At 42.8% G+C, this 266,303-nt stretch overlaps 2 protein-coding genes, 1 long non-coding RNA gene and 1 pseudogene across 4 annotated transcripts; 2 read left to right on the top strand and 2 right to left on the bottom strand.

Moving 5' to 3' along the window:
* Window positions 1-11,427: 11,427 nt before the first annotated feature.
* Window positions 11,428-15,889, top strand: LOC146072403 (uncharacterized). Its single transcript, XM_083179656.1, has 3 exons — window positions 11,428-11,718; window positions 13,219-13,394; window positions 14,127-15,889. The coding sequence occupies exons 1-3, from the start codon at window positions 11,557-11,559 to the stop codon at window positions 15,730-15,732; spliced, it is 1,944 nt and encodes a 647-aa protein (XP_083035782.1). The 5' UTR covers window positions 11,428-11,556; the 3' UTR covers window positions 15,733-15,889.
* A 33,956-nt stretch (window positions 15,890-49,845) lies between these two features.
* Window positions 49,846-220,390, bottom strand: CHST11 (carbohydrate sulfotransferase 11). Of its 2 annotated transcripts, none has more exons than XM_083182285.1 (3): window positions 219,809-220,390; window positions 128,640-128,725; window positions 49,846-52,985 (listed from the first exon to the last, which is right to left on the bottom strand). In XM_083182285.1, the coding sequence occupies exons 1-3, from the start codon at window positions 219,909-219,911 to the stop codon at window positions 52,137-52,139; spliced, it is 1,038 nt and encodes a 345-aa protein (XP_083038411.1). In that variant the 5' UTR covers window positions 219,912-220,390; the 3' UTR covers window positions 49,846-52,136. The 2 variants fall into 2 exon arrangements, with proteins under 2 accessions (XP_083038411.1, XP_083038410.1); XM_083182284.1 differs by having other exon boundaries at window positions 219,794-220,389.
* LOC146074332 (uncharacterized) lies at window positions 114,704-115,883 on the bottom strand. Its single transcript, XR_014473410.1, has 4 exons — window positions 115,785-115,883; window positions 115,533-115,671; window positions 115,370-115,440; window positions 114,704-114,906 (listed from the first exon to the last, which is right to left on the bottom strand). It is a non-coding gene; the product is annotated as an uncharacterized LOC146074332 (long non-coding RNA).
* A 38,729-nt stretch (window positions 220,391-259,119) lies between the features above and the next one.
* On the top strand, window positions 259,120-259,239 carry LOC146076192 (5S ribosomal RNA; annotated as a pseudogene).
* Window positions 259,240-266,303: the final 7,064 nt, after the last annotated feature.

The raw sequence follows: 266,303 nt of genomic DNA, 5'->3' as shown, positions 1-266,303 counted from the left end.
TATTAGAATAAATATATTTTCAAAAATTACTTTACATATGCACACAACAATATGATTCAAATATATAATGACATTATTTCAATGTTTATAATAAGCTCATCAATGTAGCTGGATAAATTTTTGGATAAATTGTTTGTGCTATATTAAAAAAAGTCTTATGGTGTGTACACACGGGAGCAATATTAGTTAAAATCGCTGGGAATATGGTCGCTGAGCGACCATATTGCCAGTGATTTGGAGCGCAGCTGGCGATATATCGCTAGCTGCGCGCTCCCGTGTGCACTCCCTGCTGGTCGCTGGTCGCTGGAGCATGCTCCTGCGACCAGCGGCTTTCCCCGGCAATCGCTGTGCCGGGAGGTCAGCGCCGGGGAGATCAGCATTGATCTCCCCAGCCCCGTGCCGCTGCTCCCTCCCTCCTCCCTTCACGGAGGTCAGCGCCGGGGAGATCAGCATTGATCTCCCCAGCGCCGTGCCGCTGCTCCCTCCCTCCTTCACGGAGGTCAGCGCCGGGGAGATCAGCATTGATCTCCCCAGCCCCGTGCCGCTGCTCCCTCCCTCCTTCACGGAGGTCAGCGCCGGGGAGATCAGCATTGATCTCCCCAGCCCCGTGCCGCTGCTCCCTCCCTTCAAAGTGACAGCAGCAGCGTCTGCTGCTGCTGCTGCTGCACTCCCCCTCCGCCCCGTAGCAGTGTCTCCTTTTCATCGCTGATGAAAAGGAGACACTGAGCAATATGATTGCTGGCAATATATTGCTAGCAATATATCGCTAGCAATCATATTGCACCATGTGTACACAGCATTACAGATATATTACTTATTAATCACATTTTTATGTCATTTTTATTTTAATAATAAACAGACATTCCAATAAATTCTACATCTCGAATTCACTGGGCAAGTCATGATGTGAAGCGTGGAAGACTAATTCCATTTTCCGGCATTCCTTTTGTGGTTGTTGGGAGAAAAACACTTCAGTGCCATATGGGAAAAGACTACAATATTTTGAAGAAAAAAAAATATGCTGAGAAAAGAGAAAAAACACAGGTATTTTTGTGGTTGATTTATTCTAATTGAGTGGATTAAAAATGTTTCCTTCAAGACATCGTTAATGCAGAAGATATTTTATGTTTTTTTTTTTTGCAAATAGTTTTTATTAGGATTTTCAAACCGGAACAAAGCACATCAGAAACAGAGTAAGCAAGTGTTAAGCGATGCAGAACGTTTCATACTCTCTGTTACAGGATAAAACAAAGAACAAGTATATCTTAAATAGTCTAAATGTTGTTAGCTATTGAGAAAGCGAAAATCTCCTTGTTCCTCATTACCGGGAGAAGAAGAAGGAAAGTTGTAGAGTTATATAAGGGAAGAAAGAAGAAGTGGGGGGAGTAAGGTTTGGGTGTCGGTGCGACTCTCATGTTTTGTATTGTGTAGTTTGGGAGATATTTTTGTTACTAAGATTTTTATTTTTTATTTATTTTTTTTAATTTAAAAAGGCCACAGCGCATCTCATTTTAATGTTTTGTAATGATCTGATTCCTTGTATGTTAACCATGGGAGCCAAATCGCATTGAATGTTTGGTCATTGGAGTTTATAGAGTATACCAGGTCGTCCATTGCCATATATTGATCTATTCGGTTGCACCAGTCTGCCATTGAGGGGATAGTAGTGGACTTCCAATGTACTGGGATCACCGCTTTTGATGCGCTAAGAATATGTCGTACTAGGGATTTTTTATAATTGGATTGGGGTCTGTGTATAAGGTTGAGTAGCCAGAAGCTAGGGGTGGCGGGGAAATCATCTTGCAGGACAGTGTTTGCAGTTTCAATTACCTTTTTCCAATATGTCTGAATGAGTGGACAGTCCCACCAAATGTGCAGCATTGTACCTGGGTGTGCCTTACACCTCCAGCATAGATTGGAGACTCCAGGGTAAATTTTTGCCAGGAAGGTCGGGCAGCGATACCATCTAGTGAGGACTTTATAGTGGGTTTCCGTTGTTAGGACATTTAGTGACGAGGAGAAAGTGTTTCTAAAAATTTCTGGCCAATCATCATCTCCTTTCAAGTCGTGAAGATCTCTTTCCCAATCCGCCATAAATTTCGACTTGGATGGAAAGAGTTCCTCAATGATTAGTTTGTAAATGTATGAAAGGAGGTGTCTGGGGTATGCTTCAGCACTACATAATTTTTCAAATGGGGTATTGGACCTCAGCTTTTTTGTTGAGGGGCTTAGGCTTAGGAGAAAATGTTTGATCTGTAGGTATCTCCAAATCTCCACACCTGGCAAGTCCCATTTCTCTTGAATTTCCGGGAATGGCAGGACCCCCGTCACGGTTATTAGTTGATCTATTCGGGATATCCCTCTAGATCTCCATGCGGTAAATGAGTTTTCAACCATACCCGGAGGGAATTCCGGATTCCCAAACAGAGGCATTAGAGGGGACCCGGGGGGGGAGATCATGGGAGAAGAGCGAAGTCGAGCCCAACAGTCAAACATGGGGGATGCTAGGGGATGTGTGATTTTCGGGGGCTTTTTGCACCAGGGGAGGTCGGGGTGTGCTTTTGGAATGGTAGCTAGTTCTAGGTCTACCCACTGTTTTTTACCTGATTGAGAGGACCACTCCATTATTCTTGTCAGTAAGACTGCGTTGTAGTATGAAGAGAAATGGGGGAGTTGGAGACCCCCCGCATGTTTCCTCTTAAACAGGATCTCATGTTTGAATCTCGGTTTCCGACCCGCCCAAATATAATCCCGTAATTTACGTTGTAACGATAAAAACCATGAATTAGGAATACTGACTGGCAGTGTCTGTAAGAAATACAGGATCCTGGGTAGGATATTCATCTTGATTACGTTAATTCGCCCTAGCCACGAGATCTTTTTCGCTTCCCATGAAGAGAGGTCGGCCTGTATCCTATTTAATAGTGGTGGGAAATTGATGGCATATATATCGGAGATGTTTCTAGTGAGGTTTACCCCTAGGTATTTAAGTTGTGTAGGGTGCCACGCGAATGGGGATACCTGTTTTAGGGCTTGTAAACTTGTCTGATCTAGTGTTAAGTTCAGTGCAACTGACTTGGATAGGTTCACTTTGAAATTGGAGAGCTCGCCGTAACGACGAAATTCATCCAATAAATTGGGGATCGAGGTTAAAGGGTTTGAGATTATCGCCAGTAAATCATCTGCGAATAAGGCCAGCTTGTATTCTCTACTCGCTATCTTGAGTCCTTGTATATTGGTGTTTTTCCTAATTGCCCTTGCTAGTGCCTCCATACAGAGAACAAAAATCACTGGGGACAGGGGGCACCCTTGCCGAGTGCCGTTAGCTATCTGGAACGTTTCGGAAAGGTCTCCGTTAACTCTGACTTGTGCAGCAGGGGTGGAGTATAAGGCTTTAATTCTTTGGTATCCCCTAGGGCCTACCCCTATATGGGTCAATATCCCAAGAAGAAAGTCCCAGTCTACCCTATCGAATGCTTTCTCAGCATCTGTTGAAAGCATGATAGCTGGAGTGGAGCCACCTGTAGCGGCGTGAATTAAATCCAAAACTTTTGCTGTGTTGTCTCTGGCCTCACGGCCAGGTACAAAGCCAACCTGGTCTGAGTGAATCAAACCTGGAAGAAGCAACTTGAAGCGGTTAGCTATCAGCTTAGCGTACAGTTTCAGGTCCACATTCAACAGGGAGATCGGTCTGTAGCTGGCACATTGTGTTGGGTCCTTCCCCTCTTTGGGGATAACGGAGATATGGGCAAGCAAAGACTGGTTTGGGAATGGGGTATCGTCAGCGATCTGATTAAAAGAGGCAAGCATCAGGGGGGATAGGACATCTCCAAATGTCTTGTAATACTCTATGGGAAAGCCATCTGGGCCAGGGCTTTTACCATTCGGGGTGGTTTTTATAGCAACTTCTAATTCCTCAGGGGAAAAGGGCAGGTCAAGGGCTTCAATTTCTTTAGTTGACAATTTCGGAAACTCAATTTCTGTTAAATAGTTCTCTGTAGCTGCTCTCTTGAGTGTCTCTGAGTCTAGTCCTTGCTTCTCAGTAAGGTTATATAGCTGAGAGTAGAAGGCATTGAAAGCTGCGGCAATGTCGAAGATATTTTATGTTAATCCATGGTTTCACATGTGCTGTTATATAATATTTTCTTATTCGGGTTGCACATTTGATGCACATGATTTGCATTGGTTTGTAGATTGAAGCAGAGGATTGCGCACCAAACTGTTAATGATTTACAGCTCCCAGGATAGCTCTGATCTAGACTCTCTATAAACCCACCTACTGGCACAGGGAAGTAATTATTTTTTTGGGTGCAGCAGGATCTGCATCAGATATTTTTTTGCTGTTTTACATTCACAAGCCTTTTATTTATTTTTACATAGGATTATTAAATTGACTTTTTTTTCTTTGAGACATTTTTCATTCAATGTCTTATACGCATTGCAACAGAACCACTGCTACGAATTTGTGACAATGGTGCAACAACAGTTCAACTCCTGGAGTTCTACAATCTGTAATAGACCAATGGTGCTCCGTCTTACCACTGTGAAAGGCCATTTTTCAGCCTTGTACATTTTGTTTAATTTTGTACCTCCAACATTTACATGGGACTTTGGACTGGTACTAAACGCTCTACAAGTTCGTCCATTTCAACCATGAAACAGGGTGGATTGCAAGTGGATATTATCAAAAGTTATTTTTCTACTAGTGTTTCAGCTATAATATTTTAAGATTGTGGAGCACTTATAATAGTCCATTTTCTATAACTTAATGTTGATCATTTTTTTGAGATCCACAAATAGCGCACCCTGACGTATCAAGTTTTACAAGCAATACACTAATCTCTTCCTCCATTCGAGTATGGAAGTATGTGTGTTTTTATCTCCTATCCTATGAAAGGTTCTTCCTTCTCGCTTAGGGCCAGATGCACTAAGCTTCAAGTGATTGGCTGGCTGTTTATTACTCTCTAACCTATCAGCTCCTAACTGTCAATCTCACAGACTGTTTGAAAAAAATCATGCAGGAGCTGATTGTTTGATTTTTTTATCGCTCTCCATTTTATCACTTTTGAAACTTAGTTCATCTGGCCCTAAATCCATCCCCTTCCTTTGGATTTATAACAAAACTAACTTCATTGTGCCTGGAGGCGGGGTTATAAGTGAGGCTGGACCCAAGGCATTGTGTTAGCTGTAGAAGCTTTAAAGTTTGGTGCACGATATTCTGGCTCAATCTACAACCACATGTGGATACTGTGGACTAGGGAGGCCAATCCCGGGCCATTTTTTCAATCCCCGGATTCGGGATTGAAAAACGGTCAATCCCGGGATTCCCAGGATCCCGGGATTGGCCTCCTGATATGCCCAATAATTTATAAATTACCTGTAAGCATAAGAAATGTGGTGGAGGATGCGAGCTGACTCACTCGGCGGGCCGGGGATGAGGCGTGTAACTACTGCAGCGTCCATCCTGACGTGGTGGAGGAGGCGAGGTGACACACTAGGCGGGCCGGGGGAAGGCATGTAACTACTGTAGGTGTCCGGTGTCCGGCCAGACGTGGTGGAGGAGACAAGGTAACTCCTGTTACTCGGCGGGCCGGGGAGGAGGCGGGTAACGCGGTGTCCGGCCAATCAGTGTGTGGCTGTGCAGCGTGTTGTGATCTCTCACATCACGCTGAGCAGCCACACAACCTTGTTGCCAGGCAGCGCAGCGTGATGTTAGAGGTCACGCTGCGCAACCACAGTGTTAAAACACCGCCGCGTCTGCCCGGACTTCAAGTTAACTGCCTCCTCCCTGGCCCGCTCAGCGGTACACAAATGCGCATTTGAATCCCGTAATCCCGGGATTGGAGCTTCCAATCCCGGGATTCAAATCCCGGCCAAAAAAGCCCTAAATCCCGGGATCCCGCCGATCCCGATCCCGGGATTGGCATCCCTACTGTTTACCTTGAATCAAGAAAGTTATAAATAGTTAATTCTTAACATAATTTTCTGTTTAAGTTTAGATGAAAAAAGTTTACTCTAAAATTACCAAAGTTTGAATAACATACAATATGTGTTAATAATAACAGTTTACTTTATTTGAAGGTAGAAGATCATACATTCATAAAAAGGAGACTACTTAAGCAACCTACCAAAAAAATGGGCTGTCCAGCAGAAATATACATATTGCACGTTATAAAATACCCAGAATTAAAGGTAAATTTAAAAAACTTCTAAATATTTGGCAAATGTATTTATGATACTACATTCTTTTTTTTAAGATAAAATATAAAATTGTGTGTTATACTTTAAAAAATAAAAGAAATATTGAACATTTGAATATTCTAAGACTTTTTATTGAATGTTGAAAAATGTGTATGTTACAAGAATTTGCAGGGTGTGTGTTTTTGTACAGAAGAGAGTAAGACGCATACTAAAATCTGTGTATGGTTTATGTAGATAAAATCTGATACACAAAAACAAAGAAGGAATACATCGAAGACCATCAAAGAGGCCCTTCAACAGGATATAAAAACGATAGAAGGGATTCATACCTATGTTGCCAGTTTTCCGAAAATGTCTGAACACAAGTTTCATCTATCTAAAGGCCAAGTAAGAATATTATTTATATGTATCTTAATATACCTACCTTAGGCTACAATTACTATTCAGTGTATATTTATTCACACAAGAAGTACATGTACTCTGCTACACACTTTTTCTGAGTGGTCAGATCTTAAATGATTGTTAACTGTGAGGTTAAATAAATGTATATAACCTTTGATCCACCACATTACATAACTACACACCTGTTCATGACCTTAGTCAACAAAATTTTTCGTATTTACCAACTGAAAATAGTATATGCAACAAAACATTTATTACACTATAACACATGTACTTTGCCAATCAACAAGCAAGTTCACCTCACAGATAATATTAATAGACCCTCTCCACAAAACCTAGGAAAATGAATAAGATAACAGAATTTAACGCTGCTTTCATGGGGATTTTTTTCTACTTCAAGGTAGAGGGATGGGGCTCTAAAACAGTCAGGAACAATAGAAACAAATGGAAGACAATTTAAAAAAAAAAATTAAGTATGAGGAACAACATTTTATTTGCACAGCCCATGTTATTTCACCACATGCCACACTCAAATATACATTAAATACACAGTTAAATTGTGTGCTGTTCTGCAAAACCTACACTTTTGAGGTGCTGTAATGATTAAAAAATATGAATTTTTTTTTATAAGAAGCAGAGTGATGCGGTTAAAATTCCGCTTGCCACAATACTGGAAAACGCTATACCAACACCGGTATACCGTCAGAATAAACAAATGCCACCTCACCACATTCACAATAGGTTGGTGGTCCACGCCACCAACCAATTGGGATTCGTTATCTGTCAAGCAAAGTGGAGGGGATCAATACATTTGTTGAAGCATGGCAAAGGGCCAGGGGGTCAGTATTTTCATTGTCGTGACTCGGCCATCTGTGTAATGAACCATTCTGCTGGCTGTCCATACTGATCACTAAACAGTAAATGGACATCAGTTGTGCACAAATCATATGGTCAGGAAATACATTTTCTAACCATTGTATTACAGCACATTTGATGATCATTTGATTGAAACCAATTAAAAATAATGACAATATGTTGTTTTAGAGGAACATGTATATATTCATCAACATTTTTAGATTAACCTTATATTATTAAATTATATGGTCAGAAATTGAGCTAGAACATACCGGGTGGTAATTATTAATATATAAAAATTCTGTTTTTAATTACCAGGCTATATAGTATATTATTATTTAGCTATTTCATATTTTAAATGTAATGTAATTTTATTGTGTGAATTAATAATTGATCTGATGTGAATGCATACATTGGGGCAGATGTATTAAGCCTGGCAAAGAGATACACTGGAGATAAAGTTGAGATAAAGTGGAAGTAGATAATGCACCAGCCAATCAGCTGTGTTTGAAATCTGACAGTTAGGAGTTGATTGGCTGTTACATTATCTCCTTACACTTCATCTACAGTTTATCTCTTCACCAGGCTTAATGCATCTGCACCATTATATTTTGACAAATCTCTAAACAAATTTATAATTACAACATTTTTAGTTCAATTTATTTTGTTATTAAAATTAAGATACATTTTTATAATTCTTAACAGTTACCGAAATACCGTGAAAAAGTGGACATAAGAGTTCAACAAAAAATAATCAGTTTGCAGAGATCTGGTGTTCGAAAAATTAATGAGATGATGCGTCACATAGAAGCTTTTGTTGATCAGGAACTCTTTCCAGCTGCAGATCCTATAAAGTTCCGAAGGAAATTTAATCCAACAAGAAAAGACATATTGAATCTCATGAATAAAGCTAGATCTGAATATCGAAATTCCAAATTAGACCAGGAAAATCTTTTGCACCTGCTAAAGCAGTGGCAGTTAGAGAAAACAGAGCTTAAGATTTTTTGTCGACTAAATACAACTGCACAACAAGATACGCCCAAACAAAATTTTCTCTTCTGTTACCAAACAGAATGGCAAAAAAGATTGCTCATCAAGTATGGAAATCACATTACCTTACTAGATGCTACATACAGAACAACGAGATATGCTCTTCCACTTTTTTTCATTTGTGTGAGGACAAATGTATGTTATGTCATTGTCGGAGCGTTTGTTGTTCAACAAGAAACAACTGCTTGCATAGAGGAGGCCTTACATATTTTCCAAAATTGGAACAGTAACTGGAAACCACAATGTTTTTTGGTTGACTTTTGCCAAGAGGAGATAAATGCAATATCGAACTTATTCAAAGGTAATTTAATCTACTATTTGTTCTAATGGTGATAAATTTAAATTATTTTTATAACTATAATTATTTAATAAAACAGGTAATGTCACTTCAATAATATTGCACAAATTTGTGCAGCTAAACAATCACATCTGTTCAATCCCTCCATTGACTCACCATGAACACTGCTAGGAAACATTTTGCTACAGTTAGCACACATATCTTAAATCAAAAATGTAATTATCTCTGGAGTGTGTTTCCAAGCTTAAATATACTGATCTACACCCAGTCATGTCATTTAACGAGCACCTTGGAGTAAGTTAGGAATGTTTGTCTTGAATTTAAAATTCTTGGTGACTCATGTAAAGATATCAGAAGTCATGCGATACATGTAAATGGTTGGGTAGGACCCCCTATACACCAGGTAAGCGCAGCAAGTATACTTGACACAAATTCCACAAGTTCATGAAAGACCTTTTGAGATATGTTGACCCATGACATATGTATATTTTATCACATTAAATTGGGTGCATTATCCTCATGGAATATTCAGTAATTTAGTCAGTACTTGAAGGCCAAGGGGGATATTTAATTGCCGTCGAGCATCTCCCATAGGGGAGATGCCCGACGGGCCCTATTCAATGCTGTCTTCCCCGACAGCATTGAACAGGGTTTCTCGGCAGAACGAGCCTGACAGCTCTAGCTGTTGGGCTCGTTCTGCCGGGAAGTAACGAGCTGCCGGCTGCAGCTCGTCTCTTACCGGCCGCAAGTCGCGGCCACGCCCCCTTCTCGTCCCGCTGCAGGCGGGACTTTGAATCCCGCCTGCATGTTCTCGGTCGAGCTGACCGAGAACGGGACTGGTTCACGGCGGGCAAGCAAGCTCGCCTGCCGTGACCTTAAGATTGAATAACCCCCTAAATGTGTCTACAATGTCAACGATTTCTTATTAGACCTTTTTTAACTAAACCTTTAAACCCAGTAGCGCACGCAGGGGGGGGGGGTTTCTGAGTACCCAGAAACCCCCCCAGGAGTCTAAGGGCCCTAGGCTGAAAGCTTAAGGTCCCTTCTTTCCACAGGTACATGAATTTTAAAAATTGGCCCTTGGGAACCGGAGATATCTGACTTCAAAGCAGTGGTCCCCATCCAAGCCTGTAAATTGCTCTTCCCAGTCAGATATTTCAGGTTCTTTCTGACTTAGAGTTTTTCTGAGGGTATATTCCAAAAGCTGGGACTCTTTCCCTTTGAGGGACACTATGAGCTTGTCTCTACTGTGCCCAGAACCAGAGATATCAGACTTCCAGCAGCTGGTTACTGCTCCAGCTCTACACACCTGGTATGTAGTTTTATATACTCGTTGGCAGATTGCTCTGCCTCCTGAACTCTGATCCCCTAGTCCCCATTACCATTTGGTAGGTGGGATTCTCCAGTTTTTAATTCCATTAAAATCTAAGAAATCTAGTTCCGGGAACTGGAGATATCTGCAGTCAAGCAAGCTGTCCTCCCACCAGAAAATTATGAATAATAAGCCCACTCCACTATACACCCCTCCTCTGCGTATTAAACATCCTCTACCACCCTGGAAGTTATGTATCGGGGCCCCTTCATTCAGCCCAATGCCCCCTTCTCCCACCCCATCACACACCATCTGTGCAGTGAAGGGGTAATTAGTGGAAATTACTGATCCAGGCCCTACATGCTGAGTGGTTGATATAATACCCCCTACCCCCCACGGGACATCAATGCTTACCCCACCCCTACCGCTGGAGGATCTGTAGGGGCCTCAATACATTGCTATGCCCAGGGGTCTACACTGCTGTTGATGCCCCTGTATGTGTATGTATATATATATATATATATATATATATGTATACAGTATGTTACTATGTTCATCCTTGCTGGCGGGTCGCCAGAACGTATGCGCTGGCGACCCGCCAGCAGCCTCGCCAGCGAGGAGACTGAGACGCACGTGCGTCTCACGCGCACGCGCGTCTCAGTCTCCGTCGCTAGCGCGACGGAAACCCTGTCCGTCTCCGCCTCAGGGAGACGGACAGGGTTAGGGGGGGTTAGGGGGGGTGCGGGCAGGCGGCGGGGACCCCGGGTTACCGCCGGCAAGCCGGCGGGGACCCGGGGGAACGGGTGGAAGCGCCGTCGGAAGGGGACGCGTGCGCCGCTCGTGCGCGCGCGTCCCCTTCTCACCATCGCCATGGCGCTGGCGGGGGATGGCAGCTGGCGACGCCAGCGCCATCCCCTGCAAAGATGGGACCTGACCCATCTGTATTTTATTATTATTATTATTTATATACATTTATTCTATCTATAATACTTTAACTGACCCGGCATATACTGGGTCACCTAAGTGTCCATCTCCGTGCTTTGCTCCGTCCCTCTGGGAACCCCCTTCTGAAAATCCTGCGTTTGCCCCTGAAACCATGTAGACTATCTGGCATCAACCTATTGACTGTTGATGTAATGACTGTCTATCTTAAATCTGGATAAATATATTTTATTTATAAATTAGTTATAACACTTGTAGTTCACTATTAAATTAAATCTAAAATTTTAGTTTATATTTTAGAGTAGTTTTACATTTCCTTTCAAGGTTCAACTTCACATTATCCATTTGTTTAGGCTGTTTATATACTTCTCAAACATTCTTTAAATATTTTTCCATTAAATCTTCTAATATTTCAGACAGCAAGATATTACTTTGCGATTTTCATCGTGAAAAAGCTTGGAAGGAGTGGCTGACAAAAAAGGATCATGGTGTACATATGTATCGCAAAATTGTGTTAACTATGCTACGCAATATTGCTCTCGCTACTACAATGGAGGACTATCAATCTGCTCTTAATAAACTCCAAAATTGCACAATTTGGAAGACTTGTGATGCACTTAAGCAGTGGTTCTCAAACAAGTGGATGCCTGAAATTGAGGTAATAATTATATTTGTCTGTATTTATGTATCTCTCTAGCATTCCTGATGACTGTTTTAAATCAAACAGAAACGCTGAAGCACTAAAATGTGACTCTGCCGTTAATGAAAATGTTTCCAAAGGTTCGGCACTCCAAATAACAAGATTCAACTGAGCATGAAGATGCGGCACTCGGAACATTATAGAATAAATTTAAGGCAATTACCACCTTTGTTTAACAAGTTTGTAGTTGCCTGAAATTTATGCCTGGCCTGCTGATTGCATTTTGGTTTATTCCTGGAGTGACAGTGTGTGTGTGTGTGTCTGTCTCTATCACTCTCTAGATAACAGGTCTTCAACCTGTGGCCCTCCAGATGTTGTGGAACCAGCATTCCCTGACAGTTATGTCATGCTCTTATAGGAAAAAATGTAGCAATGCATGTTGGAAAATGTAGTTTCAGCACATCTGGAGGGCCAAAGGTTGAACACACATGCTCTAGATAGATAGTGAAACAGGAACTCAGTCCCTTTAAGATTTACTCCGTTAATTAGATAAATCAGTAAAAAAATGTGTAAGTTAAACAAGTAACAAAATTAATAGACCATAAAATAATGTACTACTCTTAAGTATTTAAGTTCATGACTTTTAGGAGTACAAACAACATAGAAAGCTAGGGTTATTGCATTGCTTATTTGTAAATGTAGAAAGGACCATACTGTACACACTGGTCGATTATTAAAACAATATAGCATATATCTTTCAACTTTTTTGTTGAAGTATATAGTGGTACACATTGAACGATATTGTTCAGTCACGTCTCACCTGTTGTGCCTGTACAAACATTGATAGATGGATTGAGCTGCCTGTTAGGAAGACAGCAGACATGGATAAATGACCCACATCTTTCAGCGTTCATTGCTTAAATCAGTGGTTCTCAATCTTTTTTGAATCACGGCACCCTAAGAATATCACCATTTTTTCATGGCATCCCTAGACCACACAAAAATGTATTTGATTTGGTTTATATGCCATTCCCAGGGCCAGTTATGTGTTAAAGAGAGGATTTGCTTCTGTTTGTACTTATTTTATGATTGCCAGCCACCAGCACTGGTTTTGCACATAAATAATTAACCATAATTAATTTGAATTGGTCCTGGACCACCAACCAAGGGCACCTCTGCAAGTATCCCAAGGCACCCCAGGGAGCCACGGCACACATTTTGGGAACCACTGGATTAAATAGTTAAGATTTGAACAATATATTGTTGTAAAACTTGAATATTGTGCATAGCGTTAACTAATATCCCGTAATGTCTACAAACCCAAATCTTTGAAATTGTTTATTTATAGATAGAAAAAGACATGCAAAAAGGATATTTTCAACAGGTTTTAGACAAATAAAATCAAATTGTAACATTTTTTCTTATGTGCTTAATAAATGTGTTATTAATTGTGTTATTTAACCTATTTACAAGTTATTTACATTGTACATTAATATTTTTTATGTTGCCTGTATACAGAAATGGGCACATGTGCACCGAACTGGATTGTTGCACATTGCAATTAACACAAATAATGGTATTGAACGTCAGAACAAGATTCTAAAATATACCTATTTGGATGGATACAAGAACTGCACAATCAGCGAAATGATCAGTGTTCTCCATCAAAGTTTTTTTCCACACACTTACAAGAAGTAAGTATTTTTGCTATGTAAATTATATTTATATAGTTTAATGGTACTAAAACAATTATTATTTCTATAGCATTCATTTTACAGTTTGATTAGAAATAACTATTTTTTTTTTAAACGTAATCTTAATAAAGGATCCTTTACTTAATGCAGGCAGGTCTGTTAGCCAACAGCCTCTATTAAAAAATATGAAGGTTTCCACAATTTATTTCCTCTTTCATAGACAGATTGCTATAATGCCTGACGTACGTTCCGTCCTTTAAAGTGTTCTCCATGAATGGCGTTTGATCCTCGGATCATAGGACATTGTCTTATGAAATTTACGACTTCAGTCATTGTCACTGGAGCCTTTGTACTCAACACATTGGTTTGCTTGCGTAGAAGACATTCTTGATGCTGGCTATGGCCCCGTAAGGTTCAAACTGGGGCACATTGTCCTGTCACTCCCATTTACTGTTTTTGACTTGAAAGGGGGAATGTTAAAATAGAAATTGACACAAAATGAACTGTGTAAAATGAATGTATTAGGTATGTGTCTGTATAGGGCAGAACATTGCTAGAATTATAAATATTCTTAGAAATGTATTACTGATTATTGTTTAATGTAAATCATTAACTATATGGAAAGTAAAAAGAGCAATATAAATTTATTTCAATGAGGTTAGATTGATATTGCAATGTTTAAATGTTTTTAAAGCTTAGAAAAATGAATCCTCTTTTATTTTATTAATATAGATATCTACAGTTGAATCTACAATGTTCGGAATTCTATCGGAAATACGATGACAAAATACCCAATTTTTTGAAGAATAGACCGGGGTATTTTGTAAGCCACATCTTGAAAAGATTAGAAAGCACCCTTGAAGAAGACAATGTCACATGTCTAAATGAAGAGAGAGGAATTTTCAATGTGACCAGTGAGACTGATAGAGAACAGTTTTATACTGTTAATCTAGGTGGTGAATATCCCGAATGTAATTGTTTGGATTGGAAAAAATTACTGTTGCCATGTAAGCACATGTGTTGCATTTTCAAATTTGTAAAGGGATGGGGATGGGAAAAATTGAAATCTTCGTATTCCCGAAATGATTTGTTTATGCTAGACACAGAGTGTTTTTGGGATGAAGGTGAGAGAGATAGTGTTGCAGGTGAAGACCTCTCAGAATGTTGCATGAATAAAATGATGCTTACATTGAAAGAATGTGAAAAAGACGAATTTCCACCGAGAAGAATTTCTAAGAGGAAAGCATTGATTAAAAATTGTGTACAGACCTTAAAACGTGGGATAGATACAGTCTATCTCATAAGAGATGAGAAATATCTTTCTGTTTTGGAAAATACACTTCAAGAATTGGTTGAAGAAATGCAGACACACGTACACATAGAAGAAGGCCTACCAATGATTGAAGAAAATAAAATAGAAAATAAATGCGAAAGCCTAGAAGATCTTCCAAAACGAAAATATGGAAAACCCAAACATGCAGCCTCTCAAAGGGTGGGTACAAATGCAGATTTGTTGAGGGAAGATGTCTGGCAATCTTTGGAAGAAGTACATGTAGAACACAATTTCAGTGATTATGACACAACTTGGACCATTATAAATGGAATCAAACTAACAAATGGGGATAGACTAGCAGTGGGTGGAGAGGAGTGGCTAGATGACAAAATAATAAACATCTGTCAATATCTCATTTCTAAAAAATTCCCTTGTGGTGGTCTGCTTGATACACTTTTGTTGGCCAATAACAGGCTTCCTATCATAGAATTGGCGACTAATAACATTCAAATCCATCATCTCAGCAACCACTGGGTGGTTTCTCACGCCAAAAAATCATCCGTTACAATTTATGATTCTTTAGAAACATCAGTTATTTCTGACAGTCTAAAAAAACAAATTTTAGTGTTGTATGCCAAAAAGTTTAGGGGAGAATATAGTGTGCTTCCCATTCATCTGATCTGTTGCCAGAAACAAATTGGGACCAACGATTGTGGTGCTTTTGCAATTGCAAATGCTGTGGCACTAGCAAATGGTTTAAAATTAAACGGCATATGTTTTGAGCAAAGGCAAATGAGAGCACACTTAATACGATGTATTGAGGAGAAAGATCTGTCAATGTTTCCTCATGTTAACTTGAAAAAGAAAAAAAAAATGGAAGGAAAAATAATTGAAATGACAACACATTGCCACTGTCATATACATTGTCCAAATGAAGACATGGTTGAATGTGACAAATGTAAAATGTGGTATCATTTCACATGTGTGGGGCTAAAAAAGAGTGACAAATGCTTAAAAACAAACAAAAGTTTCTACTGCCCTACATGTGCTAATGTAAATAAATGACGTGGATTGCCTTTTTTGTTCATAGCAACATGAACTATGTTGCAGCTCCCATGGTTAAACAAAAGATAAGCTTCATTGTTAAATGTCATGTGATAACAGTTAAAGTTTGTATTTAAGTTTTTGATAAACGGTCACATTGTCACCATAAAGATTGTAAAGTAGCTTTGTATTTTTTTCAGAATTTATATGTTCTACAGTTTTCTTAATTTAACATTATTTATTAAAAATAAAAACATTTTTTTGACAACTATTGTCCTTGTATTTTAATTCTAAATATCTAAACAAATGATTATGAACTTCTGTGATATTACTAAAAAGAAAAGATGAATATAGTAAACCTGTGGTTTGGATGTGAGGGGGGGAGGGGTTTACAGAGGAATTTTAGACTTTGTGGAAATTAAATAACCTGTGTAGATATAATGAAGAGATTCACTGCACATAATGATTTCACTTCAAAGAAATGATCAGGTCCACATTTAAGTATCTTTATCCTATTGATGGATTTATTTAAAAAAAAAATATTCCGTAATTTTAAAAATGTGATTAATAATTGGACATCCTCATATGGATGTTTGCAAATGAGATCTCTGATTGGGCACATTACTTTTACTTACTTTTATTGATAACACTGCTTTTATCTTTTACTAAACATCTTATACATCTTAACTGTTTAATTTAGGAATAAGGTTTACGATGAAAGTTTGGAAATTAGGAAAGGTATTAATGGGCAATGAAGTAAGTACATATGCGCGATAGGTGATCCGCAACTATTTATAAAATGTATTATTTATTTATTAAATGTTTCTTATATAGTGTACACTAGTGCATAGACTCTGTGGGCACACTATTGTCCTGAATATTGGCCACACTGATAGCTTGCAGGATGCATAGAACAGCAGGCTGCAGACAGTAACGCTGCAGTAGTGCCCCCTACTGTCTAAAGCGGCCCTGACAGTGTTTAAGGGCCAGATGTATCAAGCTTCAAAAGTGATAGAATGGAGAGTGATAAACAGCCAGCCAATCAGCTCCTACCTGCCATGTCACAGGCTAGGTTTGAAAAATAACAGGTAGGAGCTGATTGGCTGGCTGTTTATCACTCTCCAATGTATTACTTTTTGAAGCTTGATACATCTGGCCCTAAGAATGTACTGTCAATGCTATAGTTTGAATGTGCAACAATGCTGCAATGTATAGTATATGGACCAAGGTGGGCACAGAGCAATGGGAACGAATCTTAATGTGCTCTTCATGGGGCTAACTTTACTAAACCGTTCTTTATCTATAGCGGTTTCTTAAGAACTGATTTATTATAGCAATAATTTATGATTCAAAACAAAGTATATTTGAAAGTAAATTATATGTCTGCTTTAAAGTGCACATTTTTATTAATATCAGAATGTGGCTAATGATGCTTAACATGATGATTTTCAGGATGATGATGACTCACCAGATCTCTTAACTAGTGATATGTGGAGTCTGTAGTAAATTCAACGGTTAAGGCCGCCATACACTATGTGATTTGGTCCCCATTTGATCCGATTTGGAGGAACCGGGCCGTGAAATCGGGCCAAATCACATGTGCAGACATCCCATCCGACTCGATGCGCGGTCCCGTGCGCATCAGGTCGGATTCGGGAGGTCGGACGAGCTGCACATAAGATTTGTTAAATCTTATGTGCATCCCAAGGCGGGCAGGGGACGCAGCTTATAGTACCTGTGGTGGAGGGAGCCAAGCGGGGGACTGCAAGCAGGGAGCCGGGCTAGAGAGGCAGTGGGCGCACTATCCTGGGCGGGGGGGAATGCCGCAAATAGATACTTCCAGGCGGTGAACGCCGCAAGGGGAAATGAGACAGAGACCGGGTAGCTTAGGGGAAGCCGGGCACATAGAAATGAATGGACAGCCAGTAATTGGCTGAGAGCTCTCTGACTAAGAGAACTCTCAGCCAATCACTGACTGTTAATTAATTTCTATGTCAAACCCCACTGTTTTTAAAACTACATTTTTATTGAGAATTTTTTGTCATAATTGTGTTATTGTGCTTTTATGGTTAATAATACCAAAATTATGCTCGTCAAAGCATTATTATTAAATATATAATCTTTAATACAAAACCATTAAGTGTGAGCGCTGCTTCATTCTGTGTTTTTTTTTTTTTATTTCTATGTCCGCCCGCTGCTGCCCTGCTTCCCCTAGGCTACCCGGTCTCTGCTCTCTGGTCCCCTCGCGGAGTACACCGCCTGGACCAGTTCGCCCACTGCCTCCCCTGCCTGGCTCCCTGCTTGCAGTCCCCCTTTTAGCATCTGTCTCCCTCCACCGCAGGTACTACACGCTGCATCCGCTGCCTGCTTGCAGCCCCCATGCCCCGCTCAGCTTCCGGCTCCCTCTGACAGCAGCTCCCCGGGGGGACTGCATGTGATAAATTGCATGCGATTTATCACATGCAAAACCTGGCAAATCAAGTGCCAAATCATATGTGACCCCGCCAGGAGAGTTGTCAGTAGATTAGGTCCGACTTGTCCTTCGGACAAGTCGGCCTAATGTATGGGGGCCTTTTCTCAAGACTCTGTTCATTATTTGAGAGACCTAATGCAGCCCCACGCAAAACCAAGCATTCTGTATAATCTCCAGTCCTGCCAAACATTGCAGCCAACCGCAGCTGCAGAAGATGCTTCAAGAACAAAAAGGAATACACAAGCAGCTGACCATGGTCCGACTCAGAAAAGCCAACTCTCAGTGAGCAGGAGTCTGAGAAGAAACTGAAAGTAATTGCAGCCAGTGTATGGGGAGGGAGCCCTGAGGCCAGACTTTATAGGATGTGATTGTGGATGGGGGAACAGGGGAGCACAATGTGGGATGTTGAGGGAAACACTTCAATTTGACACACTGACTATCATTAGTAAGACACTGCCTCACCAAGGGCCTTATTTTGGTTCATTCTTTCTGACAAAATCCTTCTTAGATGGACAAAACCATGTGCACTGCAGGGGGGCAGATGTAACATGTGCAGAGAGAATTAGATTTGGGTGAGTAATTTTGTTTCTGTGCAGGGAAAATACTGACTGCTTTATTTTACACTGCAATATAGATCTCACTTTGAAGCAAAACCCCACCCAAATCTAATTCTCTCTGCACAAGTAACATCTGCCCCACCTGCAGTGCACATGGTTTTGCCCATCTAAGAAGGATTTTGTCAGAAAGAATGAACCAAAATAAGGCCCCAAGTCTACTCAGTGTAAACTTGGGTACACACTTTGGAGCCATTCAGCTGACTTTAAAAATGCCTATTGCCTCATTGAGATAGCTAAATTTAAATTTTTCTTGTACATGTGCAATTGCCGATTTTTCAAGCAACATCGACACAATTTTTCTTGGCTGCAACATGTGAAAACTGAGCAGTCACTGCATACATACAGTCCTCTATGGAGTACACAGGCTCTCCAATAAAACTGATGACATGCCTTGATTTTTTAAAGCCAGCCCCAAGAAACACCAGGTATCGCCCTACCAAACACTACATTCCTGTCAATCATTTTCCATCATTTTTCATTTAGATAGCTTAGAAAGTAAACACAGATCTAACCTGCTAATTAAGTCAGTGCATGCAGTCAAATTATCATCTGCAAAGACAGGAAATCTCTCTGTGTGTACAGAATGAGAGATAATGATCACCCTATCCCATTACAAACTACTACCCGGCCTTTTTTTTTATTAAGCTAAATTGCTTAGCACAAATCTCTGCATGTGTATGATCTGGATCTGGACACCAGGAAATTGCCTACCCTTAATAGCTTAGCAAAATTACTTAGCAAACATCTCTACGTGTGTATGCCCTTTTACCTAGTTAAGCCTGTACACTTCCATACCCACAGAAGGTAAATCTTGTATACTGTATATATGCATTAATAAAACATGTAGGTCAGGAGGTACAAAAGGAGGTTGTGTAAATAAGCAATCTCTCTTAATTTATGTTTTGTGTCTAGGCAGTGCTACTGTGCATGATGGTTATGCTTAATATTCTGAATGAATATCCCTTTAACACAGAAAAACACTTTTTCAAGTGAAAAATTTCTACCATGCAATTTAAAGCTTATTTGCCATACATGATATCAGCTGTTTGGTTTCCTTTTGGGAAGCACATGAAGGGGCTTCTCTGGCACAGCTGTGTGCCAAGCTGCTACCAGGTCTTTGATGCATATAGTACTTTTGTCAACTTTTACCATTTATACACTTTTGCCTCCAATTAACCTAATTTTGGGTGTTGTGTACTCCATGCACACTGAGAGTACTCACATGATTGTCCTTGTACTTGAAAAATGTATTTATGAATGCAAGGTAAAAAATGGTACATGTGAGTTATCCGGACGCCCGATTTCAAAATCGGGTCGGATCGGGCACATCGCATCGCATCGCATGCGACCATCGGATGCGATGCGATGCGATGCGATGCGATGCGATGACCCGATTTTGCCATAGGAATCAATGTTAAAATGGACTGAGTCCATTTTAACATGGAATTCAATGGGAAAAAGGGGTCCTTTTCATACCCCTACTATCCAAGTGGGCATGGAGTTGGATATAAACCTGTGGCGAGCGTAGCGAGCCACCGAGCCCGAAGCGTGGCGAGCGTAGCGAGCCCCGCGAGGGGACACGGAATACCGTCCCCTCGCGGGGCTCGCTTCGCTCGCCACGCTTCGGGCTCGGTGGCTCGCTACGCTCGCCACAGGTTTATATCCAACTCCATGCCCACTTGGATAGTAGGGGTATGAAAAGGACCCCTTTTTCCATAGGAATCATTTTAACATTGATTCCTATGGAAAAATCGGGTCATCGCATCCGATGGTCGCATGCGATGCGATGCGATGCGATGCGATATCGCATCGCATCGCATCTGATTGTATGCCTTAACTTAAGGCATACAATCAAAAAATCGGGCGTCCAGATAACTCACAAGTACCTAAAAAATGGATGCCTTTAGTGCAGTTTTCAAAATCTATAAATGTTCATGGTACATTATTTGAAGAGGAATTATTGTTTTTTTCTTTAGATGAGCTAAATCCACTTCAAATTTTGTTCACGACCTATAGGGGGCATATGCTTCACATGCAGGTAATGTTCTTAGTACTAGATTTGAAGAGGAACTAGCGTTGTTTTATAAAATGAGCTAAATCCACTTCAAATTTTGTTCACGACCTATAGGGGGCATATGCTTCACATGCAGGTAATGTTCTTAGTACTAGATTTGAAGAGGAACTAGCGTTGTTTTATAAAATGAGCTAAATCCACTTCAAATTTTGTTCACGACCTATAGGGGGCATATGCTTCACATGCAGGTAATGTACTTAGTACTAGATTTGAAGAGGAACTAGCGTTGTTTAAAAAATGAGCTAAATCCACTTCAAATTTTGTTCACGACCTATAGGGGGCATATGCTTCACATGCAGGTAATGTTCTTAGTACTAGATTTGAAGAGGAACTAGCGTTGTTTTATAAAATGAGCTAAATCCACTTCAAATTTTGTTCACGACCTATAGGGGGCATATGCTTCACATGCAGGTAATGTTCTTAGTACTAGATTTGAAGAGGAACTAGCGTTGTTTAAAAAATGAGCTAAATCCACTTCAAATTTTGTTCACGACCTATAGGGGGCATATGCTTCACATGCAGGTAATGTTCTTAGTACTAGATTTGAAGAGGAACTAGCGTTGTTTAAAAAATGAGCTAAATCCACTTCAAATTTTGTTCACGACCTATAGGGGGCATATGCTTCACATGCAGGTAATGTTCTTAGTACTAGATTTGAAGAGGAACTAGCGTTGTTTTATAAAATGAGCTAAATCCACTTCAAATTTTGTTCACGACCTATAGGGGGCATATGCTTCACATGCAGGTAATGTTCTTAGTACTAGATTTGAAGAGGAACTAGCGTTGTTTAAAAAATGAGCTAAATCCACTTCAAATTTTGTTCACGACCTATAGGGGGCATATGCTTCACATGCAGGTAATGTTCTTAGTACTAGATTTGAAGAGGAACTAGCGTTGTTTTATAAAATGAGCTAAATCCACTTCTAATTTTGTTCACGACCTATAGGGGGCATATGCTTCACATGCAGGTAATGTTTCATAGGGGCGCACATAAAATGCTGGGCATTCTCATGCCAAAGACCGGTGTCCACCCCCGCCACCCTCCACTACTCGTACGAATACATTGGCAACTGTGCTAGTCACCGAAGGCATTCAAACTGAGAAACTACACATGCACATATATGCACAGAGCCACACCATCGGTCCCCAGCACGAATACACTGGTAATGCTAGTGAATCACCCTCTTTATACAAATTCAGAAGTGGTTCTAGACACATTATAATAAATTGGCTAAATCCACATCAGTTTTAGTATCTGACAGCAAGGGGGTCATAATAAAGTACATAAACAGAAGTGGGTGAAGACACAACATAATAAATGGGCTACATCCACTTCAATTCATGTACTAGGTACAATAACAGAAGTGGATGTAGACACAAATAATAAAGTAGGCTAAATACACTTCTGATTCCGTTCATGACCTCCAGGGGGAAAAATATTTACATTAGCAGAAGAGGAACTAGCTGGCATAATAAAAAATTGCTAATTCCCATGCAGTAAATGTAACTGATTTACTGAAGAGGAACTAGCTGAGATAATAAAAAAGTGCTAGTTCCTAAGGCAGTTACTGTAACTGAAGGGGATCTAGTCTCTACCTAAATTCAATGACAGGAGTGGAGCAGTGAGGAGGAAGGGCCCTAAGCACCGCTACCCAGGGGTGCAACTATGGCGGTACGGGGTGGTACGGCGTACCATTAAAACAAATGGTGCCGGTACCCCGTACCGCCATAACAAATAGGCCGAAATATTTACTGCGCATGTGCGCATATGTAAGTGGCGGGGGGCGTGGCCACTTACATATGCGCGCTAGCGCCGCTCCCCCCCGCCGGGTCTTCCCTGCTCTCGTCTCCCCCGCTGTGTACGCGGGGGAGACGTGCTGCTGCTGCTCTCATGATTTCGTTACAGCTCCTGCTGCTGGACCGCGCGCGGCTATTGGTTAGCGCGCGGTCCAGCAGCAGGAGCTGTAACTATCAGGAGGAGCAGCAGCAGCAGCACGTCTCCCCCGCGTACACAGCGGGGGAGACGAGAGCGTGCGGGCGGGCAGGCACAGGGGGCTGTGTATGTGCCTGCCTGCCGGGGGGGGGGGGGTTTCTATCCCCCTGGGCAACGAGCAAAGTGGCACAGATATATCCCCCTGGGCAACGAGCAAAGTGGCACAGATCTATCCCCCTGGGCAACGAGCAAAGTGGCACAGATCTATCCCCCTGGGCAACGAGCAAAGTGGCACAGATCTATCCCCCTGGGCAACGAGCAAAGTGGCACAGATCTATCCCCCTGGGCAACGAGCAAAGTGGCACAGATCTATCCCCTGGGCAACGAGCAAAGTGGCACAGATCTATCACCTGGGCAACGAGCAAAGTGGCACAGATCTATCCCCCTGGGCAACGAGCAAAGTGGCACAGATATATCCCCCTTGGCAACGAGCAAAGTGGCACAGATATATCCCCCTTGGCAACGAGCAAAGTGGCACAGATATATCCCCCTGGGCAACGAGCAAAGTGGCACAGATCTATCCCCCTGGGCAACGAGAAAAGTGGCACAGATATATCCCCCTGGGCAATGAGCACAGTGGCACAGATCTATCCCCCTGAGCAACGAGCAAATTCAGTCCACCTTGGCATCGGCATGAAGCCCCTGGCATTGAGCATGTAGGTAAGTGGCACTTATGTGTCAAATGTGTATGGTGTGTTATACAGTATGTGTTGGGCATTGCGTAGTGTTATATAGTATGACATGGGCATTGCGTAGTGTTATATAGCATGTGATGGGCATTACACTGTGTTATATAGTATGACATGGGCATTGCGTAGTGTTATATAGTATGACATGGGTATTACAGTGTGTTATATAGTATGTAATGTGCATTATGGTGTGTTATATAGTATGTAATGGGTATTACGCTGTGTTATATAGTATGTAATGGGCATTACGGTGTGTTATATAGTATGTGATGGGCATTACAGTGTGTTATATAGTATGACATGGACATCGCGGAGTGTTATTTAGTATGTAATGGGCATTACGGTGTTATATAGTATGTAATGGGCATTACAGTGTTATATAGTATGTAATGGGCATTATAGTGTGTTATATAGTATGTAACGGGCATTATAGTGTGTTATATAGTATGTAATGGGCATTGCAGTGTTATATAGTATGTCATGGGCATTGCGGTGTTATATAGTATGTCATGGGTATTGCGGTGTTATATAGTATGTCATGGGTATTGCGGTGTTATATAGTATGACATGGGCATTGCAGTGTTATATAGTATGTCATGGGCATTGCGGTGTTATATAGTATGTCATGGGCATTGCGGTGTTATATAGTATGTAATGGACATTATGGTGTGTTATACAGTATGTCATGGACATAGCAGAGTGTTATATAGTATGTCATGGGCATCGCGGAGTGTTATATAGTATGTCATGGGCATTGTGGTGTTATATAGTATGTCAGCGGGCGTACAGACTCTGTGGGGGGGGGGGGGTGGCATGTAACCACCCCCCCTTGTGTCATATGACCACGCCCATGGCCACTCCCCTGACCACGCCCATTTTTCGCTGCGAAGGCGCGCAGCACAGTACCACTAAGTCGTTTTTTCTACTCGCACCACTGCCGCTACCAGTCACACAGTGTGACAGGCGCAGGGTGTGGCAGCCGGCAGTCACTGCATATCAGCGGAGATGCAGAGCCTATCCCTGCAGCAGCTCACCACAGATTCAGCCAGCACTGGCCTGCCTCTAGCCACCTGCGTGTCTTTGTCTGCGCCGCGGGACAATAGTTACACCACTACCAGCGGGTGTCACCTGCTCATCATTGCCCAGCTAGGGTTGCGCACTTCCGAGTGCCCTGTGCTCCCCTGTCAGACGCTAGAGGTGCAGGAGCACCTCTAGCATCTGTCCCCACTGGGTCAGGTGGTGGCCATCTTTGAGGGGCGCAGGGCCTCTGTCTGTATGCGGACAGAGACTTTAAGCCCCTGAGGCACTGCTCCCGGCCGCAATGGCTCCTGTGCTATTAAATAAAGTGAGGTTAATTTAAATGCAAGGACAGGCTGGAGATCCAGTGGCCTCCCGGTTGGGCAGCCTCCCGGGATTCCTCCCGGTAATTTTAGTGGCCAATCCGCCACTGCTCTGAACGATAATCTCCTCCCTCCTACAATTTTGCTGTAATTAAAATGTTAAGGCTTTTTCTTTCTTTTTTTACAATTTCTATTATTATTTTTGGTACTTGTTTAGTTTTACGGTGCGATTTGCATAAGATTTGATGTGATTTATTACCTGTTCATAACCCCACTATCCACTACGGCATGGAGTTGAATTTATATAGTGTGGCGAGCGCAGCGAGGGGATGCGGATTACTTTACATGTATTCCGCGTGCGCTCCCCACGGAATACATGTAAAGTAATCCGCGTCCCACCGCTGCGCTCGCCACACTATATGAAATCAACTCCATGCCATAGTGGGGTTATCAACAGGTAATAAATCGCATCGCACATCAAATCTTATGCAAATTGCATGCAAATCGTGAAACTAAACAAGTACCTTCTTTTTTTTTATTATTATTTTATATTTTTTTTCCTATTATAATTATAAAATATTAATAGTTGATTTTTTTGTACGACTTTCATTTACATAGTCTGATAGTTTGAGCTGCTATGTACACTATCAGCCTTATTCTGGTTCACTTGCAGAGGCAAATTCCTTCTCAAATGAACAAAACAATGTGCACTGCAGGTGGGGCAGATGTAACTTGTGCAGAGAGAATTCGATCTGGGTGGGGTTTTACTTCAAAGTGAGATCTATATTGCAGTGTAAAAATAAAGCAGTCAGTATTTTCCCTGCACAGAAACAAACTAATTCAACCAAATTTAATTTTCTCTGTATTTGTTACATCTGCCCCACCTGCAGTGCACATGGTTTTGTCCATCTAAGAAGGAATTTGACAGAAAGAGTGAACCAGAATAAGGCCCAAAGTGTCCAAGTGCATCCAAAGTGCTTCTTCAAGTGTTCTGCAGCCTGAGGAAGTCGATTTACTTTCCAAAACGCGTAGCTAAAGCAGATTTGCACATTTGAAGAAGCACTTTGGACAGTTGGGTGAGGTGTTCATTGCAAATGAAATGGAAAGTGTTCTGTCATCCGCACCTTTTTGTGATTATGTATGTTTTGATTTTGTATGTATATTTTAAATACATTGTGCACACCTTTTGAAAGTATTGGAAATGAACATCTCTTTTATAAACACTTGCGCCAAACTACTCATTTTTGTACCTGGTGTATTATTTGCCCATATCAGTCTATGCTTTTGACCTCTGCATACACTGAGGTGTATTCAATGCTTTCTGCGAGCTGTGGCAGCGAGCAGTGCTGCCTGCTTGCTATCACAGCTTGCAGGGTCAGTATACAAATGACCCCATGCGCACGCCGTTTTCCCCTCACTAAGTTTTTGTAGTGAGGGGGAAACGGTATATGTGGCCCCTAAAACAGTGAGGCTTGTGCATTAGCCTTGAGCCTCACCGTCCTCGGACAGCGAGGATTTCCCCGGCACGTTGAATAGGGTGATCGGCTGGTGCGTGGGTTAAGCGGCGAGGTTCGCGTGTTTTTGTTGATCCTTGCCGTTTAACCCTCTGGCCGGCCACATTGAATACAGCCCAATGTATGTTTTTATGTACCGTACAATCTATATTATCCCTTCCTGGCACAGGGCACTAAAATGTCTAGTTTCGGCGCTGGTAATGTGTACAATCAAAGTAGTTCACTCCATAAAGTTTTAAGGCCCCAAACCACTACTTTGAGGTATTGCATGCGAACCCTGGAGGTAACACATATGATGCGACACTTTTAACACGTTTTCTCTGGCCGACCTGTCCAAATGGTATGAAAAAGGCCATATCGTATAAGTGTATGGGCACCTTTAGATAGAACCTCTGCAATTCAGCCATACCATAACATTTTATAAAATGCATCTTGCCTATCTGAAACCCTCTACGAGGAATAAAATGCTCTGTTCCTGGACTTCCCTGGTAATGTATAATTGCCATCACCTGTGGGGAGCTAGGTAATTGATAAGAAAGGTGTTTCACCACAGGTGATGGCAATCATACATTACCAGGGAGGTCCAGGAATAGAGCATAAGCCAAAATAACCACCAAACTGTCCCTTTTTTTTTTTAAAGTAGTTGGATCAAAAGAATGAGATTAGTATTTAGATCAGGAAAAAATACTTATAAGATGGTTCGGAGGGTTACAACAACTACCACTCCAAACACTGTCAAACATCACCGTCTGTGACTTACTGGTAGTATTTGAAGTGGCAGATGGTGTAACTTCTCTATCGGAAATTTGGACTGTGCAACAGCAACCACTCTGGAGCCACCACTGATGAGGAGTGGAGAGATAGATGGAGAACACAGAGAGAGAAAGAAAATTGGAGAATGGAGGGCGAAAGAGATGGATAGCAGAAAGAGGAAGATGGAGAACAGAGAGAAAAAAATAGAGAACAGAGGGAGATCAGACATAGGGGGTTATTTTGGTTCACTCTTTCTGACAAATTCCTTCTTAGATGGACAAAACCATGTGCACTGCAGGTGGAGCAGATGTTACTTGTGAGAGAGAATTAGATTTGGGTGGGGTTTTACTTCAAAGTGAGATCTATATTGAAGTGTAAAAATAAAGCAGCCAGTATTTACCCTGCACAGAAACAAAATAAGTCACCGAAATCTAATTCTCTCTGCACATTTTACATCTGCCCCCCCTGCGGTGCACATGGTTTTGTCCATCTAAGAAGGAATTTGTCAGAAAGAGTGAAGTAGAATAAGGCCCATAGTGAGAGGGGAGGGAGAGAGATGGAGAACATAGAGAGACACAGAGACAGACATCACTGTGTGTGTATATCGCATCTTTACCCCCCCCCCGTACAGGTATAACTGGGTTCCTTTGAATCCCCCCCACCCCACCCCACCCCACTCCACTTCCCTCTACCATCCTCCTCCTTCCCTGAGGCAATAGTAGCAGGTACCTAACGCAGCTGAGGACCTGTCCCCTTGTCAGCAGCACACCCGGCCTTCACCCGTCCCTGTGAGTAGCTGGTGCCATGAGGCTTCTCCTGGAATCAGCAGGTTGTTTTCCTCAGCCAGCGTAGCACCCCCTGCAGCCGCTTAAGATATACACGCTGGGGCATCACTAATTTGTCACATCAAGTCCGGCAGCTGGACAGCTGCTTGCTGACGGCCGCTTCATTTTTAAGCTTGTCAGGGGGTGCCCCTGACAGGTTACACTGATTATTATATGTATATTTCTCATTCAGTGTGCAATTGGGATACAAACTGTTTTTTTCCCTAACCAGATTTACCCCTCCCTGTTGGCACCTGAATGATTTTACCTCTGATTGAGCAGCTTGCCAATAAAAGTGTTGTGCAGTTGAGAGAGGCATAGATGGGTCAGCATTAGGAGGGATTGCTGACACCTGAGTGCCATTGGAGAAGCCAGGGGTATCTCCAGGTAAGCTGGCTCTCAGATGTTGTAAGCCATTATCATGTGGCCTTACACTGGGCTATTAGGCCCAAAAATTTGTTATTGTGCATGGGATGGGTTTGGGAGTGTGGTTCCCTCTTTGTTGGTATGGCTGGTCTGCTCCAGGTTAGCACACCCTAACACTTTATTAACATTTATGTTTTTCCCTATCACATTGTATGTATTATTTTAACCACACCTTCACCTCCTTACATAGCACTTATGTGCTTCTTATTAACCCCTACTAATTTTCATTTGTGTTCTGCCCTGGAGTAGTCAGCCTGTGCCGGCATATTGGGGGCCCACACCCCCAGACCCATACCCAGTGTTAGGGACCCCCAGTGACAGAGATGCCTTGACGTACGGCCTGGGGGCTTAGCCCTATATCTGCAGATATATGCAACCAAGATCTCTGTATTATCTGATTATTATATGTATATTTCTCATTCAGTGTGCAATTGGGATACAAACTGTTTTTTTTCCTAACCAGATTTACCCCTTCCTGTTGGCACCTGAATGACATTACCTCTGATTGAGCAGCTTGCCAATAAAAGAGGTTACACCCCTTCCCTGACTCAGAAAGTTGTCCTTGGCATATTACCCCGTGACTCTGACGCTAGCTGATTTTGTACTCCTGCCCACATCCCCGGCGCCGGCTATCTCCAGTCACTGCCCGGCTATCTCACATCGCTGGGGAAAAACATATGCAGATGTCAGGGTGTGATAGGGCCACCAGCCGCGGCACCCCTGTGACAGAGCTGCGGCACCCCAGGGAGCCACGGCGCACCGTTTGGGAACCACTGCATTACACAAACACAATCCAAGTCCCTATCCTACATTATTTCCACTTACACTCACCTCTTACCTCCCTGCACAGTGTGACTGGGGGGGGGGGGGGGGGGTGTGACTGGGGGGGGGGGGGTGGGATGGGGGGTGGGCTGCCTCTAAGTCCAACCGCCCTTGGCTCGACTAGGCAGTTTCGGCAGGGAGTATGACTGTGCACTGCTTGGCTGAGTGACAGACAATCGGAGGTCTTCAGAAGCTGCTGAAAAGGGAACTCCCCAGCAATACAGGGCAGCAGGCCCCTCCCCTGCCTTCTGCTATGATATTGTTGGCCCGGGGTTTACAAAGTGTGTGAAGAGAGAGCAGTGTTCTCCTGCTAATGTACATGTTATTGTTAGCTTTTAAGGAGCAAACTAAATACTGGCATGGCACCCAGAATATTTCTATTTAGCAATTGGATAGTAAAGCAGTAAAAATATTGTTCATGAAGGATATAGGTTTCCACTTTATCAATGCTATGTATGTTTACATACATGATTGCCATCACCTGTGGTGAAGCAGCTTTCTGATCTATAATTCACCTGTTGAACACAGGTGATGGCAATCATACATTAAGAGGGAAGTATAGGAACAGAGCATTGTGTCCCTCCTGGAGAGGGTCACGTTGGGAGGGGTATGATAGATTGACCACTATTGGTCGACAGTCAAAAGGTCAACAGGGTTAAAAGGTCAACATGAAAAAGAGTCGACATGCATTTTTTGGACAAAAATTTTGAGCCGTCATGTGCCGACAGGCAGTATTTCATACTCTACCATCCACTACAGCAGGGCTGGGCAACACCGGCCCTCCAGATGTTAATGAACTACACATCCCAGGATGCTTTGTATGAGTTTTGCTATGTGGCCATGCTGAAACTGATGATAGGCATGCTGGGATGTGTAGTTCATCAACATCTGGAGGGACGGTGTTGCCCAGCCCTGCACTACAGCGTGGAGGGAGAATATAATAGTATACCTTCCAATACTCTGTTCCTGGACTTTCCTGCCATTGGCAGCTACAGAGGTGAGGCTCCAGCACATTCCAAAATTCAAAGAGAGGGAGTCACATCAAATGCCAGTGAGTCCAGGACAGTGATGTTTGGGGTGGCTCCCCCTTTTGAATATTGGACTGTGCTGCAGCCCCACCTCTGCAACTGCCATTGGCAAGGAAGTCCAGGAACAGAGCATTTTGTACCTAATGGAATGGGTCATGTTGGAGGGTGTGTAATAGTGTGCCGAGCCCGAAGCATGACACATCCCATTAAATAATCGGTTTTGGAGGAAAAAAAATTGATTTGAAAAAGTGCGATAAGGTGCAATTTTGAAATGTTACTAAAACTTGCATCCTATTAAATGTCACCCATGGTCTTGGTCAGAATAAATGAGAAGTGACAGTCTCTGCAGTGATTGTCGGCTCATTGGGGTTGGTGTCACTGAGATCACTAATCTCAGAGTCATCTTGAGCTAGAGGGAGTACCTCTATGCACTGAAGCTTATTATCCAGAAATATTTGAATACGATCAAGAGACATTAGAACACAAATGAGTTTGTTCTCTAAGTGAGGTGAAAGCAGTAGTGGTGCTGCCATGGGTGGTTTGTTGGTAATAGTGGTGATTGCAGATTGTAAAAATATGACAGGTACCAATAGCAAAAAAAAAAAAAAATACAATAAGTAAGGATTATACACTAAAACAATATCAGGGCATTTGTGACAGGAGCCCCTGAAACTGTGGACAGAACGATGACGTACCTGGGTCGGGTGACGGCAATGGACTCAGGATTTCTTCACGGCCCTTGTTAGTTGACAGATACTGGAGGCAGGAGAGGGGAGCCCCAGGAAGGACCCACAAAGAAAAGAAGGCAACCACGGCTAGCAGCAATGAATATTTATTAATGAGAGGCGTAGTGCAATTGCTGCAATGCTTTTCAAGTATTTGTGCAATATCAAACAAGAAAAAGACACATAAATATTCCTGTCCGAATCCAATAGTGAATGACCACATCAGTGTTAGTCAGCTGCAGTGGTCATTCACCATTTCTTACTAAAAGACAGTAACACACACCTGTGATATCCTCTATATAAGCATGTTAGTACTGGTCCCCGATCAGGATGTATATATTTATGCATATGGTGGCTGGAGAGGGGAGCTTTTGTGAACAGTATTTGTGCAGACTGGGTATTGCCAGCCACAGCATGTGTCCCCTGCAATCATATTTTGGCGTCACACGAACAGGATCGACAGGGAAAGATGTCGGCTAGTGAACAAGAAGAAGGGACAAGAGTATCATCAAGCGCACAGACGGAGCCCATGGGGCCAGGAGCGAATCCCATCACCCTCCCATATTATTTCGGTGCTCCATGGCTCCCTATGTACTCTGGAGAGGAGGACGACAGAGATGGAAGTCTATTCCGAGATTTTAGAAAAAGGATAAAATCTACGTTCCAATTATACCGCCCAGGAGATCAACAACAGGTGGAAATCTTACTGGGGCAGTTGAAGGGGGCGGCGGAAAGAGAAGTTTCCGCTTGGCCGACCAAACAGAAACAAACCGCTGATCAAATCTTCGAGAAGTTGGCTGTAACTTTTGACACAAGTACCCCGCATGAACGCAAAAGCCGGTTCTATAACCGGAAACAAAAAAAAGGAGAAACCCTAAGGGATTTTGCTCTCGCCTTACAGGAAGCATTGCGGGATGTCAAAGGAAAGAATTATGTAGAGGAGGATGAGGAAGATAATACAGCGCTAATAACTCAGTTCATTGAAGGAGTAAACAATGAGGGGATCAAAATCCAGCTGAAGATGCTGAGAATGCAGAACAATGAAAAGTCCTTTGAGGCCTTCAAGGGCATAGCCATCAAAGTATTGGGAAAAGTGCGACCGAAGGAAGTGGAGTTCCCCGAATTACCAGGTTTCCAGGAAGTGGCGGGAGAAGAGGCTAGTCCTTTAGGGATGGAAACGGGGAAACGAAGACCCGCAGTGCCCCAAAGCGCTCAGGCCCCGTCTACTGATCCTACGCATATATTAAAGGGATAAGTCGAGGATCTTGCTAAGTGTGAATGAGATTAAGCGAGAGCTGCAGAAACTAAACCTGAGGAACAGTGGTCAGCTGTTTGAACAAGAATGGCGTCCCAGTAATAGATCAGGACGAAATGATTGGAGAATGGCTCCATCGGGACGAGGGCGCCGTCCCACCGATCGATTCGACCCCCAAGGTCGTCCGATTTGCAGACGTTGTGGGCAGAGTGTCCATATCGAAAGATTGTGTCGAAGTGAAGAAGGGTTAAACCCACAACCCCCGAGGATGGAGACCGATCCCCGGGGGCAGCAGTAACTCAAGGTCCTTCATCAGAAGAGTGGAGTGGCCACTACATTGGACATTGCCCGGTGGTACCCATCACTATCGGGGGAAAAGAAGTAGTGGCCTTATTAGATACAGGATCTCCCGTAACCACCATACAACGTGGGTTCTTCACACAACATTGGGGACCTACCGAAACTCTACCCACTCCTCCTACCTGGTAGCGACTTCTGGCCAGCAACGGACAAGATATTGACTGCATAGGTTATTGCGAAATGACTTTCCAAGTGGGCGGGGCTGCCATGCCCGCACAGGGGTGTCTAATAACATCAGTTGAAGACCCACTGGTCCCAGCAATCATTGTGGGCATGAACATTCTGCAGAATTGCCCAGAGGAGGTCATTACAGCTCTGAAATACGAAATTCCTCCCACTTCACCTTTAGTGCAGAGGGCCCTATATAAGACTATTAAGGTAATTCAAGGACAGCAGCGATTCGTAAATCCCAGTGGCCAAGCATCAAAGGTTAAGATTGCAGACCGGAAACCCATTGAATTACTCCCTAATTCGGAAATTATCATCTGGGGAAGAACAAAATGTGGAGTGCAAGGAAAACCCTATGATGCTTTAATAGAACCATGGGTGAAGACGTCAAGGCCGGATGTTGTCGTGGCCAGAGCATTGGTGACTGTGAGAGATGGCCGCGTACCAGTTCGGGTGATGAATCCCCATAATCACTCCATCACACTATATCGGAACCAAGCAATAGCGGTGCTGGTATGGACGCCGGGCACACATATACTGGATCCTTGTAGAGAAGAGTACCAAGGTTGCGCCATGGTGTCCGACGGGCGGGTAACTCCAACCGAACGAGAATGGTGGCAAGACATCAAGATCGGGGACGATGCGACGCCCGAAGAGCTGAAGCTGGGGGTCCTTCGAGTAGTACGCCAGCATGAGAAGACTTTTAGTCATAGTTCCTTAGATATCGGGAAAGTGGAAGACATTCAGCATAAGATCTTCACAGGGGATGCATTGCCCGTGAAACAAAGGTATAGACCACTGGCTCCTAGTCTGTATCAACCCGTGAGAGGGATGTTAGAAGAAATGGAAAACTCCGGGGTGATTCGCAAAAGTTACAGCCCCTGGGCCTCGCCGATTGTACTAGTCAAGAAAAAGGATGGAACCCTCAGATTCTGCGTAGATTATAGGAAATTAAATCAACTCACCCACCGGGATGCTTACCCCTTACCGAGGATAGAGGAGTCCCTCACGGCATTGAAACAAGCCACTTATTTCTCCACTTTAGACTTGACTAGTGGCTATTGGCAAGTGCAGGTCGACCCAGCCGATCAGGAAAAAAACGCATTCACCACACCCATGGGCCTCTACGAGTGGGAACGGATGCCGTTCGGACTCACTAACGCGCCTGCCACTTTTCAGCGAGTGATGGAGCACTGTCTGGGAGACAAAAATTTCCATATTGTTCTATTGTACCTTGATGACATCATAATCTACTCCCAGACATATCATGAACATTTAGAGCACCTGAGTGAGGTCTTTGAAAGATTAGCGACATATGGTCTAAAAGTGAAACCATCCAAATGCCATCTCTTAAAAACACAGGTGAAATATCTGGGACATATTGTCGGGTCGGAAGGCGTGCTACCGGACACCGAGAAGACGTCGGTGGTACAGGACTGGCCAATCCCTAAAAGCTTAACCGAAGTACAGCGGTTTTTAGGATTTGTCGGCTATTACCTCCGTTTTATCAAAGGATTCGCACAAATTGCTGCTCCACTCCACGAGACATTGAGAGGCGTCACTCGCCTAAACATGAGACAGAATACGCCGGTTACGTGGACCGAATGCCAACAAAAGTCCTTTGAAACGCTAAAGAAACTGTTAATTGAAGCCCCGATCTTGTCATACCCGGATTATAGTCAACATTCCTGTTATACACCGATGCCAGTAATCAAGGGTTGGGTGCTGTCCTCGCTCAAAAGCAGCATGGAACCGAGAGGGTAATAGCCTATGCGAGCCGCAGCCTCAAAAGGAGTGAGCGTAACGACACCAACTACAGTGCGTTTAAATTAGAGTTTCTCTCGTTGGTCTGGGCCGTGACTGAAAGGTTTAAACATTATTTGCTAGGACAGTCATTTATTGCATTTACGGACAACAACCCGTTAGCACATTTATCAAACGCCCAACTGGGAGCTGTAGAACAAAGGTGGGCCTCCCGGTTAGCTAACTTTGACTTTAAAATCAAGTATCGCAGTGGGCAGAGTAATCTGAACGCGGATGCCCTGTCTCGAATTCCATCCTCGACAATGGAGGAGGGGGTCAGCGACGAATGGGAAGAGGTGGAAATGCCCGCCTTTCAAGCCGCGTTTGCTAGGACGGAAAATGAACGACCTATGACGCTAACTGGTAACCCAGCTCCACAATGCCTTATCTCGTCTGATACGGAAGGGAACTGGCGCAAGATACAGACAAGTAACATGTTAATGTCCACCTTGAAACAGATACTACTTACCAACAAGGTGTTGAACAAAGAGGAAAGACAGGCTTCCGATCCAGAACTGATTAAGCTACTTCGCCAACGGGAAAAATTGAGGATCCGGAAGGGACTCTTAATTAGGTGTGGCATACATCCGCGGACTCATTGTCCAGTCTCGCAAATTGTGGTACCTCGGGTGGAGACAGCAAGATTATTACAAGCGTATCACAACAACTCTGGCCATTTCGGAGTACAAAGAACCGAGAGCTTCGTGAGGAGATATTTCTATTGGGTTGGAATGAAAGCGGACATTGAGGCTTGGTGCGCCACATGTCCAAACTGTGCACAGAAGAATCCACCAACATCTCAGCAGAAGGCTCCACTGCACTCGATAGTCACCACCAGACCACTGGAGCTGGTGGCAATCGACCATGTGAAACTAGAACCCAGTAGATCAGGCTACCAGTATGCTATCACTATAATAGATCATTTTTCCAAGTTTGTGGTTGCGCTGCCTGTCAAGAATCTCACTGCTCAAGTAACTGCGGAAATCCTGTGGAGAGCATTCATCCGGCCTTACGGATTCCCAGACCAAATCTTAACTGACCAAGGGTCCGCCTTCGAGTCCGGAATATTCTATGAACTTTGTAAATTGTATGGCTGCAAGAAACTACGCACGACGGCTTATCACCCCCAATGTAACGGACTCTGTGAACGAGCCAATCAGACCCTTATCCGAATGCTACGCGCAATCCCAACCCCTGAAAGGAAAGACTGGCCCACTCTATTACCCGAACTTACGTTTTTATATAATAACTCAGTGCATAGTTCCACGGGTTACACCCCCTTTTATTTACTCTTTGGAAGGGATGGGAGAGTACCCGCTGATTTGCAAATGGGCCTACCCACGGATGTGCTAACGGAAGAGGTCTTTCATAACTCATGGGTAGAGGAACATCGTCAAAGACTAGAACATGCTTATCAGATGGTGCAGCAAAACATGGATCACGCTCGTCGGCGACAACAGGAGCATTATAATGAGTCGGCTAACGCTGACATATTGCATGTCGGAGATTCAATCTGGAAGAGGAAGAATCAACGAGCATCCAAACTGGAACCCTTTTGGGAAGCCGAAGTATACCGAATTGTGTCCATTCCATACCCGGACGTGGACACGTATGAAATTACCAAAGTGAATGGAGAAGGCTCCTGGCTAGTACACCGAAATCAATTAAAAAAATGTACGCCACCCCAAGTACCTGCAGACTTGTCGAAAGGAGAACAAAGGGTCACGTGCCATACACCGGATCCTACATACGACCCTGCGAGTCAAGCCTGGAAATCTTTTGAGCAGATGCTGACTCTGTTTTGGCCTATGAATGGGACCCCGTCTCCCTATCAGGACTCCTCAGCCGGGGCTCAGGCCGGTTTGATTGAGGACGCTGTCTTTACTGGGCAGGATGCTAAGACGTCATACGTACTCGAAGAATGTGAAGAACCGCTCACGTCTGAGAACGCTATTTCGGAACTTAGGAGGTCCGTACGAAGCAACCGAGGAGTTCCACCCCCTCGATACCGAGATTAAATTATAAGACTTCACTCCTGTTAGAGTGGTCGTTCAGTAATGTATATAAGCTGTAATGTTGTTTGTTTTTAAGTGCATGAGGACATGCCAATTGTTAGAGGGGGAGAATGTGATATCCTCTATATAAGCATGTTAGTACTGGTCCCCGATCAGGATGTATATATTTATGCATATGGTGGCTGGAGAGGGGAGCTTTTGTGAACAGTATAGAGAACGAGGGGTTTTTACCTGCGCACTGAATCTATCTTTTTGATAATCTTTAACTAGCAGCTGCACCTAAACGGGTGACTAATCCCGTTTAAGAAATGGGCAAGATATGAGAATAATTTTGTGGTGCTGCGCTCCGTTAATGAAAATTCTACAGTCTGTTTTAAAATGAATAAATTGTTGTTCTTTATTTGTAATTAATAGAAAATGTGTATGCGGCAATAGACCTTTTCAATACAAACGCCTGACTTGAAAGACAGAAATATTGTATTCCTTCAAGGTTCTTACAATTGCTCGTGGTGAATAAATACAAGAAAAGAAAAAATGAAAAAAATCAATAAAAAAAAATGAAAATGAAAAAAAATTCAGAAAAAATCAACACAAGTGTGTCGTCAGTTATCTGTCCAATAAATTGGACGGTGTGTGTACACAGTTGTCACAATATTTTGCAATAATTGCAGTAAATTCAGGGTTCCTTGGTAAGAAAAAAAGGTGTGTTTGTACTTAGTCTGTGCTTTAGAACAATGTCAAGCGGCGTCCCGCTATTTGTATTCCTCCTGTCACTGAGTTACCGGTTAATGCTGGTACCTGTAGATTGGCGTTCGTGTTCGGTCGCGGTTTTTCTCGTTTGGGAGGTGGCTTGGGATTGCAGGGTCCTGGACTTGCAGCACCCAAGTCCAGGACAACTGTGTACACACACCGTCCAATTTATTGGACAGATAACTGACGACACACTTGTGTTGATTTTTTCTGAATTTTTTTTCATTTTCATTTTTTTTTATTGATTTTTTTCATTTTTTCTTTTCTTGTATTTATTCACCACGAGCAATTGTAAGAACCTTGAAGGAATACAATATTTCTGTCTTTCAAGTCAGGCGTTTGTATTGAAAAGGTCTATTGCCGCATACACATTTTCTATTAATTACAAATAAAGAACAATTTATTCATTTTAAAACAGACTGTAGAATTTTCATTAACGGAGCGCAGCACCACAAAATTATTCTCATATTTTGTGAACAGTATTTGTGCAGACTGGGTATTGCCAGCCACAGCATGTGTCCCCCTGCAATCACACACCTGCTGCGTATGAGATGACATAGCATAATGACTTCAGAAAGATATTGCAATAGAACAAATTTAAAGAATATGATCTGAGAAAGGATGATCTCAATATAGATAAGGCTGTCACTTAAACACTCTATTGTAACTCAAATACTTTACCACAAAATGTCCGCCAGGTGGCGCTACACCGTATGCATATGCTTACTTTACTGTAGTTCAAAATTCAACACAGTCCCTGAGGATGGATATAGGTCCCACGAAGGCAAATCCTCAGAGGACGGAATAGGCCCTACCTTAGTGTGCACACTACTTTAAATAGGCCAGAAAAGATTAATGGTCCCCGTTACCTAGGGTGACACCCTGCTGAAAGTACAGCAATCTCTAAAGGGGGTCTAAACAGAACAATAACCTCAGGAGAGGGACAGGCGAGCTCCCGTTACCTAGGGCAACTCCCTGTTGGAAATTAGTCAAAAGGCTGTAAGGGGGTAGTTTTGTTACCACAGCAGCCTCTGCGATGAGGTCCATGGCCCTGCAAGGGGCTGGCAATAGCGATGGCGTCCTTTAAATGCCTCTCTTCGGCCGGGTGTGCGGGGCCCCGAAACTCAAGGGGTCTGTGGGGCTGTGACTGAGGGCGAAGGCCCGCTTCAAAGTGACCAGGGTGAAGGTAAGGAGTGACAGCCCAGGTGATGGCGATAGGGGCAGGGTGGCTGGACGTTAGGGTATTGGGCGCCCCAGTACCTTATGCTCTGCTGTTGATGCCAGCTCCCACCAGTCACGACTCTGCTCCCTGGATGCTGGGACTTCCTCTGCTTATAGCTGCACCGACAGTCTCCACCTAACAGGGTGGCTGGTTGGGACACGCAGCCTCCTCTGATGCTCCTGCTCCCGGCTCTCTGCCTGGCTCTCTCCCACGGCTCACCGCTGCTTCCCTGGCCACTGTCAATCACCGCCGGCTACTGCGTGGCCTGTTCCTCCTCTCCCGGCGGCGGCTCCTTTGATCTCCGTCTCCCAGTCTGAGTCGCACACAGCCGTCCTTTCTCTCTCTCCTGGCAGGGGCTCTCCTGAGCATGCTTAAAGCTGCATTCGGGTCCCGACTCCGGCACTTCACGCTGCTCCTCTTCTCACACATGAGTCCTCCACTTCCTGACTCTGCTCACACGCCATCCTCTAGGGCTGACCCCTGAACTCCCCTCTTCGCGCCGCTGTGGCAGCCAATCAGGGCCATGACAGGCTCCTTTCACATGAAAGGGACCTGGGGCACCGGCTGGGTCTTTTGCTTAAACCCCTTCCTGCCCCAGTCAAACAGCGCTGACTATACTTTTAGTAGGGGGGCACCACTGCAGTGTGGTGCCACACATTCATTTAATAGAGTGTGCCCCAGCGCGCTCCCGTTTTCAGCCCCGTTCTAATCGCTGGTCACAGGAGCTTGCTCCTGCGACCAGCTGATTACCTCTGCGGTTCCCCCGGCAGAGGTTCCCTTTCATCTCTGGTCGCTGATGAAAAGGAGAAACTGAGCAATATATTGCTCAGCCATATATTGCTAGCAATATATCTCCCCCGTGTGTATGTGGCATAACTGTCATAATAATAATAATAATAATAACAACGATATTTATATAGCGCTTTTCTCCCAATAGGACTCAAAGTGCTTGGGCAATTCAAATCCAAATATAAGCATGAGAAAAAGAAGATGGTCAAGAAAACCAATAGAAGAAAGAGGGAGGCATAAAGAGAAAAGGAGATGCTAAATCAAGTGTCTGGGAAATGGTTGTGGTAAGCAAGGGCGTAACTACTATAGGTGCAAGGGGTGCAGCTGCTATGGGGCCCGGTGCCGAAAGGGGCCCATCTTTGCTGTGTAAGTAATATGTTTTACATACATTTATCACCATCAGTTCCTAAATAGGGGGCCCTTACAAACTTTTGCTATGGGGCCCAGAAACATCTAGGTACGCCTCTGGTGGTAAGGATAGGCTCATCAAAAATGGGACCATGAAGAGACCAGGTTGATGGGTACAATTAATGCATCTAAAAGGAGATGAGATGTCTACGGCTCAGAAGTAGATTGTCTAATTGGGAATAAACCTTATGTGTAGTTATGACCAGAAGGGTGCAGGATCCGTCCAAGAGTTAGCCAGCTGGTTATAACAACAGAGTAATGTTCGAGCTTGACTTTATGTAAAACTAGAACAAGTGGGGGAAGGGGGCGGTACTTGTGTATTTTGGCGGCGCCCATCGCATCGCATACCATAAGGCATACGATGGTATGCGATGTGACGCGATATTGTACAATGCCATACAATTTTAAAATTGTATGACATAGTATATGGCATACAATGCCATACAATGCGATGCGTTGAAACATTGTATAAGCACCCTAATGGGTGCTTACAATGTTAAATGCACCCCCCCCGCCACCCCTTCACTATAAACGTGAACCCGAAGCGTGGCGAGCGCAGCGAGCCCGCAAGGGGCGGCGGTACGCGTCCTCCGACCTTTTCATACCCCCACTATCCACGTCGGCGTGGAGTTGAGAACAGAAAGTGTGGCGAGCGCAGCGAGCCACCGAGCCCGAAGCGTGGCGAGCGGACGCGGATACCTGTGAAGGCCGCGAGGGGACTCCGATACCTGTGAAGGTATCCGCGTCCCCTCGCCACACTTTCTATTCTCAACTCCACGCCGACGTGGATAGTGGGGGTATGAAAAGGTCGGAGGACGCGTACCGCCGCCGCTCGCCACGCTTCGGGTTCACGTTTATAGTGGGGGGGTGGCGTGGGGGTGCATTTAACATTGTAAGCACCCATTACGGTGCTTAAAAGCACCCTTTAGGGTGCTTATACAATCTTTCATCGTATAGGGGGCAAAAATTGCGTTGCATCGCATCGCATGCCATCGGGTGCATGGCATGCGATGCGATTAAAACATGGAAATCGGGGGCGCCGCTATAATACACAAGTACCAAGGGGGCTATTAGAAGTATCAAGGCTTGAGTGAAAGATTTGGAAGTTTGTAAGGGTGAGTCTGTCAAAGACTAGTCTATAGATTGACATGTCGGTAATCTAATCTCTTCTATAGAACAGTATTGCCACATATTCAGATTTATCTTCCGAACGATTACTAAAAAAGCCAGTGGGGAAGTGTTGATTACTGAGAGAGGGAGTCTGTGGGACATTTTTTAAATTGGGGTTGATGTAGCCATGATTCAAGTAATTTGGACCATTTTTTTTTGTATTTATTTTTTTTGTATCCCAAAATAAAAATAAAACAACTTAGTGAAGGTGATTGCAAGAAAAAAGAATATATTGGAGAACAGCGCCTCTCTCCTACAATGAATGACACACAATCAATTAAATATAATAATATTTATGTAAAAAAGAAACACAATTAATACAATACTACATCAATATAATAAAAAGCTGATTGGATTGCTCACTCCTGGAATAAGTTGGTATGGCCTAGGCTCCATACGTAGGTAGGAGGTAGGTGCACATTACAAAAGGTCTGGACGATGGCTCAATGTCCATGTATAGGGAGAATGGGGAATATTCACAGGTCCTCTCTATTCCTACGGTCTCCAAGGGCCTTATTTTGGTTCATTCTTTCTGACAAAATTCTTCTTAGATGGGCAAAACCATGTGCACTGCAGGGGGGGCAGATGTAACATGTGCAGAGAGAATTAGATTTGGGTGAGTAATTTTGTTTCTGTGCAGGGAAAATACTGACTGCTTTATTTTTACACTGCAATATAGATCTCACTTTGAAGTACAACCCCACCCAAATCTAATTCTCTCTGCACATGTTACATCTGCCCCACCTGCAGTGCACATGGTTTTGCCCATCTAAGAAGGATTTTGTCAGAAAGAATGAACCAAAATAAGGCCCCAAGTGTGATGCCGCTGGAGGTGTCTGTGAGCTGATTCGGATGTTGGATATGAATGGCCCAAAAAGCTCCTCCCAGGTAGTACAATGTCCCTGAAGTCACCTGGGGGGCACACAATTATGTTGGTTTTTCAGGGTGGCCTAAAGGTCCTCTCTGGTGGTACGGCGCCCCTGAAGGCTTCAAACCAATGTTGAAATGTAATAGGAAGAGAGATTCAGAGAGTGAGAGATTTGGTAAGAAATCACCAGTTTTTTTAAAGTGGCAATCGTTTCGACTTCAAAATCAAACTGGTTTTGCAGTGTAAATGATTGCCGCTTTAAAAAACCCTGGAGATTTCTTACCAAATCTCTCACTTTCTGATTCTCTCACCCTATTACATTTCCCCCCAGGTCTGTGTTTTTGAAGTAACCAATTTAATGAAATCAATGATTACAATATTTTGGTTGAAATTGGTTGAAGTGTTTGAACGAAGCTAGCAGAGACTTGGAGGGAATGGGAGGCAAAGTGATCTGGGATAAACTGGAAAGATAGTACAGGCTGTGTTTGAAAAAAATAAAATAAAGAGATATGAGCTGATTGGTTGGTAGTTCATCATTCTCCACTATCCCTTTTTAAAGATTAGTACCTCTGCCCCATAATTTTAGGTTGAAAACCCCTTCCACTGTGTGTTAAGGTGCGTACACACAGATAGATTTGGCAAAAGATCTGGGCATTCCTGACCGACTGAAACGATCAAATCGTTCAGTGTGTATGAACGATACATCTGACGATGCGCGTACCCGCCGTACGTTGGTAGAGGTCGATGAACTTTCCTGTATGCAGAAAGATCATAGACCATTCGTTTCATGTGTATTTAAGATGAACAATTTGGTAAGACATATTGAATGGCTCCCACTCCCCTCCACCATCGTTAAAGATCAATCGTTCATGTGTAGTTATTTGCTCAATCGTTCATCGTTTGACACTAAATCGTTTGTGCAATTCAAAGGAAATCGTTAACAAAATGGAATAGTTTGCCAAATCTATCTGTGTGTACGCACCTTTAGAGTGGGTACACACCTGAACAACTGGCAATTGGGCAGATGTTAAGGACAATTACCTTTTGGCCTGCACGGTGAATGTCTTTTCACACCAATAGATTTAATGAAAGGTGGAGAGATCACTGTTCCATCTTTCATAAAAATGTACAGTCATATGTGATATCTAAAGATTGGGCATTCAGCACAGCCAAAAGATTTTGCATGTGACTTGCAGGAGAGAGCATTCATGGGTATCTACTATATCCATATTTTGCATAGCCCAATATGTCTTTTCAACTTGACCCGAAATTCTATATCATGCCTACATCATTCAGAGGTACCCACACTTGCAAAAATTCTAAAACGTGAGTGTGAAATTATTTAATGAATGCATTTAAAAGTTTTCAATTTCCTATTGGGAGTTTGGAATTATGTTAATTTCTTCTTCCGGCATTGACATTGGGGTTGTAGGCACCAATCAGCAAAGCTTTCAGGTTTCCCAGGATGAACGACTCCTCTCCCATATAACCCCGCCTCCATGCCTAGCTCATCAGTTTTTTGTTGGAGCCAGCAGGAAGCTGGAGCACCTTTAGTCCTTTATTTTCATACAGATAGTGGTAGATGCTCAAATTAGTTCAGTAAAACTTTTCAGGTGCATGCAAGGGAGGGGTTAATACTTAGTAAGTAACAAGACATTGGTTCCCCCGGCACACTGAATAGTTTTAGCAACCAATCTTGAACACTACATGATAATAGAATTCAGAGATATTGGTTACATATACCTGCGCAGCAGGGATTGCCTCAGGCACTCCCAAAGGGGGGGGGGAGGGTTTACACTGTGCAGCATTACTGCTGCTGGGCTGCCTGCACCGTAAGTCACATAGACGACAGCATGGCAGCTCCATCCCCCTGCCAGCACCGAAACTCCCCCACAACCTTGGTCGAGGGGTATGCGGCGAGCACCGTCGAACACCGGTAACCTCCAACAGCGTGGCTGGAGCACAGGGACAGGTAAAGCTCTCTGTGAGAGCACTAAATTGCTGTCCTGCTGCGCACCAGGGAGATGGGCCGCAGCAGCTGGCGTGGACACTGCTGCTTGCAGCAGGGACTCCACTAGACCACCAGGGCATTGAGCACAGGCTGGGTGTAATCACTCATTTTAAATGCTGCAGGTAGCATCTCAGAAACGACCATTGTAGTGGGTGGGGGTCGTGATCGAATCGCAATCACATTAGGGGCATTTTTGCGGCGGGTCGGCGGCGCCGTCAGCTCAAAAGCGGATCGCACGTTCCTGTGATGACCCGCTCACGAGCACCATCGTCCTGGTGTGTACCGGGTATTAGTCTCCCCTGTAAAACCGGCCACAAGCTGTGAATGCTTTTACAGACACCCATATCCCACTGGTTCTTTGGGGCTTAGTGGTTGATTGGGGTGCAGTGGCATAGCTTTGCCCCAGCTATTATATGTGACTTGTGCTAGTCTGTTTTTTTTTTCGCTCTGTACATGCTTATTACTGTCCCTTGTTGTTTCATATCTTCTGAGTCAGAAGAGTTAGAGGTTTATCCTCTATAGTCACATACTGCTGTGTTATCACTCTAGGTTTTCCTATCAAGGCTATACCTATTGTGTATGTTACCTCCTTGTTTGTCTGCTTTCAACATACATGACTGCTAAACAGGGGGCATACTCAGACAGTCTCCCTTGCTCTTATCATGTAAGGCTTGTGCTGCAGTTCTGTCTAACTATATATCTGGACCACACTGCTTCCAGCAGGAAATCAGACACCCTCTTTGTACTATATGGTTTTCACAAAAAGGGCTGGCCAGGGAGCAAACTGTTGCTCGCTGGATTAGTATGGTCATTCAGCAAGCTAATATCCCTCTACCATTGTCAATAAATGCACATTCTACCAGATCGGTAGGTCCATCATAGGCGGCACACCCCGGGGCGTCCGCTGTGCAAGCCTGCAACGTGGTTATCTGTTCATACCTTTACAAAAGCTCTATGCATTTTGACACGTTAGTCTCCCAGGATGCTTCCTTTGGTCATCGGGTTCTTCTGACACCTCAGGTGGGTACCCTCCCTTGAGTACTGCTTTGGACATCTCCAATGTCACCCTGTGGGACCATGGAACTCGAAGAAGAAAACAAGAGTTATGGTAGACCTACCTTAGGTTAGCTCGCTCTCTTCGAGGTTCATGGTACCCACAGGGCACCCAATCTTAATTAAGCCTGAGTTATTCTTTTGTGATACACAAATTGTGACTTCCATGACCTTAGTCAGGTCCTCCTTCACTCTATGTATGTGTGAGTAAGTGCACTGGCATGCTCTTGTCTATCTTCTTCCTTCTCCGCTTCCTGCTATTGGCTGGCTAACAAACTGATGAGCTAGGCATGGAGGCAGGGTTATATGGGAGAGGAGCCGTGCATCCTGGGAAACCTGAAAGCTTCACTGATTGTTGCCACGGTCTTCTGAACCACCTACAATACCATGAACCTCGAAGAAAGACCTAAGGTAGGTCTACCATAATTCTCTTTTTTAGCAGCTTAGTCCTGTATAGCGACAAGTTTTTAAGAGTGCCAAGTCAGGTCAAACTGTAACTTAGAAAAGCATGGGGGAAAAGGTTTCTGGTATAGCTGGTTATACAGTAGATGTTAGCAGGAGCTCTTTAAGAGAGTAGGCGGCTCATGTGCAGCCTCATCCATTCATGCTGCCTTCTCTCTGCAGACTACAGTGCAGAGCTGCCTAGCGAGTCTGAGTACTAACGCAAATAGGGGCACATTTATCAAAGAAACACTTGTTTCGGGGGTAAGCCGCAAATTTTAAGTAGACCCTGAATGTATCGAAGGGGGACCGCAGCAGGAATCTCCGATCCCTGCTGCAATCCCCCCTTCACCCATAGGTTTCTATGGGGGATGTGAAGGTGCCCAATGTATCAACAATGGGTAGCTGGCTTTACATCCCTGGACTATCGCCATTCTGAGATGGCGATAGCCCATTGTAGCCTATGGCTACGGGTATACACTGCCCTGGTGGCATTGCGGTTGGCATGGGGGTCAGCGCTAACCGTGCATGCACAGATTCCCTGGCTCCGGCCATCGCAGGAATGGGCTCTTTTCGGAGCCCTGTCCCTGGGCCATGAGGTATGATACATAGAGTACCTCCAACGGAACCGCATTTTACAATGGGATAGTGGGCAGCAACATTCCACCCAGATCGTATTGTAAATGCGAACCTTGATAAATGGGCCCCTTAGACTCCTTTTTCCAACAGCATTGTTGCCTTAACATGGGACTCCAGAGATTATAATAAATGGGTGTGTGGTGGGCCCCCCAGGACTCAGAAGCCCGTGTGCACACATTATAAATACACCACTGGATGTTAGAACAAAAATCCTGTATGTAGGCGTATTTCTTTTTCTGCTATTATTTTCATTGAAAGTTAGAGGCAACACACTTACTCCTAAGCAAGACACATTGGAGTGTGTACTTGGATTTAGAATAGTACATTTGGTACTTACTGTATATGTTAGTGGGGAGCTAAACTTAGTTTTCCGCCTACGCTCGCCACGCTTCGGGCTTGGTGGCTCGCCACACTATAGAAAATCAACTCCATGCCGACATGGATAGTGAGGGTATGAGCGTACTAAGTATACTGGGCGCCCAACTAACATAAGTACTGTACATTTTGATGCAGAAATCTCAATATACTGTACCACATAAGGATGTTTAAAATGGGAGTCTAGGTTGAATCAGATTTACCAGTGTATTGACAAATATTGGAATTTTGTGATCATCATCTCCTGCTAACAACTGATTCTCTTGGGAGGATATAACAGACCTAGTTTGTGAATTTCAATAAAATTAGTATTGAAGGAATTTATGTAGTAAGTCGATGTTATGTTGTGCATTGTTTAGCACCAGTCAGCCCTGGATGAATCCCACTTAGTGATTAATTACAGCTGGTAAAACCTATTGAAGGCATTTATGCAGAATGTTGGCAAGTATTATGTAATCATTGTTCAGAAAGGAGTTCCGTAGCTAGCACAGTTCAGGTTATTGTGGCCTATTGCATGTAAAGCTCACATGCACACCTCAAGCATCTCTGGGAGGGATATGGGTCACATTGTTAACAGATTTTAGGTCGACACATAGGTCAACCAGGAAGAGGTTGACCTGAATCTTTCATGTATTTTGGTGTGAACACCATATAAGTACCACGTCCCCTCGCATGGCTCGCTTCGCTTGCCATTCTTTGAGCACTTTTCTTCGCTATGCTCGGCACAATATATTCTCAATGTATGCCCGCTTGGATAGTAAAATAAGAAAAAAACACCTTTTTTGTAAAAATAAAAAAAACAAATTCAATGGAATGCTGTAGTGTTGCATTAAACCAGGGGTGGGGAACCTTTTGGGGTCCGAGGGCCGTTTACATTGAGGCATAATGTTTCGAGGGCCACAAAAAAACCCCGTACAAATCGTCCGGCGGCTGCCGCAGGTTACAAGTCGCTGGTCTGTGTGGTCCGGCGGCTGTGCAGGGAGTCTCATACAGGGGAAATCTCGCGAGAGGTCAGTAGCTCTCGCGAGATTTCCCCTGTATGAGACTCGCTGTACAGCCGTCAGGCTGGTGGGTGGCCCAAAAAAACGTCTTCGGGGGCCGTATATGGCCCACAGGCCGGAGGTTCCCCACCACTGCATTAAACAATGAGTGAAGATTGTAATGTAATCTACCATCTTTGTCAGGGATACGCCTGCTCTCTGCTGATATTATTTCTGTGATCTCCTCACTGGGGTGCTCAACAGTTTGGTGACTAAGTTTAGGGCTGATTCAATCATTTTTTCTGGTGCCAGAAAGAGCAAATCCATCCAAAAGCACTGGGTTTAGCTGCTCAAAGTGGATATACCAACTACAGGCCTGGCTGTGCAAAATGCTGTTTAGGCGCCCAAATGGGAATTTTCACACATTATTGCTCACCAGCTTGGGAGGACCCAAGCAGAAATTCCGGTAGCATGCGTGGCCATAAGGCTGTACAATTTAACTGCTGCCCGCTGGTACCCTCTATTGGTGAGCACCCAAACAACAATCACCCCCTTAAACTAACACAGCTTCTTTCACTTTACCAGAAAGAGGTGGGTGCCTGAAATACAGAGGAATCGCTCTGACTGTAGAGGGATTGTGTAGTAGATTACCAACAAAGATTTTTAATGTCCAAAATGTTATTTGGGATTTTGTTGCTCCTGAGATTATTTTTAAGATTTCGGAGCAGCATTATAGTCCATGTTGTGACCAAGCATAAAACATGCTGCCATATTTGAAATTAATTTAGAACGGTCAAAAACTGCTATAGCTGTACAAACGTTCAAAAATTAAAATAGTTCATACAAAATTGAAGAGGAAAAGGTAAAATAATGTTTTGTAAAGTGACAGAGGCATTACATTCATTTCCATTCTGCAGTGCATTTTGTATCTTTTCTGGGAGATTATTCTGAATATTCAAGGCAAATTAGGGAAAGTCCACTGGGTATTGCTGGGGAGGGTGGGCAAAGGAGCACAGGGCTTCTGGGCTGTAGGAAGTCTCTCTAAAGGGGCATGCATGGGGGTAGAGTGATAAAGTGTCAGCAAAGAAATATTATGGATAGACCTCACTGCTCTGTATTGCCACAGTCACAATTCCAGCATCACACTGATAAAAATTGGAGCAGTGGGTAAGGGATGAAAAGCAGATGACAAGGATCAGTAAGGATGAGAGAAGCAAAGGAGTAAAGGCAAAGGAAACATTAGGGATTCATACAGGGACGTAACTAGAACTCTGTGGGCCCCATAGCAAAGTCTTTATTAGGGCCCCCCATGTGGTTGTCAATACAATTAGGGGATGGGAGAGAGAGGAAACAGGGGGGTCAGGGGGAGAGAGAGAGAGAAGGAATCACTGAGACACCAGGTCGTTCATTTTTGCGGTGACATGATATTTTTAATGATATCATTGGTGCTGCATATCGTTCAGTGTGTACGGACCCATATATGTGTGAGGAGAACATAGGAGAGAGATGGAAATGTAAAGTGATAGGGACTGGGAGGAAGAGTGCAAAATGTCACACAACGGGAGGGTCAAATGCACATGCAGCAGAATGCAGGGGTGGCAGGCTCACTTGTGGTGGGGGTGTCGCAGGCAAACAAAGAAGAGAGAGGGTGGCAGGTGGTCACTTGTGGGGGGAGGGGGTTGCAGGCACATGCAGTCTGTGAGGAAGCAGGCTCTCACTTGCGGGGGGGGGGGGGGGGGGGGGTGTTATGAAGTAGATAGGAGCACCTCCACCCCACCTAATTACCTGTTCCTGAGTGAGCTCTGCAGTGGCCAGGGTCTGTGCACGGATGACTGCCAGCGGCTATCAGACTGCACTGGAGACTGGGGAGGAGCCAGAGGTGTAACTAGATATTCATAGGCCCCATAGCAAATGTTTGTAAGGGCCCCCTATTTAGCAACTGATGGTGATAAATGTATGTGAAACATATTACTTAAAACAGCAAAGATGGCCCCCCTGCAACTCTGGGCTCCATAGCAACTGCACTCCTAGCACCTATGGTACAGTAGTTACGCCCTTGCCCAGCATGCTGGATACATCTACTTAATAGTCAGGTCCAGCGTTCTCACAGAGAACACTGGCCCTGACAGATCGCTCAGCGGCACATCCCTGTGCTCTAAGCATTTTAGCATCTAGCAATATATAGGCCCCATAACTCCCATCCTATATATTTTGAGCTTGGATGTATCTGGTGATCAGTGTGACTCCTAATAAAATCTTGTCATATAATTCCACATAAGCCCTAATTTGTGCATATACTTTGTGCTATAAAGACCCATTAGTATGTACGGATTTGGCTTCAACCGTCCATCATTCAGTTATAGTATGAAATCCAATTTCTAATTCAGGTAGGGTTATTTTGGTTTTGTCCCAACATTGTGAATAGATCCTTATACCTTTTATACCCCCGGCAGACCGTACCTACATTTTCTCCATATTATTATTGCCCACATCTGTGTGATTTTACAGAGTAACCTCCTACACACATCAATTACCACAATTATTGCTCACTGCATAAGTAATGAATTTATTTTGGATCAATGTTTTGTACAATTTAAAACATTATTAATAAATTATCTTTTGGCCATTCCAGTAGAATACAGATTCTTTTAGCCATTTAAAGCTTGAGGTGCATGCAAAACATTGCTCTGCAAAGTAATGCACAAACCTGAAGCGGAGGGAAGAGTTTAAAGAACATTATATACAAAATGAAGACAGTACACCTCACTTGAGAGGGAACACACAACAGTTTCAATGTATCATTACTATCTATATCACAACAATATTTCTGTTGATGACCTATAAACGTGGAACACATTAAGGTCAAAATATAGCAATAAAACTAAGCATTTACTGACCAGCAGGAAAATAAAATACAATACCTGACAGGACAGGTGAAGGCAGTTTCTTATTTTATGGATTGTAATAGGTTGCTATATCTCTGGCAAATACTACATGGTCATATGCAAGAAATGTGCTCCGCAAATCTTACAGCTCATTCAAGCCCAGCGGTGGAGAGTGTGACCTTCTACTTTCAGATGAATTATAGAACTAGGTCATTTATTATTCATTGCAGGTAAATAATGGGAACACATTGCATTGTTAAGAGGCAAAATGGAACTTAAATACATGTTTCAGCAAAATCATTAAATTGTTTTCAACTTCCAATAAATATATCATTGGTTGGAATATTTCTCAGGTTAAGAGATACATCAGCAAGGGAAACAAAACCTAAAACCTAGTGTATAGAATGTTGAGCATTTGTATGTACTTTATATACATTTTACTTTTTTTTTTACTAGCAACCTCCTAGATCATTTTTGCTCTATTGTGTTATCTGATTAGTTTTTAATGGTACTTGAGAAGAGCAGAGTTTTTCAGCAGTGCGGAGTATGACTGAATTCTATTAGGTCAATGGCCAGCCACCAAATTCCTCCGCTGCTCATTAGGTAAATATATGGGGACATTTTACCAGAAGATGAGGAGATACAGGCCAGAAGCTCAGTGCAGCTTTTATCATTTACCTAATACTATAGTAAGTGACATAATCATAGTACTAGGAGTTTCAAAGTTAAGCTATTCCAGTTAAATGCATGTATACTATGTCCATATACTAGGTGGGAAGATACATGGAGCTGTACCAGAAGAGAACTCCTATATTCTTATGTAGTGTTAATTCTAGCACCGCCATCTTTGAAAACCCATGCAGTTCCTGTTCCCTGCCTGGGGTGTCGCTGTCTACGGTGGTGTTTCTAGCACAGGTCTGGTTTGCATATCAGTGCTGATATACAGAAGCACTACAGCAGACTGCGACGCCCCAGGCAGGGAAGAGGAACTGCATGGGTTTTCAAAGACGGCAGGTGCTAGAATGAACACATATCTATCCTAAAAAAACAACTTTGACTTTAACAATTCAAATTTGCATATTGTTTTACATAATGTATTTATTGTACATTAGAAATTATTGTAATGTAATTATTGTACATATTTTATACAATGTACAATTCCAAAGGAACGGATATAGCAAGTTTTGCTGAATGATCTTCTATAACCCTGAGAAAAACAGGCTGGACATAGTGAAAAGCACAAGGCAGGCCTGTGGTGTCTGTAATGGAATCTAGTCTGTGTGTAAATTGCTAATAAAAAGGGTATCAGTAGATATTAGGCGATTACATTATATAGTGTGAAGAGTTTCTCTTCCTCTAATGCACTTACATCAATTAAGCTGATGAACATGTATTCTGGATTTAACACTTAAGCCAAGGCATAAAGGTCAGATTATTGTTTACTCAGGTAATTTCATTGTCTACTAAACTGGACAGGAAGGATAATCAACAATGAGAATGAATTGCTTAATATTTGGCTCTCAAAATATGTACATATATACATTTTTATATGTATATACACACACATACAAATAGAAGAAATCTGTATATATAGATATAATGCAAATATAAAGCTATATCTATATATATAGACATACAGTAGACCAACAGACCAAGAAACATTCTTTAAATAACTATAAATAATTTATAGACAATTTACATACAGAATAAAGGTGCCGTTGAAATTCAGAAGAGCACAGTAGTAGTCTGTCTGTCTTCAGCTTAGCTTAAATTCATTTTTAGAGAGCGGTCTCTTATTTTGAAGAAAGTTAAATTAAATTTTGTTTGTACTGCTCGCAGTACAAATGGAACATCCCCACCCCAATCCCCATTTCAGCCTTCTGTTAATGTACAAAATGTCCCTATATTCACACTGCAACAAATGTCTTCATCGACATAGAGATGGGCGCTCATTCCTATTTCAGGTAAGCTGGAACTGAGTAGTTAAACATTAAGTAATCAAGTTTGTATAATTCGTACAGTTGTGTTTGGTGCTCTAAACTGATGTTTTGGAAAAACTCTGCAGTCATTTCATCAGTAGTTCTTGTAGACTTGGCAAACGTGGGAAATTTTAGGTAGTCACGCACTCCTGCCAACTGCAAGACATAATTAGAGTCCTCTTCTAAGGTTTCATATTTTCCTATGAAATCATAATGAATTTGACATGGGTGGCAAAGTGAGAACACAGTTTGCCAATGCTCATTAAATGGTTCTTCTTTTTGGGTGTGTGGGTCGATAAGATAAGCAACAAACTCCTCAAACTTGACATCGTTGCCATTATGCAGCGCTGCTTGGGTGGCATTTTTCCGTTGCCGCCGTACTATTTTGGTGCCATAGCGTTTGTGGAAAGAGGTGTTGTATTTCTGGGTGAATTTATTTCTGTAGGCTGAAACCAACCTCTCAAAAGGTTCCCGGACAAAGAGGAACTTCATGAAGTTTTTCAATCGATGGTTGATCTCTGCAATACTGTACTGATTGAGGGTTTTTAGATTGGAAGGGACATGGGCTACATTGGCTGGTATTTCCATGGGATCAGTGTATTTCCCTCTTCCCGTAAGGACCATCATTACCCTCTTCCAGTTTGTGCAGGCCACTTTTGGCACATAGCAGTAAATCATCTCGTGGTACTCATCCACCACCAAGTGCTTCAAGTCATTGGGAGTCAGCATACGACGCTTCCTGCCTAACACATTATTCGCCCGACACATGTCTGTAACCTGCTCACGCCTCATTTGGTATAAAAGAGCATTGCCGGAAAGGTCCACCTGTGTAAGAAGAACAAATATAGATTTAGGTATACTTTAAACTAAGCATCTTATCCAATTTTCAGTAATTTTACAAGAACCAGCATACAAAATTGTGTAAAATGTATTATTACATTGTGAACAAAACTGTACAAATGTCAGATTCTAGCAATGCGATTAATACTTACGGACACGCCTGCCATAAATGTATCTTAATGAATTGCAATATTTCCAAATAGGCAACGTATAGATAGACATATTGGGATTTACAATACCGGAGTTTGTGTGATATAACTCTGCTCTCAGGATGCCAATAAGTAAATGTGCAGATTGCTAGAATATAGATGGCTGAGCTACAATTTAGAAGTTATTAGGTCTCATTTTGTTACCTCACTGTAGTGCAGGCATTCCCAAACACGGTCCTCAAGGCGCACTAACAGTGCAGGTTTTAGTGATATCCAGGCTTGAGCACAGGTGACTTCATTAGTACCTTAGTGATTCTGATTAAACCATCTGTGCTAAAGCCTGGATATCACTAAAACCTGCACTGTTGGTGTGCCTTGAGGACCGTGGTTGGGAATGCCTGCTGTAGTGTATATAATCTATATCAGCGGTTCTCAAACTGTGGGTCCTGACCCCAAAGTGGGTCCAGACCTTGTCCGCATGGGGTCACGACTCCATGTTGCTGACCATCAGGCTGATGACTTTTCTAATCTCAGTCAGTGATACAAGGAGTCTGAACAATCTGTTGAATTGTCTGTTATTTTAGACTCCTCCCATCATTTTGTGCCTCCACAATGCTGCTGCCATGTATGTGCTGCCTGCTGACTATACATGTGATATGATGACATTCTGCAGTAACTTGCTGGGGTCCTGTAATTATTTATATTGTCTGATGGGGGCCCCAGAGCAAAATAGTTTAAGGACCCCTGGTCTATATACATGGTGATATCAGCTTCCCATATTCATTGTATGGAATATTGCACCACCTACTGTATAATATAGTGGCTATAAGGCTTTTTTGGGACTTGTATAACAGCCCACAACTGCACTGAGTTTTTATATGGTCATATCTTCTTGGTGACTTAACACCAAATCATTTGAGGTAGAAAGTGCAGGACATCAAATGATGATTTCATTCTTACTGGATAATAGCTTTTCTGGTTAAGAGTGGTACAGTAACTATAGAATAATAATAATAATACATCATAAAGCTGAAATAGATTTCCCGTGTAATATCCATAATAGAGAACTGCCCGTTACCACAACACCGTAATGCAAATCATTTTTCAGGTTACAGACTGTAAAGTCCGTTACTAATCTATATGAAGTAAAACTATACTTCCTATGAATAACATTCATTCAACTACTGGGTGAAAAGCTTCTTTACAAAGAGTGCCTGTTCCATATTTCATTTACAATCTCTCCGTATATTTCCATTCCCAAAAGCTAAATGAAAAATAGAGTAAACAAAAATCTAATTCCCTATTCATATGGCTAAAGAATTGTAAAAAGGAAACACTATTTTCAGGTACTCGCACTATTAACTACAAACTATTATAAAACACAAAATTTAATAGACATCGTTAAAAACAACACAGAACCCAGCCTATATAGAAGAAAATGTACTCCTTACTGGGACATGTGAGTCACATATTTGTTACCATATATAAAAGCACTCAATGGGTTAAGACGACTATATGCATAAAGTGGATATGAAAAACAGAAATCCATTTGGTGTTTAGAATTGGTTCCAAACCCCAATAATGTATATGTCATTATGGTAAGCAAATATTACAAAATATGGAAAAATCTGATATTATATATGAGAGACTCAACTTGTGTTATTTAGCACAAAACATAATTACGATTCTACAGTTTATTTTTTTTTAGTATACTTACAGTACTTTTTTTGTAGTTTTACTAAATAGGCAGAAAACTGGTAATTGTAGCACTCTTTAGGGACTAGGGACTCTTTGACCATAGTTAAGCTTACCATATACTCAGTAAAATTGATGGCTAGTTCCTGTGGAGTAAATGTACGGAGGGGAGAAGTGGTATCAGCATATGCTATGTGCACTGATACCGCTTCTCCCTAAGGGGAAAATGTAGGAAGCAGTGATAAGCGAGAAGTGATAAAGTGCCTGGTATTTTATCACCGGCCAATCAGATCCTGACTGTCCCTTTTTAAACCCAGCCTGTAACTTAACAGTTGAATGCTGACTAGCCGGTGATACAAGTACCAGGCACTATCACTTCTCCTTCCGTATCACTGCTTCATACATCTACCCCTCAGTGCCGGATTTCCCATTAGGCACATGTCTAGGGATGGCACGTCAGCTGGAGCAGGTCAATGCATGGGATCTAAAGGCATTATTGGGTTACAATTCTCACTATAGACAGTCTAGAGGCTCATTATTCTATAAGTAGGAAAATTCTATTCTATGAGGTGGAACAAATACATTTGGGGGGGGGGGGGGGACTGGAGAGATAGAGGAGGGAAATAGTAAATAATGTGCCATGGGGTGGCCAGACTGCTAAATCCGCCTGTGTTCTCCCCCATGTATGACTGCGACAGTGTGAGTAAGGTGAAAGAAACGCTATGCACTTGTGTCGTTAACCGTGCTGCTATCTGTAAAATAGTGTGGCAATGTAAGAATGGTCAGTGGCACTGACCATTCAGACACTTGCAGCTATCCATTTTGACAGATGCAGTTGTCATTGTCCAAACTAGAGAGTTGTGGGCCCAGGTACAAAAATATACTGAAAACAGGAACAGTGTGCGCCGAAGGTGGGTTTCAAGAATTTAGGGTATAGCTTTGTGGGAAAGTGGCTTAGACACATAATAGTGTCACAGTAGTGTCAGTTATTCACAATACACCACATACAGATGGGGCCTTCTGCAACTAGCCTTCTCTGGGGAGCCATGGCTCACCAAGGCTTATTATTATCTATTATTCTCAACTGCAATACAATAGAACAATGCAGCAGGGGATTAAGTCTCACTTAATCCTATTAAATAGATAGATGAACATGGCTCTATTTGTAGTAGTACCACTTGTGCACACTGTGCCAGGTAGAGCCCTTCATACCCCTTTCAGATCGCATGTATAACCCAGGTCAAGGTGAAATGTGAAAGCACCAAACTGAATAACCAGGGTCGACCAACCCGTCATTTCAACCCAGGTCACCCTGTGTATAATGGGCGGTACAGGTTTTGGAGTGAAAGGGTCAGACCACGGATCAAAATAGTGATCTGAAAGAGCCCCGACACACTGTGCCAGGATTACGCATATCATAATGCCGATTAAACATGGTCATACACCGCAGTACCCATTACACATTATGTCACACAATGTAGTGCCCATTACATATTGTTGCACACCATAATGGCCATTACACATTGCCACGCACCGCAGGAGCCATATGTCCGTCGGCACTGGTTTGAGCCCCTCAACAGCCAGGGAGCTGAATGCACACCACACAGAACCATGGTGGTGAGTGCCCATGAGCTACTCCTCCCCAGGACCCAGCTCTCTAGGCTGCAGCTTGATCAGCCTATTGGTTTATCAGGCCCTGAATTTCTCCGTATATTCGCTGGTTAGTGAGCACCTTTATGCCACCAAGCCAAAAGAACACGTATAATACATTTACCCCTTTAGATCAATACTGCAGAGATAAACGTGTTTAGGCCTAAAAGAACCACACATCCAGGTCAGCACCTTCTGGTGAGACAGATATTTGTCTGGGTAGCTGTTCAATACATTTGGGTGAACACATCTTGGGTGATCTTGGTAGAATGCTCACATACATTTGTAAAACGTAAATATACTGTAGCTTGCGTGAAGACTTATTGGTCTGATGTCTATGTATGGTTTGAAATAGTCCACGTTGATGGTAAAGTGTGAAGCACGCAGCAGAGCAAGGCTCATGGCAGGCATGGCAGGCCGATCCACATGCTCAAATCTACAAACGGACACTAAAAACGGGAAAAGCTCATGTCGACTTTTGGGATCAGTCTAGACGGGATGGCACTGTTGACCCTATGATCCACCCCTTTCCTGTGCAAGCAATAAATGGGGGGGGGTCTACATTCTATCCTGCTTTGTTCACTGCTCACATTTGAAATGACCACACTAATCCCAACTAAATGTAACTGATTGTTGGGGATGTTTATCAAAGCATACTGATAGAGAAAATGGACAGAAATAAAGCAGCAACCAATCAGCTGCTTATGGTCATATGCCAACCACATTATGTAAAATAAGCATTAGAAGCGGACTGGTTAATGATTTATTGGGTTGTCCAGTTCATTTAGTAGCACAATGCAGTCTGTAAATGTATCCAAGCAATGCATATAATACTTTGGAAAGACACTGGGTAATAAGCTCACCATCTACAACTCCTCAATTATGGAAGGCTCGACATATTTCCAAACTGCTATGTCCCTATTTCTTTCCAAATGTTCCCTAGTTTACACTGGCTCTCAGATTTATAATAGCTGTCTCCATAAATATTTGCTATCTACATACATATAATTGAATTATGTGTGTGTGTGTGTGTGTGTGTATGGAAAGTCCACAATAACTCTCAAACAAATTAATCGTCTTTAAACTTTGCACACTACCTTAACATTTTAAGGGACAATCTAAGTTGAAAGATGGGTTTAAATCGGATGATACCTTTTAGAGTGCTGCCATAAGAGTCCATTCTGTTTCATGCATTGTGATATGTTGTTGGAAAGCTTATGATTTACGAATGTAACCAGGGCCGCCGAGAGCGCTGCCGGGCCCCAATAAATAGCCACACCCCTGTAAAAAAAAAAAAGAAAAAATGTGTAGGCTGTGTGCTGGTGCACAGGCTGCTGCTGCCTCTCTTCCGTGCTCAGCATATGGCACTGAGCAGCGTGTGCTGAGCGGGGGAGAGAGGCTGTGCTCTCTAATCCCCCGTCTCTGCAGTGCTCTCTTGATGGCCTGAATTCGATACAATAAACAGGCTCCCTTAAATAGACCCTTAACCCCTTGAGTGGTGGGTTTTGCTATGGCAGATTTGTCCTGCCCCAGAAATACTCATCACAGAACGGGCAGCTGCTGCCTTCTGCAGCAGCCCCTGCTCCCCTGGGAGCACACAAATGGCCTAGCGTGGCCGAACCTCCCCGACGATGATGGAGAGGGTCGGCAACATGTGGGGGGTAAGAGGATCAGCGACAGGGGGATGGTGGTCCGCCAAAATACTAAATATCATTCAAAAAGGCATCTAATGAGCTGGTAGAGCAAGGTGGCTTTCCTTAGCTTCCAGAATAACCCCGCCCCCCCAGTGATATTCATTGTATATTTTTTTGATACATTTTCTTTATAGATTTGCAACATTTACAAGAATCTAAAAACTTTCTTTTTTTAATTCTACACTATAAATGTAAATTGCTTCAATGTACAGACACCATTTCTACATTTTTAGAAATCAGTATTGGATATTGCAGACATGTTTGTGGCACCTAAGCTTGCTTTGTGAATATATTATTGTTGCAAAATATTGAAACATTTTATGCGGGAAAGCGATATACTTGGTAGACTGACTGACAAGAGCCCATCAGATGCCCAAGTGCTGCAATTAGATTATGAAAGTGTGTTAAAAAGTAGAACAAGATTAGGGCAATAGGGAGAGGGGTAAGGGTTGTTCCTATGTTCTTAGCCTTAGGCAGTACATAGCTGCTACGTATGGGCAGTGTGTTATGAGCCGTGGCACAACAGGTGGCAGAGATTTTTGGAGCCTCTATACCAACCTAATTGACATTCATCAACTTCCAGACTCAATACTATTAGGAAACAAATTTGCTACCCACAGGTAAATCTCTATTAAAAAGCCTCAGGGCCTTTTCTTCTAGCCGCCTGGACACAGCAGGACCAGGTAATCTCAGTACACTTGTCTACTTTTATGACAGGCAAAATAGGCACATGCAAATAAAAACACCTCCCAATTAGTCATTTATTTTCTGCACCAACAGGCTCATTTCACACTGCATGAAAGAGAGAAGAAAGGGGGGTGATCAGAGGATAATGTTTAACGCTTTTGGTGCTGGCAGTGGGCTTTTTGGAATCTGCAACTATTGAAATAACTGTAGAATATCCGGTATATATGCATATTCAGGTTTACAAGTGTGTCCCTCTAAATTGCATTTGGAACTCCTGGCAGATTTCGCTTTTCAAGTGGCTTCTTTTTTTTCCTCCCGAACAAAATCAAGAGACTGGCACAAGTAAAGGGAAGCCTCGTCTGGCACATGCTCAGAAGAGTAGATCAGGGTCTTTGGGAGTGTGACCCAGCAGTGGCAGTTTTCCAGCTGAGCTGTAGTAAGGCAGCCTAGTGACTACCTAGCTTTCTAGACCACTGATTCCATACCTTGGTCCACAAGTACCCCGCACAGTTCACTTTGTCCAGGTCACCCTGTAAGTGCACAGGTACATTCATTCATGGACACATGATAAAAGATCCACAGGTGGAGCTAATTATTTTACCTCTGATTCTGTTTGGAGACTTGGAAAATGTGAACTATTGGGGGTACTCGAGGACCAAGGTTGGGAACCACTGTTCTAGATGACCGTCAGATCTACATAAAAAAAAGCTGCATTGTGGTCCCTTTCTGGCTGGTGTTGGCTAACGAGCAAAATGCTAGTCAGCTAACAGCAAGTCAGTACTGACATCTTGTAGCATTTCTATCTATCTATACAGTTATAAAACAGGACTGGAAACACAGTTTAGCACCACTGCTGAAATGATGTACGAAACATGCTTTAATAAATGGAATCTTTGCATTAGCCCTTGCAGATTCAGTTAACACTGTCTAGATAGACTGTCATTAAGTCGACCCCATATGTTCGAAATGCATTAGGTTGACAGGATCAACAGGTAAAAGGTAAATATTGGGTAAGGTCAAAATGACAACACAAAAAAAAGCATGTTTAACCATATCTAATCACAATAAGTGGACTGATAGAACTATCGAATCATAGAGCAAGGGTACAAAGTATGCCCCAAGATGGCTGTCTCTTGCACTCCACAGAACAGCTAGCAGGCTTGCTTTGCTCTTACTACTCTATTTAAGCACTGTCTACGTTTTAACCCTGTGGACCGAATGCATGTTGACCATACTAGATCAACCTAATGACTGTCCGCCTATACATCGGAAACCTAGGAAAATCCTCTGAATTAACAACAATTTTCCTCAATGTCCACTGAAATTCTCTAGAGAGGGTAGATAATAACTCTTGACTCTGACGCTCGCCTTTTCTTCTCTCATCACTCTACCTCTGCTTCCCATCTCACAGCATTGGCTTTCTATATCCCTAAAGGTTATGCTTCTCCTACTGACAATACTCCCAACCAGATCGCTCATAACTACAGGGGGAATTAACGGAGTGCCAACATTGCAGTGATAGATCCGCAAAATATCCATTAAATGCTAGTGTAGCTCACAGTGACTTATTTTAGTATAAATAAATACAAATACAGCCAAGTCAATTAAAAGAAGTTTAGTTAAATATTGCACCCAAGAACAGTCACTGTGAGCGATGCTGCCATTTTTAGTCAGAGATGTCTGCTGAAAAGTGCGGCTATTGCTGCACTGATACAAACAAGTGAAAATATCCGCTCATAACTGAATTCCCCCCCCTACATCTTCAACCTTGTTTCTTAACATAATCCCTCCCACCCTCTTTGTTAAGCAAAGATTGCTGCATCAGTATCTCACGGACCAGCACTTCCTATAGGCACATTCAGGATTTTACTCAGACCACTCCGAACTTCTCCAGTTCCTTTCCTCATCCTATTAGGATTCAATCAGCCTTCAGGCATGCCCTTATAGTCATCATGAGTTCATTCTAACTTACCAACCCTTTCCTTCAGTCTCCAATTTAGTTCTGTAATGTGTTAATGTAGCAGAAGGCAGAGTATGTTTACGAAAAACACGGAATACAGAACTTGACTGGCGGAATAAGGAATATGGGATGGTAGATTAAAAAAACGGTTGGCAAATATTGTTACAGCCCAAATACAGAGAAGATACCGGAGAAGCAAATTGTTATATAGAAAATATACCAAAACATTTACATTCTGAGTCCTTTAAATGCCACCAATGAGCAAGTCAGATTAATGTGAGCTGTTACGGAGTCTCTAATGAGATTAAATGGCAGTAATCCAGCCACAATGGTTTTATATTCATAAGCACTTCAATAGGTCTGCAATGCAGTGTATTCTAGCAGTAAAAGCCGTACAGAACACTGGTATCTCAGATTCTGTGTTACAATCTTCCTTTATGTGGCACTTTTGTAAATTATAATAAAGAAATTCTGACAAGGTCAGAGCTGATCTGACACTTGGAGTGGATGCAGTTTTTCGTAAGGGGGAAACATTTTTATTCATGTTGAAGAACACAAAATACAAAAAAAGAAAGGAATACGTTGTGTAACTGTACCTGTTAATAGTATGGGGGCAAAAAAACCCCCTGATGCCTTAATTATGTTTAAGAAGGATTTTGTCCGAGTTTTTGGAGGACCAACTGATCAGCGCAGAGAATAATTTGGATGATTGAAATTGCCACCAAAGAGTCTTCCTTATCTGTCATTTTAATCAAGACAGACAAGACTTTAGTAATTCTGGCATTTGGCTATAATTTGGATTTTATGTTTTTTAGACAGTCACATTGTAATGATCTCCTCAAAGCAAAGAGATTAGACAAAAATCAATTACAAGTATTATAAGATAGTGAGAGGAAGAATAATAAGCAAAATATGACTCAACATATCCACTAAGCAGTGCATTGTAACAACACCTGACACCAAAAGAGCAATTTACACATATTAGTCTGAGATGTCTCTTTGGATTCATTATGCTTCAGCCGCTCCTACTACAATTACCTACTGTGAATACCCATAAAAGAATAATAACGTTTGTTGATGTCACTTACTGGTATTCTTAGGATTGTGTGCAGAGGAACATGAACAAATTGCAAATGCCTGGGGTGATTCGTCTGTCAGTTGCAGTCTATGAACCTACAGTGGTGCCACCTTCTATTGACTCTGTTCTGGGTTAGCATCTCTTGGCCATACTAATTGATTGGTCATATATTCTGATTCGCTTGTGCTAAGCTGCGCTCCTACTCACTGAAGCCTGTGTTCATCCTGCAGCTGACCAGGTTAATTTCACTTGCACCTACTATATAATGAGTAAACCTATTCTTATACTTTCCCATTACACTCAAAATTTAAATTTTCTTTTGTGTACCAGGGAATAAAATACTTCATTTGTACAAGACCTAAAATCACCAAATATGGGTGTCCATACCTAAAATCACCTAAAGGCCCATACACACTATCTCAAATGGAAAGCAGCTCAGTTTTGACTTTTGAGCTGCTTTCAACTCAAAAGCCGCCAAGTGTGTACTTTTAACTGTGTATTGTTTTATATGTCAGCAATTGGCAAGTATCAGCACTTGAATGAATGAAAATTTGACAGGGTAACCAATTAAACAACAAGTCTGCTGCAATGAGGTGTTTAAACTGCACTAGCGAGGTTAGTCAACACCCCCTGATGAAGTCTTACCGGATGAAATGCGTTGGGAGAAGCCAACACACATTTCCAGTCTGATCCGTTCAGAGACATCGCTGTATGTGAGCCATGGGCGCCAAGTTGTACTTCCATCTTGCTGAGGCTGGGACCCAGTGATTTGGCATCTATAAACGCATCTCTGTTTACTGCGTATGTTTGTGACCTTAGTAAAACATGTTTTATACTTTACTTATGGTGCGCTTTTCCGTTTGTTTGTTTTTTTGTTTGCAACACACACACACACACACACACACACATTTGTAATATAAACCCTTAGGAATTACCTGGATTTCTGCATAAATTGGTCATAAAATGTGTTCTGATCTTCATATAAATCACTACAATAGACAAAACACAGTCAGCTTAAACTAATACCACACAAATGATTGTTCTCATGTTTTTATTGAACACGCCATGTAAGCATTCACAGTGCAGGGTGGACAAAGTATGTGAACCCTTGGATTTAAAAACTGGTTGACCCTCCTTTGGCAGCAATACCCTCAACCAAATGTTTCCTATATCAGACATGCACAATTGGACCATTCCTCTTTACAAAACACTCTCTTGAGGTCATGCCACAGCATCTCAATCCAGAACTCTGACTGGGCATATTTTCTTTGCTTTGGGTCATTGTCCTGTTGAGCTTTAATTGGTGGACAGATGGCCTTAAGTTCTCCGGGAAAAGTCTTGATAAACTTGGGAATTTATTTTCCGTCAATAATAGCAATCTGTCCAGGCCCTGAGGCAGCAAAGCAGCCCCAAACCATGATGCCCCCTCTACCACACTTCACAATTGGGATGAGGTTTTGATGTTGGTGTGCTGTGCCTTTTTTTTTTACATAGTGTTGTGTTCCTTCTAAACAACTCAACTGGTTTCATCTGTCCACAGAATATTTTGCCAGTAGTGCTGTGGAACATGCAAGTGCTCTTTTGCAAACTTCAAACTTCAGCAATAGCTTTCTCTGTGGTGTCCTTCCATGGACTCCATTCTGGTTTAGAGTTTAACTTATTGTTTAACTTATTGTAAATTCATCAACAGAGATGTTAGCATCTGTCAGAGATTTCTGTAAGTCTTTAGCTGACACTCTAGGATTCTTCTTCACTGAGCATTCTGCGCTGTGCTCTTGCAATCATCTTTACAGGACGACCACTCCAAGGGAGAGTAGCAACAGTGCTGAACTTGCTCTTGCTCTAATCACAGACAATTTGTCTTAATGTGGAATGAAGAACATCAAGACTTTTAGGGACACTTTTGTAACCCTTTCCAGCTTAATGCAAGTCAACAATTCTTAAATGTAGGTCTTCGGAGAGCTCTTTTGTGCGAGGCATTGTTCACATCAGGCAATGCTTCTTGAGAATAGTAAACTCAAAACTGGTGTGTTTTTTATAGGGCAGGGCAGCTTTAACCAACACCTCCAATCTCGTCTCCTTAATTGGACTGTGAATGTTTACATGGTGTGTACAAAAAAAAAACAACACATGAGAACATATCATTTTTTGTGTGGTATTAGTTTAAGCAGACTGTGTATGTCTATTGTTGCGACTTACATGAAGATCAGAACACATTTTATGACCAATTTATGCAGAAATCCAAGTAATTCCAAAGCGTTCACATACTTTTTCTTGCAATTGTGTGCATAGATATCGATCTATCTCTATGTCTATCTAGAGGTCCGGCACTCTGATAATAATGGAAAGATTAGACTTATCTGCCAAAAATGTTTCAGTTCTTTAAAAATGCTTTGCAAATCATATATATTTCTCGATTGAAACAAAGTTGAATATTGTGTTTTTACCTCTCTCTATGGTCATACCACTGGCATATTTATAATGGGTGCAGCATGTGGGGCACCTGGGCCCTTGAGTCCAGGGGGGGACCCACTTTGCACATTTATTTTTAATGCTTACTGTAGTGCTCAGGCTCTATAGCACTGTGCTGCTGCGGGCAGAGGGAAGGCTGCACAAGGGCCTACTCTATTATACTATTTTTAAGCAATCACATCATACTCTATTTAGCGCCCAATCTTTCTCCTATTACATAACATAATAACCCCCCTCCTCATCATAATCTTACATTAAGTAAAATGGACTTCAATACTTCATTTCTAGTTAGAATGATTGTAAATATGCAGAATTGCTCTCTTCCTTATAGATAAAAAAAGAGTGCCAAACCAGAAAGATAAGTTATTAAGAATGCATGGATTTCATCTCATTTTTACACAGCAGAGGCAGAACACACCGCCATAGATAAGAGATGTTTACTTCTAAAGCCACAGGTTTATCATCACCGCCAGATAGGTTTATCCAACCAAAACCCCCTTAATCCTACTAATCTCCCTGTCTGCAGGAAGTATGGGGCTCCTAAACATAATGTAAATGCTGCTCTCTAGAATCTAATCCAGAAAAGGCATTATCAGCCTTTGTTAAACAAAGGAATTACCTCTGCACAAATGGACATAATATAGAGAAGAAGAAGCATAAAGTTTCATCCTTCCCTATTACAGACTGCAGATACGTCATGTCATTTACATGTGTGTGAAATGCTGGGATTATCTGATAACAAGTGAGCGGGAAAGACACAGTTATTCTTTTTATATAATTAACATTCACATAAAACATTTCTATTTAACTGGATCTACAACAGAGCTAAACATAAACTTATGTATATGAAGTACATATTGCTCCAAAATGAAAGAAGCTGTGTAACAATATATTAAAGCCAAATGTGTCAGTAAGTGTGTTCAGGTTTAGTTGAATGGTAATAGAAATGTAAGGGGCATTCCTAGTGACTGGGAGGTAACAGGGATTGTTGAAAAGATGCACGGTGATGAGGTGCTGAATGACTCACCGACAGTCGGGATCCCGACGGTGGTTTCTCAGACAGCTGAATCCAGACTGCCAGGAACCTGACAGTCGGAGTCCCGATTTACACAGGCTATTTTCCCTTGTGGGGGTCCACAACCCCCACAGAGGTAGAATAGGTGGTGAGTGCAGCCAGTCACAGAGCCCGCAAGGGGCTTGAATGCACTTGCTCCCCTGATGGGCTCCTGTCAGTTGGGATTCTGATGCCGGAGAAATGACTGTCGGAGTCCTGTCTGTTAGAGAGTTATACGGGCAACGAAGATAGTCCAGGACTAACTAAATCCTGGCCATGGCTTGTTTAACCTGCTGCCATCAGGCAGACGCTACAGGGCTATTCCCACCAGAAGCCTAAAAAGTTTCTTTCCTCAAGCGGTTCACCTGTTGACACGGGAACTCATGAACACCTCACTGTCTAGTCGTGCCATAACCCTTTGCACATAACCTAACACAGTGTCCCCTCCAAAATGCACCAAGCAGTATTTTGTCTCCTGCCATTTGCACAATCAGACTCATGTATATACCAGTGAGGAAGGGTTTTGTAGAGTTATATTAGCATATACACATCTGAACTAGAATAAACCCCAGTGTTTCTGCATTTTTAGCAAGAGAAAGTTTGAGGAGTAAAAAATACCCATTTATAAGTTGCACATACAAGAAACAAATTCCTTAAAATAATGTGAGCGAAGAAGGGTTAGCAGCAAAATATTTTCGGGAAGTATTTTGTTTAGATTTTTCCCAATTATTTTTTTTTAAAACAATCCTTTTAGAATGCCCCAAACACACATTTTCACGATTAAGACCGTTTCAGCGAAACATGTTTTTGGGGTGACAGCACAGTTTTTGCATTAAAATGTGGCTGCTTTTAGGGATTTTGTTTTGCCTGTCTGAGGCAAGTGAAAAAGATCTCCAATAAGTGGTGACTCATGACTGCTTTTCAGGGCCAAATGGATAGTCTGGGTGAATCCATTAGCCACTAGAAAATATTGTGATTAATTGGATACCACCATATGTCAATATATTACCGCATATACTCGAGTATAAGTCGACCGGAATATAAGCCGAGGCACCTAATTTTACTATAAAAAAACTGGGAAAACTTATTGACTGGAGTATAAGCCTAGGGTGGGAAATGCAGCAGCTACTTGTAAACCGCATACGCAGCATTACCGCATATGTATGGGAAATGCTAACGCAACACTTGCAGTAACAGTGCGTACACGCAGCATGTATATTAAGAGCCCTAAAACAGGCTGCTCTATGCATCCCCTGCATGTTACATGATTTATTTAATTAATGTGCTCATAACCAGACAAACCTTTTTTTATGTGAAAAAATATCTGATGTACTCTGCTGCTGTATGTTAGCAGGCACGTGTCTCTTCCCCCCTTACACTGAGTTGCTGCGGTGGTGTGCCACCTACTAGAAGCTAATATTGTCCCCCCTCCTCCCAGCTAATATTGTCCTCCCCCCCTGGTGAGCTGGCTTCCCCAGCGCTTTGCCTGCCCCCTCCTCGGACATGCTGGCTGCCTGTCACTCTCGGGGCAGGCTAGATGTTACAGACAGCCACAAGAGATCCAATGGGAGCCTAGTGAACTGAGCCGCACAAGATCCAATGGGAGCCAGGGGAGGGGAGATGCCAGTCTATGGGAGGCTCAGCACCTCCCTCCCCTCTCGCTGGGTCCCGCGGCTGTCTGTTAGCTAGTGCGGCTCAGTAACATGGAGACAGCCAGCCGACCAACTGCAGGGGAAGGAGCTGATCTCCCTGCAGCCAGAGAAGCGACGGTCATCACACGCTGGGCAGTGTCAGGTCTTAGATTTCATATGAGCTGAGCCTCCCGCTGGGCACAGAGGATGCTACTGTGCAGCACTAAGGTGCTAACAGGTAACACACTACTGCCCCAGACCCACACTCGAGTATAAGCCGAGTAGGGCTTTTTCAGCTAAAAAAAAAGGGCTGAAAAACTCGGCTTATACTCGAGTATATACGGTAACCGCATAACTAATAGCCTAAAAAAAAAAAAAAAAAAAATTACTTTAATAAAAAAGGAAACCAAATCTGGTCAACCCTTCCCCCCAAAAAGAGTGTTCACAGTAATTTTATATTTTTTATGTATCTATTGTTATCTTTTGAAGCACGCAATTACAATTACACAGGAAGACTACAAGTCAGACTCTGCTCATGAAATTGCTTTGCTTTCAGAGACATGTCAGGCATATGTATTTTAAACCTCCTGTTGCTTGTAACAACCATAAAGACTATAATAGACAAGTGCTGCACATACACCGTATAAGCGGAAACAGCAAGCATAAATCCATTTCCACCAATTATAATAAACAAAACTATTACAGCAGAAAAAAGGAGACATGTTGTTATCTTACCCCATCACAATGTGAGATAAAGCACTTTAAGCTGCCCGTTTTTCAGGTAACAATATAAAAGCATATAATGAATTTGCACAGACTGTGTCTTTCTATCAGCATTATGTTGTGGTTACTCTTAAATCAGTAAGTTACCCAGCTGTGGATTTAGATGAGGTTTTAAACCTATCGGATTAGAAGGACTCCCTAACTAAAAATGTCCCATGCGTTGTGCGGCTTATTTACAGCCCAATATAATCTCTATCATATTATTTATGAACAGCTATAAAAGTAAAATCATGACTTGATATAGTCTCAAAATGCCTGTTTAGTGTTTCTTAATAACAGCATCATGCACCTGTATAGCTCACAAGAGGAACCAGTTTCAAACCTTTAATTCTTTATTTATTGTGTTACAACATGGCTTCCCAACCATGGATGTTTACCAAAAGATGTAGGAGTGCTGGCTGAAATAGAAGTTCAAAACAAGGGTGTAATTACAAATACAATATAGGCCCTACTCTGAAGTCATTTTCATATAAATTTGCCAAGATTTGTGTTCTCAAACACCTCTGAAATGGGCATAAGCACCTCAAAAAAGAAGTACAGTACGAAATACACAACCACACCAGCAGTATGTTTCCAAAATCAATAATTTCATTACTTGTGAAATGTCTCATATAGGGCGGGATGTATTAATATTCATCGCCGCCCTTCGTCGCCTGTCCGCCGCGATGCCAGCGCATATGTACTAACATATGTGGCTGGCTTCGCGATGCGGTGATGGAGGCTCATCGCGATACCTGTAATGTGGTGGTCTCAGTCACCTCCCTGCTGCATCCTGCACCCCTCACGCTGGGGACAGCTAAGCAGGCTGTCCCCGGCGCCACCTCCTCCCCCCTGCAGCCGGAAGGACATCCGGCTGCGTCACTAGGACTTAAAATAAGCCATTTACGGGAGCGTTTGATGATCCTCATATAAACTATGCATTTACAATACAATTCCATATGCCATCAGAAACCATGATCCCCAAAACAAGGAAGCATAGTAAATTACTGTACATATTTTAAAAAAATGCTCTCATATTCGTATCTAATCTCAGACACGGGTGAGATGTTAAATTTACCCCTTAGTGTGCCTTGACGACAGATTGGGAAGCGTTGTACTACAAGGTCAAGTGCATCTTATCAGCATTGGGCAAGTGAGGTATACTGGTGTTTTAAGGTCTTGACTGCAGCCTGTGAGGAGGGACATCCACTATAAGACAGATGTAGTAGCAGGCAACCAATGGTGTGTCCATCTTTGTATAATCAGGTTTATAAACACTGCTGTTTTCTCCTTGCTTCCCAGTGACACAATGTACTTAGTATTCTGCGGTGGTCATCTACTGATGCATTAAACTGTAAGGAACCATTTGTTGTGGGGAGGAGGGACAGATATATAAAACAGAAATGAACTTGCACACTTCTTAGTAATGAGCCAGGGACATCAAGTACATTTCTGAGATGAAAAAGGAACACAATTCATAGGATACAACATAAGGTGTCTGCTTACAAGATGGGAGGTGGAGAGTCTGCTAGAACACAGACAGAAGGGGGTGAAAGTATGAAGAGCTGTACAGTAAAACCAAAGAAACATTAATGTGGCAATTTTTCTGTCCCTCTGAATTGGCCATAAAGGCAAATGGCAGACGTTTATATTTACAAATGTTTCCTCAAACCGCATATATGTGCTTAGCATAATAATCCCTGGGCTCTCCTCACTCCCCCCATGCCAGGAAGCAGAAACAGGCTGTCCCCGATGCCTCCTCCTCCCCCCTGCAGTCGGAAAGACCTCCAACTACATTGCTAGGGTAAGGCAGAAGCCCATAGGCTATTGCCATCCAAAGGGGTGGCGAAAACGCGGTGGCCAGGTCTTAACACATTTGAAAATGCAGTAAAACCCCTGAAAACTGGGGATATACTGCACTTTTCCCTCAGTACATCCCACCCCTAGAGAGGTGTAGGGAAAATACAGTTTCCTTAAGTTTTAAAGGTCTTGTCAGATAAATGATTTTTTTTTAAATCCATTGCTAGCATTAATCTATTCCTGTAAATGCAGACATTCACAGGGTGATTAAAACAGTATCCAGTCATTAAATCTACAGTGTTTGGGTTGACATGAAAAGGAGTCAACATGAGTTTTTCATGTTTTTTTGGTAAAAATACAGACTTGTAATCTAACTCTCTGCATGGATGGGTAAAGTATGAACAAGTGTGTCTAGTGCAGAGATGAACCATGCCCAAAGCGTGGTGCGAGCAGTAAACCATGCAAGGGGACACAGCACAATTATAAGGTGTCCTTGTTGACCGACAAAAAAAAAAACATGAAAACCACATGTCGACCTTTTCACCAGTTCGACCAATAGTTATCGACCTTTCAACTGTAGACCTAGCTACTGCAGATCTAAAGCAACGCATCCACGGTTTTAGTGGCTATCGTATAAGTCTTTCTACACAGAGATTAAGTTCTATATCAAAGCTCTTCTGGCCACAGTGTACGAGAGGACGTGTTAGTATGGGATGTAGTGTGTGTGGAACACTTAGGGATAATGTCATTTATAGTCAGTCTCATGGCTAAATATCCAAACTGACATTTAAAATGATTCCAATGATTACACAATTCCTTTGTAATTCTCCTCATTAATTATTTAGATGTGGTCTTAAGGGTCTATAGGAGTCACATGACCATTTCTACACTGTATGTATGAAAGTCTCACTGAACAGAAATTATTATATTATCCACACACCAAAAAAATAATAATTCTGGATAATGGGTCTCCTGACTTGCATTTTACACCTGTTTTATACTGCGAGATTTATAACATGGTACCATTTTAATAGTAATTACCAGTTTTATTGTTAGCCTAGAAAAGACAGAACTGAATAATTACATGTATTATTTATTGCCATGAAAGATTAAGTATCTGTAATAAGTTGATTGAAAAGTTACTATTTTTTTTATATTGCATTTCAATATTGGCCTTTCAGCAGTATGCAACGTTACAGTACAATAAATCACACAGACAAGACTGCACAGGGGGAGGGCTGCATAGTGTCTAAGACCTTGAATACGGCTGTGGTGACCTTGCTGCTTGATTGAACCACAATAGTTGTCAATGAAAATTAAAGATTCTGACGCCATTGAGCATAGCCTTCAGCGTGTACAATGGAAATGGATTTTTTTTGTTTTGTTTTGGGCTCTTATCTGTTATTCCAGATAGTATTTTCACTACAAATCAGATCTTTATACTGGTCACTGGCCCACAAGGTGGTTTCACTGTTGAAGTGATAAAGATAGTGGTATATAGGGAACAATTCAGGTCACAACTTTCCTTAAAAAAATTTAACTGCACCTAATTTCAGCGCATCGATGTTACGCAGCTGCCCCGAAAAAGGTCTGGTCCTGCCTGTGTTATCCGGACTGCAACCACCATGGCGTTGCCACCCAACCATGTCGTCAATAAGACTGCGGTTACATTTTTGAGGATGCAACTGCAGTCCCACGCTTCCTCCCTCTCTTTTTCCTCCATCTCCTAGTTCTCTTTTTCTCTCTCTCTCTCTCCTGGTGCAAGGACCCCCCGGTCATTGTAGTGCCATTAGGGGGGCCCCGTACAAGATTTTGCTATGGGGCCCACATCATTCTAGTTACGCCTCTGATACTAGTGTTGGCAGTTTTATAATGAATAGAGTTCATCAACGTAAAAAGGTAATTTTCTGGTCATAAAGCAGCGGTTCTCAAACTGGGGGTCTTGACTCCATGTTGCTGACCATCAAGCTGATGACTTCTCTAATCTCTCAGTCAGTGATCATAGGAGTCTGAAAATTCAGCTGAATGGTCTGTTATTTGAGACTCCTTGCATCATTTTGCGCATCCACAATGCTGCTGTGCATGTGTTGTCTGCTGATCACACATGTGGTGGCCATTGTGCGTTAACTAGCATCTTGTGATCATTTTTATGGTCATACAGGATCCCAGAGCAAAATAGTTTAGGAAGCCAGCCAAAAAGCAACAATGGTTTTATAGAGTATAACCAACGTGAAAGTGGAATCAATAAATAATTCCAGTTACTGCACGCCGAACTTTATAACCGTTGCTTAGTTACCCAAAATACAAATATGTACCAGATCATTTAGAAATGATACGCAAGTTACATACAGTACTAGCTTTTTGTTCAACAAGGCAGCAGGTGGCACCACACTACTTCTCTATACAATGGCTTCTGTTACTGAAGTAGAATTACTGGTTGTGCATAGGTGTGTCCCGCACTGCTAGAAGGTGTGAGATTAATTTTCTTGCGGTGTTAAAAATTCTGAATAAGCAACATTTCCTATAATAATGCCTCTCAGATTTATTATAGTGATTGGGTGAAGCATTGGCAGAGTTTACACAGTGCCATCATCATGCTTCGTGACAGGCAATCTCAGAGGAAAAACAAAAATCTAATTATTTACTGAAATAATTAATTAGTAAACACTAAAATTTAGTGAAAAACTAATTTCCAATCCTCAACTAAGGAAATATAACAGCTGTGTGTATGTCGAAATTTTTTTCTCGTTTAATCGCCAACATTATTTGAACATTGCTCTTTACAAAATACACAACATGATATCTGATTAAAGGGTAAAAAGGAGATTTTTCAACGTAAAACCTCCAAACTGATTGCAAGTTTATAAAACAATGTAAATATTTTGCACATCTGTGCATCAGCTGCATAGGATGGACTTGCATGTGAATCAGCATAAACATAGCTGGAAAATCAAACATAAAAGCCATGAATCTACACTATACACATATGTTTTGTTACTATAACTCCCATCCTGAAATATAAGCAGTGCAAGCATTGAAGACACTGCAAACTAATGGCAAAGGTTACTGAATAGAAAATTGTAACCTATACTTAGGGCCACCTTACATTAGAATGATTTTGCCTGATTTTGGTCTATTTCGATGTTTCGGGCTAATACATCGTCTGAAAAGTGCCATATCGTTTTCCATCCGATCCGCAGTCCCGTGAGTCGGATGGGAGCCTCTAGGTTGGTCGGACCGCACCTGTGATTTGTTGGAATCGGATGGAAAATGGAGTGCTTTTGGTGCATGCAATATATTGCAGACACATGCAATTTGACCAAATTGCATGCACAAAATGACACCAAAGTACCAAATTGGATGCAATCACTCCCGGAAAGGTCCAGGGGGAGTGCAAGGGAAATTGCATCCAATTTCAGCATCAGATATATCACTCTAATGTAAGGGGCCCTTTACATTTACTGGGTGACTTTTATATAATAGGACGAGGAGGGGCAAGCAGAACCAGGGGGTGCACCAAATTAAGAGGTCCACCAAGGTAGAACATGCATTGTTTAATCTTTCTAATACACCGTTAACCACACTTGAGAATGCATTTTATCCATGGACTCTCCTTTATACCAACAGTCAGGCATAACTCATTTCAATGAAAATTGCTCCCTGAAATTAAGTGACCATTCCCTCTCTCTAACTCATAAAAACGTGTCATTAATTGAGGCTAAACGGTTTTACGTGAAAAAACTGTTTATGTCATTAAAGGCCGACTCTGAAGAGGAATGTGGTTAGACTTTAATGTGACACGTTTTTCTGCTTCTCTACACTTTCAGGAATACTTTAACTTTCAGTGGAGACCCCCAAAAACAGAGTGTGGGGAGTACACTAGGCAGACCAACAACCAACAGTTTCCATGCCACGTGATTGTCTTCTTACATGACCTCCACAAAAATCTTTATTTAGTAGAATAGGCTATTTTGTTATTAACAATTCATACAATTACATATTTTATGTAAAGGTCATTCATGCAGCACTGAAATAGCGTATAAAACCACATCATTTCCCAAAGAACAAAGAGGCCAATGTAGATGTTCTGTGTTCTCAGCCTTACATGCACTCAGCAATGCCTTCCTTTGAAACATTTGTCTGTTAAAAATGAAAACCCAGCATGCTATCCCAACATTAGCTGGTAAATGAACTGGGAATCTCAGTGTGGAAAAACATCTCTTACGGACATGCTACGATGGTGAATAAGAGCATTATCAGCCTGCTGCGATGCTAGACGTCTGGTGACTATTCAACATTCTCATGCTGTAGATGTCTTTGGGGTTAAGCCCTTGTTAGTGTTATCATTGCCATACAAATGCCAAAATATATCAATGCAGCTCTTCAGTAAATAGAACAAAATAACATTAAAGCGCAAAACTCAATACCGCCATAAATGTAGCAAAATGACAACTTAAGATAATTGCAGATGTATACCGCAAACTAGCAATCATCAACGCTTTTTAAACACATTTTGGAGTAATTCTATAATACATAGGTAATGTCTCTATTAAATAAATATATGTATTTGCATACGTTTTCTGGTAATACACTGAAGAGAATTTTTTTAAATGTTTTTCTTACAGAATATGTTCATTTTGACAACAGCTTTATCACCCTATAGAGCTCATCTCAGTAAATTAAGAAAACCATGTTCCAGCGTATTTTTTCTTTCTAATTAATTGAATCATTTTGGGGCAAATTAAAAAATTGCTAGTGTATGCGGGGTAATACTTGTGGGAATGTAATCAGTATCCTATAGAGCAGTGTTTTTCAACCACTGTGCCATGGCACACCAGTGTGCCTTGAGCTGTTCTCAAGTGTGCCCCCAGATCTAGAGATGCCCAAACCAGTTTACAGCAATCACCAGTTTAACTGTTATTTACTGGTCTCTACTTTTCATGTGAAGGGCCAATGTATTTTATTTTGTTACCTGTGTGTTTGTTTTTATATGGGGGCCAATAGGTTGTTTTTTTCATGTGGGGGCCAATGTTTTTTACCTGTGGGGATCTCATGGTGTGCCTTGGCAATTTTAAAATCTTATTTAGTGTGCCGCAAGGTAAAATGGTTGAAAATCACTGCTATAGAGTAACTATCTCTCACATGCAATGCACCATGCCCTCATACAAAGGACAGGATTACGCCTTGGGGTGTTAGATTATATTGTAAAATCTCCCTTCATGACGCATGCCAGGAGGAACAAATGCTTTCTACCTGGTCTTCCCTATTAATATATGACTGGCATCACCTGTGTGGAACTAGTTAACTGATAAGTAAGGTGTTTCGACACAGGTGATCATAACTCAAGGGAGGCCAGGTAGAGAGCATTTTGTCCCTCCTGGACTACAGTAAGTCACGTTGGTTTGTATGGATTGTCTATATAAACTTTCATATACTCCTATACTCGCGGCTCTTCCACGAGGCCATGCCCCCATTTTGCCGCTATGGGGAAAAAGATTTGCTCTACTAGAGAGCAAGGAATGGGCGCTTGATGTATGAGGTGCCTTACCAAGCAGCTGCTGGGGTACAGGGGTAGTCAGTCCCTGTCAATGGTGAGGACAAAGCAAAATATACAGAGAAGCAGCGCTGGGGTTACAATGAACACAATTTAGGGTTGAATATAAAAAAAATCCATTACTGGGGGTATATATACTGCTACCCTCCACACCATAAGACACCTTTGAAAAAGCCACAAGCTAGTGGCGAAACGCGTCAGGTGCAGCCCCCCACCTCTGTGTTTTTGGATCGTTTTATGACCTCCACCATCTGCCGTTTGGGATCACCATTCCTATTTGCCTCTGGAACCCTTCATAGATACAGAACTCCAGGTGAGCCCTGCCATACCAGCCACCTGTGGAGACTGTGTCCCATCCCAAGCAGGACCGACCATTGGGTCCCACCACCTTCTCCATCCTCCAGAGTGACCGGGGTGAACAGCCATCCACACCTCCAGGTGAGCCACCAACATCATAGCCACCTGTTTTGAGGTCCAGGATCCCCACATTAGAGTCACACTTGGAGAACCTACACCTCTCCTTTCTATTTGAGTGTGCTAAAACAGCAGTGACTCTTATCCATCCAAGTCACACAAAGGAGTTTTCTACTGTATGGGTACAGAGTGCCCCACCTTTCACAAAAATACTCCTGAAGGGCCCAGGACATAGGGACATATCCGGAACCCCCCTCACTGACCCCTCCAGCGGTATCAAGCAGCTCTCCGCGATATAGTGAGGACCAGTGAACCGGCATCCCATCAACCCTCGCCCACTCCCACTTGGCAGACCACCTACTAAAAAGTGCACTTACCAATCGGACAGACACTATCTGGGCAGTGTCCCAGGTGCTTTTCTCGATCCAACCACAGAGTGAGATCTATTTTAATATTTCATCAATGTTTTTATTTTAATGTATGTATTGTATGTATAAATGTGTTATTTAAATTGGTATATAAAGACATTTTTTATATTCAACCCTAAATTGTGTTCATTGTAACCCCAGCGCTGCTTCTCTGTATATTTTGCCGCTATGGGGGCATGACCCAGAGGCTCTGTGAGCCTCTAGCCATGCCCCCAGTCCCCTGGCTGCGGGAATAGACGCTGTGCGCATGCGCACAGCGTTTATTCCCCGCTGCTTAGCAGCTGACAGGGGGGACTCCCAACAGCCCCCCCACACCGCGGGACACTGCCGCCCGTGGGTGGGACATCGGGACAGGCCCTGACAATCGGGACTGTCCCGATAAAATCGGGACTGTTGGGAGGTATGGGTTAGTCCAGATGAGGTCTGAGAGGGGCAAGTCCATACATGATTGTTCTGTGTCAACCCACGGTTTAACATGTGATGATGATAGCTAATCCTTCAAATGATCTAGTAAGGAAGCAGACTGGTACAATTTAAGGCATGGAAAGGCAAGACCACCTTTGTTTTTGGATCTATGTAACCTAGCCCTGGCTATTCGTGGTTTTTTTCCTTTCCAGATAAAACAAGAAATAATAGAATAGAACATGTTAAGCACATTAAGGGGGACTAGGTATGGGATTTCCAGGAATAAGTAAAGAATCTTGAGAAGAAGCATCATTTTAATAGAAGCTAAGCGGCCCATCCAAGATATAGTATATGTCATCCATTGTTTAGTGAGGGTAGAGAATTGGGCTAGTAGGAGGAGGTAATTAAGCGTGATCGCATCTGAAAGATTTCATGGTATTTTAACACCCAAATATTGGAGAGATGAGGTTTGCCAGGCATATTTATATTGTGACTTTACGGACAGAAGCAAGATAATCCTCTATATCATAAGGAAGTGCCTCTGTTTTCATAGTGTTCAATTTATAGAATGAAACATTAGAATATTCTTGGAGGATAGAGTGGACAGCCGTAAGTGCAGATTCAGGATTTGATACAAATAGAAGAACATCGTCAGCGAAGAGGCAGATTTTATGCTGTAAGGCACCAATATGAATGCCCTCAATAGATGGGTATAATCTGATCTTTTCTGCTAGTGGTTCAATCGCCAACGCAAAAAAAGGGGGGGATAGTGGACATGCCTGGCGGGTACCGTTAGTTCTAAGGATTGGACAAAAATCCATTACTGAAAACATGGGCTGTAGGATTGGAGTATAGTCGAAGGATGTTTTGTAAGAAGATGCCTGAAAATCCGAATTTAACAAGGACCTCATGCATATAGTGCCAGTGGATCCTGTCGAAGGCCTTTTCTGCGTCTAAGGACAACATCAATAAAGGCTTTCAAGTACAACATTTGTATTTTAAAAATAACTAAATCTAATGAAGTAACAACCTAGACTGTCTATAGATTTGGGATAAGTCTTGAACTATTCTGTTATAACTAGATAAAAAAAAACCTGCAGAAAACATACTGATAACCAAAATATGTAATACAATAAATGGCCTTGACATGTAGACTACTATAATATTATGGTCAGAAAAGGGATATGCAGACAGCCGGAGGCCTGTACTGCTCTGATGTTTTTAGTAACCTAATTACAGTATATATAAATAATGGTTTTATAAGTCTGGTAATTGCAACAGTCTGTGAAAACAAAGTAAAATCAAGAACTGTGTTGTAGTACTAACACATTGGGCAAAGGGAACTTTAAATATGCCATGTCACCTGACAGCACAACTGGGGCTACACAGAAGTCTATGCTCAGGATTCACCAGCTACTGGTATAGTTTTACGCTTTACGCATGAAACATCTGGTGCAAATCACTTCATAAAAAAAAAACAAAAAAAAAAAACACTCTCAACAGCTATGGCATATTTCGCTTCATAGTAGTTACTAAATAAAAGTATAAATTATGCAACATACTTTAAAATATACCAGTCAATTAACCATCAGGGTGGTTATGCAATTAAATATGGGTCTGGGGGGCATTTAACATTGGACCCAATGTAAAATCGGGTCTCAGGGACCATTTAACATTGGATCCAATGTAAAAATCTGGTCGATCGCATCGCGTCGCATGCGATGGACCAGATTTTTCTGACCCGATGAAAAAAATTGGGCGCCCAGATATTACACCAGTACCAAAAATTATAATAATTTGAGTCACTTAGGCCAGGCAATATGGTAGCCAATTCCCCATTCAAGCAATTGATTGGTAAGATGTATTCACAAATGAGTCCGCTTAATATGCCCCTCCAACTTATTAACACAGGTGTACTGAAACCTGGATATCAATAAATCCTGCACTGTTAAGCTGGGAACACAATAGAAGATAATTTCTAATGAAATGCACCATAATGCTATTGTTAACGATATTACGGTGCATACTGTATAGTGCAGTGGTTCCCAAACTGTGTGCCGTGGCACCCTGGGACACTTGCAGGGGTGCCTTGGGTTGGTTGCCCAGGACCAATTCAAACTATTTATAGTCAATGTAATAGACAAAACCGATGCTTGTTGCTTCCAATCAAACATTTTCGGTAGAGATGTGCAGGCTCTGATTTACTGATTTCAAAGCAGGATCTTATTGGCTATCAACAGCCTGCACATCTCTAATTTTCAGACAAACAGAAGTGAATCCTGTCCCTCACCACATAACTGGCCTAAGAATCACATAAAAACACAATAAGGGATTAGGACATAGAGGGCAATCACTAGCCTTCCTCAAACACATCCCTGACCTGAAAAGGCCCTTGCACTACCTCACACCCATGGCAGAAGCACAAGCTCACCACTGGAATGGAACAAACATATCAGCATTCCTAGCACATGACAAAAGTCCCTCAGAATGAGCTTTACAGTTGTGACCTGTGTTGCACATAGGGGTCTATTTACGAAGCATGAGAGAGAGAGAGAGAGAGAGAGAGAGAGAGAGAGAGAGAACAAAGATAAAGCACCAGACAATCAGCTCCTAACTGCCATGTTACAGGCTGGGTTTGAAATATTGTATTTAAGAGCTCGTTGGCTGGTACTTTCTCTCGTCCACTTTATCACTCTCCAAGGCTAAGTAAATAGACCCTAATATTTCTCCCAGTAACATCCTAAATGTTGTTGATTCAAATTACATTTGGCCTGGCATAAACAATATTGTTATACAATTGTAACCAGTCTCAACCAATACCGCCTTCTCTAACATATATTCAGGTGTGGTGAGAGAATAGGGGGCCTGTGTGCAGTCTCCGATTGGGCCCACTCCTCTCTAGCTGGAACCATAGTATGTGCATACCTCCCAACTTCTTGGGAGCCAAAGGAGGGACAGGGGACTGTGTGCCGTAGACGCGCCAAAAAATTTTGGGGCCGTGGCCTATACTCGCGGTTCACCCGCGAGGCCACGCCCCCGTTTTGGCACTATGAGGGCATGACCCAGAGGCTCTGTGAGCCTCTAGCCATGCCCCCAGCCCCCGACTGCAGGAATAGACGTTTATTCACCGCTGCTCACCAGCCGACAGGGGGGACTCCCAACAGCCCCCCCTCACCGCGGGACACTGCCGGCCGCGGGAGGGACGCGGTAATGTCCCCGCAAACCGGGACATTCCCGCGGTTTTCGGGACTGTTGGGAGGCATGTATGTGTGCAATGTGACAACTAGTACAGTGCTAGAGTCTACTTTGCATGCACAGGTCATCAAGGAAAGCTGTGAAATTAACAATTGTGCTGTTTTCCTGGTGATTTTACAGCACTACCACAGTGAGCGCAGGGTTCCGAAGAGGTAAGTAGAGAACAAAAGGTTCCATCAGGTGGGGTCTGGGCCTGAGGTGCACACACTGCACCCATTATAGATACACCACTGGTGGTGAGGTTAGATTACACATTTCAGCCTCATTGGAATTCCGCCACACGTTTTAAATATAAACTATAGTTTTAGCAAAAATGTTATAAAGATTGAAAGCCATGCCGTCAATCAGATATCTTATACGCCTAAGTTCACATATTTATTTTTAATTCACAATGAGCTGTGTATGTGTGTGTGTGTGTGTGTGAGGTGAAAGGAATAGAGCTATTTTGTTGTGTGGTTACAGGCTACATTCACATGTGAAATCTGAGCCCTAAAGTCTACTCTCCTGCTAAACTAAACAGTATCCTGGCTTAAACGCGCAGTTATTAGTCTAGAACTACTAGTATAACAGATTTGTCACAGTTCACTTAAAGTTTTCTCACCCATAAATTCAAATTGATCGTACGTCTGTAAGCTATTAAATAATAATAAAAAAAGTTTTGTTTGTCTACTGAAGGTACCTCACACCAAACAGAAGTTCTATTGTGAATAGCATAAACCTATTTATATATGCTTCTGTGGTATTCTCTAACAGGGGGTTGATTAAGGTGTACCAGATTCTCATGAAGTGCTTAAAAGCATAGGATCCATAAGTAATAGCTTCATTTATCTAATATTTGATACAGTAACCTCAATCAGGACATAAAGTATTTCAAATGGGAAAAAAAAGGAAACACTATATACACTATAAGTCAGTGATGGCTAACCTTGACACTCCATCTGTTTTTAAACTACACATCCCAGCATGCCCTGCATCAGTTTTAGCATGGCCAAATAGTAAAACTGTAGCAGAGCAAGCTGGAATGTGTAGTTCAACAACAGCTGGAGTGTCAAGGTTAGCCATCATAGCTATAAGTAATGGAGAGAAAACAGACTGTACAACATTTGTGTTCATATAAAAACAGCATATATTCACAATAACCAACATTTTCTGACTAAGGGGCAAATAATAATTGCACAATATCCCTTTAAAACAGCCATGTTAGGGGAAACCTGCAAATATTTGTGATCCCCAAATTAATGAAAGTAGTCCCTCCATTTTCACCAGCAGGCACACCCCCCATAGATTTCTACAGGGGCTATGTAGCAAAGCACTCTTTAGCTAGCCCCATCTTCAGCGGGCAGTTATGTCGGTATACTGATCTTGGGATCCCGACTATCAGCAGGTCATACCAAACCCGCTCTTGACAGGAATGTGCACTTCTTGGAGCCCATCTCCTGGGAAGACATTGTTAGGAAATTTGTGCTAAAATATAAAATTTTTACTTTGCGTATTTACGTGAAAAATATGAATATTAAGTCAATCATTAAACATACACCAAAATTATCACTCAACTTAATATGCGCTTGTTGTCCAATAACCTTCCCTCTTTCCTTATAGGTTATTGTATGGCAAGCGCATGTTAAGTGGAGTATCTTTGGTACAGTATCTTGGTGAGGGACAAGGAGATTCTTCTATGCATTTAACTGTACAAGCAGCTAGTGCGCACTTTTTAGGACACAAACTATCGTTGGAAATGCATTAAAAATAGATTGTGATAAATATGCCCCCTAAACATATATTTAAGACCCATTAAAGCAGTGGTTCCCAAATTTCTTTGAATCATGGCACCCTAGAGCAGGGGTCCTCAAACTATTTAGCTGTGGGACCCCATCAGACAATAAAAATATTTAAGGGACCCCAGCAAGTGACTGCAGAAGGCCATCACATCACATGTGTGGTCAGCAGACAGCACATACATGGCAGCATTGTGGGGGCACAAAATGATGGGAGGAGTCTAAAATAACAGACAATTCAACAGATTGTTCAGACTCCTTGAATCACTGACAGATTAAAAAATTCATCAGTCTGATGGTCACCAACATGGAGTCGCGACCCCAAGCTAAGCAGGTGGGGACCCACTTTGGGGTCAGGACCCACAGTTTGAGAACCGCTGCCCTAGAGCATCAAAATATTTTCATGGCACCCCTAGGCCAAATGCTTCTCATCAAGAAATTCAGAAAAATATTAAATTAAGTGCATTGTGTTTATATGTCACAGTTATCTGGTGAGGGACAGGATTTGCTTCTGTTTGTCCACATATATTATGATTGGCAGCCACAAGCACTGGTTTTGCCTGGTACATTGACCATAAATAATATGAATTGATCCTGGTCCACCAACCCAAGGCACCCCTGCAAGTGTCCTGAGGCACTGCAGGGTGCCGATGCACACAGTTTGGGAACCACTGCATTAAAAACTGAACACCAGATCCAAAATACTGACATTTAGGGAAAAGAGGCACATAATGTAGACATACAGTGACCTACTGTAAAGAAACTAATCAGTTTTGATTGGTAGTACAATGCGGTCTACAGAAATCAATAACTCTGTGCTGCCATTTTTCCTGTGGCTGTATGATGCCTTGAATGGGTTCATGCCAGCAGAAGAAACAATGTATGTTTTTTTTCCTGGAAAAGCATAATGTATCATTTTTCATGCAGGTACAGCCGCAGTCACGCAGTAAATAGATATGTCATATCTGTTTAATCAGAGAAGCTGCTTGTGCATTATAAGTGCTGCTCTAATCAGAGAAGCTGCTTGTGCATTATAAGTGCTGCTCTAATCAGAGAAGCTGCTTGTGCATTATAAGCGCTACGTTTGCAAATAAAACACTAACAGAAAAAGTCATTAATAAAAAAAAAAGACAGGCAGCACTACCGACATACCCCATGGGACAGTGCAACTAAAAGGGCTGTTTAATTCAAAAGGAGGCTACAATTGATTTGGTCACATCCACTAATAAAAAGTGTGCTCAATAAAGCCTCCAAAAAAGGCGAGGAGGGTCTCCTGAAAATGGCACACTTTTTATGCATTATGGCCTATTTAATTTTGTTTATTTATTATGAATGTTGCCAGGGTTAGTGTAAAACACAGGCTTGCCTTATTATGAAAACACCGGCAAATGTATGGGTAGCATTAAAAAGCAATAACTGTCACTCCCGAGAAAATAACTTATGTCAACTAATAATTTCTTATTATAAAATGGCTTCATTCCAACATAATTCTTGCTTAAAAGTAATTGTCCAGGATTATGTGCAATTAACATTTTACTAGAGGTGTTTTATTGGTTTGGGTTTGTATTAAGTGTTACGCTTTTTTTACTTCTAGACATAAATTACAGCTTCTGTTTAACAAAACAGGCGTACTGTATCATATGGAAATGCCAAATTGCTATATGCCATTTCAAATACAGCCCCTTCCTAGAAACACTGAATCAATGTCAAAAAGATAAAAGGAATTACATACTTAAGTCTGCATCTGGAATTTAGAACCAGTCATTCATAGACCTATATATATATATGTTTGCAGAGCTACAGCCACAAGTAAATATATACCCTCTAACTTTAGGTTTACAGGCTCAAAAGTTATATCAAACAAGAGGAAAAGATATGTTTCCAGGAAATCTCTAAATAATCCCTGGCAAGCATGACTGTACAACATAATTCCAAAATGAAGCATTACGCATAAGCATAAGTTGTTACTATAAATGATGGTGGCTATATATTGGCCTTTAGGTATGTAGACATTGGTGTTGGCAATGCATTTTTTTTTTATCTCCTGTTAAAACGTACATAAAAATGCTTAAAAACCATCTGGAATTTGTGTACGTACCTACAGCCTCAGTCTATGAAAGTGGTACTGATTATACAGATAGATGTGATTCAGAGGTGTAACTCTGAGAGGAAATGGAGTCATCTGCCGCTGGGCTGCAGCCCCCAAAGGGGCACCTCTCCCCCCATGAGGTTAAATCGGTTAATTAAAAACGGTCAATATTAGGACCATATTACTAGCTTTATTCTAAACATAATTTTTGCAAGTGTCACACTACTAGAAGCAGATACCTTACTATACTAACAATTATACCTAGCCAGAATCTGCATATTTACTGTGCATACATACACACATGCATACATTTATTTAAGATGTGTGTGTTGGGGGGGGGGGGGGGGGAGGTACTTGTTTCCTAGCATGGCGCCCAATATTTTCATCTTATGCCATATAGCCGCATACAATGCATGCGATGCGATGGTATACGATTTTTTATTGTACAACCACCCTTACAATGTTAAATGGCCCCCCATACTCAACGCCACCCCCACGATCAACGCCAACCCGAAGCATGGTGAGCGCAGCGATACACGTCCTCCGGCCTTTTCATACCCCCACTATCCACATTAGCGTGGAGTTGAGTTTAGATAGTGTGGCGAGCGCAGCGAGCCACTGAGCCTGAAGCGTGGCGAGCGCAGCGAGGGGACACTGATTACTTTACATGTATTGCGCGTCCCCTCGCCACGCTTCAGGCTCGTATTCCACGACCGCTCGCCACGCTTTGGGCTCGGTGGCTCGTTGTGCTCGCCACACTATCTAAAATCAACTCCACGCCAACGTGGATGGTGGGGGTATGAAAAGGTAGGAGGACGCGTACCGCTGCCCCTTGTGGGTTCGCTGCGCTCACCACGCTTCGGGTTGGCGTTGATTGTGGGGGTGGCGTTGAGTATGGGGGGCCATTTAACATTGTAAGGACTCATCAGGGTGGTTGTACAATCAAAAATCGTATACGATCACATCCTATGCCATTGTATGGCATAGGATGTGATGCGATATTTTATTGTACAACCTCACGTCACATCGCATACGATATTCAGTGTTATGGTATGCGATGGGCGCCGTGCTAGGAAACAAGTACCGGGGGGGGGGGGGGGGAGGCACCAATATTTATCTTGCCTCTGGTGATCTTATTCTGTAACCTCCATCTCAGCCTATATAATAAAATGCTAAACACTGCTCCTCACCTCTAAAGGAGGAATTCAAGTGTTGTCCATGTCAGGGCCACAAATTGGTGCCCAATGAAGCAATTCAAGTGTTGCTCCGTTTAGGCAAAAAAAGCTGTCCGGGCTGACAATCCTGTTATGTTGTTCTGTGATTTTGATGGGCTGGTATCTACAGCAGTTGAATTTATAATGTGATCTCTTCTAACTGTGTTGGTGCACTGAAAGGACAGAAATATTACATTTTTTTGTGAAAGCAAAGTTTTTAACACCAGTGTGTTCTGACTGTGCTGCTTGCTATTACTTAATCATAGAGTAAACTCATCTGTAATTTTACATACTCGTTGCCTCTGTAATTAATAGGATATGTATTTCAAATGAGCAAATGCATCCTCTATGAATTCAGTCAATTATGCCATTAGATATTATCATGGTTATGAAACATACTTGTACCCCAAAATTGACTGAATAAAGATATAAACTATTCCCTAATAGAAATTGTAACCAGTGCATTAGTTTTATTTGTCACTAATACATAATCTGGTACGGTGGCGCAAGCGAGAACGACAAACAAAAACTGCAGAGGGTAGTGAAGACTGCAGAAAGGATCATAGGGACCGACCTCCCCCCCAATAAGGGATCTGTTCTCATCCAGGGTAAGGAATCACGCTGAGAAGATCGCGAAGGACAAGCTGCATCCTGGTCACAACCTGTTCGACATCCTACCATCTGGAAGACTGTTCAGGTCCATCCCCGTCAAAACGGCCAGATCCGCAAGAAGATTCTTTCTGTTAGCCGTCCATCACCTGAACAATCCAATCAAAGAGATTGCAACCCCAATATCAACAGCCAAACAACGTGTCCCTACTTGGCGACCTGATCACCGAAGTCGTAGCTAGAAATAGAATGCATGTCATGTCTTTATGTAATATATGTAATGTCCCCCCCCCCCCCCTTTTCATCCCTGCTTGATGCTGCACTGTAATCCACAAAAAATTCCTAGTGTGCGCAGGCATACATGGCCAATAAAGTTTTCTTCTATTCTATGTAGCCGTAGTTTCCATACTTACTTGCAATAGCGCAATTAACAAGTGTTTTTAACACATGCAACATTATTTCTGCCACATTGTCATCTTTAAACATAGCTATCTACAAAAGATGCACAATGCCATTGCAGATAATGCTTAGATGAAATGGGGAGAGAAAGAGGGGGGTGGTTCAGCTCAAAGAACAAAAAAACTTTGTCGATTTCAGTGGATCAGCTGCAGTCTATTAGGTAACAAATACACCGTACAGAAGAGTACATTCAGGGATGTGTGGGTTGCAGCTATATCAATAGAAAGCCAGTCACTGTGAAAGTAACAAGTCCTTATGTCAAAACTTCATCTAGAAGCTGCTGAATAGCTGGCACAGAGATGACACATTAGAATAAAACTTTAAAAATTACGTTTGCAAATAAACTTTTGAGTTTATGCAGTTACCCCTTTTGGAGTGCTGTCGATTTTGCAGCAACTCTTTCAAACCAAAATAAATTAGTGGTTAATTTACGAGTGACATTAACCCTTTGAGTGTCAACATCTTTTTAAGAGATGTGCAAAATATCCACTAAAAATGCCAGCGTTGCTCACATTTGTTATATAAATTAAAATAAAAAAAATGTGTAAAAAAAATAAAAAATAATAATAATTATATTTCCTATATAAGGTAAACATTACAGGTAATTCTAATGAATACAATGTCTGCTTGACAATTTTCACACCAATTTGAACAAATTCCCTTGGCACTCAAGGGGTTAAGCAATTCGGTTTTAAATTTGGTCAAGTTCAAATGTTGAACTTGTTATCGGAATGATTAGAAATTGAAGCAGTGACTTCTTAATGGCTGAAATGGATACTGTACATTTTATATTATCCAAATGTAGCTGAAAGCTTTGACTAAAAGATTTACCTGCAATTTAACTGACCTTTAATTCGACACAATAGTTCAAAAATGTTGAGAATATTTCACACTTTATACATTTGCTTCGTTTTAGAACTGTTAACAGCAACATTTCAAATAAAAACAGAATTCCGCCCATAGCATATATGTGAGATAGTGCTTCTTCCACAACGATCAGAACTGTGGGAGTCCCAGGCCATCTGGGAGATAGTGTTTTAAACAGTGTTTCTCTGTTATTTTCAATAAAGCAGTAAAGGCAGAGCAGATCAACGGGGCTCTGTCCAACCAAGAAGTGTAAAAGTTTGACAAAGGCCAATCTGAGTTCATATTAGTAACCTTTATTTACTTAGCACTAACTGTTCACGAAGCTCGTTAGAGACATTTTTTCAATCATTCAAATCAGTTTTAAAATGTTCCCAAACTAGAAGCTGCTGCATTGCTAGCGGAGCTGAACTTTTAGATCCCTACATTGCCTACTATAGTCCTAGTAGTTGTAGTATATAAAAAGAAATATATAGACCTGGAGTGCAAGCCGGACCTAGGTACAGTATGTACAATTGGTGCATTACCCAAAGCATAATTGAACTGTGGACGTACAATCTGGCAGCACCACGGCAGCTCCCTATCGCCTGCAGCTGCCACTCCCAGCAGTTCATTTCCGGCTGACACACATTTCAAGTGTAGGCCGCAGCTTGTGGACAGACAGCCGCAGTTAGTGATTGGCTCAAAAGCCAACGCCATATTGGAAATGAGTGTTGGAGTCAGTAAGGGGATGGAGAAAAGTGATCTATGCTCTTCTCCCCACAGAGTAGGGGGTAGCCAGCACACAGAAGCATTGAGTATTACTCATTATGCATTATGTAGAAGGCACTGGGGGGGGATCAATTGCGATCAATTGCGTCGGCTGTACACCGCAGCCCATGCCCAATATAATCAGTGGATCATGCTGTGTGTTTGGGCGATCCGCCGCCTGACAGGACCAGGATCTAAGACGTATCAGGTAGCGTGTATGGCGAACACGTTGCCCAATCTGCATGTAGTGTAGATTGATCTGCAGATCTATCTATAATTGTGCACCCAGCTTAAGTGTCTGCAGTTTTAGACCACGTTATGCTAATGCAAGTATCCATTCAACTAACGTAGTGTAGCTTGCATGTACAAGCAGAAGTTTGTTAATACACTGAATCTACACTAACCGTCATAACAGTCATCACTAATATCTGAACTTCGGAGAGGGTGACACCAAAATGCTGACGCCTCTGCAGCTTCAGGAGCCTGGTGCTGCAGTGTGACTTCACAAGGAAGGTGTGTGGCTAAACAAAAGTACTCCCAATTTAAATTATGCCACACAGTAGCAATCTAGATCACATTATACCGCACATAGGGGCAGATGTATTAAGCTTTAACAAGAGATAAATCCAAGGGTGATAAGGAGAGATAAATGTCCAGCCAATCACATTCCAACTGCCATGTTACAGGCTGTGTTTGAAAAAAGTCAGTAAGGAGTTGATTGGCTGGACGTTTATCTCTCTATCACATTTGCATTTATCTCTTGTTAAGGCTTAATACATCAGCCCCATAGTGCCCGGGATTTATATTATACCACAGTCATGTCCCTTATTCACATTATGACACAAAGTAGTGCCCTTCATACACGTTACTCTGCTATTTTCTGCACATTTCAAGTAAACAATCAGTCCAGTGATCAAAATTCTTCAAATATAAAAAGTTTTTCAAACATGCTGCCACCCTGCACCCCCTAGCACACCCACACCATTAGCCTGCACTCCCTAGTACAGGAACACCACCCGCCTGTACCCCTAACACATCCACACTACCAGCTTGTCAATACCACTAGCCTGCCCAACTTCTACCCAAGTACAGAAGTTATTAACTGGACTCACCATTATTCACAAGACACCAATTCAGTCACTCTCTGTGTCAGGCAGAATGTTCCACAGGACAGATTAACACTTCCCTGTGGTCTTATTGCTGTCAGCAGGAACATTCACCCCTAGCCCAGTGGGGACATATGTCCAGCACTCGGGTTGCGGGGTTAGGTAGGCTTAGGGAAATTTTGGCAGCACTTCTGTACAGGCTGGCAGGAGGGATTCTGCACAAGGCAGCCACCGATATTACTGCATCATACCCCCATTGCTCGGCAACATCCTCCACAATGTGGTGCTCTATGTACCTGGAGTAATGATCAGGCCGGCCCTCAGTGTAACATTCCCCCTGCAGCACTCAGAGGAGAAGTCGGCAGTGCAGACAGCATGGTCTCCAGGGGCATCCTACTGGGTGCTGAACACAACCAAGAGTGATGTAATCAGGGGCTTTCCATGAAGCCTTGAGCCTTTCAATCTAGGATTGAATTGAGGCAACCTGTTTGAGTTTTCAAGGAGGTCACACTCTGTGATAGGCTACCCCCTCCTTTTTGAAGGCGGACACACTTGGTAGTTAGTGGTGGGTAGGGGTTATCTGGGTTGCACCTGGTGCCAGCAGTATCACTGATGCCTGTAGCACTAGGCACCAGCCTGATGCTATATAAAGTGATCCCTAAGAAACCGGCTTCCCTTTCCCATCCGAACACCTCAGAATCACACAGAGCTTTTTATTCATACTCATGGCACTCCCACAAGTCAAGGTGGTAAATAGTTATTGCTTTGCCACTGCCCCATTCCTTTCCCAAAATGCTCTATTTTGTGTGTCTGACTAAAAAAGGATGGAAATGGGAAACCGTTTAACATAAATACAAAAAAGTTACTGTTTACAAATGCTAGATCTCTCTCAAGGTTCCCATACACAGTACAATTGCCGTGTGAGATGAGATGCATGCTTCCACGCACATCCCATCACACAGCTCAAAAAGTACAGCTTACATACTTTTTGAACTAGATCCCATCATATGGCATGCAGAGCGATCTAGTCCATAACGCACACAATAACTGTAGCGTGTATGAGCACCTTTATAGAAGTTCTTGGAATCACTGAAAACATAAATATTGTTCTAACAATAAAACATTGAACTACACCAGTTACAAAGATCAGAATAGATTGTGCATATAGGGGCTAATTAAGCCGTACCTTTATACACCGAGATATCGCACAGGCAGTGCCCTTATAGATTAATAAACTCATTTGAATTTCTTCTTTCACAATTACATTTGTAATATTTCAAGGAGATGTTATTTAGGTTTTAATATATATTAATAAAAGTGATATTTTATGATTTATTTTATCCTCAGTAGTGTACACACCAGAATACTTTTGTTGTGTGTTTTAGGTCTTTACACAAGCAGTGGGTAGCACCTCCCATTAAGAATATTTGAGGAGGAATTTTTCCCTCTGAGTATATAAATTAGAGAGAAGAAGATGTGAAGTGGTATTCCTTTGCTGGTGCTGGATCTTTCTCTGTGTGCTTATCTGTGTGCTTAGATGTGTCAATCCGCTTCCATGTTGTATGAAAAAAAAACAGGTATTTGTATCGGTGTAGCCCCGAGACTCTCGGCCAGCTCATAGCATTTAATTTAATCCAATTATGAAAGACAGATACATGGTCTATCAATTATTGTGGAACCTGGCATTTTCTCACACACACACACACACACACACACACACACACACACACACACACACACACACGTACACACGTACAAATGAAAAATCTAAACATATAATTACAGCCAGGGCCGGTGCCACCACTAGGCAGCTCTAGGCATTTGCCACTGGAGGGTGGAAGAAAAGAGCAGGAGGTCCCCCCACCCGATGGAGCTGAGCTGCAACTCCCCCCCTCAAATATTTTAAAAGGAGGGTTTTTTTTTTGTGTGTGTTTTTTTTTTTTTTAAAGATTGACAATATTTTTTTCTACAGAGTAGCAGTGTAAATACCACACACCGTATCTGTGGGTGCCGGACGGGGTCCCATGACCCAACGTTGGGATCCCGACAGTCAAAACCCCGGCACACGGGTCCACGACCCCCCATCGAGGAAGAATAGAATAGGTGGCGAGCCTTGCGAGCCACCGCGCCCGCAAGGGGCTTTGTTGCGCTCACCATGATGTCTGGGTCCGGCCAGTCAGGATCCCGACGTCGGGATAATGACTGTCGGGATCCAGACTTTCGGAACCCTATATCACACCCATATTTGTTGCATTCAGCAGCTTACAGGCATGGGACAAATGTGATCCCTGTCTTTGAAGTCTTATTTCCTCGGTCCTAGCACACCAGATCACTATTTCATATAAGACTATTCTAGCCGCATAGTTAATACATATCTGTTGTGCGTACTCAGACTGTGTCACTATGGAAATGTGTCTGAGGAAACAAGTTAACAAATTACCTCTGTTTCTCCAGTGCTTTCCCAATCCCTGCTCCTCAGGCTGAAGGCAGGAGGGGATAAAGAGTGTCTTTATATTGCTACAGGCTCCCATTAAGCCAAGGCAGACACACTTTGCCTATTAATTTAAAGTTTCCCCATATGGAATGTGTAAAAGTAAGTATACATGTAAGATCTCAAGTGAGCCGCTGAAATATAATGGACTATTGAGAGCTTTAACACACTCAATTACATGCCATTATAATAACTTATATTATTCACATCACATTTTATGTACCAGTTCCAAATGCTCAAGTTATTTTTATAACAACGATGTAAACCTAGTCATATACTGAAGTCTAGTGCACATTTATGTGTGTTGGTTAAAAAGGCAGCATTGTATAATTTATCCACTAGTTATACAATATGTACCTTAATGTATACAAATGTATATTTCCTCATTATATTCTAGTTGCATTGCATATGGCGTGCTAGCGTAATCATAAAATATACCACAAAAGAGTAATTTTGCAAGCTACAAGTCCTCCCTTTTTTTCTGTCATATTTCAAATTAAGGTAAAGTCATTCCTCAGTCTGTTCGTTAAAGGGGGAAAATCAATGAGGACCACTGGCAGAAAGTGTTGGGTGTAACAATGTTGGAAGCTACAAATCCTTTTAGAAAAAAAAAAAGGCATTAAGACAGAAATATAAGGTTAAGGTTCACCTCAATCACCATACTGTTCTTACAAGTGGCTGCAATGGTTTCAGATATAGGATTAAGGTAGTGCAATTTTTCAGCAGGAACCAGCAGGAACTTAGTTCCTGAACCTCTAATTACATATGACATCATCAGGAACTGGGTTCCTGAACCAGCTCTGGGGCAAAATGCACTTTCCATAAGAATTTTTTTATTTTAAACTCCCCTTAATTTTTTTATTTAATCGATTTACTGCCAGACCCAGAGTTCCTGGATCTATTTTTCCAGAAAAATAGTACTGGATTTCGGAATTAATATCATTGCCTGAGAACTCCTGGTTTCAGCAGAAAGTAAATGGTCTTTGATCGACCTTGACTGAAGACAGAGTGCTATGAAGCTTGAGCTGAGCTACATGCCTCAAAACATTATATAACATTAATATGGGAATTGTAGGAGTCAGACGGAACAAACAGTGATGCAGCCATGCAGACCGCTTTCTGCCAGAGAAGCCTAGTGAAATCAGAGGGAGTTTCCCCTCACACTGATGCTTTCCAGGACTGAGGGACTGGGTGAGGCTTGGCCTACATCTCCTGGAGACTTACGCATTAACCAGATTACAAATGCAATTAACAGAAATGACAAAGGGAAACTTAAAAGTGATTGCCAGTTCACAAAGTCCATTACAAGAGTAAAACAAAAAGCACAGTGCACTGGAAATATTGGACTTCTATTCATATAGTATATGAGAAGCATAGACAGATTCTGGACTACATCTGTGACATAAGTGAAAGATGTATTCACAACTAGCACACTCCTCCATCCCATACTTGACAGCTATTGGGACCTGGCCATCTACAGAACCTGGAGCAGATGTCCAGGTGTTAAGTGCAGAAAGCGCGGTAGTGCAATCTGCGTAATCATGACTCCGCCCCTAATGGCACAGAGGGTAGTATCATACCATAGACACAGCAAAATCATGCCAAGGCCACACCCACTTCACTAGGGAAGAGGCTAGGATACAAGCGCTCCATGGTTTTGTGGGTGTATGGAACAACTCCCCCAAAAATGAAGTCTCTCCTGTATTTTATGGGAAGGTTAGGCCTAACCCCAGTCCCTGCAGCATGTACATGCACCTCAAAACGCAGCACTCTGGCGACATTATTTTTTGTTATTGAAAAAAAGAAAAAGAAGTCATAATTAAATGAAAAATCGTAAACCAAGAAAATAGTTTAATACAACGGTAGCAAAAATATTTAAAAAGGATTGATTTCATTTGACACAAGCTATTACACTTATACTATACAAGACAGATGTACACATACTGTGGAGGCATAGGGATAATAGACATCATTGATGAATTTACTCAAACATGCTCTGATTGCCGCTGTGCTTGTACATGGGCATGGAGCAACTTGGTGACTTGTAATATCCGTAAAATTTCACAGTATGGGTGCGTCATGCCATCTACCTATATGAATAAATAAATAATAAGGCATGGACTTTGCCTGATGCCAATAATCCAAACAAGATGGCACTCAAAAAGAACCACATAAGGAAAAATAGTTAAAGGATCCTATGTTTCAGAACAATACTTATCTCATCTGAAACATTATGTGCCCCTATGTGGGCATCTGAGTGCCACCTACTTTGGCTTGTTTTATAAATATATAAAATTATGGGGGAATACAGCTGTAGGCGAATGCATTTGCATTGCTCAATCAGTGTATCTCGTAGCCAGGCTTTATGGCAATGGACTTTTGCACAAGAAAGTGTTCCCTACCTCATAGGGTAACCAGCAATTTTGGGCAAATTGGGTATTCGGCAAGGGGGAAATTCAACTGTGAGTAAATGCATCCTACCAAATTAGCATAATGCGAGTGAATCTGGCATTTGGTCAGCTGGGCGAAGGATGCAAGATGGGTTGTGTTACCAGTATTTAAACGCAGCAACAATGGTAATTCGCACCCTTCACACAAAAAAGCGCACACTGATCAGTCAAAATGAAAGCACTGACAGTTGAAGTGAATACCATTGATTCATTACAGTGTCACATATGTGTGCGCGCATGTGTATAACACAGAGAGATCCTTGCTAAATAGTAAGCTTCTATTGAAGAAAGACTGTGAGATAGTTAAATCATAAAGAGGACCCATAGTACAAATCCCTTTTAAGAAAGATAAATACACAGGATATTTTTCAATCTTAAAACCACTGATTACTTTCCCCCTGTAAATGTTTCCATTGTGTGTTCTTGCAGGATTACAAATGACTACTAAACTCTATTCTCCTTACATCATATGCACAGTATATAAATGTGAGTCACAGGGATCAACAAATGATGCATTATCTTAAACATCCTGCAAACAGTGGCTTTCTGGTGACTAATCCAGTGGACACCTCTTCAGTCTGCTTTGGAAGGCTGGAAATAATACATAATGCTGTATTCGGTCTGCTTGCTTAGCGTCCCTTCTGGGAGTCCAAAGTTTTCTAATTATACCCCGTTCTCACTGCAGCCAAATTCCAGGGTCTAGCATGTAGACCTGGGAATTTTCCTTTTAACGCAGGATTTTTGGCAGTGTGAACGGGTCGCATACCCGGATCTCAGACACGGGTAAAACCCTTCTTTTTACCCGTGTCTGAGATCCGGGTTGACCCGTTCACACTGCCGAAAAACCCGTGTTAAAAAGCAAATTCCCGGGTAGAACTTCTTCACCCGGGAATTTGCCTTGCAGTGAGAACGGGGGTACAGCGCGGCAGTCCCCGGCATTTCAATGCCGGGGAAAAGCCGTGTATTTCTCACTCGCAGTGAGAACACGGCATACCTTGAATAAAGGATTCCATCTGAACAAGAAGCGTATTACTCAAAAGGATAACACTACTACAATTTACCGAATAACACCACAAAGGGCTACTGAAAACGTGTCTGTTGTGTTGTTCCACCTTATATTCTCTATGCTAATTTGACATTTCTGAAGAATTACAGTAATGAATACAGTACATCAGTCACTCATGACGGCTACAGTGTCATGTAAAGGCCAGGGCCGGCAACAGAAATCTTGGGGCCCGGTACACTGATATATCTGGGGGGCCCAATACTTTGCCCCCTTGAGAACATGGTCATGGTCAAGGCTGGTACAAATAGTGGAAGCTATTGGTACATGTGTGTTATTTTTTTATATATTTATAATAAAATGTCCAAACCATTAGAATGATGTTTTAGGCCCAAATCTGGTTTATATAACATAGTTTCCATTGTCTTTCATTATTTAGCATCTCTATTTAGTCTAAGCGATTTATTATTTGTGAAACAGAAAGCCACAACCTTGCTGCTTAGGATGAACCATAGCATACCTTTAAAGCATTTGCCAGGTTGAAGGGATGCGGTCCAGTTGGGACATCTGAACGCAGACATCAGAATTCCAACTGCTGGCATCCCAAAATATGTGGGCTGGGTTAGCATTAGGCTGTGTGCGTGCGTGTGTGCGTGCGTGTGTGTGGGGGGGGGCGGGGGTGTTAGGTTTAAGCGCTAGCGGCGGACTTAGAAACAACATGGATCAACCCAAGGTGGTAGGTGAAGCTCCATCAATGCTGCTTGCATGTGTCCATCTCTGAATCAGGCCCTGTGACACACTCATTTTATTAGCCTCTCTAACATTTAAAAGCCTCTGGATCAGGGTTGGCCAAACTGGTGCTTAAGATCTACCAACGGTTCAGGTTTTCCAGATCACCTAGCTGGTGCACAGCTGTTGTCATCATAGGCGAATCTAAGGGGTGGTCCGGGGGTGCACCGGACCACCCATTAGACTGCCAGCCGCATCAAATTTAAAGAAATGACAGCTGGGCAGAGAGAGCTGTGCGCTGCCCGGCTGTTTAGTCTAAGGGGATTTGCTTGTTGCCAAGGGGGATGTCTAATGCCTATAGGCATGCACACGGGGGGTGCCGGGGTGCACAGGCACCCCCTTATGACACCTCACACGATTGCAGCACCTAGTGATCGCTGGACGCTGGTCTGGGAGGAAGACGTCCCGACTCCCCATTAAGCACAAGGCTGCAGCCGCTCAGAGGGGGGAGAGTTCCCGCAATACGGTATTAAGGGGGCAGGGCCTAATGCCGTGAAATGCCCGCCCTCATCAGATACCTTGGCTGGATCAGGAGTCAGGACATGTAGTATGCTCGCCCCCCTGCCCCCTCTTCCGAGTCCCTAACACTCTGTTCCATGCCTGACACTCTGCTCTCCCTGACTCTGCCCCGACCCCCCTCTCCACGGCACTCTGCCCCGACCCCCCTCTCCACGGCACTCTGCCCCGACCCCCCTCTCCACGGCACTCTGTCCCAATCCGCTATGTGTCCAGCGCATGCGCAGAAGCTACTGAAGCCAGGAAATTTGAATGAATGAAATCCCTGGCATCAAGCATAAAACCCCTAGCAATTAACATGTAGGTAAGCAACACTTATGTGGCATCATATGTAATAGCCATTACAGTGTGTGGTACAATATGTAATGTGGCATAATGTGTAAAGGGCATCACATGTGTCAAATAATGTAAAATGGGCATCATGGTGTGTGGCATAATGTGTAATGGGCATCATGGTGTGTGGCATAATGTGTAATGGGCATCATGGTGTGTGGCATAAGGGGCATCACGGTCTGAGGCATAATGGGCATCACGGTCTGAGGCATAATGGGCATCACAGTGTGAGGCGCAACATATAATGGACATTATGGTGTGTGACATAATGTGTAATGGGCATTACAATGTGTGGTGTAATGGGCATCACAGTGTGAGGCACAACATATAATGGGCATTATAGCGTGTGACGTAATGGGCATTACGGTGTGGCAACGAGCTATTCCCTCCCCCCCTTGGCAATGAGCAATTTCACTTCCCTTTGCAATGGGAATTAAACTCCCTCTTGGCAACAAGCATGTATTCCCCCTTGGCATCGAGCATGAAGCCCCCTTGGCATCGAGCATGAAGCCCCCTTGGCAACGAGCATGAAGCCCCCTTGGCAACGAGCATGAAGCCCCCTTGGCAACGAGCATGAAGCCCCCTTGGCAACAAGCATGAAGCCCCTGGCATCAAGCAAGAAGCCCCTAGCAATGAGTACGTAGGTAAGCAGCACTTATGTGTCAAATATGTAATGGCCATTATGGTTTGTTATATAGTATGTAATGGGCATTATGGTGTGTGGCCTTACAGTATGTGTAATTGTCATTATGGCGTGACGCTTTATGTGTAATGGGTATTACAGAGTTTGATAAAATGTGTAATGGGCATTATGGTGTGTGGTCTAGAGTGTAATACCATGCCCTGTTTTGTGATGCCACACCTCCTTCCCATGAGGCCACATCCCCTTTTTGGCACGGGGCTTCTCTGCACAAAGGTTTACCCTGCTTGTTTATTTGGATTTAGGACCAACCATTACCATAATTCTAGATTTGCCTATGGTTGTCATTACTAACTGTCACTTATTCAAGCATGCTGCATTCATTCCTACTATAGATCCACAGGTTGATTGACCAACATGAACTGTTGGTAGATCTTGAGGACAGGTTTGGCCACATGCTCTGGCACTAAGTGTATTTCCATTTGGTAATTGGGCTTGCAACACCCATGCTCTATTTCATGGCCCATTATTTACGAACACCTTACTGAAAAGTACTGTCCATGCCTCTGCCCAGTTGCACTTCTGTAGCAGCCAGAATGTGTCTCGCTATATGCAGGCAGCTGCTCCTGGCAGCATAGCTCCATGCTATACCTTTAGTACTAACATTCTGAAAAGGCTCAGACTGTTAATTTTACATCCACTTTTATTACAGAGCTTGATGTAACAAAACAAGTCTCCAGTTATTACGTGCCTCCGCTACAGACAGCTAAATGTTTCTGGGCGATGGAGCGAGGGGGGAGTACATGGAATATATTGTGCTCTATTTCCTATTAGGAATAACAGTGTTTCTGCAGGGTAAGACTGTGTTGGCTATCCCACTGAAGTAATAGTTTTGTTCCCATCATGTTTATCTGACATTTCTACTTGTACTTTTCAATGCCTAAAGCTATTTGCCTAATTGACTCTTAAATACAACAGATTGATTGAGTTCATGAAGTTGCAGGGAAGTGTAGTAAATGAAACAGCAGTTAAACAGATACAAAATATTCGTTTCCAACCTGTCAAAATGACATAACAGGAATGTAGTGCCGTTGGCTGCACGCTGCAGAAAGAAGCAAAATTGAACTTATCTGTCAGAAGCCATCTAGTGGCGGCTGGTGTGCATAACACATGAATTCTCTGAGGAGCATCGTTAACCTATTATTACATAGCATTTCATCTTTTCAGCTATTCAGGGTTTCTAAGCCTACTGGCAATAAGAAGTCAAATTGCATGTCAAATAATCATTTGGCAACCAGCATTTCAACTTCAATGGAGGTTGGCTCAATTAAGCCACTTGTATGCAGGCCCAACGAAAGAGGGGGGGGTTTACACAGGGACAGCTGTGAAGGACCCTGCCATCTGAGGGGCCCTAGAGCTACTCGACCATCTATAGTGAGCCCTTGGCCACTGGGCATCTAGTTCACAGCATGAGTCAGCGCAAGACAGTAATACAGGGTTGCCGACTTTCTTATTCTCCTCTCCGGGAGAAGCCCGGAGAGGAGAGATACAGTAGCCGCTCAGGGGGCGGGGCTTAAGCGTGACATCACTAAGCCACGCCCCCGTGCTGTTAAACCAGATAATTCAGTGATCTCTGTGGAGGGGACGGGGCTAAAATGATGCGATTTTGACATTTTAGCTCCGCCCCCTCCTCTGAGACCCGAGGATTACGGCATTTTAATGCCGCAATCCGGGGGACAGCGGGGGCCCCCCCTGAATCCGGGAGGGTTGCCCACCCTTCCGGGGGGCCGGGAGGGAGCCCCGATTTTCGGGAGACTCCCGGAAATTTCGGAAGGGTCGGCAACCCTGCAGTAATAGCATCTGCCCTTAGCCCCCTGCAGCCCAACCAGTGAGCCATGGATCCTGTCACCATTTTGACGGTGTTTGCTTGTCAGGTACCCTCTGTAGTCATCCGAACAACACAGGACTATTATCACCTTAATCCAGTGGCACTCTGGTCCAAAAAAGAAGCCTAACAGCTCTACCAACAGGCTGCTGATTTTTCCTGTTTACTTGGACCAGAGTGCCATTGTGTAGGTGTATTAAGTACATGTGTAGATAGAGATAGATATATCTATCAATCATCAAAACGCTGTAGACCCTGTATTGCGCTATTGATTAATATGCAACACCTCCAATAAATCCCTGTTTGTGAAGGACAACACAACAAAACACAAAAATAATATTGGAGGGTGCTAGATGTGTATGTGTGTATGTATGTATGTGTGTATGTATGTATGTATGTATGGTACCACCCTACACTAACAATTAAAATCTATATTCACTCTACATGTGTCCATCGTAGCACTTATTCACAATGAGATGCACAATCCATTGTACAGAATAGCCTTTTATTGAGAGAAGTACCCATATCTACGCATGCATTTTTCCTTCATATTTGGTGGACTGCCCCCCAGCCCAGGACACTGGCAGCCCCGGGTGGGATGCGGGAACATCCCCAAAAACCGGAAAGTGGGACAGTTGGGAGGTATGTGATCCCATCAGCAAGCAGAATCCTGCAAACACAATACAAACAAAAACCCTAAACAATCAATTTGTAGTATTCTGTATGTTCGGGAACTATGTATAAACAATCACGGCATTGCAATAACTGCTCTTGGCTTATCCTTGGCATTTTGGGGGAGTTTTTCAAGTTTGTCAATGACTCCCCTGGGGAATATGACACGCATGATCAAGGTGTCCAGTTCCAGAAAAGAAGAGGGAACCATAGGCTACTGCCTCCATAGGCTTAAATGAGTTTACACCATATTTTAAACTAATGTGGCCAAACTCTGAAAAGCTTCATCTTTCAGGTAAGGGGGTGTTTGTTTAAGCTTTAGAGAGAGATAAAAGTCAACAGCACTAAAGTAACAGCCAACCAGCTCCTAACTGCCATGTTACAGGCTGTGTTTGAAAAATGACGGGCTGGTTGGATGATACTTTACATTGATAGGATATAGCCTTCTGCAGGAGATTCTGCTGTTAGTGAATAGAGATGTGTCTAGCCTCCATGTATGTTAAAACGCCCTTCATGGCATGGCGTGACTTGGTAGCACTGAAAGTCCATTTGTGGGTCTCTTTCCATTTAAAAGCATTTTATAAGCAACATGATGGGAATAGGAAGCTTATGCCTATTAAAATGATATGAAGCATGCCTCCATCGTATGTGGCTGTATCTGCACAGGAAATGCTAGTCATTTGTATGAAGATAGAGGCAATAGTGCACACAGAATATAGGCATGCTGAATATCATTTTAATCAGCAGACCCAGCTTGTGTGTCCTATTTGCATAGTGATACAAAAAAGACACACTATGGCAACAACACACAACCACCAATGACAGATTGCACAGACCCTGTCAGCTCACTCCAGGTGTCTCCCACTGTGCGGTGTACTGTATGAGGACAAATCTGTAGCAATAGAACATAAAACTATGCAGAAACTTCAGTTTTTACATATATTATAAATATGTTCTTTAATATTAAACAAAGGATTAATAACTTGAACATAATATATTTCAATTGTGCTGATCATATAATAAGACAGGACCTGGAGAGGATAACATTCTTTCACTGCTGCAGTGTTTTCTGAGGTAATGGCCACATGGCAGCAGGGATTCAGTATGAAATCACGGCGGTCGGGATCCCGGCGTTCAAAATCCCAACGCCGGAATCCCGACCGCCAAAATCCCGACAAAGGGGGGGACGTGGATCGCCCCCCCTTGCGGGCTCGCTACGCAGCGGGCCCGGTGGCTCGCTACGCTCGGCCCGCTAATTTATTCTCCCTCCAGGGGTGTCGTGGACACCCACGGAGGGAGAAAGTGTCGGGATTTCAGCGGTCGGGATTCTGAACGCCGGGATTTAAACTGCATCCCGGCAGCAGAAACCACCATGTTTTGTAGAACATCAACTTCATAAGGGATAGGTTTTTCTCCCTCCTTTTGGTGCTCTAATATGGCTCACAATTAAATTCTTAATTAGTATGCAAATTGGCAAGGAAAGAAACCATGCTTACTTGGTGATTTGACTACTAAGTGAGTAGTTGGCTGTGAAAAAGAATTTAAATTCAAACCACAACAAGAAGCCGTCAGGACCTTCTGACCCAGAGATAGTCTATGCCTTTTTTCCATTCAATTGGAGGGAGCCTATATTGTGGAAGCTTGTTCCCAAGATGTGTCTTTACGCTTCATACTTATTATTGTCGCTTTCTACGTGGCAGGCGCTCTGAGTTAAAGGTAGAAGCCTAATGTGATTTCATGATGTTTTAGGAGAGTGTGCATTTGTGTTTGTACAGTCTAGAGTCAAATAATATTGATGATGTTGTCTTCTTTATAAGGGGTATATGAAGGAGAAAACACTTTATCAGATGTGAACTACCAATCTGAATAACGAGCATGGTTATTGTATGGTATAGGTGAACACTGAATAGTGCTTACCTTCCAAAAATTCTAGTAAGCATCGGTCCATAAGGGGAGTGTTGGTGATAATCTAGAGTAAACTAACTCAAAGGGACCCACTCACTCATTCTCTTGAATATTTACTTGTATATTTATTGTCTGTATGTATGTTGTATATTTTGTCCCCATACAGTTCATATATTTTCATTTAAATAGGGTTTAGTTGGCTTGTTTTTGTGGGGATATAGTCAGCTTTCTGGCCATCACTATGCTGCCCGTCAGAATACCTGTTGTGTAGGAAAGTTATTTCATATAATGCTGGATTCCAGACATCATTGCTCATCCTACCAAGCCAACAATACTTCCCTACTCACAGTGTTGCAAAACAAATGAATTGCTTTTCCTGATGCTTTAGGACATGGATGTGCAACCTATGGCCATCCAGCTGTTGTTGAACTACACATCCCAGCATGTTCTTCACAGTTTTGCTATTTGGCCATGCTAAAACTGTTGCAGGATATGCTGGGATTAGTAGTTCAACAGCAGCTGGAGGGCTGAAGTTTCCCCATCTCTGCTTTAGGACAATAGTGGATAAAACTCTAAGTATACCTATTTGGCAAGTGTAGGAACATGATCTATTGTATGCTGCACGATCTACGTTCAAAAGAAAAAAAAAATGAATACAACCAAAAAATAGCCATTAAGAATTAAAAACAAACTTTAGTTTTTAGCTTAATGAGATATAAAAAAACAAACAAAAACGCAAAAAAACAGTGAATGCTCGGGTACACAGGTAAGCAGCTGATTACTGGCAAGCTCAGTGTATTTTCAGAATGTTCTGAAGAATATACGGGAACTATATATAGGATGTAGGGGATGGCTAAGCTGCAGCATAAATAATTAATCTTCCTGGGTGTCCAGCAATAATAATATACAGGAGCATTCTGTAAAGTGGTGAAATTGCATGCCTTAAGGCACTGCACACTCCATTCATTACTGCGGCTTGTAGTAAGCACTGCTTATTAATAATGGTCTATAATGAATAATTTCCCAGAGGAAATAAAAATGTGGCATCCCATTGTCATTTTACCTCGGATGTTCCTTTCCATGCAGAATATTTATCATTCACAGCCCCCATCCACCCATAGCTCCTAATATCAATACATTTTATAAGCACAGCCTCACTGAAGTGCCACCAGAGCTTCTTATTGTGTCTTTATAAAGCAATCATTATTGTGGACAATGCCCAGAAGACACTACTGATCTTCCACAGCCACATGAAAGTCACCATACATTTTTTGGGGAGGGGTTTGTGTCTGTGTAGGCACTTGGACCCCCAATTAAATGTACCGTTTTGCTCATCAAACTACCGGAGAGCTTGGCACACTACCATACCCACGTGGATAGTAAAGTACCGTATATACTCGAGTATAAGTCGACCCGATTATAAGCCGAGGCACCTAATTTTACAACAAAAAATTGGGAAAACTTATTGACTCAAGTGGGACCCTCACTCGAGTATAAGCCAAGGGGGGCCTTTTCAGCATAAAAAATGTTCTGAAAAGGTAGCTTACAGTATACTCGAGAATATATGGTATATATATATATATATATATATATATATATATATATAAAAAAAAAACACAACACGTCAATATTTTGCTTGTGTTGACTTTGTCAATGTCGACCTAGAAATCGTCTGTGCAGCCATCCGGATACTCACAACAAAGGGCTCTACATTTGCTATACCACTGTACAGATACCCTCATTTTCCAACTGTTCTCATCCTCGCCTGCCAGTACCCATGTGCATGAGACTTAAGATAGTTTAATTGGAAGCTTTGCATAGCAGTCTGCAATAGACGGCACGGTTTCAGGTCTCAAAGCATTCTGTAAATGTATACTAAAGCAAATGCCACATCAATCACTCAAATTATACTCTTACATCTACTGTTACTTCAAAAGAACGAAATTCAGAGACCAAATAAGTTCACTTAAACTAAAAGAAAGGAAAAGAAAAAAGTGAGACTAAAAATACACCAACAATAGATGTGATTCCAGACTCATTTAGACTTAGAAAAGTCTAATATGTGCATGGGATAAATGATCTCTTCTTTTATTCTCGTTCAAAAAAAATCTAACTTTGAACAAAGCCTTTATATCAGCGATACTGCAGATAAAATAAAATCTATATCTACAATATTTAAATCTATTTACTAAACCATACCTCCCAACTTTCGAAGTTGGGAGGTCGGGACGTCCGCGCGGCGAAGCCGCGCGCGCTCCCGAAAAGGGGGCGTGGCCTCGTGGGGTGACGCGAAATGCGGCCACGCCCCCGTTTTCGCCGCTCGTCGGCGCTGAATAGACGCTGTGCGCATGCGCACAGCGTCTATTCTCGGGAAGCTGGGGGGGCTCCCAACTGTCCCCCCCCACCGCGGGACAATGGCGGCCCCGGGCGGGACGCGGGAACGTCCCCGAATATCGGGACGTTCCCGCGGGAATCGGGACAGTTGGGAGGTATGACTAAACTAATGTTAACTTTTCCTGCAGCAATTGAAAATCATTTACTGCCTACTACTTGCAGGGGTAACTTGTTATCGCTTTGCCCGTTAGTCTTCAGAGCCTTTCCACATATGATATGAGCAATGGAGTAGGAGCCTGATTTAAGGGGGCTAAAAAATTATAAATACCGTATTTGCCGGCGTATAAGACGACTGGGCGTATAAGACGACCCCCCCAACATTTCCACTCAAAATATAGAGTTTGTTATATAAGTGCACCCGGCGTATAAGACGACCCTCCCACTTGGAGGCATGTTTTTCAGGGGAAATAAGAAGTTTTATACGCCAGCAAATACAGTAATAATTGCTTTGAAAGAAATAGCAAAACCTTATTAAATGGTCTGAACCTCACAAATAATGCTGCTGCCTCCTGATGCTGTAGCCAGTGAGACTGGTTTTGTGAAGCAATGCAGAACCAATCAATCAATTTTGCAGAGAGATTACTGCGTTGCGTTAAAGCAGGGGTGGTCGAATCGTTCCTCAAGATCAACCAACAATTCATGTTTTTAAGGCAACCAGTGGATCTATAGTAGGAATGTGTCAGTTAGTAATGACTACAGCTGTGCACCAGCTAGGTGATTTGGAAAACGTGAACCGTTGGTAGATCTCGAGGATCGGTTTGGCCTCCCCTGTGTTAAAGGAATGAAGATAGTACATGGATAAGGGCATTGCCTCTCACCAAATGGACTTTAATTCAGTTTAAAGATGGTAGACTTATAATTTTAATGTCCTAATGCACTATGTAAAAAAAATATATATATAAATGGTCAACCTGGTGCCAGGCTCCACTAGAACAGACCAATTTAATTAGACCCGTTAATTTAACAAACGTGAAAAGGGGGGGGGGGGGGGGGAAGAGAGGAGTATTGGACCCGTTAATTTAACAATCTGAAAAAAGGGGGGAGGGGGGTAGCCAGGCCTTCAACATATGGGTCTACTCAATAAAAGCCCCCAGAATAGGATGTCCTGGAGATCATGGATTCTTTTCACCCAGAGGTCTTTCCATGTAAAAATATGTCCTGTAGAATGTTTTTGGATCCCCAGTTAGGACCTTCTTCAGCTTATACTGTGTCACTATGCTGCTCCACTGTAAATAAGCTTTCCAAAGTTTTAAGAAGCATAAGCGATACAGACTAAGAAAGGTCACAGTCCAATTACACCCCAATCACCTAATCGTAACCACATTCTCAAAGTCCTGCCCACTTCCCATTAGTTTTATTTCCCCAAAAGTTTTTTTATTGGAAAACCCTGAAGAATTAGTACAGGGTACATAGGTACAGATACCTGTATCAGGACACAGGAGTCAAACAATGTGGTATACAGTCATATGAACAACACAAAGTTGTTAAGGACAAGTCTCTCCAATAATGTGTCAAATAAAGTGGTGGGTCAATAGCTATCAGTCTTGTTAAGTACCAAGATGTTGCGGAGAAGCATTTAGTCATTAATAGTTTAGTCAGGTCAGGATGGGCTGAAATAGAACTTTCCCAGAGTAAAAAAAAAAGGCAACCCTAGACTCTTTACAAAGAGAAGCTTCCATCTAGTCCTCCAGAATAGAGGGAATAACGTCTCCATGAACAGTGAAAACGGGAAGTTTCAGGACGAGTCCATATTTTTTTTGCAGCTCAGCTGAGGATTAGTAAAAGTATGCGACCACCTCATGAAATTCTCTGACCCTGAGGTATCATCCCGAAATTAGCCCAGTCGTCGTGATGGGTAAATTGTTTATTGAATTATCCATAGCGAATTTATACACCTTACACAAAAAATATCACATTTTTGGCACAACCATAAGCAATTAAATAAGTCAGCGTTGTCCACATGACATTTAGGACAACTGTGACTTCGGGAGGAACCCATCATGAAGCTGCAGTGTGGACTAATAGGAATTCTATGATGGATGTTTTTCCCATTAGTTTATGACTATTTCTACATCTTGTAATCAAGACTGTCTCACCAAAATCAGAACAAATGGTCAGCGATATGTATATTATTACTAAATGCTACTAATGGATTAGAAATATTAATATAATATTACATAACCGTAACATTTTAATTAATCTCTGCAATAAAAAAATTAAAATCTTTCACAGTAAATTTGGCATTACTATGTTTACTTTAAAGCAAAACGGTACTTGTGTAGTTTCACGGCGCCAGTATGGCGCCGTGCGTCTTAGTCCCATTGCGGGGCTCGCTGGCGCCGTGATACTACACAAGTACCAGCAAAACTCCACCAGTCATTACTATAAAGCAATGTGCTCTGCTTACCCGGTGTAGTGAGCGCTCACGTAAGTGCTGCATCTCAGGTATATACTAATGCATTATAAAGTGTTAGCATGTTAAGTGAATCTCATTTATCCATGAAGTACCGTATATACTAGAGTAGAAGTCGACCCGAATATAAGCCGAGGGGGGCCTAATTTTACAACAAAAAAATTGGAAAACTTATTGACTCAAGAGGAACCCTAACTCGAGTATAAGTCGAGGGGGGCTTTTTCAGCATAAAAAAATGTTCTGAAAAAGTAGACTTCTACTCGAGTATATATGGTAAATTCCTGCGGCAGGTAGAACATTTGTTATGCTAAAAAACCAACGAAATTGAAATAGAATAAATGTCTATGATGCAAATGCCTGCATTCTGTCTGTTATGAAATTATTAAAGTGTAAATACAATGTAATAATGATATTTATATAGCACTTTTCTCGCAATAGGACTCAAAGTGCTTCACCATTGTCTTTACAGCTCAAAATACAAAACAAGCTAGATGTCAGTGAAATGCTTGAGTAAATAAGTACGTCTTTAGTCTATTTTATCTGCAAAGAATTTAGCAAACTCATTGCATTTGGACTGGGAGAGGGTTACATCAGCCTGCATGTTTGCAAAGCATCTCCACTGTACGGAAAAGCTGAGCGGGCCTATTTTTTGCTGCCATGATCTCATTTGAAAGGAACTCTGTTTTCTTGCGGGTGATAGACGATTGGTATATTCCAATGTGTTTGATTAGATTTAATTTTATCCTCTGCCAGGGTTGTCTTCCTCCATCGTCTTTCAAGTATACGACCCATTTTCTTGAGATCACGAATACTGTTGTCAAACCAGGGTGTAATGTCATGTAAGCCAACACAACTACCCAAAGAGGGTACATGCTCTTACCATATACTGTATATACGTACACACACACACTCCTGCACCTTATTGTTCACGTGATTGTTATTGGAACGCTAATATTATTATGTAAAAGTTGCCAAAAGATAGGACCGACCACTTATGTGGTTGCATGCAAATGTATGATTCTATACAATTAACAAATAAAAAGGATTGGGTCATGATAGATATATATATATATATATATATATATATATATATATATATATATATATATATATACATACATACATACATACACACACACACACACACACACACACACACAGGTTGCTAAAACTTGTATGTGTATCTTATGTATTACAGTAGACATTGAGTACTGGTATGTGGAACATTTTTTCCAAAGTTACCGAACAGGACGGAATGGTGGCCTTACCTGGCATACATAACATCCAGGATCATTTTCAGAGACCTGCACCTGCAAACAAAACTACCCGGTACTTATGTAATATCTGGGCTCCCGTTTTTCTTATGAGACCGCGTCCGCTTGCCACGCTTCGGGCACGGTGGCTCGCTGCGCTCGCCACACTATATAAAATCAACTCCATGCGTAGTTGGATAGTAGGGGTATGAAAAAATGGGGTTCATTTAACATGGGAGCCCAGATGATACATAAGTACCAACTACCCTTTTTTTCTGTGGAAGCTTTCTGGCAAAAAGGGTCCGAGGCTAATCATAATGAAGCACATTTCAGCAGACCCTGTAGAACTACGTACAATAACAATATCGTGTGTGTGACGGACAAGGTTTTACTTCACTTTTGAAACACCCAGTATGAACACACTGATTGTAAGCTCTAATAGGCAAGGTACTCTTTACCCTCTGTCGCATATATGATCTTTCTTTGTTCACATGTCCTTTTGTTTTATTTCTTTGTACCTTTTCTTGTCTCTGATTTTTATACTACCCTCAAGACATTGCAGAGATCTGTTGCGCTTTATAGATAAACATTACATATATAGAACATGCAATAACAGGAAAAGTCGGAGCAGCTGTTGCACTGTACAAGAATTATGCTACCCATGTCCATATATATACTTCCAGCTGAAATATTTATTCAGGTGCTGGTGGCATGCTGAAGTGTTCCTTCCATGCCAATGCCAAATGGATCAAAGCAGGACTTGCAGGACACGTCCTTGCCCTTTCCAGGACCTCGTCGGCACTTTTCCAGAAGTGAAAGATAGCACCCTCTGATGCCAAGCTGGTCAGTCTTACCAGCCTCTGTAAAAGAAGTCTAGAGAACATGCAGCCCTTTGAACATATTTATAGCAACCCTTTACTTACACAGTGTATGCTTGTTTATAACCACACCCAGGAGCTGGGGATCTGCACATTTCAGTTGGGATATGTTATTTTAGAATAAACTTTCCTAAACTCATAAAAAAAAAAATTCTGCGTTAAAATTTGCATTATTATTATTAAATGAATGTATTGTGTATTTTTTACTTTACAATGTATAAGGAGAAACCTGTTTTGTAGTTAAGAAATCACCTCCTTTGTAGTCCATAAGTGACACTTCCACGCTGCACTGAATTTAGCTGCACTGAATTTAGCTGCGCTGCCAGCATTCAGCTGAACATACTGCATAGGGAGATGTACGAAACCCTTTGGCAGGTACGCGAAGGGCTACCAAGTTAATACTGAGCATATAAAAACACCACATTTAAAAAAACATTTATCTAAAAGATGGTAAAATTGAGAAAAGTCTAATCATTCAGTGGCAGATTTCCAGTCGTCTTAATCTTTTAATGTTCTCCTGTGCTCTTGGAAGGAACCGTAATTGCCAGTTGTCTTGAAGCAATCATCTCATCAAACAGAGAGAAAGATGGTAACACGACAGCACCTGGCATAGCCAACACAATATCAATGTAATGCCATGCATTCAACACGTAATAATTACACGCAGCATCCATGCGTTTTACCAGAAACACGTAACACACATCTGCTTCTTTTGTTTAATGATTATTATGGTGTCATTCTCCTATATATTATCAGGAGCACAAGAATTACATTGCGTCATTTAAAACAGACAGCAGTACAACAAAATACAGATTACAACTAAACACATTTGGGGGCACCTCTGAAAGAATTTTGTGAATGATTTAACTAGCAATAAAGAAACACTAACAGGGAACACTAACAGGTATAGCTCGACTAAATTCAGGAAGACTTTGCCAGGTACCCATCAGCAATCAATATATGGCACGCCAGTTGTTTTTATCAGCAGAAAATGGACCCACGGTTTACAAAATCGCAGGTCCCCGATTCCATGTATTAATGCGTGAGCGGTGGCTCATTATCAGGGAATTTTGCGTTGTGTGCCAACATTCAACAACTGAGGGTATCAAAGTAAAGGACACTAGCATCGGGGTTAATAGGATAGCCCCCAGCAAACGTATCAGTGGTGAAGCAACGGTGCCAATAGGATACCCCTACACTATTATATAAGTCACATGATACACATACAGAGGGGGAGATGTATCAATCCTTAGATAGATAAAGGGACAACCAAACCGCTTCCGTATGTCATTTTGAAGGCTGTGTATGAAAACAGATGCTGCATAGTAGATATTTTATTTTTCTCCAAGCTTTGATACATTTTCCCCAGAGTCCATATGCTTGCGCCATCCATTACATGTAATGAGAGGGGAACTACATTTGACTGCCAGTCTGCCACGGGCACAGTCCGTATCCTTCTCATCTCATTTACTAGCAGATTAATTCTCAGGGCTGTCAGACCGATATATTGAGTCTGCTCTAGTAATATTTCTACAGCAGCACAGAGAGCCAGAAGCAATTCTGGTAAATTGTGCAGTTATTGAGGATCATTTCAATCTATGTAATGGATAAACAAAGTGCAAACTGGAGTGGCCACATCTACCCAGAAACGTATAAACTAACTTCCTATCAGTGGCAGGACATCTTACTTTTACAGCTTTTAATCTAATTTATGAATCCTTATGGAAATATCCTTACATAAAATTGTAACTTCTACATTTTACATTAACCACAACTATAATGTACAACAATAAAGACTAATATTTGTTGCTTATCTCATCAACTGGGCTTTACCTTCAGCTGCCTTAAGGGGCCTACACATGTGGCGACTGTGCTGAGAGATGATAGATCGCTCACCAAGATCGCTCAGCTGTGTGCTAGCAATCTCCGGTGAGAACACTGGCCCTGCCCAGCCTGCCCTATCGCCGGACGATAGCTGTCGCTGTGGCACCTACAGATGTAGTGATGTAGGGGCATTATGTAAGCGATCTAATTAGATGCCCCGAAATCACCCCATGTGTAGGCACCATTAGTGTATGCACATCTGCCAACCAGCATGTTTTGGATCAAGAAGATACAGTAGATTGATCATCCCAATGACCAGGTAACCATAGCTGTACGATCAGCAGAAACCCAGGCAAAGGGAGTCAATATGTAGACCGCTTATGATTTTACAATCCTACATGGTATTACATGTGATGGACATGGTATTATGTAACATGGCACATACAGAAGTGTCCTCAGCAAGCCTTTATACTTAGTGTCACAGGCAATGTTCGCAGCTTAGAATTGGTACGGTTGCGTTGCAATCACGGCACTGTAAATGTGCACAATGCAGCATATTGGGATGCACGCTCTGGCTCATATTGACCACATATATCTCGTCTTCTCTCACAGACTTCACTTTTTTGCACTGCTTTTAGTACACAAGTCTACCAGACATATACTGGGTATGCATGCCCTTTTATTAGCAATGCGAACAAATAAATATCGGTGCATGGGGCTATTTAGCGTGAGCTGACCATATAGACAATACTTCTACATCTATTATGGAACACCACTGCTACCGAGCTGCTGCGTGTGGCCAGCTGAAATGAGGTTGTAACTACAAACATAGAAGTGTTATAATTCATGCATATACCCATTGTGTGATTTCTAGACTAGTCCTCAATATTAATGTCTACTTATTCTGGTCTATGCATAAATAAAATGTTAAGAAATGCGCATAGCATAAGAAGTCAAAGGGTACACTAATCACTTCGGTCAACACGAATGTTAAGTTCTGGGTTCTGCATACCTTTTATTTCCTGCCAATAATTAAAGAAAAAAGAGTTTTACCAGAAAAAGCTTGCTTTGTAGCTTTCAGAATAAAATTATGGATTTTAAGAAGATTTTCCTATTTGCATACCTTTATTGTATGTAAAAATAAAACAGACTTTTGTTATGAATTTGAATTACCTTTATTAACAAAATCTAATTTAGAAACAACTACTGTAAAAGAATATATCAAATAAATTGTTAGAAATTAATATTTTCATATTTTTTCTGTGATTGTATAGATTTATCAAATATAACACATGTATGATTGTAATGATCATTGTAAATGGGACAAAAGCTACATTTAAAAAAAAATTAAACAAAGGTTTTAGTTATTTTTTAGATCTAGAGAATCCGAAAATAGTAATTATTATAAAGACTCAAAAATAAATGATTTTGTTGACTGGTGCAATGTGTGTTCTGCTCAGGGCTGATTGTCAGCCACACAGGCAAGCTTAACTTGTAACATGCAAGGTAGGTATTTTACAAAGAAAATGTATTTTCCTACATCTCTAACTGTAGGTGAAAGCTATATTTTGAGGGAGAAGGGGTTAATATTGATATCATCTTATATTTCATTCTCATATAGGGAGTTCTATAATATCTGAATTTTAAAAGCATACTTGATATACTGCCAATCTTTGTATGACCTGAGGCCATAGTGGAGAGATATCACCTACACAAGCCCCAAATGGAAATCTATTAGACCCGCTTAGCTCTCAAACCAGCACTGATGGAAAGCTAATTACACGGATAACAGAATGGTTACCTAGATGTTATCAGACAGGTGCAGGAATCCGGTCTTTTTGTCTGATATACTGCAGAATTTGAGTTGAATCTATGTTCCACCTGCTGAGTCTCCTGTACCGGTTTGGCAACTCCAAGCTGTGTATCATTTTGTTTATGTAGAACAAAAGAAAGTATTTTTTTTTTACTGCCTAGCAGTGCTTATAATGTGGAGAGAATTTAGAATGCATAACCGATGGGCATTACAAAATATCTTGGACTTGTACATCTGGCTGATCCAGTCAATTTACATTAAAGAGTATTAGGACATTCATCGTTACTTGTGTATTATTAGGGCGCCCGATTTAAACTAAATCGCATACGATTTAGCGGCCGATTCGATCCGCAATGTGATTTAGTGGCCAATTTGCGGCTGTTTTTCCGCTATTTCCTGCCGATTTGCATGCTATTCTATACTTGCACACCCCCACTAGCCAAGTCAGTCCGAAGCACGGCGAACGGACACGGTACGCGTCCTCCCGACCGGTTCATATCCCCACTATCCACTTCGGCATGGAGTTGATTTCATAAAGCGTGGCGAGCGCAGTGAGCCACCGAACCGAAGCATGGCGAGCCCCGCGAAAAACTATCCTGAAGCGTGGCGAGTGGATGCAGAATACACGTCAAGTAATCCGTGTCCGCTCGCCACGCTTCGGGATCGTTTTCACGTCCGCTCGCCACGCTTCGGGCTCGGTGGCTCGCTACGCTGTATAAAATCAACTCCACGCCGACGTGGATAGTGGGGATATGAACAAGTCGGGAGGACACGTACTGCGTCCACTCGCCACGCTTCGGGCTAACTTGGATAGTGTGGGTGTGCAAGGATGGAATAGCATGCAAATCGGCAGAAAATCGCCGCTAAATTGCATCCGATTTTTGCATGCGATTTAGCGGCCAATTTCGCGGGCACCATGATAATACACAAGTACCCATTCAACTTTTCGGAGAGGACTCCTCAACTAAGCATCACATCAAAACAAAAGCAGCCTCTTCCTATTTTTTTTTTAATGCCCCTTTCAATAAAAAACTACCTTATTTATCTTCGAATACTCTTCAGTTTCTGGCATTGGTGTGAATATGTTGAACTTTATCACTTTGCTCAGAGTGCACAAGAAAATGCAATATGGAGACACAAAATTGTTCCTACTAAAAAGTACAGGATGCTAACCAAAGGCTGCCACTTCTGTGTTGGGGCAAAGCTGAGAGCATTTGCAGAGTGGTCATGGTTGTGTACTACTACTCATAGCCAGGAGGCGCACCTTATCCATTTATCTTATTACATTACGCACCACAATATAAAATGTATAGAATCTGCATTTTTGTAAAACAAAAAGATGAATCTATCCTTGTATATTGGTCATGAAAAGAATTGCAAATTGCACTTCTAGGTTCACACTATCTTAAATCAAACATAATCCCCTTCCTACTGTGAATCGCTCATGTCTACCAAAGCTCATGGCGCATTTAGGGGTTTATTCAATTAACCAAAAATTTTGTCCGAGAAGAAAAAAATATTTCTTCAAGAGTCACGCACTTCTGTTGTAAAAGCACCATGGCAATGTCACGCTGTATTTCTACAGATCAGAACCAGGAGGACTTGCATGAAAAATATCACCCTAAGCCCCCAAAAAGTTGGAAATGAGTGAATAACAGTTTAGGAGGCTATTGGTGGCCATAGGCATTGTATATAAATTCTTAGCAGGCGTCACTTGGACTACCTTTTGTATTAACAGTGATTTATTGGAAGTGTTGTACTAGAGGTTCTGCACCGAATTTCTAATTGAATAGGAAAAAAAAATCACAGCCACAGGTTTTTGACCTGTGATCACACAATTTAGTGAACTCTGCAGCAAATTAAATTTGTGATTTCATGTAAGTCTAAATATCAACAGGATTATACACAATGCTTTACGGTAGTGATATTCATCTGATGTGCCATGTCTAGTACAAAGTGTGCCTTTAAACAATTAGCCCTGGACATCAGCTGGACAACCACCAGGTGCTGCATACATATACTAGACATGCCAGGCACCGCATGTATACACTGGATGTCATAGCTGGCCGTGTGTAGGCACGCCTGTGCAGTTGGTACACACAGTTGGGTAGAAAAGCACCACACAAGTGGGGAGAAGCATTGCAAGCTGTGTACAAAGTTGTGGGGATATGGGGAGCCCATGTGCAATGTGTCATTATTTCAGCTACTTAACATAGAATACATCACATAACTACATTTTTTTGAAGTGCACTCTAACACCAATATCCGCAGCCTTATCTTTCCCAGCCTGAATATGAAACCTACTCTATATTTAAAAAAAAAAAAAAATGTGATCAGTGCTCTATAATGCTATATCACATCCACAATTGGCAATATTTCATTTCCAAAATGGCGAGGTTGCTTGTACTTAACCCCTGAACATAATTGGGTACAAAACACACTCTGGCTTTTACCTCACAAGCTGTACCAAGGTCAAACACAGGTACTGTATATTGTGTCTGTTTTGTGGCTTTTTTGGTATACATTGATATGTTAATACTGTACTTTTCACCAAGAGTATCGTAATTGGTTTTAAGACCAGTGTCATTAGTGGTAAATGTGGTCGTGTTGCCTGGATAACACAGGAATATGTATGTGCACATAAAAATAAAGTTACAGAGCAAATAAATTGAAAAAAGTAATTTTATGGCCGTCTTTATACTATTCCACACACACACACACACACACACACACACACACACACACATATATATATGACAAAGAAAACCCAAACCGCACACAACAGTGAGGTTGCAGCAACTCTGAGGATCCCGTGTTAGACAGGACCCAGGTAGGTTTAGAGATAAAGAATATAGAGGTCCAGAGTGCGCTACCAGAAATTAATACACAATTTGTAAAAACACAATACAATTTAATATAAAGGTGCCTCTTGGGCAGCATATAAAACACAAACGTTTTTTTACAACATGTATTTGTTAATTCTCCAGATTTCTTTGTTGTTATTCCATTGGTGAAGCATGCCCAACACGTATCGTCAGAAAGGTGACTTCATCAGGGGCTTACAAGCAACGTTTTTTTGACAACCAAATGGCACTGTAAATTCAATACAAACATTTATAAATGGAAATGAAAGGGAGAGTTTATCTGTACATAATTAAAAACAACATATGAACCGATGAAGAATAAGATGAGGAGAGGAGGATGAGAGAGAGAAATGATAATGGGGTAACATGACATGATTGAAATTTGAGATAACTTCATGAAGATAGTGTACCAATTTTAATCTAAAGCCCACTATGACTTATAAACTAATCCATGAAATTGAGGTCAATAGGTATTGGTGAGCATATAAATTGTGAACGTTATGAACGTTAACTTACAATAGGACCATATTATTCCTGATTACAGTGAATTAATATACCATTAACAGCATTTACAAAATTATTACAAGATGGAGATACTTTCAGAAATAGATGAGTATGATTCACTTGATGGAAAGAAGAGTGAGGGCCCCACCGAAGGGAAAAGGGAATTTTTCATAGAAATATATATATACCTTTGTATGAGATAAAGTATCATATACACTTTCCGGATGACGTCAACAATACAAATCATTAAAACACATATCTGGGGAGAGATATATAATGATGTGTTGAGAACTCCTATATTTGGAGTGAATACATGTCCTTATGGTGAGAACAAAATTGTATTTTACTTACATATTGCCAAAAGTTTATTTGAACCGACAGTGGTGATCGGACCACATTTGATCTTTAGGACCCGGTAAATGGGGGTTAGAATCTGCCCCAAACCAAATAAGATCTCAAAGAGATTTTTTTCACAACAATATTGGCCCATCTAAAAAATAAGGGAAGCCGAAATGGGGTAGCTTTCAATATACTTCAAAGTACATACATGTCTTTTATATGTGACAGTGATTAAAAACCAATAGAGTGAGGAATTACACTTACATGAATCAGGACAACCGGATGTGTGCTCTCTGGAATCCAAACACTGGGGGTTATTCTAGTTCACTCTTTCTGACAAAATCCTTCTTAGATGGACAAAACCATGTGCACTGCAAGTGGAGCAGATGTGACATGTGCAGAGAGAATTAGATTTGGGTGGGGTTTACTTCAAAGTGAGATCTATATTGCAGTGTAAAAATAAATCAGCCAGTATTTACCCTGCACAGAAACAAAATAACTCTCCCAAATCTAACTCTCTCTGCATATGTTACATCTGCCCCCTGCAGTGCACATGGTTTTGTCCATCTAAGAAGGAATTTGTCAGAAAGAGTGAACTAGAATAACCCCCACTGAATGGAGACCAGTGTGCTCAGATGGCTATATATAGGGATTCAGAGGATTACCTCATTTCCTGTATGTGCAATTGCCTGAGAATTCAATTGAGCCTATATATATATATATATATATATATATATATATATATATATATATATATATATATATATATATATATATATATATATATGCTTTTAGCTATGCTGGAGTGACTAAATGTACATATTGGATATTGGGTTTTGTTCCTGTACCTTATGAATACAATATTTTGTTTCATATAGGTTCATACTAACTAAATGAACCTAATTGGGCAGTGGAACGCAAGGCGAACGCGCCGTGCGTTCCAAATGGCGGCCATTTTGTTTTATTTCAGTTGATGTGTAGAAAAAAGGACTGGACCTGTATAGCAAAATACCTTCCTATGTGGAACCTCCGCACTTTCGGCCAGGTAGAATAGCCCATATATACTGCCCATATAATTCTTACTTACAATTACTCGCTCCGGGGCTTTCCGTAACCGGATGTGATGAAAGCGGAAATGACGTTCCGTCTGTCTAAAGCGCCGATGCCCTTACTATAGTATGGCGGAAGGGAGTCAGCTGGTCTCACCTTTAATGGCTTCCTCGCTTCTATCTCCGAATAACCTGCCCGTACTGCTTTAAACATAGGGCGGAACTACAGTTTGAAAACAGGCTTCTATTGTCCCATATTGGCCGTGCGTTCCACTGAACTAAGTTCCATGTTCCACTATATGTATGTGTGGAACTTGGTGTATTAATGCTCTATATATGTAAAATCTCTAAACCACACATAATGACCCTAATTATGTATCCTTTATTTTCTTTCTGATGGTGGATATTGATGTTAATTTTATGTATTTCACAATTATTAATAATAAAGGAGAAATAAATAAATAAAAAATAGGGGAATACTAAAGTAAAATTATATTACCGTGTTCCAGTGAAAGTATACAGTGGACCATTGGTGTATTTATATTATATTTTACAGGTGTGTATTCTCCAACTTACATATTATAACCGTGTTTGTGCATCCTTTATTAACATGCTGATGATGAATATTAACTTTATGTATTACATGATTATTAATAATATAAGAAAAAAATAATTGAATAAAAAATAAGTGAATATATAAATAATTATATATTGAATGTTATAGCTAACCACTTTATTTTCCCTACGTTTCTAAGTTTAGAATGGTGTACATACGTGCACGTGAAAAGGCTGATTTGAACAATTTATATATATATTTATATGGGGTACATTAACTTAATTAGTTTTATTAAATTGTTATTTTTACTGTGTCTTGGATAAGGTGGTAGGACTTACTTCCATTACTATAGATTTCAATTTAAATTCCATCATTCCTATGGTGTATATACTAACAGATTTCATTTATGTGGTAAGACCCCACTTTGGGTCATCAGATCACTGTCACATTTACATCGAGATCACACAAGATATCAACATTTTACATCATGATTTCACAGATAACACTGGTATAATCAATAATTGAGTTTCTAAAGAATGAGATGAGCCACCAGAAGAAGAGATTAATTTAGGTGTAAGCAGATGGAAAGAGAATGAGCGGGTGTGGGTAGATCTATAAAAATGCTACTATATCAACTCCTTCATTCAGGCCCTTTAGGCTAAGGGAGTCAAGAGTGTATATCCAAAAACTCTCCTTCTTTATTAGTTCCTGGTCCCTATTTCCCCCTCTTGGATTGACAGGAACCTGCTCAATAATGGTGAAGCTGAAATTATCTTTAGTCACAACTGAGTTGTGTTTCTCAAGGTAGTGTTTAGGTAGGCTGTGGACCCTCATTTTGTTTCTAATGTTTCTCATGTGTTCTTGTATGTGTAGCTTAGCTTGTCTTATAGTCTTGCCTATATAGACCAAGTTGCAGCTGCAGGTGATTTTGTACACTATGTGATCAGAGTTGCAGGTGACAGCTTCAGTGATTTTGTACTCCTTGCCGTTTTTAAAGGTATGATGAAACTGAGATGGAATAACAACAAAAAAATCTGGAGAATTTACAAATACATGTTGTAAAAAAACGTATGTATATATATAACTCATTCTCATTTTGAATGCAGAGCGAGGAGGATACTGCAGAGAGAGCGTCCTGATATTGTTCTTGATAAGAACCTACACTAGACTCTCAACTCAGAAATTTCCATTTAATTGAGCCCCATCAAGAAGGACTTGGTGATATTTATTTTATTTGCATCAGCTGTGATCAGCAGAAACTTCAAATAGGACCAGCCACACAAAATCCACTCACCCATTGGTTCTTACCCCTGATGAAGTCTTAGAGACGAAACGCGTCGGGTTTCTTCACCAATAAAAGAACTATTTTCCCAGAGATGGACTGAGCTTATTCATTGGGAACATCCTCAAATACAAGAACACTATTTCAGAAATGTTTCAGTTTCTATACTAGGTAGCGCACCCCAATCACCCCCCACTTCCCTGATTACTACACCGTTCCTCACTAACAGGAGGAATTTTGGTGGTGCTGCACACACAACCCAGCGCAACTCAGAGTCAAAAACCCTTTCTTTTATATATATATATATATATATATATATATATATATATGTGTTCAATAGATGAGGATGCGGTGACTAATTGCTCTTTAAATATATAATATAAATAGTGCAATCTGCACTTATTAAAACAATGTATGCTGGTGTTTAAGAAAGGGCCTGGAACCACTATATGTGGTTTAATACACTATAAATAGCAATGAAAAAATATATATAAATATGCCAGAAAGTCACTATATGTAGATAAAAATATAGGTAAATTTATTTAGACAGTAAAAAATAGAAAAATAAAAAACAGACAATTAAAGAGGCTCCTATCCTAAAAAACAGAGATGAGGCTCTCAGAATAAAAAGAATCTAATGAGTATATTCAAGGTGCAAAAAACAAATAAAGTGCTTATCTTTAGATGAGGCAGGAGGGCTAGAGTGTCTCCCAATGCGTTTCGTCCTTCTGACTTTATCAAGGGATATATATATATATACATACATACACACACATATACACACACACATATACATATATACACACACATATACAAACACACAAAATAAAGACAATCAAGGGCCCTAGGAACAACTCAAGTTATCACATTATAGAAACAATCCTTATTCATTCAAATATTGTGGACAGAAAAAATAGTGATACAGGTCGAGTATCCCGTATTCGAATATCCGTTATGCAAATTATTCCGAAAACCATAAATTCCAGAAAGTTTTTTTAAATAAAAACTCACTGGGGACATATATAACAGCACTACTGAGAATATGATATGTAACTGGCAATATATGATCGCTTGGCATTCAAATATCTGAGATAGTACATCTTATACAATCGCATCACATGCAATATAGCGGCATGCGATGCAATCAGATTTTTAATTGTACAAGCACCCTGGTGGGTGCTTTCAATGTTAAATGCAACCCCATTGGCAACGCCACCCCCACTATCAACGCCAACCCGAAGCGTGGCGAGCACAGTGAGACCGCGAGGGGCGGCGGTATGCGTCCTCCGACCTTTTCATACCCCCACTATCCACATCGGCATGGAGTTGATTTTAGATAGTGTAGCAAGCGCAGTGAGCCACCAAGCCCGAAGAGAGGTGAGCGCAGTGAGCCACCAAGCCCGAAGAGAGGTGAGCGCAGCGAGCCCCGCCAGGGGAACACTGATTACTTGACATGTATTCTGCGTCCCCTCGCCACGTTTCGGGCTCGTATTCCGCGTCGGCTCGCCACGCTTCGGGCTCGGTGCGCTCGCCACACTATCTAAAATCAACTCCACGCCAACATGGATAGTGGGAGTATGAAAAGGCCGGACGACGCGTAACGCTGGACCCGCCACGCTTCGGGTTGGCGTTGACAATGGGGTGCATTTAACATTGTAAGCACCCATTGCTGGCATGCAATGTTATGCGATATTTCATTGTACAAGCACTCCTTTAACATGAACATCGCATCGCATACCAATAAGTATGGTATGCGATGGGCGCCGTGCTAGGAAACAAGTACCCTATTTTATGCGGTAATAAAATATGTGTGTATTTTATGTGTTTATACAGCATAAATGCAAGATACTTTAAAATACATCACTGAAATATTAAAATATTTCGAAATACGGAATAATCCGTTATCCAAAATTCTCCTGGTTCCGAGCATTTTGGATAAGGGATACTCAAACCTGTACTCTCCTTTAAGTGCTGAATAATTGATTTTTGCAATTGAAGAGTTGGTTGATTCTTCCAAAGTAGATTTTTAGTCCATAATTTCTTGTGTATTATGAAATATAAAATAATAAACATACAATGTGCAGTATTGTTTAAAAATTATACAAGTGTATTATTTAGGGAAACTTAAAAGGTGATGAAAAATGCGTAGCCTAACTCACATGTCAAAAGCTATCTTTTCTGGTCCTCTGTGCTGTACCTGCCAATAATTTTTTGGTTCAAAATATTTTAATGAATAATGTACAGTATATTTTACATAATGTGATATCTTGAGTTGCTCCTAGCACTTTTGATGGTCTTTATTCAAAGTTTTATATTTTTTATTCTGTATTCACGGTTTGGTGACACTCATACACGAATTTAGACTACACATAGGCTGCAGATTGTCATTAGGACATGCCAACAAAATATCCTTTATTCCCTATGTGTACAATTATGTGTAAAACACTACCCAAAAATATACAATACAAAATATTATTTCATGGTTGCCATGATGGGGAGTGATGTAACGTGTTGCTGATGTTGATTTCGTGTGTGGTCCACATGTAAAAACTTGGCTTCACTTGCTGCTAATGATAGTACAAACAACCTGAACAGGTAAATAAAAAATCTCCAAGTGTACCCACACTACAGCAGCTGATCTGCCTATTTACTGCTGGTTGAAAACAATTGCATAAAAAAGTAATACGCTGTAAATAAGCTGTCTAAAAAAGTAATAAGCGGTGTTTGCCAGATAAAAAGCATAGATGGTGGTGTGGAAAGGGCATGCTCTAATTTAAAAGGGTATTTGAAGTGCTCTGTAAAGCTGGGATGGTTTTGTAATATCCAGTATAAATAGAATATAATAGGAGGGACAAACCGTAAAAGACACAAATTAGTTCCTTTTACTGAACTTTCACGAACTTGACTCATCCTATAATTCACATCTATTATGTGCGGTCTTGTAACAGTGACGGCTGTAGAATATTTTTATAGAGTACAATACAATGGCTATAACAGAAAGTGTTAATTCCTAGGACCATACTCTCCAGGATATAAAACAAGGTCACCATTAAACCGAAAAGATGTCCAGCTGTGAATAGCTACATCTTCAATACTACCGTATATACTCGAGTATAAGTCGACCCGAATATAACCCGAGGCACCAAATTTTACAACAAAAAACTGGGAAAACTTTTTGACTCAAGTGGAACCCTCACTCGAGTATAAGCCGAGGGGGGCTTTTTCAGCATAAAAAAGGTTCTGAAAAAGTAGGCTTATACTCAAGTATATATGGTAATTACACTAACCTAAATGAAAATAATCACAACCAAAAGCTAATAAGTTAGTGTATAATTTTCTAAATAATAATTAGTAAAATAAAAGTAAAAGCATTTAATTGCTAATGTAATGGGAACAGGAAGCAAATTTACATAAAAAATAAACAATTAGCAGAAAACATTTCTGTAAATATAAAAAGATTTTTCCAACGTCAATGTACATTTCCACAGATGTCACATGACGTACTGTAAGCACCTTCCACCGCAGCATGATTTAGTGTTAATTTATGTATAACAGGATTTTACCGCCCACCTGGATAACCCGAATCATTTGTGAAACATTTGTCTGTTTGGGTACCTAACTTCTTATCCTTTGACATCGCCATCATCATTACGGCTGATTTTGATATCTTTATTGATAGTCCACAATCTACTCATGCCTCCAAACTACTCTCTCTAATCTCCTCAGTCTGCCTCCGCCAATGTACTGACTCATCTATCCATCAGTAGGATAGATAGCCTTGATCTTGTAGTCACCAGACTATGCTCAGTTTCTGAATTCACTAATTTCCCTCTCTCAGATCACAACACCTGGACTCTCATCCATTATTTGAAACTCAGGGGCAGATTTATTAAGCTCGGTGAAGTGATAATGTGGCTGGTACTTTATCACCAGCCAATCAGCTCCTAACTGTGAAGTTACAGGCTTGGTTTGAAAAAATGACAGGTAGGAGCTGATTGGCCGGTGATAAAGACCGGACACTTTATTACTTCACCAAGCTTAATAAATCTACCCCTCAATGTAACTGAAGTCTTCCAAGCGTACTCAAACCCACTATTTCTACATACACCTCCTGAGATTCAAACACAAATCAGACTCTAGGTCTAGTTCTCAATTATGCGGCTCCAGCTACCCATTATACTAATTGTAGAGTTAAGGGGCATACACAAGGCAATTTCAGCCCCATTTCTAAGCGATCTGACTAGATAGCTTAGAAACGAAGCACTGATCATTCCATGTGTATAGCTCCGGGCGATAGCGATGCACAGTCCCCCGCGTTGCCATCGGACACAGGGAAAGACCGCATCGCTTTGCACAGATCGCTCAGCACACATTGCAGTATGCATCACGGGTGTACGGCAATATGTGGTGAGTGATCATGCTTAAGCCAGTCGCTCAGCACAGCGACCAGCATCCCCCCGTGTATGGGGCTTTAGATGTCAACCATGGCACTCTAAATTAACAACACCACTCTCTCGTATGTAAGTCAATAGTGCAAATTCAATACTCTCAAACTAACGTTCCATTTCTCTGCTCCCATGCCCCTCCAAGCTACTTCCCTCACACAACTTACTGGATTCACTTAAAAAGAAAAACATTGAATAGTTTGAAAGTGAATCCGATCTATTATAGGTGAAAACTGACTTTCGGAAATAATCGGCAGGGATTGAAACCCCCCCTTAAAGACCATTACTCACTACCTAGTTTTCCAGATCTCTCTGGGGCTTTTGCCACTGCAGACCAATCCCTTCTCATCTAAATCTCCACAAAGAACACCGTTTATTCTTGGTTTTCACCAGAAGTACCTTATCGTGTGTTGTTTCTCCAAATCCACCTCCTCATCGCTACTTCTATCAGTTGGAGTACAACAAGGGTCAGTCTCAGATCCTTTGTTGGAGGTCAAAGGGGCAGCAGTGTTCGAAGTCCCACTCAGGTCGCGTGCGTTTCAGACCTGAGGGGGGGCTTTAAACACCTATGATTTGGATCGGGATCAGGTGAAATCAGCCCAAATCGGAGTAGAGTATAGGCTCCTTTATGACTGCCTTAAAGTGAGGTGTAGGATAAAGAGATTTGTGAAATCTAGAAGATTCAGGGATTTACACAGGAAAGTCTGTCTATTTGCCAGTGATGGGGGATTAACTCTTGCAACCTGCTGCCATTGGGCTCAATGATTAAGTCCAGTTAAACTGCCTTAAAGCCATTCACTTTGGATGGTATGCAAATATTTGGGAAAAAAGAAAAGCCAAAAGCTGTAGTAGCATTCTGTGGGAGATGTATTAAACTTCAGAGAGCGATAAAGTGAAGAAAGAAAGTACCATCCAATCAAGCACTTAATTGGTTGGTACTCAAACATGGCCTGTAAAATGTCAGAAGTGGACTGGCTGGTAATTTCGGGTCTATACATATACAGTACTAGTCCCATGGTTAAGTGTTCTTTACCACCATCCCTCACCACATCAAAGTATGAATTCAAGTATACCACACTCTCTGGGAAAAGAGCGGTACTCCAAGATAATCAATGTCTTTGACTGGACGATACAGCAACAACAGTGCCACTGGCAGAGGACCCCCCCAGGATGCCTAGATACAGCCGAGACACAAACACCAGCACTGCATAGAGATAGGGACATTTATCTGTACAACATGCCACCCCCCTTCTAGCATGACAGCCCCAGCATTACACCTCTCACACAGATAGAGCAGGAAGTGTTGGTGGTCTTGACTGCCATTGCCCTCCCCGCCTGGAGCATCCATGCTGACTGAGGGTTGCAGTGTAACCCTCCAGCACTGTGAATCTCATCACATCATTCTGATCTGCCCCAGTGTACCCTCAGCACAGATGAGCGGCTGCCCATCTTCACATGGGTGTGGTATGATTCACCGACAGTTGGAATCCCGACAGTCATTATCCCGATGTTGGGATCCCGACTGCCTGGTCTCAGACAGCGTGGCCAGCGCAAGAAAGCCCCTTTATGGGGAGGGAAAATAGCCGACGGCCGTCGGGAACCCGACCGTCTGTGTTTTAACAGTCGGGATCCCGACTTCGGGTTAATGACTGTCGGGACCCCGTCCGGCACCCCTTCACAGACTTTCTTTGCCTGTTCCAGGTTTGAGGTACAGTATGGGACAAAGCAGGGTAGGAAATTAAATGTATGCATTTACTGTATATATATATATTCACAAGTCAGTGACTTCTTTCCAATGTATTGATACAAGTATATCACTGACTGTATAGTCTGACTGACATTAAATCTCTCACCTATGGCTCCATTTACTGGTCAGAGTCAGAGAACTCCCACCCCCTCCCTCCTGTCAAGAGGCTCTTTATTTCTGAGGGCCAGATGTATCAAGCTTCAAAAAGCGGTAAAGTGGAGAGTGCTAAACACCCACCCAAAATCACATATCTTAAAAAGAAGTAGATACATAGAAACTAAGAAACTTTGTTAGGATACAATTATGTCGGAAGCACAGTGCAGTCATTCTACTGAGAATATGTGAAAGGCATGTGTCAAGGAAATAAATGTTTCATTTGGTGTATGGTGTCATTCTCTTATAACAGATAAGTAAGGCTAAACTAATTAAGTGCTAATGGATAACTGTAAATGAGACTACACATCAGCTCTAATAGCAGCAGCTTTTCTTCCACAGTAGGAAAAAACAATTACAAGTAAGGTGAACAATTCTGGGGTAGTCAGGATCCCTAAATTTGGCCCTAAAATCTCCGGGATTCTGATATAAGCCTGTGCAATCTAATGCCAGGCAGAGCTGGGCACCTGCTCACACACACACACAGCACGGCTGCTCCTGACCCTGGCTTTGCGCAGTGTGATGTGATGCCAGAGGTCACACCGCACCGCTCTGGGTCCCGCTGCCACCACTGACCAGCCTCATGTAAGGCTTGGCCTGTTTGGTGGTGGGGGGGGATTACAGATTGTAGGACGGCCTGTTTGGTGGTGGGGGGATTACAGATTGTAATTACATTGACGAGCTCCCGGGATTGAGCATTTTTTAATCCCAGAATTGAAAAAAAATAAAAAAAATGCCCTCTGACTGGCCAACCTAATCACACGTATGGAATATACTGTACAACTGCAGAACTCAAAATAAAAAGAAACAGGGGAATTTAATTAGGAACTCAGTGTTAACAAATATATGCGCCACAGCAGGTATTTAGCCCTAAATACGCAAGGGAAAAAAACCTGCGGTAGCGCATATTTGCTAACATACCCTCGTGTATTAAGGGCTGGGGACTCACTAATGGGTCCCAGGGGATGCGCTGTGCTGGAGAGCAGGATAGCCCTGCAGCGCAGGGGTCCTCTGGGATGCGCTGTGCTACTGCACAGCCACAGAGGAGGAGAGGCTGGGGGCCCGTGGTGAGGGGGTCCTCTGGGATGCGCTGTGCTACTGCACAGCCACAGAGGAGGAGAGGCTGGGGGCCGGAGGTGAGGGGGTCCTCTGGGATTCTTTTTATTTTGAATTCTATAGTTGTATATTATATAATTATGATTAGGGTGGCCAATCCTGGAGCTGCACCGCAGTTGGGGTGCCTGAATGCCTGGGGGAAGAGACACAGGGGTCCCGAGATGGGCTGTGCTGCAGGAAAGCGCTCTCTCCCCTTCCCCCAATATATCCTCTCTCTATCTCTTCCCCCCTCTTTGTTAACCCACTCTCACTCCCCCTCCATCTTGTCTCTATCTGCCCCTAGTTGTATTCCTTTATCTCTCTTCTCCCCATGCTTCCCCTCTCTCTTTCCTCGCTCTCAGACAGCCTCTCCTTCTCTCGCTAACTGGTTCTGTCTCTCGTTCTCTCAGACACCCTCTATTGCACTCCATCTTTAACCCCTTTCTCTCCTTGACACACTCTCTCTTGTTCTTTCCCAGACACCCCCGCTCCCCCATTCGCTCCGACACTCTTGCTCCCATCTCTTTCTCTCCCCTAACATTCTCAAACTCCTACTCGTAACCATATCCCTCTCTTCCCTCTTTCTCTGACACCCTACCTCTCGCGTCTATCTTTCTATCCCTCTTTCCCAAGAAGATAGCTCATAAGCATAATATGAAATGTGGGTCCCACACATTTATACATGGAGCGCGATCACTAACTATTTTGCATGTTGTTTGCAAACCAGCACACATTGGATGACCGTTAGGTCCAAACTGCAGGATTTAGCACATTTAATATCTAGTGGCTTGAGAACTCCTAAAGCGCATGGCACAAACTAAACCGTATAGTAACACCAGGTTTAAAACGTCCATTTTCCCACAACCCCAGTACTAACCATCAGACCTGGAACCCCTTGAGATAACATGATAAATGATCAGTGCCCACCACCTACTGCACAGGTAAGTTTCCAAATGCAGAGTACACTGTGGAGAAGGTACATTTTGCAATCTCATTAGAATTGTTGGGAAGTGGGTCAATGTGAACTTTAACCAGAATAAAATAGGTGCATTTGTACTGTAAAAAAAGGAGAGAACTACTAAAACACAATTGTACCACTAGACCCCATATTTTTAAGTATAGACAATTCAACAAGTTTTACGTAAAATCTTTTTGTATTTTAATTATTGTGCAGTCACTCTGGTGAAAGATGAAAACAACCCCCCCCCCCCCCCCCTTGTTTAATAAAAAAAAAACTGTTAAAAGTAAAATTTGGAATATAATGAGATTTTTATTTTTCAAAACAATTTAGTTTTCGGTTAATTATATTCCCCCCTATTTGTGAGGTACATTTTCGCCATAGGCTTTAGTATCCAGAACATAACTTCCAATGTATAATGCACAAATAGGAGGACAATATATTATTATAAAGAATTTCACTACTGTACAACTACCTCTGCAGAAACAAAACATTCTGTTAATAGGAAAGCATGTGGCTAATTGGAAGTAGAAGAGTACAACAGTTTACAATGCTAAACTATGCTATGAGAGATATGGACTTTTCTATTCAATTACATCCGGTTTTTTGATGAGTTTTGGCTATGCAGTTTCTTTGTTTTTAAAAGTCAAAACTGCATTGTTGAAAAAGCACACAAAAAAAGACGAATACAGACAATTTTTAAACCGTGCTGGATTATTCAACAGTTGAAATATCAGCCCTTCAATTGAATAAGTGCCAAATGTAAATTCTACCTACAAATGGCGAACAGTGCAGATTTTTCAACTGTTGAAACGTCTGGCACAGAATTGAATACCCACTTTGTGATCTTGAGTACATACATTGTCAAATGTACACATTACTCTGTTCCTATCTGAACGATTTCAAAGGTGATGACAGCATTTATGACCGCACATGTACACACTATAACATGTGCAAGATATCAGTAGGTTTACTGCATTTTGTAACCAAAGATCCAATCATCTGATGCAACCAGATCATAACTGCTCATATGTGTAACACTATACAAACTACCAATCATATAATTTAACTATCATATAGTGTATAGCAAACTGGACATTTTGTGAATATTAGAAAATGAAAATATTGCCTTAACAAGACCTTAAACGGTTATACTGTACATCAAAGATCCATATTTTTATATTGTTAACGTTCCTTAGCAGTCATGAGAAAAGAACTGCAGAACAGTGAGTCTCCCATCTGGTTTGGGCTTCATTCATCATCTCTTAAAACATGATAGACCAAGGTTAGACCAGGTTCCCCATCATGAAAATTGGCTTATTGTGCACAATAACCAGTTCTGTCTAGCACAATACTATAGGAGAACTGCCACTAGTCTTTAGTAGATCTGTCTAAGCAGCTACATATATGACCGCATATTCTGTCAGGTGGTATACAATGACACAACTAATGGTCTACATCAATGATTCTCCAACTCCTCCCTCAGTACCCAACTAGCACTGTGTATCACCAATGGTCACATTTTAAAAATCCACAGGTGCCCTTGAAAATATGGGGACCTAAGGACCAAGGCAGATGTATTAAGCCTGGTAACCTTATAATGTGAACAGTGATAACACACCAGTCAATCAGCCCCCAACTGTCAAACTACAGGATGGGTTAAAATGACAGTTAGGGGCTGATTTGATGTTGAGTTCTCACTGGCCACTTTATTACTTCACTAGACTTCATACATCTGCCCTCAATTTGAGAACATGTGATCTACATGTAATTATAGGACACATTTGTGAGTTCATGTAGTTTATCACATGACATTCAGCAGGTTGCAACCTACCTGTGTTGGACTGTAGAGCTCTTGGATCGGACTGCGTGACCCCTTCCGACAACAAATGCCCATCCCAAATGGGTTTCTGTGTATAACTAGAAAGGCAGAAAGACCATTTTACAATATAGCACATATAAAGCTGTATCTTATACCAAAATATTTATATCACCGCAAAATGGTCTGTGAGGAGACCACCACACATATATATTTGCAATTTAATGGATATAAAATATAAGCAGATGTTGTCTATATTACTTTCCCATTCCTAAGAACACTCTCCATCACAATACTATTTTCTAGAGCAACAAATTGTGTGGAGATCCCGCAGGCTATTTCACACGACATGTAATGGTAAGCAGAATATAAGTCTATCTAGATCAGTGATGGCTAACCTTGACACTCCGGCTGTTGTTGAACTACACATCCCATTGCTCTGCATCAGATTAAGCATGGACAAATAAGCAAAACTGAAGCAGAGCATGCTGGGATGTGTAGTTCAACAACATCTGGAGTGTCAAGGTTAGCCATCACTGATCTAGATAATGTCGGATTATACTCACCGATAATTCCTTTTCTTCTTAGAGACCATGGCAGCCTTAACATTGGGATTTCATCCCTCCTCCTCGTAATTAGACAGGTTACTTTTTTTCCCAGGGACCTCCCCTTCCTGTATAAATCCCTGCTCCTCCCAGACCCTGGTGTCTTTTCGAGTGTCTCCTTCCATTCCTGGGAAAAAAGAACACAAAGGGAGGGCAAACCATGGCTGCCATGGTCTCTAAGAAGAAAAGGAATTATCGGTGAGTATAATCCGACATTTTCTTCTACGATCCCATGGCAGCCTTAACATTGGGAAAATACCAAAGCCAATAAGAAAGGGAGGGACACAATAGCATGTTCTATAGATTTTTACTTTTTAAACACACTCTGCAAAACTTGACCCCCAAATTGAGTTCTTGATACATCTAGCTCATAATGCCTTGAAAAAGGTATGAACTGAGGACCAAGTAGCAGCGTCGCACAGATCCTTGACTGATGCATTCGCCTTCAGAGCCCAAGACGTCGCCGTAGCCCTCGTGGAGTGTGCCGAAATGATTGCCGGAACTTCTCTTACTTCCAATTTATATGCAAATGAGATAACTTCTCTCAACCATCTAGCGATGGTCTGCTTGGTAGGTGTAAGCCCCTTTCTGGCTCCCTCCGGGATGATGAACAGGCTTCTTGATTGCCTAACTTCCTCCATTCTTTGTAGGTAAATGGTAATACATCTTACCACGTCCAGTTTGTGTAACAATTCTTCTTCTTCACTCTGTGGGTCCGGATAGAATGAAGGTAGTGAGATTTCCTGATTGAGGTGAAATTCAGAAATCACCTTTGGAACGAAATGTGGATTTGTCTTTAAAACAATTCTTCCTGGAAGTATCTTTAAATAAGGTTCTTCAGCCCAAAGGGCTTGTAGTTCACTGACTCTTCTTGCCGATGTTATGGCAACTAGGAATACTGTCTTCCATGTTAAATATCTCAGCGAAGTCTCGGACAAGGGTTCAAATGGAGGTTTCATTAAGGTCGTCAGAACTAAATTCAGATCCCATGATGCTACTAGCGCTCTAATTGGAGGTCTCATCCTTTTAATTGCGTTACAGAATCTTATAATCAACTGTTCTTCTGCTAACCTCCTCTCCACCAGAACGCTCAAGGCTGAGATCTGCACTTTTAATGTAGAGTTGGCCAGACCCTCGGAGAACCCTCTACACAGGAACTGTAGAACCTCTGCTGTGGATGTCTCTTGGATTGGTAAAGTTACCCCTCTCCAGTTGATAAAGGTACGCCATACCCTATAGTAGATATTCGAAGAAACTTTCTTCCTTGCTTGTAGCAGGATCGCCACCACTTGATCTGAGAGACCTTTCTGCTTCAAGGAGTTCCTCTCAATCTCCAAGCCGTCAAAGCTAGAGTAGCTGGATCCGGGTGAAGCACTTGATCCTGTCTTAACAAATCTGTTCTGAGAGGGAGGGTCCATGGACCTAGAATCGCCAATCTCTGTACTGTTGCGAACCAGGATCTCCGAGGCCAGAAAGGAAGGATTATTATCACCTCTACCTGATCCTCCATTATTTTCTTTAGCACTTTGTGAATTAATGGAATAGGTGGGAACACATACCCTAGCCGGAACGTCCACTGGACTGATAAGGCATCTGCTGCTGATGTTTGGGGTAGCCAATATCTGGAGAAGAATTTCTCTACCTTTTTGTTCAAATGTGTTGCCATGAGGTCTACTTCCGGAACTCCGAACCGGCTGGTCAGTTCCCTGAAGGTCTCTCCATTCAACTCCCACTCGCCTGGGAGGATCTGCTTTCGACTGAGAAAGTCTGCCAGCACATTCTGTTTCCCGGGCATGAATAAGGCTGTTAGGGAATTCAGATTCTCTTCTGCCCATGACACTATCTTCGCAACTACATTCATTAGGGACTTGCTCTTCGTACCCCCCTGATGATTTAGGTAGGCCACGACTGAGGTATTGTCCGAGAAGATTCTCAAATCTGACTTCCTGATTCTTGGAGAAAAGAACTCGATTGCTCTCCATACCGCCTCGGCCTCTCGCCAATTGGATGAATTCAGACTTTCTCCTTTTGTCCATAGCCCTTGTACTGTCTCTCCTTCGGAATGGGCTCCCCAGCCCGACTGGCTCGCGTCGGTTGTAATGACTACAAACTTGGGCACCCGCAACGACGTCACCTTGTCCCTCAGGGTTGGCTTGCTCCACCATGACAGAGATTTTCTCGCTTTGTCTGGAATTGACACCTTCTCTGTTTTTGCCCATCTTCTCTTTAGGTATGGCAACACTGCCCACTGTAATTCCCTCATATTCCATTGAGCCCATGGAACTATCCCGATCGTGGATGACATCATTCCCAGAAGCCTCACCCAATCTCTGAGAACTACAACCCTTCTTTCTGTCAAGGCGACTGTTAGATCTCTTATCTTCATACATCTTTCCTCTGACAGGGAAATGTTGAACCTCAGGGAATCTATCATCACTCCAAGAAACTTTATTCTTTGTGCTGGCTCCAGCTGGCTCTTTTCTACGTTCACTAGCCATCCGTGCGACTGTAAGTACTCCATGACTATCTTGAGCTGTCCCATTAGAATCTTCTTGGAGGGAGCAGCTATCAAAATATCATCCAAATAGGGCCATAACAGAATCCCCTTCTTTCTGAGATTCGCTATAACTGTTATTAGCACTTTCGTAAATACCCTCGGGGATGAGGCTAACCCGAAGGGGAGGCACGTGAACTGATAGTGTTTCCCTTTGATTGAAAACCTCAGAAATTTCCTGTGACTGTTGTGGATCGGAACATGATAGTAGGCGTCCTTCAAGTCTAGGGATACCATAAAGTCCCCTCTTCTTACTCCTGCTGTGATCGTCTTCATAGTTTCCATTTGGAATTTCCTTACCTCCAGGTATTGATTCAGACGCCTCAGGTCTATTATAGTTCTGAAACCCCCTGTATTTTTCCTTACCAGGAAAAGATTGGAGTAAAACCCCTCCATCCTTTGTTCTGATGGAACCGGTTCTATCGCCCTTATTAGTAACAGATTGACTATGATTTTCTTCAATTCTCTTTCTTCCAACCTTGATTTTGGATCTCTCGACTCCATAAAATAATTCTTGATCGGTGTCTGAGCAAACTCCAGCAGATAACCTTCGGACACTATGTTCCGAACCCAAATGTCCTGAACTGAATTCCCCCAAATGCTGGCAAATAGTAACAGCCGGGCTCCTACCGGGGGAAACTGCTGACTGTCATTGCCTGCCACCTCTTCGGAAGTTTTGACGAAAGGACTGACGAGAAGAGGCAAAAGCCCCTCTGACTGTATGGCCTACCCGGCCTATAAGACTTGGCTTCTCTGAACGCTTGTCTAGAGCCTAAAGGGTATTGGAAACGAGTTTTCCTATCTTGAGGTAATTTCAAGGATTTACCTCCCGTGAGCCTATGAATTAGCGCATCCAATTTGGTCCCAAATAGAAATGCTCCTTCAAAAGGTAATGATACTAGACGGTTCTTTGAATTGGAGTCAGCAGCCCAGGGTCTTAGCCATAGAGCTCTTCTTGTGGCTACTCCCGCTGACATAGCCCTGGCTGCAAATGTTGTCACATCCAATGAGGCCTCGCATAAGAACTCCACCGATCTTTGGATCACATCTAAATTCTTTAATAGATATTGTCTGGAGATCTTCTCCTCAATGTCATTATGAAGAGTGGTACACCATACCCTAAGGGCCCTGGCTACTGATGCCATTGATACACCAGCCTTCAAAGATACAGCTGTGGAGAAGTGTAGTTTCCTTAATGAGTTCTCCATTCTTCGATCCATTGGATCCTTGAAGGAGGCCCCGTCCTCCAACGGTAAGGTAGTGCGAGATGTGACCTCCGCCACCGCTGCATCAATTCTTGGCAATCCACACCATTTAATAAACTCATCATCTTTAATGGGATACATCCGGTCGACTCGGAACAACTTGCCCTGTTTTTTCTCCACATTTGTCCATTCCTTATTAATGACATCCTTGATTACACGGTGTACAGGGAAGGATCTTGTCTTTTTCGACCTATCCTCAAATAATACATCCGCCCCCTCCACGGGTGTTACCGGATCTTCATAATTCATGGTTTTATATATATTCTTTAGAATAATCTCAACGGTCTCAAAATTGAATATTCTAGTGTCCTCCTTAATTTCACCAGGCTCATCCTCGGCAACCTGTGCCTCGTCAGGCTCATCAGACGTATTGGGATCATCATATGCCAGACCTGCTTGATCCCTGGACCTCTTAGAGCCCTGCTGTTCCATATACTCTGCTTTAGAAACGAAAGAGTCTCTCATCCAGTCCATCAAATCCTTAAGCATCTTAGTATGACTATCACTACTTGCTCCTGAGTCCCGCTTAGGTTGCACTTCACACTGTTCACATAAGAGTTTTGCCTTGTACAAATTCAAACTTTCTGTCACAGTTCATGCAGCATGTTTCTCTATGCTTCTTCTTAATTGTTTTCTTTCTAGCTCCAGTCTGTACCTCATTCTCCGGCACACTATGGAGAAAGAAAGCCTGTCACTATGCTATAACAAAAACCCTACTCTTATTAGCATAAAAAAATAACAAGGCTCACCTCACAGGGGCACTCTCTTCTCTAGTGGGGGAAGGCAGTATCTGCTGCTCCATGCTGTCAGAATCTGAATGAACATATTCCCTTAAGAGATATCCTTAAAGCATCTGAGGTATCTGAATAGAAAGGACGTGTCCTACCTTAAACCAGCTTAATAAAGTCACTGCCACTGGCCTCTCAGTAATGCTGCACCACCGCTTGCTGAGAGATCCCTCTGCTTCCATCCAAGCTGCCATAGTGCCGCTAGTACAGCGGCTTTTAACTGTGCAGAGCGCGCCTGAGCGTGCTATCGCCGGAAACGGCGTACCGCAATGCATTGTGGACGTTGTAGTCCTGCCGCAGCGGAAGCGCGTCACCGCCACTCTCAAAGCCTGGCGTCGGCGGAAGTTAGCCTCCGGCGCTGTGAATCCTGGTGCTTGTAGTCGCACACGCAGTCCTGGACGCCGCATCCCTCTGTAGCAGTACCATGCTGGTTGAATCCCTGCAGCGGTTTCAGGTGATATACACATATGCCTTTTTTAGGAGACTTACCCATCCGCTCCTGACCTCTTTACATGGACAGTACTCTTAGAGCCACGCTTCCATGTTGCTCTTCCCCTAGTGACCCCCTGTATCTATGAAGTGAGCCAAAATAAAGTAACCACTCCTGCCTCTAACTACACAAGGAGACAGGAAAAAAAGACACCAGGGTCTGGGAGGAGCAGGGATTTATACAGGAAGGGGAGGTCCCTGGGAAAAAAGTAACCTGTCTAATTACGAGGAGAAGGGATGAAATCCCAATGTTAAGGCTGCCATGGGATCGTAGAAGAAATACTAATATTCTGCTGTCAAGGTAACCCATCAAGGATATAGTGCAGGACAGGCCAACCTGTGGCTCTCCAGATGTTGTGAAACTACAAATCCCAGCATGCCTTGCCACAGTTTTAACACTCCCTTATAGCAAAACTGTGGCAAGGCATGATGGGCTTTGTAGTTTGACAACATCTGGAGAGCCACAGGTTGGCCAGGCCTGATAGTGCATACCCATCAATGCACTCTCCTGCAGATCACATGCAATATCTTTTGGCAGTGCTGAATGCCCAATCTTTAGAGATCACAAATGACATTTTTATGAAAGATGGAACAGCTTAGTTCAACAACAGTGGAGTGTCAAGGTTAGCCATCACTGATCAGAGTATATACACATGGCTTCTTTGCTGCACTTTCAGCCATCAACACATCTTTGAAAAATATGCTGTGCAACCGGCTCGTAGTGCATAATGAGGAGGGGAGGCTCACTAAGAAATCATTAAGATATTAACTCCTAATTAAGCTGAATTTTACCCAAGCAAAAAAAAAATGTAGGGACAACTAGGCCCCCAAAAATAGTATGTAAATTGCATGCACTGATGTAATTTCAGTTTAGTCCTTAGATTTAAGGAAGCAATAAGTGGCTAATCTAAACCAGTTTTGCCTTTTAAATTATTGCCTCCCCAAAATTGCTCAGATACTTAAAAAACTCATAATTAAGGGTACTGTGTATAAGCCCTAAATTCTTTGGGCAGTATTCAATATAAAATATCGCCGTGTGCAGCGAATCCTGTTTAGGATTCACTGCACACTCACTGTGTTCCGGAGGGCTGGCTGCCACTCGCTCTCCCTGTATTCAATGTCGGAGGGGCGAGTTGCCCCTCGCGGCGAATCTTAACCCCTGCAGCGGACGAGCGTCCGTGGCAGGGAGCCGTGGGACAGTGGCAGGCAGGGAGATTGAAGTCTCCCTGCCTGCCCCAGAACTTTTGTGGAGGGGAGGGTGGCTCCCCGGGACCCAGGCAGCACAAGCTGCCCCCCCCCCCCCAACCCCAGAGCCAGCAGGGAACCGGGTATAGTCACTGCTCCCGATCATGCATATGTAATGATCGGGTGCAGTGAATATATGAATATCTAATGCTGGCTGCTCTGTGTAAAATAAAAATAAAAAAATAAAAATATTTTTTTTAAATTAAAATATATATTCATGTGCTATAAGCACATGAATAAAAATAGCATGCCCCTTCACAAAATAAAATGCCTGATTTTTTTTACACCAAAATTAAAACAAAAAACTTTTATTTAAAAAGTTCACATTCCACTTCTCCATGAAAAGATGGAGAATTGCTACACGGAGAGACACGGCGAAAATCACTCAGAAAGACGGCGAGAAGTGCACATTGAATAGGGTTGCTCGCTTTTTGAGAGCAAAAGTCTCCGTACAAGAAAAGCACAAACTCGCCATAAAACACTGCAAATTTTTTTCATTGAATACTGCCCTTTGAAAACTGCTGCGATCTCCTGAAAGAAGGCTTTCCCTTATAGAAACGTTTTCCTTTATGGAAGTCAGATCTACTGTCAATATCTACTGTATCAAGACTCAGGTCACTATTGGCATCTCTGGGTTCAATTACCACCATGGCCCTAACTGTGCAGAGTTTGTATTTTCTCCCCGTGCTTGCGTGAGTTTCCTCTGGGTACTCCAGTTTCCTCCCACAATCCAAAAATATACTGGTAAGTTAATTGGCTCCCAACAAATTAACCCAAGAATGTCTGTGTGCGCGTATACATGTGGTAGGGAATATAGATCGCAAGCTCCACTGGGGCAGGGACTGCGCAATATGTGTGCGCTATATTAGAACTGTTCGTAACATAAATAACTCCGCTTAGGGCAGGCAAGTCCAAACTATGGCCCTCCAGCTGTTGCGAACCTACAAGTCCCTTCATGCTTTGACACAGATGTGCTATTAGGGAATGCTGAAACTATTGCAAGGCATGCTGGGATGTGTAGTCTCACAACAGCTGGAGGGCCACAATTTGACCATGCCTGGGTTAGGGTGATCTGCACTAGAAATGAAAATACCCCCAGGTGCTGAGTGCTATCACAGTGACTTCTGTATGTTATATTGGTACTATAAGTCATCATAAGTGTTATACAGTAAACAAACCATGCTATTTCCTGGTATTCGCCCAATCCAGTTTAGCCGTAAAACCACATAATTCTAAAGAATAAACCAGAAATTTAATTTCCTATTAGAACATTTGGTGGAGTTTGTGGCTTCAAAGAGCATCTTTTACTGTCTTATTATAGCATCAAACCCTAGCTCTGATAAATATTAAGGTTTATTTAACTGAGAAAATAGGTATTTGTGAGGTATCACAATGTTGGTGCAATTTAGAGACATTCATCTTCACCTGCTGAATATCAGAATATTACCATGCATACAAAGTACCAACATACAGTGAGATGCACACATTTTATGGAATTCTATACATCTAAATATATTTGTGCTATCTACAAATAATTAATAGTTAACAGAGCAACCATTGGAAAGAAACTGGTCACAATTAACCATTGTTCGGCCATGTTTCTGGTGACATCCTGTACTTTTCTTATGCCATCAGCTGCCTTGTAAATGAACTATTACTCCTTAATGTGTAAGAGTAAACGATGCTTGTTCTTGCAACAGATTCTTACGTTTTACTGGATAAAGTATGTTTTGTATTTTTATCCAATCTTGGAGAGAAATAATGCACTAATCAGCTACAATCTATCATTTATGAAGCACAGCTTCTCCACTTAAATGTTCTATAAGATTTGATATATTTTCCACAGAATCTGATTTTTATCACAGACAAACCAAGATCTCATGGCGCGCACCACCCCACCACATCCTGTAACTGCCATCAGGGCCGGCGCTAGCCGCTCAGGAGTGCCTGCAAAGCAGGGAGGCGCTGCGCTGGAGAGGCGCACTCCCTGCCCTGCTGACCCTGCTCCTTTCCACCGCCGCTGCTGCTACCGTGCCTGTCAAATTGTGTGACAGTAAAGCCGTCTCTCTCCCTACACACACAGTGTCCCGGGCCCGCGTTCCTATTGGTTGGTACTGACATGCTGTCAGGCGCTGAAACCTGAATGTATGCGATTGCTCTCAGGGCCCCCACTGGAACATCCTGTTGCTACCTGCCCTCAGCCTGGCCTAGGTGCACACAGGTAGGCACCCTTTTTACTTTTTAATATATACATACATACATACATACATACATACAAACATACTTTTGTGGATGGTGGCATTCGCAAAGAAATCAATCTAGGCTCTGCTTAAGCCTATGTTTCAGTACTGCCTGTGTCGTGCGACGGGTTTGGACAGCGGGAGGAGACACGGACGGTTCTTCTAGGTATATACTCTAGGTGAGAGTTTGTTCAGCTTTATGTTTTTGTGCCCTGACGAAAATGCTATTAAAGCATTCAAACATTGGCTTAAGCAGAGACTAGCTTGATTTCTTTTGGAGTGCTGCCGTCCACAAAAGTATGCACAGCAGGTGACAGGTCACTCCAATGGAGGGCACTGCTTTGTGTCTACATTATTTTTAGCCCTAAAAAGGTGGAGATGAGTGCCGCTATCACCAAGATGTGTGTCAGAGTCTGTAAATCATTGGCTGGCTGTTTTTCAGCATCTGTGTTTGTGTAAGCATATTTGTGTGCATGTCCTGTTTATGTGTCGATGTGTCAGCAACTGTGTGTCCCTGTGGCATCATTTCTAAGTGTGTCAGTGTCCATGTGTCAGAGTCTGTCCGTGTGTCAGTGTCTGTGTGCCAGCATCTGTCAGTCTATTCATGTGTCAGTGTCCATGTGCCAGCATCTGTCAGTGTATGTGAATTAATGTGTCTGTGGCTGTTTGTGTGTCAGTCTCAGCATCTATATGTGTGTCAGCATTTGTGTATCTGTGTGTCAGTCTCACAGCATCTGTCTGTCTGTCAGTGAGTTAGTCTATCTGTGCATCTGCGTGTCAGCAACTATCAGTGTGTCTGTGTGTAGGTATGTGTGTCAACATGACTTCCCCAGTCTGCCTTACCGCCACTGTCATCTTAAGGTCATGCCCCCTTTTTTTAGTAGCCACTCCTAGGGTGGACTCTAAAGAAATCCCTTAAAGGATTCAATTATACTTACGATAATTCCGTTTCTTCTGAGCTTCTCCATGGCAGCCATTACTCTGGGTATTCCCTCTCTATCTCCAGGTTTAGACAGGTATATTTTGAAAACTCCTCCCACCTTGGGTATATGTCTGCCTCCTCCCCTTCCTCTCCAGTCTTTTGAGTGTCTCTAGTATGTATATATCTAAACAGGGAGGGAAATTTATAGGCTGCCATGGAGAAGCTCAGAAGAAACGGAATTATCGTAAGTATAATTGAATCCTTTCTTCCTCGCTCTCCATGGCAGCCATTACTCTGGGATGTACCAAAGCATAAAATATGGGGGGGTTAGTAATAAACAGACATAGTCAAGATGATGCTTAAGTATATATGTATTGAATTATAGCATTACAGCATGCTCTAGCACCACCTTCCCAAACTGGGCAGGAGATACGTTAACATTATAATGTTTAACAAAAGTATGTAGAGAATTCCACGTGGCTGCTGCACAGATGTCCTTTGCTGAGAGTCTCGCCTTGTTGGCCCAAGATGTAGATATGGCCCTGGTAGAGTGTGCCCTCAGCTCCTTGGGAACCTCCAAACCTCCGTCCTTATAGGTGAATGCTATGGTCTCTGTTATCCATCGCGCTATAGTCACTCTGGAGGCTGCTCCGCCCTTTCTTGCACCGGAGTGTAGGACGAATAGCTGTTTGGTTTTCCTATTTTCTTCTGATCTCTTCAGATATAAGGTAATAGCTCTAGGCATATCGAGCGTGTGCAGTTTCTTCTCCTCCTCAGTCCTTGGTTCTGGACAAAAGGCTGGTAGAATGATTTCTTGATTGAGGGTAGTGCTGGACACCACTTTAGGAAGGAATTTAGAATTCGTTCTGAGTACGACCCTATCGTGCAGGATATTTAGGTACGGTTGCTCCGCCCAGAGGGCTTGTAGCTCACCCACCCTACGTGCGGACGTGATTGCTGTAAGGAAGACCACTTTCCACGTAACGAACTTCATGTGTACTTCCTCCAGTGGTTCGAAGGGTGCCTTCATGAGGGCATTAAGGACAAAGTTCAAGTCCCACGGAGCTACTGGCTCTCTGATTCTAGGACGCTCTCTCTTGATCGCCTGATAGAATTTCTTTATGAGTGGGTCATCAGACAATCTGTTGTCCAGCATGACCGACAAAGCTGAGATCTGCACCCTCAGAGTTGACGCCGCCAAGCCCTTGGAGAATCCTTCGTATAGGAATTGAAGTACGCAGGGGATCCCAGTCCTTATACTTTCCGGGTATGACTTTGACCATTCCGTGAACTTACTCCACACCCTATAGTAAATTCTGGATGAGACCTTCTTCCTTGCCTTGAGCAGGAACTGTGCCACCTGGTGGGACAATCCCTTCCGCACTAGGATCAACCGTTCAGCATCCATGCCGACAGACTCAGGGTCCTGATGTCTGGGTGTACCACTGGTCCCTGCTGGAGAAGATTCGGTATGAGAGGTAGACTCCAAGGCCGTTTGGCTGCCATCCTTAGCACTGTGGGGAACCAGCTTCTCCTTGGCCAGAATGGGAGTATGATGATAACTGCCGCCCTCTCTTCCCTGATCTTCCTTAGAATTCTTGCAATCATGGGGAAAGGGGGGGGAACACGTACCCGAGCTTGAACCTCCATTCTTGCGCAAATACGTCTACTCCTTCTGTCCCCGTCACCTCTTCTCTTGACATGAACCTCTTCACCTTTCTGTTGTGCCTTGCTGCCATGAGGTCGATTTGTGGGTAACCGAACCTCCTTGTGACTTCCAGGAACACTCCCTGGTTTAGCTCCCATTCGCCTGGCACCACCTGTTTTCTGCTTAGGAAATCCGCAAGGCCGTTCTCCTTCCCTGGGACATGGAGCGCGGATATGGAGCATAAGTTTCTTTCTGCCCACGGCATAATGTTGGATACTTCTTCCCAGAGCTTTACACTCCTGGTCCCTCCTTGTCGGTTCACATATGCTACCACCGTCATGTTGTCCGACCTGATCTTGACATGAGTGCTTCTGATGTGCTCCTGAAAGAATCTCAGCGCCCTCACTACAGCTCTCATCTCCCTCTGGTTTGAGGACATTGCTCTTTCTTCTTGGGACCACAGGCCTTGGCACCTTGCGTCTTGACAGTGGGCCCCCCATCCTGTCGCACTTGCGTCCGTGGTTATGACCTGGTACATGGGCTGACTCAATGATGTATTTCTCAGTTTTAGTCGAGGATCCAGCCACCAGTCCAGTGACCACCTGCTTTCCTGGCTTAGTACTACTTCGTACTCTAGCTCCACTTCTCTTCTCGTGAGGGGTCTTATTTCTCTCTGCAGGGTCCTCATATGCCATCTCGCCCAGGGTATCACCCCTATGGTGGATGACATCATCCCTAGCAATCGGAGGACCTGCCTTAACGTTGTCTTCTTCTGTGACTGAACTTGTAAAGCCAGATCTAGGATTCTTCCGCATCTTTCTTCTGACAAGTATACCGCGTGCTCTACTGTATCTATATTGACCCCTAGGAATTGAATCCTTTGAAGAGGTTCCAGTTGACTTTTCTCTTTGTTTATCAGCCACCCGTGACTCCGAAGTGTAGTGATTGTAGTCTGGACTGCTTGTCTCACTTCCTCCTCTGTCTTGCCGCAAATAAGTAAATCGTCCAGGTAGGACCAAATTGCAACCCCCTGCATTCTTATGAATGCTATCAGACTTGTTAGTATCTTCGTAAATACTCTTGGGGAGGCTGATAAACCGAATGGGAGACACCTGAACTGGAGGTGTTGTTTTAAGACCATCAGTCTGAGGAACTTTCGGTCCCTTACAGCTATCGGGACGTGGAAGTACGCATCCTTCAGATCTATCGAACACATGAAATCTGCGCGGTTTATTCCTAGGAGAATTACTTGTAAGGTATCCATATGGAACTTTTTTGCTTGCATGTTTAGGTTCAGATCCCTTAGGTCTAGTATCGCACGGTACTTCCCTGATGACTTCTTTACTAGAAAAAGCTTGGAGTAGAAGCCTCTCCCTCTTTCTCCCACTGGAACTCTTTCTATAGCTCTTGATTCCATCATTTCTTGTATTATCAGTTTTAAGGCTTCTGATTCCTCTGTCGTCGTAGGCGCTCTTGATTTTACAAATCTTCTTCCTAACGGAATTTTTAGAAACTCCAGGCTGTAACCCTGGGTAAGGATTGACAGAACCCATCTGTCCTGTGTTGATCTCCTCCATCTGTCCACGAATCTGGTCAGCCTCCCTCCTACCGCGACCGATTCTCCTAGGCAGTAATTGTCAGAATCTACGATAGCCCCTTCTCGCTGATTGGCGAAAGGACTGCCTTGTACTGCCGGAGTTAAACCTTCCATATTGCCTCCCCGGTCTGTAGCTCTTAGCTTCCCGGAAGTGCTGTTTTGGAGATTGGCCTCGAAACTTCTGTCTCCTGTCCTGTGGTAGTTTGGCGGATTTGCCGCCTGACATCCTTTGAATAATGGAGTCTAATTTACTCCCGAACAATAGGTTACCCTCATATGGCAGTGCTATAAGCCGGTTCTTCGAGTTAGCGTCTGCGGCCCAGCTTCGCAGCCATATGGCCCTCCTGGCTGCTATCCCTGCTGCCATGGATTTGGCTGAGTACTCCACCACATCAAGAGATGCTTCGCAAAGGAAGTCTATAGCCTTCATCATGATATTAAGGTTCTTTATCAGATACTGCCTTGATATCTTCTCATCTATGTCTGTCGCCATGTTAGTGCCCCATACTCTGAGCGCTCTTGATGTCGAAGCCATGGCGACCCCTGCTTTTAGGGAGACCGTAGAAGTGTTGTGCAACTTCTTTAGGCCCATCTCCACCTTCTTATCCATGCTGTCTCTCAGATTAGCCCCGTCTTCTAACAGTATCGTTGTTTTAGAGACCACCTCGGATACCGCTGCATCCACCTTGGGTAACTTGCAGTACTTCTCTAGGAGCTCATCTTTGAAGGGAAACATTCTTTCCACTCTCTTGTAATTACTGAACTTCTTGTCAACGTTTTGCCACTGTTCTAGCATCAGGTCCTTAAGAACCTTGTGCACAGGAAAACTTCTGCTTTTAGAGGCTCTATCCTCAAATAATGAGTCAGGTGCCTCTTCTTCCTTCTCCTTATAATCCATAGCCTTGTAAACGTATTTTAATAGGCTGTCTACCAGATCTAAGTTGAATGACCTCTCCTTTTCAGGTATTTCACCTGACTCTGGTTCTGACGTATCTGTGTCATCCACATTCAGTATGGGCTGATCCGAATCCGCATCACCCTCCAGGCTAGCTTGGGCCCTGGACCTCTTAGTACCCTGAATCTCCTTAAGGTCTTCCTTAGTGACCAGTGAGCTCTTCATCCACAACAATATCTGAGTTAGATCCACTGCCTGTGGGGCTGTAGTTTGCCTGCACGCCTTGCACAGATTAACGCCTTTCTCCGGGGTAAACTCTGTATCGCATGACATGCAATTGCTCATGATATTTTTAGTCTTTGCCTTCTTTTTTGCAGGGGCTTTAGACACACTATGGAATTTTAAGCAGAGAAGAAAGCCTATCACTAACTGCTCTATAGATATGCTATTGCAGCGCACCTCAATGAGGTCTTACCTCTCCATGGCAGTATCAGGTATAGTGGGAGAAGGATCAGCTTCCGGGTCCATACTGTCGGTATCGCTGCTCTGGTGAGTACAGCGTTCAAGCCCCAGTGGCTTTTAAACCCGGCGCTCGCCATCTGCGGCTGCGCATTGCGTCCTTCCGGACGCCGTCCAATCACTTCCGCCCTTTGCTGAGTGAAGCCAGCCCTTCTTCCGGCCGCTCGCTGTTGCCCCTTCAGTGGAGGGACCCCGCGTCATTTCCGTCTCGCGTGCACGCGACCAGCTCTGCCCGGCAGCCGGCTTCCTGGAGACGCTCGCGTCTCAGACCTAAAGGAAGACGCCGGCGCCCGCCATGCCGCCGGTCACCCTGCAGGTAACCGCAGGACGCTCATCTCGGTCCGGCCACGCAGGGACGTCTGCCCCGTGTCTCAGACCTACGGGGGGATGACGGAGTCAACACATCGCCGCCCTGTGCCTCCGGTCATTTTACAGGTAACTCAGAGCAGGACGCTGCCTGGTGAGCTCCTTCTTCTCCCTGGGTAGAAAGCACCCATTTCAGCCCGGCCACGCAGGGACGTCCGGCTGCACATATTGAGGTACGCTAGAGCTAAAAAATAACAAACCTTATCCTACCTAGTCTAACTTAGAGACAGGAAAAAAGACTGGAGAGGAAGGGGAGGAGGCAGACATATACCCAAGGTGGGAGGAGTTTTCAAAATATACCTGTCTAAACCTGGAGATAGAGAGGGAATACCCAGAGTAATGGCTGCCATGGAGAGCGAGGAAGAAATATATATATTTTTCATAGACGTTGAGGACTGCACAGTGGCCAACAGCTAAAGTTGTAGGTGACCAGCTGTGTCTACATCTGCTCCAATCCCAGCCAGGCCACACATGGTCCCAACTGCACTGACCCATTCCTCCTCATGTCACATCTGACTTTCTTCCCCTACATGCTGGCTGTCTAACCAACTGTCCACTTCCCTACTCCTGCCTGCATGTATTTGCTGACCGTCAGCTCCCAGTTAATGCCTACTGTTCAGTCCATACTTGGAGACGCTGAATGCAGGTGAGCTTCAGTGTGGGGAATATGGCATGCTCCTGTATGCACAGACCCCCCCACCTCATTGCTCACTATGTCTCTCCACCCCCACCCCCTCCAGGGGGGCCCACACAACGTATACTAAGTGTCACTACTACTGTGGGCATTGTGCATAAGGGATTTTTTTTTTTTTGCTGTGCGCGATGAAATGTATATGAGGGCGCCAAACACCCTAGCACCGGCCCTGACTGCCATCATTACATTTGAAAGTCTTAAAAAGAAATGTATTGTGTTCCATCTAGGTGAGGATATAGGTTTCCTAGAATACCCAGACATACTGAGGAGAGGGACGGCGTTCTCTCTGCTGTATAATGAGCATGGGCTCACTAACTTCTGTCCATTCAGCTCAAAGGAAGGCCAATGACAAGTTGACACATAATAGAACAACTCAAAACCTGACACTTTCATTATTTATACATACTGTATATACAGAGGACTTCACTTGTCAGCCTCATACTCTTACCATTGTACTGTAAGTAAAACCTGTAGAGCAAGGAAACCACCTTAGGCAATGCCCCCATACACAAGCTGCTGCGGGGGAAAGGTCGCATACTTTTCTACTATGTAAACATTACACACACACACAAATATTTTTTTCTCATTTCAGAAGAGCTTTGCAATTGTATCAGGATCTAAATATAGATGAGGGCAATGTAAAAAAAGAAAGTGTTAGCTGCTGTATACAGTATAATCAAAACTTTTTTTGTATCAAGAAAAATATAGGTTTATAAGATTATTTACTATTAAAGCATCTGATCACCAGAGCGGCAGAGTGAGGTGCAGTTCCCTGTACACATTGGCTGTTAGCTGCAAGAGAGGCCTTAATGCTTGGCATCTGTAAATGCATGACTCGGCTTTGCCATTTTAAGAATGTGCCTTGGAACTAGTAACCCTGTCTTGGTCTTTGATTACATGTGCCAGAATACTGTTAAGGGTTAAAGAACACACATTCTATGGGTTCATAACGAATTTATCAGGTCCCAGTACAAATAAAGTGGCAGGGCAACCTAATCTGCTGGCACAGAAGCAACAGGCTGGGGGAGACACCTTGATAGATTGCACGGTTGCCCCTTGGGCAATCCAATCCCTTACTTCTGTAACCCTTGCCAATATGATCTGGAATATAATGAGAATAAAATGACATGACATATATACATATAGCACCATTTTCCTACTAGTAGAAATCTGCCCAATTGGATAAACACTGTGGTGGGCATATTAGGTTGGCCCATAGATTGCATCATCTATAGAGCCAAGAAGTTTCTATTTATGCCCCCTGATAATGTGCTTGGAATAATTAATATTTGTAAAGTTTTAAAGGGTTCCAACAAAGAGATTAGACATTATAAAGCTACAAAAAAAGTGACTGAACAACAGCAAACATGGAGAGGAGCGGCCACCTTCTCTAATGTTGACTTTAAGCGCATTCATTAAAAAAACAGAAGTGCTTGCATAGTTTGAACCCAACTATAAAGTGGGGGCATAGTGTAGATTGAGGACCAGATGCACGCAACTTCAAAAGATGAAAATCAGCAGGAAAGACAATTGCTATATACACTCAGATAGTGACTAGGAAACCAATAGTTATATAAAAATAGGGAGAAAGTTAATTTTACTTTTTTATATACAAAAACTTTTCTTATGACCTGGTCCCTATCTGCACAGTCTTTTCTGCTGATTTTCTTTCCATACTCTAGACCAGTGGTTCCCAACCTTTTTTCTCTCCCGTACCCCTTGAGTAGGCTTTTCATTTATAAGTACCCCTCCTCTCAATTTGACATATCCACAGTACTTATGAGTGGAAGTGAGCGGTAGCCGTGGACTAGTATATGGTCAGGAATCGGGTCCCTCTTTGTCTGGCCGCTGGCTGTGTATGGTCTCCAGAGTTCCCGCTATCGCCTGTAGGATTAATGCTTCTTCCACCCATGTCACTACGGGGCAGATGTTCGCTGATGTCTGAGGGCAGCGCAGGTAGCTCTCAATGGATTGCTGGTTGGGCAAAACACAAGGAGACGCTGGTGAAGCTGCAGATAGAACCGGATGTGAAGCAACATGGTTTGTCTCCATGGCAATGGTAGACTTCTTTTGCCATAGGGAGACTTTCTTCTTCCGCCATTACCAATATTATTTTCAAGTACCCCCAACTGGTCTGCAGAGTACCCCCAGGGGTACTAGTACCCCAGGTTGGGAACCACTGCTCTAGACCCTACCATGCACGTGGCAAAACAAACTGGTTGTACTCTTCTGTTGGAGGTATGGACCACATTACCATAAAACCTGGGCACACATTTGCTTGGTATTACAATGCTAATATTTCTCAGAGAAGGCAATCTACACCTAAGCCAAAGCAATTAGTTTAAGCGGTTTAATATCAAATGTGCAACTGGTTCCTAGGGTACACATGAACAATCCTAGCAAAGAAAGTCTACGTTTTAGAAAATAACTACTACACTTATGACAGGCACAAAGGTCTGCTATACTTTAAAAAATAATAATAAAATGAAACAAAAACCTCTGCTTAAAAATATCATAACCTGCAAATTGAATCATATATAAAGGTAATCTGGAAATCTAATGCGCAATTTGGTTGCATTTAAAAATACAGCTTAAATTTAATTCATATGAGGGAAAAAATGAGGGAAAAATATAAAACTTTCTAAATTGTGAGTGGACAATTGGATAAGTTGCCTATAGCAACCAATCATCTTTAAACTGTCATATCAAATGGATTCTATAAAATGAGAGATGGAAGCAGTTTTGTTGCTATGGGCAACTACTCCACTCTTAAGAGCTTCAATACAGCTCTACATATACAATATCTTAGCTATATCATAATGAGAAAATAGGCTGTATTTACATAATGGTTCTCTCACTGAGGGGCAGATTTATTAAGCTCGGTGAAGTGATAAAGAGTCTGGTTTTTATCAGCAGCCAATCAGCTCCAACTGTGAAGTTACAGGCTTGGTTTAAAAAATGACAAGTAGGAGCTGAGTGATAAAGCCCAGACACTTTATCACTTCACCGAGCTTAATAAATCTACCCCTGTTTTACTTGTTCTGAAGAAGTCATTTAAACTAGTCTTTCTTGTACATTTTTACCAAATGGTTTACAATATTTTAGCATCATAAAAACGGGAAAAGGCATTAAGTCGACAGTGTCTAGGTTGACAGTCAAAAGGTTGACATTGGGTTTTACACTGTTTCAGTGCCCTTCCATCCACTAGGGCGTGGTGGGAGAATAACAGTATGCCTGAAGCATTGTGAGCAAAGCGAGCGATGCGAGGGGATACGGTACACTGGAAACTGTATCCATGTCGAATGTGTTGACATTTGGGTAAAAAAACAGTGAAAAACCCCATGTCGACCTTTTGACTGTCGACCTAATGCTTTTGTCAACCTATTGACCTGTCGATCTAAACCCATGTCGACTTTGTCCCACGTGGACCTAATGCTTATTGACCAACATGCTGTAGACCCAACCCATAAAAACAACAGTAGTGGAAAATTTCTACAGTAGTGGAAAATTAGAGTATGAATCAATGGATATATGGATCCACTATGTAATATTACTATCACTGACATAAGTGTTAATAACATAAGACGTGATTCCGGGAAGTTTACTTTTACTTTTTTAAAAGCAGCAATAAACAACTAAGTCAACTTGGCTTCGAGAATTACATTATTTCCGCTTTAAAAGTACTTGCAGAATCACAGCCATTCCCGCATCTCATATTCTGGAATTTTACAAACACTATAGGATTGTGGACTTCAATCTAAGGTAATTTAAAATCTACCAGTAAATGATTCTGGGCCGGATGTATTATATCACGCCGCTATAACAATTCCTGCTTCGAAGCAGGTAGGGATATCTACTGGGGAAATGATATATAACCGGCACTAAATATATGTGTAAGAAAATGATTGCTTGGCAATCAAATACAGTGTAGTGTTCATTCTAGCACTCACTATCTTTGAAAACCCATGCAGTTCCTGTTCCCTGCCTGCGGTGCCACTGTCTGCTGTGTGTTTCTAGCACAGGTCTGGTTTGCATATCAGTTTTGAGATACAGACCACACACACTGCTAGAAGCACTACAGCAGACAGCGACACCCAGGCAGGGAAGAGGAACTGCTTGGGTTTTCAAAGATAGCGGGTGCTAGAATGAACACTACAGTACCTGAGACACTATAGTATAGAAACTTTGTTTCAGGTTTTTAAACATTGTTTCATGCACAAATATGTGTGTATTTCATGTGTTGATGTGTTTATTCAACATAAATGCAAGATACCTCATTGAATAGCAATCTAGAAAAAATTGTTATTTAAAATACAATTATTGAAATAAATGTTCTTAAATATCAAAGTTTTGTAAATGACTGCAATATTCCTATATCTATTTATTTTATTTCCTCTATTAACAGGGGTTAATGTTACAGGTGCAGCTTTACTAAAAAGCGTGCATGAAACAAGGTTTCAAAACAGGATACAAAGTTTGTGTCCAATCTCAAACACTGAGGAACTTGAATTCTAAGCAATCATTTTCTGACATATATTTAGTGCCACTTACATATGTCCCCAGTAGTGCCAGTTATAGATGTCCCCAGTAGTGCCAGTTATAGATGTCCCCAGTAGTGCTTTTAGCAAAAAAAATAAAAGTACATTCTGGAAATGATATATCTATATATTGTGTTTTACTTGACAAACTAGTATTTATCTACATTATTTATTTACAGTCTCTGTAGTTATGGCTACTAATAGTTCGTGTCACTGCAACGCTGTTTAAAAGCAGAATTGAGGAAAACCACCTGCCACAGTTACGTTTTTATATTGCACACACATTCTGCAGAGCTATACAATGAATATTTAGATATTTGCAGCAGATCCTAGACCCAGTATACAAAATAAAAATTCTACCTCAAAATGGTTACAGCTAACAAGACAAATACCTCACAATTCAACCACCACTTTGGGGGATATATCAATTCTTTGAGAGTGAAAAATGGGAGAAGTTTTCAATAGCGATTTTCTACCACAGCTACAGCACAACTGTAAAATGACAGTTAGACGCTGACCGGTTACTATGAGCAAATGCTCCACTTTATTTCTGTCCAAAATTAGATAGATCTCCCTATAATACATTGCTTATAGATAAAAAAAAAAAAAGAGAACAAAAAAAACACCTTTTAGAATGCAGCACACTTAATTCACTCTGTTGCTAAGAAGTGGAACATTTAATAAGGGATGAAAATACCACTCATTTTGAGAATACTTCCTAAATAAGTTTAATATGAACTGTAACACGGAACGTCCCAAACCAGCCCCTCTGTGTAACCCTATGCAGAGTGAAGGCCAGTGATGACACACTAAAGTACACATTTATCTAGTGCTGTTTTATACATTTACACATAATAAAAAGTTAATTGTAGAAGCTTTTTAACCCTCAGTCCCAAGTGGTTCTTGGGTGTGCCACAAGTTACCTCAATTTAATATGAGTTAAACAACAAGGCTATGTAAGCAGGGTCAAATGCAGTATCTTTACAGGGTGCTTCTATGTATTGTGTTGTATTATATAGTATAATATAATATAGATAGATATATATCCACATACATTGTTTTCAACTTAGGACGGCACTCCTCGGAGTTAAAAGAAGTTCACACAGATATCGACTGTCTTATCAACGTTTCCGATTTGTCATGTCTGAGGTCAATGTCTGACTTGAAGAAGCTTTAGGCGTAGGGTGTAACATAACCTGGGAGACTGGATAGGATTACTGGACATGCAGGATATGTTTTAGCATGCGCCTGAAGGTGTGAGCAGAATGAACAGAGTTTTGTAAAAAGGTAATTTAGCATGCAAGCAATGCAATTCACAGCGGCAGATAGTATTATACTTAATTGTTCGGCATTCGGGTAACCCTCATAGGAGTACACAGACAGCAAAACAAATTAATACCCCTTTCAGACATACGCGAAAATCCCGGGTTTTTTCACATGAACGTGCCCAAACCCGGGACTAGCGCATGTCTAAAAGGGTATACCTGGGATTTCACTCCCGGATACTGAGCACCTGCAATTGACCACAGTTTTTCCCGGAATTTAACTCCCGGGTATAATACCCGGCTTATGTCAGAATGGGTTTACCCGGGTTTTTCAGTTTTAAACATGTGATGTTGCTTTTTTTTGCTGCCGGGCGTGTCCCATTTTAATAATGAAACACTGAAATGCTTGAAAAGCCTGGCTTACAGTATGTGTGAAAGGGGTATACCCGGGTTTTTCCCGGATTTGAGGTGTAGTGTGAAAGGGGGTCTGTTACTAAAATCCCGGGAGTGACCTGGGTTGAAAATCCCGGGTAAACCTGGCCAAAATCCCGGGTAGTATGTCTAAAAGGGGTATTAGTAGAAGTCCTTCATGCACAAAAGTAAATGAGATTGCAGAAGATATTACGGTACTTATGTAGTATCTGGATGCCCGATTAAAAAAATCGGGTCCATCGCATCACATCGCATGCGACCAAATCGCATGCGATGCGATGGACCCGATTTTTCCATAGGATTCAATGTTAAAATGGACTGAGTCCATTTTAACATAGGATTATATGGGAAAAAGGGTCCTTTTCATTTCCCCACTATCCAACTACGCATGGAGTTGGACATAAACCTGTGGCGAGCGTAGCGAGCCACCAAGCCCGAAGCGTGGCGAGCGCAGCGCGCCCCGCGAGGGGATGCGGAATACTTTTTAACGAATCCGCGTCCCCTCACGGGGCTCGCTGCGCTTCGGGCTCGGTGGCTCGCTACAGGTTTATATCCAACTCCATGCGTAGTTGGATAGTGGGGAAATGAAAAGGACCCTTTTTCCCATAGAATCCTATGGAAAATCGGGTCCATCGCATCGCATGCGATTTGGTCGGATGCGATGCGATAATCGGGCGTCCAGATACTACATAAGTACCGATATTACATATGACATCAATATTGGAGCAGTCTTGGAAGATGCAATGTTGATAGAAAGTCTAGATTCTTACTGCAGACAACTGTGTAGAGGTGGTGAGCCGATACGGACTTGGAGATGGTATTACTGGAAGTGCGGAGTCAAGGGCTGAGCAATCAGCAAGGATGAAGGCTGCAGCTATTTGGCTGTAGGAACTCATGTGACTTGTCCAAACATGGCTGCTCCCATGTTTGGAATCTGGAGGGAAAATCTGTGTTGAGAAAGCGTGCTTAGGCCTATAACAATGGTGGTTGTGTGGAATGGATGTAGGGAGCAGGACACACCATCCATCAGGGCAGGAGGGATATTCGCCATGTCAGTGGCGCTGGATTACTGAGGAGAAATTGTTGAGATGCTGTGCAGCGTACCAAACGCTGCACAATATTTTGTATGGTCATCCCGACAATACATCTTGAGTGAACAAGAATAAGGGCCTTAGTCCTTGGGATGGCCCAGCCAGTCAATGACTTCAGCTTTACCACTCCCAGCTAGTACAGTAATATTATTATATTATTATTGCGTTGAAGACTGACTCTGCATTGCAGCAACAGAAAATGACCTTAATTATTTCTTGCAATGATATCAGAGTAGATACAATACGTACAGTAACTACTTTGCAAGATTGTTTTTTTTTCCAGAATCCTCAGACAGGACACTTATAAAGAAAGTCTGTACAGCATAACAGTCACTCCCACAGCACTACTGCCTGGACGCCAACCAGGTTTAAAGTATACACAGTACTTTAGACTTCCAAATAGAAGACCGCCAATTGCAGCACACATTCTGTGTGCACCATGTCCCTTGGATGAATGAATCTTATGTCTTGAGCAGTAATGGTGCTCTCCGGGGGACAGAAGAACAGTATTCCCCTTTCAGTATATCATCCCTCTAGGTGCACTTAGGGACCTATCATTAATTGTGACTTGCGTTCCGGTAATTAACATTCCATCTTGCTGCAATACAGAACAAGAATAAAATTTATATTGGAGTGATTTATCACAGCTTTCCAGCTGGGACATCGTGGGCAAAAATCTGCTTTCCTGACAAGTCTACAAACCTGGACATTCCTCGCTAATGACAAATACACAGAGTGGGCAGAGAGTGGCAAAGACAGCATTCAGACCCAGCAGTGTTAGTGTCACATGTGCATGAGAGCCAGCAGAGATGGCATGATTTATATGGACTAGTCTTTGCACCCCATAAGAGCCCAATTATAAGGAGTAACTCCGAATAGGATAACAAGCCATTTTATGCCACAACAAGCTTAGGAGCCTAGTCCCATCTGTCAGAATGTATAACCCTGATGAAGACTTGTAGAGATAAAATTTGTTGGTTTGTTGTATTCATGTGACCCCACTTCAACACCACCAGGAGTGGGGAGAAGAAAATCTTGTCAAAATTAAAAGTCATTATACATCTTTGCATATTACAAGTGTACAGGCCTTCAAAATAACCAAAGTTTTCTGGTATAAGTCCGAAATATATAATTGGTACCAACTCAGTATCTCATGCGAAGACCAGCCATATTTCTGACTGGCGACCATGAACCCTCCAGTCAACAGCCACACCACTGAATTCCCCTGGTGATCCCTTTCATGCCCTGGTCCAGCAACAGTGAAGGATTCTTACATACCACAGGAAATCTGAGGTATTATACTTGTGAATAGACCAGGTTATAAACTTTTGTCAACATTCATATTATTGACATGCTTGCGACGTTGACATTGACCACATCAATATCATGTTAAAGGTGCCCATACATGGTACAATTGTTGTGTGCGATGAGATGTGCGCTCGCTTAACACATCTCATTGCACAGCTCAAACAGTTTGTGCTGCACATACTATTTGTACTAGATCTCATCACATTGCATTGCAAAACCTATGCGATGCGATCTAGTCCAAATTGTATACAATAATTGTACCCTAAACACAAAAATTGGAACTTTAAACAGTGAGGCGCAGAATATACTTAAAGACTTCCTTGGGTCTTCTTCTTTGTTGGTTATTCTGTGGTGGCAAGGATTTTTAGTCTTATTCTCCGTTTTTTCGTCAAGGTAAGTGTCCGTGATCAAAAAATAAAGAAAGAATAATAATGAGTTTCAACTTGTGCGTGGTTATTTGATTTGAGTCTATAAAGTAAGACAATTAGGTGCTCTTGGAATGAAGTGAAAGTGTACTGTGCGTACCAAACTCACGTTAAACAGGTTGGTACGAAACTTATAAAGGTATCTTTCGACGTGATGGTAGCTTCTATTATATTTTTCTTCTTTTAGTGAGGGAGGGAGGTGATTCTCCGATGTGCTCAAAGAAAGGAGAAAATACAATATATGTGTAGATTCATACAGAAGGATTTTTTTGATCTGTGAGGAGCCCCAAATAAATGATGGCGTACCTCACTCACCAAAATTATATGTGGATTAAACGTATCAAGGTGTCTTTAAATTGTGGGCGTACCCTTACTCACGGAGTGTTTTAGAAGTTTCCACTTATAAAGGTTTCTTTACAGTGTCTCTGATATTTTTCCCTTCTTTGGTAGAGGAGGGGGGTGATTCTCCGGTGTGCTCAAAGGAAGAAAAAAGTACAATATATGTGTAGATTCATATGGTATACGGAAGAATTATTTTGATTTGTGAGGAGCCAAAAGAAGTGATGGCGTACCTCACTCACCAAGATTATATGTGAATAAAACGTATCAAGGTGTCTTTAAATTATGGGCGTACCCTTACTCACGGAGTGTTTTAAGAGGTTCCACTCATAACGGTTTCTTTAAAGTATCCCTGATTTTCCCAAGGTTTGTTGTAGGTCACCATTCAGAAGTTTCTCAAAAAGAAATCAATATGCCATGTGTCAGGGATATGGTCAATTTGATATGAGGGGTGAAGTATTACACCAAATTTAAGTACACCTCACCCTTAATTATTTAGAATAGACAATTGATGGGCGTACCCCGACTCACACTTGTGTGTTTGATGGTCCGCTCATCAAGGTTTCTTTTATGGGGATAGGTCTCCAAAGCTTTTTTTTCCCTTTTTTAAATAGGATTTTCTCGTTCAATATTCCATATAGAAAGAAGATATATTGAAATGTAGTGACACTCTTTTCAGACAATACTTCCAATACTGGATATACCTCAGACAGCGTACCTTACTCACCGTTGAATACGGTGATGCAAGGCCTATAGCGGTTTCTTTTATAGGAGACTTCTTTTTGAAAAAACTTTCAGCCCAATCCGTTTTTATCAGAAAAATATCAAAAATTCAACTTTTAATCCAATTATTCCACTAGGTAAAACATCTCCCATATGGGGCATCAATATAAAACAGCAGTTTCCATAGAAAGTCCAACAGTTGTTTTTAAAAAAACAATATGTATAAAAAATAAAAAAATAAAAAATAAAGAAATGCAGCAAAAAAGTTCTTTTAAAAATCCAATACATACATTAGAGGAAAGATGGCTGTTCACTCCTCTCCAGTGGCATCGACGCGTTTCGGTCTAGGACCTTTTTCAGGATGTACTGGAGCTGAGTGAGCAGCTTCTATTTAAGAGATGAACAGCCAATCGGTGAACAACAGGAAATGATGTGGGTGTATGGGGCACATTAGTATTTTCACCCATCAAAATTGCCTGTATTTAACATAATGCAATAAACATATATATACATCATTTTATATGTGTTGAAATTCATAAAAATACTGATTTAGAAGGTTTAAAAAGGGTTTAAAAAAAATTCTCGGACTCGTTGTCATGGAAACCCCCCGTCACTTCCGGTGGCATGTTCTTATATGGGATCGTACGTAGACGGAATAACTGTATTTTATACAGAGTGCGGGTTCCCGTGGGGTGTCCATTATATGCTGGAGGTTTGAGCAGCATATTATTCTTTTAAAATCCTTTCTTTTGGAGGATGCGGCGGTGCGCTCTCCGGCTGTGGAACGCACGCCGCCGGAAGCGTCCGCCGGAAGTGTTCCCTGATTGGTTGGGCATGGAACGCATCACGTGGTTCCATGTCTCCGTCCCGGCAGCGTCATCGATGGAGATGCTGTGGAACGCATAGCGTCGGAGGGGACTTTTCTATTGGTCCAGCGTGAACTGGGTGGTATTTTTTTTAAAAACGCTCCTTTAGTTTCTATGGAGTGGTTTGGACGCGATGGGGTTGCCATGACAGCGGGGCACGAATGTACTAGAAAACAGAAAAGCACAATTACATACAGTTCATTTTTGATTTTTACATACGGTATATGAGATATTTCTATCATGGATGCAGCAGCAGCAGCAGTAGCAGTATAAAAGGTGATTTTGGACACAACGAGATATTTTAACATTTTAAGCATATACAAAAGCCAAAGTTATTCTGAGTACATGAAAATATTCACAGAACCAACAAGTATTCACAAAACCAACAAGTATTTCTGAGCACATCGGGATATTTACAAGAACCACTTGAGCTCAAAATCACTATTGAGCCCATTGGGTATCAAAGTGGTACAGTTGTAGATAAGGTTCATCTCTGCCTTGGCCAGGAGAGATGAACAGTCAGGCTGTCTTAAATTGCCTTTTATGGCTCTCAGGCCACCAAATTCAATAATCTCTTTGGTTGAACAGTGATGGACCTGTTTAAAATGAGATGACAACGCATGGGTTTCCATCCCATTTCTTATATTTCTAAGATGTTCTCCTAGACGAGTTTTAAGGGGTCTGGATGTGCGCCCAATATAATACTTATTGCAGCTGCATTTAATCATATATATGACATTTTTTGAATTACATGATATAAATTCCTTAATTTTAATGTTGTAACCATTAATGCAAAACTCCTGGATTTTATTTGACCCTGTGCTTTTGGTGTTTTTGCATCCCAAACAACTTCCGCATCGATAGAATCCTTTTGATGTGATTCCCATCGATGTATTTTTAGTAGAGAAGTTGCTACCTACTAGGTTGGTGCGTAAATTCGGTGCTTTACGGTATATATATTTAGGATGTTTTGGAATAATTTTCCCCAGGATGGGGTCCTTGAGGATAATATTCCAATGTTTCCTGAATATGTGTTCTATTCTTTTGTGTTCATTTGAAAATGTAGTCACAAAGGCATAAGAAAATGGATTGTTTTCTTTCTTATTTTTTGGCTGTTTCTTTTGGCTGGTTGTTTGAGATGGATTCAAGGATACAGCTTCTATGCCCTTCTGTATTACCTCTTCCTCATATCCACAGGCCAGAAATTTATCTTTCATTTGTTCTGCCTGTTCTGAGAAAACATGATCATCCTTACAGTTCCTCCTTAGTCTTTTAAATTGACCAGTGGGTATGGAATTCAACCAATGGTCATGGTGGCAACTTGTGTAAGGGATGTATGTGCCTGAATCTGTGGGTTTCACATAATTTTTAAATTTAAGATTGTCTTCCACATATACTGTAATGTCCAAGAAGTTTATTTCTGTCGATTGAACATCAAATGTTAATTTAATGTTCAAATTGTTGGTATTCAGGTATGTGCAAAAGGCGTCTAAAGCGTTCCTGTTTCCTCTCCATATGAAAAAAATATCATCTATGTAGCGTGCGTAGGATACCAGACCCGCTCCGAGGGGATTGGTTACCCAGATGTTGTCGAGTTCCCATGCGCCCATAAACAGGTTCGCATAGCTCGGAGCGAATCTGGTGCCCATTGCGGTGCCCGCTTTCTGTAAATAATATTCATTATTGAAAATGAAATAATTGTTTTGAAGGATAAATTTGATCCCCTCTATGATGAAGTTTTGTAAGTCCACAGATTTGTCTGATAGTTCAAGAAAACGCTTGACACTCTCCACACCATCATTATGGTCAGCTCGCTCTACACCATCATTGACCATAATGATGGTGTGGAGAGTGTCAAGCGTTTTCTTGAACTATCAGACAAATCTGTGGACTTACAAAACTTCATCATAGAGGGGATCAAATTTATAAGTCCACAGATTTGTCTGATAGTTCAAGAAAACGCTTGACACTCTCCACACCATCATTATGGTCAATGATGGTGTAGAGCGAGCTGACCATAATGATGGTGTGGAGAGTGTCAAGCGTTTTCTTGAACTATCAGACAAATCTGTGGACTTACAAAACTTCATCATAGAGGGGATCAAATTTATCCTTCAAAACAATTATTTCATTTTCAATAATGAATATTATTTACAGAAAGCGGGCACCGCAATGGGCACCAGATTCGCTCCGAGCTATGCGAACCTGTTTATGGGCGCATGGGAACTCGACAACATCTGGGTAACCAATCCCCTCGGAGCGGGTCTGGTGTCCTACGCACGCTACATAGATGATATTTTTTTCATATGGAGAGGAAACAGGAACGCTTTAGACGCCTTTTGCACATACCTGAATACCAACAATTTGAACATTAAATTAACATTTGATGTTCAATCGACAGAAATAAACTTCTTGGACATTACAGTATATGTGGAAGACAATAATCTTAAATTTAAAAATTATGTGAAACCCACAGATTCAGGCACATACATCCCTTACACAAGTTGCCACCATGACCATTGGTTGAATTCCATACCCACTGGTCAATTTAAAAGACTAAGGAGGAACTGTAAGGATGATCATGTTTTCTCAGAACAGGCAGAACAAATGAAAGATAAATTTCTGGCCTGTGGATATGAGGAAGAGGTAATACAGAAGGGCATAGAAACTGTATCCTTGAATCCATCTCAAACAACCAGCCAAAAGAATCAGCCAAAAAATAAGAAAGAAAACAATCCATTTTCTTATGCCTTTGTGACTACATTTTCGAATGAACACAAAAGAATAGAACACATATTCAGGAAACATTGGAATATTATCCTCAAGGACCCCATCCTGGGGAAAATTATTCCAAAACATCCTAAATATATATACCGTAAAGCACCGAATTTACGCACCAACCTAGTGAGTAGCAACTTCTCTACTAAAAATACATCGATGGGAATCACATCAAAAGGATTCTATCGATGCGGAAGTTGTTTGGGATGCAAAAACACCAAAAGCACAGGGTCAAATAAAATCCAGGAGTTTTGCATTAATGGTTACAACATTAAAATTAAGGAATTTATATCATGTAATTCAAAAAATGTCATATATATGATTAAATGCAGCTGCAATAAGTATTATATTGGGCGCACATCCAGACCCCTTAAAACTCGTCTAGGAGAACATCTTAGAAATATAAGAAATGGGATGGAAACCCATGCGTTGTCATCTCATTTTAAACAGGTCCATCACTGTTCAACCAAAGAGATTATTGAATTTGGTGGCCTGAGAGCCATAAAAGGCAATTTAAGACAGCCTGACTGTTCATCTCTCCTGGCCAGGCAGAGATGAACCTTATCTACAACTGTACCACTTTGATACCCAATGGGCTCAATAGTGATTTTGAGCTCAAGTGGTTCTTGTAAATATCCCGATGTGCTCAGAAATACTTGTTGGTTCTGTGAATATTTTCATGTACTCAGAATAACTTTGGCTTTTGTATATGCTTAAAATGTTAAAATATCTCGTTGTGTCCAAAATCACCTTTTATACTGCTGCATCCATGATAGAAATATCTCATATACCGTATGTAAAAATCAAAAATGAACTGTATGTAATTGTGCTTTTCTGTTTTCTAGTACATTCGTGCCCCGCTGTCATGGCAACCCCATCGCGTCCAAACAACTCCATAGAAACTAAAGGAGCGTTTTTAAAAAAATACCACCCAGTTCACGCTGGACCAATAGAAAAGTCCCCTCCGACGCTATGCGTTCCACAGCATCTCCATCGATGACGCTGCCGGGACGGAGACATGGAACCACGTGATGCGTTCCATGCCCAACCAATCAGGGAACACTTCCGGCGGACGCTTCCGGCGGCGTGCGTTCCACAGCCGGAGAGCGCACCGCCGCATCCTCCAAAAGAAAGGATTTTAAAAGAATAATATGCTGCTCAAACCTCCAGCATATAATGGACACCCCACGGGAACCCGCACTCTGTATAAAATACAGTTATTCCGTCTACGTACGATCCCATATAAGAACATGCCACCGGAAGTGACGGGGGGTTTCCATGACAACGAGTCCGAGAATTTTTTTTAAACCCTTTTTAAACCTTCTAAATCAGTATTTTTATGAATTTCAACACATATAAAATGATGTATATATATGTTTATTGCATTATGTTAAATACAGGCAATTTTGATGGGTGAAAATACTAATGTGCCCCATACACCCACATCATTTCCTGTTGTTCACCGATTGGCTGTTCATCTCTTAAATAGAAGCTGCTCACTCAGCTCCAGTACATCCTGAAAAAGGTCCTAGACCGAAACGCGTCGATGCCACTGGAGAGGAGTGAACAGCCATCTTTCCTCTAATGTATGTATTGGATTTTTAAAAGAACTTTTTTGCTGCATTTCTTTATTTTTTATTTTTTTATTTTTTAAACATATTGTTTTTTTAAAAACAACTGTTGGACTTTCTATGGAAACTGCTGTTTTATATTGATGCCCCATATGGGAGATGTTTTACCTAGTGGAATAATTGGATTAAAAGTTGAATTTTTGATATTTTTCTGATAAAAACGGATTGGGCTGAAAGTTTTTTCAAAAAGAAGTCTCCTATAAAAGAAACCGCTATAGGCCTTGCATCACCGTATTCAACGGTGAGTAAGGTACGCTGTCTGAGGTATATCCAGTATTGGAAGTATTGTCTGAAAAGAGTGTCACTACATTTCAATATATCTTCTTTCTATATGGAATATTGAACGAGAAAATCCTATTTGAAAAAGGGAAAAAAAAGCTTTGGAGACCTATCCCCATAAAAGAAACCTTGATGAGCGGACCATAAAACACACAAGTGTGAGTCGGGGTACGCCCATCAATTGTCTATTCTAAATAATTAAGGGTGAGGTGTACTTAAATTTGGTGTAATACTTCACCCCTCATATCAAATTGACCATATCCCTGACACATGGCATATTGATTTCTTTTTGAGAAACTTCTGAATGGTGACCTACAACAAACCTTGGGAAAATCAGGGATACTTTAAAGAAACCGTTATGAGTGGAACCTCTTAAAACACTCCGTGAGTAAGGGTACGCCCATAATTTAAAGACACCTTGATACGTTTTATTCACATATAATCTTGGTGAGTGAGGTACGCCATCACTTCTTTTGGCTCCTCACAAATCAAAATAATTCTTCCGTATACCATATGAATCTACACATATATTGTACTTTTTTCTTCCTTTGAGCACACCGGAGAATCACCCCCCTCCTCTACCAAAGAAGGGAAAAATATCAGAGACACTGTAAAGAAACCTTTATAAGTGGAAACTTCTAAAACACTCCGTGAGTAAGGGTACGCCCACAATTTAAAGACACCTTGATACGTTTAATCCACATATAATTTTGGTGAGTGAGGTACGCCATCATTTATTTGGGGCTCCTCACAGATCAAAAAAATCCTTCTGTATGAATCTACACATATATTGTATTTTCTCCTTTCTTTGAGCACATCGGAGAATCACCTCCCTCCCTCACTAAAAGAAGAAAAATATAATAGAAGCTACCATCACGTCGAAAGATACCTTTATAAGTTTCGTACCAACCTGTTTAACGTGAGTTTGGTACGCACAGTACACTTTCACTTCATTCCAAGAGCACCTAATTGTCTTACTTTATAGACTCAAATCAAATAACCACGCACAAGTTGAAACTCATTATTATTCTTTCTTTATTTTTTGATCACGGACACTTACCTTGACGAAAAAACGGAGAATAAGACTAAAAATCCTTGCCACCACAGAATAACCAACAAAGAAGAAGACCCAAGGAAGTCTTTAAGTATATTCTGCGCCTCACTGTTTAAAGTTCCAATTTTTGTGTTTTTCGTACTGTTGTAAAGTGTTGGTGACACTTTAGGAACTGTAACACCAGGGCTGCATTGCGCCATATAGAATCCTGTGACCTCCATTTGCATCTAATAATTGTACCCTGTATGGGCACCTTAATACTGCTTTCATATTGCCTAAACGTTTAAGACACGGTATTTTGAAACGGTATTTAAAAACGGGTCTGAGCCACCAACCCCTTTCACATTGCAGGTGAAAGCCGGTATATTACCGTTTTAAACCCCTTTCACACCACACATAAATACCGGGTTAAAGCAGGTTTGCAGTGTGAAAGCAGGTAGGAGAACAGTACAGACAGTAGCTATAAGACAGCGCAGTGCATATTTAATGAGCGAGAGCCACTCATTACATATGTGCATATGTAATGAGTGGGACCCGGTCATTGCATATGCGAGTCCCGCTCATTACATATGCACATATGTAATGATCAGGTCCCACTCATATGTAATGATCAGGTCCCATTCACTGCGGTGATAGCCAGCTCAGTGCTTACTGCTGCCATATACCGTTTCAGAGCCCTTCACACTGCATGAAAAAAAATGGCTCTGAACCGTGTAGGCTTTTTACCCGTTTGCAAGTACCGGTTATTTGTAACCGGTAAATGCAGACTGGCGCTGGCAGCTCTAACAGTTTTAAAAGGCTAAAAAATCGTCAATATACTGGTTAAGAGCTGCAGTGTGAAAGGGGTATAAAACTGATAAAGTGTTGAAAAGATTAAAATGTCAACAAAATCACTCTATGGTCTACCAGTGTCTAACCTGATTCAGAATTCAGCGGATTACTACTTCTTGCAGATCCGGTGGCACTTCTGGCAGTGAGTGTGCCTATCCCAAAACCCTCCTCCTAATACCCACCACTATCTGAGATGCGTCATTAGGTCTACAAGCATTAGGTCGACCATTATAGGAAGACAGCCATTAGGTAGACACATGGAATAAGTTGACATGCATAAGTTTGACATTGTCATTAGGTCGACATAAGCATTAGGTGGACATGAGTCTTTCATGTGTTTTTTTGTTGGTTTTTCATATTTTATTATCCAAGTGGGCACAGAGTAAGAACATAATAGTATGCCCGAAGCATGGCGAGCGAAGCGGTACACTCATACAGTGTCTATGTCGACAAACGAAAACCCCATGTCAACCTTTTTCATGTCAACCTATATCATGTATCAACCTAAGTTCTGTCGACCCTATGAACCATACACCACTACTGTCCCTATTGTAACTTAACCCCAACTCTCTGCTGACAGTCATTGCAGTATATTAGCATTTCAGGGGTTGACATTCAGCACATGCGGACATGTTCAAAGTCAATATTTTTAGAATGTTGACATCATAGCTTGACGTATCAAGTATCAGTATACACACCATAAGCATTGTACAATGCTATTTCTTTTAGAGTGTTAGCACTGTTCCTCTAGTGCATATCACCCGGGGCTATCCAATAAGCCCAGGGCCGGCTCTACCACAAGGCAGCTGCCTAGGGCGTCACCAAGTCTGCAAATCAAAAAATCAAGGATGTCTATGAGGATCCTTGTTGCATTTAATGCAGGTGGCGGCTGTGGACCTCACCTCTATAATTTCCCTTGTCATACTTCCTACATTGCTGCCTTGTACTCTGAAGCCTTGCACCGGCCCTGAGTAAGCCTTACATGCAACCCGATAGCACCTCTTATTGAGGAGTAACCCGTTTTCACAATGCCAGCAGTGTTACCACATAGGTCCATAAAAGAAAAAGAAAATTTTACAGGCGTAAAAAGTGCACTGTAATTAAATACACGAAAGCTTAAAAAAAAATAAAAAAAGTTTAAAAATATTGAGGCTACCTCCATTTTATTTGGCACCCGTTACTATACAAAGGCTAATTGAATATCCCCCTAAAAGTAGATGGAATCATTTTTTTTATAGGATAATTGCAAATAGTGTAACAAGCCACATAGTGTAAGAAGCCATATTTAATGTAATTCTACAAAAAAAAACAGAAGAAAGTAATTACATATAAAATAAAATGACTGAAAGAAGCCTCTAATTCAAAGGTAACTCAAAAAGTTAGCAGTCCTTAACCTGATATCACTAAGATCTCAGACAGAAACATTGTTACAGCGACCTGATTCTGTATTAAACTTGGCTGGGTTTATTACATCTAGCAATAAAGTGTGAGCAACATTTTCCAAGCAGGGCTGATCTTTTGCTGTAATGTTTGGCAGTGACCGCAGCCTGTAATACAGAAGACAAGTGCTAGGGAAGCTGGGTGGACCTCAGTTTAGCAGGTAGCTGACAACATTGCATAACATGCATTTTTTGTCAGAACATGAGTAGTTAAACTCCGTTAAAAGAGCGTGCATGTCCCGGGGAGAGAGAGAGAGCGCGCTCAGGCCCCAAAGAGAGAGAGAGCGCGCTCAGGCCCCAAAGAGAGAGAGAGCGCGCTCAGGCCCCAAAGAGAGAGAGCGCGCGCGCTCAGGCCCCAAAGAGAGAGAGCGCGCGCTCAGGCCCCAAAGAGAGAGAGCACGCGCGCTCAGGCCCCAAAGAGAGAGAGCGCGCGCTCAGGCCCCAAAGAGAGAGAGCGCGCGCTCAGGCCCCAAAGAGAGAGAGCGCCCCCCAAAGAAAGAGAGAGCGCCCCCCAAAGAAAGAGAGAGATAGAGTGCATGAATGGTGGGGAAGAGGGGGGCGCTCCATCAGTGGAGCTGTGTGGTACTCCCCAAGCACAATCTGCCCATCACCCCGCAGCTAAACTTACTGGCACATCTCTCCAACAAATGGCTCTAGCCCACCTCAGTTTCAGGAAGAAAACTGCCAGGTCCCGAACCCAAAAAACTACATTGTTGAGTATCCCTTATCCAAATTATTCCGAAAACCATATATTCCAGAAAGTGGGGGGAAAAAAGAAAGTTGTTTTTGCTAAAAGCATTACTGGGGACATCTGTAACAGCACTACTGAGGGCCTGATATGTAACTGGCACTACTGGGGACATCTGTAACAGCACTACTGAGGACCTGATATGTAACTGGCACTACTGGGGTCATCTGTAACAGCACTACTGAGGACCTGATATGTAACTGGCACTACTGGGGACATCTGTAACAGCACTACTAAGGACCTGATATGTAACTGGCACTACTGGGGACATCTGTAACAGCACTACTGAGGACCTGATATTTAACTGGCACTACTGGGGACATCTGTAACAGCACTACTGTGGACCTGATATGTAACTGGCACTACTGGGGACATCTGTAACAGCACTACTGAGGACCTGATATGTAACTGCCACTACTGGGGACATCTGTAACAGCACTACTGAGGACCTGATATGTAACTGCCACTACTGGGGACATCTGTAACAGCACTACTGAGGACCTGATATGTAACTGGCACTACTGGGGTCATCTGTAACAGCACTACTGAGGACCTGATATGTAACTGGCACTACTGGGGACATCTGTAACAGCACTACTGAGGACCTGATATGTAACTGGCACTAAATATGGGCAAGAAAATGTTTGCTTGGCATTTAAATTCAGTATCTGAGACAGTACACAAACTTTGTTTCATGTTTTGAAACCTTGTTTTATGCACAAATCAAATATATTTGTGTGTATTTCATACGCTTGATGTGTTTGTGCAAAATACCTCAAGATACATCATTGAAACATAACAATATTCTGAAATACGGAATAATCTGGTATCCAAAATTCTTCCGGTCCCGAGCATTTTGGATAAGGAATCCTCAACTACTCATTTATTAGTGCCTGGGTCCCATAGCAGTTGCATCCCCTGCCCCTTCAATAGTTACGCCCTTGCCTCTCATATCTAGATTTATCTGAACAGGTTCCATCTGCCCCACCTGCAATGCAGCATGGTCTTAGCATGGTGCACAGTTCCTTTTTCTGCTTTGCTCCCAACTCTTATTAAATGCGTAGCTCTTTAACAAATGAAATGCAAACCAGGGCATTTATAATTTATATTGCTATATACATAACAAGCAAATATTACAAACACTAACATGCAGTCTTCTACCTTTGTTTCTCATAAGATTACATGTGTTACATTTTATAATTTATTGTGCTCATTAAATTTTAATACAATCACATTTAAAACAGCTTTATTGTATCTATCTTTAGAGAAGTAGCACTTAAAGAGAATTTGTAGCCCTGGCACTTTCTACCAAGTATATGACAAACCGTTCATGCAGACTATAAAGTTGTCCCAAAGGACATATTGGAGTGGAAGCATTTTCATACAATCTGTGCTCCAATCTGTACCGTATGTAAAAGAAGGACAATATTAGCGAGCAGGGCATATAGAAATGAATGCCGTAAGAATTTTTATTTCCAGTTTTTTTTTTTTATGGTTGAATTTCTTTAAGCAAATTGTACCTATTTAACTCAAATTTAGCATCATTTTATTGACAAATAATCACATTTGTACACACATACTATTTACATAATTTGTAGTTGGTAAATGCTAAATGGTTAATATTCGGTTTACAAATCATCTCAGACTTCTAGCTGTCATTTTAAAAGTGTGCTAAAAAATAAAAAGAAAAGCTGCGTATACAAGGAACGATATAGGCCAACTGTGCTAACAATTAACGATAAACGATTCTGACCCATCTAAACTATCCTGAAAACGGGCTATTTAACCTGTAAACACTACTCTATTAGTTCCAAACTATCTTTTTGATACCAAACCGCCTCGCCAATATAATGTAGTATTTCTTTACACTACAAAGTGGTCCGCAAACATTGCACTTTCAGAATGATACAAAAACAACAGGATCAACAGAGTGTGCAGGGCATGGGATATTGGATATTAGATGCTGCATACACACTATACAATCCCCAATCCGATAGATATAGCCATATCGGGCTGAGGGAACAGAGTATTGTCTACCCAGCTTTACAAGTGGATTGATAAAATTCCCCCTATATCACTTGTGATCTTTCAGTATGCAAGCACTTCAGGGATCAATCAACCACATAGTTCATATTAGTGCTGGCTCAGGTTTAGCATAATGAATTATATGGTGAATTGGCAGCTGACCAGTGGCCAACACAATATGATCTTATTTCATCTGTGACATAAAAGAATGTCTTGTGCAGAAACCGCAATGACTTGTGAAGGATTGAGGAGGTGTTAAGTTTAACATGTTGCTTTAGGCAGCAGTAAGGATATATTATATATCAGAAGTGCGAGAAGAAAAATTAATTACGGTTGGAAATTTAAATCAAGGTCTTGTTATCACTGAGCTCAGATTCTGACAACATTTCCCATTATCCAACGTCACCAAGGCCATCTGATCCTCCCAGAAAGACTGTAGTCTCATACTCTGTTTTTGGCCTTGTATCAGTAACATTAGGTCATGTAAAAGTATCAATTTAGGAGCTTTTTTGACCCAGAATTTTGACTATGGAGCTTTCACACTGCACCTAGAACCAGGTTGACATGCTTAAAAAAAAAAAAACAGCAATATACTGTGTTATAGCTGCAGTGTGAAAGGGGTATGAGTGCCTGGGATTTATAATGGTGTATCATTTTAACCATTAAATTACTTTGTAAATAAATACAACTGCTGCCATAAAGGAGAGAACTTTGATGTATTGCTGTCTGCAACTTTATAAAATACCAGGATTTCAAAGGCATGACTCATTTTGTTTCAAAATTAGTAGAACAGGAATCTGCATATTATGCTCCAAACAAGAGACTAAACTGCCCGGTTTAGCTGCAAAGTGGCATAACAGGATGGCACCCTGCTGCTGCATACAGTACCACTTAACTTTGCTATTATTCAGTACAATAGATGTGCATAATATACGAAGAGAGTGAGAGGTGTTCCTCTAACCTCCTCTTTATGTTGTCTTCTCTACCACACTTCCATCCATACCGCAGAAATCATGCATTTATCTGTAAGTGCTTTTCTAGTATAACTATTCTTGTTTTTATACTTTCTTACACGGTGATATATCATGTACTAATTTACCTCAAATGTGTGCATGTTTGCGTTCCTAAATGAACCACCGGTCCACTCCAGTATGGATGTTTAGGACTACTTTACTGTGGTTCATTGATACCACTTGGCATATGCCATTCTTTCCAAAATATGACTAAGTCTTCAGCAAAACCTTCTGAAACTGATGTATATCCTGTGACAGTAACTAAACTTTTATAAAATATGAAGTAGTCATTTTCTATACAAAAAGGAAAATACTGTGTGCAGCAGTACTAAGCAAATGTACATATTTTCAATAATAGAAAATGGAGGCACAGACCTAAAGGGGCAGTCATACCTCACCTTCGCTGAGTGTGCAGCATGTGAAATGGGCCTCAGAATTCCCAACCGGGCACTCTCTAGCGAGCATGTAGGCACATACCATATAGTGTTCATGCTAGCACCCGCCAACTTTGAAAACCCATGTAGTTCCTCTTCCCTGCCTGGGGTGTCACTGTCTGCTGTGGTGTTTCTAGCACAGGTCTGGTTTGCACATCAGTGCTGATATACAGACCACAATGTGCTAGAAGCACTACAGAAGACAGCAACACCCCAGGCAGGGAAGAGGAACTACATGGGTTTTCAAAGTTGGGGGGTGCTAGAATGAACACTACCGTATATTGTTTTTTTTACAAAATACCTGTGCAACATTATTTCGTTTTACTAAGAAGGGAAACAAAAGCCCACAGTGGACGTTTGTAAAATAATACACATCCATTCCATGCCACTAAAAGATCTGGGAAATAATTGCATCATGTCAAAATAATCTATGCACACCTGTAAAGGTGAGATCACCACCACACCAACAGGAAATGCAGTCATTTTATTTTCCTTTCCTGAAAGCATTCAAAAAAAAAAAAAATCCAGTTGGTTGCCATGTACTATATATTGATGACCGATATATACTTTACAACTAGCACTTTTTAACAGCTACATTCACACCTGAATATAAACAAGGCTCATTTTTTTTTAAACAAATTTGATTTGTACAGAAATACACAAAAGAAAATAGAAAAAAAAACAGCAATTAAAAAAAAACCACAGGATAAAAATCATAAAAAACTTAGAAAAAAATTGAACTACAGGTTGAGTATCCCTTATCCGAGAAAACCATACATTCCAGAAAGTGAATACAACATTTATTTTTGCTAAAAACTTACTGGTGACATCTGTAACAGCACTACGGGGGGATATGTAACTGGCACTATATATGTGTAAGACAATGATTACTTGGCATTCAAATTCAGTGCCTGAGATAGTACCCAAACTTTGTTTCATGTTTTGAAAACTTGTTTTTTGAACAAATAAAATATAATATATTTGTGTGTATTTCATGTGGTTGATGTATTTATACAGCATAAATGCAAGATACTTCAAAATACATAATTGAAATATTAAAACATTCTGAAATACGGAATAATCAGTTATCCAAAATTCTCCTGGTCCAGAGCATTTTGGATAAGGGATACTCAACCTGTAAAAGGTTGTCAAAAAAAGCTTTATTACCCAAATGTAGGAAATCCTGTTTCACCCCAGTATTATAAATATATATCCATGTAATACTACAGACCCATATTCAGTGTATTTAATAAACTGTCATTTTGTAAGAGCTTATTTAAAAGTAAAAACAAAAGACCCCCCACTAAACAACTGGTATAATATGCTGCATCATTTCAGTTATATTGAGGCTTGTTTGTGCAAGCGAGAATTTTTTTTCTGCAGCATAGCATGTACAGTATATACGGAGTATAAATACATAATTCCTGCACAGGGAGCCATCAGTGCTAATTGGCTTTACATGCTTGCAACATCCGAATGCCTAATAATCTGTCTCATATTCAGTGGATACATTATGTATTTGTAAAAGACCAATGAGACAAAACTGAATCCTGTATTATATAACCGCTTTCAAACACGAGCATGTAATTGGATTTGTGTCTCTTCCCCAAGCACAGAATCATCATTACCAGTTATTTTATATGGCACATACTGTATTGCTTCTGTATCTTGTGCTTTATTACATGTTCTGCAGTACCAAAATCTTGTTCTGTATACAGTACGTGACATTGGTTATGTGACATTGGTTATGTGAATTACCAATATATTTTCCAGTATACCTTTTCAACACTGTACCACTATGTTTGATTGTATGTGTGTCCTGGACAGTATTACTAACACTAACCTATTCTGTATACATAGCTCTACACAGCATCACTAGCTTTTTCTGTACATGGTGTTCATTCTAGCACAAAGTAGTGGTGCTGTGCAGAAAATGTATAAAAGTTCTCATTCTAGCACCTTGCAAACATGGCTGTCTTCACAGCATTGTAGATCACGGGCAAAGCATTTGCCCTCCAAGTCTCCATGATCTGTAGAAACAAATCATGGATCCTTTAGTTTTGAAAAAGTCCTCCCTTTAGAGTACGAAACGCTACTGCACCTTCATCAACTACACTCACAAACACTTAAGGCAACTTCTATATACAAACGAGCACCTGGCATATTCATCGGCAGAACGGTATACCGGCCATGGAGACCTCCGCCCCTATAGAGACATAGATTATAGCCTCACTCCAAGGAACAGCGAATCCAGTGAAAATTGGGTTACATATAAACTTCCCATACAGATCAAAGAACTTTTATACATATTGTGATAACAATAACATTTGGTCTGTGTATCCAGGATAGCTGGGATGCCGAAATGTATTCCCAGTATCGGTGGTACATCCCACCCACCCCCACTTAAACCCTAATCATCCACAGCCTGACTCCCTCCCAAAGCCTACTTGAGCCTTCCCATGGCCTAACTCACCACCTAATTGTCACGGAAGCACGAATACCCCCAGCAGCCTAACTACCACATGGGCTAACTGAGCCATCCTGCAGCCTAGAGGTCCATACACATTGGGCATTTTTGGCCAGCGTGTATGGTGAGAAATGATGGGGGGGTGGTACGATCGCTGGGATAAAAAGTGTTAAGTGCATACACACTGAGCATTTTTCACTCATTTTGGCGATTTTTCCAGGGGGTGGACGACTTTCTATAGCAGGACGCCATCCACTCTGCCATTCATCTGCTGGTAATGCTAGCAGATGAGCAGCCAACAGATATGCGGCCAGGCCAGCAAATATACGGGAGCGCACATCAGACCTCACTGCTGCCCAATACACACTGGGCGGCTTTCGCTGAAAGCAGCTCAGATGAGTAAACCGAGCGACTTTCAGCTCCAAGTTGCCCAGTGTGTATGGGCATTAACTTATGGAGGTGCGAGAAAGATGGTGTTCTCTACAGAAATGACATCACTCCATTTTAAGTCCAATTCTATAGCTAAATCCTGCGGCTGCGTGAAAAACCTGCGCGGCAGGTTTCCTCAAATATGCCGCCAGCAACTGAATCCCCCCCTATTCGTCTTAGTAATGGATTGTGCTAAAGAATGCCAAACTGTTAGCATCTTCATTCCAGCACTGGTACCTGTGTACAGTACTGTATGTATGTATGTATGTATGTATGTATACATTCAATAATCTATACTCTATAATATACACATTTCCGAGGAGATTGAAGAATGGTTATAGCGAAAAAAAATGCGTGATATTTTACATTACGGTAAATATTTGGAAGATCGTAATGCAAAAATCCTTTCTTGTAGAGTGCCTGAGCCTGCTTTATTTTACAAGCCATGACATAACCAACTGCAGACTGGCTGCCTCCAAGTGTACCTTGCCTGTCAACCCAGCTATACTGTAGCTCAAGTTGAATGATATGGCTTAGATTTTATAGGATATTTACGCACAGTGTAAAAATATTATTTTTTTTTTACAACGTGCTACGAGACAAAACAACAAGAACACAGCAAACTGCCACATGAGCCACTATATACAGCATTGTATATTTTGCCTTATTTCCTGTTCTGCTGACTTTTCCTTTTGCCTCTAAAAGAATGCCTGTAGTGTGAACAGAAATGAACGTAGACATCTATAAAACATATAGCTTTATGTAAACTGATAGAGTTGAATTAATAAAAGGGTAGCTTTGTAATGCAACACATGAAAAACGGAGAATGAAGAAAAAGCAACGTGTAGTACAAATCTGAAATGTTTAGCCAAAGCCTGCCTGTCTTTAAGGTGTTTTAATACATTCCATTAACATGTGCAATTTGCAAGTGCAAAAATATTACATTCTGGAGAAATTCAGGCTTCTGAAAACTTAAATGCCTTTATAAATGCTTTAAAACTGGGAACAAGGGGATAAGATAGAAGTAGGAAATAACAGGAGAACAAGATTGGCCCTGCCAACATGATCACCTATAGGAGCAGTGCCAGCTTCTCTGTGAGAGATGAGCAAAAATATCAGTTAAAAATACCAACATCTGCGAGAGATATGCAAGATCTGTTAAAAATGCCAGTGTCACTCACATTTGTGACAATCACTTGTCACTCAAAAGGTTATGAACTGTTGAATGTGTTGTTGGTCCTATTGCTCATATACATGTATAACTAGAGGCATAATAAATGCCTGAGGTGGCCCATGTGCAGTGCATCTGCTCAGCCCCACATCTAACCTTGTGCTGCTGGCAAGTGGGTCAAACCTCCTCCCCCACAGAGCTATATTCCCAGTAATATTTTGGAAGACATTGGGCCGTATTCAATGCAGCTTGCGAGAGGGTTAAACGGTGGGGATCGCCAAAAACAATCGATCCTTGCCGTTTAACCCCCGCGCCGGTAGCTCACCCTATTCAACATGCCGGGGGAGTCCTCACTGTCAGAAACAGCGAGGCTAGCGGCTAATGCAGGGAGCCCACTGCATTAAGCTACGACCCTCTCTGTTTTAGCGGTCGCATACTCAGTTTCCCCTCGCTCCAAAAACCTAACAATTGGCAAAGGGCGTGTGCAAGGGGTCAGTTGAATACTGACTGTGCGAGCTGTGACAGTGAGCAGGCAGCAGTAAGACCCACATGCATGCACATGGTACATATACTCTGATTCCTGGATGTAACACATTAACCCAAGGTGCACTGTACCACCTGTGCCCATTATAAATACGCCTATGTAGGTAACCAGTGTCTTATTTGATAGCAAGATCCCAAGCATGGATAAAACTACAGTGCCTACCCAGAAGGAAAAACTGAATAAAGCCCTACTGGAACATACATGAGTGGCGTAGAAAGCACTCCTGTTAGATCCTGCCACAGATAATGCTCAGCTGCTTGGAACCTATTCAAACATCTCAACAGTAATCTTATAGCTACAAAAGGCACAGACATCAAAAGGAAAAGTAATAAGAGCGACCTATGTGAGTAATGACAGTGATGCTCAGGAAGCTGGTAATGGCACTCTATCAGTCACGTGTTACAAAGTATTTTAATCCCATGACCACAAGGAACAGGTTAGAAATGCTAGAAACACAAAAACAGTAAAACAAATAATACTTAAGTTTAATAACATCAAAAATTGTTTAATACATTAGCATTAAAATATATTAACAACGGCTACAAAATAAAAGTAAATAAATTAACATTCTCCCGCATAGAACAGTATATAATAAAAAAACTCAGTGAAATGTATAAACCCAAATTACGAGTGACCTGTAGGAAAGCTAAGTATGCATTTAGGCAATATGGTGCTGGACTTAATGTAAACAGTAAAGTAAAAAGACTTATGTTATCATGCATACTATACTCGCCATTGTGAACTCTAAGCGATCAGTGATTTATTTCAACAGTATCCTGACAGGTTAGATGTTTGAGAGGTTGTTCAGTGAGGTATACTGTAGCTTATGACACAATACTGGCTTAATCTTTGCATAGTCTAAAGCAGCCCTAAAGCTGCCGATACACGCTGCTAAGCGTGCTGAGCCGATGTGTGCTTTGAGGTGCGCGCTCCCGCGCACCTCATCGCACAGTACAAAAAGTATGTGCTTGCACATACTTTTTGTACTTAGGTTTCATCAAATTGCATCGCATTGCATGCACATGCAATGCAATGTGATCCCTGCTATTGCAGCCCACAACGCACGCCCTCGCATCGGGAGGTGTATAGCAGCCCATACACGTCCCGATGAGGGCGTGCATTGTGGGCTGCAATAGCAGGGATCACATTGCATTGCATGCGTTGTGCATGCAATGCAATTTGATGAAACCTAAGTACAAAAAGTTTGTGCAAGCACATACTTTTTGTACTGTGCGATGAGGTGCGCGGGAGAGCGCACCTCAAAGCACACATCGGCTCAGCACGCTTAGCAGCGTGTATGGGCAGCTTCAGGCTGGCTACACATCGGAAAGGTGTGTGGCCAGCCAATCCAACAGGCGACGGGACCCTGCATCGTGAAGTGCATACACTTGCACAATCTATCATGCTATGCTTAATTTAGCAGAATGGCATCGCTAGCTATATCTTCTGGTGGACACTGTAGCAGAGCCTACCAGAAGAGGCTTTTGTTGACCAAGTGAAGGTTCTATGCAATTAATACATTTGGCATCCTGAACATACACGTATTGGACTGGAAGCCTGGCTTCAATATGCTAAGGATATAGGAAAGAATTAATAAGACAGATTTCCTCTTGCTATAAATAGCTACATCCTTTGCATTCTGGAGTGTTCATATGTTCACGGTTTTCTTTCCATATTCTTATAACGGTGCATGAATTTAAAAGACAGCGTCTTATTTAAGATGGCAGGGAGGTGGAATTCTGACTAATTCCTGGAAATACTGTAAATATTTAAACTGGGAACTAGATATGGACTCATCTTACCACAGACCCTTAATTACATTGTTGTTCTGAGCCACATGACACCTCTTGCAAACATGCTTGGGGTTTAATCATGCATGATAATGTTACATTGATTGCTTTCATACTCTATGTATTTCTGTAATTTATGCAACATTTCTGTTGTACAAAGATAAAAAGAATATGGCCATTTTCTGGTCATTATGTCTTTATTCCAATTTAGTGTATGTCAGTGGCAGCTCATACCTTATTGGGGGGGAGAGGCTGCCTCTGGCCACAGCGGAGGTACCACGATTCAGGCACCCCTGTCGCCACCTTTTCCGCTACCTCCTCTCCTCCTGGCGCTTGTGCTGTGATGACAGGCGTGTACTGTGTGTACTGCGCATGCGGCCAGCTTCTATGGGCTGCTTAGGCAACAGCCCATAGAAGCAATCTTGGTCCCGGCTCCTGTACTATACAAATGACAGGAACCGGGATCAGCGTGTGCACAGTACCTATATAGGTACTGGGCATGCACAATCGCCGTTTTTGCACGGCAGCCCACACAAAGGCGTCCCGGAGGGAGGGAACACCTCCCAATGGGACTGCCTTTGTGACTGGCAGGTCGGACTTCCAATTGGAAGTCACTGCCAGTCACAGTGAAGCCAGTGCAATCTCAAAGACTGATGTGAATGTTCAAATATTTTCTGTAAAGCGCTGCGGAATAGGTGCGCACTATATAAATAACTGATAATAAATAGAATACTTCACATAGAACAATATATATATATATATATATATATTTCTAAAGTGACTACAGTATGTCCCCTTAACACATGTAAATACCTTGCTGACAAACAGTTGCCTGTCCACTTACAGATTGTGTTTTATTTTTATTTCTAGGCTAATAGGCATACTTGAGGATAATACTACTAATTTTAACCAGTAAATTAAGAGAGTTATATTTTATCATTTCTAAATTCTAAAAAAAAGTGAAGGAGTCCCTTTTTCCCTCTCTTAAGGTATCTAGCATTCCCTCTAAGCTTCTTTTGCAGGGTGCCTCACCCCGCCCATTTTTACTGCCTCACAATGCACCTACCCTTTTTGTGTGTGGCACCTGCGCCCTTATACTGCCCCCAACTGAGCTGACATGCCGCTGAGAACTTTAGGTGTTTGCCATCATGGGTAGTGGGTATTGCGGTGTATGCCATCATGTGTAATGGGCAATATAGTGTGTGGTATAATGTGTAAGAGGCATTCCATTGTGTGCCATAATGTGTAATTGTCATTATGACAGAATGTAATGGGCATAGTAGAGTATGAATGTTTAATCCTACTGCAGGGTGCAATTTATGTTTTGTTTTTTTTGTTTGTTTCTAATGTAAATTTCTAATATAAAATGTGCCCTCCCGATTGAAAAATGTGCCATGCCCAGTCGTCTGCACCCTGCCCTAAGAAAATCCTAGAGTGAACACTAGTATCTGTATATTATAATAATGATGATATTTATATAGCACATTTCTCCCAATAGGACTCAAAGTGCTTTACCATGGTCTTTACAGCTCAAAATACAAAACAAGCTTAACAGTAGATCTCAGTGAAATGCTTGAGTAAATAGGCACGTCTTTAGTCTATTTTTAAAGGATTCTACAGTGGGGACTTCTTGCACTGTGCGAGGGAGAGAGTTCCATAGAGTTGGAGCAACAAATGAATTATGTGGCAGGAGCGGGGCTGGTTAGTTAATAGCCTGGCGGCTGCATCTTGTACCAGCTGCAAGCGGTGCAATTCTTTTGATGGGAGACCCAGGTAGAGGGCATTGCAGTAGTCTTGGCGTGATAATATAAATGCATGTATGACTTAAATATGTATATATATGTTAAACATGACTCCTGGGTGCACCACCAACTATAATATATATTATAGTGGCACAGACTACTGGTAAGGCCCATACACACTGGGCGACTGAGCACAAAGTAGCTCAAAAACCGGAGGTTTGAGCGGCTTTCAGCTCAAAGCCGCCCAATGTATATGGCCCGGCGATGAGTGCTGCTGCGCGCTCCCGCAACATCACCGGGAAAACCGTTCATCTGCTGGTTAGTGCTCCGTTATGCTATGCCGTCCTCCCCCCCCTCTGTCGGCGCCGGGCAGGTGGAAAGCTGCTCAGTGTATATGCACTGAGCGGCTTTCCCCGCAGCAATGAACGCGATCATCGCTGTCCATGCATGCTGGGCATAGTCGCCCAGTGTGTATAGACCTTAACACAAATATAAACAAATGATAGGAGACCCTGTTACTGAATATGTTTGCAAGAGAAGAATGGAGTAGTAACCATATTAAACAGGAAAAATATGTTTTTACCATCACCTGCATAAAAGATACTGGTTTCAACATCGCATTTAATTATTATTATTTTTTTTCTAAACTGTTAGGGCAATAGGAAGTTCATACCATTCTTTTGCGCTATAAGTAGATTATAAACACCTCTTGTAGAGCACTGTATACACTAGTTATGCCATGCACTGTACATACACAACTGTAGGATATAGTGATCACATTTTACCAGACAGTTTTTTAGATTACAGACCATTAACAGACGTTCACATCATGGTGCTGTAACTAGTGTTTTATGACATTTGGCGACAAACTTAAAGGTGTCCCCCTTTACAGGGTTTCTGGAGGGAGCAATCACACACTCAGTCAGCTTTTAAAGTGTGAGTGTGTTTATGAGTGTATAAACAGAGCCGCTTCAGCCTTCTTTGGAGTCCGTTTTAGAAAAGAAAACAAATAATCAATGCTTAAAGTTTGCAGTCTGTAGAGACGTCACCTTTCTGCTTTGCTTATTTTATGGTGTGTCAGATCAGGTACTATTTCCTTCCATTCCCCCGAACCGTAAGTACTATCATTCACACTGCTGGCACATCAACATATTTTGTCTTGCAGAATGTGACTTTTAGAAATGGTAGGAATGAGGACATGTAATAAAAAAATTGTAAGAAAAGTGTACAATATAAAACTAGAAGGTCATTAGAAAGTAAAAAATACTGACTCACTTCATGGAAGTAACTGCCCTTTGTGAAATATAATACAATAGCAGCATCTTTTGAAAAATACAAATAAAACACAAAAGTTATACATCCTGCTTATAACAGAAAGAGGATTTTTTTTTAAACTGAGCCTGAATATACTTTAATACAACTATAGATTGTAAGCTTGCGAGCAGGGCCCTCCTACCTCCGTGGGGTGAATTTATGAAGCTTGGAGAAGTATCTATCCCCATAAAGAACGTTATAAGCAAGGTGATAATGGTTCAGCCAATCAGCTCTTACCTGTAAATTTACATATTGTAGCTGATTGGCTGAACCATTATCACCTTGCTCATACCGTTCTTTATGGGGATAGATAACACTTCTCCAAGCTTCATAAATTCAGCCCCATGTCTGTTTGTATCTACCCTGTTAACACTTGTTTCCAATTGTAAAGCGCAACGGAATATGCTGCGCTATATAAGAAACTGTAAATAAATAATACAACAGCAATTAGAGGCCCAGTTATCAACAACTGATAAACTCAATGAGTATGACCAATTTTGCTCCAGCCAATCAACTTCCAACTGTCCAAGCTGAACACATGACAGTTGTGAGTTGATTGGCTCACAACTTTGAACAAGTTTGATCACTCATTAACAAAATAAGCCCCTCAGGGACAGATTCTCTAAGCTTCAAAAGTGATAAATTGGAGAGTAATAAACAGCCAGCTAATCAGCTCCTACCTGCCATATAACAGACTGTGTTTGAAAAATGTCAGACAGGAGCTGATTGGCTGGCTGTTTATCACTCTCCATTTTATCACTTTTGAAGCTGTCCCTGTGGGGTAGATTTATTAAGCTCGGTGAAGTGATAAAGTGTCTGGTTTTTATCACTAGCCAATCAGCTCCTACCTGTCATTTTTCAAACCAAGCCTGTAACTTCACAGTTAGCAGCTGATTGGCCGGTGATAAAAACCAGACACTTTATCACTTCACCGAGCTCAATAAATCATCCCCTCAGTTAGATGATTTCACATTATAGGCATTTGAACACTTCTCACAGGAAACTAAAAAACCAGGTCATGCCTTTGTTCTGCCCTTTTTGCCTCCTGAGGCAGCAGTCATTTGGTGGCATTGCACATTTATTATTTATTAACAAGTTTCTTATATAGTGCATACATATTCCGCAGCGCTTTACAGAGAATATTTGAACATTCACATCAGTCCCTTAACATCTATATTCCCTACCACATATACATGCACACACAGACATTCTAGGGTTAATATTGTTTGGAGCCAATTAGCCTACCAGTATATTTTTGGATTGTGGGAGGAAACCGGAGTACCCGGAGGAAACCCATGCAAGTACGGAGAGAGAATATACAAACTCTGCACAGTTGGTAGGTATTGAGCCCATGACCTCAGCGCTGTGAGGCAGTAATGCTAACCATTACACCATCCGTGCTGCGCATCAGTGGTGGGAGCATGGCGACGCAAAGCGAGTCCTCAATACACATCTTGAAAAACATTAGTGTTCAACAGGCTATCTGTATGGATGACAGACAATTTTTATGTTGAAAAGATATGGTTGACATGCTTAAAAAGGTCAACACAAGCAGTGTCAACATGGCAATTGTTAACACATGAAAAAGGTTACCATGATTTTTTTACAATTTTTGGGGAGCTTTATTATACTTTACCATCCACATGGACTATAATTCGGAAGCCACATGCCTAGGTGTCTACATTGACACCAAAAATGAGAAAAATAGGTTTGTTTTTTTCCGTAGTGTCAACCTATTGCATGTCGACCTGCTATACTACAATAGTGGCTTAAAATCCTCTATTATGTCTGTATTGATCAAGCACCAAAAACTGGTGGTAAATCCGCATGCAGCACCTGCTGTGTTTACTTGGGGAAGCATTTCTAACAGTGTCCTGTGATCTGTATAAAGGGGTGTATACAAGGGACTCAGTCCTGGCGATTTGAACTGAGCACCGTGTGTAATCAAGATGTACAGTAGTTAGCCATCAGAGATTAGATAGGAAATGACATCCTGCATTCCCCCAGGCCAAATACTCAGTGCAGGCTGCGTCTCGTGCAAATATTCTTGCCTGCACAGTATTTTTGCTCGGGCGATAGCGTCGCTGCAGGACTATGCTGCTACTATCACCCATAGTGTACACACGGGGTGATTCTGCCTAACCTTTTAGGCAATTATGACTTTGTAGTCAAAATCAAATAGAAAAATCAACCTGTGTGTACACGGCTTAAGATTTTAAAATGGTTGGAAATAAAAAAAAAAAAAAAAAATTATTTAAGATTAATGTAAAAACATTACAAACATTAAAAACAATCCACAGTAAAATACAAAGCAACATAAAAGCAAAAACATATTTGCACATCTAAATCTTTAGTTAGTTTCTGTGCTGTATTATGTTCATTCACTCTGATAAGCACCTCGCGTTCCGCTGGAGAAAGAACGCTGTATAAATAAAGTGATCATCATAAAACCAGGGCTACCGCACCTGTTTTAAGATAAGATGATGAGGAAAGACCACAGACATATAAGCTAGTGTTCATTCTAGCATGCGCTATCTTTGAAAACCCAGGCAATTCCTCTTCCCTGCATGGGGTGTCGCTGTCTGCTGTGGGGTTTCTAGCACAGGTCTTGTTTGCATATCAGTGCTGATATACAGACCACACTGTGCTAGAAGCACTACAGCAGAAAGCGACACACCAGGCAGGGAAGAGGAATTGCCTGGGTTTTCAAAGATAGCGGGTGCTAGAATGAACACTACATATAGCGATGTGGTACACCACAAAGGAAATAGCAAGGGGTCAAGGAAGGAAAGGACATGATCCTAAAAGCTATTAGAGGAGGTGAGTTTGAAAGAAACTAAGGGTACATTTACTAAAGGCTCTAAAAAGGGAGAGGGGATATTGCCCAAAGCAACCAATCACATACTGCATATCATTTTCTATATAAATATCTGATTGAATGCTAAGGGACACATCACCTCTTTTCATTCCGAACCCATAGTAAATGTACCCCTAAAGCTCCATGCAGTGGTAATTCAGTGCAGATTTAAAAGAAGAGAACTTGAATGTTATTGTATGCGGCCCACTGTTCTTAACAATTTTTATTTTGTTTACCAATCCGAAAGCTGAAGAATGAGCTCTAGTTCTATTGTGCGGACCTAGCTGGTCTTGCCACAGTATGCTGGAATGCGGACACAATCTCGGCAGTCAGAATACAGCAGGATCCAGATGAATCCCACCTACAAGGAAATGGTTCGGTACCAGGGGAAGGATTAGGTTGTGGGAGAGACAGGCTGCTGGGGTGGGGGGGGGGTTGCTTATGTTTTAAGTAAGGGGTAGGGGTAGATACTTACTGATATACGTTGGGATGCCGCATTCAGTCTTATGATCATGGGTTTACCAATTATCAGGGTATCATACCCAACCTGGTATGGATATTTCGTAAAACTGAACAAGTAGCACTAAATGGCCATGTATCATTTAGGTGCTTCTGCAAGATTTTATGGATACATAATGGTGATGGATTCATAAATAGGCACACTAACGCTAGATTCAGGGGAATACAGTTACGATCCTCCAAGTTAACATCCGAGAGCTGTTTGCCATAGCTGGCAAGAACTTTGTCCAATAACAGTCCCCCGTTATTCCCTTAGTGCTGAATAAGCTCACCGGTACATAGGTGACTGTCTGGGTTTATACTCTGACAACACGGTCTCATAATGCTACCTGCTTGAAGATCCAGTTAAGTCCTTGCATAGGATGGTAAGAGAGCAGATATAACGGCAGGATGGTAAAACCAGTAATGCTGGATTCTTCTGGCAGGAGGACTAAACATTAAGTGCTGGAAATGCTGACAGGATGCTGAAGTCAGTATTGCAGGATTTCTCTGGCAGTTGGATACACCCAAGGTGCAGGAATTTCTGGCAGACAGCTAAAGCCAGTAATGCAGGATACCACTGACATGAGGTAAAACCAGGAGTGCAGGAAATGCTAACATGATGATAAAATCAGTATTGCGGAATTCCTCTGGTAGGAGGATACAACTGGAGTGCAGTGAAGTTCTGGCATTAAGTTGATAACAGTGGTGCAGGATTTCAGTATAGGGTAAGGCAGGTATTCAGGAAGGCAAGGAAAGCCAGAAACACACTGGGCCAGATGTATCAAGCTTTAAACAGTGATTAAGGGCCTTATTCTGCTTGGTACGATGGGACCGTATACGGGCGGTTCGGTTTTTTTTTCATCTGTGCATGAGTAGCTTTCCCAATGCGCATGTGCGGCGACCTCACACCGCTCACAGACGGGTCTCTCCGTGTGAAAAAGCCTGTCCGCAGGAGCACGGTCATTGTGGGCGGCATGGGGGCGTTTTTAGGGGAGCGGTCGAAATAATGAGGAAAACTGGACGTAAACATGGGCGTACACAGGGGTGTGCACCAAAAATGTACGGTGCTACAACCGCCTCGATCGGCAATCGCGCAGTGCATTTTGGCCTAAAAACAGGCGGATGCCAAAGATAGCTCCAGACCACTCCTAGAGATACCGCATGAGAGCGGACGCCTGGGTCTGCTAATTAATGCTGATTACTACACAAACATATACACCTGAATGTAATAAGCAGTGCTGCAGCCTATTAAGTGAAAACCATGATTTCAGAACCTGCAAGCCACACACAGCCCTCAAACACATTGGAAGCATATCTTTCTACACTTCTCTACATGTAAAGGTTGGTTTCATTTTAGGTAAGATTCATTCAAAGACCTGCTTATATATGTCAAGGTAGTTATTTTATAACCATCAACACCCATTCAGAAAGTGTTTTTGTATACTTTAAAAAGCAGGACACTCAATTCACAGAAGTCGACATGTGTCAACTTTTTCACTTTAACACCAACATAACTTTATTTAAAAGTTAAACCAATGTGGGGACACATAGATAGTGATTAAAATGCCACATTAGAACATAATATATATACATGTAATGAGGGTTAAAATGTTGTTTTATTAGGGTGTTTATTAAGGTAGACAATTGAGGTAATAGAAAACAATTATTGAATAACAGTAAGAATAATTAATTGTCTTAATTATAGTTGAAAGGCAAGATTTGCAGTGCCATATATGTGAAGGGTATGCCACCGTGCACGGACGTACGCTCACAATCGGTGACACACGCTGAGTTTTCCATTGAAAAAAGGCGAGACCCGTCCGTGCACTGTGGTGTACGCAAGATGTCGGTGGGAAAACGGACGAGACCCGTCCGTATACGGTGGCGTACGCTCTGTTGTACGCCAGTTATCGGTGGCTAAGAGGAGAGCCATCCGTGCACGGTGGCGTACGCCACTCCCCATTGTCGGTGTTTGTGACCGTCCGTGTGCGGCTGTTCGGTCGGCGGACTTACGCTCACTGTCCGCGTACGGTGAAACGGACCGTACGTCCGTTTCACCGACCTAAGCAGAATAAGGCCCATAGAGTGTATAAAGTGATAAACAGCAAGCCAATCGGCTCCTTCCTGCCATGTTACAGGCTGGGTTTGAAAAATGACAGGTAGTAGCTGATTGGCTGGTTGTTTATCACTCTCCACTTGATCACTTTTTGAAGCTTGCTACATCTGGCCCACTATGAGAAAATAAGCTATATCCAGCAAGGTCTAGCAGGGCTGCGTGCCATATAAAAGTGTATGTCTGAGGAATATCAGCTGGAGAGGTGCAGGACATGTTCCAGTGGGCCAATGCTGAACTCCAGCATATTAAAGCAGGTTCTCATAGTCAGCTGGATTTTTGTGTCAGACAGCACAAAAAGGTCTGCCACATGAGATGTGACCCCCTGAAACCAGCTTCCTATGGTATACAGATCCAAACCTCTCAAGGCCATACTTGCAGAACCAGCAAAATACCCAGCATTGACATTTTCTTACAGTTCCTCCATGGAGAAAATCGTAATTTTCATTCAGTACTTGTGTATTATCTGGGCGCCCAATTTGTTCATCGCAGGGCAAAAAAATTGCATCGCATGCAATCATATCGCATGCGATTTTTTATTGTACACCCATCCTGATGGGTAATTACTATGTTAAATGGCCCCCCATTGTTAACGCCACCCCACTATCAACGCCAACCCAAAGCGTGGCAAGCGCAGTGAGCCCGCGTGGGGCAGCGGTATGCGTCCTCTGACCTTTTCATACCCCCACTATCCACCTCGGCGTGGAGTTGATTTTATATAGTGTGGCGAGCGCAGGGAGCCACCGAGCCCAAAGCGTGGCGAGCACCGCGAGGGGACGCAGATTACTTCACATATATTCCGCTGCGCTTGCCACACTATATAAAATCAACTCCACACCAACGTGGATAGTAGGGGTATGAAAAGGTCGGAGGACGTGTACCGCCGGCGCTCGCCACGCTTCGGGTTGGCGTGGATACTGGGGTGGCGTTAACAATGGGGGGGGGGCATTTCACATAGTAATCACTATGAGCGGCTGGATCATTAATATGCACGGCGCTGGGGACCAATAGTGCTCACTGCTGCCTGGGTACCGTTTCACACCCGTTCAGATAGCAAAAAAAACAGGTCTGATACGGGTAGGACCCTGTTTTTTTTACCATTTTAAAATACCAGTTATTTTAAAACGGTAAATTCACTCTGGACCTTTCAGACTGCACATATTACTGTTTTGAAACGGTAAAAAAAATGGCAATATACCGGTTTATATGTGCAGTCTGAAAGGGGCATAAGTGATCCTGAACATTAGGCAAGTAAACTACAACATGTGTCACAGTAAACTAACGTTAAATAAGAACTTGAAAAGACATTTAGCACATTTAAGATTTGAAAAGTAACTATGTATAAGGTAATTCATTCATTATTAGTTGCTCATGTGCTTAAGTCCTACATTTTATCAATTATTAACCTGTGTTGTGCACTACATAGCACCTATAAAATTACTGAGAGTCAATATATTGTATTTCTAAGTTGTTGACATTTTGACCCACTTATAAGAGTTGTTAGACCGTATTTCTTCTATTCAATTTCTCGCTCTCAAATTCTGTATAACCTCTGTTTTGTTCCATTCAACGGTAATAACCTAAATGTCTCTTACTGTAATGTCATATTTTGTCACTGTCCACCAATGTCACTGCCCTCCTTCATTAGATAATTTATTTAAAGTTATTCTGTTTTGCAGGTAATGTCGGTGCATTTAATACTTTTCCTTTATACACCAACCAAAGAAAAGCATTTAAAATGAATAAAGTGATAATTGCTTTATTATACCTAAGAATGAAGCCATCCTTGGCTTTCATCCTGGATATGAAAATTTGCCTAGATTTAATTTACAAGAAGATTCTGTATCCTGGAGCCCACAATGACTATTTGGCATTATATTAACTGGCCAAGAAGGGATTCATTAAAAAAAATTAAACACAAAAAAAAAAAAAAACAGACATATGTACTATTCTCACACCCCAGTTGCTCACTTTTTCTGGAATTAAGGCATTAATTATGTACCGAACAAATAAACAAATCTGTAAATCAATAGTATAAAGCCAAAAACAATTTTTTTTTCCTGAGAAACATTAATTAATGGATTTGTAGCGCCAAAAAAAGCCTTTTCATTTGAGCATCCATATATTCCAAATTTTACAGTAATGGATAAACATATCTACAATATCTATCTATATATCTATACCTACACACACACACACACATATACACAGGATTGACACTCACCTAGCCAATTTGAAAAAAAAAAGCCAGTCGTTTAGTTAATAGCCAATTTATAAATATATCAACAGAGTTTCTTTAGGACATAATGGTATACAACAGCATAGATCCAGGAGATCCAGGAGAACAGAGGAATGGACCCCTTCACAGAGCCAGCCTTTATATCAACTGGGGGCTCATAAAACAGCACAAACTGGAAGTGATGCACTTCCTGTAATTGGAAGTCTGTGTACAAACTGAAGAAAAAAAATAATAATAATAAATTAAAGGTGTATTTATTCGTTTTCAACACATAAAATTCAATACTTGTTTCCTACCAGGGTGCCCAGTTTTCTTACGTACGCTACCGTAGCAAAATCGCATTGCATCTCATGGGCCATTATAGTGCCATGCGATGCAATTTTTTTAAGTAATTTATTCACTGCTCTGTTGGCTCTAGGGCATGGGTCTCTCTAGGGGATTGCATTGCACCTCCCGAAAAATCACATGTGATTTTATAGGGTGCGTTGCCATGCCATTAGCTATACAGTTGCATGACATACAATGAGGTTTCACTGACCCCCCCCCCCCCCACACTATCCACGCCACCCCGAAGCGTGGCAAGCGAAGCGAGCCCCGCAAGTAGCGGCGGAATGCGTCCTCCCGACCTTTTCCTACCCCCACTATCCACGTCGGCGTGGAGTTGATTTAATATAGTGTGGTGAGCGCAGCGAGCTTGAAGCATTGTGAGCGCAGCGATCCCCGCGAGGGGACGCGTAATACGTCTGAAGTAATAAGCGTGCGCTCTCCACACTATTTAAAATCAACTACACGCCGACGTGGATAGTGGGGGTATGAAAAGGTCAGAGGACGCGTACCGCCATCCCTCGCGGGCTTGCTGCGCTCGCCACGCTTCGGGTTCACGTTGAACGTGGCGTGGTGTTAACAATGGGGGGCATACAATGACAAATGGGGTCTGGGGGGCATTTAACATTGGGGCCAATGTAAAATCGGGTCTCCGGGACCATTTAACATTGGTTCCAATGTAAAAAAATCGGGTCGGTCGGGTCAATCGCATGGCATGCAATTTGGTTGCATGCGATGGACCCGATTTTTGCAACCCGATTGCATACAATTAAAATCTGTGGTGCCGTGCTAGGAAACAAGTAACATTCAAACAATCAATAGCAATAAATGTATTTCCCAAAATAGAGATCCTGGTAATAAATCAGCTGTAATTGACAGAGTAGTAAATGTACCGCATATAACAAACAGAGGATACACCATACCATCTTAAGAAAGAATATAAAAAGAAACAAAGTGAGCATGTGGGCTCATATCCTATTCAAAACACAGATATACGCACGTTAATCTGCTGTGTCAAGGAAGAGCAGGGAATTCTGCCAGAGACCCCAAACCTCGTCAAACTTTGAAACACAGTCACAGTACGCTTCATATACAAAAAGCACTCATGGCAGAGGGTGTAATGGTTAGCATTACTGCCTCACAGCGCTGAGGTCATGGGTTCAATACCCACCATGGCCCTAACTGTGCGGAGTTTGTATATTCTCCCGGTGTTTGCAACACTAGTCTGGGATTCCGACATCGAGATTTCGACTGACTGCATCCCGCATGACCAATGAGGGGCACATGGTATATAAGCAACATTATTAATGAAGACAATTATCAATGAGGGAGCAATTGTATTATTAGGACTTCCTTACCATAGCTAATGGGAATCCCCGTAGGGGTAATTTATCAAGTCTTGGGGAGAGTTGAAATTGAGAAGATGCCCATACCAGTCAGCTTCTATCATTTGTCAGGTTGTGCTAGAAAAATAACAGAAGCGAATTGGCTGCTATGAGTCTCCACTCCATCATGTGATAACTCTTCCTCCAGTGAGAGATTAGTGGAGGAGTGATTTAGGACTTGATATAGATCTAGGAGGCTTTTATCTGCTGCTGCACAACTTTGTGATCAATTGTATTGCCTTCAGCCCAGATGGTTTCCATATGAAATGGTCTATGAGGTTGATAGAAGTATTTTATTTAGGGCACTATATCTTTGCATGGTCTAATTACATTTTCAAGTTTTATACTCTGCACAAAACAAAGGCGCTTTAAAGTGGAAGGTAAATGGAGTTTAGAGTTTTTGAATTGTCTGTCAAACAAATACTTAAAAACTAGTCAGATTCAAAATAAAATGAGAATGAAACATTAAAAGCATACCTGTTAGAATAAATCCATGCAGGTAAAAGCCTCATGGGTTTCTAAAATGTGGCCAAGAAAACAGATTGTGGCACTGGAAAACCTCTCTCAGGCTGATTAATCACAAAAAAAGTCACCGTAGCAACTGGGCTCAGCTCCCTAGCGACACTGGGCAGCAGCAGTAAAAGCAATTGTACCATTTGCCAGGCCAGTTTGTCATGGAGCACTCGCATATTGCCAGACACTGGCTTTCACTTCCAGATTTATGTTTTAAAAAAAAAACACACACAACACATTCAATAAGCATTCTTTTCTGTGGGCACTCATGGCAAATGCCATACCAGCATCGTATTTTCACTGCTGTTGTGTTGATAAATAGGTTTCAGCCTTGATTTTCGGAGAACAACCACCTGTGTTAAGAGTTTGCCTACTGGGTGCAACTCCAATTCCTGCAAATTTTAGGGCTTTCAGTCTTTATTTACACCAGGTTATTAATGAGGGAAGAATACAGTACCCAGTAATAAAGGGGGCATTCAGCAATTATGCAGTTAGAACATTTGCAACTCAGCGGTTTATAATGGCAGGACACAATCGCTAATGGCCAGCTTTGCTGACCTGCAGTGCCCGAAGCCACCAAATATGCTTAAGCATGTACCCATGTCGGGCGGATGTCCTGTATAGGATTTAAAAAATGATGCCCCCTTGGAGCAGCCTTACCCCCTTTTTATGCACTGGCTGCTGTTCTCAGGTGATTAGACAGGTAATATAGTATGTTACAAACATGTCCTAGAAGCCATAACAATAATGGCTTTCATTAGTTGAACAACGTTCCCAATGTTCCCTCCTGGTTATGACAGTGTGACAAACAGATGTAGCCGTGCCTATAGTTGCTGCTCCAAGGCCGCTCGTGCACATTGGATGAACCAATGTTGCACCCAAGGCATCACCATTCAAGGTGTTTCTATGCACGACGGGAGAGGATTAAATAGACGAGTGTGGCAAGAGGACTGGCGCAGCAAAAATAAGTCTGGCTACATCTGCATATATCCCAGTAGAATTAACCTAGCTGTGCATAGACCGTAATGTCTGCACCCGGCTTAAAATCCCATGGTGTGTTTCACCATATACCAAGCCCAAATGGATAAAAATTATTTCAGCCATATTGATAAATATAGTGAAATGATTATCATAATAAACTCGTCATCTCCTGAGATTGGGTAGTTAAGGATGTCGTGCTCAGAACAAAAAAGACATCCTGACTGCCATAATAGCAACAGAAATGAGAAACAAAATTAATACAAATCCTAACCCTCCCCTTCTCGCAGCCTATCTCTAGCCCTCACTGCGCCTAACCCTGGGCCTCACCTTGTGCAGCCTAAAGAGGCATACACACGGGGCGATTTCAGTCCCATTTCTAAGTGATCAGACTAGATTGCCTAGAAATGGAGCACTTATTGTGATCCCGCAAGTCGATATCACCCACCAGGAGAGCCAGTGCTTGCACTGGTTTTCCTGCTATTCATAATAAGCAAAGCCCAGCACAGCAAGACAGCCAGGTTGCACGGTGTGTATGGGGCTTAACCCTAACCCTCCCTTAACTTCAGCCTAAAGCAAATCGTCCCCCATAGTTTAACCCTAGTCCTCCCTGAGACACTTATGTTCAGGACCCCGGCTGTTGATAATCCAATGTCGGCATTCCCACAGGTGTCCAGATTCTGGCACAGGTCACCTGATATCCTGCATCCTGTCTGTTGGATTGCCAACTAGATCCAGTCGTCTGCCTGCACTAACATGACACCAGAACTACGCTGCTCTACTCAGAATTGGCCTTGTGCAATACTAACAGCCGGCTCATTTCACCCTTCTGTGGTCAGCAATATTCATTAAAGCAGCAATGTCTGTTTACAGATAATACCTGCCAACAGAATGTGTTTTCATCCTGTGAAGCTTTGAACACAATTTTTAACGAAGATCAAAGACACATATGTTGCTGCTTCCTCCATCAATGTGTGTACAATACATTTACCACATGTACATATAGAGACATAGATCATAGCATAGCTCATATAACAAATACTGTAAAAATAAGCCTGTGGAACAAAACAAAAAAATGAGAAATTAAGACGACGATAGATGCAGTAACGATGAATGTTTTGCAGAGATTGCTTTCTATTACAGGCCTTCCCAATACACCTTTCTCCCCATATAATCAAATGTATCTATCATATAATTTGTTCTTTCATTTGGAAAAGAAAGCATACATACGAAAGGTTACCCAAGATGCAATGCTCTACATAGTGTGGAGGGTTAACTAAAACCAATTTGTTCTATCTATACGCACCTCACCCAATGTGTGCAGTTGGAGTGTTGTACACTATCTCTATACTACTCGGGCTGTGTAATGGTTAGCATTACTGCCTCACAGTGCTGACGTTATGGGTTTGATTCCCACCATGGCCCGAACTGTGCGGAGTTTGTATATTCTCCCTGTTCTTGCGTGGGTTTCCTCAGGGTACTCCACAGTCCGGTCTCCTCTCACAATCCAAAATATACTCATAGGTTATTTGGCTTCAAACAAAATTAACCCTAGAATGTCTGTGCGGTAAGGAATATAGATTGTAAGCTCCACTGGGACAGGTACTGACGTGACTGTTCATATATTCTCTGTAAAGCGCTGCGGAATGTGTGTGTGCTATAAAAAATAACTGTGGAGACCCTCGGAGTCCCCACAATAAGCGAACCTTCAGGGAACTAAACTACATTACCATAGCACCTGGATATATGGTCTCTAATTTATTCATTTACTATAACTCAACATACCGTATATACTCGAGTATAAGTCGACCCGAATATAAGCCGAGGCACCTAATTTCACAACAAAAAACTGGGAAAACTGAGACCCTCACTCGAGTATAAGCCGACGGGGGCTTTTCAGCATAAAAAATGTTCTGAAAAAGTAGGCTAACCTAATACATTCCGGGGGACAATTACAAAACCATGTACTATTGCTTATATATTGTAACATCTTTTGCTGGGGGCCACTTGCTTTTTTTTGTATTTATTTATACTATGTTTTGTTTTAGTTTTTTACTTGTGTTCATTACATTGATTGTAAATAGCAACAATAAATGAAAAAGTTGCTCTTTGAATAGATTGTGTGGTACATTTTATTCAGCCATATTACACGTAAGTTTCAATAAAGAAGCGCAGTGCCTCATTTGGAAATTGTATTTCCATCATCTAATCAGCCTTAATATAAATAGAATACATCATATAAGCAAAACAAAACAAATAAATCTCCAGCACACAGCACACTGTTTTAGCAATTCGCTCGGTACTTATGTAGTATCTGGGCTTATGTAGTATCTGGGATTTTAAAATCGGGTTGGAAAAATCGCATCGATTCGCATGTGATCTGATGTGATTTTCCATAGGATTCAATGTTAACATAGTCCTGTTCATTTCCCCACTATCCAAGTGGGCATAGAGTTGATTTTATAAAGCGTGGCGAGCGCAGCGAGCCACCGAGCCCGAAGTATGTCGAGCGCAGCGAGCCCCGCGAGGGGCCGCGGGTTACTTAAAATGTTTTCCGCTTCCGCTCGCCACGCTTCGGGCTCGGATAGTGGGGAAATGAACAGGACCTTGTTAACATTGAATCCTATGCAAAATCGCAACGCATGCGATTTTTACCGAAAATCGCGTCGAATCGCATCTGATTGCATGCCTTAAGGTAAGGCATACAATCACAAAATCGGGCGCCCAGATACTACATAAGTACCATTCGCACTATTAACATGGCCCAAAACCATGATCATTACATATATCAAGTACTGCAGCCTTAACACACAAATTTGCAGCAGCTTTGCATAAGACACCACCTGGTGACTTAATGCACAATGTAGTCACATGACCTCACCACACAGACTTCTCAGTTCTGTGCCACTTGGTTGTTAATGATCCCTGTAAGTACATCCATATTACTGTTCAATTGTATGACGACATATTTGTTTAAAAAGAAAAACTTATTTTACGCATTAAATCACCAGCTGTCATCACTGAAACGTGAAAACACTATTTCTTAGGTTCAGTAGAGTTTACAAAAAACAAGTACAAGCGACATTGCGGTGTGCCAGACCTAAATGAAACAGGATAATGTATTTCAATATGGCAGACTAGTAGTGATAGCTGGACTGGTAATGTATATTGTATAGGTCATCAATTAGCCATGTCTTACAGCAGAAAGTTGCTTTATAGGTTTTAGGTAAGCATTTGCTTTATGTAAACATTACCAGTTTAAGTACAGACTATTCCATGCAGACTGGACCTGAGAACACAGAGTACTGGTGTATGGTTTACTAGTACAAAGAAATTTCACACTGTCCTGTTACCAAACTAGATAGAACATTCTTGGGATTTCTCAACCGCACTGACTTAATGGCAGCAGTCTTTCAGACACCAGCGGTCTTCCAGTCTTTTGGCTGGTGAACACTGACCTTGTGTATATTTTTATTTCAGGTAGTGCATGAATTTTAATACATTCCAAACATGTTGAAATTCTTGAACAATAAATACCTTTAAAAACTATTTTCTATTGCTGTAATAATGAAAAAAATTAGACTTTTGTGGCTATTTAAGAAGATGTTTTGCATTACATGAATTTACTTTCAATATTTAAATTAATAGAGCACTATATATAGATTATTATTGGAAGAATGTAACATGGTGACCGTTAACAGATTTTTTTTATACTTCATCAAAGCTGTTTAAGGTTCCTTTAACGTGACTGTCTCATGAAAACCTCATACATCCAAACATTTGGAAATTCAAACTTGCCACACAAAAACATACTACCACATGATAAGAGGTGTCTTAGGGTTATGTTCAGGGTAAAAGTAGGGTGCTTATAGTAGGAAAACAGAACGTTAATGGCATTTTTAAATGACCATGTATAGGACCACACCCCTTAACATTTTTGGGCTCAGGAACATGTTATATCTACATTGTATAGTAGTGTTCATTCTAGCATGCGCTATCTTTGAAAACCCATGCAGTTCCTCTTCCCTGCCTGGGGTGTCGCTGTCTGCTGTTGGTCTGTATATCAGCACTGATATGCAAACCAGACCTGTGCTAGCAACACCACAGCAGACAGCGACACCCCACGCAGGGAAGAGGAACTGCATGGGTTTTCAAAGATAGCGCATGCTAGAATATACACTAGTATAGAAGCAAAATAAAAAATAGACCTTGGATAATACATTATCTAATTTGACCATAGCGTCTTTGCAGAAATATCAGTCTTTTGCTTGTGAAAAAAATAAAACAGGTGTGAAATAAGGTAAAATCTCTGCATAGAATAAAATTTAACACATTTTAGAAAATATTAAATTTAAGCTTTTAAGAAGAGATTAATAAATCCTATTAGCTTTAAATCCAAAATTTCTGTTTAAAAAGGGGAGGGTGTTAAAAAGAAGTGTCAGTCTCAATATAACGCATACACACATGCTAAGGGAAAACAGAAATATCCCTTCCTCCTGGATACACCCTTTTCATCCCCAAGCAAAGCAGAGCTATGGAAAAAGACGCGATAGAATTTAGCAGTCTGTAGAAAGGAGAAATTGTTCCAGTCACTGGAAGATATTTGTCAGCCACTAGCGCATATAAAGTCAGCACTGTCCTTACACAGGTTAAAACAAGGAACACTATTTAACGGTCTCTGCCTACAAGACACACAACACCTAAATGTGCTCAAAAAACTAATGCACTGAATCCAAAACAAGGGTACCTACCACCGCAACTAGGATTTACTCTAAATAAAATTAAACACAAAACAATTTGGACATGATGGGGGAAATTTACTAAAGAAAATTTGTAAAAAAATAGGTGTATTTGTATCCAGAAATACACTTATTTTTGACATTTACTATCCCGAAAATACGGCAATTCGTAGTCGTATTGATGTGCTATGAATACGAATTGCCATATTTTCGGTATAGGAAATGTCAAAAATAAGTGTATTTCTGGATACAAATACACCTGTTTTTTACAAATTTCCTTTAGTAAATTTCCCCTGATGTTAGTGACATTTTTTAACGAACAGAAAACCCATTCTAAAACATTAAGGTTGAAATTATTGAGACATATTTAGCAACTAACTATTCAGTGTAAACAATAAATCAGATTACTAAAAAAAATCATAATATAAAATGTAAGCAGTTATACAATCAAAGCACCACACACAGGGGGAAATTTACTTAGGGGGATATTCAATCCCAGGTGACGACTGTCGGGACGTCCCGGCAGTCGTGACCTTGTCCCCTTCTTGGCTTGCTCGTCAGCAAATCGGCAGGTGGGATTAAATGTCCCACCTGCAGAGTGCCGAAAAGGGGGAGTTTCTGCGAGAAACTGACGAGATACGGCTGTTAGCTGGACAATCCACAGCCGTTCTTTCCCCCCTCCCGCGAATCGCGGGACCCCTGCGACCCCCCCCCCTGCGATTCGCAGGACCACCGCGACCCTCCCGCGAATCGCGAGCCCCTCCCGCGATTCGCGGGACCCCTGCATCCTCCCCTCCCACGATTCGCGGGACCCCCGCGACCACCCCTCCCGGCATTAAAAGTGCCCCCCGCGACCCCCCCCTCCCACGATTCACGGCACCCCCCTACTGCGATTTGCGACCCCCCCCCCTCCCGCGATTCACGGAAACCCCCGTATCACCCCACTCCCGCGATTTGCGGGCCCCCTCGGCACCTCTCGCGATTTGCGACCGCCCCGTAATTAACACATTCAGGGACCCCCCCTCCCGCGAATCATGCCCCCCTCACGCAATTCACGGCACCCCCCCTTCCTGCGATTCGCAGCCCCCCACGACCCCCCCTCCCATGATTCATGCCCCCTCCCGTGATTCACGGACCCCCGCACCACCCCCCTGCGCCCTCTCCCGTGATTCACGGACCCCCGCACCACCCCCCTGCGCCCCCCCCTCCCTTGATTCACGCCCCCCTCATGCAATTCACAGCCCCCCCACGACCCCCCCCTCCTGCGATTCATGACCCCTCCCGTGATTCACGGACCCCCGCACCACCCCCCCTAGACTCACGGCACCCCACGCGCCCCTCCCGCAATTCACGGACCTCTGCAACCCCCCCTCCCGCAATTCACTAACCCCGACAACCCCCCTCCCGCAATTTGCGGACCCCCCTTCCCACGATTCAAGCCCCCCTGCGCCCCCGCCCACGATTTGCGGACCCCCGCCCCCTCCCGCAAATCGCGGATCCCCGCACACCACCTCCCTCCCGCAATTTGCAGACCCCCCTGACCCCCTTCCGGCAATTCCACCCCCCAGCGGACCACCGCGACCCCGCTCCCGCATTTCACGTACCCCCGTCACAATGGGGGATCCTGTACCACCACAAGCAGGTACCGCCCCAAGGTGGGAAATCCGGCTCTGGCTGCCGCACTGCAGGTTTCCCCACTGCCCTCTGCACCAGCGCCACAACTTTTATCAATGTCTTGCCCACATACCACTATTATACAGCCTCCTGCTCTCATGCACGCTCACTCCCTCCCAGTGGGAGGAGACGCTCACCCACTGCCGGGAGCTGCATACTGTCCCCCACCCTCCTCCAGTTCTAGGGATGCCCATCGACCATCAATGATTTCAAATAATCGATGGTTTATGGCCGATGTTGAATACTTTTGCCATCAATGTGGGAGGACAAGATGGTTTCCCTACAACTATAGCAAAGGAGAACCGATCAAGTTTCAAATTTTTTTAGGCCACCAAGTTCTGATTGACCCACGGTCTATTCAGTCAGATATAATGGATGACCATCGATAGCTACAACAATCGATGGTTATCCAAGTAATATGTTACTACTATCGATGGCAGGGTGCAAAATCGCCATCAATGCCAACCATCGATGGTGTCTGCACCAATGCCTATCCCTACTCCGCAACAGCCAAAAACCTTTATTACCCCTCATGCCCACACACCTCTATCACTGCCCTGCCTCCTGTTCCCCTGCCCCGTAACTTCCGCCAGTGGGGACCCGCTCACCCTGTGTTGCCCACATTCCCCTATCATGCTTTACCGCCCAGCCTCCTGCTCTCATGCACCCTAACTCCCACCCAGTCGGAGAAGACACTGACTCCTGTACTTCTGTGCTGCCACGCTGGACCCTCACCCACTGGCAGAAGCTGCACAGTGTCCACCACCCTCTTTAGTCCCCTGTATGCCCACACACCCCTATCACTACCCAGCTTCCTGCTCTCCTGAACCGTAACTTCCACCACTGGGTAATCGCTGACGCTGTGTTGCCCACATACCACTATTATGCCTCAAATCCCAGCCTCCTGCTCTCATGCACCCTAACTCCCACCCAGTAGGAGGAGACACTGACTCAGGGCCACCTGTACTCCTGTGCTGCCACGCTGGACCCTCACCCACTGCCAGAAGCTGCAATACAGGGCATCTTTCATACAATTCTAACCATATTTCTCACAATACAAATGTTCACAAATTAAGGGGAGTAGCCCCTTACGCCGGTGTGAAGAGCGTCCGTAGGGCGCGATGAATCACCTAGTGATAAATAAACAGCATGTCATTTATTGTACTAGCATGATAAGGTTTCAGAGTACCAACTTATAAAATGACACAGTTACAATAAAAATATGCTGCCAGGACAATAAAGATGTAATAAGACCAGGTTTAAGTGCTTTAGATATACACAGATCGATACAGACCTCTCATGTCTAAATTGCCTGGTTTTGTGGTCAACACCGCAAGCTTGAAAAGCTTGTGGAAAATTGAGACTTCTCTGTATGGGATTACTAGATGCATGAAGGCATTCCACAAGAACAGTCTGGCAAAGGGCTTCTGATATGAAGATTGGTAAGGGCAGCTGGTTTCAGCCCAAGATAATAACTGCACTACTGAACCAGACTCATAAGAGAAGCCAAGCAGAACTGAATTATGCGAGAATGAATAGAAAATTAATCTGCAGAGTTTCAAATTTCATGAAGCTGTATTTTATAGTGCTTACCATTTGTTAACATTGGTTATGGGAGAAACAAAACTAGATCACAGAAGTGGTTACAAAACAGAATATTGTTACCTTAAGGACAAGATTCACTAAGAGCATTCTGTTTGCAGTTTGCACACCGCTACGCCTAAAATCCGGTTTTCAGATGAAAACAGCAGGATTTATCCAACCTGAAAACAAATCCAAGATGTGGGGTTGTGCAAACCACTTGACTGCATGTGGTTTAGCCCAAACAAACTGAATTGCAAAACATCCCGTTTTCACTGAAGGGCTTTTCTAGGTGGAGTGCCTGGCAAGATAGCGGAGAAGGTGCCATTACACAAATAGCATAAAGTACACCTTACCACCGCATTGGAGTAAATAAAAAATAAACTGTACTATACAGTCTGTATTTTACTACAACAGGGACACGAAAAGCCTGGTGTTTGTCCTAAGGAAATTCAAAGGACAATAATTAACATAAGCTGTACGATTTTAACACTATTATTAACGATATAGCAAGTTTTTGTCTCGGTTAACACTTCAATAGCACAGGTCCTCTAATGGTACAAGCACTTGCCAACAATCCACAGATAGCATCAAAATAGCCTCCTGTCCATAAATACTACAGGGTGACGGTCTGCTTGTTTGGACACTGATCACCCAAACACCAAGTTAAGTGCAATGAAAATGATTTTCTTTTTTGTTGTCCATCCAGACCCTTTCTTTTTTAGATCTTTAGGTTGATTTTATTTTATTTTTTTTACAATATTTACAATTTGATTTATATTGCAGTGGATAAAATGCAATATCAAAGCCAGTGTTTTGGATGCCCCCAAGTGTTAAACTGTATTAATTATACTGCACTTTCCTTTATCGGACATAAAAATGGAGTTTAGTAGGTTTAGTAGCTAAAAGTAGTTTCTGTGGAAAGTACAAGTCTGAAGATTGACATCACAGGAAAGGAGGTTCGTCACTAGTTGAGTGAATTGGTCAAATAGAGCTTTGCAAATATGGATATACTGTACAAGGATTTTAATCTTTAGTAAATTGGAAGTAGTGTTCATTCTAGCACCCTGCACTGTCCAAAAGGTGCAGCGGTTCTTCCCTGGGGTGTCGCTCTCCCTTTTAAAGCTTTTAGGAGTCTGGTATGTATCTCAGTTCAGAAATATAGACCAGCGAGTGCTAGAAGCACCAGAGTTGAGATTGACACCGCGGGCATGGAAGAACCACTGCACAGGTTGTGACAAGTGCAGGATGCTAGAATGAACACTGGGAAGGTGAAAGTAATGCAATGAACATCTCCTTTACATTTAGACAAATTCAATGGCCCTTATGCCTTCTTTCATTTAAACGCCCTTTTGGAGGTCCATGGTTCAGTACTTTTCCACTAAAATCTGGACATACAGTAGGAGGTATGCGAATGGTCAGACATGTAGGTTTGTAAAGGTGGCTCAAGCACATTTGCCTTCCTGTTTTTACCACTAGATAAAATGTTTACACCACAACCAAATTATACTGTCATTATGTGCTCCATATTTTTATTGCATTAATTAGGATTTAATGTGCTAGTAGCAAAAATAAACTTCATAAGCACACTGTGAACCAGAACATTAAAGAGTATGTTAAGATATCAAAAATTGCTTGTGTACATTTTTTTAAAGAACAAAACTAAACCGTTTTAATTTAGTATTTTTTGCACTGTCGGTCACCATGATCCCACAGCTTTATATCCCTGCACGTATCAGGGATAAAAACTAAAAAAACTGAATGGTACACGTCCTTAAAAGTTCTTGATTTCTACAGTCAGAACACCTCATGCAATAAACTTTGTATCATTAGGGGGAGATATGATCAGTGCCAGAAGAGATTATTTACAATTAGAAGGTGGCTCAATTGAGGAACATTCAAAGAGCTGATAAGAACACTGCACAATCCATAATTAAAAACAAAATAAACCTGCTTTATTCTCTGGACAGTTTGAATAAGAAAGTAAGGCAATTAAAAGTATGCGAGAGCTGATGGAACCTCCTTATGTGGCCTAAATTTGATTAAAGTAATACGACCTACACACATGCCGATATAAAGGCATTTTCTAAGCGATTTTGCTTAGTTTTGCAAAGTCGCTTAGCAAATGCCCTCACATCGGTGTATGTGTGGGGGCTGTATCGGCATCCGTGCGCGTCCCCGCGGGTCTTTATCGGTGGCCGAGATTGATGGACAGTGTCCATCAATATCGGCATCGGCAGTGTTCTCCCACCGGAGAACACTGGCGCTGTCCGCTCGCTTAGCACACAGAGCTGACAGCTCGCTCTGTGTGTGGGCTGTCAGCTCTGTGTGCTAGGCGATAGCGGCGCAGAACAGCCCGACCTAGCATAGCTAGGTAGCCCTGCACACATCGGCATGTGTGTAGGGCCCATAAGAGTGGAACCCAAATAGGACTATTAATAAAATTTTTGACTAGACCTCATTAGGAGTCCTGGCCAATAGAAAAGAGGGTACTTGTGTATTTGCAGTGCGCCCACTAAGCTATTTGCTATGCGATGTGATTTTCCTTAGTTAATTTTTAGTGCACCCCTGCCCGCGGATCACATAGGCATGCCATTTGCGGTGCGATGCTTCATTGTATAAGCACCCATGCACATGCCCACTATCCACGTCACCCCAAAGTTTGGCGAGCCCCGCGGTTACGCGTCCTCCCGACCTTTTCCTAGCCCCACTATCCACGTCGACGTGGAGTTGATTTTATAAAGGGTGGCGAGCGCAGCGAGCTACGGAGCAATAAATGTATTTCAGATTAGTTTAGCAATAAATGTATTTCAGATTAGTTTAGCAATAAATGTATTTCAGATTAGTTTGTATGCTACATTTACATTTCCAAAACAAAAACCATGAAATGTAACGCGAGTCACATGAAATGACCCAGCTGCATCCTAAAATGGGAATGCATACAGCTTTCTTATAGAAAAAGCAGATGGAAGCAGACTCCCAAAAATGTAAGAAAACTGTTTAAAAGCAATATATCTTTATTCATTATGAATTGTATAACTCAGATACAAAATATCTATGCACCTCCTCCATCCTGCTACAGCAGATCTGTGCGCTGCCACAGTGCTACTCTCAAAAGAGCTGTGCACAATCAGCCTGTGCAATGCTGCGTTCACACCTGACTTGTTTCATTAGCGTGCAGTTCATATTTATTAAATTTGCCATACCAGATTGCCTATAATAGAAAGAATCAGGCCATCGTTATTAAACGTGACAACAGCACAGCAAATTTCATTATGCAAACATAATTATGTTTAGTGACAACAAAGCTAATTATTAATTCACTTGGCCTCCTAGCAGTCTGTGCAGCTTGGAAGTGCCCTGTAGTTATCACAGACAGAGAAAGAAGTGCTGTGCAGAGGTCTATTAGTCTTCACACTCGGATTAAACACTCGGAAAACGGATTACGGGCAGAATGCAATTTATATTCAGGAACGCAAAATTGAGTTATAAATTGCCTTAAACGTGCATGCAACGTAGTTACGTAAAAGCACAATATATGCCATCAGAAATGTAGTTTAATTTAAGGATTGGAATTTGTAATAAATGTAAAAAAAAAAAAAAAAAAAAAAAAACACCGTATTTTCAAGACAAATACTGACTGAAACAGAAATTAAACCGATTGGTTTAACATACAGACAAATACTTGCTAATGCTGAATTTATGTATAACATTGTAACAAAACCACCAATACAGTATTTGAACACACATAGCGGATCCTGCGGTACTAAGTCTAATGTAGCCCATACAGCCAAAAAAAAAAAAAAAAAAACTCAGCACAACTTGGATGACGAATGCGTTAAAAATTTTTTATCCAACAATCCTCAATTTGCTCATTCAGACCCAAGAATGATTATTGGAGAGTTATAGATTTTGAACAGGTTGTATTTTGCCAACTGTTGATTAGATCAACCGTCAGGGATTTGGCAGATGTCCTGCCATTATCAGAATCAGATTTATTGGCCAGGTATACTTGCATATACTAGGAATTAGATTTGGCACCTTACCAGTCTATAAATGATAAAACATTTCAGCTGCAATTAACAATTTTTTGGTACTCTTTACCTAGCACGGCACCCACAATTTTGATCGTGGGCATCGCAGGTAAAAAAAAACCCGCCGACGTGGATAGTGGGGGTATGAAAAGGTCGTAGGACGCGTACCGCCGCCCCTCGCGGGCTCGCTGCGCTCGCCACGCTTCGGGTTCACGTTGATCGTGGGGTGGCGTTAACAATTGTGGGAGCCATTTCACACTTCAGGGTGCCTATTTGGCCTCTGTGGGCCATTTAACATTGTTTCCTATGGAAAAATCGGGTCAATTGAGGCATTGAACAGGAAAATCGGGTCAATTGAGACATTTAACATTGTTCCCTATGGGAAATCGCGGGCATCGCGTCGCACCCGCCGTGATAAGTAAAGAGTACCAAATTTTTTTCTTAAAAACTGTTTATTATAAGACTGCATAATATAGTACATTATGCCATTCAGGAAACATATGAGCAAAATTAAAATGATCTCAAGATTGGGAAATCCAAGGAAAAATACACAGAATACATGGAGTCTAAAACACAAATCTGATAGGAGGGAAAGCCATAGTATCAAACACTCTATATGTATCCCGTAAGTGTCAAACAGAAAATCATTAATAGTAGAAGTAATCTAGTACCCAAGAATAACAGTTCTTCACCATACAAGGCTGTCAGTGTTACAGGAGCATGAACCGTATCTTCAGCTTGTAAAAGGGAGCAAGATGGAGACATTTTGTTTTGTTTCCTGGTTTTTCATATGGACTGGCTAGAAATGTCCCTTATGAAATATAATATTCCATATTCTGCAAAAAGGGTACCGGTCAGCCTGTCAGTAAAGATACATTGGGATATGTGATTTCTGTAGCAGCTGCAATTTAGCCAATAGCTGGCCTACACACTTAAGAGATGACTCAGGGCCAGATGCATCAAGCTTCAAAAAGTGATACAATGGAGTGTGATAAACAACCAGCTCCTAACTGCAATGTTACAGGATGGGTTTGCAAAATGACAGTTAGGAGCTGATTTGGCTGGTTGTTTATCACTTTCCACTTGATCACTTTTCAAAGCCTTCTAAAATCGGGCCCTTAAGGTCCCATAGCACCCATTCAGGCGTCACTTCAAATATGATTCCTAATGTAGCTGAAATGTGTGTGGACCAAAAACCAAAAGCTCTGTATGCCTGCTCAGGACTACATACTGCACAATGCATTAAATCTGCATCAATTTGGTTACTGATTAATCAGTGGAAACTTTGGTACAAAATCTTAGTTGAGAGGTGAAATAATGATGCAATCATTTATAAAACATCTCCAAGGAGATTAGTTGTTTAATTAGACAAAGGCTTTAAGGATAATGGACATGTATACAGTAGGGAATAGTGTTCATTCTAGCACCCGCTATCTTTGACAAACCTTGCAGTTCCTGTTCCCTGCCTGGGGTGTCTGCTGTAGTGCTTCTAGCACAGTGTGGTCTGTATATCAGCACTGATATACAAACCAGACCTGTGCTAGAAACTTTTGACAAGTACAACCTTTTCCAGATTTAAGTTTAATACAGTGGCCAAGTCCCAGTCCCATGCTAGCATCAACACCCCCCCCCCCCCCCCCCCCACGCTGCTAATGGCAGGTCCAGCCTTATAAGATGTTAACCCTTGTATTGTGGCACCTTCTTAAAATGCCAAATAGGTGGTTGGCAATGTAGTCTAGAATTATATTACCAGCACCAGGTGTGTAAAAATGTAATTTTAATCTTTCATGTTCCGCCATTCCAGAACCCCTCCAGCAATTGAGGCAATGTTTTTGGTTAACTCCCCTAGCCCAGCGCACTACACCCAGGGGACTGTGTTGCCAGGAGACTCTACCGCTGGGACTGCTATGATTGAAAGGCTGTGTGGTACACCATAGCTCCCAACACTAATTTACCCTCGCAAGTCAAGTACTGTGCCACAATGGGGGACACAGGACCAGTCGGCTACCCGTGCAGAAAGGTAAGGGTGTGTATGTAAATGCAGACTTCTGGGGACTGGAAGCTGGCATCCCAGTACAAAACGTGGCTGGTGTATGTGACTGCATGCCGGGGGCTAGGAAAGCCAGCTCCCTGTATTCCCCACTTGCAGATCTTAGGGAAAGCAATTAGGAGAGCTGAAACCCAGAAGAGAGTTCGGGGGCTGCTGTACTCAGGTAGTGGTGTGGATGTTAAGTGCTCTACATTGAGGGAAAGTGTAAATTAAATGCCATAGAAGTCTCAGACTGCAAAACTAGGGTAACCCAACACTTAAGGCCCCCATACACTACGCGATTTGGCCCCGATTTCACCCGATTCTGGAGGATTGGGCCGAGAAATCGGGTGAAATTGGCCAAATTGCGTAGGGTATGACATCTGATCTGATGCGCGGTCCCGTGCGCATCGGATCAGATCCAGATGTCGGACGGTCTGCACATAAGATTAATCATGTGCAGCCGTCTGGGGGAGCATCAGGAGCAGGCTGGCAGTGAGGACCTGTCCGGGGCAGCGGCAGGAGCAGGGAGTGGTCCGGGGAGCGGCACGGGATGTACCTGCAGGCAGGGAGCGGGTACCGCGGCGCAGTGCAGACTCAGAGCAGAGAGACCGGGGGCGCGGCGGGAGAATAGAAAGAAATCCTATTCAAAAGACTGGCGGGAGCTGATTGGCTGGGAACTCAGCCAATCAGCGGCCGCCCAGTCTTTTGAATAGGATGGTTTCTATTCTCCCGCTGCTCTGCGGTCCCCACGGCAAGCGGGAGAATAGAAACCATCCTATTCATAGGACTGGGCGGCCGCTGATTGGCTGAGTTCCCAGCCAATCAGCGGCCACACACAGTCTTTTGAATAGGATTTCTTTCTATTCTCCCGCCGCGCCCCCGTTCTCTCTACTGAGTCTGCACTGCGCCGCGGTCCCCGCTCCCTGCCTGCAGGTAACGTGCCGCTCCCCGGACCACTTCCTGCTCCTGCCGCTCCCCGGACAGGTCCCCAATGCCAGCCTGCTCCTGATGCTCCCCACTCCCTGCCGCTCCCGCGGACCGCTAGCTCCCCAGCAGCTCCCCGGATTTTTACATGTGATAAATCGCATCTGATTTATAACATGTAAAAAATGGCACATCAAGTGCCACATCTTATCAAGCTCCCCCGGGGAGCTGCCGGGGAAGCTCAGGGGAAATCTGGGCTGACTTGTCCTTAGGACAAGTCGCCCTAGTGTATGGGGGCCTTTAGTGCTGGCCACCGTGAAGAAAACAAATGTATAAGTGTTTAAAATAATAAAATGTATAAATGTGGTTTGAAATGTTAATATGCAGCGGGAGCAGTTCCTAAGCTGCAGCGGTTTGGTAGGGAAAGCCTGCTGCTGTACACAGGCTCTGTATATGGTACAATGCAAAGAAGGGTTAAATGTATTTAAAGAAATTGGATTTACTTCTGTTTCAGTGGTCTATGGGGAATCCAGAGCTCTGGGCAAGCTGCTGGGTCCGCCAGCACCCTCCATGGCAAATGCAATGCCTCCTATTACAGCCTGAAAGTGGCATGGGAAGGCAGAGTAACAGCTTAGCATCCAAGCCAGCTAAGTGTTTTCAGGGGGGCCAAGTGACTTTTATTCAGAGGGAAGGAGATGCTGCCTGGGACCCTGGTTGCCCATGTCTGTAGTTTGATCTCTTAGCATACAGTGCATCCAGAAAGTAATCACAGCGCTTTACTTTTTACACATTTTATTATGTTGCAGCCTTATTCCAAAATGGAATAATTCTGTTCTTTCCCCTCAAAATTCTACACACATTACCCCATAATGAGAACATGAATAAATACTTTGTTGGTGCAGCTTTGGAAGCAATTACAACCTTAAGTATTTTTAAATAGGATGCCACAAGCTTGACAGACCTGTCTTTGGGCAGTTTCGCCCATTCCTCTTTCCTGCACCGCTCTATCTCTAGGAGGTTGGATGGGAAGCATTGGTACACAGCAATTTTCAGATCTCTCCAGAGATGTTCAAATCGGAGTTAAGTCTGAGCTCTGGCAGACCCACACAAGGACATTCACAGAGATGTCCTGAAGCCACACCTTTGATTATCTTGGCTGTATGCTTAGGGTCGTTGTCCTGCTGAAAGATGAACAGTCGCCCCAGTCTGAGATCAAGAGTTTTCTGGAACAGGTTTTCATCCAGGATGGGTCTGTACATTGCTGTATTCATCTCTCCCTCTATCCTGACTACTCTCACAGTTCTGCTGCTGAAAAACATCCCCATGGCATGCTACCAGCTCCATGCTTAACTGTAGGGATGGTATTGACCTGGTGATTAACGATACCTGGTTTCCTCCATACATGACTCCTGGCATTCACACCAAACAGTTCAATCTTGGTCTCATCAGACCAGATAATTTTGTGTCTTATGATCCTAAGGAAGTCATATTTGGAGGGAACTTTTTTTCCCTCCCGAGATAAGTTGACACCTGGACTGTTCCCAATATCCCAGGCAGGCTTAGGCACAGAGGAGTAACCACTCCACACAGTCCATGATAGACAATGTTAAAAGATCTTGTGCACAAGGCATACACGGCACATGGACTTAACTTGACTGGGTAAAGACGACAACTACCCCTTGTGGTATTGTGTGTTGAGGAGGATAAAAGGAGGCACATGTGCCTCAGAATATGTACACATTCTGTGACAAAGTACAGAACTGCTTAAACATCTGTATAATGAACCCTCTGAACAAGGGAGTGTATTTTTACGTCTATTTGAGCAAAAAAACACATAGGGCAGTATTCAATGAGAATTTTGACGATGTGCAGCGAATCCTGTTTAGGATTCGCTGCACATTCGCCACTGCCCGCTGCGTTCCGGAGCCTCGCCGGCTCCAGTATTCAACGAGTATGGGGCGGTGAATTTTAACTCCTGCGGCGATGCCGCAGGGAGCCTGAGGACGGCGGCAGGCAGGGAGATGGAAGTCTCCCTGCCTGCCCCAGAACGTTTATGGGGGGGAGGTGGGCTCCCCGGGAGCCAGGCAGCACAGGCTGCCTCCGGGATAGCCAACAGGGGACCGGGTATTTACTACACTCGATCGTACATATGTAATGATCGGGTGCAGTGAATATATGAATATCTAATGAGCGGCTCTGCTCCCGGCCCCCTGCTGGCTGCTGTGTAAAAAAAATATTATTATTTATTATATATATATAAATATATAATATATTATTTATATATTTTTTTTAAATTAAATATATATTCATGTGCTTACAGCACATGAATAAAAATAGCATGCCCCTCTACATATACATTTTTTGTTTCATAAATCTAACACACCGACACATTCAGAAAGCTTGCCATTCACTGAATTATTACAGGAAATGTTAAGTATAGGCTCCTTGATTTGACAAGAGAAATTGGCTTTGGCATTTAAATAATGTGAAATCTAATGTTATCCTAATAAAGGCAGCCCTGGGCTCCGTTACAGACACTGTGGAGGAACACAGCTTCAGCTCGCTCAGCAGATGAAACACTAGTATATCAGTACTTCCCATCACAGTGTGGGTTTCCTCAATGGAATCCATGCTACCTTTCTTAGTTCAAATTAAACATAATTTCTAGGGATTTAAAATGCTACACGAATGAGAGTGTACTACTTAATAATCAGACGCAAGCTAAAAAGGAATCAGGCACATGTGTTTATTTTGTCCCATGCTGGGGATATTTATTCAGAACTGAAAAAGTGCGTACACACACAAGCTGTAATCGGTGGCAGAGCGACCATATTGCCAGCGATTGGAGTGTGCACCGGCGATAAATCGCTGGGTGCGCGCTCCCGTTTTTAGCCCCCTTATGATCGCTGATCGCAGGAGCTTGCTCCAGCGACCAGCTGATTCCCTCTGCGGCTCCCCCGGCAGAGGTTCCCTTTCATCAGCAACCATCTGTGGTCGCTGATGAAAATGAGACACTGAGCAATATATCGCCCCGTGTGTACATAGCTTTAAGCTGTGAACACACGGGGGCTATTTCAGCACATATCGCTGGCAATATCAGCGACCATATTGCCAGTTTTTTCATGTGCTGGGGGAGAGAAATCGCCGGGAGCGTGCTCTTGCTGCCAGCCCTTCATGGTCACTGGTCGCAGGAGCATGCTCCTCCGATTATGGCTAAAAATTGCTGGTCGCTGGTGCACAATGCACTGTGCACCAGCAACCAGTGATTTCTAGTCAAAATGAGGAAGAGACAGAATAAAGGTGCGCACACACGGGTATGATCGCTGGTAATATATTTCAAGCAATATATTGCTCAGCAATCATACTGCTCATGCTGTGTACACATGGGGTAATATGATTGCTGGGGATATATTGCTAGCAATATATCCCCAGCAAACATATTGCTCAGTGTCTCCTTTTCATCAGCGATGAAAAGGAGACACTGCTACGGGGCGGAGGGGGAGCGCAGCAGCAGCAGACGCTGTCACTTTGATGGGAGGAGGGAGGGAGCAGCGGCACGGGGCTGGGGAGATCAACGCTGATCTCCCCGGCGCTGACCTCCCGGCACTGCGATCGCCGGGGAAAGCCGCTGGTCGCAGGAGCATGCTCCTGCGACCAGCGACCATTAGGTAGTGCACACGGGAGCGCTCAGCGACCATATTCCCAGCGATTTTACATGAAATTGCACCCGTGTGTACTCACCTTCAGTGTCCCGTTTTCATCTGCGACCAGAGATGGTCGCAGATGAAAATGTCAAACTGCCGGGAGAAGAGGCAGGGGAAGTCGCTGGTCGGAGGAGCATTCTCCTCCGACCAGCGGCCATTCAGGGGCTGAAAACGGGAGTGCGCACCCGGCGATTTATCACTGGTGCACACTCCAATTGCTGGCAATATGGTCGATCAGCGACCATATTGCCAGCCATAATTGTACACAGCTTAAGACAGAATAGCTTGCAATTTTCAGCCAAAATCGCTGGTCGCTAATGAAAACAATACACTGAGCAATATATTGCTGAGAGATATTGCAAGTACTGTACACTGAGCAATATATTGCTGACCGATTTTAAGGCAAAATCACGTAGCGACCAAATCGCACCGTGTGTACACAGCTTTACTTCACTATCAAAAATAACTAATACCCAAAAGTGACTCCCTTGCAAATTGTTGATGAATGAATAAATGCAACATAAAATATTCACTTATACAAAAATGTGTGTTAAGCGTCTTTGCTGCCTCCCTGTAAAGGTGGTTACTGCTGTATGAGGTTATATTAATTGCTGTTACTAGGCAGATTGTGAATCTTCACTCCCGTCAGGGAGCAGGTGCAGCAAGTCTATTCTGTATCCAGTCAGCGCAGGTGGGAGTAGTGGAACAGAAAATTCTAAACTATAAAGCTGTGTACACACGGTGTGATTTGGTCACTGAACGATTTTGGCTTAAAATCGCTCAACAATATATTGCTCAGTGTACAGGCAATATCTCGCTCAGTGTAACGTTTTCATCAGCGACCAGCAATTTTGGCTGAAAATTGCAAGCTTTTCTGTCTCTACCTCATTTTGACTAGAAATCGCTGGTGGCTGGTGCACAGTGCATTGTGCACCAGCGAAAATGAAGGGCTGGCAGCTGGAGCACACTTCTGGTGATTTATCTCCCACAGCACATGAACTCACTGGCAATATGGTCGCTCAGCGACCATATTGCCAGCGATATGTGCCGAAATCGCCCCCATGTGTACACAGCTTTAAAGTAATGAACAGAGAAAGGCCCCTATAAAACATTAAATGAAAAAAAGAATAAAAAAAACCCTCTTCCACACATGTTCTACGTTATAATCTGTTCACTAAAGTAACATGTTTTTAGATCATGTGCACGTCAATACATACTTCCTATGTTAATCTTTTATTTACGAAAAAGCATAGTAGTCAAAAGCACATTCCTTAAAATCTAGTAGATAATTGAAGAAAACGGATTACCAAAACAATATTAAATCATGGCGCCACACCGCAATGCTATTTATAAAAAAAATAAAAAAATCATTTTTCATTAGCATAAATGTACAATAAAATCCCATGGAAGCCTTTACATTTGTCAAAGTGATTATCCTTGACCAGAGCAATTAAAGATGGCATGCTACAATTAAATTAAATTGACTAAATCTTATTTTATAGAGCACTCAATGTTTGAATCCAATGCCATGTGTAAGATTTTTTTATTTTTTTTTTAAGAGGCAAGTAGTTCATTAATACACTAAAAAGCAACTTATAGTAGATGTCATAAATTTAGTATATACAATTTATTTGAGCCATGGAATCTAGAGGTTGATTTATTAAGCTTGGTAAATAGTGATAAATTGTCTTGTTTTCATCACTGACCAATCAGCTCCCAACTGTAAAGTTACAGGCTTGGTTTGAAAAATGACAGGTAAAAGCTGATTAGCCAGTGATAAAAACCTGACACTCTTTCACTTCACCGAGCTTAATAAATCTACCCCTGAATGGGTAAAAGAACACACATTTTGGCAAATTGCAATTATAGTGGGCAAAGAAATCCAATGTTAAACTGCAGCTTGCTGTTAGTTTGCATATGAGTCAGAACTGTATATTTAAAACAAGAAAATGTATCTTAATATTAAAATAGACATTTCCCATACACTTATTTAGTACAAAGAATGAACATCAAAAAGAAAGCACCTGCAAGTTTATAAGATAACATTTAGGAAGCCTAACCTCAAAACCACCAACATCACAACAATACTGCTTTCAATCCAAACCTGGTTTGTTTTCTATATCGCTATCCCTATAATACCTGTATACTGTATCTACCAATGCTAGGAGCACACTCTCCTCCAACAAGTAATAACTGTCAGGGTGCAACCTCAGATGTCCCAGTAGAGCCAGTTTATACAACATACTCTATAGTAAGTAATAAGAGAACACTCACCTGTCTTGCTTGTAGATTTTAAAGATTTAATCCAACATACCGACAAATTAAAGAGATAGATACACATACCACAGACAGACGTGGCACTCAGAAATAAAAAAAATATACTCCAGATAGGTAGCACAGATTGAATGTTTTTGAGTTTACTAAAAGTAAACTCAAAAACATTCGATCTGCGCTACCTGTCTGGAATATATATATTAATAATATAAACACACACACACACACACACACACACACACACATACACACACACTGCTGGCCATACCTGTGGGAGGAGTCCACTAGAGGGGCTCAATATCATTGTGTCTACCATCGATGCAAAAGTTTCCATCTTTCTATTGGTGAAATTCACTAACTCCAAAGGAACTGGCCAAATAAGCCATTCGAAAAATATTTTATGGTATGAAATATTTTAGGATTCCTCTTTTTTAATAATATTCTAACACCATTCAAGGGTCTTCTGTCAAAGAATAAATCACTCTTGGATTAACAATATGGACCACACAGGACCTCTCTTTATGATAATAGGAAATCCTATATCAACCGGAAGATTATACCTGCTGTTCCCCGATGAAGTCTTTTTAAAGACGAAACGCATTGGGACGTTTCTTCATTTTATGACTGTCTATTGAAGGATCAAATAAAGCAATCGCTTGGATGAAATTTTCGTCATTATTTGGAAATTTGTTGGTTTCATAAGGACTGCACATTGACAGATTGGCGCCTCACCACTATTGGGGAGAAGATTGTGGTACTTGTTCCCTTGGCCCTCAGGGAGCATTGTGGTTGGGCAGCCTAATTGTACGGTTGTTTACACATTTCTGTATATAGCGCGTGGAGGAATATTGGGGTTTGATAGAGATAGATAGATAGATAGATAGATAGATAGATAGATAGATCTACACACACTTTGTATAACAAAAATATATTTAGTAAATAAAATTGTAAAATATATATAGCTTTATGGACATTCCATACAAAACATGCTTTTATCCTGAAGAAAGAGGACTTTTATTAAGGAAAAAAAAAAATCAAAAACAATCCTTGTACCCAAAAAGCACAGAAATGTGAAATGGTCTACACGGTAAGTCAGTCTCAGCTCTGTCCTCCTCATTTGTTCCAGTCATATCTTATGCAGAATGGCTTCCTATGTGATTTGTTCTGCTAACTGCATTCATGTTTTTTTTATGGCTTATACCCTGTATGTATTTATGTCTGCTCACTTTACTCAGAAATGGCTTAATTGTATTAGTAATCTGCTAGCATGAGTGAAGGTAACCACAGTTTTTGTACTGCCTGGGGATCGCATCACACGCAAAACGCATGCGTTGTGATGCTATGCGATCCACCCGATAACGCATTGCATGCTGCTATCACAGTGTGTATGGGGACCTTAATCTGCTAATAAGCTGTTAGCGTGGTTGGCTCTATGCGTCTTCATGGAGATGCTTACAGCCAGTCAAGGAGCTATGCATCTCCATGGAGACGCATAGCTCAGCACGGATTGGCTGAAAGTTTCCATGGAGACGCATAGAGCCAACCACGCTAACAGCTTGTATAGCACTGTGATAGCGCTATACAAGCTGTCAGCAGGGGCAGAGAAGCCGGCTCACCCCACTGTCAGTGCAGGGTGAGCCTGCGGTGGAGGATGGAGTCAGCGCTGGAGCCTGGTGGTGTAAGTATAATTGTAAAAGGAATGTGTCTGTAATAAACATGTACTGTTCTCAGTGTGTGTTTTTTTTTTACATTATTTTTACAGGTGGACTGCAAGTCCCAGCAGGGCCATTAATGCCCCGCATGCTGGGACTTTGTGGTTCACCAAGTCTCAGCATGCGGAGGAGGCCCGCTGGGACTTGTAGTTCACCTGTAAAAAGCAATGGTTTTTGTGTGATCTTGCCATCAGCTGGTGTCCACCGGCCACAGACCTGGGCTTCAGCCCTGGACGGGTGAAGCTTGGGGGGACCCCACTCCCCCAGGTACCCCGTCCAGGGCTGATCAGCCACAGTGAGCATGATACGGCCAGGGGACCTTATGTCAAAAGTATCCCCCGGCTGTGGCATGACCAGCCCGGTGCTGGTTCCAAAATATGGGGGCCCCCCCCAGTTTTTTTGTCCCGTTTGTCTTCGGAACCAGGCCCAGTCCAAGAGTCCGGGGCTGGTTTCAGAAATAAGGGGGCCCCCTACGCTTTGTCCCCCCATATTTTTGGAACCAGGTCCGTCTCAAATGAATCCATGCCATATTTTTTAAAATTTTACTTTCTCACATATTTTAAACACAGAACCATGCACAGATCTCAAATTTGCCCGTCAGAACCTGATCTAATTTTTTATTGCGATTTTTAGTAACGTTTACCAAAAATCGCCTCTCATTAAATTAGTGATTTGTATACTTTATCATGGGAAAATAGTGTTCATTCTAGCACCCGCCATATTTGAAAACCCATGCAGTTCTTCTTCCCTGCCTGGGGTGTCGCTGTCTGCTGTAGTGCTTCTTGCACAGTGCGGTTTGTATCTCAGCACTGATATGCAAACCAGATCTGTTCTAGAAACACCACAGCAGACAGCGACACCCCAGGCAGGGAAGAGGAACTGCATGGGTTTTCAAATATGGCGGGTGCTAGAATGAACACTACAAAACACCTGGATGCAAATTGAAGCGTGACTAAACAAATTGGCACTTCAAAATGTGCAAATTCGCTGCAAAAAAGTGCACACACACAATCCACACCCTATAAAATGTGCGAATTGTGGGAAAAGTGTGACTTCAGCAGTTTTTTGTGATTTTATAGCAAAATTCACAAATTTGGAAACTATTAAAATTTCACCCCTTATGTGTAGCCCATGCATGTTTTAATTGCTTTACTGTCTAAGCCTCTGACAGGAGGCTATTCCATATATCCACTACCCTTTCTGTGAAGTAATTTTTCCTCAAATTTCCCCTGCACCTCCCTCCAGTTTCCGTGCATGTCCTCGTGTTCTACTTCTTCTCTTCCTTTGAATAATGTTTCCTTCCTGGACCTTGTTAACTTTTAATATGTTTGATAGTTCCACCTACCTTTCTCTTCTCTTTTCCAAACTATACATGGAGATTTTTTAGTCTTTCCAGGTATGTTTTCTGAAGTAGGCCATGCACCATTTTAGTTGCCCTTCTGTGTAATGTCTCTAATGTATTTATATCCTTCTGGAGATGTGGCCTCCGGAAATTGACACAGTATTCTAGACGAGGCCATACCAATGACCTATACAGCGGCATTATTACTTCTTTCTGCTGACGATTCCTTTCCATATGCAACCAAGCATATGACTTGCTCTCCTCGTTGCTTTGTACATTGCTTACCTGCCTTTAAATCACTTGAAATAATGGGGCAGATGTATTAAGCCTTAACAAGAGATAAATGCAAGGGTGATAAAGAGAGATAAATGTCCAGCCAATCACTTGCCATGTTATAGACTGTTTGAAAAAAAAAAAAGTCAGTAAGGAGCTGATTGGCTGGATGTTTATCTCTCTTTATCACCCTTGGATTTAGCTCTTGTTAAGGCTTAATACATCTGCCCCAATGACTACTAGATCCCTCCCCTCCTCTGTAGTTTTCAATATAGTGCCATTAATTCTATATTTAGCTTTTGGATTTTTGAGACCGAAGTGCATGATTTTGCATTTTTTTGGCATCAAACTGTAATTGCCATTGGCACACTATTCTTTTCCAGAATGTATCCAAACATTAATTATTGAAATGATGAAATTATGTAAATAAGGTCCATTTAACCATTATTCACTATAATGTTATTAACACATCATACTGATATAGGTTTTAGTAGCTATTATTATTTTAGCAGTACCTAGGATCTCCCGTAATTCATCTGGGGGGTCAAGCTTTTAGCCATTTAGCTCCGACTTATGGAACTCACTTCCCCACACAGTTCGAGAGACCCCCACTCTAGAATGCTTCAAAAACAGACTCAAGACTTTCCTATTTACTCAAGCGTTTCCTTCAGTCCCTTAAGTATTGTTTATGAAAAGCTTTTCTGTACTTCATTGTTTCTGTATTGTATTACATTCATTATATCTGTTAAGCGTCTCCTATTGGAGAAAGAGCGCTATACAAATAAAATTATTATTATTTACATAATTTGATAATAAAATACAAAAATTGCAGGTACTTTTGTAAAATGTTTTTGTAGCCCATACATGAATGGAAAACAAAGCCCAACAATTACATTACATTAATTGTGCATTACAATATTGGCAACTTTAGCAAAATATATTTCAGTTAATGATGGCTGGTAGTTTACAACTTTAATTGATAATTTTTTTTGGTACTCTTTACACAGAAATGCCAATCGCGGGCGTCGGGGGTAAAAAATCGTGGGTATCGCATGCACATAAAAAACGGGTGCGACGCGATGCCCGCGATTTTCCCATAGGGATCAATGTTAAAAGTGAGATTGGACGCGATTTTAGTGTTAAATGCCTCAATGCCCGCGATTTTTACATAGGAAACAATGTTAAATGGGCCACAGAGTCCTAATAGTCCCCCTGAAGTCTTAAATGGCCCCCACAATTTTTAACGCCACCCCACGATCAACGTGAACCCGAAGCGTGGCGAGCGCAGCGAGCCCACGAGGGGCGGCGGTACGCGTCCTCCGACCTTTTCATACCCCCACTATCCACGTCGGCGTGGAGTTGAGAATAGAATAGTGTGGCGAGCGCAGCGAGCCACCGAGCCCGAAGCGTGGCGAGCGCAGCGAGCCCCGCGAGGGGACGCGGATACCTGTGAAGCCCGCGAAGGGACGCGTTTACCTGTGAAGGTATCCGCGTCCGCTCGCCACGCTTCGGGCTCGCCACACTATTCTATTCTCAACTCCACGCCGACGTGGATAGTGAGGGTATGAAAAGGTCGGAGGACGCGTACCGCCGCGCTCGCCACGCTTCGGGTTGACGTTGATCGTGGGGTGGCGTTAACAATTGTGGGGGCCATTTCAGACTTTAGGGTGACTATTTGGGCTCTGTGGCCCATTTAACATTGTTTCCTATGGAAAAATCGCGGGCATTGAGGCATTGAACACTAAAATCGCGTCCAATCTCACTTTTAACATTGATCCCTATGGGAAATCGCGGGCATCGCATCGCACCCGTTTTTTAGTGCATTCGATGGTCGCGATGGTCGCGATGGGCGCCGTTCTAGGTAAAGAGTACCTTTTTTTTCACTCTTATTTGTATAAATAGACGCTCACTTAGGGGGGAATTCAATGTCAGGGGCACGGCTGTCGAGCTAGCTCAACAGCTGTGCCCCTGTCCCGTTCTCCCTTTGCCCGACGGGAGCTCGGCAGTCGGGATTCAATGTCCCGGCCGCCGATCGGCAAAAAGGGGGCGTGGCCGCGAGCAGAGGCAGGAAATAGTAGAGATCCAGCCGGGAGCTCGACTATTTCTGTCTTTTCTTGGCAGAACGAGCCACGACAGCTTCTGAAGTCGGGCTCGTTCTGCTGAGAACCCCTGATCAATGCGGTCGGGGAAGACAGCATTGAATAGGGCCCCGCAGCCATCTCCCCCATCGGAAGATGGCTGTGGGAGCACGACAGACATTGAATACCCCCTTAGAGCAACAATTCACTATTCTTTTTATATAAAGATAATTTTTACGTTTGAATTGTTTTGCAATTATTTTATAAAAGTAATATAATTACAGATTTTTCACTGGCCTCAAATTAAATCTAAAGTCAAATCCTTCAATTTGCTCAATCGCACAATTCCAATTTAATTCATAGTAGCATCAGTTACTATTCTCCCCTAGAAGATTATACGGCCATCGTCTCCATAACAGTTGAACCCCTTTTTATTTAGTTTTTTTGGACAAAATACAATAAAGCTCCCTTACCTCCAACTGAACAAAATGCGCAGCGGTAATTAATCAGCCCCTGCCAGAAAAGGGTTGTATAACATTAACCCGTGTCACAGAGGCAGCTGTGCATTCTAAATGCCTACTGCCACAGAGCCAAAAAGTGAAGCTCTGGCTTTGAGTGTTTCACACACCTAGTTCCTTTCAGAGAAACAGGCTGCTACTCAGATCAGCCAAATAAATAAAGAAAAAGAATAAGTGTATATTAACAATGCCAGCCACGGCTCAGCACATAGTTGAAATTAAATATATTTGTTCCAAAATTTAGCTTGAAAACCACAAAAAAGAAAATGTGAACCGCTGCACTCATGCAGATTTGGCGGCCTATGCACTGTATTATTAATTGCAGCACTAGATATAGATATTTTTATTCTACATAAAATATACCCGATATGTACTAAAGGTAACGCAGAAAGACCGCAGTAGGGATAACTGCAGAGCCTAGTAGTTACTTTCCTAGCACTTAGAGAAATTCAAATGGCTCTGTCCAGAAAGTGAGTTTCCATAGGCTGAAAGAGGTTTATGCCATCTGAACATACTGTAATATAAACTAGAGGGACCAAATTCTGGAAGGCTTTGCTTGTCTGAGCTTGATATATAGGAATCAGACAGTAGTCCCCAATTGATAAAGGTGACTACAGCCTGCAGTGCTAATTAGCCTTCTGCAGGAGACTATTGTGTAATCTCATGGGTTAGAAAATAGGTACATACTGTAGGCACAATTCAGATAACTATGCCGAATAATATTGCTGTGTTTGCACAAGAGTTTGACGTAAACCAACTGCCCTGTTTTCGAAAAAAAAAAAATTATTTGAAATGTCCTTAATAGACCCCAAGATATTTAGGTGCATAAAACACCCTACAACATTACATGAGCCAGTTCCCCCTCATAATGGATAGAAGATCCACAAACACTCTCACTGCCTGTATCCCACTATTTTGTTCATAGCCAGGTAAGATAGACCTGTGCCATTTGTACAATTCATGTGCATCCAAGTTATTTATACAGACAATCAGCCGTAGACTGGCCCCAAGCGCAGAGTGAACTATGTATCTCTCTTAAGGAAATGTTTGGTTATGCTGAAATAAGACATTAAGGGGTAGATTTAGTAAGCTCGGTGAAGAGATAAACTGTCTGGTTTTTATCACAGTCCAATCAGCTCCTACCTGTGAAGTTACAGGCTTGGTTTGAAAAATGACAGGTAAGAGCTGATTGGCCGGTGATAAAAACCAGACAGTTTATCACTTCACCGAGCTTAATAAATCTACCCCAATGTACTGTAGGTTCCCAACTGTGATAGGCTACTGAACCGTACACTGTGTTGTGCATTATAAAAGGGGTTCTTTACTTGTTTTGAAAATAGCAATAGTATCATCACCCTCCTGCCCCCATAATAATGCCATCCAGACTGAAAGCTACAAGCTGATCCACAATTTGATGTCCACTGCCATCTCTCCACATATATTTTTTTCTATAAAAGAGCTATAGCTCTGTACTTTCATAAAATGTCAAAACTTTTGGGGGTTTCATAAATAGTTCCATCTAATGCTGGACATACACTGTCTGACACCATCAGATATTGTGGCCATACACTGGGCAAGATGTACTAAAACCACATACCCATCACGCCTACTGTGAGATATGTTGCAGTGTTTGGACACATTTCCCCTGTGAAGGGAGCAGGCTCCCAGAGTTTGCATTTCATGCCTCTCCATCTTCAAATGTCGGCTCAAGCTGACATGGAGTCACGATACAGAATATTTTACGACAAACGCTAGAATTGTATATATGAATGTACATAAGTGAGACACTAGGAGAAGTTAAATGAATGCAGATTAGGATCTCCAGTGCACAATATGGGGAGTATTTCTCAAATACTGAAGAAAGATAATGTGGAAGGAAATAAAACACAAACCAATCAGCTTCTAAAGGTGCGTACACACTGGCCAATACATTGGCCGTTCAATTGAATGTCTGATATATCGATGCACCATCGGACAGTGTGTAGGAGCGATATATCTGAACAGCGTTGTTCACAGATATATTGAGTTGGCTCAGCATTAGTGCTGATGCCCAATATATCTAGAGATATATGGGTGCATCGTGCTGTGTATACAGGCGAACTGCTGACTGTCTGTACAGCCTCACCGGGAGCGAGTGGGCAGGCGCATATACATATATATACACACACACACACACACAATAAAGTGGAGACTGCTTGCAGGTGTAGAAAAAAATGTCTTTAATCCTCTACACCTGCAAACAGTCTCCAGAGTGCAACTTTTTCCCGGACCTGTGTATTGGCGTGTATGCCTAAGGGGGCACCGGAGCAAGTAGATTCAGCCCGCAATTGGCGGGTTGGCGAGTGCCGGGATACTGGAACACACACTTTATTTTTTTGAATACAACCACCCTGTATTTAATTCCACCTGTGTAACCACAAGTATGCCAGAACTGCTGCACTTTAGGCTATTGTTTTCACAGCTACAGTACTACCTGCATGTGCTCTGTTCTTCTTTCGGTCACATTTCTGAAATCTTTTTACACTTTTTTTTTTTTAACCAAGTATCTCCTATAATAATTATAATTTAACGTGATTATCTCAATTTATATAATAATTTATGATATGCACAAAAGGACCATAAAATGAATTAATTCCATTGTCAACATGTACAATGCACCACTCTCCACATATAAAATGTAGGACTCCTGTCCTACGAATACTGTTTCTCAAATCCTCCACAACAGAATATACAGACGACACTAGCTGCCAATGCATTTCTGTAACGTGTACTCATGAGTCACAGCAATATGCCTGAAATCACACCAAGCTTTGTATATTCATCCCTTACTGTTACTGTCCACTTCTGACCTTAGTCTGTACATTTCCTTCTACAATCTGTTATTCATATTACAGACACACTATAATACAGGGAGTCATTTGATTTCTATTTAATATCCCAGTACTGACTCAAGAAGGAAAGTTGCACCACTTAAAAAGGCACTGGTGTACAATATCCAAAGTACATTGTAAAGGCTTGTTTAGCCATGTGTAGATAGAGACAGTGACAGTACTGTACAAGATATGTATGCAAAGTCTACACCAGTTATTGTTTTACCTTTACATCTTACAGAAAATCTATATTACCTTTATGTATTACTCAAATTAGAACATTTTATAACAGTATAAAACACATAAAATAGGTGTCAATTTATTATTTTTAGATGGCCAAAAAAAAATTAACCCATTTAAATAATGATTTCCCACAAAAAGTGACTAACACAAAAAAAAAAAGAGGGGGGTGGGGGTGTTAATAGCTTAAGTGTTTTCATATGGACAAATAGTCACCATTATATCAAATATAGGGAGGTAGGTTCAGGGCAGATGTTAGAAAAAAAAAGTTAATTCACAGAAAGAGTAGTGGATAAGTGGAATAGCCTCCCATCAGAGGTGGTAGAGGCTAAGACAGTAAAACAATTTAAACATGCTTGGGATAGGCAGATGAATATCCTTACAAAGAAATGAGGATTAAAAAGGGTTGAGATTACTTGAAGGGTAAAAAAAAGGGGCAGACTAGATGGGCCAAATGGTTCTCATCTGCCGTCAAATTCTATCTTTCTGAATACATATATTATCTGTTGGAAAAGATTATGGTAGCATTTAAGAAAACTTGGCAAGAGACACAATTGTGAGAGAAAATACTAACCAACCAGCTTCTATTTACATTTTAAATTCCGATATAAAGTGCCAACCAATCAGCTCCTGTCACAATTTTATCCTTTGTAAAGCTGTGATAAATACCCCCTACAGTAAATGTCACATTTTATGAGCAGCTACTACACCATGCAGTCTCCTTCAGTTCAGAAAGAGTTAAAGTTCCTATAGATGTCAGGAAGGCTTTCAGCACATAATCAGACAAAAGTGTGAATAGACCAATCAACAACACAAGCCCATGCTACACGAGCCTTTCTAATAAAGCACTGCTGGGTGCGATTAATACAATCAACTGTCATGACTATTTATGTCAGGATTTCCAAAAATTGGCCCACAAGGTACCCAACTGTTAAGATTTTAAGGATACCCATGCTGCTGCGCAGATGGTATCATTCAACTGTCTGAGGTACTAATTACTGTAAGTCACTAGTGCTTTAATATGGATAACCTTAAAACCTGACTGGTGGGGTGCCTTGCGGACCAAGCTTGGTAACCACTGATTTAGGCAATACCCTAAACATATACTGATAAGATTAAAACTGGACTGTGTCAAGGCAAGGACAGCATTAGAAAACCCAGCATATGTTCAAGCATTAATCATTTAATTTATAAATAAATGTGCCAGCAGTAGTCTCAATTATAGTTCACAATAATGTTTGCTACATGTGGAGTACCATTTGTAGAATAACTGACCATGCTAAAATAACTTTTGGTTTATAAAGTGGAAATGTATCATCTGCCCCAAAAATTCTACATTCATCAACTGCAAACTAATCTACAGTACATTCTTAGGGATTTCCAGCACCCAGATCAGACATCTCTGTTGCCCTATGAGAGCATCTTCTCCCTGATGCTGAAGTGAGTGGCAGAGAACACCAGCACAGCACTTAGCCTGTACTGTAGGTGCCATCCTTCTATAGGTGGACACACAGGTAGCCTGCACCTGTGCATGTGTGTGTGTGTGTGACAGCACCAGGCATGGGTACAGCCTGCACATCACCAACCCACCGGGGTAAGGGCATGTCCCGGGGAAAGTGTAGTGTGACACCTAGGACTCGGACATGACAGCAGCACCTCTGCACACCAGCACTGTCACACAGTAATACCCCTGTCCGCCCAGCTAGGGGTGCCGGTACCCGCATGGTTGGGGGGGTAGCATGGCACGCGGAGGAGGCTTACCTGGGTGCAACATACTTTGGAAATAGAAGATGACCAGGACGAAGGATCCCAAGCAGGTGACCAGCACCATCCGGCACATCCGATTCATCCTCATGATCTCCATCAGAGCCTGCTTCATAGCGGCGGCGGCGGGTGGCTGGGGAGGGAGGCAGGTGGCGGGCGGTGGCGGTCGATGTGTCTGCGGGCAGGGTGCGGGCTCCTTGCACGGGAACTTGCTGCGGATGACGGGCTAGGCATGTATCCCGGGCATGTGTGCGGGGAGGCGCTCCGGCGGTCACATTACGCTGTGCTGCTGGGGGTTAGATGCGCCGGTCCCGCTCCTGTGCTCAGTACGGGTGTAGGGTGGTGGTGGCGGCGGCGAGATGCTCTGCGGCTGGGGTGATGCTGCCGTCCTGCGCCGTGCCAGGGATGCTCTGGCTGCTGCCGCTGCCTGCATGTATGTGTGTATGTGAGTGAGAGCAGCCAGGAGCACAGCTGGAAGGAGGATGGTTACTCAGTGGCAGGGGAGGGGAGGGGGTGCGGGGAGCAGCTGCCAGGGCTGCACACACCGGCCACAGGCTGAGCGGCTGCTGCTCTCACAGTGACGGAGCCTGACGCCGGCAGCACATGCGACTCCTCCCTCTTTTGTTTTACGCTCCTTCAGTAGAAATCCAGCTTCTGCACTGCCATCTGCCGGCCAACTGGGATAACTACACCGCAGGCTGTGTAATAGAGCCACCTTAAAAGTAGGGGAAGAACTATAAAATATCATTCAGGCCAGGGGTGGCCAAACCTGTCCTCAAGATTTAGGAACAGTTCCTGTTTTTCAGGCAACCTGTGGTCAGTGCTGGTGCAAGGTACTGGAGTGCCCCAGGCGTGAAGGGGGGTGGGCGACCCAGCGCTCACCCGCTCCATGGGAGGGGGGGTGGATGAAGCGGCGGTGGGAGATGCATCTTGCTCCACGGGGGGAGGGAGGGCCAGGGGGCGGCGGCTGGAGATGCGTCGCTCCAAGGGGGGAAATAAGAGAGAGAGGGACTGGAGCAACGTCTCGCTCCGGGGGGGGGGGTTGAGATGCGGCAATGCGCCGCAGCGTCGCTCCACAGGGGGGGGGGGCTGCTCCAAGTGGTCGCCCTCCAGGGCCGGCGCCCTAGGCAAATGCCTAAGGCTGCCTAGTGGTGGCGCCGGCCCTGCCTGTGGGTCTATAAAATGTGACAGGAGTGAATGCAGCATGATTGAAAATGTGACAGCTAGGTGATTTGGAAAATGTGGTCCGTTGGTAGATTTCATGGACAGATTTGGCCAGGTTCTGTATGATTTACCTACAATCAAAATCCCGACGGTCAAAATACAGACAGCAATTGACCGACGGTCAAAAGCCCAACAAGGTCAAAATCCTGACATGGTCAAAATACCTACATTTAAAATATAGACAGGTCCAAAATTAGACCCGTTTTTCATAGTTTTTTGGGTCTGTATGTTGACATAGGTCGACATGAACCCCGTGCCTCAGGCACGGTGCCTCACTGTGCTCGGCACACTATTATATCCCCCCTCCATGTCCACTGGGATGGTAAAGTATGTACAAGTCGGTATTTTAACCTTGTCAGTATTTTGACCTTGTCTGTATTTTGACGGTCAATGGTTGACGGTGTTTTGACCATCGGGATTTTGATTGTAGGTAAATTGACCGCATCCCATTTGGCCACCCCTGATTTAAGATTGCCATCCCCTAGTGTGATATGGCCACTTTTTATGTATTGCTGCGACAAAATCACACGAAACTTGACACATTGCATGTTATTTTCCTGCTATTGTGATGTGAGACACGTTCCAGTGCACACTTCGCATCACAGTCGCAGATCCTACGGGCTGCCATGAATATTCATGGAAGCCTGTAGCCCTTGCTAGGATCGCATAAGGGTCCTTATTCAGGTTGACTCGCTCAGGCGCAAATTCCCACCCTTGCGAGTCACTCTAACCCCGCCTTGCGAATTTTTCCCAAAAATGTACTGAAAATTCTTATTATTTTATCTGATTCCGTAAAATCACACTAGTTATTACAAAATATCCATTATGCATACACATCACATCCACACTGTATAAGGTCACATCTGTATAAAAGCCAGCCCGCTTCTAGAAGAGCATTCTTTGGAACAATAAACTAAAGCTCTGTACACAATGGGCGATACAATTAGCAAAATCGCTAATTTTAGCCCTTCAGAGTGATATTGCTCTTTTTATTGGCCTGTGTGTACACTATACACGACGGCCAATGCCCACTCCCTCTGGTCGTTAACAACCCCCTATGTCGTTAGTGCATGTGCAGACGAGGGACTGGATCATTAATGAGAGCCAACCCCTCGTCTGCAGAAGCAGCTTGGTCCCTGTTCCCACTCCTGCCATATCGTACATGGGGCCTTATTCAGATCTGAGCTCAGTACAAATTTGTTCGGAAAATGGGCAAAACCATGTGCACTGCAGGAGGAGCAGATGTAACCTGTGCAAAGAGAGTTAGATTTGGGTGAGTTATTTTGTTTCTGTGGAGGGTAAATACTGGCTGCATTATTTTTACACTGCAATTTAGATTTCAGTTTCAGCACACCCCACTCAAATTTAACTATCTTTGCACAGGTTACATCTGCCCCACCTGCAGTGCACATGGTTTTGCCCATTTTCTGAACAAATTTGTACTGAGCTCAGATATGAATAAGGCCCATGGTCTGATGGCATCTGCAAGTGTCTATGCACTTGCCGATGCTGGGTCTCTGCTGGGATCGCAGTGTGTACAGGCCTTTAGATCAACCTGCACAGAATGATGGGAAGAAAAAATGTATGGAGGAGGATTGGAATGGCTCATAATCCAAAGCATATCACATCATCTGCGAAGCACAGTGCAGGCAGCATGATGGCATGGGCATGAATGGATTCCAATGGCACAGGGTAACTGGTATTTATTAAAGATGTGAGCAGTGTTGGACTGGCCTACAAGAGTACAGGGGAACATGACATGGGAAAACCCTCGCAAGAATGCGAAGAGAAAGGACTATGGTGGTTATTTTGGTTCACTCTTTCTGACAAAATCCTTCTTAGATGGACAAAACCATGTGCACTGCAGGGGGGGCAGATGTAACATGTGCAGAGAGAGTTAGATTTGGGTGACTTATTTTGGTTTTGTGCAGGGAAAAATACTGACTGCTTTATTTTTACACTGCAATATAGATCTCACTTTGAAGTAAAACGCCACCCAAATATAATTCTCACTGCACAAATTACATTTGCCCACCCCCCCCCTGCAATGCACATGGTTTTGTACATTAGAGAAGGAAATTGCCTCTGAAAGTGTACCAGAATAAGGGCCTATAAGCCTATTTTGGAGCACACTTTCATAATAGATGTAAATAAAAATTTTATTGTATATTATTTGTTTTAAAAAAAGGGTTATATAAAACTTTTACAAGGTTTCAAATGTGACACAATATACATAAAAATGTTGAGAAATTTACTAAATTAGGAGTTCTACCGACAAGGACAAAATCCCGCAGGTTCAAAATCCCGACAGGTTCAAAATCCCGACAGGGTCAAAATCCCGACATATAGATTGTACAGGTGAAACAGTCTACATGATTTTCCGTCGACAGGTGTGAGGTCGACATGGGTTTTTTCACGGTTTTTTGAGCCGACATGTGCCGACAGGCGGTATTTCATGCCCTACCATCCACTAGGGCCTGGCGGGAGAATAAAATAGTGTGCCGAGCGCAGCGAGGCACCGTGCCCGAAGCATTGCGAGCGGCTGCGGTTCACTTCCAACTGTGTCCATGTCGACTGTGTCGACATTCGGGTAAAAAAACAGGGAAAAACCCATGTCGACCTCGCACCTGTCCACGAAAAGTCATGTAGACTGTTTCACCTGTACATTCTAAATGTCGGGATTTTGACCCTGTCGGGATTTTAAATGTCGGGATTTCATCACCGGATGTCAGCTACCCGTCCCTATCCGTCCCAGCGTACACACATATGGAAGTGACTTGAAAGTCACTTTTATATACGTGTACCTTCCACATCTTTCGATGGTCGGCAATTATTGAAAGACGTTGGAGATTACCCCACATCAGGAGGTTTATGCTAAGCATCCATTCACAGCTTGTGCGGGTGAACCCGCGATGTGAGGATGGGGGGCGGGCAGGCGGACATCCGGTTGACGTCGAGCCCCGGCAGCATCGGAGGGGAGAGGAGGGAAGGCAGGAACAGCAGGACCACCTTCCCCTTCATTATGTAGAGCATTGCCGCTGGAGGGGGAGGGGGCATGGGATGGCACAGCCGACACTGCCAGTGTGGCTGCGGTACTACTTAAGGAGAAGGTTGCAGGGGATGTCTGCTGGGCTATAGGGCCCCCAAGGGCCCGGGCCCCATAGCAGCTGCATCCCCTGCACCCTCCATAGTTACGCCACGTCCTCTCAAGCATCACATACTGTATACACACATCAATATATATATATATATATATATATATATATGTAAATAACACATACATATATACATAGGGAACTTAACAGGCACCAGTTGCGCTATTAGGGATGGGGGTTAGTGACCCAAAGGTACATAACCATTGCACTTAATTTTCAAATAAATAATTTGTTTTGATTAGCATTTGACCAGTGCAACATCATTTCATCATAGTGCAATACACACCTATACACCCCAGAAGGTGAGCGCAGTGCTAACCCCCAATTCCTCAAAACGTTAGGAGTGTGGACACACTCCAGCCCTGCAGCCCCTTCGCTCAAAATAATCTGAGCGCGGACCAACTCCCATCTATAACTATTATGTTGCCACTCCCGGTTTTCGCTGTGGTAGTGGGACAGTCACCAATTCACTTTGTGGCACAGGGCACCAAAATGTCTAGTTATGGTGCTGGTGCTGTATAATGTGAATAAGATGGTGTACTGTGTGGCGTCATTTGAAATTAGAGTACTATTTTGTGGCCATGCCCCTTCCTTGTGAGACCACACGTCTTTTTTTTGTGTAAAGTATGAGAGGACACAAATGTAAAGTTTGCAGGAGGGTGCCGAACACCCCAGCACCGGTCCTGGGTCCTCACATACTGCTGTTTGAAGTGGAGACTTTTCCCTCCAGTGGCCCAGCTGTTCATTAACAGTGGGGCCAAGGAGCTCCTCCCTCTACCGTCAGCAGGGCCGGATTAACAATGGGCCTGATGGAGCTACAGCTCCAGGCCCACTCTCTAAATAGGCCCAGGGCTTTCCAACGAGCCTGGCCCCGCTTTGCTAGCCTCCCGGGAACCGGAGATACCGCCAGGCAAACCTGGAACGTTTTCCCCATAGAATAACATGGAACCCGCTAATTCCAACCCCACCCGGTTCCAATGGCTGCCAGTTCCCCCTCCGGCATCACAGAAGCTTGAGGTTGATCTCAAATCACTGGGTCTTCAATCTGATACAAGGCTAGTCCATATGGGTTCATTGGTTCTAGAGATATTGCGGGTAAACCGTTTTTTTTCATTTCTGAAATGTAATTTCACGGCTGTTCATGTTGTTTGAGGGCAGATTTCTCTGGAACCAAATGGCCCAGATTCACGGGACCAAAATCATTTGAAGCCCACATGAAAATGGGTCAGTTGGTTCCGAAGATATAGCTGGTTGTTTAAAGGGGGGTTTATCTCCCCCTCACACTAGAAAATGCAGGGACTAGGCTGGCTGGTATAAAAGGGACCAGCCTGGGAATGACCCTGCATGATCGTGGGACCATATTACTGGGTAAGTCCCTGCATTTTATGGTGTGAAAGGGGTATTATTTCAAATAGCCGGGACCTGCAGTGCTCTGAATACAGCCGGGCAGCCCCCTGCTCTCTGCCCAGCTGTCCTTTCTGCCCGGCTGTCCTTTCTGCCCGGCGACCGCTGTCCCCCAGTTACCGCGAGCATGTATTCCCCTTTGGTAATGAGCATGTAATCCCACATAGCAATGAGCATGGAACCCCTGGCAATGAGCATGGAACCCCTGGCAATGAGCATGTAGGTAAGCAGCACTTATGTAGCATAATTTGTAATAGGAATTATGGTGTTTGGCATAATACGTAATGGACATTATGGTGTGTGGCTTTAACATGTAATGGGCATTATGGTGTAAATTTTTAATGCGCGCCTTCGGCGCACAATGCCCCTGTGCATTATTGCTCAATCTCTTTGGTATAGTGTTTATTTTGGGTCTTTGCCTTAATCTGTGTGACATAACGTGAATTATGACTCAATCCATGTGCCATAGTGTGAATTTTGGCTCAGTCCGTGTGATTTTTGGCTCATTCCATGTGGCATATTGTGTAAGAGGCAAGTACAGTATAAGGGGGTTACTATTGTGCTGCATGATTTGTATAAGGGGTATATGGTGTGGTAAACAGAGGTGACCACATAAAAGGTGCTGAAATGTTGTCTACCAAGTTTCGGCTTTCAGTATTTTTTTTATGACTGGAGTGCCGCCTCACCCCGCAAGTATTTTAGGACATTGGCATCCTGCGGGTGCACCTCTGGAGGGCACTCGCCAATATATCTCCCTGCATTTTTCCTATGCCAGCCCCCTGCCTTTTCCAGGCATATATAATTAGTTGAAAGTATTTAGACAAATACAGACACACCCATGAGCAGACCACCCAACCAGAACACTGGTCACGCCCCCTACATTATTAGGTGCTGGTCACAACCCCTATCATTGCGCATAATAGGCCCTTGATAATTTTCAGCTCCAGGTCCATTTAGACCTTAATCTGGCTCTGACCGTCAGTCACAGAGCAGCAGATTCAAGTGGTTTACGGTCAGTGTCACTAACACCGACCTGCCCACATCTGCTTCTCCGCCGCATTTTACCTGCTCAGGCTACTTATTTGACGTCCAGGTGTGTGTGTGTGTGTGTGTGTGTGTGTCTATGTACAGGGGTGATTGGCAGCAATTTTAAGTGTGAGGCCCCCACATCTTTGTTGCCCCTAAGCCCCCAATTCATCCAGCCCTGTTGTAGAGATCAGATTACGTTAGTGCAAAATATATTATCTGTTGCACAAGAACAGGGGTCACAATTCTCCATGTAAACAATGGTGTGGGCAGGTAAAATAAAGCCCTCTTCCACAATTACCAGAGACATCCGTTAAATAAACACAACCCCTAATACATAACAGAAACTTTCGCCAAACTCGCACATTTTTATGTACCTTCAGGTATGTCACTTTCTCATGCTTATTCTTCATGCTACTGAAGAGGACGGTTTAACTGCCTTCCAACAAAACATCGCTAACAGCTAATTCTATACTAAATTACTCACTGCCCCTTTGCTTCAAGCACATTCTTCCTCAGTGATCTACTTGTTTGTCACATTGACAGGTGGTTATACCTTCCCTTGAATCCTTTGTCCTCATTCTAAAATATTATGACTAAAGTGACAAAATTCAGCTCTTCCCCAAGAAGTACATGTGAAAATAATACACCAAGGAGCTTATTCTAATCCATGCACTCCCCTGCGCGTTTGCACAGGGGAGTGATGGTTTGCGAATGCACATGCACATGTATGTGCGTGTGCGGCTTGGTGGAAGCGGCCACCGAGAATTGATTATTCACCATCCTGTTCGCACCTAGCAGTGCGGGCGAGGGGCTGGGCCCATGGGAATGCCCAGCATTACATGGGCATCCCCATGGAAACACTGAGCGTTCCCATGCTAATGTGCTGGTAACGCGGGGGCGAGCAGCTGAGGTCAGCAGATTTCAGCTGCCCACCCACTTCCCTACAGGGAGCCGCAGATCTAAGACACCAGATAGATTTGACTTAGATCTGCGAGTGATTGCAATCATTCGATGGTCAGTGACCATTGAATGATTTTGTCCCTTTACGCAAGGCTGCAAAGGCTAAACATCCATTAGCATGCATGCAGGGATATTTGACGTGCGAGCAGGGATGGGCATTCATGCATTCATGCGGCCGTCGGGCGGCGTTTAAATGACATGTAAAGCTGCAAATTTTGTGTGTCAACTACAATACGGTCCCAAGTGCATTTTGCTATGGGACAGAAACGTTATAGTTCTGGGAGAAATGGAACATTGCCCAAAATGAATGTTATCCTCCTTAATAGCTTATGGGAATGTGAAAAAAATTCACAAGTTTTTTATTATTGAGGCACTTTAAGAGAGAAGGAGGCCCGTGTTCAGCATCCTCTGTTCGGGCCCCCTCCTCTCTCCTGGCCATCACTGCAGCGCGGCACTAGTGCACAGCGTAGCAGAGTCTGAGCACTTAAAGGCAGCATTATCCTGGCATCTTCCCAGTGCAGCAACACATGCACAGGGACCTCAGCAGTGGTGTTCTTGCGTCCTCCAAGTGCAGATACGCATACACGCAGACCTTGGCTGCTGCGTCCATGCTACTTACATCATGGCACTAGACCTCGTCCTCAGGCATACAGTTCACTCTATGCCCGCCGATGAGGTCTAGTACCTCAAAACGTTGCATTAAAGTTGTCAACCATTTCACTAAGCCTTGGCGTGTTGTAAACTGTCTCCTTGCTGGGATAATCTACTCAGTGTTTCATATCTATCTATCTATCTATCTATCTATCTATCTTGCTGATCTACCCCACTGCTGGGCACATACTACACTGATTGATCACACCACTGATGACCTAAGCTCCTTGATAAAGGTCCGTATGTTGGACCGAAACGTCGGAGCATAAATGGAGACATATATATCTTCCTTAGATAAAGCACTTGAGTTGGATTACTATCTACATGAGTCTTTTGATAAAATTGATTGGAGAGTTTCAGTTTCCCACACTGGCTGGTGAGAGGGATCTTGGACTGTGTTTGACACACATACCTTTGTGTGCCTTAATTGACACCCCATGGTTGCAACTGCTGAGTGAGAGTGCAGGTTTTCCCTTCGTGTCTATCTATCTATCTATCTAGGAGTATACTTCATCCCAGCACTCAGTCCCATAGGTGAATGGCTGCCCCAGTGCCCTCTCGGTACATACATATACATACTTAAAAGTTTATTTGAAAGTCCTCCTGAGGACTTCTGCCTGTTCCTTGGACCACTAATATATATATATATATATATATATATATATATATATATATATTTATATTAGCGGCAGTAGGCAGGCGGCATTCGGAGACTTGGTAGGTGCAAAAGTGAGCCCCGAAACGTAGATGTCGTTTTAATAAACACGTTTTTTGCACCTAACAAGTCTCCGAGTGCCGCCTGCCTACTGCCGCTATCTAAGAATTTCCACTCCTTCTGGAAGGCACCGGAGCGAGCAAGTCTGTGGGGACCTCAGAGTGCCAGGACGCACATCGCTTCTCTCTCTCTCTCTCTCTCTCTCTCTCTCTCTCTCTCTCTCTCTCTCTCTCTCTCTCTCTCTCTCTCTCTCTCTCTCTCTCTCTCTCTCTCTCTCTCTCTCTCTCTCTCTCTCTCTATATATATATATATATATATATATATATACACACACACTGTATATATTAGACAGATGTGTCCAGCACAGCCTCCTATGATATTGCTTGCTGGGTGCCCGCAGCCACAAATTACAATACAGAACGATATGTGCGGCACTCCAAACTCCTTCACTTGCTCACTATAAACATTTTTTAAAACAATGTTTCAATACTCCAATGGTATTGTCATCAGGCTAGACTAAAGGAGTTTGGAGTGCCGCGCATCATATTGGCCCTTATTCTGGTTGGTGCGGCCAGAGCCGCACACGGTGCTCTGGCCGCACAAACCAATCCCCGCCCACGAGACGGATCGCCACGGCCGTCCGTACACGGACGGCTGGCGATCCGCATAAAAATGGTGGAGGCGTACGCCTCCACCATGGTGGGAGCTGCCCCCTGCATTCGATGGTCGTCGACCATCGAAGGCAGGTCCGCACGCCCCAGCAGCTCCCGCAAGCTGAGACCACACGGACAATCGTCCGTGTGCTAGCTTGTATGGGGGCTGAGAGCTGACATCCAGCGATAGTCAAAGGACCTTTAATAATAGATGAACTGGTTAGAATACAGTTTCTTTAATATACATTGGATGGCCAATTTATATATAATATTAATTAAATTTTTGCATCCCGTCCTTTCCTTCTCCCCCCTCCCCCCTTTCCCCTCCCCCTTCTTTTGTTTTAGATATCTAGCGTTCATTCACTCACTTGCTCCTATTGCTACAATTAAATTTTAGCAATTTTTCTTTGATTTTAAAGTACATGTTTTTGATTTAAAATACCGCAGGCGGTCATTATGATTGCCGTTCAGATTGGAAAGAAATAAGTCGCAAATATATGCCCAATATATGAGAAGCAGGGAAGCTCTAATGATGTGCACCTGTATAATGGTATAAATACGTGATGCGGCGTCACACAGACCACCCCACTGACGAAGTCCATTGACGAAACGCGTAGGGGCGTGGTCTGTGTGACGCATCTTTGAAGCCGCTGGTCTCAAGTCTGTGTGGAAGCCTGTGGGATAGACGCCGAGGCGCCGCTGGTTGTGGAACGATCGTGCCTGCTGGGTTCCTCCTACCGGTATCGTGAGTTACACACCGCACCTTCTGGGCATGCAGTGATTGAGCCAGTGGATTGTTTACAAATCTTGTGGTATTTAAGCCCACACCGGATGAATTGTTCGGTACGGGCATTTTCTTCTCCGTGGGAGAGATTTTAACAGTAATTTCCACGTTTTACAATAAACGGTATTACACCATGAAGCGCCCCCTCTATCTGTTTTAGGTACTGTGTCTGTTCAAGGTCCCGTGGGAATCGGGTCATTTGAGGGGAGCTGCACCGAGTAACAGCATTTCGGATTGGTGTGGAGTTTCTAAGGACTTGTTGTTCCTTGAAAGGAACGGACTTTTAAGTAGTGTCAGCGCACCTATATATTTGCATTATATATATATATATATATATATATATATATATATATTTATTCTTTACATTATTTTTATTTAGACTAAACAATGAAATATGAAGTACACATACTATAAACCAATAACTAGAAATAGAATTTGCAGGGATCCTTGCCATTTTTAGGACTAATTAGTGCTAATTATAATACAGAAATTCTAATATGTATGAAAGTAGTTTATAGAGATGGAAGTTTCCTTTAGATGCCTCAGATGCGGCTAAAATACCCATACTCTTCTGTGATTTACTTTAAACCACTGCAGCCAAATTTAGCAATGAGTTGTTGCTTTTCTGCAAGTGCCAATTACATTCACAGACAGTCTGAGCTGGCAGTACAGATTTTGGGAGAACCATGGGTTATAGAGCTGCGGGTGCGGGATGTGAATGTTGTCCGAAAATAAAACCCATAATTGTCACAGTTTTACATTATATGTTGTTTATGTTTAATTACAGGAAACACAACAGGCCATAGCTTTTATACAGTGTATTATAATGCCGCTTTAACTCTTTTCACATCAGTCCATCTACTTATACACTGACGAAAGAGGCTGGTATATTTTGATTTAAAGGACAGTTTATTCATACTCATGGCATTTATTCAGACCTGACCACTGCTGTGCAAATTCGCACAGTAGCCAAATATCGATAGACTGCGCATGCGTCTGGGCCGCAACGCGTGTAAAATCCTGCTACTTTTTTCTTTGTTAGACATTGGGAAGTTGATTGACAGGAAGCTGGCAGCTGGGGTGGTAAACTCCCACTTCATGGGCGTGCTAAATAAAGGCAGGTGTGCCAGAATAAACGCAAGTGTGAAAATGCAGGAGTGTCCAAGTGTTTTATGGGAGGGTGTGTGGCATCAGCTCTGTTGGGAATAGATTTGCAACCGTGCATATATATTTACACAGCGACTACATTAATTTGCAGGGCGGTATATCACGCTAGCAGGGCAGAATCTACCTGATCGCTACAAGCTCCAAAATGGCACCATTTGATTAATCAAGCCTGTCCGGTTCAGCATTCAGGATCAGGTCCAGTTACGGCTTAACCATTCCCAAGATGCATCACTTCAGTTGATGGGACTTGAAGTATACATCATAACATGACCCATTCCCGGAAGAGACAAAGCACCAGATTCAGATATGACCGCACGGCCAGGAATTTGCAGCGGCCAGCGTTCAGTTAAGCCACCACCCCGCTAGAGTCAAATACCACCTTGTAAATGAATCTGTTCATGTGTAAATGAATGTGCACGGCTGCACATCCATTCACCGCCGTCCAAAACCCATCATAATAGGCTCAACATTTTTACACTGGCCAAAAGTCATGGCAAGCGCCCCGTAGTCCCAATGGCGTGGCGAGGGCGGAGCCGGTGGAGCACCAGCTCCGGGCGCCGGATTATAACATGGCACTGGAGCCGTGCTGGTGCCGGCACCGCCAGCTCGCCCGCTCCCCTGGCCGCTCCCAGCTCCACGCTGTTTCCGGGAGACGTGCTTCTATTTTCAATCCACGTCTCCCGCTGGACCGCTAGCCAATAGGCGCTTGTGGTCCAGCAGCCAATCAACTGGTGGCTACTGGACCGCGAGCGCCTATTGGCTAGCAGTCCAGCGGGAGACGTGAATTGAAAATAGCAGCACGTCTCCCGGACACAGCAGGCCCGGTCAGCGATCCACCGGGGGGTGCTGGATCTGGATGAGGGAACGCGCCAACGTGGGCTACCTGGCTGCAGTGTATGTGCCCTGCTCGGCGCCCACAGTCACAGCTGCCTGCCTTACAGTGTCACCCAGCAGCCGGCCACCAGCAGCAACAGCAGATACTGTGCCCGTCCTCTCCCTCCTCCCTCTGTGCCCAGATAATGCCACCAGCAGCAGCAGAGTTAGTGAGGAACGAGCTCCTGCCCCCCGTATTGCCCAGTGTGACTCTGTGCCCATAGAGTAACACATAGCTCAGGTAGGCACATTATAACACAGGGGCACAAAGTTACACAGGGGCACAAGGGCACAGAGTCACACAGGGGGCACAGAGTAATACAGGGGGCATTACTCTGTGCCCCCGTGTTACCATGTGCCCCCTGTATTACTCTGTGCCCCCCTGTGTGTGCCCTTGTGCAACTTTGTGCCCCTGTGTTATAATGTGCCTACCTGAGCAATGTGTTACTCTGCGCTCTTCTGTGCCATGTGCTCCCCTATGCCTACGTTTGCTATGTGTTACTTTGTGCCCACTGTTATGTAGTATGTCATGGGCATAAGGGTGTGTTATATAGTATGTAATTGGCATTATAGATTGTTTTATAGTATGCAATGGGCATCATGTGTGGCCTTATTTGTAATTGGCATTACGGCATGTGGTATTGCAAAGTTTGGTAAAATGTGCAATGGGCATTACGGTGTGTGGTATAATGTTGGGCTGCGCCCACTTTTCACTGTGCAGGAGCCTCACCTACTACAAATTGGGGGGGAATGCCCTTGCTCCGGGCTCCGTGGCACCTAGCTGCACCACTGCGTAGTCCTGGACTTACTTTGTCTGGCTTTGTCGAAAACAGGCATATCCAGCCTGTTGATGACATCATACACCTTCCTGTAAAATTCAAACAGGGGAGCCACACCATTTGCACAGCGTGGACCAGCAGGGGATTGTCCAAGTAGCAGGACTGTCTCGCTGTAGTCAGGACAGTTGGGAGGTATGTGTCAATGAAACTAAAATAATGTAGAAAGGATGGGAAAACTTCATGTTTCACATTATTTTAGTATAAACAATGTTAACAAATCTGCCCCCTAGCATACAGCTTTTAGTATCTGGGTTTTGAAGTGTCTCCTACTGTAGTTCTGTCCATATAATAACAGTTAGCTCCTTTTAATTGTTACGTTAGTGAACCATGTTGCATTCTTATCACATCTTGAAGAATATAGTATTTTGGTTTGGAAATTGCAGATACATGATTTGCAGTCTTCAATACTCATGAATAAGCAATTCATATGCGGTTTACTACCAAATATCTTATTGGCTATGTAACCATCAAAGAAGTCAAAATAGTATCCAAAATAACATATTACAAGCTGTTTACTCTAACCCACAAGAGTCAGGAGTTGTAGGTTTGTACGTTCTTCTGTGTTGCTTCGATCCTAAGATTAAGTATTCTCAAATAAAGATTGCCAGAATACAGTATATACCCTTCTACATAGGCTCTAGTCCTTTTACTATCAGTATTTTAGGGGTGATTCGGATCGCTCGTCCTCAAGTTGATTAGCACAGTGGTTATTGAAGTTTCCTGTATATACGGTCTTCTTACCAGCCTCAAAATCCCTTGTAAAATTCTTACATCATCTTTGTACATGAAAATCTTGCAAAATATATTCCATGGGGCATATCTATCTTTGCTAAGAAGTGTTTTAATGGGGGGGGGGGGGTGATTATGTTTTTGGGCCTATTCAATAATTAGGAGGTTCAAGAATTATGTGTAGACTTCCTTGCTTAAGCATAACACTTACACCACATAACGATTCATTATTTACAGTATATAATACTTCAATAAAAGATAATAAAAAAATAAGACAAAAACATTACTTTGTCACTCTTAAATCCCATGATTCTGGAAGTCCCCTATTCTCTTCACATTCTCTACCAATTTCGCGACTTTACTGCCACCTGGTCAAGGGTGTAGAGAGCTGTGGCAGGCCCATGCAATTTTGGGGGCATGGCATAATAGTGGGATGTTTGAGTCCCTTTATGCAAATTGATGTTTTAAAAATTATTTTCAGCACCCCTCCAGGCAGTGCTGAACTTAGATTTGAGCAGTGCTATCATCCTCAGCCAGGGGCAAATTCAGAGTGGATTACAATCAGTGTGATTGCCCTCCTCCCTTGCATAGGCAGAAGAGACTGCTACTAAGCAGCAGCCTCATAGAAACATAGAATTTGACGGCAGATAAGAACCATTTGGCCCATCTAGTCTGCCCCTTTTTTTACCCTTCAGGTAATCTCAACCCTTTTTAATCCTTATTTCTTTGTAAGGACATTCATATGCCTATCCCAAGCATGTTTAAATTGTTCTACTGTCTTAGCCTCTACCACCTCTGATGGGAGGCTATTCCACTTATCCACTACCCTTTCTGTGAAGTAATTCTTTCTAACATTTCCCCTGAACCTACCTCCCTCCAGTTTCAGTGCAAGTCCTCGTGTTATATTACTTCTTTTCCTTTGAAGAAAATTTATTTCCCTCATGTACTATGTTAAAACCCTTGATATGATTCCTATCATGTCCCCCCTTTCGCTTCTCTGCTCCAAACTATACGTGTTAAGAACTTTTAGTCTTTCCAGGTAAGTTTTGTAATGTAGGCCATGCACCATTTTAGTTGCACTTCTTTGTACACTCTCTAATGAACTTCTATCCTTCTGAAGATATGGTCTCCAGAACTGGACACAGTATTCCAGATGAGGCTGTACCAATGACCTATAAAGTGGCATTATTACATCTTTTTTTCTGCTACTGATTCCTCTCCCTATACAACCAAGCATCTGACTAACCTTCCTTATTGCTTTGCTACATTGCTTTCCTGCCTTTAAGTCACTTGAAATAGTGACTCCTAGATCTCTTTCCTCCTCAGTAGTTTCCATTATAGTACCCTTGATACTATATTAAGCCTTTAGGTTTTTGAGTCCCAAGTGCATAATTTTGCATTTTTTAGCATTAAACTGTAGTTGACATGCTCTTGACCAATTTTCAAATTTACTTAGATCATCAGTCATTTGATTTACCCCTCCTGGTGTGTCTAATCTGTTGCATTTCTTTGTGTCATCTGCAAAAAGGCATACTTTCCCTTCAATACCATTTGCAATGTCACTAACAAAGATATTAAAGAGCACTGGTCCAAGTACAGATCCCTGAGGTACTCCACTGGTAGCATGTCCCTCCATAGAATGCACTCCATTTACTACAACTGTCTGTTTCCTTTCCTGCAACCAGATTATTATCCATTTAATTGTTTTATAACCCAATCACACACTTTCCAGTTTATTTAGCAGCCTGCGATGTGGGACAGTCTAAAATGCCTTACTAAAGTCTAGATATGCCACATCTACAGCCCCCCCTTTCATCTAGTATTTTGGTCACGGAGTCAAAAAGGCAATGAGACTTGTTTGGAATGATCTACCTGCAGTAAAACCATGCTGTTTTGGATCCTGTAAGTTGTTTAATTTAAGATATTACACTATTCTTTCTTTTAACAGTGTTTCCATTATTTCCCTACTACTGATGTAAGGCTCACTGGTCTGTAGTTACTTGCTTCTTATTTGCTTCCGCTTTTGTGCAGTGGAACTACGTTTGCTCTTTTCCAGTCCTCTGGAACTGCACCTGTATCTAGTGACTGGTTGAATAAATCTGTTAATGGCGCTACCAACACATCTTTTAGTTCTTTTAGTATCCTTGGATGCACTCCGTCTGGCCCCATTGATTTATCCACTTTCAGTCTTGAAAGTTCTGTTAGGACTTTCTCCCTAGTAAATGTACTTCCATCTAACTTATTTTTATGACTGTTCTTGCAACTTAACTGTGGTCCCTTCCCTTCTCCTTCTATAGTGAATACGGAGCAAAAAAAACAATTGCCTTGTCTCCCTCCACCAAATTCTTAGTGTCTGTCCGCAGTCTTATTATTCCTCCATTTGATTTTCTCCTTTCACTTATATACTTAAAAAAAGTTTTGCTTCATTTATCTACTGACTGAGCCATTTTCTCCTCAGCTTGTGCCTTGGCACGCCTCCTTGCGTCTGGCAAGATACACTTCTTTGACATTATTGTTTTGAGTCTGCTTATATGTCCTAAAGGCCATCTTTCTTGCTTTTACACTAGTTGATACCTCTTTAGTAAACCACCCTGGCTTCCTTTTCCTGGTACTTTTCTTAACCCTTTTGATACAAAGGTCCGTTGCCTTTAGTATTGCAATTTTTTATTTTTTCCACCTCTCCTGCACTCCTTTCAAGTTCCTCCAATCCGCTAATGAATCGCTTAAACATCTCCCCATTTTTGCAAAGTCAGCCTTCCTAAAATCCAACACCTTAGTTTTTGTGTGACTGGAGTTGGACCCTGCCTCGATACTAAACCATACTGCTTAATGATCCCTGGATCCCAGGTTCTCACCCACATATCCTGTCACCATTTGTGAGTATTAAATCTAATATTGAAACTTTGCGAGTAGGCTCCCTCACCAATTGCTTGAGAGATGCTCCCTGTAGGGAATTTAGAAATTTGCCACTTGTAGATGATCTTGCAAAAGACTCCTCCCAATTCACATCAGGTAGATTAAAGTCTCCCATGATTATGAGCTCTCCCTTTAAAGCCATTTTAGTGACATCAAGCAATAGGCTCCTGTCCAAATCCTGCCCCTGGCCTGGTGGCCTATAGATGACCCCAGTACGAATAATGTCCTTCTCCCCCATTTCTATGGTCAGTTTTTCTTTAATGTTTTGTATTAAAGTAGCATTTATGCTTTTCTTTACATACATTGCTACACCTCCTCCGATTCTTCCCATTCTGTCCTTCCTAAATAAATTGTATCCTGGTATAGCTAGGTCCCAGTCATGGTTCTCATTACACAATGTCTAGGTCATCCCTTGTCATTATTGCAATTAGATCAGGAATTTTGTTTCGGTATTACAAAAAGGTAATGGAGGTAGAGGGTATCTGCAGACCTGGGCCCCCTTCAGGCCCCTCCATCAGACACTGGCTCAGTGCACCTGGTATAATTGGTTGAGAGACTCCTTATTCTACTACAGTGGGTAACCCAACTCCTTCTTTTTTTTATTTTCCTCTTGCTTTCTTTCTTTCTTATTTTGTCAATATTAGGTCATTTGCCTCTTTTTATTTTACAAACTTACGCTAACCAGAAATGTTCTTTGGAATTATTGCAAGATTGTTTGATGTTTCTCTATATACCCAAGGCTTCATGCCTCCCCTGCTAAATTTAAGGCAATGTCCATTTTGATCATATTAGTAATAGTATGTTTCTGTACATCTTTGTTGCTTACTTAATAAAAAATAGATTGCACAGAAAAGGTGTTTGTCAAATTAGATAATACTCTTCTAGTTGTACAATTTTCCACTGACTTGAGAAAAGTTAGGAATATTGATTTTTTTTTTTAAAGATCTATCACAGCAAGAGAAATGTACAGGAGGGTATTATACTAACATCCTGCAGGGCTAAATAAGAAGATAAATAGAATTGTGAAACTTAAAATGAGTTTATTCAGACAAGACTTTGGGGCCGATTCAGAGATGGATGCTAATATCCACTGAGAGGTGTCTGATGTAAAAAGAATTTCACTGCCACTGTTTCGACTCGGGCAAAAGACACTACTGCGGTCGCAGAAGTGTTCAACACAGAATCTACCCATAATGCCCCTACACAATTTGACAGAAAATACTCTTAACCATTAATGATATTTATGGGAAACAGTCCGATATGAGTTGTGGAGAGAACAGTAGAATAGAGGGAAAGTAGGTGGTAAGGGGTGGACCTAAAAAAGGAATCTGCGGGTCTGGGAGGAGCAAAATATGATGGCTGGCACTGGGGAGGTGCCAGTGCTGGCTCAAATAATGTAGGCAGGCCAAACAAAGGCACCTTTGTGCACCATGCACCCTTCTTTCCAACACACTGGACTTGGGACCCAAATTCACACTGCATCAAGGCCCCAATTGTAGGAATATATTGGAAGCCACCTGAATGTGAGCCCTCTGATTGGCTGATAGCTCTCTTAACCAAACAGTGGTTTTTTTTTTTTATATCAAGTTCTGCCACCTGCCGATGAAAACCGCCACATGCCAAAACCTCTTGCCCTGCTCTACTACACCGCTGCCTGACACCAGCCCTCTTCCAGCACCCGATATACCATTCTATTGTAAAGAGCAACGGAATTTGCTGCGCTTTATAAGAAACTGTAAATAAATAATAAGAAATAAAATTGTGACCTACAGTAGGCCTGGATATAAAATTCCAAAGAGAAATGAGATCATTTAAAAAAGAAAGGTAAAAAGGAACCTTATTCTGGATATAATATTTTACATATGGATATATTTGGCATATGGATAACTGTATCTCCTGCAATGCTAATATGAAGATAAATGTAGCAGATAGAGTATAATAATAATGCCTCCAGAACCTGAAGTGAACATGAATATGTATGTATTAGAATGAGAGGTGCTTTTTACAGAACAGTAAACAACATCCTCTCTGTTTAGGACGTGTTTACTGAATGCTAATGCCAAAAGCAGGCTACATTTCTTGCATGGCCACACTGTGAAATCTCTATCTTGTTAGTTTATATCTGCCAAGAGGAACATTTAAAGGCCACTGTGATTTTCCACTGGGCTACTAAACCTCAATGGAAAGTTTTAAAGCGCCATGAATCTTCATTTTTTTCTTCAGTCTGTTAACTTATGTCCATACAATGGCAAGTAATTGCGCGATCAAAGTGGTAAATGTATTAATGTGCTACATCAGTATCCTTTAAGATGAGTACACAATAAACAATGTGTGCACTCGGCAAGATGGAGAGGGATGGGATCCAGGCGAAGTGCTGGACACAAGTGTGGGCGGTGTGCGTGTGTGTGTGTGTGGGGAGGGGGGGGGGTGGGGACTAGGATACTCTCTGTAGTGTATATCCATTACTAGGGAGCTCTCTGTATTAAATGGAGGTCTCTGATACTTTTTACATTGTATATTGGTCACTAAATAACCCTCTGTATTGTATATATGTATATATATATGTGTGTCAGCAATGCTCTGTATCGTAAGGATGCTCTCTGTATTGCATTTGTCCTTTTGGATGCTAGGTGCAGTTTACTTTCTATATTGATATTTATTTATAATTGCTATTTGTATCATCGCCGGGAAAGCCGTTCATCTGCTGGTTATACCAGCAGATGAGCGGCGTTGAGGACGGCTTTGCATAGCGCTCCGCTATGCAATGCTGTCCTCCCCCCTCCGTCGGCGCCGGGCCGGGGGAAAGCCACTCAGTGTGTATGCACTGAGCGGCTTTCCCCGCAGCGGTGATTGACATCATCGCTGTCCATAGTCGCCCAGTGTGTATGGATCTTTAGTCACAAACTTGAGGAACAGTTGTGACTGTGAGCAGGGGTGGATGGAGCTGCAGCTCCAGGCCTTCACATACAAATAGGCCCATCATCATGACAGAATGATGATCACCAGACAAACACCAGCTGTCCACATGGTTGGAAATGAATCCTAAGTATTAAAATTACATTTCTATTTTACACATGAAGGCAATTTTTGTACTTTTATATATTTAGAAAGACATTGGGGCTTATAGTGTATGGGTTCTACATGGCTACATGGAATTGGCATCCCTTCATCCACTTCTCATAATAGGCCTTTGAACATTTCCAGCTCCAGGCCCATTAGGCCCTTAATCGAGCCCTGACTATGAGGTACTATATTTGCAACTTTTCACTTACTTTAAACACTGTGGGCATGATGTACTAAGCCTTGAAAAGTGATAAAAAAAAGTGTCAAAAAACCTATTGTGAGCAGTACCATGCCACCAGAGGGGTGTGGCCAGCATCATGTATGCTGTGGGTAGCGACTACTAAGCTTGAAAAGTGATCAAATAGAGAGTGATATACCACCAACCAATCAGCTCCTATCTGCCATTTTTCAAACACAGCCTATAACATGGCAGTGAGCAGCTGATTGGCTGTGGTATATCACTCTCTATATAATCACGTTTGAAGCTTAGTAGTCACTACCCACACCATACATGATGCTGGCCACACCCCTCTGGTGTCATGTTGCTGCTCACAATAGGTTTTTAAGGTGGCCCTTGATATGGTTGATGTCAGTGGGTTAAGTAAATTGGAATGCAGTTATACCGCTCATATCAATTGATCGATTCACAGTTTTACATGTAATTTGATGGATAATTTACCAGGAAGTAATTAGAAGCCTTTAGAAAACACATAATACATGTATGCTTTGGCTTCTGACCGGCCTACTTTCTTCTTTATAATAAGTGCTGACAATAATTGTCCTGTTATTTATATATGACATGCTTACTGTCCAAGCATTGGCATATTCCTTTTTTTTTTTTAATTGAAGTCAAAAGAGGCAAAGTATTGCAATACAAATGCCATAAACATGTAACGAGATTCCATTTCAATGACAGCAATATTTGTGACAAACCAATGTACTGTAGCACAGAGACCAGAAAACATCATTATCATAAGAAATATTAAAAGATGAATAGGTGGGATATTAAGTCCTTCTCTCTTTTGCTCCCTCAACGTCATCAAGTAAGCTGGCATATGCGCTCAAATTGAAGCAATAAGTATTGACAAAAAAATAAAGTAATGACTTCAATAATAAAAAGAAATTAAATAGAAAAAAATATTAAGAATGGATAATAGAAAAGGGCGGGAACACTAATTTATTTTCTTTATAGGGGGAAGATTCAACCCAATTCATTTTAAAAACATATCTTATAAATAATTTATCTTTGAACATAGTTAAAGAAGGAAGAATCCATTGTTGAAGAATACATGTTTGACTACAGCTGGGAGCAACAATTATATTATCTTGCTACCCTAAAAACACAAGGGGCCAAATGTAATAGGGTGAGAGACTTAAAACATGAGAGATTTTGGGAGAGTTGTCCTATTTTCTTAAAGCAGCAATCACTTACATGGCAAAATCAACCTGAAAAGTCTCTGAAAAATCTCTCACTTTCTGATTCTCTCACCCTATTACATTTGGCTCAAGAATTCCCAGGGAGATACCCAGTGCCAGATTAAAGCAGGGGCAAAAGGGGTCAGTACCCCTGGGCCCCCCTCTAGCTAGGGCCCCCCTTTGGTTGGCATGTATTTAAAAAAAAAATAGCTAAAGGTTTTTTTGCATTGGAGTGGGGTAGTGCTGCAGCTTCACCTATCTGCCAATGTGACAATGATTAATGGTGCAGAGCATGGGGTGCCAAGGCACACTGACTGCACATGTGTGCATTGCATTGCTGGGAGGTGACTAAGTCCCATGACACTTTGCACAAGAGGGCAGAGGCTGAGAGGTTTGTGCTGAGCTCTGATTGGTATAGCTCATTACATGCTTCTCATGCCCTTGGAGGACAGCAGCAGCCTAGTCATGGGAGGGTTTTTAATCAGAGGAAGCACTGGGACTGTGAGGTCTCCTACAGTCCTATAGAGTAAGGTGCAGGGGGACAAACACAGGCTTTTTATGTGATATATATATATATATATATATATATATATATATATATATATATAGTCACCCTAAAGACGTGTCAGTGTTTATCAGTGTTTATCCTATGCAACAAAGCATTTTTCTACATTAAAAAAAAAAAAAAACCTTGAGTGCCGCCTGCCTTGTATCCTGTACGTGTGGACTGACCAATACATAGCTTATGTTAACCATTTCCCAAGATGATTAGTGCTCACCTATAAAAGCAAAGTGTGCTGTGAGCTTCAGACCAGATAGCATGCCTGGAATCAAACATTGAAGTGATAGCTATGTGTATTGTAGCCATTTTCAGCGATAGTGTTAGGACCTGCACAACAGTGGGGTCCCGTGAAGGGGGCTGCAGGCTTAAATGCATTGATCAATTCATGAACCAAATCTCCACTATTTATTATCAGTTAATTTAGTGTGTGCAGAGCCCCTCCAATGTCTGTTTAAACAATGTGGTCACAAGCCATAGGGCACCCCAAAACTAGGAAAGGTGAGTGCCGATGTTAAGTGTATATATTGTTTATTAGATTCATTTTTTAAATTTGTCTTATTGTGGTCACATTCTCTCATGCACCATGTTTTAACTAAGATTCCATAGCTTATGTTAACCATTTCCCTAGATGATTAGTGACAGGTGTATTGGTAGCTGCTCACCTATAAAAGCAAAGTGTGCTGTGAGCTTCAGACCAGATAGCATGCCTGGAATCAAACATTGATGTAATAGCTATGTGTATTGTAGCCATTTTCAGCGATAGTGTTAGGACCTGCAGAACAGTGGGGTCCCGTGAAGGGGGCTGCAGGCTTAAATGCATTGATCAATTCATGAACCAAATCTCCACTATTTATTATCAGTTAATTTAGTGTGTGCAGAGTCCCTACAATGTCGGTTTAAACAGTGTGGTCACAAGCCATAGGGCACCCCAAAACTAGGAAAGGTGAGTGCCGATGTTAAGTGTATATATTGTTTATTAGATTCATTTTTTAAATTAGTCTTATTGTGGTCACATTCTCTCATGCACCATGTTTTAACTAAGATTCCATAGCTTATGTTAACCATTTCCCTAGATGATTAGTGACAGGTGTATTGGTAGCTGCTCACCTATAAAAGCAAAGTGTGCTGTGAGCTTCAGACCAGATAGCATGCCTGGAATCAAACATTGATGTGATAGCTATGTGTATTGTAGCCATTTTCAGCGATAGTGTTAGGACCTGCAGAACAGTGGGGTCCCGTGAAGGGGGCTGCAGGCTTAAATGCATTGATTAATTCATGAACCAAATCTCCACTATTTATTATCAGTTAATTTAGTGTGTGCAGAGCCCCTACAATGTCTATATATATATATATATATATATATATATATATATATATATATATATATCCCTTGCAGTTGCCCATTGACCAAGTTTATACTGCCTTTACTCTATGTTTTGACAGTATAATATTCTCCCATGCAGTTTGCGGCAAGTAATGACAAGTGCAAGGGGGCCCCTCTGTCTAAAGTGCCCTGGGCCCCCCAAAGGCTTAATCTGGCACTGGAGATACCGCAGCACCGACCATTCTGGTTCCATAGGAGATAAATTGCTTTAGGTGAACGTGTTTAACCTAAATGCACGGTACTGTAATGACATTACAGTACGATACTTCCTTTTGGGCACATTTTTTGACACACTGAAGAATTTGCTATGCAATCTATGGGGGCGAGTCAGGCCCTATGGGGCATAGCTTGTGAGAGAAAATAGTCTATATTTCTCTATGCGTGGAAGCAGTAAGCGTCCATAGAAAGTATTGAAGCATTTAGCAAAATAGTAGCCTCTGACAAATCTGGAAGCATTACTTTATGTTTCAAAAAGGTGACCTGGCTGCTGTCTTTTAGGCCTATAAGAGGCCTATATGGGTGCGGCTTGCAAGCCAACAAAAGTTTGCAAATGAGCCTCTATAGATATATATGAATGAGTGCATTATATTGTTTGCAAACAGATAATTTTATGAGATAAATCCTCACATTCCTAGTCCGAGAGGATGTCTGCAGGCAATGTGTGATCATGGTCAGTAGTAGTTACTTTTTTTTTAGTAGAAGCCCAATGAGAATGGCTTCAATACCCAGTGCGTGACATAAAATGTGCTGGGGAGTGGGTAGGACTCCTAAAGGAGAGGGGTCCCATTTCTCCTCAATCCCCCCAGAGGCAAAAGGCCTACCTTAAAGTGCAGGTGCAAAAATACAAACAAATGTGGGCATAAATAAGTAAATTCCAGAAAAATGTCCGGAGTCGGTGTGTAAAAATTTGTTCCTGCCCTAGCCAAAAGGCCGGGGCAAGGGATATGCAATGCGGCCTGAAAGGTGGAAGTGCATAGTCAAAAGTGCAAAGGTGATTTCCAATCACGAATGCATGTTCCGGCACCCCTGGCTCAGATCGCACCAGGGGCGCATAACACGCTTTAGGCAGCCAGTCCTCCAGCACTGGACCAAGCAAGTCAATAACTAGGGTTCTTTCCTAGAAGGGATTCTAAACTGGGCTTTTCGCTGACTCTCCATCAGAGGTTATAAATCCATGGAATGAGCGCAATTTACTCAGTCCCTGTCTTTCTCCAACCAGCACTTCACGGGCTTGAGGCGGAGCTTGTCATCTTTAAGCCCTGCCCCATTACGGAAAATGCAGTGATTAGCATAATATTAGCCCCGTCTTCTACCTGAAGAGCTGTGAATGCTGGTATTTCACTGGCAGTGGAGGGGGCTGCGGGCTGTGGGGGCTGATGCGTCTGCCCTAGAATATGGGAGGCTTGCCTACCCTTTCGGGAGGCCAGGAGGGGACCCGATTTTCAGGACCCTGGACCTGCCATTCCGGGAGGGTAGGTAAGTATGGTCTATAACCACTGATAAGAACAGATACTACACTTGAGGGGTCATTCTGTGAAGTTTGCAGCTTACCGAGTCCCTCTGATGCCACCCAGCAAATCCTCGCTGCTACCATATCCCCTCACAACCATGCGAGGGGATGTGTTAGGAAGACATATCCCCTCGAAGACATATCCCCTCGCATGTACCTGCAGCAGGAGCAATCATTAGATAGTTGGTGACCATCGAATGATTTCCCCTGCTTTCCCGAATATAAGTCAGTTGAGACTGACTTATATTTTCAGAAGCCGGGACAAGAGAGGGCGGGCAGCTGATGTCATTTATAGTCAGCCACCCACCCCCAGCAGGCAGTGGCCCACACTGGGTGTTCCCATGGCTCAGCAACGACCCCGTCCCTCCCTCCCCTTTGCGAACTGCCCATTAGTGGGCAACTCACAGCCAGGAGGGGGACAGGGTGGCCAATGCGGAGGGACGGAGGGCTGCTTCCCCCGGTAGTCACTGCATGGAGGCCCGGGGGAGCCAGACAGCAGTCTGCACTGAGCTGGTCCCGCTCTGTCCATATGTAATGAGCGGGACCCAGTGTGGTGAATATTAATGAGCGGCTCCCCGCATATGTAATGTAAAAAAAAAAAAAAGATACATTTCAGAAAATCTTATAAGCAGAAATATGAATTATCAACACTGACAAAGGTCATTGTAGGATACAACCATACACGTTAATTTGCATAATGGATTTTGCATAGCTCAGCCATTAGCATAAGTGCCTGGTTGGCCTTGGGAAACTGTGTGTCACAAACTTGGGGTGCACTACCACTCGGGGATTGGCTAGACCTGACACAGGGGCGCGGAGTCTAACCGTGCCGGGGGTTTTCTGCCAGTGACCCCTCCAAGCGGGATATGGGCTTCTGCGGCACCCGACACGTCGGTCGCGGCCCCCTGGTCAGGTTCCCCGTATGAGTGGCGGTAGCTTGTGAAATATGGAATCGTGGTCGTCTAGCCGAGTTGGTATCAGTGCGGGCAAGTAGGAACACAAGGGAAATGCAAAGGAGTATCCAAGGACAGGCCGGGTCATACACTGGAAGCACAGTTCGCGGTACACTGGGATAAGGCTGAAGAATAGTCAAACGGCAAGCTGGGTCATACACAGAGTCACTGGATACGGTACCAAAGGATCAGGCAGGAGAATAGTCAGGAACAAGCCGGGGTCAAATATGGTAATCAGGAAACTGGAAATATACTAAGCACAAGGACGCTGGAGCTGGTGTGAACCTATACTCTGGCAGCTTCTGTCTCCCAGAGGCTGCCCTTTATAGGAAGCACAGGGAACCACAGGTGAACTAATCAGTGGGCTGAGCATGCTCAGTTTACACTGAACTCTCCTGCAGGAGAGAGTTACCCAGGTGTAACTAATTAGCTGAGCTCAGATCTCACAGCACAGTTCAACTATACAGAGCTGTCAGCAGCAAGGACTCCTACAGGTGCTGTAATTAGCAAAGCTCAGGCCACACAGAACTTCCTTGCAGCATGGAGCAGGCTGAACAGACAGGAGAAGCCACAAACCAGGTAAGAAACAAACAATAACTGAATGTTGTGACATTACCCTCCCCTCTAGGGGTGGGCTCCGAACACCCCACATGGATACTTTCAAGGTCGTCTGCGGTGCTTCGTCTTTTTGGAAGATCGTTTGGATTTGGTTGATTGAGATGTGGCCTTTGGCTCTACAAAACGGGCAGTAGAGAATATTGGACGTCCCAACACAGCAGTGACATCATGATCTGAGCCACACTCTGAACTTGAATCCTTGTCCATGATCAGTGTAGGGAGTTCTTGAGGATCCACCACCAACTTGGACGAACCTACACATATAACTCCACCTCTTAAATCCAAGGAATCGGGTCTCAAAAATTTTTTGGGAGATGCTCTGGGAATTTTAGAATGTAGTCTAGCTGACTCACCACTCTGACTGACCTCAGGTGTGGAAAGGATAGATCTCTCACCAGGAATCTTTGGTCCAAATCTTTCAACCACAGCCCTGGAAAAAGAAATTAGGTCTTTTAGCCTGGGATCATGAGTCTCAATGAGTGGACTAACCCACTCCATGGCTTCTCCCTTGAATGACAACACTAAGTATTTGACAATGTTTGCCAAATTAACCCCAGAGGATGGATCAGAGTTCATAGCATCTAAATAATAGTCTGCTAGGGCTTGGAAATGGGTGAGATTTCCATCAAATTGGATGAACCGGGGCTCTTTAGATGGATCTAATTGAACTGGATTCCCCTGAAGAATGGACTGGGAGGACAGTTCGGGTAGGGTAGGGACTTCCAGCACGGCAGGTAAATCTTCCTGAATGGCAGGCATTGGAACCTTAGAGACCCTGATGGTACTGGAGACAGGTCCGGAGGAAGACCCGGAGACCTTGGAGACAGGCCCGTAGGCCATGGAGACTGGCCCGGAGGCAGTGGAGACTGGCCCGGAGGCTGTGGAGACTGGCCCGGAGGCCGTGGAGACTGGCCCGGAGGCCGTGGAGACAGGCCCGGAGGCCACGGAGACAGGCCCGGAGGCCACGGAGACAGGCCCGGAGGCCGTGGCACATAGGTCCTCATGCCCGGAGGCAAGGGCAGATGGGTCCTCATGCCCGAAGGCAAGGGCAGATGGATCTCTACTGGGAGTGACACACTCGGAACTCCCGTCTGGAGTGAAGGACTCGGAACCCCCATCTTGGGTGATTGGCTCGGAATCCCCTTCTGAGGGGATTAACTCGGAACCCCCATCTGGGGTGATTAACTCGGAATCCCCATCTGGGGTGATTAACTGGGGACACCCTTCTTGGGTGCTTAACTCGGAACCCCCCACCTGGGGTGATAGACTCGGAACCCCCACCTGGGGTGATAGACTCGGAACCCCCACCTGGGGTGATAGACTCGGAACCCCCACTTGGGGTGATAGACTCGGAACCCCCACTTGGGGTGATAGACTCGGAACCCCCACTTGGGGTGATAGACTCGGAACCCCCACTTGGGGTGATATACAGAGCCCCTTCTTGAGGCAAAGTGCTCGGTGGCCCTACTTGGGAAGCCACACTCAGAGACTCCTCTTTGGGTGTGACGTCCAGAGGGTCCTTTTGGGGTGCAACACTCGGAGATTCCTCTTTGGGTAATGAATTCAGAAGCCCTTTTCGGGGTACCACCTTCAGAGACACCTTTTGGGGTGCAGTGCTCAGGAAACCCACCTGGGGCGCAATGCTCAGAGACCCTGTTTGGGGTGTGGTACTCTGAGACCCTGCTTGGAGCCTGACAGTCTGAGACCCCTCCTGGTGCACGACACTCTGAACCCCTTTCTGTGGCTTGAAGCTTTGAGAACCCTCCTGGGAAATTACCCTCCGAGACCTCTTCTGAGGTGAAGTACTCTGTATCCCTTCTTGGGGCTCACTATTCTGAGATCCCTCTAGGAACTCGACGCTGTGAGGATCCACTTGGGGTGTAGTACTTTGATGCCCCTTCTGGAACACAACACTTGGAAACCCTTCTTGGGGCAAAATGCTTGGGAATACCCCCGTTGGGGTTGGAGACTTTGGGCATCTGGATGTGTGCAGACCCCCACTTGGGGCTGGGACCGACAGGATCTCCTCTTGTGGCTTGCCCAAAATTTTACTGTCTTTATGTAAAACGATCTTAGTTCTGGGACCCCAGTGATAACCACGGAACTTTTCAGGAGTGAGCATAGAAGCAGTACTCTTAATCCTGGCCTCACGGAGGGAACAATCCTCAATAAAATGGTTCTGGGCTCCACAATAGAAACACAAGTTCAAGGACCTGCGCCGCTGGCGTTCCTCATCTGTCAGCTGAGGACGAGGCTGACTCAGGAACCTGTCCTTACAAGACACAGATGCATCTGCCGATGGGGTTCCTGGACTGGAATCTAAGGGTCTAGCAGGTAACAAACCCATAGCGGAATCGCCAAGCAATTTAATGACAAGAGTGAGGATGTTGGCCAGCAGCCCCTGTAACTGCTGTATTAGCTGGCGAAGCACTCCAATAGTGCCTGGATCTGATATAGCAGGTGTTGGAGATGGTGGAGCGAAGTCCATTTGCTGCTGCAGAGTCTGCAAGCTTTGCATAATCAGAGCTTGGTCCTGTTCTTGCTTGTTAACCCGGACCAGCAGGAGTTCCAGGAGTTCTTTCTGAGACAAACCACTAGCGGACTCCATATTCCAGTTGGGCCAGAGTATTCTGTCACAAACTTGGGGTGCACTACCACTCGGGGATTGGCTAGACCTGACACAGGGGCGCGGAGTCTAACCGTGCCGGGGGTTTTCTGCCAGTGACCCCTCCAAGCGGGATATGGGCTTCTGCGGCACCCGACACGTCGGTCGCGGCCCCCTGGTCAGGTTCCCCGTATGAGTGGCGGTAGCTTGTGAAATATGGAATCGTGGTCGTCTAGCCGAGTTGGTATCAGTGCGGGCAAGTAGGAACACAAGGGAAATGCAAAGGAGTATCCAAGGACAGGCCGGGTCATACACTGGAAGCACAGTTCGCGGTACACTGGGATAAGGCTGAAGAATAGTCAAACGGCAAGCTGGGTCATACACAGAGTCACTGGATACGGTACCAAAGGATCAGGCAGGAGAATAGTCAGGAACAAGCCGGGGTCAAATATGGTAATCAGGAAACTGGAAATATACTAAGCACAAGGACGCTGGAGCTGGTGTGAACCTATACTCTGGCAGCTTCTGTCTCCCAGAGGCTGCCCTTTATAGGAAGCACAGGGAACCACAGGTGAACTAATCAGTGGGCTGAGCATGCTCAGTTTACACTGAACTCTCCTGCAGGAGAGAGTTACCCAGGTGTAACTAATTAGCTGAGCTCAGATCTCACAGCACAGTTCAACTATACAGAGCTGTCAGCAGCAAGGACTCCTACAGGTGCTGTAATTAGCAAAGCTCAGGCCACACAGAACTTCCTTGCAGCATGGAGCAGGCTGAACAGACAGGAGAAGCCACAAACCAGGTAAGAAACAAACAATAACTGAATGTTGTGACACTGTGATAGAAAGTAGAAGGATAAAGGCGTTAAGCCAATGGCAGAGCTCTTAAACACCATGGGTGAGATTTAATAGGATGAGAGATTCAGAAAGTGAGAGATTTGGTAAGAAATCTCCAGTTTTTTTAAAGCAGCAATAATTTACACTGCAAAACCAAACTGGATTTGCAGTGTAAATGATTGGCGCTTTTAAAAAACTGGAGATTTCTTACCAAATCTCTCACTTTCTGAATCTCTCATCCTATTAAACGTGTGTGCATCCAGGGTCCCCTAAGCAAATCATTTAATAAAAATAGCGTACTGTAAAAATACAAACCAACATGTTTCAGCAATCTTTCCATAGCTGATAGAGCAACTGATGTTTATTATTTATTATTTCATGTGATGGTCTTCGAGTCTGGCCTGCTCGTACTGTATGTTATTCATACTGTAGCGTAATTCTGTGTTTAACTAGTGTAGCGTTATGAAACGCGTGTGCAGCAGTGCTCTTATACAAATGTAAACTATGCTGCCTATAGCACCATAAATGTGGGCTCCCATGAAGCCATTTTGTTAACCCGAGTCTGGTCTACAGTACTTATAGTACTTTATCCATACTGTATATTTGCTCACTTATCCCCATAGCCCGTTATAAATACCGTAATGAGACGCACATCTATGCAATGTTATTTTCTGAGAAAAATACTGTACAGTACAATAAGGTAGTTCTTGCACTATAGTCAATGGAGACTTCACGTATGCACAATGAGGATTCTTTCACTATAGTATTAGACATCTGACGATTGCGCAGTTTGTGTTTATGAAAAGTAAAACCCCTTTCAAATAGCATCTCAGACCCGGTTATTGCCGGGTTGGTGATGTATGGACTTACAATATGTATGGAAGCATCAACCGCTTTTAATCCAGGCTGACCAAACCGGCAAATTGACCCGTGTTATAAGAAGGGTTAAACCTGGGTCGATGCCTGTATAATGGGCAAACCTGGTTTAATGTGAAGCGCTGGACCTGAGAATGCGATCCCAGATCCGGACAGATTTTGTGATGTGAAAGGGGAAATAGCCTGAGGATGATTTTTCCTGTGAGGAGAACACCCTTTTTTACATGATGTTATTAAAAATAATGTTTAGAAAGTTAATAAATCTTCCCCTAAATGTTTCTAATGTGAGCTGTTAACTATGGGCCAAATTTCACATGGATTGCTAGTTAGAGAAAAAGCGGTTGCTTGCAATAAAAAAGTCGCCACCCAGACAGAAATAACCGCCCCTTGCAAAATTGCACATGCATCGCAATTTGCAGATCCATTCACAAAAAGTAAAATCATCGAACAGGTTTTTCCCATCTGTGTCATATAGGGCTTCCACTAATCTGCTAAAGAACCAGGTTGGGGGGAAAAAAAAGGAACCAGTCTGGAAGTGGTCATTGCTGATGTCAGAAATGTCAGAGACCCACTTAAAAAATGCCTGGGCACGTAAGATAAATCATATGTGCAGCCAGTGGCACATCGTGGGTGCTTTTTAGCACCTGCAATGTATTGCATCCGATGTCCTTAGAACTCCCCTGGCAGCTCCACGGGAGCTTCCCGGTAGTCAACTGGAAGCACTACCGGGAAGCTGTCAAAGAAGTTCAAGGGAAATTAGGTCCAACTTGTACCTCAGACAAGTCGAACTAGTGTATAGGGGCCTTTACAACATTGTAAGATCCATCTAGCATGTGCAAAATGGGTGCTGCGGAGTACTGAACACTGGTACTTTCCAAATGATACCGCTTACCAAACACAACTGAATGACCCTTTATATCCCTGTATACACTGCATAACATCACTACACTACATACCCTCTACATCAGGCCTGTCAAACTCGCGGGCCGCATGCGGCCCCAGCTGCCTACTTTTGTGGCCCACAGGCTGACAGTGCTTGTACCTGCAAAAATGCTGCTGGGAACGGGCTTCAAGGGCTGCTGGTGGAGCTTGAAGTTTCTTCTGAAGCCTGGTCCCAGAAGTCATTTGCAGAGGTGCCGGGTGCACGGGTGACGTCACCACGCACTTGCGCATCGGAGTAAGGTGCTTACATATCAGGCGCCAAAGGAGGCGGTGGAGGCAGGCAGTCGGCCATTGGGAGGGAAGGATTTCTGTCGGCAGAGGGGTGGACGATGCTTGGGACCTTGCTGCTGAAAGCAGAGCGGCGGATGGCGCTTGTTTCTGACTGCTAAAGGCAGGGGGCGAACGGCGCTGCAAAAGAGTAAGACTTACTACAGGTAGGGTGGGGTGAGGTGGGGTGGTCGGTTGGCGGGGGGGGGGGGGCGGTGAAGAAGAGGAACATGGTCTGTTGACCCTGTGGGAAAGCTGTGCCCACGTGTTTTCTATGAATAATTAAAATAAAAATGATAACACGGTGACCCCCATTGGTGGGCATAGCTTGCTCTTGTGGCACTCCAGCTGTTGTGGAACTACATGTCCCAGCATGCCCTGCCACAGTTTTAGCAATCCATTATATTAAATATGTGGCAGGGCATGCTGGAACGTGTAGTTCCACAACACCTGGAGGGCCATGATTTTGACACAGCTTGCAATTTATGGTGAAATTTTATAATGCACTCTTTTTTTTCCTTGCGGCCCACACAAGCAGGGCTGCCACCAAAAATAGTGGGGCCCGGGACTGACACAATAGGAAGCCCCCCCCCCCCCCCCACACACACACACACTTGGAGAATACCAGAGGCGTAACTAGAACTTTGAGGGCCCCATAGCAAAATTTTTAAGGGGCCCCTCAAATCAGGTTTCCATAAGAGTGGGTATGGCTCAATGACATATGACTGCATGCTGGCTAGTGTCGCAAATGAGTCATGGTATTAGTAAAAACAGAGAGAGGGACAGCACTGATATGGAGACAGACTGAGAGGCAGCAGGGATGTAGAGACAGACTGAGGCAGTGGGGAGCATGGAGGTGGGCGCAGAGGGGGCATAGAGATGGGTGCAGAGGGGGCATGGAGACGGGTGAAGAGGGGGCTATGGAGACAGATGCAGAGAGCATATAGACAGAAACCGAGGGGGCATGGCGACAGGCGCAGAGATGACATGGAGACAGTCTCAGAGATGGCATGGAAACAGGCGCAGAGATGGCATGGAGACAGGCAGAGGGGGGTATGGAGACAGGCAGAGGGGGGTATGGAGACAGGCAGAGGGGGGTATGGAGACAGGAAGAGGGGGGTATGGAGACAGGCACAGGGTGTATGGAGACAGGCAGAGGGGGGTATGGAGACAGGCAGAGGGGGGTATGGAGACAGGCAGAGGGGGTTATGGAGACAGGCAGAGGGGGTTATGGAGACAGGCAGAGGGGGGTATGGAGACAGGCAGAGGGGGGTATGGAGACAGGCATGAAGCATGGGGGGACGGACAGAATCATCAGGAGCTGGGAGGCCCTGGATGAGTAGAGGGACTTGCAGCATGCTTCTGCTGCACTTTGAGGAAGAGCCAATATTGCGAAGGGGAAATGGCAGTGAGCTGTGTGTTAATTAAATCTAGTAAACTATACTCCTGCTGCTGTAAAGTTTACACCACAAACATCCCCGCCTTCTTGCCTCTGCTGGCCATCTCCCCCCGAAACCCGATGTGCGCAAAGAGCGGTGTAGAAGGGGGCTGAGTGTGGACTGTGTTGTTACCTCACCGGTACTGCCGCTAGGTATGCCAATCCCGGGGCATTTTTTCAATCCCGGGATTCGGGATTGAAAAATGCTCAATCCCGGGATTCCCGGGATCCCGGGATTGGCTTCCCTAATAATAAAAAACACCCTGGCCGCCCGAGCGCTGGGTGGGTGGGCGGGTGTCAGGGACCGCTGGGTGGGTGGGCGGGTGGTTGTCAGGGACCGCTGGGTGGGTGGTTGTCAGGGACCGCTGGGTGGGTGGGTGGTTGTCAGGGACCGCTGGGTGGGTGGGGGGGGGTGGTTGTCAGGGACCGCTGGGTGGGTGGTTGGTAGGGAGCGCTGGGTGCCCGTGAGCGCTGGGTGGGCGGGCGGGTGGCCGGCCGTGAGTGCTGGGTGGGAGGGCGGGTGGGCGGCCGTCAGCGCTGGGTGGGTGGGTGGGCGGGCGGGTGGCCGTCAGCGCTGGGTGGGCGGGCAGCCGTGGATGTGCGGCTGTGCCGTGTGCCCTGCGCAGCGTGACCTCGCAGCGTGACCTCGTCACGCTGCGCACTGCGGGGTATGGGGAAGCCGGGCAGCGTCTGAGTGCTCAGACGCTGCCCGGCATTAAACTGCGCATGCGCAGTTTAATCCCGAAATCCCGGGATTGGAAATTCCAATCCCGGGATTGAAATCCCGGCGTTTTGGGGGCCAAATCCCGGGATCCCGCCGATCCCGATCCCGGGATTGGCCACCCTAACTGCCGCTGCAGATCTCACTTGGAGGAGGACGCGAGGAGTCACTGGGAAAGTGGAAATGGATAGTTTAGAGACACTGCACCCGCCGTCAGTAGCACCGCTGCGGAGCTACCGCCGGTCTCGCGAGATGATGATGACATCATCATCTCCCAACTCTCTCCACAACAGGCAGCTCCGGATGGAGCAAGGTACACGGGATACCACCACACGTGGGGCAGGCAGTGGCATAACTAAAGGGTGAGGGTGCAGGGGATAGCCTGCTGGGCTGCCGGGCCCCCTAAGCCCCCGGGCCCCATAGCAATTGCATCCCCTGCACCCTCTATAGTTACGCCACTGGAGAATACACTCCGGGCGATATAATGAGCAATACCACTCATTATATCGCCCAGTGTGAATGGGGCTATACATGCTACATCCCTCTCCTGAATTGCAAATACTGCACTCAGGGAGTGGGAGCAGCACAGGCAGAATGGTCGTGATTATATAGTGTGTGTGTGTGTATATATATATATTTATTGTGTAGAAAGAAGAGAAAGGAGCGCACAAATGAGTACAGTATTCACAGAAATATTGTGCGCTCCTTTCTTTTCTTTCTACATGTCCATTTGGTTGAGGTCGTGACAAAAATCTCCTGAAAGTGATACAATAATGAAAATCAGCGCTAGGCTTAATCAAATATACATCACATCTATTGCATTCAAGGCACTTAATGCCTAGGAGGCACAGACTGTTTGCAATCAAGAATACTAATAACTGATTAGCTACATGCTAACAGAGCATATTATAAAAAGGATCCCAAACCCAGATGTTCGTTAAGACCCCTAGGTGCAACTGTGCCCAGGCGAAAGATCCACCTGGTTTCAAGCTGAATCAGTTTCTTAGACCGATCTCCCCCTCGTATAGAGGCAGGGAGGTGGTCAATCATGCGGTATCTTAGAGATGAAAGGGGGTGAGGGTGGCTGCAAAAATGGCGTGCGACCGGTTGATCGCTATGTCCCTTAATAATGGCATTTCTAATTGCTGATCTGTGGGCTGTCATACGCTCTTTGAATTGGCATTCAGTTTTGCCAATGTATGACAGTCCACAGGGACAGAGGATCTGATATATAACATACCTGGAGGAACAATTGAGGCGGTGGGTAATATACATAGTTTTCCCAGATAGTGGATGGGAGAATGTATCCCCCGGGATCATAAATTGGCACGTAACACACGTACATCTGATACACCCCTTCCGGGTATTGGCATATATGTCTGACGGTTGTGCAGTAACCAAGTTTGTCTGCTGATCCAACAATCTGGTAAATGTCTTAATCGACGCATTCGAAGATAACGGGTCAAAGGATGATTTGGGCATCAGCCTGGCAACTTTAGGTGGGAGTTGTTCTGTTGATACAGCTGGTGAAGGATCTCTGGGTTTAGCAAAGTATTCCTTTAGTTTTAATTGGCGATATAGGCGGTATTTTTCAACTTGCCACTGGAGGGGGTCTTGGGGATAGGTAGGCACAAACGACAATCCTTTCATAAGAACTTTATGTTCAATTGGATTGAGCTCATAATCGGATAAATTGATCACTAGATCTTGTAATTCTTCGGGGGTCTGCCTAAACGACCCCTGCCTACGCCACTGTTTACTGCCTCCCCTTTCTCGGCGTTTGTCCTTGGTAGACTCTTTCCAAGCCTCCGGGAAGGCCAATTATATCAGCAGTGAATTCGCTTTTTCAACCTGTGGCTTTATACTTGGATTCTATCATGCAGCCACTCATTCAAGTACACCCTCGCTTCCTGTTGGATACTAATACCCTGCTCAGACGTTTATCCAGTTTGGCAGCAATACCTCTCAATATTGTTCTGTGTAGTATCGATGTCCAAAGTCTCTACACGGTCATCCCTCATGATGGGGGATTGGCGGCAGTGAGGAGACTTTTTGAACAAACCGGGACGTTTGTTGGTGAGAAATTGAATTTTCATATTGATTTGTTACAAATGATCTTGACCAAAAATTACTTTCTGTATGACAATTGTTTTTACCTTCAGTGCCGTGGGTGTGCCATGGGTTCTGCCATGGCACCGGCCTATTCTAACATCTACATGTTTGAGGTGGAACAATTGATATTCTTCGATAACATCGATGTGTCGACAGATGTATTCTTCTACTGTCGATACATCGATGATTTGTTGATATTCTGGAGGGGGCCTGTTGAGAAATTGATTAATACCATCGATAGTCACAACTTGAGAGATCATCCGGTGAAATTAACGCATAAAGTGAGCTGCGATAACATCGAATATTTAGATGTCAACATTGCTGTAAAAGAAGGTATTATTTGTACATCATTATACAGTAAACCCACAGATAGAAATAATCTGCTGAGGTCAGACAGTTTTCACCCCAAGCCACTTAAACGTGGCCTTCCCTACTCTCAGTTGTTGCGCATTCGGCGTATTACATCTGATCCCGTGGTGGCAGATGCTGAAATGGATAATATGATATCCAAATTTGTGAATAGAGGTTATCATATTGAACAGTTGAGACGTGAAAAACAACGAGTACTTGCATTAGACCGTAACACACTCATCAACCAAGTTGCCATTAAGAAAGACAAAGGGGAAATGATCCCATGGGTATGCCAGTATAATCCATCTAGTGAAAATATTAATAATATCTCTAAAAAACTATGGCCTATTATCCAAGGGGATAAAGACCTTAAACTGGCTGATACCAGGCTTCTTGCTTGTTACACTAGGGGGCGCAATCTTAGAGATATCTTGGTGAGAGCAGATATCTCTGACCTTGCAACCCCTACAGACATATATGCCAATACCCGGAAGGGGTGTATCAGATGTACGTGTGTTACGTGCCAATTTATGATCCCGGGGGATACATTCTCCCATCCACTATCTGGGAAAACTATGTATATTACCCACCGCCTCAATTGTTCCTCCAGGTATGTTATATATCAGATCCTCTGTCCCTGTGGACTGTCATACATTGGCAAAACTGAATGCCAATTCAAAGAGCGTATGACAGCCCACAGATCAGCAATTAGAAATGCCATTATTAAGGGACATAGCGATCAACCGGTCGCACGCCATTTTTGCAGCCACCCTCACCCCCTTTCATCTCTAAGATACCGCATGATTGACCACCTCCCTGCCTCTATACGAGGGGGAGATCGGTCTAAGAAACTGATTCAGCTTGAAACCAGGTGGATCTTTCGCCTGGGCACAGTTGCACCTAGGGGTCTTAACGAACATCTGGGTTTGGGATCCTTTTTATAATATGCTCTGTTAGCATGTAGCTAATCAGTTATTAGTATTCTTGATTGCAAACAGTCTGTGCCTCCTAGGCATTAAGTGCCTTGAATGCAATAGATGTGATGTATATTTGATTAAGCCTAGCGCTGATTTTCATTATTGTTTTTTTTCACAGATCATGCTGCTTTGTTTTGTTTTTCTTGTGACGCTGTTTGTATACTCCTGTAACCATGGTGACGGGTGCACTCTGATTATGTTTTGTGATGTCATTCATATGTGCCAGCAGGCAGGGCGGAGGCTTCCGCCCCTCCCCCAGCCTCCCAGTGTGCTCACTTGGGTGTTTAAAGGTAAGACTGTTTTGTATTATTTTTTATACCTGACGAAAATGCCACTAATAAACGGGCATTGAAACGTTGTGAACCTTAACTGGTCTGTGAGTATTTCCTTCATCAAGTCGCCTGGAGTGCTATATCTTCCTTGTCCTGCTGTCTGTTATGCTATATGGGCACCCGGCGCTGATTTACTTATATGGAGAGCCGGATCCTGCTGCAATTATATATATATATATATATATATATATTACACACACACACACACAAGACGAAAATAAAACAGAGCCTCAAAAGACACTGGAATATACTATTTATGGATCCAACCCTGAAAGAGATTCTACCACCCAACCCTGAGGTAATCTTTAAGAAATCCAAGAACCTGAAAGATATCCTGGCTCCGAGCCTAATAACGTCCAAAGGCCTACAAACAAGTTCCGGAATAAAATGCACCGGTTCCTACAAATGTGGAAGGTGCAATATATGCAGGTTTGTTCATCCGAACAGAAAGCGTTTCACCAACTTCAATGACACCAAATACTACATCAAAGACTTTGGGCCTTATTCTAGTTCACTCTTTCTGACAAAATCCTTCTTAGATGGACAAAACCATTTGCACTACAGGGGGGCAGATGTAAAATGTGCAGAAAGAATTCGATTTGGGTGAGTTATTTTGTTTCTATGCAGGGTAAATACTGGCTGCTTTATTTTTACATTGCAATATAGATCTCACTTTGAAGTAAAACCCCACCCAAATCTAACTCTCTCTGCACAAGTACATCTGCCCCACCTGCAGTGCACATGGTTTTATCCTTCTAAGAAGGATTTTGTCAGAAAGAGTGAACTAGAATAAGGCCCTTTATGAACTGTAACACAATATCTGTGATCTACCTTCTTGAATGCCCATGCCACCTGAAATATGTGGGGAAAACGAAGAGACCACTAAAACTGAGAATTCAAGAACACAACAGAAACATCAAGAACAAAATAGCCATGCCATCTACAAGCATTTCGAGAGTCATCACAATGCTAACCCCGAGGGATTGACCTTCAAGGCCATCGAATGGGTCAAAATGGGACCAAGAGGTGGCGATCTGGCAAACAAATTATCCCAGAGGGAAATGTACTGGATTTCCGAATTGAACACTCTGCATCCCCTGGGTTTCAATGACAGCTATGAAATAGCACCTTTCTTATAAGGTCTTGTCTGTACTATCACTGTATTTTTATCACTTTATTTTTTATCACACAACCTTTATCTTCCGGGTGCTTAATAATAATAAAGTTCACAAATAAATCTCTCAAAAGTGTCATCATATTTATCTACAGTCAAACCACACTTTGTTACGCCCAATCTCGTCCTATCTTGGAAGCTAAGCAGTGTTGGACCGGGTTAGTACCAAGAAGGGAGACCTCTTGGGAAAACCCAGTGCTGTAGTAGAAAAAGACTAATGATGGTTCACTTGGGGTAGATATATAACCCAACTCACTCCCCCCCCCCTATGGAATGCACTTAACACCGCATCACTTTTAATAATCTGTAGCACCCTTAGAGATCCTGCACCATATATATATATATATATATATATATATATATTTATATATATGTATATCTATATCTGTCACTTTCCACAGGTAATATTGTGTGTAAGGGTTCTGGGAGTGTCCCCGTCAAACTAACTCTGTTGCCTCTGGCTGGAATCGACGGACGTGTGCAGGGCTAGGCTTCACCTGGGCCCGTCTCGGCTGAAGGGCGAATTAGGTCCGCCCCACTCCGCTACAGGCAGGTCTTATGTATAGACAACACGTCCGCCGAGGCCAGGAGAGAGCAAGGGGACAACTAACTAAAACACCAGAAACGGGGAACTCCCAGAAACCCCAGGGGAGCAACAATGCTCAGCAGATGACACAAAATCAAAATAAATGCACCGGTACCAATAGTGCGACACAGGGTGTGGGTGTAACAATACACTGAGATGTAGTAAGCAACTGTAACCAAATAAAGTAGTAGACAGGTGGGTAATCCCCAACTTAACACCGCAGCACAGCCTTGCAGGACAACCCAGAACAGGTAAACTGAATCACGGTGATGACACTCTGGGTACGGTACATCAAACAGACTGGACAGACGAGGGTTAACCAGCAGGGACCAGGAACACCACTGAACAGTACTTCAGGATCCAGGGAGCACAACAGACCGGCAGGGACACAGCAAGACTGGGATACAGGCTGGACATAAACTGACAGAAGCTGGACAGAGTGGACTACACAGTGAACTGAACAATGAAACTGAATAATATAACTGGCACCGGAGTGTGTGAGCAGAGGGTTTTTATAGTGAGCACAATGTGGTGCTGATTACACATTGCCTACAGGTGAGCACTGCAGGCTAGGAGCCTAATTAAGACACACCTGAGTCCTGATGACACACCACTGAAAGTGAGCTGCAATGGCCCAGGCTGACCACTGGAGGCCACCAGCGAGTAAACACACACACAGGCTGGGATAAACCCAGGGAGCAAAATCCAGGGAAAACATAAAACTACACATTTACACCGATCCGCTGGAGGCGGATCGTAACAGTACCCCCCCCCCCCCCTTAAAGAGGGGTCAAGGGACCCCGATACCAGGTTCTCCAAAACCCTGGCAAGCGGGTACAAACAAACAAAAACAAGTTGCGGCTGCAGCTTGTAACAGTGCCCCCCTCTCAAAGGTGGCCTAGGACACAACATGACCAGAAAAACAGATAAGACGAACAGGACAAAGCACAAGGTCAGTGCATATACTTCTTTTTCCTTCTCTTAGAATGTTTGGTACGAGAAGATGTCCCTGGTTTTAAACAGGCTTCTTCATAAACCATAGGGCCTGTATACACCGGATACCCATCAATCTCAGACACAAATTCTGAGTCTGAATCTGAGAAAGCATCAAACCTGGATACCAGCGCTCTAGGTGGTAATAATTCAGGAAGACCTCTGTAAGAGGGAGACAAAAAGGCACACCCAGTGGTAATAGCTATGGGCTGGGCCCTTTGTATTGACTCTCCTAAACATGGAGTCTCTGCAGACAAGATGGTCGGCCCAGAGGCATCTGAACCACTTTTATTGGGACCAAATTTTTTCACTACAGCATCACTGAATGCTGGGAGATTCTTAAGAATGGGATCCTCAGATTCAAAAAATTTGCATGCCCATTCGAAAGGTTCACCTCTGAAGCAGTAAATTAAATAGAGCTCCACATTATCTGAAGTGATACCTAAAAATGGTCTGGACTCCAAAATAGTGATAAAATGGTTAGTGAGCGCAACAAATTGGGTTAGGTCCCCATCAAAAACTATAGATGTAGAGATATCGTTCAAATCATCAACAGTAACTTCATTATCAGCTAACTGACTGGACTGTATAGCTGGAATTATGGCCCTTGAGGCTGAGACTTTAGGGACCCCCTTAGAGGTTATGACCTCTTCCAAGTCTGATGGTCTTTCTGGTTGGGCAGCACTATGATGAGTCTCTGGCTGATCAGCACTGTGACGTACTTCTAAGTGGGCAGCACTATAGTGAAACTCTGGCTGGGCAGCACCAAAAAGACCAACAGATGGTCCCTCCATGTTACCGACATGGCTGGAACTCTGCTCTGAGACAGGACAATCAGAATCCCTCTTAGGGACTGGATGGACAGAGTCCCCATCTGGGGCGACACAGGCTTGAACCCCCTCTGGGGCAACACAGGCTTGAACCCCCTCTGGGGCGACACAGGCTTGAACCCCCTCTGGGGCGACACAGGCTTGAACCCCCTCTGGGGCAACACAGGCTTGAACCCCCTCTGGGGCGACGCCGGCTTGAACCCCTTCTGGGGCGACGCCAACTTGAACCCCTACTGGGGCGACGCCAACTTGAACCCCTTCTGGGGCGACGCCAACTTGAACCCCTTCTGGGGCGACGCCAACTTGAACCCCTTCTGGGGCGACGCCAACTTGAACCCCTTCTGGGGCGACGCCAACTTGAACCCCTTCTGGGGCGACGCCAACTTGAACCCCTTCTGGGGCGACGCCAACTTGAACCCCCTCTGGGGCGACAACAACTTGAACCCCCTCTGGGGCGACAACAACTTGAACCCCCTCTGGGGCGCCACCAACTTGAACCCCCTCTGGGGCGCCACCAACTTGAACCCCCTCTGGGGCTGCGCACTTCGGAACCCCACTCGGGGCTGCGCACTTTGGGACCCCACTCGGGGCTGCGCACTTCGGGACCCCACTCGGGGCTGCGCACTTCGGGACCCCACTCGGGGCTGCGCACTTCGGGACCCCACTCGGGGCTGCGCACTTCGGGACCCCACTCGGGGCTGCGCACTTCGGGACCCCACTCGGGGCTGCGCACTTCGGGACCCCACTCGGGGCTGCGCACTTCGGGACCCCACTCGGGGCTGCGCACTTCGGGCCCCCGGCATCTGACCGGCTCGGCGGGCCCCCGGCATCTGACCGGCTCGGCGGGCCCCCGGCATCTGACCGGCTCGGCGGGCCCCCGGCATCTGACCGGCTCGGCGGGCCCCTGGCATCTGACCGGCTCGGCGGGCCCCCGGCATCTGACCGGCTCGGCGGGCCCCCGGCATCTGAGTCAATCACCTGGGCTTTCCCCTTAAGGGTTTGCAACTCTGACTTAATATGAACAGAAATCCCATCATGCGGGGAGCACCTCCTCTGCTGATTCTTAAACCCAAAATGGGGTCTCCCAGCACTTGGACCAACCGTATTAATCAGAGCGCTTTTACTGGGAGACTCAGTAGAGCGCTCCTCTGCCACAGTGTAGACAGGCATAGATCTGACAACCTGCCCTGACTTGGCCAGAGGAAACACCCTGTTGCCACCACTGGAGTTGCGCAAAACACAAGTTTGCACAAAGTGGCCTGAATCTCCACAGTATAAGCATAGATTAAAGTCTCTACGCCGCTGACGCTCCTCCGATAGGAGCTTCGGCCGTAGAACACTCCTATGCATTACCTGAACCTCTGGGTCTGAGGACTTGCTGCTTAATACCTCCTTAGGCAGGGTCTCATTAGGGGCTGAATGAACCCCAGTAACCTCTGGGAGGATCAGAAAAATTTCTGTTAGGAGTTTTTGCAACTGCAGTAAGGACTGCTGCAAAACCTCTAACTGCCCAGGTTTAAAGGCAGTAAATGCCAAATTTAGAGCCGCTAAATTTTCTTGCATGGCCTGCATGATATTGCCATGCAAGGTTACAGACCAGACACAACAAACAATGACACAACAAAAAAAAATACTGTAACAAGGCAGGAAAACTGCTGGACTGAGAGGGCAGAACTCAGCTCCAGAGTTTATCTGTTATGGCCAGTTATAATGTAAGGGTTCTGGGAGTGTCCCCGTCAAACTAACTCCGTTGACTCTGGCTGGAATCGACGGACGTGTGCAGGGCTAGGCTTCACCTGGACCCGTCTCGGCTGAAGGGCGAATTAGGTCCGCCCCACTCCGCTACAGGCAGGTCTTATGTATAGACAACACGTCCGCCGAGGCCAGGAGAGAGCAAGGGGACAACTAACTAAAACACCAGAAACGGGGAACTCCCAGAAACCCCAGGGGAGCAACAATGCTCAGCAGATGACACAAAATCGAAATAAATGCACCGGTACCAATAGTGCGACACAGGGTGTGGGTGTAACAATACACTGAGATGTAGTAAGCAACTGTAACCAAATAAAGTAGTAGACAGGTGGGTAATCCCCAACTTAGCTGAGAGATGTAATGCAGCCGAGAAGTTGGAACACCGCAGCACAGCCTTGCAGGACAACCCAGAACAGGTAAACTGAATCACGGTGATGACACTCTGGGTACGGTACATCAAACAGACTGGACAGACGAGGGTTAACCAGCAGGGACCAGGAACACCACTGAACAGTACTTCAGGATCCAGGGAGCACAACAGACTGGCAGGGACACAGCAAGACTGGGATACAGGCTGGACATAAACTGACAGAAGCTGGACAGAGTGGACTACACAGTGAACTGAACAATGAAACTGAATAATATAACTGGCACCGGAGTGTGTGAGCAGAGGGTTTTTATAGTGAGCACAATGTGGTGCTGATTACACATTGCCTACAGGTGAGCACTGCAGGCTAGGAGCCTAATTAAGACACACCTGAGTCCTGATGACACACCACTGAAAGTGAGCTGCAATGGCCCAGGCTGACCACTGGAGGCCACCAGCGAGTAAACACACACACAGGCTGGGATAAACCCAGGGAGCAGAATCCAGGGAAAACATAAAACTACACATTTACACCGATCCGCTGGAGGCGGATCGTAACATTGTGTGCGGAACTAACACTGTCTTAGGAATTATTGCTAACCAATCCGACACCCCCACATTATAACCTAAAGGCACATAGCACTTTCCTTATTCATCCTCTTAATATAAAGGACGTATCACGCTTACAATATAAATAATTTATTTAATTGTGTTACATATAATGACTACTAGAAAGTCCCCTTATAGTTTCTAACTATACGCAATTGAAATACTGAATTATTTAGTTACTTTGTGTTTTTTGCTCTTCCATATGGTAAATCACACGGCGAAACTACAATAAGATGGCCGCCGTGAAAATCACACCTGATATCAGGCTTGAAGTCACTGAGAAAATGGCCCCCGGCACACAGGAACAGAGACAGAATCCTGTATGCAGTCTCGCCGGGATCGTCTCCGTCCGGCGCATGCGCAATAACGGAGAAGGTCACTGCTATTATTACAAACGGGCGGACATGCACATTAACACTATATGGACGCCGGAATTGTGGTGGAAGTGCCGCGCTACCAATTATGCTTGTATTGAACACTTTTATTTAAGTATATAAATGTTGTAAGTTAGCGATAGTCTAAATATGACCCAGTACTATCGAATTAGAGTGCATTATACATCCATCTAGTAGGATGGAACCTGTTTAACTCCTTATGATCAATTAGTCACAGGAAGTGATGTCACTGGGTTCCTGGGCAGGCATACAGGTATAAATACTGGCCTGGCTTCAGTTGCTCCTTACCCCTTGATGAAGTCACATCGACGAAACGCGTTGGGCGACCTAGCCTCCTACCATCTTGAGTTAATCACTTTTTTCTAAATATTTATATACATTCTTTACAGGTAGAAAATCCTCTTATATATATATATATATATATATTTTATCTACAATTTTTTGTCTTATCCTCCTTGTATTTTCATGTCTTTTATACCTATGTCCATATATACTTGTTTATCATCAAAATAAATATAATTGTATTTATACTACAGTCTTATCAGCACAGTAATTAGTCGCCGCTATATATATATATATATATATATATATATATATATATATATATATATATATATATATATATATATATATATATATATATATATATATATATATATATATATATATATATATAGAAAAAAGGGGGGGGGGGTTCCCAGAATGCGCCTTTCCTAATATACGGGATAATAATTATTTTATCCTACACCAAACGGAATTTACAATGCCGGTACAAAAGAGTAATTCTTTAACAATAAAAAGATTTAACGATAAAACGTTTTTTTATTAAAAGGTTGTCTTCTCAGTGAGGATGTTAGCCCAACGCGTTTCGTCAACAGATTGACTTCATCAGGGGCATTTTGACAGCAGCACAAAACATGGCAATTTCACACTGTAAATTACAATAGAACTGTGTCACATAAAAATACATAATAAAAATGCAAAACATGATGAGAATGGAGAACAGAATCAAAAAAAGGAGAGATGATGGAGATGTGATAGAACGTAGGACACTCTCTTAATCATTAGTTTTTAGAGGAGAAGTGCAATCAGTAAACGGAGGTTAATTAGTTAATAAGAAAACCCGTGAATAATATCTAGGCTTGTCTGTGAATATCCGATCACCAATTTTATGACTTATAAGGTCATCATACCCGATATAGGGTCCTTGAATGGGATACACATATAGCGATCTGTTTCTTACAAGTAGAAGATACTTTCGATGGTAAAATCTGAATAAAAGATAATATTCCATGTTGTAATCTGTCTGCACTTCCAAATGGAGAACAGAGGGAAGAGGGGCCAAATCGAGGTTACATACCAAAAGATAATGCCGAGAGTGAGTATTTAATATGGAATATGGAAATACAATCCACTGATATTCCCGTATGTAGCTTCTGAGGGAGATTAAATAACCTCAGCACCACAATTTGAGGAATTGACACCAACAGAAATTTTCTAAAAATATATAAATACAAAGAACTTCAATGAAAATACATCTATTTATCTATGTGACAGTGATTTAGCACCAATAGGAGTAAAACAGGATTACTAACAAATAGATAGTCAAACCGGATGTGCTCTCCTGGATTCCAAACACTGAATGAAATCCTTGAGCCAGTTCCATTCTTATATAGGGGACTGCTGATTGCGTCACTTCCTGTTACTCTGATTTCTATAGAGTGGAATATCGATAAAGG

The sequence above is a fragment of the Crinia signifera genome, chromosome 4 (assembly GCF_055691185.1).
Source record: "Crinia signifera chromosome 4, ASM5569118v1, whole genome shotgun sequence".
Lineage (NCBI taxonomy): Eukaryota > Metazoa > Chordata > Amphibia > Anura > Myobatrachidae > Crinia > Crinia signifera.
The sequence above is the reverse complement of the archived record's forward strand: the minus strand, read 5'-3'. Positions and strand labels throughout refer to the sequence as shown.

Excerpts from the sequence above, each read along its gene's own strand:
- LOC146072403 (XM_083179656.1), top strand. The coding sequence starts at position 11,557 with ATGTATCGCAAAATTGTGTTAACTATGCTACGCAATATTGCTCTCGCT. Across the intron at positions 11,719-13,218 it reads AGTGGATGCCTGAAATTGAG|AAATGGGCACATGTGCACCG; the intron begins GTAATAATTATA and ends GCCTGTATACAG. Across the intron at positions 13,395-14,126 it reads TTTCCACACACTTACAAGAA|ATATCTACAGTTGAATCTAC; the intron begins GTAAGTATTTTT and ends TTATTAATATAG.
- CHST11 (XM_083182284.1), bottom strand. The coding sequence starts at position 219,911 with ATGAAGCAGGCTCTGATGGAGATCATGAGGATGAATCGGATGTGCCGG. Across the intron at positions 128,726-219,793 it reads CCAAAGTATGTTGCACCCAG|TTATACACAGAAACCCATTT; the intron begins GTAAGCCTCCTC and ends CTGCCTTTCTAG. Across the intron at positions 52,986-128,639 it reads AGCTCTACAGTCCAACACAG|GTGGACCTTTCCGGCAATGC; the intron begins GTAGGTTGCAAC and ends CTTCTTACACAG.